General features: G+C 40.0%; 9 protein-coding genes across 18 annotated transcripts; 5 read left to right on the forward strand and 4 right to left on the reverse strand.

Moving 5' to 3' along the window:
* Window positions 1–1,454: 1,454 nt before the first annotated feature.
* LOC115795402 (voltage-dependent R-type calcium channel subunit alpha-1E-like) lies at window positions 1,455–66,129 on the reverse strand. The gene is made up of 50 exons (XM_030751293.1): window positions 65,720–66,129; window positions 59,408–59,674; window positions 55,371–55,476; window positions 53,525–53,664; window positions 37,220–37,323; window positions 36,363–36,521; window positions 32,892–33,082; window positions 32,701–32,804; window positions 32,481–32,596; window positions 31,276–31,329; window positions 30,596–30,676; window positions 30,182–30,391; window positions 29,924–30,036; window positions 28,308–28,420; window positions 28,048–28,179; window positions 27,716–27,785; window positions 27,207–27,324; window positions 26,398–26,465; window positions 26,244–26,311; window positions 25,885–25,902; window positions 24,753–24,767; window positions 21,029–21,796; window positions 20,388–20,668; window positions 20,022–20,154; window positions 18,977–19,106; window positions 16,847–16,906; window positions 16,619–16,725; window positions 16,179–16,190; window positions 15,400–15,496; window positions 15,147–15,307; window positions 12,909–13,046; window positions 12,589–12,790; window positions 12,342–12,506; window positions 10,412–10,522; window positions 10,239–10,319; window positions 9,892–10,011; window positions 9,710–9,775; window positions 8,845–8,936; window positions 8,531–8,705; window positions 8,287–8,414; window positions 7,927–8,023; window positions 7,510–7,615; window positions 7,258–7,365; window positions 7,072–7,172; window positions 6,342–6,445; window positions 6,160–6,256; window positions 4,507–4,611; window positions 3,945–4,080; window positions 3,593–3,747; window positions 1,455–2,456 (listed from the first exon to the last, which is right to left on the reverse strand). Exons 1-50 carry the CDS (start codon window positions 66,127–66,129, stop codon window positions 1,932–1,934), a joined length of 7,218 nt encoding a protein of 2,405 aa, XP_030607153.1. The 3' UTR covers window positions 1,455–1,931.
* A 10,720-nt stretch (window positions 66,130–76,849) lies between these two features.
* klhl14 (kelch-like family member 14) lies at window positions 76,850–94,089 on the reverse strand. 2 transcript variants are annotated; one of them, XM_030752385.1, is made up of 10 exons: window positions 93,992–94,089; window positions 91,991–92,230; window positions 90,249–91,149; window positions 88,224–88,345; window positions 83,216–83,305; window positions 82,381–82,459; window positions 81,650–81,840; window positions 80,063–80,221; window positions 78,599–78,756; window positions 76,850–78,288 (listed from the first exon to the last, which is right to left on the reverse strand). In XM_030752385.1, the coding sequence occupies exons 3-10, from the start codon at window positions 91,124–91,126 to the stop codon at window positions 78,148–78,150; spliced, it is 1,818 nt and encodes a 605-aa protein (XP_030608245.1). In that variant the 5' UTR covers window positions 91,127–91,149; window positions 91,991–92,230; window positions 93,992–94,089; the 3' UTR covers window positions 76,850–78,147. The 2 variants fall into 2 exon arrangements, with proteins under 2 accessions (XP_030608245.1, XP_030608244.1); XM_030752384.1 differs by lacking the exon at window positions 93,992–94,089 and having other exon boundaries at window positions 91,991–92,359.
* A 4,033-nt stretch (window positions 94,090–98,122) lies between these two features.
* ccdc178 (coiled-coil domain containing 178) lies at window positions 98,123–122,085 on the reverse strand. 6 transcript variants are annotated; one of them, XM_030752201.1, is made up of 20 exons: window positions 121,920–122,085; window positions 121,480–121,603; window positions 117,894–118,030; window positions 117,727–117,788; window positions 117,563–117,642; window positions 117,203–117,406; window positions 116,851–117,071; window positions 115,727–115,869; window positions 114,135–114,288; window positions 113,695–113,790; window positions 112,860–112,996; window positions 112,569–112,752; window positions 112,405–112,467; window positions 111,989–112,117; window positions 111,790–111,903; window positions 111,464–111,609; window positions 111,047–111,206; window positions 107,302–107,451; window positions 102,743–102,877; window positions 98,123–100,423 (listed from the first exon to the last, which is right to left on the reverse strand). In XM_030752201.1, the coding sequence occupies exons 2-20, from the start codon at window positions 121,535–121,537 to the stop codon at window positions 100,334–100,336; spliced, it is 2,463 nt and encodes an 820-aa protein (XP_030608061.1). In that variant the 5' UTR covers window positions 121,538–121,603; window positions 121,920–122,085; the 3' UTR covers window positions 98,123–100,333. The 6 variants fall into 6 exon arrangements, with proteins under 6 accessions (XP_030608061.1, XP_030608060.1, XP_030608058.1 ...); XM_030752200.1 differs by lacking the exon at window positions 98,123–100,423 and adding an exon at window positions 101,021–101,655 and having other exon boundaries at window positions 112,064–112,117; XM_030752198.1 differs by lacking the exon at window positions 98,123–100,423 and adding an exon at window positions 101,021–101,655.
* Window positions 122,086–124,755: 2,670 nt separating this feature from the next.
* Window positions 124,756–151,482, forward strand: dtna (dystrobrevin, alpha). Its single transcript, XM_030751854.1, is given in 24 exon segments — window positions 124,756–124,873; window positions 127,409–127,476; window positions 130,144–130,224; window positions 130,307–130,520; window positions 130,861–130,946; window positions 131,406–131,560; window positions 131,666–131,771; window positions 132,243–132,409; window positions 132,626–132,750; window positions 134,232–134,240; window positions 134,621–134,704; window positions 134,936–135,004; window positions 137,500–137,595; window positions 138,506–138,587; window positions 139,507–139,601; window positions 141,001–141,114; window positions 141,323–141,419; window positions 143,535–143,694; window positions 143,781–143,870; window positions 143,956–144,052; window positions 147,656–147,737; window positions 147,739–147,774; window positions 147,902–147,940; window positions 150,285–151,482. Coding segments are annotated over 23 exon segments (2,148 nt in total). The 5' UTR covers window positions 124,756–124,856; the 3' UTR covers window positions 147,920–147,940; window positions 150,285–151,482.
* Window positions 151,483–153,323: 1,841 nt separating this feature from the next.
* mapre2 (microtubule-associated protein, RP/EB family, member 2) lies at window positions 153,324–176,549 on the forward strand. 2 transcript variants are annotated; one of them, XM_030751317.1, is made up of 8 exons: window positions 158,240–158,257; window positions 164,911–165,072; window positions 167,585–167,712; window positions 171,162–171,307; window positions 171,388–171,604; window positions 171,803–171,948; window positions 174,822–174,980; window positions 175,174–176,549. In XM_030751317.1, the coding sequence occupies exons 2-8, from the start codon at window positions 164,951–164,953 to the stop codon at window positions 175,270–175,272; spliced, it is 1,017 nt and encodes a 338-aa protein (XP_030607177.1). In that variant the 5' UTR covers window positions 158,240–158,257; window positions 164,911–164,950; the 3' UTR covers window positions 175,273–176,549. The 2 variants fall into 2 exon arrangements, with proteins under 2 accessions (XP_030607179.1, XP_030607177.1); XM_030751319.1 differs by lacking the exons at window positions 158,240–158,257; window positions 164,911–165,072 and adding an exon at window positions 153,324–153,409.
* Window positions 176,550–177,734: 1,185 nt separating this feature from the next.
* spidr (scaffold protein involved in DNA repair) lies at window positions 177,735–225,835 on the forward strand. The gene is made up of 20 exons (XM_030751316.1): window positions 177,735–177,915; window positions 178,213–178,374; window positions 178,470–178,530; window positions 179,179–179,382; window positions 180,775–180,914; window positions 184,181–184,407; window positions 185,034–185,143; window positions 187,946–188,165; window positions 193,455–193,659; window positions 199,024–199,253; window positions 210,037–210,195; window positions 213,847–213,934; window positions 215,524–215,664; window positions 215,770–215,829; window positions 216,362–216,560; window positions 219,698–219,883; window positions 220,996–221,089; window positions 221,171–221,285; window positions 224,803–224,859; window positions 225,332–225,835. Exons 1-20 carry the CDS (start codon window positions 177,901–177,903, stop codon window positions 225,449–225,451), a joined length of 2,793 nt encoding a protein of 930 aa, XP_030607176.1. The 5' UTR covers window positions 177,735–177,900; the 3' UTR covers window positions 225,452–225,835.
* An 89-nt stretch (window positions 225,836–225,924) lies between these two features.
* On the reverse strand, window positions 225,925–227,380 carry cebpd (CCAAT enhancer binding protein delta). Its single transcript, XM_030752459.1, has one exon. It carries the CDS (start codon window positions 227,129–227,131, stop codon window positions 226,250–226,252), a length of 882 nt encoding a protein of 293 aa, XP_030608319.1. The 5' UTR covers window positions 227,132–227,380; the 3' UTR covers window positions 225,925–226,249.
* Window positions 227,381–232,061: 4,681 nt separating this feature from the next.
* mcm4 (minichromosome maintenance complex component 4) lies at window positions 232,062–240,769 on the forward strand. Of its 3 annotated transcripts, XM_030752121.1 has the most exons (18): window positions 232,062–232,128; window positions 233,248–233,313; window positions 234,654–234,722; window positions 234,811–234,969; window positions 235,056–235,219; window positions 235,303–235,404; window positions 235,493–235,588; window positions 235,792–235,887; window positions 236,673–236,811; window positions 236,913–237,133; window positions 237,247–237,367; window positions 237,663–237,922; window positions 238,298–238,663; window positions 238,762–238,889; window positions 239,088–239,295; window positions 239,401–239,629; window positions 239,806–239,939; window positions 240,207–240,769. In XM_030752121.1, the coding sequence occupies exons 2-18, from the start codon at window positions 233,310–233,312 to the stop codon at window positions 240,300–240,302; spliced, it is 2,592 nt and encodes an 863-aa protein (XP_030607981.1). In that variant the 5' UTR covers window positions 232,062–232,128; window positions 233,248–233,309; the 3' UTR covers window positions 240,303–240,769. The 3 variants fall into 3 exon arrangements, with proteins under 3 accessions (XP_030607981.1, XP_030607983.1, XP_030607982.1); XM_030752123.1 differs by lacking the exons at window positions 232,062–232,128; window positions 233,248–233,313 and adding an exon at window positions 233,892–233,953; XM_030752122.1 differs by lacking the exons at window positions 232,062–232,128; window positions 233,248–233,313 and adding an exon at window positions 233,893–233,953 and having other exon boundaries at window positions 234,657–234,722.
* Window positions 240,770–246,140: 5,371 nt separating this feature from the next.
* ube2v2 (ubiquitin-conjugating enzyme E2 variant 2) lies at window positions 246,141–255,818 on the forward strand. Its single transcript, XM_030752162.1, has 4 exons — window positions 246,141–246,275; window positions 254,283–254,431; window positions 254,528–254,653; window positions 254,896–255,818. Exons 1-4 carry the CDS (start codon window positions 246,260–246,262, stop codon window positions 255,040–255,042), a joined length of 438 nt encoding a protein of 145 aa, XP_030608022.1. The 5' UTR covers window positions 246,141–246,259; the 3' UTR covers window positions 255,043–255,818.
* The last annotated feature ends 4,722 nt before the right edge of the window (window positions 255,819–260,540 follow it).

The raw sequence follows: 260,540 nt of genomic DNA on the forward strand, positions 1-260,540 counted from the left end.
GTAACAGTGAAGCTGCAAGGAGTAGAGGTGGTGAAGGTAGGGGAGTTTAAGTACCTGGGCTCAAACATTCACATCAACAAACAGTGGTCAAGAGAGGTGAAGAAGAGAGTGAAGGCAGGGTGGAATGGGTAAAGATAAGTGTCAGGGGTGATTTGTGACAGAAGGATAGCAGCAAGAGTGAAAGGGAAGGTTTACAAGATGGTAGTGAGACCTGCTATGATGTATGGTGTGAAGACAGCAGCACTGGCAAAAAGACAGGAGGCTGAGCTGAAAATGTTACGCTTTTCACTGGGAGTGACCAAAATGGACAGGATTAAAATGAGTACATCAGAGGGCGAGCTCAGGTTGAGTGGTTTGGAGACAACATTAGAGAGGCAAGGCTGCAGAGGAGGGAAAGTGGATATATTGGACAAAGCATATCTGCATTTCCATGTACATTAGCACATTTCAATAAATTGCTGCAGATCTTTCCTATTTTCCTTGCAAAATAGAAAGAAATGAGGCATGGCTCAAGGCTTTGCACAGTACTGTATAGAAATGTACAGACTGACAGTTTCCATTTACACTCAGATTGTTTTCTGCAGGAGTTTTTATTGTAGCACCCAAAACTTCACCAAGCTTTTTGATGTCTTACTTGGCCTCTATAATGAAAAATAAAAAGATAAACAGTAACAATGGGAACTTGAGAACACCTTTATTTGTATATACAACTATTTTACACATAAAAACCCACAAAGTATTTGCATTCCAGGAACTTGAAGTTTTTGGTTAAGTGAGTTTCACAGAATTGGCCCTTTTCAGGCAAATAAAACAAATGCACAAACCTTAAAATGAACATTTCCAAGGATTCCTTTAACTTTAAAGTTTTTTTTCTCTCTTTCTCTCTCTACATAATACAAACAGCATAATTTCTCTGTACATTATTTGTAAGTAATAGAGCAATGTGGAGTTTTGAAGCAAAATGCGTCATGGTGTGTCTGCAGTGTCATCATCCGCAATGGTTCATACAATATTCACAGTTAAGAAAAAAAACAAAACAGATGAAATATCGTTTTGTTTTCAAAAATTAAACACCCTGCAGTCAAAATCAAACGTTCAATATTATTGTTGGGAATATTCTCATTTAAAGGGTTTTTTTTTAAACTGGTAAAAATAAAAATAAAATACTGTCCCAAAGGATAATTAAAAGACTGTAAATGTCTGAGGTTTGGTGGAGGCATGGTTTTACAATAATGCATGGTGAAATAACAAATAAGCATTGTTTTCTATGTTATACTATAACTGTATTCATTTCTCACAACTTATTATGTTCAATACCAAAAAGAAAAATGACGAGGGAAAATCAGGCAGTTTTCCCTCTGCACATTCATTCATACTGTAAAAAAATCCAGCATCATTAAGTGTTTCTTATTAGTACCCACATTGTCTGGTAAAGTATCAGATCGCCTCTTCATGATGGCTTGTTGTGTTGATCTGGTCTAAAATAAATGGCAATGGTGTGATGATCACAATGTATTTACAAAACAATAGATTCATAAGAAAATGTAGTTACATATTCACACACCCCACAGATAAATACTGTTTAGAGCAACACTGAATCATTGAGCAACATCTCCAGAAATGAAAATACCTATTGACACAAATGACATAATCTGACCCATCCATTTGTTTTTCTGTGACATTATTACTCTCTATCATCAAGTACAAGTCAGGAAATAGACCTTATTTATTGTCAGTGTTCTGTGTGAATTGGCAACTACAGTTTCAGGAAGTATTGTTCGTCATCATTTTGGGATTTACCAAACATCCAGAGGTGCTCGTGGCCTTGCAGCACTGATGCAAACGGTCATTAACCTTCGCTCTGGATGTGGTCATACAGTGTCCCGTAACACCTCTCTGGGATTCCTCCCTTCATGTTGTGCCTACCGTCCCTAGCACCTGTCATCCTCCTCTGTGTCGCTTAGAGGGTCACAACTAGCAACTGATGTTGTCTGTGCCAGACGCTTCCGAAAGTGTCCGTTGGGGACCTGCCAGCCAGTCCGCGAGCGTGGACGGGCCGTGCTGATGGTGTTTGAGCGTCCCAGGCTACAGGCCACAGCCGCCTCGAAGGTCAACGTTTCCATGGGACCAGAGGGGTCTGGGCTGTGGTCGTCCTCTTGTAAAGCCAGGAAAGGCTCAGAGGGGTAGCGTCGAGGTGGGGATGCATGACGGCCAGCCTCGCTTTGCCTCTCTCCTGGGACCCCCTCTTGGATATTCCATGTGGGCTTGCCCCGCCTCATGGTCTCCGGGCTGCCCGGTTCATCCTCATCTTCACCAATAGAGGCTTGGGTGCGACACACGAGGGGGGAGTATGAGATGTGAGGGCGAGAGCGGGTCGGGGTTTGCGATAGAGGTCGTCGGCCACTAGGCGTGCTGGACTCTGATGTGGATGGCACTGGACTGTCTGAGCTGTTGCCCTGAAGATGAAAATAAAGGAAAAAAAAAAGATCAACAATCACCAACAACAAAATCCTAAATAGGACTGATTATGTTTTTCCCTTTTTCTGGCTTTAGCCATTTTGAATGATCTGCTCTTTTGATCTACATAAAGGGTGGAAACATAACCATGTAACAGTCTGCTGAATATAATCAGGTTCTTCTCTTCTTATCAGCACTTGGAGTGTTTGGTTGGGATTAAACCTCCAGACCTCTCTGCTCTTCGTTGCACATGATGGTCTACCCCACTGAACGGGTATCTGAATTGGTCATTTAATTTGGCAAGTTAGATTTAATGTAATTTGTGAGAGTACTCAGATTGCTTTTCTGATGTAGTGAGTAAAGTAATGTGTTTAAGTCATCTGTTACTTAGTTACTTTTTCAAATAGTCCATTGCATTCTGTTACAGTTTAAACTTTATTTCCCTTTTGGGGGGGGGGGGGGGGGGGGGGGGGCTGGAGCCAAATCAACAAAATATCCCTCCCACCATTAAACCACCACCAGCTTGATCTGCTGATACAAGGCAGGATGGATCCATGCTTTCATGTTATTTACACCAAATTCTGACCCTGCCATCTTAAAGTCAGACCAGGGATCATTTTCCAATCTTCTATTGTGCAATTTTGGTGAATGGACAATAGATGATTGGCGATTTTGGTGATGCTGTGCAAATTGTAGCCTCAGTTTCCTGTTCTTAGCTGGCAGGAGTGGCACCCCGTGTGGTCCTCTGCTGCTGTAGCCCATCTGCTTCATGGTTCAACATGTACATTTAGAGATGCTCTGCATACCTTGATTGTAATGAGTGGTTATTTGAGTTACTGTTGCTTTCCTATCAGCCCAAAGCAGTCCGGTCATTCTCCTCTCACATCAGCAAGTCATTTTCACACACTCACTGGATATTTTCTCTTTTTCAGACCATTCTCTTTATACTCTAGAGATGGTTGTGTGGGAAAATCCCAGCAGATCAGCAGTTTCTGAAATACTCATACCAGTCCGTCTGGCACCAACAAACATGCCACGTTCAAAATAACCATTCTGATACATGCATGATCTTTGCATTAACAACCACGTTAATAGGTATACCTAATGAAGTGGCTGGTGAGTGTATGTGTCTGACCTGTTTATCTTGGGGATCTGCTCGCTCTACACTGGAGGATCGTGAGGGCTGCAAGCTTCTTTCCTCTGAATTACAGCGAGATGTGTCTGGAGACAGGAGGTGGCAGTGTTCCTTGGAACGACCGCGCTCCCTGTCGCCACGCTCAGAACGAGAAACTTGAGGGTGTTCAGGAACCGGAAGTAATAAAAACAAAAAAGAAAAAGGAAAGAAAGATAGATGCATATATGTCATATATATATATATATATATATACACTACAAAAATGTTAGCCTGTACTTTACCCTTAAATTAAATTCAGCTCTTCATCATCTATGTACACAGTGTCCTGTGCTAACAGTAGGTGAGGACTAACCAGCAGCCTTATAGCTTTTGTGACGAGGTCGATAGACTCGCTCAGGACTTTTCTCCTCTTGCCAAAGTCCGTTCACACGTTGATCTGCAACTGTGGAGACTGATCGCTTCATGGAGCCACTAGCAACCTCTGCCTGCTTGAATGTGAAAACACACACAACAGACATGCAAGACCAGGGCACATGCACAAGGAAAATAGTAAGCATACTTGAGTTACAGTCAGTTTATTTAACCCAAACAATAAAAATGATTTTTTCATGCTTTAGCCAGTGCAAAAGTGCAGTGCAACCTAAGGTTTAGTGTACTCTTTCCTTTACTCTGGGGTTGAAAGACATGGCCATAACAAGATGAGGCATCAGCATTCAAGGATCACACCCCGTTCTAGCAACTCATTGGACCTTATTCAGGCTCCCAAAGTAACAAATGTCAAAACAAAACTACTCATTTCAGCGTCACAGCATCACGTGCACATAAGGAATGACGGACTTTGGCATAAGAGCCCATGCAGCCACTGACGTCCTCGAGATCGAGCCCAGAAGCCGTGTCATGGAAGATGTGTGTACCTGCAACTCTACAGCCAGACGAGGCATGGAAGAGGCCCGCACACACAAGCCCCTCCCTAGTGGAAGCTCCAGTGGGGCTTCAATCCCCCTACTGCACTCGCCCACCTAGGTGTGTACAGAAACAAGAGAGGAAGCGCAAGGAAATACAGAGCACCAATCAGGCTCATCCCTGCCAGGATTGCCTCTGCTTATGGATGTCTGAGAGGAGGGCAGACAAGCCATTTCATCACTGGCAAAAGTATCCTCTATCATAGCCATCTCCATCGCCATCCAGTCAAAAGCCATTCCAGCCAAAAACAGACGAACTGAGAATTTGCAACAGGAAAACTGATTTCAAGGAGGAGCAGAAACAGAGTGTGGTTGTAAAAGAGGAACAAGGGGTGAAGAAGAAGAAGAAGAATAGACAACAAAGATATCAGCTTACATCAAAAGATGGACTTATTCAGCCTTGGAAGTGTGCATTCAGTCATGCATGTTTAGGTCTTAATAGCTACACAAACAGAGCCAGACAACACCTGTCTAAGGGCCAAACGCATTCCTCTGCACACTAACAGGTGGGTATTCCAGATCAACTTGATATCATTCAACTGACAAGCAGTAGAGACCAGTAAAACCAGACAGCAGAGACACAGCAAACATCTACAGTTTGACAGTCTGTCTTCTCTCTGACTCCAACCTCCATAGGAATAAAACACAGGAGCACAGAGAGCAGTGATGCGGTGCTCTGCAAGGCACTGAGAAAACGGCATCAGTCATAACATATTTATACAATTTTTGTGGTGTCAATGCCTAAACATAAAAAAAATTGCTTTATTAACCACTTTAATGTGAAAATCTTTGTTGTAAGACAGTGACTCCCAACCTGTTGGTCTGGATCTTGAAGAGGTCACAAAATAGGAGTGCACAATAAAAAAAAGCTCCATTTTCAAGCTATCTTGTGTTGGAGAACAGTACATGGTGCCATCAGAGTCAAGCTGCGAAGCTGCCAGTAAAAATAAAAATCCCAGACCTTTATTTAAATTTAGCTGATCTCTCCTCCAAGGTGGTGCCAGTCTGAAACTGAATTCATTCACTGGAGGATGAATTCATGGTGCAAACCTTGGTGAATGTTGGGAAAAACAAAACAAAAACAAACAAAACCCCCCAACACGTTTCTGGTTTGTACTTCTGACCTGTGAACTCTTCCACTGAAAGCTGCAGGCCGCTCGGGTCTTAGCTGGAATCCCGGTTCAGTTGATGTTTGCCCTCTCGGCAAGTTTAAAGTCCAACAGGAGTGAAACAAGACTTTCAGGGAAGGATTTTTTTAAAAAAGCAGCTGTGCTGGAAGTGGTCCAGAGGTGCACAAGGACATGACATTGAGAGGGAGTTCAAATTTAAATCAGGCAGGGTTTTTGATTTTTATGGCTTGAGTCACTGAACTTTTTAATGACACCTCTGGGGTTAAAAGTGAGAGTGATTTTACATATTTGCTCTGGCATATTAAAGCTAAGCAGCACACTGAGGCTACAGTAAAATTTACTCATAAAATCTTGACAGCGGGATAGCTCTGCTTTCAAGTTGCAAAAATGAGTCATAAATTAAAAGATCTGAAGCACCGTAAAAAAGCCTGCCATGGGGATAATGTTTTATGATCATATTGGTCCTTTGGCTTACCAGATTCTGTTGACTGGCATCATTGTCAGAGCTCATGGGCTGCAAAAACAGCTCCTGAGGTGAAATGGGGCTCAAAGCCACGAAGCCTCCTCTGGTCCTGTGTCAAGATGGAGAAAAACAGTAAGCAAATGCAAGCACAGTCACACATAAGCACAGACTTTTGCAAACATTTGCAGACTCACAGGGCTGAACCAGCACTGTGCTGCATCATTGGCAGTGGCTGGTTAGACAGAATGTCCTCGGGGAGGGCAGAAGCGTCCAGACGCTTGAACATCAAGCTACTCTTCTGAAATGAGACAAATAAAGAAAAGATCAAATACAGCTTCGTTTTTATGTTCAAGTTACATTTAAAATTAATTAATTAAATGCCTGCATAATCCTGTTTGGTGACAGAGGGTGCTTTGAAAACACAGCCAGTTGGGAGGAAACCTAATTCTCATATTTCTTTCTCTGTTTTGTGCTCACTTTTTTATTCACATCTTTAAAGGGGACCTATTATGCATTTCCTTATTTTCTGTCATATATAAACTGTTACAATAAGGTGGACCCTCATATTTACCACGGCAAAGGTTTCAGATATTAAGGTCAGCATACGAGCAGGTTCTCCCTATAAGAGAAAAGCTCAGAAACTGGAGCCGCTCTGAACACTTCATTCTTGGCTCTGTAGGATGTCAGTGAGATGGGATAGCTTCAGTATGGTCACGGATTATTTTTTATGAACTGTAGATAACAAAAGCAACTTAAACTAAAAGCAATATGGAGATGGAAATGAGCACAACAGGTCCCCTTTAAAGATGACGTGACATAGCCTATACTTCCTCCTAAATAAACTGGGTGCAAAAAAAGTAAAGTTACACAAAAGTTAGAAAAAAAGAAAGTGTCATAGAGTTCATAGTGACGTGCTGAGCGGACCTGTGCCTCCAGCTGCTGCCTGAGCTTCTTGGCTTTGTTCTGTTTGAAGTAATCCATTATCATCATCGAAGCGTAGATCTTCCCCACTGTCATGTCAGTATCTGTGAAAGCAGGAACACTACATTAGCTGTCACTGCTCATCTTTCAGCATTACAGTGAGTATCACGTTCATAGTTAGAGCCAGACCTTTGTTGATAGGTACCAGTAGGTCCAAAGTCTTCTGGGGCAGATAAGGCCAAATAATACTGATCTCCTTCTGCAGTTCAGCATCCAGAGCGACACGGTCCTCACCACCTGAGACAAACATTCACCTTTAGCCATTTGAGTGCCTGGACCGTTGATGGAACAAAATATGAAATCTGAAGACATTAACTGCTCATCAAAACAAAAAACAAACAAAAACAGATAAATGATAAGTAAAATAATCATAATCCTGACCCCGAGCTATTTTGATGTCCAAAGCTGTGCGGATGAGTGACATCAGAGTTGAGGTGAAGTGGACAGTCATGTCTTCATCCACGGGCATGTTCATCAACACCAACCTCTGCCAGAGACAAAGAAGAAGAATGAGGGAAGGTGTCTATGTTAGATGGTAAACAAATACCTCCAGCAACCTTTTAAGTCACACACACACAGAAACACACTTATACACATAGCCATTTACTTCATTAAATTCACAAAGACCAATTATTTGTTTTCTCTACATTTTCTGAATAACTGAAACAAATATATAATGTATATTATATTTATTTATTTTATTTTTTAATATTTATTTTATATATATCTCACTTTTCATTTGATCTGGCCTTTCTGTGTTTCAAAAAAAAAAAAAAAACAGTGATAATGTTTTCATACCTTATAGGCGATCTTAGCAGGGCATTTTTTACCCAGGCCCAGGGGTGGTGACATGTGTGTTAACATCTCATACATGGCCGTGTAGTGGATGCGGCCGCTTCAAGGTAAAAGCAAGAATCAGAAGCAGATAGAAGATGCAAACAGAGCAGTTTTTTCTTCCAAAAGCAGAAGAATGATGAAACTAAATGTCACTGTGGACTTGATGAAAAGCAGCTTGTGCCAAACATGTCTGCGCCTTATGCTGAAAGATTAAAGCGTTCACATTTATGCTCTTTGACTGCCCCCTGCTGGATAAAGACAGTACCTAAATGTTGATCGGGTCTGCTTTAAACCGCAAACTGATGAATAAACAAGTCTCACCAAGCCAGTCGATCATATTCCCCCCAGATTCGAACAAACTCATCCAGGTGATGGGGACCCAGAATTGATGAATCTCGCGTCAGGTACTCAAAGTTATCCATGATCACAGCCACAAACAGGTTCAGCATCTAAAAAAAAAAAAAAAAAAAAAAAAAAAAAAAAGGTTTTAATTAAAAATAACGACATGAAACAGAATAAAGGAACAGCAGAGTGCAGATCAGACATGTTTTTTGTCAGTTCTGACCAAGAATGAGCTGAAGAAGATGAAGGAGACAAAGTAGCAGTAAGCAAAGTCGGTCCCACAGCCGCCCTCGTGGTCTGGAGACATTGTGAGGGGGGCGATGGAGGGGTCTGGTTCACACTCCTGCCCTGACAGACAGGACAGCATGATCTCCTGCCAGGACTCCCCTGTAGCACTCCTGGTGGTGTTAACACAAACAAATAGCTGGCTGACATCAGACTGAGAACACATTCACAGAAACCTAACACCAAAGGAGCTTGAATCAGAACGACAGCACTGCTTATATGTAGTCTTTGGACACGTTTTATAAAGCTCACCTGAACAGAAGCATAAGCGCACTGAAAAATGTTTTAAAATTGTTGTGCTGGTTGATGTGACTCTCGTCATTCAGCTTGATGTTTCCAAACACCTGCAGAAAACAGCTGGTTTCAGTTAATTCATATTTTTTACTGGACAGCTGGTAGCTTCTTCCATAGCAGCTGCTAATCTTCCAGGGTCCAAAAGTATCCACTTAACAGACTAAAACAATCCTCAGAGGTTAAGCCAAATAAAAGTAATTCAAAAACAAAGCAGCTAACTTTAACAACAGTGCCACATACATCAGGAAATCATACTATAATACACAAAATCTCTGTGGGATTGTTTCCATGTCCATATCATATTATCTATTATATTATGATATTATGATGTTATCGTGTTCCCTTATCATTTTTAGCCAAACAAAACTGAAGCATGGGCATGTACTAGTATAACAATTGGTTAACATTAACTCATAGACAGACATAGTCAAGACCAAATAAGCTCATACAAATAACAGTCCACACACATTTAAGTACACAACTTTCAATAAATATCCCAAACATGATGTGCACACTTTTTGATTATTCGATATTGACCATGACCATGGCCATGATGTTTTCAAGCTTAGGCCCCGCTGATGGCGCATAAAGCCACTGCGGGTAGGGAATGGATTTCCAGGGAGAAAATATGTAGAGAAACTAAGCTGAATGAATCTGATTTTTGTTGATGTTGTTTGGGCTTTGAAAAGCTTGACAAAGCCTGCTCTCGGATAAGAGGTTAAGGAATAACATGGAGTGACAAATAATAACAAACAGACCTTAACTGAGAGCCGCGAGTTTGTATTCTGGTATTTGTGAAGTAGTTTAATTAGTGAAAGCATACCTGCATTCCAATTATGGCGTATATGAAGAAAAGCATGGCAATAAGAAGACAGACATAAGGGAGAGCCTGGTGGAGAAGAAACAGGAAATACAGTTGATCAAAACATCTTACGATTTGTTATATTATCTCACAACATATTACCAACATCTTTAAAATAATAAGAAAAAAAATTAAAGTAAAACCTTAAAGGATTGTACGAAGGTCCACAGCAGAATACGAATGGTATAACCCTGCCTCAGCAGCTTGATCAACCTGGCAGTTCGGAAAAGCTTCAGGAAACTCATGTTGATGGTGTTAACCGACTGGGACAGACGTGGTTGGAGAGACAGTGACAGAGAGAGAGAGAGAGGCAGACAGAAGGGAGAGACAGGATGTAAAACACAGATGGCGAATTTCATCACAACATGACTTAAGTAGTGTCTGGAAGGAGGGTAGCACACCAGGAAGCTTGGAAAGAAAGTATGCTCTTGTCTTTTTATTTTAGGGTCAGAACACTGTGAAAACGAATGGTGTCTTGGCAGGGTCTTACCTGTAAATCCACAATTATCTCTGTGATGCTGCCAAGGACAGTAATAAAATCAAAAATATTCCAAGTATCTCGAAAGTAGTTCTGCAAGAAAAGGAAATGTTTCCATTAATTTCATCACACACATTTCCTTTGAGTACAGCCAGATATGATCCAACGTCTTATTTTCTGCTCACCACAAGACCAAAAGCCATGATCTTCAGTATACACTCCAAGGAGAAGAGGACAGTGAAGGCCGTGTTTAAGTGTTTTAGGACTGTGTCATAAGCTGCTGGGGCTGAGTGGTACTGAAAGAACAAAGAAAACAGGCCAAAAGATCAATCTGACATTTAATCAATCAATTAATACCATAATTAGTAAATTATCAGCGGCATTTTAGTAAGCACGACAAGCGTAATTTTAAAGGTCATAATGATGGATTTGCAGCTGTGTCTTCAAGTTTCATTTCAGGACAGTGCACAAAGACTTGAAACAGACTGATAATCCATATTTTTTTGTAGATTATTGGGTTAATTATTATCAAACCCGAAGGCAATGTATTTACACACATATTGACAATTACGTACATTATCTTTGTGATTCGGTGGCTGGAAAACTTCTCTCGAGACAAGCCAAGTGTCAAAACAAAGCTCATGTATAAACAGCATATGTGAAAAACGTCCTTGCAATTTTTTTTGGTTGCTAGCAGATTCACGGGGTCACTGGTAGTTTGTCTGCAGACTGCTCTCCAAGCTTTAGTGAAACTTGAAAAAAATGCAACCTTAAAAGTAAAAGATGTGTCAATGCATTTCAAAATATGCAGCTTTAACTTTTACTTTGTTTCCGGTTTTTGTCATACATTTCACAGTTTTACCGCTGCTTGGTGAGAAGTTTGCGAGTGTTTGCAGAGAAGACGGCATGTGCCATGTAAACTGCTAGGGACCAAAGCAATTGGAAGGAGATTTTCAGCACAGCACCGTATACCTCTTTGCAACCAATTTCAAACTAGAGACAGCCAGCAACCTCCAGCAACCACTCATCAGTCACAATACACACTTTTCCCTAATGATAGATGATTAACCTTTCCAAAATGCTGAGACAAACCTGTTAGATCAATGTGAGTATCTGCTTCCATTTCCATTATTTTAACAGATGTATAATACCTGTTTCTGATCTTATAAAGTGTAAATTTACTGGACACCGTACAATGTAAATCTTTCCTTATGTCTAAGGTTTTTTGCTCACATGTACCAGCACCCAGGCATCAAATCTCAGCTGTGGCTGGTTTTCTTCCAACAAAACAGTCCCTGCTTTGAACTACATAACTTCAAACTTACAGATGATGTACAACCAATCAGCCACAACACTAAAAACATAGACAGGTGATGTAAATAACATTATCTTGTTACAAGAGCTGGATAATAGTCAGCTCTTGAAAAATGCAAAACAGGCAGGCTAAAGTATACAAGCAACATGGTCAAGACTGCAATAGCAAGACAACAGGATCAGAGCAGCTTTGAAATACCAAGCCTCATCTGTTCCTGCGATGAAGCAGTTTGTACTCAGTGAGGTAAACAAAAAAGGTCTACCGGTGAACCAGGGACAATTTTTTGGGAGCCCAAGGTTCACTGATGTACCAGGGAAGTGGTGGTCACAGAAGAGCTACTGCAGGGCTATGATAGTAAGTGCACATGCTGATCCTTCACTGAAAAAGGGCTATAGTGCGGAACATGAAGCTGGAACATGAAGGAGTCACGCTTCTTTTTAAGGAATGTGACAAAGAGTGCTGACTTGGCTTATGGATCTCAGTCTGCTTGAGCATCTGTGGCATCTCCCAGAAAAATATTCTGATCCACCTCTCACACAGGAACCTTCAGAAGTCTTTTGGAGTCCATAGCTCATGGGTCAGAGCTGGTAGTATTGCATAGATAGCATCTGATTGATGCTACATAGAATTTACAGTTGAGGTTAAAGTCTGTGCAAGGTTATTTTTTTAAAAATCTGGCTTGAAATTAAACCAGTGGGCTCCCTCGGCTTTGGCAAATCAATCTAAAATGATTTATGATTGGGAAAAGTATAATAACCTGCAGGTGGATACGTTCCACATTTACTGAATGAACCATTTACCTTCATCATGAGAACAACAGTGTTGAGGGCGATCATGACGAGCACTGTGTACTCAAATGAGGGCGACGCCACAAAGTGCCACAGTCTGTACTGGAAGGTCTGTCTGTTCTGGGGCATGTAGCGGGTCATCGGCTTGGCGCTGATGGCAAAGTCAATGCAAGCCCTCTGATGGAGAGAAAACAAACAATATGCTGAAGATGATCCCTAATTAAATGAATTTGTGTGAAGTAATGTCACAGCTCCATACCTCATTCTTTTCCAGACTGCACTCCTGAATCATCTTGTCACCCTGTTCTTGGAAAGTGATGATGATCAGAGCGACAAAGATGTTGACGAAGAAGAACGGGAAGACCACAAAATAGACCACATAGAAAACAGACATCTCCATCCGGTTCCCACGACTCGGTCCCATGTTCTCCTCTGTAACATCAGTGGAGTGCTGGAGGACCCTAGATGAGAAAATTCATATTCCCTGTCATTTATAGCACATGTAAGTCATAAAAAAAAAAAGCAATTTTGTGCTGAGAAAACTGAGCTTAAAGCCTATAAACACGCAAGGAGACGTACTGAGGCCACCCCTCTCCAGTTGAGACAGTAAAAAGTGTGAGCAGAGCCCAGCAGACGTTGTCGTAGTGAAACTCGTGTCTCTTCCACTCTCTCCTCTTCACCTCCTTTTTGTCTCTGCTGTAGTCAATGTAGTAGCCTCTGTGGGGAATAGAAGAGCCCGGGGGTCATCATTTCACTTAATTCACTGATTAGACCAGTGGTTTTATCAAACAGAGAAGTATTAAAGCTTTTGTTACAAGAAAATGTGACTCTAGTGCTATTCACTGGGATATGCAGACAATGACAGACTGTCTGAGGTTATATAAAAGCCTGCAGAGCTGCACATTTGGGGCCTTTTTGTAATTTTCTGCTTCAGTGTTTTCAATTTGGAAGATTTTTATATAGAAGTTTTGTGTATTTTTCTGATGGACACTACTGTCAGAAAAGTTTTGGTTCTATTTTTTAAACTCTGTTATGGGTATTATTTTCTTTCTACCATGTGAGTCTCCTTTTTGTTGGGTAGTTAAAAAGAAGAGTTCAATTGTTTTAAGTTTATTTTTTCCCTGAAGCTGAATAGCTGCACAGATTAAAAAAAAACCCAAAAAACAATATATACAGTATAAGATGTTACACAGAACTTGTCTTGGTCATAACATCTTCCACCTGGTTAAGACGGCACAGAAATGATGACTTAAAACTACAAACAGCTTCTTCAGAAGAGTGTTAGAAAACATCGTAACTGGAAAAATCAGAAACTAAAATGGGATGTGCAACGTCCATGAGGTTCTCAGTGAGTGAGTGATAAAAACTAACCAGAACCTCAAGGACAGCCTACAGAACATCAGTCAGGTGAGGTGAGCCTGAGCCAGAGAAGAATACAGTACAAATACCACCATAGTTTGAATCACTGAAGTCATCCTCCTCGTGACACTGCAACCTATAACTGTTTTATGAGAAGATTAAGTAGTTTCTGGCTATAGTTTAATATTAAAATGATATACAGTCATCTGAACAAATAAGTTCCCCCCATCATTCAATAGGATATAAAACCACCTTTAGCACCAACAACTTGAAGTAATCATTTTCTGTATGACTTTATCAGTCTTTCACATCATTAGGGAGGAATTTTCTTTATATTATTGCTTCAGTTCATTGATGTTTGCAGGTATTCATTTATGCACAGCTCTCTTAAGGTCCTACCACAGCATTTCAGTCGGGTTGATGTCTGTATTTGGACTGGGCCACTGTAACACTTTGATTAATTTCTCTTTCAGACATTCTGTTGCAGATTTGGTGTGGAATTTGGGATCATTATCCTGCTCCAAGACCCAATTTTGGCCAAGCTTTATCTGTCAGACAGATGATTTCACATTTGACTCTGGAATACTTTGGTATACAGAAGAGTTCACGGTCGGCTCAGTGACTGCAAGGTGCCCAGGTCCTGAGGCTGCAAAAGAAGTCCAAATCATCACCCCTCCACTGCCGTGCTTGACAGTTGGTATGAGGTGTTTGTGCTGTTTGGTTTTCACCATAATGCTGTGCATTACAGCCAAATATCTCCACTTTAGTTTCATCTGTCCGAAGGACATTGTTCCAGACGTTTGCTCAGATACACCTTAGCAAAACTAAACAGGGCTACCACGTTCCTTTTAGAGAGAAGCCTCACATAATCGTTTCTGAATTGTACCATCATGAACTTTACCATTTAACATGCTAACTGAGACCTGTAGAGTGAGATGCAGGTTTTGGGTCTTTTGCAGTTTCTCTGAACATTGCATGGTCTGACTTTGTGAATTTGCTGGGACGTCCACTCCTGTATTAACACACACCTGAATGCTCTGAACCAGCAAACTGCCAAAACTTCTGCTTTTATAGAGGTGCTCACACTTGCTCATTATCAGTTAATCATGTTCATTTGGTTAGCAGCACCTGGCTGCTAACCAGTGTGGCTGCAGTGTGGGCGTACTTAGTTTTTCACAGGACTGCACCGAGTTCTGTGAAAACGTCTTCTTCATATGGCTGTAGGTCTTGTCATCTAACGTGAATAAGCATATTTCTGAAACATGCTGCTTTAAACCTTTTATCCAAGAGTTGGACTCCCCACATTTACATTTTATGTTAACATTTATGTGGCGTTACCAGTTCATTTTGAGTGACAACGTGTAGGAGGAGTTTCAGATATATACAGCATATATATATTTTTTAAATAATTCATGTAGGAGCAGACAAGTGTGAAGTGGAGTTCAGATATTCACTTACTGGCATTCCTTCTCTGTATTCATGGAGCTGTCAGTGCAATAGAAGAACCTTCCCTTAAAAAGCTGCACTGCAATGACAGCAAAGATGAACATGAAGAGCTGGTACACAATGAGGATGTTGAAGACGTTCTTCAGAGATGTGACCACACAGTCAAAAACAGCCTGCGCAGGAGAAAGACAAATGAGATCTGTCAAGGACTGGTGCAATAATGCCAGAGAAGAGAATAGACTGTTTGCAGATGTTTACATCACACCTTGAGTTTAGGGAGCCTCTTGATGGTTTTAAGAGGCCGCAGAACTCTCAGAACTCGAAGGGACTTTATTGTCTTGATGTCTCGCCCTTTGTTGTTTCTGTTGACATTGAAAAAGATCGCTAAGGAACTTCGCTGGATGCTCAAACTAATGCACACCGACAAGTTAAAAAACAAACAAACCAACAGTAAAAGCAAAATGTAAACACAAATGAATGGGAAAACATTCAACTTGAGTGTGTCTGTTTGGAGCCTGACAGAATTCAGGTGTAAAATAGTGGGTATTTTTGTGAAATTTCTGCCCTTAAATAAATTGTGTAAATGCATTCAATTACACTAACAGTTTATGTGCTCTTATTATGAAATTATGAGTTCAAATAGGCCACTTGTGTTTAAACTATACACAGAATTAATGTCCTTGTCTATCTATTAGCATTGGCTTGATCTGTGTGTGTGTATACTGGAACAGTATACAAAATTTAATGATTTTAAATGTTTAATTGAAAAAGTTAAATATTTTATTTTCTGTTCATTTTCGTGCAAAACCAGTGACTTTGAGGGAACAAATGATTTTGCTCCTGATTCCTGCCAGGCTCCGCAGTTTTTTCATGAGTCTACGTACAAAATGTTACAAAATCAAAAGCAAACAGATGAAAAGTAGACAATAAAATATATTTTTTTTTAAAAAAGGGAAAAATGACAAATCAAAACACATGAAAACTAAAGAAATATATGAGTAGCTCATGAGACACATTTACATTTAATGTGACTGAAATTTTTACCCCATCACATTCCTGGTAGCCCCAACAGTGATAATATCCACAGGAACAACAGAGAAAAAAAACGAGGCATAGAAAGAGATACACCATGAGCGAAGCTCAAAGGATCACAGCTATATCAACAACAGAGAAAATAACAATACAGTACAATTCTCTACAGCACAGCAAAAAGCACAAAAAGTTTAGTTAGTAAGCTTTGAACTTAACAGTAAAAAAAAAAAAACACCCAAAACAATAAACATCAGTCGTAACAAACACCACCCATGTTTAAACCCCAAATTACACAGAAAAATATGTTAAATCTGATCTTCACATGCCTCCATGCTTGCAGCGTGCGAGTCTTTGAGGGAAGGTCGTTTAATACAATACTGTATTCTCAGAAACTGTTTGCTGCAGTGAATCAGTCATTAGTCATCGACAGGCAGCACTGTATGGTGACTCACGTTAGAGCAAAGGCAATCAGAGCTCCCACCACTACAATGAAGTCCAGCATGTTCCACATGTCTCGGAAATAAGAGCCGTCGTGCAGAATGAGACCCTGGTCTATCATCTGTGGGGGGTGGGGGGGTGAACACACACACACACACACACATCCACGTGAACGGAAACTAGAGTAAAGGTAAAGTCTTTCAAATTGCGATCAAAGAGTAGGAAATATTTCCGCCACCCACCTTGATGATCATTTCAAAGGTGAACACTCCAGTGAAGACATAATCAAAATATCGGAGGACCTGGATAATTTCAAAATGAGAAAAAAAAAATTGACTTTTAAAACTTTAAACTACAATTTGAGACTTTTCTGAGGTGTATTTTAGTATCAATGTGACAGTCCACACTCTTACTAATACACATAAAGTGCCTCATCATGAGTAAATAAAATTTACATTTTTCACATCCAGCCAGTGGCAGTGAACTTGCTAGCATCTAGTTGGTATGATTCATACACCTTAATGCTTCAGGTTACATCTTCTTAGAACAAATTGGTACATTTGTGAGCAGTGTCAAAGTGTAGCTCCGGGTAACCAAATCAGTCACTCAACTGAGACAATTATAGCCACAAATTCTAATTACTCTGTCTGGATCTGGGATGCCTTGAATCCTATGACACACAAAATATGTGCTGTTGGGTGGTTAAGTGACTTTGAACATGGCATGATCTTTAGATACACACACACACACACACACACACACACACACACACACACACACACACACACACACACTCTGTAATGGATGCACTGGGGGCAATTTGGGTCTCCAGGTCTTGCCCAAGGATACGTTGACATCTGGACCTTCTGAGTGGTACCAAGTGAGCCACTGGTTTCAGAAAGTGTTGATTAACTGGGATTTTCCCCACACAACCATTTCTAGGATTTAAAGAATGGTCTGAAAAAGAGAAAATATCCAGTGAACAGCAGTTCTCTGGATGAAAATGCCTTGCTGATGCCAGAAGTCAGAATGGCCAGGCTGCTTTGAGATTATAGGAAGGCACAACAATCGTTACGACAAAGGTATGCAGAAGATGAGTCAGGCTACAGCAGCAGAAGACCACACCACGTGCCACTCCTGTCTGCTAAGAATAGGAAACTGGGGCTACAATTCACACAAGCTCACCAAAACAGGACAATAGAAGATTGGAAAAAAACATTGCCTAGCCTGAGTCTCGATTTCTGCTGTGACATTCAGAAAGTAGTGTCAGAATTTGGCACAAACATGAAAGCATGGATCCATCCTGTCTTGTATCAACAGTTCAGGCTGCTGCTGGTGGTATAAGGGTGTGGGGGAAATTTGCTTGTACCACAGCCACCTCGAGTATTCCTCAAGTCCACCTGTTCATGACCATATTGTACCCATCAAGCACCTTTGGGATGTGGTGGAATGGGAGATTCCCATTACGGAAGTACAGCCAGCAAATCTGCAGCAAATGTGTGATGCTATCATGTCAATATGGACCAAAATCCACCTTGCTGAATCTCTGCCACAAGGAATTAAGGCAGTTCGGAAGGCAAAAGTGGGTCCAACCCAGTAGTAGCAAGTTGTAACTAATGAAGTGGCCAGTGAGCAAGTAGGTGTGTACTTTCAGTTGCTCTCTTACTTCCCAAGGGGTCGCCACAGCAGATGGATCTGCATATTTGATATGGCACAAATTTTAAGCCAGAGCACACTAGCTTTTGACCCCTTGCTGGGTTTATGTCTCCTCCCGGTCTCAAATGGTGGGCTCTTTTGTGTGTCAGGCAACTGCATTAACTACCATAGAGGCACTGGTGAGTGCATGTAGCTACCATGTAAAATTTTAAATGACTTTGTGGGGATTTGTGTCTATTTTTCATTTAACTTGCTTGCTTTAACGTGATGTTGTGGAGCACTCATCAACATTTGTTGTGTTTAAATGTTCTATGTCAATAAAAGTAGCTGGACTTATCTGTCACTGAATTTATACCCCAAAACAGTGTAGCTTTTACTCATATGTCCTTATTTGGTCACTCTTGACACGTTCCCTGTTAGTTAGAAAAGTGAAAAGTCGTGAAAAACAAACTGCGCAGCGATTAGCCAGGCAGAGCTGCTGCTTCTCACCTTGTATGTGCATGATACCAAATGTGTCAGAGCACATTGTTGCTGACACAGTGTTATGTCAACTAGAGATCAAACCTAAAAGAACTACAACTTCATCAGTGCGTTTCAGGCCAAATCTTTGAAATATTTGCTTACTTGACATTAAAGGTCTGAGTGTACACCGATGGTCATTTTGACTGTGTAAATATAATTTTAATGAAAATACAAACTCTGGTCTCTGAGCTCACCTTGTTTCTGTCTGAATTAGTGCACACAGGGTCCTCAGCAGCCAGTGCAATGCTGCTTGCCACGATCACAAGCAGGATGGTCATCTCAAAGTAGCGGAGAGTAACCACATAATGACAAATCCTCCTGATGCTACATTGTAACAAAGGAGAAGATGTATGTTGCTGAGTGACTGGTATGCACAAAAACAACAACAGTAAGAAGAAAGAAAGTACTACAGCGCTGTGCAAATGTCTGGAGTCACCCCTCGTTTCTTTTGTTTCCAAGGAGCCAGACTCTCTCATCATTTTGTAAAGTGGTCTTCTCCAGGCTTTCTGAAGGGACATTGGCTGCTTTTTCACTCATTTTCATTTCAGTCCTTGTACATGACCATTTTCAGAGGGATGTTTTTTCTCATTAAGCCACTTAACACTGACCTATGAATCATTCGAGCATAAAAAAATACACTGAACTCAAGGGATGAACCAGTGTTGTGTCTGTAAATAACAGAAAGCTTAGCAAAGAACCAATTTTAAATTGTATCTTTAGGCAAACACATAATATGTTCCTATTTCTTTAGTTCAATCTATGGAAGATGACAAAGTTTGACAGGCATAAAATACTACTTTTGCATCAACAAGGTGATTCCCAAAGAGCTGTTAGCTGAAAACTTGGCATATCTCAGTATGGTGTAAACTGGATGATTGGAGAACAAAAGAAGAAGTGGCAGGCCTAAAAAACCATCTACAGCAGATGAGCTAGCTGCCAATGAAAAAAAAAAAAAAAGGAACAAAAGGCAACCAACATCCAAAGAAAAGCTTTGAATGCCCTTCAGTAAGCCTGCAGAACTATTCCTGAAGACGACTTAAAGAAGTGACAAAGTATCTTACCTAAGAGAGTTCAGGCTGTGTTGAAGAATAAAGGTGATCATACCAAATATTGACTTTTGTACAAACTCTGTTTTTGCCTTATATACTGTATTTCCCATGTATGTCCCATTTTCATATCAAAATATTTAAAAAAAACGAGGATAGACCGAAGACTTTTGAGGACTGGGTTGCATCTTACGGGTTGGAAGCCTTAAAGATGAACATGCTATCTGGAGGCACAGGTTTAGGAGGAATCGGAGGTTCTTCATCCTCTGTCTCCTCCTCTTTTTCGTTCTGCTCAGACTGGTACGCCTCCAACTCCTTGTTGTTCACTAAACCCCAGACAGACACACAAGAGCAGAGAAAAAAAATTTTGTTTTAGCTGTACATGAACAGTTATGACAAAGAAAGAACAATGTGAGTCACAGATAGAGTGGATTCAGGGAGAAAAAAAAGACTAGTGGCCACTTTTATCAGATGTCAAGAACACCTACACAATGTGTTACAGTGATACTGACACTAAATCCCACTTTTTCATGCATTGTGTAAGTGGTCACAGTGCTACCTGTCATGGGTGTGAGCTCCAAAAGTGGCTGTGCAGACATTTCGATGGCCACGCTGTCTTCCAGGTTGGACTTGTCCCGTTTGATGGACGCCTTGCGGTTCTCGGACTCTATGGCACTCACAGTGAACTCTGTGGCCTCTAAAGCAGGCTCCACTGGGATGTTTTGGCACAGTGGCTCATACTGATCAGAGTGGCCGCCCTCACTGTGCTCTGACCAGGTTCCGTCTACTATTTGTTCACACTGAGGAGGATCGGGAATATCTGCACTGGATTCAGCAGCTCTGTAACAGCAAAGAAAACACACACACACACACACACACACACACACACACACACACACACACACACACACACACACACACACACAGGGCACAAAGTCCAGCTTAGCAGTATAGTAACACCTCATCTCAAGGCCACCCCCGTCTGATTAACTGATTCAAGCCGCTTTGCAACCCACATCCATCCCAGCTTTACCTTCTGCTGCCACTGATGCCCGCTCTGCTCTGTTTAGCGGTTGTACTGCTGCTCTCAAGAATATTTGGCCACATCATTAATTACTATAATTTACTATAGACTGAAATGATTTGACCTAAATGGTCCTGACTGGACTTTAATCAAGAAATACATGAGAGCAGGCTTACCTTATGCAATCTTCTCCAACTTCTGCATACGGGTTGACGATGCATGTCCCATCATCATGGACCGATCCTCCTTCTTCCTCTGCTCTCTCCTTCTCCTCTCTTTCGTCCCTCTCTTCCCTTTCATCCAGTATCTTCCTCTCCTGGCTGAGTGACCGTCTGACATGTAGCACCTCATGTGGTGACTGCATACAGTCCAGACTCTTGGCCTCAGTGCGGGCCTCGCGATGGCGGTGGCGTCTGTGCCGGGCCCCTTCTTCTGGAGCCTGACTTGACCTGAACTTTCGGGCCATTCTATGTCTGCCACCACCTGCAGCCCGGTGGTTTGGTCCTCCTGTCTTCTCCTCACTCAGGTTTACCAGAGGCTCAGCTGCTGGAGGCTCAGGCATGGGAATGGAGATGGACATTGGAGGTTCAGGGAGAGGCATCCCCACTGACATGGGTGACTCAGGCAGGTGAGCTGGGCTGGCCTCTGGGGAAATGTTGGGGACGTGGTGGGGAATGGTCGGAGTTTCCATGGTATCTTCTGTAGGACTGCCAAACAGCTCCTCTCTGCTTGCCATTTGGCGACGTTTGCGCAGCTGGTTGGCTCTCTGCTCCCACACTGACATGTTAACTTTTCTCCTCCTCTCGCGGCGGTTGGCAAAGGCATTGGAGCCATTTAGGGGCTGCTCGTCTGCAGCACCCGGTGCACCATCCGGCTCATCTGGGAAGTTTGGGCGTCCTCTGTGGATCGCACGTTTCCGATACAGGTAGGGTCTTCTTCTACCACTGAGGACCACAATGTACTTGATATCAATGTTCAGCAATCCACCACACATCTTAAGGAATTAGTGACAAAAAAAAAACATCAACACTAGTGTCCATTTAGCATACCAGTTATATTAAAAAATTCTTCAAACAAATAAAATAAAAGTTGCAAGAAAAGGACAGACCTTTTCTATGAATTTATAATGTTAGTTGATTAGTAACACACACAAAAAATTCCCATGAAAAAAAAATGTGCAAAAAATACAAAGGCATCCAAAAACTCAAACAATACCTGAGAAGTAAAAACAGATCAAAAGTAAAAAAACAAACAAAACAAAACCCACGAGAACAAAAAGGAAGGGTGCAGGATCAAAGTGCAAACATTGTGTAACAGCTAAGAAAAATTGAGTAAGAAAACTCAAGAGAGAAATTCTGTGTGACAGAGATGCATACAGTTATACTTACTGGTATTCAGATTCTTTTGTTGTCCATGTAATCAATGAGTGATTATTTGAAAACAAGACATTAGTGTTTAACAACATACACAGAACATTTGTTGTGGCACTGAACAAAACGAGTCCAGAGGAAGCAATCTGTAGTTGAAATTCATCCAGAAAGGGGGCTGAAGTTAGCACTTAATTATTGTTTTTTTTTGGCAGTTTACATTAAATATTTTCTAAATTCAAAGATGTTGATGCTAATGATTGACTGATATGCTTGAACACAACATTTTGGTCAGTGCCACATAACAAGCATATAACAAGACAACATGATGGAGCCAGAAGAACACAGTAATACACATTAAAATAGCACCTCGATTGTTGCAGCACTTACGAGACTAACATTCAAATATGTAACAGACAAATGATACATTCAGTGTCACAGCAAGAGCCCGAGAACAGTAAGAGAGTCTATGCATTCGTGTCCATGACTTTGATGCTTTTCTAACATCACCGGGGACCAGAGTAGATCAGGTGCGCAGGCAGCAGCTAGTCCTGAGCCATTAAGATATGGTATCAAATCAGCTTGCAGAGACTTTGGTGGTGACACCGTCATTTCAAATGAAAACCAATGGGAGCATCAGCCCCCCTACCCTCCCTCGTGTTTTGTTGAACAACAGCAAAAAGAAGTCCAGCTTACAGCCATTAGCGTGCACTAGCATTTTACTACATGGGTTTGACATGCTAGAGCTGCTGCTGTTTTGCTATCCTCCACTGCTCTCTGTTTCACCGTATGTTTCTTTTCTCCTTGAGAAGAAAAACAGCAGCAGACACTCTCACCACTGAGCTGAAATTAAGCAAGTACACATTAATCAGCTCCATAACCTCAAAAAAATTCTTCATTTTTTTAAGGGAACCCGGATGAAGGCTCCCACCTGCACTCTGTCAGCTGGCTTCTATTTTCACTTTGTGTCTTTAGGAATAAGCACCAAAATGCAGAACAGACAAGCTTGTATTGTAAGTTCAGAGGGAGTGTTTTGCCATCACTCCACCATATCTCTACATAATTTTTTTTTTTCAATTTTATTTACAGTACTGTGCAAAACTCTTGAGTGACCCCTTATTTTTTATATTTGGTTTTTATGAGTCTAACAAGCTTGAAAATCAATATTTGATACAACCATCTTTAGTCTTCAGTGCAGCCTGAACTCTTAGGCAGCTTTACTGCAATTTCTTTAAGTAGTCTGCAGGAATCATTCTCCGGGGTTTTTGAAGGATATTCAAAGCTCTTCTTTGGATGTTGGCTGCCTTTTTTTTTCTGTTCTCTGTCAAGATGATCCCACACTGCTTTAAAAATGTTGAGGTCCAGGCTCTGGGGAGGCCAATCCATGACTGATTGTGTTCCACTGTGTGTTTTTCTATCCAGGTATGCTTTTATTGCACTGGCAGTGTGTTTGGGATCATTGTCATACTTGAATAATGAAGTTGTTGCCAATCAGAAGGTTTCCAGATGGCATTGCATGGTGAATCAAAATCTAATGGTAGTTTTCCGCATTTATAATTCTATAAGTTTTGACAAGAGCTCCAACACCACTGGCTGAAACGCATCCCCACACCACGGCAAGAGCCTCCACTGTGTTTTACAGATGGCTGTAGACTCATTGTTGTACCTCTCCTTAACGCCTCCATACATACTGACATGAACCAAAAGTTTTAAATTTAGACTCATTACTCCACAAGACCTGTTGCTGCTGATTTTCAGTACAGTTCTTGTGTAATTTGGCATACCTCAGCCTTTTCTCCCTGTTTCTCTTCCATAATAATGGCTTCATGACAGCCACCCTTCCACTGAGATAATTTCTGATGAAGCTTCAGTGAACAGTAGGTGGATCAAATGAAGGTCCAGATTCATCCCTCAGGTCCTGTGTCAGGTCTTTGCTGGATTTTTTTCCTGTTTCTTCAGGACACAACTGACAGATACTGTTCATCTGCTGTAGATAGTTTTTAGGACTGCCACTCCTTCCTTTGTCCTCCACTTTCCGTGTCCAGTTTCCTCAATTTTTCAAGGACACACTACAGACCATCCTGAGATATGGTAAGTTTTCAGCTAATAGCTCTTTGGAAACCAACCTGTTGGTACAGAAATACTATTTTATGCCTGTCATACTTGTTATCTGTGGCAATTGTCATGGATTCGTCTAAAGAAATGGGAACAAACTATGATTTTGTGACAGGCTGCTAGTAACACAGTACCTAAAGATACCATTTAAAATTGGTTATTTGCTAAAGTTGCCTATTATGTGGTGACACAACACTGGTTCATCTCTTAAATTTGTTGTCTTCTTATGCTTGAATGATTAAGTGGCTTAACAAAAAACAAGCAAAAAAAAAAGAAGCCCAACATTCCTCTGAAAATGGTCAGGTACAAGGACGGAGTTGAAAATGAGTGAAAAAGCAGCCAATGTCCAATGAAAAAAATCTTAAAGATGTTCATAAAGACTGGACAACTATTGCTAATGACCACTATATAAACTTACCAGAAAATCTGGCTCCTTGAAAGCAAAATATAAAGACATGAGACGTGGCTCAAGACTTATGCACAGCACTCTATACTCTACTATATGGAAGTCTGCTACATTTGTATTTTAAAACCAAAGCCTAAAAGCACCAACAGAGTCATTTTTAGTCAACATTACTGTATAACAGTATTTGAACTATGACAATAAAATTAACAGTTGAATTAAATTAGAAGTGGAAGAGAATGGATGGATGGATGGAACTAAATTAATCTGTAAAGGAAGTTTTAAGCCTCTGCAAGTTGATTTTCTTGCTGTACCATAAAGAAAAGCCTACTTAGGAAGAACGTAAAACACATTCATCAATCTCTAATTATATATGGTTAGGAAAATTTGACTATTAACATTTGTAGTTAACAGACCATTTTCACAGCAGCCATTTTGACTCGTCATAGCACAAATGTTAGTGGCGGCCCATTAAGTGTCCCAGTATGCTAATCCGGTGAGCCACCCTGCACAATACTCTCCTCAAGCAGAAATCAGCCCTTGTTAAATGTACTGAATACAGCTGAGCATTTCCTAACACAGTGAAATCTGCTGTGAAAAAGGTCAGAGGTGTAAAACACAGGAAGGTCAGGTACAGCCATAATCTAGCCAGGTCAGTGTTCTCAGTGAGAGACTTAGTGTGTCCCTGCAGGACACCCAGATGTTATGTAACAGCTTTATGCCCTCTAAAAAAATGTCATTGTCACAGTGGAAATTCTGATGAGCCAGAGTCACACTAATCAGGGAAACTTGGTCAAAAATCAGACCCACTCCAAAGTGTGCCTCCTCCCAGTAGAGTCACGCATTCAGACTTCCCACTGTTTCCGACAACCTTTTGAAATACACCTCCCGCCCTTCTCCTCCCAAACTTATGGGATAATTAGACCTGTGGGAAAGCTGCCAGGTCACAGAGAGGAGCAGGAAATCAGCAAAGAATTACCTCTCTGATTAACAAACGAGGCTGACCATAACCAATCACAAGCCAAGGCAGTCACAGGAGTTTCAGTTATGCAGCTGAGAGAGTCTGAAATGACTCATGCTTTTAAATCAGGCACATTCAATTTACATTCATAATTTTGGCATCAGCGCATTAAACATGCCTTTCTACCTTGAATTCACCGTGCAGCTGAAGAAATAAGGAACATACTGTTTTAAACATTTGCCACTTACACCTACAACTTCTTCTTATGGTGGAAATAAATGATCTTGACTTATTTTATCTTAACACAGCCTTCTAATAAAAAAAAACACCAGTTTTCCCACAGCATTCATATCTTAAGCAATAGCTTTATTCCACTGCTTGGAAAAAGACTTAGAATAACACTAAAAAAAGCCATTGAGACAGGAATTGTGACAAATCTGCAGTCCAATTTAAAATTCACTGAAGAGAGTTACTTAAGAGCTGTGAAGGCTGTGGTTCTCGCATCTTAAAAGTGGAATTTTGGTAGCTGTGGACCAGTAACTTACTCAGCTATCAAGCCATCTCTTCCTCTGGCGTATCTCTGATTAAAGAACTCTTCCTCCTCCTCTTCATCCTGAAGAAGACGATACCCGCAATCAAAGAGCGGTTAAAACCGGAACATAAGTAACGTACGCTACAAACATTAGCAACAGTGTGAACCTTTGTCAGTTCCTGTGCATTGGCCAGATTATCCACAGCAATGGCCAAGAAGACATTCAGCAGCGTGTCTGTCGTAAAGCCGGTCAAGGACAGATAAGCCAAAAATGTACGAACCAATTAGGACAAAAAAGAAATAATATTTATTAGACTTTAGGTGACAGTATAAGCTTGAATAAGCTTGCTTTTCAGGACTACCAAAGCAAAGAGAAAAATGACATATCACTGAATGTCAGTTACCGGCCTCCATCCTGGGGCTCTCTCTAGTGTCAAATATGAATTTCTGCTTTGATCTTCCTCCATCCAGCCACAGACTCCTCAGTGATAACCTTTGACCCCTCCTCTATAGTTGCTGTGATGTGATTTGGTGTGATGTCTGTTTCCAGTTCTTATTCAGCCTCTTACAGTTTCCACTCACCTTTTTCCCACCTAAGCTACAAACCTGTTTTTAGTTGCATTAATTAATGAAGGTTGAAAGCTCATGAAAACCAGGGATGGTGACCTTGTTACAGCTTGCCGGTACCCAGCTGAACCCCCTTTTGGCTTAAGAGCTACTTTAATTAATCAAGGTATAGATATAAAAAGGTGTTAGAAACATTCCTTGTAGTTATCCTGCTGGAAGCAGCCATCAGAAGATGGGTACACTGTGGTCATAAAACTACCAGTTTAACTTGCAGTACTTCTGTTGATATGAAGCATTTTAACACTCAGGTCTATCGCTAATTTTATCTGAATACTTCCACCGCTCATCATGTGCAGGCATCATGGTTTCATCAGTGCTCTCTGACCACTTCTGAGGTCAACAAGGATACAATTTCCAAACAGTGTGAGCACTATGAAGTAGATCGATGACCACATGCCATACTGCACGCCTCCCTGCGAGCGGATCCCATTATACATCACCTCATTCCAGTCTTCACCGGTCAAAATCTGTGGGCAAATTCACAGAATATTTTGCATAAATAATGACACTGCTCACATCAGAGTGAAGAAACACTGCACAGGAGACAACCAGTGTGACAACCAGTTCAAAGTATAGTAATAAAATGGCAGCAAGGCAATAATTACAATGTCTGCTGATCAAAACACTCTTTTACAGTGCAGCGGATGTGTAGCAGATATGATGTGGACTTTTTCCATATTTCCCTTGTCTGATATTCATGTGCGCATATGTGTGCATGGATGTGTGGGATGATGGCGGAGGCAGGGGGTGGCAAGCGAGCGAGCAGAGTTGTTTAATCTGCGCCTGGGGTGAGAAATATCCCAGGGTGCAATGTGTCATGGAGAGCAAGCAGAATGAGGGGATCTGTGGGAGCCAAACCTGAAACACTGTCATGATGGCAGCTGGAAACGTGTCAAAGTTGGTGGGAGTGTAATCTTCAAAGATGAACCTAGAGGGAAGCAGATAGAAAGCAGGGTCAGATATGACCAAGGAAGAATGGGAGGAGGAGGAAGGAGAGGAGGAGGAGGATGCAGAGCTATTTTCATCTGGACATATCACTTCCTCTCTTCTTATTTAAAGACACCATTGAGGAAACTGCTGGTTAGATCGTAGGAAGCAGATACCGTTTAAAAACTGTGCCATTATTAGCAAAATCGAGATGAAAACAGATTTGGCCTTGTTCAGTGACAATTAAGGATGTCAGTACTTACCTCCCTCCAAACAGCTGCATCCCCAACAGAGCAAACACCACAGTGAAGAGGAAGAGAAGGAAAAGCAGGCTGATAATGGACTTCATGGAGCTCATTAGGGACACAACCAAGTTCCTGAGAGAGGCCCAGTATCTGGCAAAAAGAAATAATACACCCTTTGGGTTTTTTTCAGCTGGGATCTGCAAAAATTCAACAACCGCTACACAACCCAGTATGGCACGATTTACTTTTTATGTGAACTGTCCTGCTGACCCACTTACTTTGTGATCTTAAAAATTCTCAGAAGTCTCAGTGCCCTGAGCACACTGATACCGAATGACATGCCAGGCCTGAAGAAGCCCCACACCACCTCAAAGATACTGCCGACAATAACCTGCAAAACATGTAGGAAACATGCAAAATTAAAAAACAAATAAATCAAGTCTACACAAAATTATCCCTGTGAGCGCAGCCTTCTTCAATCAGATGTTATCAGATGATGATAATGAGAAAATGGTGATTGAAAATTTCTAAAGAACCTGAAAAAATAACAGTAAAATGCTAAACTGTTGCAAATAAAACAAAAGATTAATGCTGCAGAAAATCATTAATCTTGGGATTTAGCGCACAGAGCGGTAAAAGAAACATTTTAATTCCAGTTAATTATTTTATTGCTGAGTACTGCTGTTTATTTCTAAGGCGCAGGTACACATTAGAGCTTTAAACTGGATCCATTTAGACATTAAACGTTATTGTCCCGTAGCTTAAAAAAGGAGAAGTAGAAATCCCTTTGTTGGCAGATCAAAATAAAATTGATTTCATTGATTGAACAGATATTCTTGGTGTGTGTTCTGTGTTCTAGCAGTCACAATTCCAACAGAGATGTTGCAACGGATTAGAGTACAACATTTATAAAATCCCATGACAACATGTGTTCAGAATAAGTTACTATGGCAAAACCTAAAACCACAGTCAGAAAAATGGATATCACCACCACAAGGCTCTCTGCTAAATCCAGGCTTTCTGCGGAACAGAAAAAACATCACAGTAAAATATAACTCCATTGCAAATAAGACCAAAGAACAATTAATCGTGGGATTTAGCACACAGAGCGGTAAAATAAACATTTTTCTCACAGACTCTGGGTTTTGTGCCTGAGCTTTGGGTTTTTGTATTAAAATTTGGGTTCTGCAATGGGCTCCATTGTTTTGTATTCTTTTTAGGTAGCAGATTTCCTGGTTGGTTTCTTTATGTTTGTATTCTCAGTCCAGTCTTTTTCGCTTGCTATTCAACTTTTCTCCTGAATCTCTGTGTTTGGATTTGCAGATAATCGTCATGTGTGGTATATGAGTTTGTTGCCAAATTGAAGAGAAATTAATTTTATTGATTTAATATTTTTAGTGATAGCCTATAAATGTAACATCAATTTTCTAGTCTGTGTTCTAGTAGCTGCAATACCAGCTGTGGAAAACAGACTTTGCAGCATATTAGAACCACATCTAAAAACATTTATACATTTTCTGTATCATCAACTGAATCCATGCAAAGTCCAGTGATGCACAAGTTCACACTGTTGTGTGGTTCTAGTCAGGTACAGCTTAACAAGATGCACATATAAAATGTATTCCAAGCAAAGAATCCAACATGCTGTAAACAAAAGAATCACTGATAATGTGGTGCTACCAGACGATTTTAGACCAGAACTCTAAACATAACCAGCTCCCAACCAGGTTATGTATTTACAACAGTGATTTAGCCTAACTTTAAGATGAATATAGATAGCTTGATATCCCATTAATCTCATTAATCAGAAATTCAAGTTTTTTGAAGTTAAAAAAAACAAAAAAAAAAAAAAAAGGTGTAACACAGAGTGAGAATAGGAGATGAAGGATCTCACCCCACAGTCAAAGCAGTTGAAAGATGAGTGGAAGTAGAGGCGGAAACCCAGACCATACATTTTCAAAAACATCTCAGCCAGAAACAGACCCAGGAAAACAAACTCTGCATAGTCTGGAGATTAAAGAGGGGGAAAAGCAAAGTCAGAAAGCAGAATGAGGTAGCCTACTGCCAAAACCAATGCATTTTATGACCTGATTTTACTTTTTTTTTTATTAAAAAAACAAAACAAAACACAGCATTCATGAATGAAACCCACAGAGGAAGACGGTTAGCCAGTCAGGCTGGTTGTGGTGGACAATGGCCACACAGATGGTGTTGAGAGCCACCAGACTGAGCACCATCAAGTAGAAAGTGTCTGTCTTCACCATGCGGCGGATCGAGATGCGTAGCATGCGCTCCTTACGTCGCAAGTAGGCAGCTGGACCCCGACGGCCGCTGCGGAAATTCATCCTCGATCGTGACATGCCTGAAGGAGAAAGAGGGAGAATATGAAGCGAGAAGGAAAGAGTTTTTTTTTAAAAGAGGGAGGCAGGGGATTTTTCTAGTTAGTCATATGCATGAGAAATGTACAGTATATAAGTAACTAAAGAGCTCAGGCACAGGTGATAGCCTATAAAGAAAGCAGGAAGAAGCCTACTGTAAAGACAGTGAGTCACTGAACTTCACTCACTGGCAGTAGACATGTCTGTATACTTGTCGTCCCCCGGTGCTCCTCGCCGTGCGCCAGTCTTCTTACTCGATCTCTTCAACACTAAAAATGTTCCACAAAAATTCGACTTTACCCAAACCTCAACTTTGCAAACTTTACATGAGAAATGAAGATGAAAACACCAGGTGAAATGATAACTTCTGCTATAGCAATAAAGGACTAAATAAATGAAATAACAGTAACAGCTGCTCATGTTTTCTTTCCTCTATAACACGACTAATTAAAAGACTGCTTTAACACATATAGGAAACAAGAAGGGCAGTGGAGAAGTCTGATCTGTCCTCATCGCCCAGGCTTTAATCAAGTAACTTCAATTATTTTTATGTGAGCAGCTTAATCACCAACAGCAAACCCTCACAGTTTAATTATAATATATTTTCTTCATTTTCTATATCAAGCTCAGGAATGTGCTTACATCCACGGACACTTGCCAAAACAATAAGCTATTTTTTAAACAGTGGCCACACGGTGATTCGATATAACATTAATATAAGCACAGTTGCGATGGTTACCTGCAGGTTTTATCGAAATGCATAAAATACTGAGTCACACTTAAGGTATGAGTAGTCGTATTGTTTATAGGTTTCAGGAGATAGATATATGTTTATAGATTATTACAAAAGCAAAGTGTGTGAACTTACCATCTAACGGTGATCTCCCTGAACTTTTATTCTCCTCTGCGAGCATCACCTCCTCTGTAATACAATTAAACTGGAGGTTACATGCAGACATATTTGTTTTTAAATCAAGGCACAACTGAAACCCACAGACATGGAAGTGTACATTTCAGGGTTATACTGTTCAGTGTGTCTGCAAACAGTTGCAGGACCTGGGACCAAACTAAACGCAGCTTTGAGAGGCCAGTGTGACCTTCTTAAAGACAGAGCTCCTTTTCTCTCTCACACTCTCTCTCTCTTTTCTCCCCCTCTTCCCACACTCTCCCACATCCATGCACACATGACTGCACATGCACAGCAACGCTCTCTCTCTCTCTCTCACACACACACACACACACACACACGCACGCACCCATGCATGCATGTAAACACACACAAAAGCGCATGTGCCTATACACAAACACACACACATAAATTTAAGTCAGTGAGTCAGTATCACCTTTTTCTCACCCTCTGCTTGCGTGGGAGACTAGCAATGTAGATTGCCATTACAGCACTGTGTGTTTGGTGCAACTCAACTCAGCTACTCTGCTGTGGATCCAAAAGTCTGAAGGTGTCTGTAGCAAACCAATCGCTTTTCAGGACCAAAGGGAAATTTAATGAAATCACTGTGTCAGTTTGCACAGGGCATTTCATTTTCTACCACAAAATTAATAGTGACAATTAAAGGAACAGTTCAACATTTTTGTGCATGCACATGTGTGATCAACATAAGCAACAATGAGAAGATAATCCAATCTAAGGGGGAATATGTAGTCTGACTCTCTCTCTGTTTAACAACTATGCAAAGCAAAAGAACTGATGTGAAGGAAAACTACGTGGGTGGGTGGGGGGATGGGGGTGGTGGAATATTTCCAGATAGTAACTCCTGGCTTTGTTTAAAGATATTTACAATAACTTGGAAAGATGGGAAAATCCTAAGAAGTAAATCTGAAATAAAGCACAAAGTGTGTTCTTGATTTTAGGCACAGCAGTTATAGAAACTCTCCCACAACCGGAAATAAATAAATAAATTTTGAAAAAAAAAAAAAATCACAAATTGATTCAGCATTTTTTCTTTGGTCCATCAACAGCTGTGCGTCTCATCAAAACATCCATGAGTAAGTCACCAAAGCCTGCCTCCTCACTCACTGTAATAAAAGATGTAAAGTTGTTCTGCTGCCCAGTACCTGCCCTGTCTATCCAGGCTCGGTAGCCGTTCAGTTCTCGTTCCACCTGCTGCTGGCGACGTAGTTTCATGAAGGCCCTCCGGTTCTCCACCCTCTCCCTCTCCTTGGCAAATTCTCTGAAGGAGAAAAAAAAAAAAGCATGGAAACAACTTTCTTAACCCATAATACAGACGCTAAGACAAGAAATGCCTATATAAACACACATATGAGGTACACTTACCCAGACAGGACTCCCAGCACTAGATTCAAAACAAAGAACGAGCCAATAATGATGAGAGGAATGAAGTACATCCAGTTCCATGTTGGACCCAAGGCATCATTGGTCTGAAAACCATAATATTTATGTTATTAAATACTCAGCATCATTGCGGCACTTAATGGTTCGCTTTCAGGCTGAATACTCCAGCTCACATTATAGAGAACAGCTGTCCATCCCTCCATGGTGATACACTGGAAGACGGTAAGAACGGCAAACAGGATGTTGTCGAACTGTGTGATGCCGTCATTGGGCCCGATCCAGGTATCGTTGCAGTCATACTTCTCTGGACACTTCCTCACCCCACATGCAAATGCCAGCTCTGATGAGTCGACAGTCTCATTGTCTACAAATATAAAACATAAATGCTGTGGTGCGCCGATTATTGAAGCACAGACATAATGACCACAGATATTCACAGTCTACTGCAGCTTTCCTGTGGTTGCTATTGATTTTTCCCCACCATCTGGTAACTGAAAGTGTGCATGAAAGTGCAGAAGACAATGTTCAAGTGGCGGACAAATGTGAACCAATATAGCCACTGAACTGAAAAAGATTTCAGTCTAAAGTGCAGCTCTACCACAAAAAAGAGATGTGGAGGTACAGACCAGTGCCAGTACCCAATCTGGATCAATTTCTCCACATTTCCACTGCAACAAAAACAAGCAGCAGTGCTAAAGAAGCTGTCACGAGTACGCTGGGCTCAAAGTTGGAACTGCTGACATCGCTAGCTATGAGAGGGGATACCACAGGAAATTCACAGATGATTGGCAGATGTGGGGCAAAGATTCTACGTGCAATTATTATCTACCCCAACTTTAACTACATAACACTGTAACATCTGGATCTCAAACCTGACAAAAAGCGGGACGGGTCTCAACATGCAGCCAGGCCAAATACCAAGTTAGTGATGTGCAGTGGTTATTAAAGAAGTAATTAAAGAACATTTGGGGAAATTATTTTTGCTTTCCTGTGTAAATTAGAGAAGCATCGGTCCACTCGAGCGGAAGGTGAAGCCAGCAGACGGTTATCTCAGTTCAGCATAAATCCTGGAAACAGTCCAGTTTGAGGCAGTCTGGCACCTTTAAAAGCATTATAAGAATCTGTCTAGCAACACCGACAAAACTGATAGCATGTTTAGCTTGCTTGTTTTACACATTGTATACTTTTTACAGTTAGGTTTTGTACAGAGTGAAGATCCAGGTTAGTTGTTTCCAGCATATTTGCCATTCTAAGGTCTAGATGTGAGAGAATGACCTTTTAATATTAGAACAATCACTGACCTATAAATTACCCACTTTGCTATCCTCCACTGAAAATACATTTTTGCTTTCTGTTATCTCACTGTAATGTCTGACCCTCACTAACACAGGACAGCTGTACTGATGTCAAACTGCTGAAGGATTAAAAAAATGTTTTTGCTTAGTTTAAATCTCAGAGATACAGGCAGCAAGCCTTACGATGCATATTTTTATGCATTAGTTTGATCAATTTGTCAGGGGAGAAGGTGAAAATGTAAATTTAGGGACTTTTTAAGTTGAGATAGAGTATTTTTATGTCTTTGAAAACATCTCTTTAAACCTTAAATTTTGTGGAAACAATGGCGCAATTTATATCTCCTGCTCTGAATGCTGTGACAGCTATAATATTAAAATTTTATATCTCAATCCATCCCTGAGCCGTGTTGGGCGATGACAGTAAATGCTATGGTGTGGCATGTGATTACAGAGTAGTTGTTGACTAATTAAGCAGTAGCTAAATCCGCCAGCAACAACTCTAATAATACCTCTGAGCCCACTGCTACTGTAATCTATGAAGGCCTCAGTTTCTCAAACAAAGACGTTCACACCCTCTGTTAGAGAACAATGAGTAAATCACACATTTAGTTTACCTGGCAAATCAGTCACAGTAAGTTATAAGTCATCCAAAACAAACCCTGAAAATATTCCTCTGAATTAAGTGGTGATATAATAGCACTAGGTGAGCTCTATGAGGTGCTCAAGCCTCGATCGATCCTTATACACTTAAACTGATAATATAATACATTCAAGGTGTCATTTACCTGTGGACTGATCATCATTTTATGATACCAAATCATGCAATGAAGTTTACAATGGCAACAACATTTTTCTCCCTTTAAATTTGAAAGTGGATGTCTTTGGATTTAATGTTATCACTCTGTGAGTGCTGAGAACAACTGCAAGGACATCACCACCACAGTGAAAAAGCATTTTAATAGGTGGTTTTTGTGTGTGTGTGTGTGTGTGTGTGTGTGTGTGTGTGTGTGTGTGTGTGTGTGTGTGTGTGTGTGTGTGTGTGTGTGTGTGTGTGTGTGTGTGTGTGTGTTTATATGTGTGTAAAACACATTGTGACTAAACTGAAAGCTTTTCCATGTTTCTACCATTTTACTTTCATACAGCATTGAGAAGAAACTGTCAGTGTTCTGTATAGTGCTGTGCAAAAGCCTTGAGCCACCGCTCCTTTCTTTATGTTTTGCTAGGAAATGGGAAATAGCTATTATTGAAACATGTGCAAACATACATAGAAATACAGCATATAAGGGGGGAAAAGTAGAGTTCGGCTGCCTTTTTTTCTGTTCTCTGTCAAGATGAACTTCACACTGCTTCAATAATGTTGAGGTCTGGGCTCTGGGGAGGGCCAATTCATGACTGATAGTGTTCCATTGTCTGTTTTTCTATTCAGGGATGCTGTTACTGCACTGGCAGTGTGTTTGGGATCATTGTCATGCTGAATAATGAAGCTGTTGCCAATCAGACACTTTCTAGCTGGACTACATTGGATTCATCACTCTGTAAGACCTGTTGCCACTTCAGTCCAGTTCTTGTGCAATTTGGCATACCTCAGCCTTTTCTCCTTGTTTCCCTTCCTTAAGAATGGCTTCTTGACAGCCACCCTTCCACTGAGACCATTTTTGATGAGGCTTCGGCGAACAGTAGATGGATCAACTCTCAGGTCCTGTGTCAGGTCTTTAATGGATTTTTTTTTTCCTATTTCTTAAGAACATGACTTTCAGATACTGTTCATCTGCTGCAGATATACTTCTACCTTTGTCCTCTACTTTTCCATTTTTAAAGACACACCACACAAAGGTGTGCCACATTTTCAGCTTATAGCTTTTTGCTTTTAATAGCTTTTAATCTTAGGGAAAATACAATTTTATGGCTTTCAAATTGGAATTTTTTGTAAATTCAACTAAAGAAATTAAAATAAATGATGCGTTTTTGAATCCAGCTACTAGTAACAAAGTTCCTAAAGAGAGCACTTAAAGTTGGTTCCTTGCTAAGTTGTATGTAGACACAACACTGGTTTATCTCTTGGGTCTGGTGCCTTTTTTATGCTTGAATGATTCACAGGTCAGTGTTAAGCAGCTTAACAAGCCAAAAAACATTCTTCTTCTGAAAATGGTCAGGTGTCAGGACTGGACTGAAAATGAGTGGAAAACCAGCCAAAGAAAAACTTTGAAAAACCTTCACAAAGCCTGGAGAATTACTGCTCAAAGCCACTTTTTAAAAAATTGCAAGAAAATCTGACTCTGTGGATGCAAAATATAAAGAAATGAAGGGTGGCTCGAGATTTTTGCACAGAACTGTAAGTACAGATCTTACCAAGAATGTCGTCTGATGGCAGGCAGGTATGGTGAAGCTTCCCGCTGTAGAACTCCAGTCCAATGATGGCAAACATGAGGATGGCGAAGAACAAAAGGAGGCCGATCTGGAGCAGGGGGATCATGGCCTTCATGATGGACTTCAGCACAATCTGGAGGCCTGAAGGATGATAAAGAAATAGATACCATCTCTAAGAATAACAACTACTTTATAATACTCGTTGAATCTGGTCTGAAAGGAACTGTGATTGGCCTGTCACAGGCTAGATTTTCTATAGCCTGAAAATAATGGCCAGGGAGATGCACGAGTCCAGTTGACTTTCAGATTACCTGAATTACAAAAGTTTTTTGATTATGTTTTACAGCGATGCTTCCCCCAGCTTTAGGAAAATAATGAGTCCAGATTTAGTAGCTCATAACTCCTCTTTACTGAGGACAGCATCATGTTATTCCTGGAAAAATTAATTAATTCACAAGACTTTACAGTACATACATACATAAAATTACTCTATTTCTACTTGTCTTGATAAGTCCTTATGTGTGGTGCAAAGCAGCTTATAAATTTGAGTTTTCAACTAATAGATTTTTGCAGCAGCAGACCAGCAACTAGTGTGTACTATGAGGTCAATTTACCAGCGGGTTCAGCTTCCTGAATAAAAGCCTCTTTACCTTCCTGAAGTTAAAGAAGTGAAACTAACAACCTATATAATACTTACATGATACTCAAGTGAGATCCTGAATTTTGTTTTCAAACAGATTATGAAACTCTCCTTAATTAACACATTCTGAAACGGCAGTCCTTGCGTTTGTGTGTTTGACCTCGCAGTGTTTGTGGTTAGAGGTCAGTAACTGACTCACTCGGGATGCCGGAGACGAGTTTGAGAGGTCTCAGCACCCGTACAGCCCTCAGGGTCCGAAGGTCAACTGGGATATTCATGTGGGCACCGGCAGTTGCCAAGATCCTGGTGGGCACACATTATACTGGATTCAAAGACATTCTTGATGGTAGGAATGCAACTTTGGCAGCACATTTTTCAAGGATTAATAGCTATCATTATTTGTGGTGGCCTAAAAAAGGAGAGAGACATTTGGGTTAAATTACAGACTATGCAACAGGGACATATAAAAACATCCATTAGCAGCTAAATCTGGTACAAAACTTCTTTCCTTTCTTGAGATTAACGTTTTAGTTTTTTTTTCCTGTGACGTCTGAAAAATGGAGCACAAAAATAGATAAAAGGCACAAATGGATGCATCTGAAGGACACTTTCAGCAAATGAGTCATTCATTTTAAAAGGGAAAAAAAAAAAAGGGAAATATTAAACTGATTTGCTGTCATCCCCACAACTGTGAGGCAAGTGAATGGTACAGTATTTCCCATTTGGTGTAGCACACTTGCATGGCGAGAGACAAAGAATGCACAGCCATATACACCTGGCAGGCATCTCTACTCACATCTGCCCACGCACACATTGATGTCCCGCCACCTACACACAAACACTGAAAAACAGCATCAGGAGCAGGCGACAGGCAATCTCTCTCCAACATGCACCAGAAATCACATCTGCATGTTTCTTACTGGAACGGCAAAAGCAGATTTTTTTATTATTTTTTATTATTATTATCATTATAATAATAGCGGTAATGACACAGCTATAGCTCCAAAATTGCTGCAATAATAGTGACATAAAAACTAATTTCCACATCAATTAAAACATTAGTGTGCTTCCTGGCAAGCGGGTCAGCTAATTTGTGAAAACTGTCTTTTTTTTTTTTTTTCCACATTTGACCATCTCTCTCTTTGTTTCCACACACACTGAAGACACAAATATACAAACTTATAAAATCTTTGGACAGTGCTGAGAAATGTGGAGGAGTGTGTGTGTGTGTGTGTGTGTGTGTGTGTGTGTGTGTGTGTGTGTGTGTGTGTGTGTGTGTGTGTGTGTGTGTGTGTGTGTTCGTGTAAGCAGGGGGTAGAAAGCACATGGCAGAAACTCAAGTGTAAACCCACGCAGAATCTCTCCTGAAAGCAGTGGGAGGGAGAGAGGCCAAGTGAGAGAGTGAATGAGTGAGGCCATGTGCACACTAATGCGATTGAATCTAAAAAAGCGCTTTATAAGTGCTGAAAGCTCACCGTCCATAACACCATGTTCAGAACCTTTTCTAAAAGTTAACTGTCCGCGCTGAACGTGGTGAACAATGATTGCATTTTTTTGCTGTTTACATCCATCTACAAACTAAAACACATTTATAGAATTTACAGTGCTGTGGACGACTTGTTGTAATTGATGGAACCGTGAATTCTGCTCTCTACCAGAAAATCCTCAAGTAGAATGTCCGGTCATCAGTTCGTGCCCTGAAGCTCAACAGGGCTTAGGTTATGCAGCAGGGCTATGATCTGAAACACACCAGCGAGTCCACCTCTGAGTGGCTCAAAAAAAAAAAAGAAAAGAAAGGTTTTGGAGTGGCCTAGTCAAAGTCTGGACTTAAATCCAATTGAGATGCTTTGGCGTGACCTTAAACAGGCTGTTCATGCTCAAAGTCCCTCCGATGTGGCTGAATTTAAACAATTATGCAAAGAAGAGTGGGCCAAAATTCCTCCACAGTGATGTGAAAGCCTCATTGCCAGTTATCACTAATGCTTGACCGCAGTTCTTGCTGCCAAGGGTGGCACAACCAGTTATTAGGTTTAGGGGGCAGTTACTTTTTCACATAGGGCCACATTTCCCCTTAATGAATGAAGCAAACATTTAAAACTACATTTTATATTTACTCTAGTTATCTTTATCTAATATTAAATTTGCTTGATGATCTGAAATACATAAATATGCAAAAAGAAACAAACAAAAACTAAGAAATCAGAAAGGGAAGAAGAAGCCATTTTGTCATGCTGTAGACAAGAGAGATCATTGAGCACAAAGAAAGGGTGAAAATGGTGGGGAAAAAAATAATATATATTACTACCAGCCTGCATATTTGAGAGTGAGCTTAAGTGCATTCGTGCAATTAAGGAATTAAGGAATTTTGGGTGCTGCAGAGGTTAGGACCGTCCTCTCAGAGCAAGAAGGTCCTGGGTTCAAATCCACTGGCCGTGTGAAGTTTGCATGTTCTCCCCATGCCTGCATGGGTTCTCTCCACACACTCCCGCTTCTTCCCAAAGTCATGCATGTTTGGTTTAAATGGTGTTTCTAAATTGCCGTACACGTGAGCTGGGATAGGCTCCAGCTCCTCTCCATGACCCTGAATTGGATAAGAGGCAGACAATGTATAGATAGATGGAACCAGAGTTCCTACAAATTATGGATGCAGAGGCTGAAGCAAGATCATTACATTAAAGGTGGTAAAAATGTTGCTGAGATCAGCACACACATGACCGTTCACATCAAAGTTCCCCCTTTAAAAACAAGCAATTTAATGAGAACTGAGCTTTTCTACATGCTGCATGCAAGCCAATCACAAATAATGCATATTAACTGCAAATAATATACAAACCAAACTGTGTTTGGTTGATTATTTCTTTGTTGTAACAATGCTTCTTTGCGATAAATCTTGAACAGTTGGAAAGCCTGTTTATTTCCCCTTAAATGGTGTCACACTTGTAAGGAAAATGCATTTGCGGGTTGAGCAGCAGAGATGAGTAGGTGGGTCGTTTAAATAAACAGGCTTTCCAACAGCATAAGATTTATTGCCAAGAAGCATTGTTACAACAACGAAATAATCAACCAAACACTAATTTCCTTACTTTTTGTGCTAAGTTTATTAATACGATATATCGTAGAATTACAGTGGGCGCTTAACAGTTTTGTCACCAAGTTGCTACAAAGTGGATGGATTTGAAAGACATTAAAAAAATAATTCTCCAAACTGATGCAACTGCCTACAAAAGCCCACAGGGGTAGTTTCCCCTCACGGCTTTCTGCTGTGTGTTTAAAGAGGCTGCATTTTAACCCAAACCATATTTTCCTAACCTTAGTGTATTGATGCTTAATTCTAACTAAATTGCAACTCAAAAACTGAAACTATATACATTTTCTAGAAAGCCCTGAGGGTAAACTGCTCCCACTAGCCATCTAAAATACCTGAATTTCCCATAATGCAATTCTATAAGCATCCTGTTAGACCCTCCTTATCTGCAGAATGAGGTGTTCAACTGCTCGGACAAAAAAAAAAAGAAAGAAAAAAAGACGCAGCCCACAGTATGAATTTATAACTAAATATCCTCAAAACTAATAATAAAAAACTTAATTTCCCTCACCTTTAGCTGCATTTCATGTCATCCTTTCTGTGTGAACAGGTAAATGATAACATGCTTACACAATATAAACTAAGATCATAAACATGATATCTGCTCAACATCAGAATTTTGGCGCTGCCACTCTGGGCATGTCATCGCAAGGACAATAACAGATCCACTAAGACAACTTAAAACAAGTAAACTAATTTGAATGTGGACAATCATGGACAAAACACTCTTTATACTGGGAGACAATAAATAGATATTGCAGGACAAATTCCTGCATGTTGTCCGAGAAGCAAAGGGAAGAAATGGACCGAGATAGCATTTCTGGATTAATGCTTCTGCAATCATTAGAGGCTATATAGCACGTAATTACAGGTATATCAAACTACTGCATATGCTAAACTGTATAGAAGCCTGACATCATTCCATGGTTTCTGAATTGTCTCAAGCATTAAGGACGTAACTGTTATTGCGCCATACTGTAGAAATAGCAGACCAGCCAGCAGAGGTGGAATTTTAGACCAAATTAAAGTAAATAATAAAGACAGCAAGTAATAGATACGAAAAGAGGCTATTTCCTTTCCATTAATGCGTGGCACTAATGAGGATGCTAAACAATCACTATTATAGGGTGTAGTTATTAGCAGTGATTGGATTTTATAGCCACCATGTTCATATTAAGCAAGTGAGTGTGTCAGACAAAGAGATGACACAGCGAGAGACATTGAGACAGAGCGGGAGAACAGAAGTGGGAGTTTGTGGAAATAGCCTTCAAACCAAACACACTGAACAAAGGCAGGCAGGGGTGCAGAACCTTCAAGGCTGCATTTCGAGCACAACAATTCAGTGGAGGCGCCCTCAAAATTAAAGCAAACATTCAATCTGCTAGTGGTAGTGGTAGCATATGAAACATCTCTGCAAAGGGGTCATTTTCATATGTTTGGTTTAGAACATATTTGTTAGAATTTTCCAAAACAATCAATACTTATGCAGCCCAACAGTGTTTAGCATGCAGCTTTCAGTGTCATGGCTTTGTTGAACACACCTGTCCAATTGCTTGTTAATGCAAATCTAATCAGCCAATCACATGACAGCAACCAAATGCACTTAGGCATGTAGACCAGGTCAAGAAAACCTGCTGAAGTTCAAACTGAACACTGGAACGAGGAAGAAAGGTGATTTAAGTGACTTTGAACGTGGCATGGTTGTTAGTGTCAGACAGGCTGGTATTTCAGAAAATTGTTGATCTACTGGGATTTTCCCACACAACCATGTCTAGGTTTTACAGAGAGTGGTCTGAAAAAAGGAAAATATCCAGTGAGCAGTAGTTCTTTAGGCAAAAATAGTTTGTTGGCAGAGAAGAACAGCCAAACTGCTCTAAGCTGATAGAAATGCAACAGTAACTCAAATAACCCATTTGGTACAACCAAGGTATGCAGAAGAGCATCTCTGAACGCAGCAGAAGACCACACTGGGTGCTACTCCTATCAGCTAAGAACAGGAAACTGAGGATACAATTCACACAGACACGCCAAAATTGGACGACATAAGATTGGAAAAATGTCTCCTGGTCTAACGAGTCTTGATTTTGGCTGTGACATTAGGGTGGTAGGGTCAGAATTTGGCGTAAACAACATGTAAACATGGATCCATCCTGCCTTGAATCACAGGTGGATGGGGGGATATTTTCTTGGCCTATTTTGGGCCCCTTAATACCAACTGAGCATCTTTTGACCGCCACAGCCTACCTGAGTGTTGTTGCTGACCATGTCCAACAGTGCACCCATCCTCTTGTGGCTGCACACCGTGTTACAAAGCTCAAATGATTTCAAACTGGTTTCTTAAACATGACAATGAGTTCACTGTACTCAAATGGCCTCCACAGTCACCAGATCTCAATCCACTAGAACAGCTTTGGGATGTGGTGGAACGGGAGAGTCACATCATGTATGTGCAGCCAACAAAGCAACTATGTGATGCTATCATGTCAATATCAAAAAATCTCAAAAGAATCTCAAAAGAATGTTTGCAGCACCTTGTTGAATCTTTGCCATGAAGAATTTAAGGCAGTTCTGAAAGCAAAAGGGGGTCCAGCCTGATATTAGCAAGGTGTAACTAATGAAGTGGCTGGAGAGTGTCTTCATATATATTTGATATTTGGTTCAACCCCAAATTCTTTTTTTTTTTTTTTTAAATGCAGGTTGAGGTTCCTGACAAAGAGAAATTAGATATACCAGAGGGTTAGCCCCAATCTAACTTTTACAATGAAAACAGGGTTTTTTTTTAATCATTTATTTTAAAAAATATTAGATAATTATTATTTCTTCTTAAAGTTTTAATGTTTTATGGAGCTGTCTTGGTTGGATAGTTTCAAACATCAATAACTTGTCCTGCTAATATAGAAAATTCCCATTTGAATTAATGAAACAGAAAACTATCATCAATGTAACACAGCTATTGGTAATGTAATAAGATAATAAAAGAGGTGGAATAGCTGCACACGCGCACTCTAAAGACTCAACTCTGTGACAATATAAAAGCGGGTTCATGTTCACACTGAGAGGCTAATCTCTTCCTCAGAGGCTCTTTAAGTGAAGCACTGTTGCACAGTATTGTACCACATTGGCTCTGGAGAGGCTGAATTCATTACATGCACAGAATGCAGCCTCTCCCACACACCTCCACCTACACGAAGAACACCACCAAAAACTACAGTAATCAGCAGCATCACGTTGCTTACCATTTCAGCACAGCTCCACAGATGGCAATGCGCAGCTGAATCAACATTAACATAATGCATCAGCAAATTAATGACTTTGAATTAAATCTGGAAAAACATAAACTATGTGTCTAATGGCAACATTAATACTCTTCTGTTGAAATGGGATGATTACATAAAATGTATTCACAATTAGTCACAGAATAAATGGTTGAGTGTATGCTTTCCCAAAGAAAACCCACCTGGGACAGTAAGCTATTGTTTATTTGATTCAGTTATGTCAGTGAAATTAGAGCCTGAGCCCACTGAAGCACCTCATTTACACTTCAATGCCACAAGTCACATGATGCTGTCAGAGATCTTTGATTTTGCTCCTAATTCCTGAATTAGTTTTGGAAGCTAGTGACAAAGCCGCAAACACTTGTGTGCCCCAAAGTTTTGAGGGTAGAGATAAAAATGCAACACCAAACCATGTAACACACATAACACACACATACATAAAATCAGATTACCAAGCAAGCCAAGTTGGCGCCAGGTGTCCAGTACTAGACTGTTGTTGGTACATTTATTATGTGTAAATTTAACCCTTAAGCCCTCAGCTACTGTTTGATGTTTTACCTGAAAAGTATCCTCAGATTTAGTCAGTAACAGCCTAAAATCCCGGTCTTAATCGATAAGAGACAATAAGACTCATTTTCCTTGTCACCAGTCCAGAATAAGATTAGAAATAATTTTGTCAAATATTAACAATTATACTTATGCCTAATCAAAGTTGTGCTTTAGAGAGTGTATAACAGCCTTTTAACAACAAGTGAATAAACTGAATCTGTTCCAAAAAACTCTCAAAGGCAACTCTGGAGAACAAATGCTCCATCTAATTTAGTCATTGGAGGTACAGGAGGCCTCTTCAGTGAATGAGCCATGCTTTGAAATTTTTGCAAAAATGCACCAATTGCTTTTTTAAATTGAGCTGGGCTCCTGTACAAAAACATCCAGGAGTTTGTTGTTTTCTCTTTTTGATAGCAAAGGAATTTCAAATAGGTGTTTTAATAACTCTTATTGTGTTATAACAACATCGGTACCGTGTTTGGTGCTTGCGCCATCTAAACAAAAGCAACCACAAACTGTAATGTAGCTTCCAAAAAAATAAAAGTTAGCAAGTCAGACAGTCAATGTGTGTTTCAGTATTACCCGCATTGATTTTGGAGTTTGAAATCTTTCCTGTTTGCAGTTTTAGCCAAACTGTAGCTGTTGGTCAGATGGCCTCACATTTATATCTAGAATACTTAATATACAGAGGAGCTCAAGGCCAATTCAATGACTGCAAGGTGCCCAGGTCCTGTTGGCTGCAAAACAAGCCCAAATCATCATGCCTCCACCACCGTGCTGACAGTTATGAGCTGTTTGGTTTTCTCCAAATGGGATGCTGTGCGTTATGGCCAAACATCTCCAATTGTCTTGTCTGCCAAGAACATTGTTCCAGACGTCTCGTGGTCTGTTCAGATGCAACTTTGCAAACCTAAGCAGCACCGCCATGTTCTTTTTAGAGAGAAGAGGCTTTCTACTTTCTGACAATCCTTCCAAACAAGCCATACGTGTTCAGTCTTTTTCTAATTCTACTCCCATTTAACATGCTAACTGAGGCCTGTAGAGTCTGAGCTGTAGCCCTTAGGTTTTGTTGTAGTCTCTCTGAGCATTGCATGGTCTGACCTTGAGAGTGAGTTTACTGAGATGTCCACTCCTGGCAAGATTGGCAGCCATCTTGAATGTTTTCCACTTGTGAATAATCGTTCTCACTTTAGAATGAGGGACTGCAAATCATTTGGCCTTATAAACCTTCCCAGATTGATGGGCAGCAACAATTATTTCTCTAAGGTCATTGCTGATGTCTTTCCTCCTCAGCATTGTGTTAACACACACCTGAATGCTCCAGACCAGCAAACTGCTCACACCTGCTGATAATCAGTTAATCATGTGCTTTGATTAGCAACACCTGGCTACTACTTACCCTCTCAGTTCCTCAGTTTGTCTTAGATTGTATTTACACAACTTTGAGAACTGCTAAGGACCAGATTATTTTCATTAAATCCTAATATATAAAGCCTTAGCATTTAAAGAGGGTGTACTATCTTTTTATCATGATAGTACTAAATGTTGTTCAAAGCCTTATTAGTTTATTAGTATTTTTCTTATATTAATATTTTGTTTAAGTCAGACATGTCCAGTATTTCATTCTTCACTGTAAACAGGTCACTTTGCAAGTGAACATTAGGAGTGCCATTTGGGGTAAATATTTAGAAACAGCTCATACCGACATAAGAAGTACTTTGTTTGGAACAACCTATTGAAATCTTTGCATAAAGATTATTATTTTACCTTTGTGGCACTTGTCTGTAAATTTAATAATAACAAATGAACTCAGTGCACAGACAAAGCGGGACGAGGCAGCAGTGATCCTGCACTGGCTGCATTTTTTGAGCTTCTTATAAAATATCTTTTTGTTTCATGCATCGTTGCGCTCACTGTTCTCGATGAGAACTGAGCAGCGACAGTGTGCAGACGATGGCTGATGGGGGGGAGACGCTGAATGTATGTATGACTTGTCTCACTCCCGTGTGTCTGTCTTTGTGCCAGATGGCATAATGAATCACTCCCAACTCCCACCCAGCTGTATTATTCATCCTGTCTAAAGAGCAACAATTTTAGCAAAGTGTCACACTCAGAGAGGTATGAGTGCAGGCACAGCTGGGATCAATATCATTACGTCTGACGAGGGAGTTGTCAGAATTAATCTACCAACAGGAGGGCAACAGGTTCACTGACAACAATTTGTACCTGTGACCTCAGAAATGGAGCAATAAGCAGTCACGCACACACACGCACGCCTAATTCATCTGAGAGTCATTTCACTGCTAATCAAAGCATCACGTCCACCTGTGCCAATCTGTTTGCTGCAGGATATAATTGACCATTTTAAGAATCCCAGTGATTTAAATTGGATTGTGGGTAAGTTGTTCTAGCTGTTGTCCTTTTTTGCTACACACTCTTTGCTCAGATTAGGGATTTTAATTGAGCTCAATGTCCCAGCAGATTTGCTTCTAGCAATGCATTAATATGAAATGAAATGAATGCCGCCAGCGCTGGCCCAGTGGCCTCGATTATATTCCCAGTCGGCCTCTATGACACATGTGTGTTTTCTTTTAAGTCTGACTTACTTGTGCTGTGGCACCAGAGCGAGAGCGTTGGAGTGTGTGCAAGCGAGGAGAGAGGAGCGGCATATGTGCCATCAGAAAATGTGTCAGATAGGTGGCAGGAAACCAGGTCGTCCGTTACCAATTCCAGCCACAACTGGATTTGGTAACACAGAAGATCTGTTAGCTGCACAAAGTATACTGACAACTTTGTGCACACTGCAAGTGACATGATTTAAAGCTTAGCTTCAATCAAAAACTACATAAAATGCCTCATTCTTAAAAGTAACACGACATGTCTGATCAGTGATAGCTGGTGTGAGCACAGGTGAGATAATAACAATTGAAACTACAGGTCAATGAGACATTACTGTTCTAGGGAAAGGATGCAGATCCTCTTTAAAACAGAAGAATAATGAGCTAAATTTGCTAAAAGCATCACATGGAATTGTCTTGTTCTGCAGAAGGATCCCTGTGACTGGTTTCTGATTATTTTATTGCACGTGCTGGTTGAGGTTGAGCTGGCATTTTTCAGCCCAACAGCCGGCCACTTCACAAGATACATCTGCAGGGTCATGAGCCCATTAATGGGAAAGCAACAAACAGAAGAACAAAAACAAGGTCCTGTGAATTGCAGTCTAGTGGCGTAGAAGTACAAGCGCTAATAAATATCATCAAATGAATTTGAAACACTAGTACCTTCAAAATTGTACAGTACTGTACATAGGTAAATGAGAACTCCACTGACTCAGCATTGTGCTTTCTATAATTTAGTCTGACTCACTTTTCCCACAATACAACTTGAGAGCCCGGATGCTTGTCGAAGATTCTGGTTTGTTGTGCCAGCTGTGCCTAATATCAGTTGAAAGTCTGGCAAGATCACTTCTTGTAACTCCACCTCCTCCGATTTTATTTTTCAAACTTTAGACATTTTATCCAGCTCTCTCTGGAGAGAGAAAAGTTTATACATTTTTTTCCCTCACACACATTAGTCCTCTGTAAGGGGGCAGACACATGTAGAAACCAGAGATCATGCAATATCAAAGAATTGTAGGGACGACTAGCAATAAAATTGTTGTTGTTGGAATTGAGTTAAACTAATTTTGACACCACTTATATCACTACCAGCAGGCTTTAGGTAATAATAACAGGTAACTGAAAACAGCAAGAGTTAACAATTAATCAACAATTGGTTGTTGGAGCTCTCTGTGTTTAAGACACACCTTTTCAGGTTCAAACAAATCTGCAGTAATTCTGTGAAATTAAGTACAGAAGAGAAGGACTGTAGTTGGGTCTGGTAGTGATAACCGCCGTGAACTTTTTCAAACTGTTACACAAACTCCAGCACTGGAGTTTCAAGTGAGGTCATCGGGTTTCTTATAACTGATTCCAGTAGTTACAGGTTTACAAGTATAATAGAACACCCAACTCACATAATTCACTCTTTCCTGCTGAAACAATGACTTGTGGGACATCAGACATCAGAGAAGTGATGCTGCTATTATGGTTTGTGTCTGTAGATGTTTGATACTTCTGAATTTGTGAAACTTGAAATTGTAAAATCAAACTACGCATTTTAGACTTTGTCCAAGTGTGTTTAGATCAGTGGGGGAGTCTAGTAGTACTAAGGTTTAGGTTGCAGACTATCCTGCATGCCTGTCATATCTTATAAAAGATAAAGAAAAATATGTTTTTGAACTGACATCTAGCTCCTGAATCAGACAGTGCTTTGTTTATTTTAAACAGACAGTCTTTTAATGAAAAACGTAAAGCAAATAATTTGTTGCAAACTCTGACAGATGCCTAATGAGAGAATTTGAAAGCAATGAGTACTGCTCAGAATAAATTATTCAAACCGACTGAATGCTTTAACCTTGCAAATTCTGTGGAACTCAGTCAGCAACACAGCTGTTCAGCATTTAGGCCGGCCTTAACTGGTCTGTAAACGTGATGCTGATGTCCCTTTTATGTAAGAGGCAGAGAGACAAATAAGAAATACTGAGGAAAAAAAAAAAAAAAAAAAAAAAAAATATATATATATATATATATATATATATATGTGGGTGTCAGATTGAAATGAGATGTCAACATGCCAACAGCAATCTTCCCTGAATGTGGAATAATGTACACTCAACCATAAACAGCATAACAGTGGTAACAATGGGCAACTCCCGCATGATTAATTCACTGAAGCCAGTCTTATAGGGAACAAATTAAGACCCTCAGTGTTTTTCTTCAGTCTGTCTTCTTTTTATCTTCCTTTTCCTACCGCTTGTTTTCTATCTCCTTTCTTCTCCATCCATCCACTCCTTCTCTGCTTTTGCATAACATCTCCGGCACTACATTCACATTTAATTCACAGAGGTCCTGGGGGCGAACCAAAGCAGGTTTTAGACACAACTGCCAATCCACTTATCCACCCACCTATTGCTGACTGCAGAGCCTGACTGTGCAGTGGAAACACACACTTTCTTTGTGTTGTGTTTTCTTGTGGATCTATGTAGTGTAAAGATGTACATGCTTAGGAAAAACAGATATATCTACAGCAATCGAAGACCAGCCCAGCGGTCGACCATTGCTTACTGTATGTCAGACAGATGTACAGCACGGTGCGATTAAAAGCCTTTAAACTGAAGGCGTTAATAAACGTTGACACAAACAGCAACGCATGCATGAAAGCGCCAATGTAACTCGACAATAGGTGTCTGAAATTAATCTTCTGGTTCACCGGCCACCGCCTGTAAGTAAAAATGAATTCTGTCAAAATTAATTGCAGAACAGCGTTCATTTTTTTTTTTTTTACTCTCTTACTTCACTAAAATGTGTGATTTGTGATTAAAACTTAACAATCACATTCATACACATAGAGAAACTGAGAAAATGTCCCACCTCACTAGCTCTAAGTAATAACATAGTTCAACAAGCAAAAAAAGTACTTTAAAAATGTAAAGTTATAGATGAAACAAGTGGATGCAGAGGATCTCTGTGCTCAGGGGAAATACCATTGAAGATACCATATTAGCATGGGTTAGCATTCACCAGCTAACCATTACCAGACACATAATCACAACTGATGACTATAAAACACTTTGCATTAGCAGTTAAATACAAGCACAGCATTACAGTACTTACTAAGGTTCAGACTCCTGGAGAGAAAGATAAAATTCCCGCTACAAGTTAGAGCAAACTTTTATTCCAAAAGCATTTGCTGCTTAGTGCCAGTGCTAATGATAAGCCATTCACTTTAAGAAAACACCTTCTACAGCTGGTGGAACAGGCAGTTAGCATGTAAAGTGTAAAGGACTGTCACTGAACAAAAACAAAAGAGCATTTTAGTCCCTATTTAGTCAACCCCTAGCGCCACTCAATTGCAGGGATCAATGTAAGCAGGCAGAAGGGCTTTAGGTGGTGTAACTCACAATATGGAGAATGCAATTGTAAATGGCATTATCTAGTGGTGTTCTAGTCTTAATAGGTGTCCACATAGGAAGTGCCTAGCTGCGAAGTGGAAACCAGAGACCATTCAATGACATTCATCAACTTCAAACGAAGATGATGGCCAACGTAACTATGCCAAGTGAGCAGGTCCCAAAGTACAAGGTGAGCAACAGAAGCAACTAGAAATGATAGTGAAAGATGCACTGACTGATAAATAACAGGGAATTGACAGTCCAACTCTATAATCGAAGTAATCTTGCCCATTCCTTTAAAACAGTAGAGTGTGTTGTTGTTCTTTCGTACTGAACGATTGTTTTGCAAAAACCTCGACGAAGTTAACATGTCAAAAACACTGATGGCACACATGGACATCAATTTAAGGTATATGGACGTGTAATTTTATGTTTCAACTTAAAACTGTTAAAGTTTCATCAAGTTTTCTTGATTAGAAAGTAGTTTAATAACACCCGGAAAATGTCCGTTGTCAAAGCTGGATTCCATGGCAGCCAATGCAATCAACAAATGAAAAAAAAAAAAAAAGTCAGTTCGTTTAGACAAAATTAAACTATTCTGTTTGTTATAAAGCTGTTTTCTCAGCGCTGACATTTTCTGTTTGCCAAACTTCTGCCTCTCTTTCCTTATAATTTCATTTAAATATTGAGTTAAAGTCAGAGAAAAAATGCTAACTTTTCTGTGTGGAATCCACTTTTAAGATCACAGTTTTCCATTGATTATAATGGTAAAACAATGCATGCCAAAGGAGTAGTTAATTGGGTGTAACTTCATTATTGTTTGTGCTATTGGTGTGGTAACGTATTGTTTTCCATGCTCTTTCTATCTGCATGGGTTTCAGACGTAACTGGAAAGAATGGAAAATTTTTGTAACATACCTAATATAATTGTAGTTCAGTTAATCATGATTTTGATTTGAGGTCATATTGCCCAGCCCTCTTGGTAACCTATAGGCAACTGTAATGTCAGCTACGTATTGGTAGTTCCGCACTTTTAGTCCATAGTTCAGGTGGCTGCTAGGCAACATGATGTCCTTATAATTAGGATGTTATAATTACGACTAGTCGACTACTAATTGTCGCTATCGTCACTAGTCAGTACCAGACATACTAGTCGGTTAGCCTAATTGTTCAGATTTTAATTGATGCCTGGTGCTGTAAACGTTTGTCCTAAATGTTGCAGCCATCTGCCACCAGATGGAGCTGCAGCCCTGACATCGTTATAGAAAAAATGCCATAAGAACCTTCAGAGGCCTAATGCTTAGTTTATAGTACCATGGTTGTGTCTATTTGCAGGGGTATTTGCCTTCAGAGAGGGGTTCTCAACCACCAATTCTCTAAAATCCCAACTTCACATTGCTTGACGTGGCAGCTGAATGCTGATTGACTGACAAATGGGCCAGAACAGGGAAGGGAGCGGCATTGGAGATCAACATGAATTCGGGAAGTATGGAAAAAAAACCATCAAAGATCAAAAAATACATCATTTAAGGTACAAACAGTCAATACTTTTCATTGTCTCTAACACTCAGTTTCACTTCATCTCTTTGTATGTTACAGTATAACTTCTCCACAACTGGCCGATGGACCAATAATAACACAACAAAGAGTAGCACACAGATTGGTTTCATCACATATTTTTGATACTGCCTGTGAACAAGAGGCACTCTTGTGGGTAGACGAGCAGTCCGAAGCTGCCCACAGATGCTAACGGACCACCAACGCACTGCTGAAGCATAATTTCCCCATAACATGCACTTATGTGCCAATCTTGGTTGCTCACCTCCTCATCAAGTAGGAGAAGTTCATGGATAAATGGAGATTTTGTGTGTTATAATAAGATTATTATCCTGTTTACGAGCTTTGTGTTCTAATTTTTCAGTAGCTGCATGCTTTCACTCTCTCTCCTTTTGTGGTTACGTTTAGGAAGTTTAGGAAATCATCATAGTTTGGGGTAAAATACACCTCTTCCCAACATTAAGTAACCATCAGTAAGTATCCAGACAGGTAAAAAGCAGAAGAAAAAAACTGCAAGAAGCTTAGAAACACACAACCAATCCAAAGCCTAAAGGGAACTCCACACATCCACATCTCCATAAACTGCTTTGATCCAGCTGGTGCACTGTGAGCTTTGTGGTTTTATTTTCAATTGATCGATGAAAGTCTCTACTGCTGTGGACAACAGAAATCTGCCAGACTGTTTGGCTGTACTCCTCTAAGCTCTGTACTGCTGACATTTCTGATGAAGAGATCCTGAATGGCAGGACCTAAAGGACGAGATGCTTCAGTAGCACTCATTCCCGCTTATTTTCACTAAAGTGGGAGTAGCCATTTCAGGAACCCCATAAAACCATGTTAATTTTCTTAAATTTCTTACAAAGAAAGAATAGCCCAAAATATCAGTTCCTTGCATAGAAAAGTCCATGACAGAAGCTGGCGTGCATTAAAAAAACCCAAAAAAAACCTTACCGTTAACCCTGAGTGGAATTTAATCAAGACAGGTACAAGCTAATGATGACAGTGCTGAGAAAATTGAAAACACCATCTGCAGCCAGTCAGCCGCAACCATAAAAGCACCACCAACAGGTGAAATAAATAACACGGATTTTCCTGAATGTTTTGATGGGGAACCTTCTCACAACCTTGCACCAAGTCAACTCTTACTGGCTTCTGACAGCTCTTGCTTCTACCAAGCAGGTCACTGTGCCCCACCACAATGCAAAAATCTACTCAAGAACGACTCTGTGAACATGAGGGAGTTCCCTGTGAACATGAGGGAGGTCAGCTTTGAGCCGACCTTCAAACTCTTCAGATTCCACTCCCATCAAGCGTCTGCAGATGAACCAGAACAAGTTTGAATCACACAGATGATCCAGTGCCAATGTCCTAGTGACACCAGAGGATACCCATAAGAGTCTAATGTCCATACTTCGACAGATCAGAGCTGTTTTGGAGGCACAACATGGGCCTCCATGTTAAGGTGCTCTTGATGTTATAGCTAATCAGTGCATGTCAGTTTAATTCTATATTATGGGTTAAATGTGTCAGTGAAAGCTGACGTGATTCCACATTGCAATCGCAGCTGTAACATCAAAAGAACTCGATTTGCCACCCCATAATTGGCCTCTTCTCAAAAGCTGCAGAAAAATAGGCTTGTGAGTAATGTATGTTTTTAACCTATCCATCGTGCCAAAATGACAAATATGATTTTTCAGAAAACAAAGCTAAAGTAATGAAATCCGGTGGCTGTTAGATAAACTACATAAATCTTTAAGATTGTTACATTATCCAGAAATTTCCAGCATCTCTGCGTTTCCTTTTTCAAAAGAAAATGGGAACACAGACAGACACTTTAGCTGCTTCTCAAATTCACTGCTTTGCTCAGATCTGATTGGCTCTCAGTCAGAGAGTCTATGGCGATGTTCAGAAGTGATATTTGTTCCTCCTCCAAAAACAGATTTCACCAGTATGTTTGGCAAGTAATAACTTGACAATGTTTGAGACAAAGATTTCTCACTTTGTTGAAAATTCAGGTCGTCAAGGAGACCAACTGATGTTACTCACCCACTGAGCACGACTATGAAGTCCATGACGTTCCAGCCATTCCTGAGATAGGAGCCTTTATGGAAAACAAAACCAAGCGCCACCAGCTTGATCCCTGCCTCAAAGCAGAATATCCCAATAAAGTATGGCTCAGTCTTCTCCTGTGGGAATGATTTACACATATAGGTCAGCAGGATCTTCAGAAAAGTCATATTACAGTCTCAACTATGACCAATAGGGTTTCAGAGAGAGATACAGGCATTCTTCTGCTTAGACGGGCAGAAGAATGCATACGATCAGTACAGAAAAACTGAAAGATCACACTTGGATGCAAAGGTGCTAGATTCATTACAGAAGTTACATAGGCCAGGAAACTGAGGCAGCATTTCATGTGTCTGCTCTCATGAAGAAAATAGTGTGGGAAGGAAAAGGTTTGAGTAAGATATTTATCCATGTTTTATTTTATCTCATGTCTAAGAGTGGACTGGAACAACTGAAATAAGCGACTTGAAAAGAATGTGGGAGAGGGGCATGAAGTGGGGGAAGTTTGTTTGGTTAAACAGTAATTACCATTTCCAAAAACTGTTTTCTTCCTCCTCCTCCTGAAGTAAAAATCAGAGTGAGGAGAAGGTGTGGATGAAGATGAAATGCTCTACAGCTCATACTGCACAGTAAACCATCACTTACTTTTCAGAGATTAAATTACATCTAAAGAATAAATTGCTCGCTTTTCCTACTCCACACAGTAACATGTCACATTAGCCAGCCTCTAGCTTCTTCTAATCACCTCCTTGTTAAAATCTAAGAACCTGACCAGGCAAATGACAAATCTGACTGCCGCTAATTGTGCACTCTTAACTCAGAGGGATGTTCTTTTCATTGATACTGGAAATCTTTCTATCCCGTACTTTTGTCAAAGTGGAAGTTCCATAAAACTGGTATTTATTACTACTGGCCTGCAGGGGGCGCCTTCTTTGGTTGTTTAAAGAAGTCTGATTCTCTGAAGTCTGTAAGTGAGAAGCCTCACTCCTCACTTGATTTATTACATCAGTAAACACTTTCCTGATAACTTTATGGTGCTCACTGTGTCCCTCTCAGTTTTGTAAAGAATTTGGGCTGGTTTTTTTTAAACCTTTATTAGATAGTTCAATGGTGAGAGACAGGAAACCAGGAAGAGATCGGAGGAAGACACACAGCAAACGGCCTCTGGTCAGAATCGAACCCAGACCACTGTAGTCAGCCTTGCAGCATATGGGCACCTGCTAAACTTGTGAGTTAAACCTGGCACAGGTGGCGCAGCTGGCATGTTCAGATTGAAGACACAAACGTGTGGGTTTTTACTGTCATTTCAAACACATATCTACATGAGCTCAGAGATTTACATATTATGCAAAGACATGCTGGAACAGCCTGAAAAGATGAGACTTTCTGGGTAAAAAAATGCAATTACTTTATTTCAGGTTTTAACTTCTTCTGCTCTATACCAGCATTGATGTGGAGGTTTTGACTGAATAACGACAACTATCATTCAGCAGAATACTGAAGTGTCCTCAGCATCAGTCTATAAATGGTGATGGGGCTGTGGTGACGTCACCAATGTGGCAACGCTAAACAAGGGCTTAGAGACAAACAGACGATAAAGCAGGGTCAGTCTTGTGACATATGGTGTCAAAATACCAAAGTGGCAGCAGCCAAGGTGCCCAGCTCAAGACTTAAAATGAGATTTTATAAGCAAGTGGGTGACAGTGTGCTGACTGTGACCATGTTTTATATATAGTCTACATTTCGTACACTCTCAGAATTCCTCAAAATGTCTAAAAAAAATTCCTGTGTGTTTTAAAGTCATGAAAACAGATTTTGTCCTCACCAGTCTCTTTGCCATGGGGGTCTTATCCTCTCCAGGGAGGTGCTGCTCCAAGGCCAGAACAACACAGTTAGCGGTGATGGTGGCCAGGATCATGTACTCAAATGGTGTAAAGGCCGCGAAGTTAAGGAAATTTCTTTCTTCACAATACAAGAACAAAAACACCACATAGAAGCAGGTAAATCTGAAGGAATACGTGACAAATCACAAATCAAGTTCCTCTAGAGTTTATCGCTGAAATACACTGACAGCAATAACAGTTTTTCAGAATACAAGCAGCAATTTTCGGAAAAATCGCAGTGAATATTTTAAAGATGTGGTTCAGTGGAAGGTTAAAAAAAACATATCTAGATGGATGGATGAGGATAATTAAATGACATGAATAATGGCATGGTTCATATTCTCTGGTATTGGAAGCAATCTGTTAGAGAGATTGCAGTAACCATGGCAACCTGCTTTTAAAAGCGCTTTTCATGAAGAGAAAGCGAGCAGGTTAGGGAGGGAATGAGAGCACAGTGAAGTCACCTTGGCCTGAGTGGTCTACTGCACAAACTACAGCCAGCAGTTCTCGTGGCTCCTTTCACTGCCAACAGCCGACGCCACGGCGGACCGCACAGCACGCATTACACATCAGCATCTTTGTACGACAAACATGAATGTTCAAACATCATCTGGGAGCAACTAAAGAAAGGTTGATCCTCAGACTGCTCAGATTTTAGCTAATTTACTCAGTAATTGTGAGGTTTTAATGAGTGAGGTTCTCCAAAGTAAACCAGAAGCAATCCAACATTCAGCTGCAAATCAACAGAAAATGACTCATCATCAAGTTTGAAAGTCACGTAATCATCTAGGACACTCTTCAAGGAAGTAGGTCAGTCATTCTGTGTTTCCTGCTTTCCAAAAGTTTTAATTTTTGTTTGATTGTAAATCCATTACCTTGAACTCCAGAGGGCATTTTGTCCAGGTTCTAAAAAAATCATTAACGTCAGCTCTGATAAGATGCAATGTGTGTCTAATGTGAACATAGTGGCCATTTATAAGATAAACTTGAGTCATTCTCATTCATTATGAATTCCATCTTTATACTCTCCTGTGTTTAAAGGTTTTAAAACTGAATTTAATAAATTATCAGATCAACAGAAAAATAAATGCTCTTTACAAGCAGCAGTGTAACTGTTCTCTGTTAGGATGATTTGCTGTTTGTCTTTTGTGAGATTAAATATTTTGGTTTTGAAAATTTAGTTGGACAAAACAGGATTTTTTTTTATGGTGGGCGCTTGGAAAATTGTGCTAAGGATTTTTTAGAGCCAGACTAAGGAGAAAAATGGGTGATATATCAGCAGTATCAAATTGCCTTTTGATAGATATACTTTGCTGCACATGTTGTGTCATATACTGTCCCAAAAATCCAGTATCAGTCAACTGGATTTCTTTTTTTTTTTTATCATTATTTACTAAAATTCTGGATAACATGATTTGTTAATAACAAAAAATGAAAGTCATAGATCAATCAACTGTAAAAAATAGTTCATAGTTAGCTCTAAAATATTAATATTCATATTTTTGTTTCCTTTAAAACTGTCACAAATTAATGATCTAAAAACAAATTTGTTAAATGTGGAATATGAGCATAACTTTATTTCTTACATGATCCTAGTAAAGCAGGGTTTGCTTTAGGTCTGATTTGGTGTAACTGCTGAAATTTAGGAAGTTTTACTTCTAAATGAAACTCTGAGGACTGCTGCAACTGAAACATCTGTTTGTGTATACATGCATGGGCCCAAAGGGTGCAGGATATGTACGTGTGAAGTGGCATACCCTGCATGTTTGACTATATGCACCCCAGCATTTGTGACTTTCAGTCTCTCAGAGTTCCCATGAGGTAGGAGCTCCTCATTATTAATTTTCCTGCCATGAGTGAAATGGGGTCACTGACTCACAGGGGAGCGCTGAGATGAGGACCTCTGGGACCCACAGTGACTCACATTGACAAGTCCGCAATGTTGCCATTGAAAGTGGTTGAAAATAGCTAAAGTGGGAAATACTTAATGGATCTCACCCACTCTGTTACTAACTGTTACCTGTTACCATAAGTGTCAGTCATTATGCAAGTTTTAGCCCGTTTGGACCAATCACATTCACTGCTGTAAGCCAGGTCATCATTCTGCCAAATAAGCCACTATCCTACATGTGCTGTATCAAATCAAATTGGGTAATTCTCTTGATTATCCAGGGCTTTTCTTTGCTTTCTGTCTCTTACTAACTGAATGTCAGAGGGCACATTTTCTAACACATGACTGGATATAATAAAATGTAAAAGTGAGCAACAACCAAATCATTGTAGAGCTGCATATTGGTGTACAAACACAAAACACATGAAAAACCTTGAATCATGAACTTTTTTCTTGAAGAAATTACTTAAATGATGATGCAGTGATTGATTTATTCACATCTGAATGTAAAGTAAGCAGGTAGCGACAGCTAACTCTTTCAGCTGCAATCAATTCACAACTCGTTTGGTCAAAGTTACATTAAGACTTTGACAACAATTACTGTGATGGATAACGTAAGTAAACAAAGTTTCAGGAGTGTGCTAGAGGATCTTAATGCTGCATGCAAATAAATGGAATCAAATGGCTGTCTGGAGATCAGAATGATGTATTTATAATCTATTGGGTACACTGCAAGGGAAAAAAAGGGTTGGGATTTGTCCATTCATGGGATCAAAAGATATTACGTTAGAATTTTATAAAATAGGGAAAAAAAAACAAAACAGCAAATTGTCAACGTACTGAGTAACTAGTATTTTAGATTTAATTATAAGTGCTCATTGCATTTGTGTATTAAATGAACTTCTTTAGATGGACCAATTATTATAATCAATTAACTGCTGTAGCAATGAAGACTAAATAAACATGCAGTAACCTGGGGTGGTGCACCTTATTTAACCTGATAAATGTCCCAGTCATTACTAAAGTTGTGTGAATTGCTGTGCATTGCCAATCAGTGCAGCTGATTCCTGTAAAATCTGAACCTCCGATCTCAAAACTTCACTCACTCAGTCTACACTCATGACAGTGATGCTTTTACAGCCCACGATCCATAGCAGTACTACTGGCCAGTTCTCTCCCACATACCTCTGCCTCAGTGATACTGACAGTCACATTACCATGCTGCCAGTGGCCAGCTAGTCTTGACCACTAGCCCCACTCCCACACACCCACAGAGCCTGTGGTTAGGTAACAGTGGGAGACTGGCACGCTGTATTGGAGGGGGTGTAAGACAGGAGGAGCAGTGGGCAGATATGGCAACTCAGTGATGCTGCCAAACTGATTTTAGTATCAAAACATTTAAACAGCAAAATAACTCAAACTTGAAAAGATAAAATACAAAAAAAAAAAAAAATCTAATTTCTTAATGTGATTGTGCAGAGCTGCCGCACTACAGGAAAAATAAGTTCCCTGATGAGCTTTGTTAGAGCTGCGCAAGTTCAGGAGAGAGAAACTGTTGGTCAGAGCTACAGCAGGAAGCAGAGAAATGCTGCCTGGTAGATTTGAACTGACACCTACTCATGGCCAGGTTCATATTCCAATGAGCACTAAGGCATCAGAGATGTGCCTACATGCCACCCCCACAGTGAGCAGAGCTGCTTTTAATGATAAACACATGCTAACTTTCTGGCTTCTATCAGCACAAATGGAGCCCACAGATGAACAGATATGTTAGTTAGCAGAACTATGAACACGTTAAAATCAGGTTTTTAGTGGGATGCTTTCAGGAACAGCTGGAAATCATAGAGTGGGTTATGCAGACGCTAAACAAAGAGATGCAGGGTATATGTCATCATGCACAATATACTGACAGGATTGATATTTAGAAGCTGCACTTTAGAAGGAGTTAGTTGTTTTTTTTTTGTTTTTTTTTTTATGTCTGCTCACATGCTGGCTGTCGCTGTCCAAGGTGCTGAACTGACAACAGCCTGTCATAGCAATTCAAACTATTAGCTTGAAACATAACTCTGATGCTTCATGGAAGGATATGGCCATTCAATGATTCGCCTTGCGTATTTCCTAATGATGTTGTCCTCTGCAAAAATGAAAAGCGACCTGTTGACTGTGAGGCAGTTCTGCCGGTGGGGGACTGGGTTGTACAGAGCCATGGTCCGGGCCCGCTGCGCCTTGGCTTGTTTCATGGAAGCCGTCAGTCCCGCCGCTGCCGGGTCCTGCCCGTCGCCGCCGCCGCGCTCCAAGTCCCCATCCCCGGAGTCCACCGTGGTGGGAACGGACTCGTCTCCAAACCGAGCCATTCTACAAAGAGATGAGGAGACGACCGGCTTAGAGTGCTTTACTAAGGGCGATTTTTTTTAAGCTAAAAGGGGTTGGGGGGATGAAGTGGAGCTAAACGAAAAAAAAAAAAATCATCCACCTTCAATCCACTGACAGCTTTTCGAGCGCCAAGATTCCCCAGAAAGTTAGATTCCTATCACTCCATATCCACAAGAGGGAAAAAAAGGGGTATATCATTCAGTTGGCTTATGTGTCAGGAAAATCTTCCATGCACTTAATGAAGATTGAGGTGCACAAGCTGCAAAAAACAAACAAACCCCGCTATCCCATCTGTTTAACCGCGCCAACAGTCAGCTCTGAGCAACTTTTAACGCGCGTCTCTACCGCTAACTCGGGCAGCGGAGAAGGAAAAAAAAAAAAATCCACCGAATTACGACCTTGTATTTTCTATCAACATCCAAGCTCGTTTTGATCTGACAAACCGGGAGCAGCTACATGATCTGAAACTACTCTGTGCTCATCAGACGGAGACATCCGAGGAAAGTCTTTCCAAACTTTGCGCATCTTCCCGAACTTGACAAAAGGAGGCTGTCGTGCGAAAGGAAGCCCGTTTAATGCGACTAAACCTGAAACTCTGCCTGTGGCAACAAGGCTTGCCTGACTAGGTAGATCAAGCAGTCTTATCACCTGCTGGAAAATTATCAGCCAAGAGCGCATAAGCACCAGCAGCCCCCTCCCACAGTACTATTTCACAGCAAATTCCTGAATCTGAATGAAGGCTGGTGAAGAGGAGGGACATATATTTTGTTACCATAGCAATTAGAGTTTGTTGAGGATGAACAAAAACATTTTCCTTAAAAAAAAAAAAAAGGAGAAGACTATATTCAGCAGGCTGTGTGGGTATGTGGTTCAGAATCCATTATGTAAAGATGTTTGTGGGTGCTGTGGGAAAAGAGAGGGGTGTTAAAGCTAAATAAAACCAAATACTAGACAATGCACAGAAAAGACAACAGGTGTGTGGGTACAGGAAAGAGCAAGCAAGTAAATAAGTTGCTCTTTATATGAGCATCTCCCATTTAAACACTTTCACCATTTGACAGTCCGACAGCATTGTAATATTTTTCCCTTAATGGAGACAGACTTGCACTATTAAAACATTTAAAAACTAGGCCATTGTGCTAATATTGGAGTAAAAGTCAGGAGTAAAAATAGAGCATGAAATAGATCTTAGGGCTGCTCCCTTTTTGAGGGAAAGCAGAAGAAAGCAGGGTCTCTTTCACGCTCAGTGCCACAAGTGAGACCTCATTAGGCAACTGGGCTCTCTCACTCCATCTGCTGCTCTCCTCCACCTCCCCACTGTTTCCTGAAGATGACCACTTCAGCCCCCACAGACGCAATATTATTCAACCGAGGCTTATTTCATGCCCGAGGCTGCCGCTTGTCACAATTAAAATCAACTGCTCTACTGATATCCTGACAAGAAATATCACACTCTGCTGCTGACTGACAGACTCGACTGAATGCAGGTACCACCGTGTAGTAGACTGGCAGCGAGCGAGGGGCTTAGACTGGGGGGAGGATTGTAAAAACAAGCCGAGAGAGAGTGACAAATTCATGCTAAGTTTCTAACTGAGCTCCAAAAATTGAGCTCTGCTTCCTCCTCCTCTGCTTCATCTGCATGGAGCAGGCGGGCGTGTCGTGCAAAGCAGGGCAGAAACAAAAGGCTGTACTGACCTATCAAGTGCAGGATGCATAAAACAGCAAAAGAGGACAATAAATATTATCATGTAACTGATCATGGTACTGACTGATGACACATTTATTAACACATCCTGCATTCTTCTCCATTTTCTACTTATATCTTACATAAGCACTCATTCCAAAAAAAAAAAAAAAAAATCATCTATTTTCCCAACAAAAATATTTGTCCATCTCTGCAAACAGTGCATATCTGCGTGTGTGCGTGTGTCTCCAGCTTTCTCTCTTTGCTGTTGTTTCCATAGCGACATAGCTCTCTTGAATTCCTGCTCCGTTCTTTTCATTTCTGCCAACAAAAGCCATGTTGCACAATAGAGCAACCTCTTCCTACAGAAATCTGTTTATCCCAACACGCACACACACACACACACACACACACACACACACACACACACACACACACACACACACACACACACACACACACACACACACACACACACATATACACAGGGGTCATCTTGACAGAGGAAACTGATTTCTGTACAGCACCATCACTTCACTGCTGATGACTGAAAAATACTCCACAGGTGACCAGGTGTAGTTTGCCTTTACAGTGTTTGGCTTTTGTTGTGCTCTTGCTTGCAACCTACTTCCAAAAATAGCCGTTAGCCACAGAGGAGGAAAAGGTTTTATCAGTCTGCCTGGGCCTAACCGAACTCTGAATGAGATGAACTTAACAGAAAAGGGCCTCATTTTACAAGACATTTGAAACACATGTGACAGGAGCCACATGCGACAGGGGAAGACAGATAAAGTGGGCCTGCAGGTGACATGCACTGAGAGTGAAAACGTTAATGGGAGGTACTTTGTGCCAGAACTCTGAAGAGCTTTTATATAATTGCAGACAGGCTTTCACCCAACATTGACTGGAGTGGTTATAGCATTTTATTTTTCTCTCTGTTCCCTAGCAACAGACATCCTCTAGTACTGAGTTATGTCAGTTTGATTTGTCCAAGAACTGCTGCTTGTATCGCCGCAGATTGGTGATGCTGAAGCATATGTTTTATATTACATATTATATTAAATCATGCCTACCATTTCATAACAATAGCACAGATATGTACATTAACACCTAAAATTGCTAAAAAAAAAAAAAAAAAAAAATGTTGGCCATCTATACAAAAAATTTAAAAGAAAAGTTTTATTAAAAGAAAAAAGTTACACTGAAATGACATATCATTCAATGCATGTCATTAATATTTATTTTATCTTCAGAAAAGCTGTTCAGCATTTCAAGGTTAAGCTCAGTAATGTCCAAACTCTACTGAGTAGCTCAGAGAAGCTCAAAAGGCATCATGCACTGCTTCCCTGCTGCTTCTCTACTTTGATTCCCTAGCATCCCCTAATGGACAAATATGCACAATACACATACAGCGGCACCCTGTCCCTAATATTAGGTCCTACTTCTTGGTGAAAGGGTGAGCGCTGTTGCCTCACAGTTATAAGGTTTTGAACCTGCTTTGGGGTTTTTTGTATGTTTTCCCTGTGTCTAGGTAACTGATGATTCCATGTTACATGGATTTGAGCATGCAAGTGTTAAGAAAGTGTTAAGGAGCATGGATAAATTGATATATCCTATAGTTGCAGGTAACATACTGTAGATAGAAAATGTACATCTGTTTTTGTGTTTCTGTACATGTGAGAGACAAATGAAGAGTAACAAAAAAAAGGGGAGTGAGAACATGACAGTACACGTTAAAGTGGACATGCAGTAGGTTGCAAGGGTGCATCAGAGCAAAAGAGACATCAGAGGATGAAGGGAGAAGGAGGTGGAGGTGGAGGTGGAGAGGAGGACTAACTATAAGGTTAGAGGTCACGTTGATGGAGTGGCACTCTACATTCAAGTGGCTGGAAGTGGATAATCAGAGCGATGTGGCTACAGAGTTCAGAAGTTCACAAGCAAGTACCCTGAGCTCTGCCATTATTAGCACTGTACCACACCTGATCACAGTAAACTGCAGCCAGCCATGTTAAACAGGCAGTGAAAAAAAAAAGACCAAAAAAAGCATCAAATCAACCGAGAGAAGAGGTGGAAACTGATCGAGTGAATCATTGGTGGAACAATGCACAACAAAGGCATCTGCATGTAGTGCAGTAATGGAGCACCTTTTGAAAGGAGCATTTTGTATCTGAGCAACAAAACAAGGATAAGTGGTAACAATAAGAAGTGTTATACTTTATACTCTAATGGTTAATCATTTCAGCACCTGAACCCATATATTTTCAGTATTACCCTTAAAGATGTCCTGTGGAATATTTCCACCAACAGCACTATGACTACACAGCCCTGCTGATGGTGTTACATCATTTCACTGCTGAAGCAATGTGCAAACAAAGGCAAAGAAAAGGATGACTGCTGGTTACAAGGTCTTTCATAATTTGAGTTGAAAATTTTCTTTCTCATCATTATTAAGCCTCAATAATACATTTTGGTGAAATCATGGAGGGCCAAAACCCCCACAAATAAAATAAAATAAAAATGGTTCAACAAATAAATTTACCTTTAAGCGCACTGCAAATAATAAATAAATAAATAGAAATAAATGTATCGTTCATTAATTCATAGAAATCTAACTTAAGTTGAAATTTCTGTTTTAATTTGATTTTTTTCTTTGTCCCCCATGTATTTCCAAAGCACCTGTCATTCTTTCTACATTTCTTCATGAATTTCTGTTTTATTACACAAACAAATGAGCTGTCCTTCTAGGTGTGTCATGGGGTCAACTCTCACCACAGAGACGGTTGCATCCAGCCAGAAGATCCATAGAGAACTGATTCACTGAGATAGTCTTACTGAAAATACCACCAGTCAGGACTGTTTACATTTTTATGTTTTACGTACCACAAGGTGAGTGTGCACGTGATGATTCAGGTTTGTGTTGCTGTATTTTATATCATTTTTGGTGCATTTAATCTGGTCCTCGTACTTTCGCTCCCTTATTTCCCAAGGGCTCGCCACAGTGGATGGCTCCACATATTTGATTTGGCACAGATTTGACACCAGATGCCTTTCCTGATGCAGCCCCCCCATTTATCTGGGCTTGGGGCTGGCACTGGGAATACACTAGCTTGTGACCTCCTGAGTCTGGGTTTTGTATCCCCTCCCAGTCTCGAGCCAAGGATCTTTTGCATGATAGACAAATGCGATATTGATTTATGTACTGACTCATTTATTTCTTTTCTATATGTTATCTTGGCAGTTTCAGTCCTCCATAAAAAAAAAAACACCAATGTAAAGAAACAAGAAACTCTGTGGTTTATAATTAGTGTCGCAGATTAGATGTAAATGTTCCTGACAGGTATCACTATCACAGGTTTATTATTTATTGTGGCTAAATGGGACTCATGCATCCAGCAGACACAAAGCCACATGTGTATTTGTTAAATCATGGACCTCATTTTTCTGCAGATCTGAGGGTGTGCGGCTTGCAAAATACTCAGCCTTGCTCACCAAGGACTTATGCACTTTTTTATATTTTTTTGCCTTTTCATGATGGGTGCTACTTGCCCTTTCATCCAGTGGATTTTCTTGTCACTCAGGGGAAGAGGGGCTAGCTGAAAAAAAGTTGATCACCTTGTAAAGTGAGACAAACAATTGATTTTGTCAATATCATGTATTTGAAGTCGTATTTGTGGCCACCTGATGAAGCTCTGCATTTGTCTCCACCATCTCCTAAGAATGATATTTATCTCTTAAACTGCTAATTGCTCTATTGTTGTTGCATTTGTTGCCTGTTGTAGCTATGAATTACACATAATGGCAATAAACCTAACTACAGTGTAGCTAAAACATCCATTGATAGTTACCAGGAAAGCAGGATTTTTTTTAACCCATGCATTCGCTCACTGAAGCTACAGTATGTCTCCTGTCACACAGACTTTGATGCATCTCAGCAGGAAAAGCACCAGGTGTAATTACTACCATCAGTGTCAGCTACATTCCCCTTCCAGTTCAGCAGCCATGCAATTATGCATGCTTCCTCTCACGCACTGCTTTTTTGGATCCTTGAATGAAATGAGGCCATCATTTAAGGCTCTTAATTACGCCTGAGCTTGTCTTGCCATGACAAGTATCTGCTGCAAGGAAAGACATGTTTACTAAAATATTTAAATCAAATCTGCATCCTCATCCATATCTCGTAAACCTCGAGGGATCTAACGATGTGCAGGTTGAAAAGTTACCCTTCATATCCAGAATCTAGGTTCTTTCACGTTGGCACTTTCATCCTCCTCCATGGAGATTTATCATCTTTACACGTACAGTTTAAAAGGAATCCTTTGACTCTGAATTTCTTTTATACTTACTCCCACTCCTTCCGGCGGGCTTGCGGCGTGCTCTGTATTTTATGAGCCTGGTGGGCCATGATGATGTCCTTCTGCTCCACAAGTCCCCCGCGCCGCCGGAGCATGCCATGGGGGCTCAGAGACCCCGAGCCCTGATCGGACGAGCATTCCTCCTGTCCGCATGGCACATCAAAGCTGGCCGCTCGAGGGGGCAGCCCCAGATACTCAGGGACAGCATGAGGGACCTGCAGGGAGGAAGAGCGAGCTCCTTGTGCCAGTCCAGGCCGGGCCGCGAGGCTAGACCTCCTCCAGGCTTCAGGCTCAGGGAGGGACAGGGAGGACTGGATGTGTGTCTCTCCACGCCGACCACCGATGGTTGGAGAGCTGGGTGTAAAGGAGAGGGAAAGGGACTTTTCTGAACTGGTGAACATCTCCACAGAGGTTGGTCGGTGGCAGTTTCAGCATAATGCTGCAAGTGGAGAAAAAGGGTAGAAAGGCGGAGGATGTTTGGTGAAAAGCACTGCAATAATAATTCATAAACATTGCTTGGGCACATCCTGCCTGTCTGCTCTCTGTTTGTCTTTCATTATGAGCAACAAACAGTGTGACACTAAGGATGTCCTTTGCCCAGGTCACCACTCTGGTCCAGACTGAACTATCTCATAATCTATGAAAAGAATGAAAGTTTAGTTCATATTCATGGAGTTCAGAGGGTGACTGCAGATAACACCTGGACTTTTCAATGCCCCAGGAGGCCAGATGTTCATTGAACAGTCTCAACCTCTGCTAAATGGACTGCTGTGCAGACATTTGTTTGTGCAGTGTTTCCTACAACATTTTTCACGTAGTGTCATGAAAAATGGACCAAAAATTATAATGTTCATTTCCCTTTCTTATGACCAAATACCTACTAAACTAATTAAAATCCCATCAGCTGTGCTTTATGTTTACCACTTGCCAAAATGCACTTTGTACCTGAGCATAACCTCAGACTGCAGCTTGTATGCAGCCTTGTTTTTCACTATAAAGCAAAAACCAAGAAGTTCACTGTCAACAAAGCAACTTCTAAAAGTAAGTCTCACCACTCGCCATCTTAACTTGCCTCCGGGCACTTGTTTGAAGCATTATCTAAATTAAGTTTATTGTCAGAGGCCACCAAGACATAAAAAGTGCATGAATAGAAGCACCAGTTGGATCTGAATTTGCTTTAAAAAAACTGTCCCCTCAATAAAGTTTTATAAAGCTTTTTTTTTTTTTTTTAACTGATTGTGGTGGAGTTACTTCTACCGCCATCTTCCCTGCATCATCTGCAGATTTCAATTCAGGATTTCTTTTTACATTTATCTCTACTATAACATTTCTGATTCTCACAAATGTGTTTTTTCCCATCTTGGTGACTAGGCTAACTTTATTGACTGCTACTGCAATCAAAAAAAACTTTGAAGCTTAAAATGATATGAAGCGGAGTATAGAAAACATTTATTTCCTAATGATTTGACTTATTTTCACTCAAACAAATTAAATTCAGAATGGATGCCACCATTTAACTGCACTGCCAGTGGGATCTTTGATACTAGTGGTGCATATGATTGGATGAACAGAAGCTTTGAACCAGCAGTCATACAGAAATAGTACCAGTAATCATACTAGTGGGCGGAACAAGACTGCACAGAAAGTGGGTGTAGTAAAAGTAATGATACATCTAGAGATGATTTCTTTTTTCAGCCTGAATTTGGTCATCTTTTTAGTAGCTGAGCACACCACAAAGAACTACTTCAACCTTCATTCTGTTGCTGCTATTGTCCAGTTAATCGTGTGTGTGCGTGTCTGACTGAGACAGAGAAATATGGGGGTGATGAGGTGGCAAGGCTGGAAAACAGCAAGTTTGTGGTGAGCCAGTCAGAGACAGACGAAACAAGGCTGTTTCCAGTGAGCCGGAGCTGAAAGGAAGATGATTGTGTGGAGGAGCCGAAGCAAAGGCTCGGTGACTCACTCATCAGCAGCAGGGCTCCTCAGACATGAACTGGACACAGTCTGAGTTGAGCTCTGCCCTCGAACAGAGCGCAGCGCCCGCCTGAAAGCCGGGAGAGGCTACAAGGTCAGCGCGCACATTTACACGGATGGCTTGGCTGCAGCTTTGTGCTGCTCATGGGTGGGCTGTCTCTGATTTTAGCACAGCCATTCAAGTTCAAAAGAAATCTGATAGCTTTTATTATTAGTCAGTTTGCTTTTTTTTTTTCTTTCTTTCTTTCTTTTAGCAGGGAGAGCTGTGTGGAAATTAAATGTCAAGGCACTTATATTGGAGAGGCGCACCTTGGAAAAAAAAAACATGGGGCAACAAACTGGCAGGGTGGGTCCATGAAATGTGGACAAAAATGAAAAAAAAAACAAACTGTAACACTGATAAGGTGGAGGTGCCTTTTACAGACAAGAAGCCTACACAATCATTAATGCTGCAAGCTTTACATCTTATCTGTATTATTCAGTCAAGTTAAAACACTTGTGTGGAGATGCTCTTCTATTAGAAATTCAGATTTCAGCTCCTGGCTGTGATCTCCTACGCTTTAATTAGTGCAACCAGTGTAAAGCCTACTGGAACAACGCGGCCACTCTCGTCTAATCAGCTGCAGGTCGGCAGTGGCTTTAGACGTGCATTAACCAGCCCGTTAACAGGTATCGCTAATTAGGCTCCTGCTCCTTCTTTATTCTTGTGGAGTTAAGTGTTTGACGCCCAAGCAAGACAAGAAGAAAGCAAAGCAGCAGTCACAATAACTACATTAAGATGCACAGGATGCTAAAAATATTCACTGGATCAAAGGGGGATCAGTGCAGCAGTCGCGACAGGAAACGCAAACATCAATTAACTAATGGAATGATTGATTAATTTGACAGCTTTACCTTGAGGTGAGGCGCACTCCTTCATCGTCAGTGAGCTCCGATCAGGTGGATGCTAAATTCAGTCCTTTGACTCAGTCCAAGTTCAGTGGTTTGAGGATGATTTCGCGAGGATTCCTTGAGTGATGATGATTACCTCTGTATGGCTATAAATACCGCGAGGTGGCTGGGAGCCAGAGGAGCGTAGCGCGGATGAACGTAAACAGGCACGGGGACAGGAGCGAGGAGACATGGGAGTAATCCCTGTCATCTTCACGAGCTGGCTGCCTGATATGAGTCACTTTATGTGGTTCACAATTAATGGCGGCGTCTTCAAACTAAATTTAGGCTGAAGAGTGCCTTGACTTGAGGGCTTTTTTTTTTTTTCTTTTCTTTCCTTTCCTTTTAAGTGGAGGGACCTTATTTACCTATGCCGAGATTAGAGAAGGTCTGGTGAGAGGAAGAAACGCAACAGGTCTTCGTCTGAAACTACGCACAGGTGATGTGAGCTCAAAAACCCAGGTATTCATGTATAGCCCATTTGCCACTAGATGGTGGACTAAAGCCACATACCGGATAGACGCGCAGGTTCCACTGGCATTGACATAAACGACGATAAAAGCACTCACAGACAGATGCTTCACCTTCACCTGTCCGCAAAGTACGTCTACTTCAACGTGCTCTCTTCTGCAGGTTCTTCTGTGTGTACAAACAGGGTCATCCCTATGCTTTCTGAGCAACTTTGTAAACATTAAAAAAAAATCACATACATGTAGCCTGTGTTAGGTAAAGTAAAAGTACAGCACTGCTACAGGCTACACAGAAAAGCTCCTGTAGTTGTGTATTATATTAGTGCAACAACACATGAAGAACACGTGAACTTTCTTCAACACCCGCTTTAGTCAAAGTCAAAGTCTCTATTGTTGATACCACATATGTGCAGGAGGTGCAGAGGATTGAAACTGCGTTACTCTCAGACCGGAGGTGGAACCTAAATCTAAATCTGAATTTGCACAGTATAAATAAAAGTGCAAAAGAATGCAGAAAGTACTAACATTTAAGAAATAAGTTTAAATAAATATAAAAAATAATAAGTACAATAAATGCCAGAGACATGAGGCACTTAACATATAAAGTCTTTGGAGTGATAGTGCAAAAAATATGACTGCAAACATATATAGCTTACATACCGGGTACCTGAGTAATTTGGTGGCACTGCTGGTGGTGGATATTGTGTGTGTGTGTGTGTGTGTGTGTGTGTGTGTGTGTGTGTGTGTGTGCGTATGTTTATAATACCTTGTGGGGACAATTTCCCTGACATATACTACGTTGTGGGGACCAATTGCTCCTTGTGGGGACTGGAACCTTGTCCCCACAAGGGGAAACCCTGTTTTTGGGTCAGGGGTCAGAGTTAGGGCTAAGGTATGAATTGAGTTTAGGTTAGGGTTAGGGTTAGGTATGTGATGGTTAGGGTTAGGAAAAGGGTAAAGGTAAGGTTTAGGCTGTAGAAATGAATGGAAGTCAATGGAAATTCCCCACAAAGATAGCAAAACACACGTGTGTGTGTGTGTGTGTGTGTGTGTGTGGTGTCGGGATCAGGGGCTCGTGTGTGCAGGGGGTAGCAGGATAAGGGGGGGCAGAGCAGTGCCCCGAGAGCCTGGTGTATGAAGCTGTCCCTTAGTCTGCTTGTCCAGGCCCGGAGACTCCGGAGTCTCCTCCCTGATGACAGCGGGCTGAAGAGAGTGTGTGACAGAGGGCTTTTTGGGTGAGGCGGGTGTTATAGATCTCATGGGAAGGGGGAGGAGGGGGGTCTTCTCAGCTGCTCTCAAGATGCACTGGAGGGTCCTGCAGCAAGATGCTGTGCATTCACTATACCACACTATAATGCAGCTGGTCAGGATGGTCTTGATTGTGCCCCTGTAGAAAGTGAACATGATGGGGGCTGGGGCACTGGCTCTTTGACATGCACACCCAGGAACTTGGTGCTGCTCACCCTCTCCACAGCAGCACTGTTGATGGTCAGAGGGGAATGCTGGGGAAGCAGTCTCCTGAAGTCCACAACAGTCTCCTTTGTCTTCTCCACATTTAGAGAAAGGTTATTGTGGCTACCCCACAAGGCCAGATGGCTCACCTCGCTCTTGTAGTTTTTCTCATCATTTTTGTTGATGAGACCCACTACGGTTGTGTCATCCGCAAACTTGATGAAGACATTGGAGCTGTGCAACGGCATGCAGTCATGGGTCAAAAGTGTGAAGAGGAGGGGGTCAGCACGCATCCTTGGGGGATCCTTTATTGTCCAGATGAGTGAGAGCTGAGTGGAGGGTAGTAGAAGTTTTAATGTGTTTTACAGGCTTGAAAATTTCATGTAGCTGCAACTCCCAGATGTCAAATGTCATCAGGACTCAAAGATGCAGAGAAAAGGTGAATTAAATGAAAGCACCAAATTTCAACCCATCCCTATGTGTTTCAAGTACCCGTAACTCAAAAAATGTTCACATGTGAAGGTAAAAATTTGCATGGCTTCATTAAAAATAGTAAAATTGTTGTATCTCATTATATTGTATTAGTTATCATTATTATTGTATAAAATCAGGTGATTCTGAGGGGGTCTTATGGGAAACACTGTTTTTTCATGTATGAGGCTGCTTGGAATTCTCACCACACAGATCAGCTTTTTGACTCATCAGATTCTCTTTGTTCCTCGTGCTCTTGGAGTCTTTTAAACTGCTTTTTGACAGAGTCCAAGCTGGCTGTCATCTCTCTGTAATTCAGGGGGGGTTACTTTGTCTACTCTACCATAAAACCTCATGGAGATGATGGAGTGCTACTGGGATATTTGTCTTTCTACTCTGTACTTCTGTGAAGCAGACTTCTCAAACTCTGTTAGGAGGGCTTTTGGGGTTCTTGGTCACCTCCTCTGATTATGGCTAATTCTCTGAAGGCTCCAGGTGGTTCAAAACTTCTTCCATCTCACAGTTATCAAGGCCACGGTGCCCCCCGAGAACACTGAGTGCTTTTGAAGAAACTTTTTTTTTAGCCCCTGACCTGATCGATGCTTCACCATAAGTGAGTTTCTTGGACTTCGTGATTTCATTTTTGTCCCAACATGCCTTCAGGATTGTGGGATCTTCATATACACACTTTGGCTTTCTAAACTATGTCCAATAAACTCTGCCTCAGGTGGCTCCAAGTTTCAAACACATCTTAATTAAAGAGAACAGGATGCAGTCTGGAGTAATACAGCAAAGAGTCTCAATAGTCTTGTCAATAGAAGATTGCAGGTTTTTTTTTTTTTTTTAAGAAAAATGCAGAAGAAAACAATTTCAAATACTGAGAAAAGATTGAAGGGGAAATTCAGAAACATGAAGGGGTCTGAATATATGTTCCATATATGAGAAGATGTTTGTATCGCTCTAAAGTGCAACTTGATGAAGCATTAATGTTGCAATAAAGGCTCAGAGAAAGATTTTCTTTCAAAATTTGCATGTGTATAATCTGTTAATCAGTCTTAAAAAAAACTCATATAGCATAGAGTCAGGCTAAAAATAAAGTACAGCTTCTGTCAATTCTGAGGTTTATCAACGTTACAAAATGACTGGTCCCATAGCAGCTCTCAGTATTAGGCAAATACAACCTGAGATGAACAACAACACAATATCACACTGTTGACATTTATTTCACAAAATAATTGCCAAAATGCAGAAGCAGTGTATGAAAAACTAAATCTACACCATGATTCAACAGCTTGTAGAACCACCTTTACCAGCGATAACTTGAAGTAATCGTTTTCTATATGACTTTATCAGTCTCTCACATTGTTATAGAGGGATTTTTGCCCATTCTTCTTTACAGTATTGCTTCAGTTGATTGATGTTTGTAGGCATTCATTTATGCACAGCTCTCTTAAGTTCTTGCCACAGCATTTCACTCAGGTTGAGGTCTGGGCTTTGACTGTGTTATTGCACCACCTTGATTCTTTTCTTTTTCAGCTGATCTGTTGCAGATTTGCTGCTGTGCTTGGGATCATTGTCCTGTTGTATGATACAGTTTCAGACAAGCTTTAGCTGTTGGACAGATGAGCTCACGTTTGACTCTAGAGTACTTTGGTATACAGAGGAGTTCATGTTCAACTCAGTGACTGCAAGTTTCCAGGTCCTGTGGCTGCAAAGGAAGCCCAAATCATCACCCCTCCATCACCACGTTTGACAGATGGAATGAGGTGTTTCTGCTCATATGTTGTTTGATTTTTGCATCAATCGTGGTTTTGTGCATTATGCCCAAACATCTCCACTTTGGTCTCGTCTGTCCGAAGGACATTGTTCCAGAAGTCTTATGGTTTGTTCAGATGCAACTTTGCAAACCTAACCCGTGCTTTCTCCTGGCAACTCTTCCAAGCAAGCATACATGTTCCGTCTTTTTCTAATTGTACTGTCGTGAACTTTAACATGCTAACTGATGTCTGTAGAGTCTGAGATGTAGCTCTTGGGTTTTTTTTTTTTTTTTTTTTGCAGTTTCTCTGAGTTTTGCATGGTCTGACCTTGGGGTGAATTTGGTGGGACGTCCACTCCTGGGAAGATTGGCAACTGTCTTGAAAGCTTTCCACTTGTGAATAATCTTTCAAACTGTGGAATGATGGACTCCAAATTGTTTGGAAATGACCTCATAACCCTTCCCACACTGATGGGCAGTAACAGTTGTGTCTTTCTGATCATTGCTGATGGTTTTCCTCCTTGGCATTGTTATCAAACACATCTATGCTCCAGACCTGCAGACTGCCAAACATCTGCTTTCATAGAGATGCTCACACTTGCTGATGATCAGTTAATCAAAAGCATTTGATTAGCAGCACCTGGCTGCTGTTTACTCTCACAGTTCCTCTGGAAGCAGTAAGGATGTACTTAGTTTTTCACAGAACTGCTTCTGCATTTTGGCTTAATTTTATTTAAATAAATAATAACATGTAATAATGCTTTTATCACCTGAGGTGATGAAAGCACCTTTTATGATGACCTTTTATGAATTCTTTTCACATCTTTTATAATTATTAAACTAGAGCCGAGGACAGAGAATACTTTTCCTTTGATTAAAAAAGAGCGGGATGGTCCACATAGTTAATTAAAAGGTCAGCCATGTTCATTTTAAGCAATCCTGGTATTCCCTACGCTGAGGAGGAGACGTGTTAGCAGTGGGAATGAGAGCACTGCAGAAACCATCTGCTGCCACCAACACTGAAGGCTAAATGAAGACTTCAAGTCCACTCGTGCTACCCACTCAGATTAAAGCTGCATTTCTCTGTCTAAACCTCTTAATTTTTCCTCCTTGGACAGCTTTCCATGTCTTTGTCTTAATCAAGACACGGTTATTCTTTCATTACTCAAAGTCTCCTCAAGTGATAGCAATAATGTCTAGTCACCAGTGGCCAGAGAAAGAGCTCACAGACTGCAGTATCTTTGTTGTTGTTGTCAGACATGTCTCTAAGGGTTCTGACATGGAGCATGCTGAGTATTTTCTAGTGTCCTGACGCCATATTGAGAGAATTAGACATGGATTTATGTAATCTAACAGAATCATCTCTGTGAGGAAATAATTGCTGTCTTATCCTCTGGGCACATGGCCAAGTGAATGCATGAAATGGAGACGCCAAGCAGACAAACTGTCTCCACTGAAACAGGAAACATCAGGTGTATGTGCAGGGAGACATGCATGCTGCTTGGTGCACGAGACAGCTGGTAGTAAATGGTTGGAAAATCAAATCTGGTCTGGCATGAGAGGCTGCCCTCGGGGTAAACATCAGGTTTGCTTTGTATGCTTGCTGCCTCACGTGCTGCAAATTCTTGCAGGGTACGATACTTTTTTTTATCCTAAGGCGTCAAAGCTTTAATTTATTAACCTTCTTACCTTTTGTCGGAAGAGCTTATATCAGAGTAAGAAGGCAAGTTTATTGGTATTATCTACAACAGTTGGCAGGGTATTAAGGGCTGAAGAGGTGAACTGCAGGTTTAACAGATGTCTCTTTAATCTTCGACCAAGTAGGGTCAGCATGACCCCAGATTCAGATTTATACGCATACTTTTGTTTTTTATTAGTAAAAAATGTTTCCTACTGTGAACTTGTCTGTTTCTCCTCTGGCTTTTTATAGTTTTTACAGGAATTGGCTCATACAGTGGGTATGGTGACTGGGTTTTTATGATTCCAGAAATGTACACTATAATGCCAAAAGTATTCACTCGTCTGCCTTCACACACATATGAACTTGAGTGACATCCCATTCTTATTCCATAGGGTTTGATATCGGCCCACCCTTTGCAGCTATAACAGTTTCAGCTCTTCTGGGAAGGCTTTTCACAACGTCTAGGAGTGTTTATGGGAATTTTTGGCCATTCATCCAGAAGCGCAGACACTGATGTTGGATGAGAAGGCCTGGCTTTCAGTCTGCGCTCTAATTCATCCCAAAGGTGTTCTTTCGGGCTGAGATCAGGACTCTGTGCAGGCCAGTCAGTATGGACCTTGCTTTGTGCACTGGTGCGCAGTCATGTTGGAACAGGAAGAGGCCATCTCCAAACTGTTCCCACAAAGCTGGGAGCATGAAATTGTTCAAAATGTCTTGGTATGCTGAAGCATTGAATTCCTTTCACTGGAACTAAGGGGCCAAGCCCAACACCTGAAAAATAACCCCACACCATAACCCCCCGTCCACTAAACTTTATACTTGGCACAATGTAGTCAAACAAGTACAGTTCTCCTGGCAACCGCCAAACCCAGACTCCAGTAGTTAGTAACTGTGCTCCTGTCAGTTCCTCCTTGTGTCAAAGGTCATGGCTCCCCTGTGCTCCTTAGTTTGCCAGCTTTTTAAGTGTAAATGCTCATGTTTGTATCAGTGCTCTTGTTCATTTCCTGTTTTACTTTGAAGGCTGATTTTCTTTCATGCTTTGCCTTAGATTTCCTTCCTCTTTTGTAAATTGGCCTGATTGTCTTCACCTGTGTCTTGTTCCCAAATAATAAACACTATAAACTCTGAACTGGAGATTGTTATTCATGCCTTTATTTCATCACATCCGGATTACTGTTCTTTATTGTTCACTCGTCTTAACAAAAGATTCTGGCTTTGACTTTTAGAGCCCTGCATGGACATCCATACATCCCCACTGTGCAGGATACGAGGCTGAGAACTAAAGGAGACAGTGGCCCCTGTCATATAAATAACATTTTATTTACTTTACTCACTTACTCTACTGAGTCGTCTTTCCTTTGTCAAGATGTTTTTATTACACTCCCCTTTTCTTCTCTGTGTATGCATAGTATAATCTATTGTTCAACGTAGATTTTGTATTTCTTTTGGACCTAGTTCATCTTTGGTTAGTTCTGCCATGAGCCAATAAAGGCTTACTTCTTGTTATTCCATCCACTAGTGTCCGTGTTTGGGTCCTCTCTACACGAGATTGTCACACAATCTCACTCACAACTGTCTCAACTCGTAACTCCAGTTCAACCAGAGAATGAATGTGCAGGTCAACTCTTCCAGAAAAAAGGAAAGATAGCATAGCATTAGTTCAGGCAGGATGATGTCAAAAGCCAGCCCACTTCAGCTGGTACATTTCTAGGCACCCAACAGGGTCACAACCTATGCTGTAAACCCCTTTGTAACCCAACCTTACACCAGCTCGCCCTTTTTATTCGGTTTGTGACGTAACCAACATCTGTCCTAACATCTGATGGCTGCTCCACATATGAGCGTGGAAGTCCCTGAACACAGCCATGCCAGCAAATACAAACTACTGCAGACAGAAATACATTTTTTTTTACTATAGTGGTAAAGACTGAAATGCAAGAACAGCCATCTATGTTTTCTAATTTTAGTAGCGTACTTGTGTAATAGGTCAGTATTTAATACACTGGATTGTATTTAAAATGCAGTTTTATACGGATTTTCTGTTTGATGTGACTTTGAGACGAGTTTCAGTTTAAAGACAGTGTCTCTTGTTGTTCCCGTCTCGTCGCTGGACTTTAACAAATGCCACAAACTTATAGATATTTTAATCATCAAGAGTCATTTTATTTTCATATTCTAAAATGCAAAGGACATAACAGGATTTGAGAATAAATCCAAGGTTGAGTGCACAAAAATGTTTCACTGCAGGCGATTATGTACAAGAATGAAATCAGCTTTCTTTTTTTCTTTTTCTTTTTTTCCTTTTTTTTTTTTTTTTTTTTTTTTTACAGAATTCAACAGGTACTGCATCAATAATTAGGCAGGTTTTTGAACCTAATAACGCTGACAAGACTGGACTTCATTTGTACTGAAGATACTTTTTTAAACACAGCACATTCAGTAATTTACATTTTACATTTTAGTGAACTTTGTTTGCTGAAACTAAAGTTCACTATTAGTGCATTAAAGCCCACCGTATGCTTGTTTAGTTTCATTTTTTTATACATTAAAGATTAAGATCTCATCAAGGTTAATGCTATGTGGCCTCACAAACAGGCCCATTAACATTAACCTGTACAGGAGAACAAACTACACAAACGTCCTCTACATCAGTTTACCCAAACATGCTACCCAGAAACACATTGGCTAGCAGTTAAATTTGATTGTACCATCATTATATAATTAATCTTAGTGCGTCAGGTGAATATTAGGAATCAATAGTGATCCTTAAATTGTCTTGCTGCAGCATGACAAGATTTTTGCTCTGTTCAACAAGTTGTACAGCAATGCAACTTCGATCTGGGTGTAAATCATTAAAGGGGATCTGCTATGCTCAATTCCAGCTTCATATTTTTAATCCTTCACTTTTGTGTGATTTACAGTTCAAAAAAAATCCTTATTTATCTTATACTGGGCCTTGAAGTGTCCTCCTGGTTGCTTGGACCCTACTTTCAGATCTCCTTCCAGGTCTAATGAGCATTTCTGCTCAAACTGTGCCAGTTAAATAGTGACAGCTGTTAGGGGTTTTCTGAAAATGTCCCCTTTTGGTTGCGCAAATATGTTCATTTTCAGAGACAGACAACAAAACTGTTGTATAATTATCTAACCAGGTAATAAGTGAGCATCCCCAGCCACAAAACTGACTTGTAGCATAAGGGATGAAGGATATTTATACATTTTGATCATCACAGTTTATTCTCCCACTTCTAATGTAACTTAATGTCCTGATGTAATTTGGTGAGACAACACTGCATTTAGCTGGAGTTATGCCGCTACTGAATACAAGATACAATGGATTTGAAAGCTATAATTCAGCTCAACACTATGCGTGCTATAGAAGAGAAGCCAAAAACACTTACTATCCGCTTAAATAAAAATTGAATATGGAACCGACCATTTCTCAGAACACAGATGAATTTAAATACATGACTTACACAATTATCTCTTTTTTTTTCCTCAATCCTTCAGTAGAGAGAATAACGAAAGTGCTCTGGTCAAACCTGTAAAAAAATAATTTATACACACCCCCAGCATATGGCTGGAAAATCTGTCATGAAATTGTTGACAACTGTTTTGCTTATTGATGGTTGTCCCCCCAATCACTCTGCTGCTCATCACCCTCGGTGCCCGTTGGCTGGATTAGTTGTCATTTGTTAAAAGGGAGGCAGGCGGGCAGTATGACGGTGGAACAGGCTGGGCCTGCTAGAGGCTCTGCCACCTCTCCCTCCAACTCTGTCCATGTTCCTTTCTCTGGACTGTAGCAGATGGTTGAAGACTTATAGGCCCCCTGAGGGGAAAAAAAAAAAAGAAAAGAAAATCAGCTCATTCTCTTCAGTCCTCTTAGTGCTGTTTGGATTTCTATGGAGAGAGGATCACAGAACACTAAATACTTATATGCACTGTATGTGTATTAAACCAATGTTTCTTCCTGCCTGAGTAACATTTTCTACAAACTAAAGTGCCCAGAAAATACTAAGCTTTATGTTTTTGGGGGGTTTTTTTCCTGACCTGTGCTACAAACAGGAAGAAGTCTTGTAAAGAGCATTTTTGTTGACACTAACAAAAATGTAGAATATATACTGTACTACATTCAGTACCATGCTCCAGCTGTAGCCTCCCACAAGATAGATGCTGTCATCCAAAACAGCACAGCCTGGACCACTGCGACCCTCCAGGATGGGCGTCTGCAGGATGTTCCACTGGTCAGCTTTCGGGTCGTAACACTCGACCAACATCACATCTAGATGGGAGAAACCTACATGAGAGAGCGAAGGAAAATATTGTTACATAACGACAGATTCACAGTTAATATACCCTGTCATTATAGGTTCGGGTTATAGCAATGAGTTATTTGTGAACGCCCTGAAGACACATTTTTGCTATCAGCTTCTTTGAGTGATGGGTTGCTTCATGAAACCAAAAAAAATGCTAGGATTGAAGAACTTCGTATTTTTAAATAGGTAGCCTGGAAAATATGTGCAGACATTATAAATAAAAGGCAAGTGTTTATTTTTCCTAAAAGATAAACAAAATCTAAAAGGAACAGAAATCCAAAGAAAAGCATGAAGAGCAAAAAAAAAAAAAAAAAACCCACAGTAGAATATAGAGCAGGTTACCTGATGAACATGGAAGCATAACAGACAATGGACTGCTACTTATTCCATGCCTTTGAGGACGTTCTACGTCTTACACACACACACACACTCACAATCCAATGGATGCAACATGAGCAAGCGTCTTGCCCAAAGACACTTAGGCACGCAGACTGCAGGAGCCGGGGATTGAACGACCAACATTCCGATTAAAAGACAAACCACTCTACCTCCTGAGCCATAATCACCCCAATCCAACCAACAATCCAAAAGGGGGGGCACACAAGAAAATGAACTATGTCTGTATGTATATATGTAGGCCCTGCAAAGACCTGATGCAGAAGCATAATTTAGGCCTTGGTGGGGTTTTTTTTTTTGTGGTCTTTTTGCTGATAGAGATGAATTTTTGCTGTTCCTCCACCTGCCTCATTGCCCTGCATTTGCTTCCTCTCATCACTCTTCCTCACTCACAGTTCCACTAAATCTGAAGGTTTCTTCTCTCACCACCAACTCATACACAATCCAGAGAGACAGATATGCTTCTACGATGAGCTTAAGGAAACACAATTTTAGATATGGACACAGTCACACTCAGAGGCACATGCAGGTTTTATGAGCTGAATTTGAACCTGCAGTAACTAAGAACACATCTGCTTATAGCAGTGTTCTCATGAAAGGGAGTAGCAAAAGACTGTATTTCAATTCAAAGAGAGACAAGCTCAGCTTTTCATATTTCCCACGACCGCATTCAGTTTTCCTGAGCAAATGCAAATGATCAGCACATGTTTTTTTCACATTTTGTACTATGAATACTAAAGAGTGAGAGACATTGAGGCTCCAGTGTTGCGCAGGGTAATTAAGGTCACTGCCTGCTCACAATGGCAACATGATTTTCACACATACTTTTCAAAAAAACGTATCAATCTTGACCTGCTTTCTGTTCATTGCCTGAAAAGCTCGAGTGCTTACCTTTCAAATGGTTTCCACCAATAGCGTACAGGCGGTCATTCATCCCAGCCAGAGCATGAATGGCACGCTTTGTGTTCATATCTTGTTTCCTTGCCCACACATCCATTACAGGGTCATAGCAGTAAAGCCAGGACACATACTCGCCATTGTGCACGCCTCCTGCAACAGGTAAACACAGCACTGTGCCACTAATACTCTGTGGAGGTACAGCACGGAGCAGGTGGACAAATGCAGTACTATCCCCAAATATACAATAAATAACTGAAAAAAACATTGGCTTTTGAATAAAACGTAATCTTTTTTTGCTCCTTAGCCATGTTTCTTTTCTTTTTTCCCACCAAATAGATCACTGTGTCACGGCCCTGGGCTGTGCCCAGCATTTTGTGTTTGTTGTTTAATGTACTGTTTCTTTTGTTATGCTCCTCGTTTAGGTTTAGGTTGTGCTGGTGTCTGGGTTTGTGCTCAATGATTTCCCTCTGTTCTCATGTCAAGTTCTTGTGTCTCAGTCTTGGTCTTTGTTTCCACTTCCTGTCTTATTTTGGTAGCGTCTTGTTTCCTGTACAGTGTGTTTAGTTTTCCTTCCTGTCTCTCCCTCCCAGGTGTTCCTCATCCCCTCGTTACCAAGTGTGAATATATTGTCTGCATTCTGGTCAGTTCTTTGTTGTGCTGTTGGTTTTGTCATGGTGGTGTGTTCATGTCTCATCTCATTGTGGCTTGTGCTCCTTGCCTGGCTCCTAAGAGGATTTTTGTATTCAATAAACACTTTTTAAGTTACGTCTGTTTACAGAGTCCTGCATCTAGGTCCATCTCTGCCTATCGCACCGCCCGTTATGACTCACGCTGAGTAAAAACACGCTGGTGAGAGTCAGCTTGTGAAGGAGGAGAGTTTCACTTCAGGATGTTCTGCAATGAGTTGATGAATGGCTGCCTGACCAGAATATCTATAAATATAGAAATATAATATATCCACTAAAAAGAATGAGAATTTTTAATTGTTTATGTTGTAATTTATTTAAAGAAGAATGCTACTGATTTCTACATTAAAGCCTCTTTACAGAGCTTCACAAATTCTGCTACATACATGAAAGGATTTCCAGAGGGAGTCTAACGTAATACTGGATGGTGACCTAGTACTGGACAGCTTCTTTTTTTGTTGTTGTTGTTCAAGGCTACTTTAGCCACTATAAACACACCTGAAGCTCCTCATGAACTGCTGGCAGTCAATTTGCTTTAGTTTTTTGACAAAGATGAAGAATTACAGACTCAAAAAAATGATATTTCAATTCTGATGCATTGGTTTTTATCATTTTTTGTCTGTTATTCATGAGTCAATACTCAGCTTGCAGAGTGGAGGGTTTTTTCTCTGTGGTATAATGGCTACTATTATTGTGACAGCTGTTGATCTTTGTTTTCTTTTTAAAAAGCACGTTAAGTGGGTGTGTTTACCTCTCTGTGCGATAAACATGATGTACCTTTTTGTACAGTACCCTGTATGTAGCACACCTTTTTGCAAACATCCTGACTGATGCTCAACAATGTCAGCGGTCATAATAATGAGTGTGACTCGGTGGCAGCTCCTTTCCTGACCTGATATGTAGATCTTGCCATTGTGCACCGCTCCTGCATGGGCAGCCAGAGGCTGTGGCAGAGACGACACGTAGTTCCACTCATTTGTCTCAAGGTTGTAGGACTCCACACTGGAGAGGTAGCCCGTCTCGTTCCTGCCACCAATCACATACAGGTGCTTATCCAGGCGGCAGGCAAAGAAGCTGGCTCTCCTGAGGAGGAAGCATCAACCAGACAGCATCATTAAACCTATGACGAAGACTCACTATTGTTTTTTTTTTCTAGTTTCTGGCTAAGGTGCAAATCATTCTTCAGAAACATCACAAGACAAGAGATAAGTTAAGCAGGTACATGCTTACAAGCTGTGAGCACCCGTTGTTTTGCCTGTGAAATGGGCGGGCTTACTTCTGCATGATGTAATAACTTGTAACAGAATTTTGAACCAAAGAAAATGTCACATATTCAGCCCAAAAGACATTTTTATTCTTCTGTTGGCTGGTTTTATACATAAAAGTGATAGCCTTTTTTTTTTTTTTTTTTTAAATCTTGTTGCTGTTTATATTTTTTGGTTTCCCAAGAGCACTACACATCTGCCATCACAGCTGAGCACTTGACTTGTGAAGAAGCTGATGAAGTTGTTGGATCTCAGAAATGACAACTACAATCAAAGCAGTAGTTCCATGAACGCTGCAGTTTTTTTTCTAAGACCCCTAAAAATCTACTGTGCATTCAAAAGCAGAACAAAGGCTCACCTCTCCTGCATCGGAGGCAACTGTATCCAACTGTTGAATCTGGGATCGTAGCGGCTGACAAAATTAGTGCTGTGCTTTCCTGCAAAACAGAACATCTATGATGTCATTCAAATAACTTGGGTGAGAATGAAGTTTCCTTATACTGTCCAGTTTAGACGTAATGATCACTTCTTATTGGCTACATCTTTTGTAATGCTGTTTGTTGCATACCAATAAAATTCACAACTGTGACTCTCCCCAGTCCTCATTACTCACCACCCACACATGATGATTTCCCTTTTCCTGCCATTTGAGCTAACAAGAGCTGACTAAAGTCATGTTTTTTAAGCACAGAGGGATCAGGTCTTGGAGCATAATGTTGTGTTCAAAAGATTGCAAATTATCTCTGATGATGTGTATTTGTAGTCAGCTCATTCTTCCTCTCAGAGTTAAATAAACAACTAATTTCACTACCTGCAGCGTACTTCTGTTATACTATTGTATTATTGTGATAATTGGTGAAAGAACAAGAAGACAGAGTCAGAATTTTTGATCATTTACAGTCTTTGTTTCTTACTATGGCACTGTGTTGCCACCCTTTTACAAAAAGCCCTCTTAACACTTCTGCATCACAAATATTTCAGTGTAAACAACAGTAATTTCTCTGTGCCAATTATTGACAAGTGTTGATTGGAGTGTTGTTTGTCCACTCAGAGCTGATCTGGCTACAGGATGAGTGTTTCAAACTATCTGAAAGTGTTACATTAACTTGATGGGCTTGAACTTACATAAACTCTAGATTAAGTGAACAGTGAAAAATTTGCTGTGGGAAATCAGTGGAAAGCAGCGACTGTACCGTTGGGGTTCCACTGGTCCTCTCCACCTAGAAGCAGCAGGAAGTTCTCCACCTCCACCACGCAGTGATGTGCGCTGTTGTAAGGCATTACTAGATGACAGACAAAAGTCAAAAACACAGAGAAAAAGCCAATGAAAACATGTGAAGCGAAAACTGTAGAAAAACAGTATCCTGTGAGTGTGCCTTACCTGTTATACGTGTACTGATTTTCAAAAATCCACTGTATTTAAAAAGATCAACACAAAGCTAGTGTAAATCCTAAAATCATGACCTTGTATCATTAAATGTGAAAATTAAAAACAGGCCAGTAAAATTTCCTGTTCAGGCCTTATTACAGTAAAGCTCTGTTTATCCTCACCCTCATATTTAATAAAGTCAAGTCAGATACTTTAACACTTAAATAAGAACCATGTAAATACAATTCATGACACTAGAAACAAAAGCAACAGTTATCTCATTGAACCACAAATGAAAATAAGTCACCTTTTACTGCTTCTGGATAACCTTTCAGTTACCTCTCTTGCTTCATATTATCACAAAGAAAATATATTCATATATAACTTTTTATATCAATATCAACAAGCCCTGCAATGGATTGGCGATCTGTCAAGGGTGCACCCTGCCTCTCACCCAGTCACAGGTGGGATAGGCTCTGGCCCAACCACAACACTAAATTTGATAAATTAAAAAAAATGGATGGATGGAGTACCAACACAGGCTGGTGTAACTGATATTACTTTTGTACTAAAAGGGGGAAATTAAATGGCATCTACCCTCTCCTTAAATAAATCCCGTTATTTTTGAAAACATCCAGGCTTAATTCTCAACAACACCTGCAGCACAGCATCAATCTACTGTCGCCAGGTTAAACCTGACTACTGATGCCTGTTACTATCAAAGACATGTTAGTCACAAAAAGAGAGGTTCCTATTACTTCTTATATGTTGAATAAATAAATTAACTTTTGAATAAGAAATAACTGATGTGCTGAATGTTCTGTAATTTGACAGAAATGATCAGAGTAAATCTCATAAAGACTATCAGTCTTTATATGGCGCAAGGTTACACAAAAACCACAAAGCTGAATTTAAAAGAAAATCTGGGTGGAGAGCTAAAGAATGGGCAAAGGAAGAACCCATTTAAATATTATTGGAGATCTGGATTGTTTTCTATAAAGGTGTAATTAGAGCCAGACTGATATGTGATTTTTTTTTAGATCGATACCGATATTTAGTTATTTAAAAATCCAATATTCTGATTTTAAGGACAATATTTTTCTTTCCCTGACATATTTTTATGTGTGGTTATTTATTTACTCATTTACGCTGTGCCTGACTCATATCAGCGCTCCAAAGACATATTGTCAACAGGGAAGTTGCAGAGTGCCCTCCGGTGGCTAAACTACCCAACATTAACACTCATGGCACGTTGAAGGGTGTTTCTCCCATCTCGTCTTTACTTTTTTAAATGTTCATTTATCAACCGTTATAAACGCTGATACCTGTAGGTCTGCCAATAGCTAAGAACCACCAATAATATTGGCCTGCCGATAAATCGGTCAGGCTCCAGTCGCAATATAAGGCATTGGCTTTGGAGTGCCTTTTTAATTTAAAATTTTCTCTACACAACAGGCCAACTGTACAGTATACATTTATTTCACAACAGTGTTACAGAATTAGATTTTTCTACTATTTGCTTTTGTTTTGTATTCTCTGGGCCATCCATCTACAGGAAGGTGATTTTTACAGAGAATCCTAAACTGAAACAAATTTTAAAAGAAAAGGTTTGCAACAACAAACAGATTGTAAATTTATCTGCACAATCAGTTATTTAATTGTCTTTTTTAAGCGATAATGCCATAAAAATCTCTAGCACTTCAAAGGGAAAAAAAAAACTCTAAGGATTTAGTAACAGATAAACTGAATATCTTTGGTTGGATATGTGATAGACATTTTTTAACATTCTATAGACAAATAATTATTTGGTTAATCAAGTTGAGAGATTGTTCAATAATTAAATAACTATTAGTTGTCCCCCTGCATCTATTTAATGAGTTTCTATTTTGGGGACTCAAATCTTAGTAACTGGCTTAGCAACTTTGTCCAATAAGTATAAAGTTGGGTGGATGATGCTCCTTGTCATGTGTTAGCACAAAAAGCCCAGAGCTGAAGCAGGACCCCTCATGGAGGATTTTCCTTTGTGTATGTTTTTGTGCTCCCCTTCTCTCCTTCATCTTCTTTTGCTAAAGTGACCCCATTGAGATGTAGAGAAATGGTCTTAGGTGACAGTCATAATGAACATGATCGTGTTCACTCAATAAATCTCAGGCCCGGTGCTTTTTGAGCACAAATCAGTGAAATGTTAAAGCCCACCTGTCTGTCTCCATCAGTCATTTCCACTGTCACCTCCCCACCGCCTGATGGATCACAGTTGCTGCAAAATTAGACAGCCTTGAATCTCATTTCTTTCCAATTGGCCTCTCTCTGCAATCTCACTCTAGCTGGCTGACATGTGCCGGTCCTCTATGGGAGGGAAGTCTCAGATAGGAACTAATACTACATACACTAAACACAGGTTTATCTCAAACGAGGGGATTAGGTTGCCTGCCTCCAGTGCACCTCAAAGACGAGTGCCATACGACTGCCAAATTCCCTTACATGCTATTTACATTATCATTCAGTCAGCAGTATATAGGACATGGATGGGCGGCTTTTTATTTGATGTCTAGTGACTTGTACTCACACTAAAAATCATCTCGTACCCACGTGAAAAGAAGATTATTGCTTTACAGTATGTCACAGACCTCAGTATCTAGAGTACTGTGGTGGGAATCGGGACATTTGGGATATAGGTGAACAGTGAGATAATTACAGTAGCAGGCTATAATAACTGAAATTACTATGTTAGTCTTGTGCACTGAAAAATAAACACATTAATTATTTTTCCTTCTACATTGTGCGGGACGTTACCGTGAATTTATACCAGAGAAAGTGAATCAAAATAACCTATTTGTTGCTTTTCACACAAACTGTCCACTAAACCAAGAGTTTGATCTGCCATAGGAGGGCAGGATGAGCATGTCCTGTATGAGATGGACGCCATCACTCTGGTCTACAGTGAGCTCTAGGGCTCACTAGAGGGAGTCAGAAACCTCTGCATAGAGGCACAGTCAGGGTCGGTTGAATGACTCCACAGCTAATGCACCACTGCTGCTCCAGCTCTGATGTGCCTTTAACACCATTACAATTGCATCCCACTGAGCTGAATTCCTTTGTTCTAGGCCATGCTGCATGGACATCATCCATGCAGCACAGAGATCCAGATTTTAATATTAGGCTGGTTTAAAGAAGAAGAAAAGAGTAGTGTAGCATCGTGGCTGAGTCTGTGCCTGCCTTTGTCTTGTACTGGCCCACGCTGCCGTGGGTACACTAGATGGCAAACTTTACACTGGAATCACCAAGCTGTGTGTACATCAGGCACAACGAGAGGGATCAGATTCTTCCCAAATTGTGTTGATGAATGTCTTAATCAAAGGCTGTCCCTCTCAGGTTTCGCCTCATTGAAAAGTTATGATTGAATGTTAATAATCTTCTATTCCACATCCATTGTGAGGAGGCTACATCAGATGCTCACTGATGTGTTAAGGGGATGATTTTGCAGTTTTGTCCTTCCACTTGGCCACGGACCATTTGAGTGTTAACTTTTTTAGTTCTGAGTGATGGAAATCCCTATTGACCTTTTGCCTGGCGCAGTTTGTACCAATGAGTGTGAGTTTAATGAGAAAAAAAAACAACAACAACATAAACAGCGAGCTTCAGGCTGTCGTGTATGCATGGCTCCTCCAGTAAAAAACGACCCTGATAGGTTTGGACAAACGTGAGCTAAACCACCAGACTGCTGCCAAGAAATGTTATGATTTGGGCAGAGGAAGAAAACATGTCGGAGACTGCAGGTGATTTTTAAGACCCAACAGTAAAAACATAAAACCAGATTTATTTAAATCTGAGCCATAAAGGGAGAACATAAACTGCACAGGGGCCAAGCTGACAGGAGGTAGACCTATAGCTAATATGTATGAATGGATAGGTGATCCTGAGATATGACTGCAACCAAAACACAGGACAAAAACTCAATATGTCCAGCAATGATGGGGCAAAGGAGAAATGCAGTCTCTCATTAGCTCTTTTTTTTGACCTTTGCAATATGGCAACAATATAGTAGCGAGCCTTAAAAAGGTCAGGGAAGACAGAGAGAGAGAGAAGAGCATAGTGCACTCTACAGAGGAGAGTGCAGCAGGGATGTGTTTGAAATTTTATAAGGGCTTCCTGGGGAAATTATGACAATTTGCCTTCACCATAATATCATAATCCAACAAAAGATATTGCCAGATAAAATCTATAGGCTGATACATCTGATTTTTATTTTTATTGTTGTTCCTGTTCCTGAAAAGTGTTGCATTAACTTTAAAGCTGCAGAGTTCCACTAACCTCTATCTGGTATTTATTCACCTTAAATAAACCCAATAACAACAGCGACACCAGGTCAACAGGCTAACTGCCACGCCATGTATTAGCATGTATGGGTTAATTCAATGTTATGAGCTAATCAATATGAATGAATAATCCGGCTGCATTTAAAAGTAATTGAGAAAAGATGTCACTCCTTAATGTTCTGTCTCAGCCACAAAAGATCATTAGATTCAAGTAAATCTCATCGTGCATCCTGCCAGCACATATCAGCAAAAAACAAGTGAAAGCATGCATGGCGCTCCACAGTGCTGTGAAGTCACGCTCTGATTAAAAACTTATATTAAAAGTGATAGTGATACATTATTACCTGAAGGATTTAGGGAACTCCTTACCCTCATTTTCCGTGAAAATTAACCTGTGTTAAAGTCATCCAAAGGAACAACTATTTCTCATCATAAAAGCCACTAACACAAGATGCCTCAGGTAAAAATAAATAAATAAATAAATACATTTTAAAAAATCAGAGCCTTTCTACTCACTTGTGAGGATCTTCCATGTCTTTTTCTCGTCGTCATAGTACTGGACCAAATTACTGGGGAGACGATCAGGTCCAGGAGGCAAACCACCCACCAGTAACAGCATCCTCTTATTGGAACGGATTCTGTAATGTCAAAAGTGTGGGTGTGCGGACAAGTGTTCAAAAACATGGAATAAAAGACACATTAAGGCCCGAAATAAAACATGCACCCATAAAAACACAAGCACGGCCTCAACCTGACACCTTTAATTCCTTAATTTACTATGACAGTATTAACAGAGCTTCTCTGGAGTATTTTTATTTTTCACTTTGCAGATGCTGATTGTATGAATGGATTAATCTGGGGATAAAATAAAGAATAAATGCATAGTTAGATGAATAACTGCTTCTTGTCCAAGTACTTCTACTAAAGCCAAGACTACTAATCAGGACATATGCAACCACGTTTATTGTGATTAATAAAAATGGCTCAATCGGTTTGATGTGTTATTGAATCGTTATTGCACTCTAAAGATATCTTTTCAATTAGCTGTGAAGCGAGGACAGTCCTGTAGGGTGCCATGCTGGAGGCTAAAAGCACAATTGAGTACATAAACCTGTCTATACAATGTCTCCATTTCATTGGCTACAGTGATTCATGTGACATCCCTCAGCCAATTGTTGGAAATTTCCTGCTGTTTGTATATGATATATAACCTCAAAGCCGTGCACTTTACTGCACATCAATGACCATTATCTGGCTCCTAATGGATTTCAACACAAATCTACCAATTTATCACAATATGCAGTAAAACATTAAGAGTAGCTGGCCTTTAGATTCAGACACATTCACCTTTTTCCCTTTCCATATTTTACTTTTTTATGCTTGGGTAAGTCACCGTCGCCTCGGTATATTCTCCCTCACACTGGCCCACTCGGAAGTGTTTTGGGGTTATTCATATGCAAATGAGCCCCTGGACATAGATAATGGTGATTAATTGAGGGGAGAGAAACAGTGGCATGTGAAACTAATTATGAGGATTCCTGAATCTTTGCTCATTTAGGTCCATATGTGGGAACAGATATATTATTGGGATAATGTACAAGTAGGTACTTGTAGAATGGTTTTATGTTATTTCAGTAATTTCAAAATGTTTTCATAAAGTTTAGATTCTCTCTGCCACAGTTTTGTTTTGTTTTTCCCCTCTGCTCACAAGTCTTTTCACAAGATTTAAAAAACTGACTACTGACACTATCTCCACTTAAAAAAAACAAAAAAAAAACCTCAGCTGTCTGACTGTGGTCAGGTATGTGACCACAGCACTGCCTATCACTTAGTTTACTTACAATGGCCACGTACCAACCAGCCCTAAAAGTGCAGATCAGGACAAACATGAAAGTAAGTCATGCTGCTCTGCCTGTTTTTGTGTGAGTGAGACACATGAATTCAAAATAAATATAAGAAGAACTGTCCAATTAGTGAAAAGGAATTCCTTACACAAAATTTAAAAAAATAGTAATTTAGAATATATTATATTTAACTTCATTGTAATATTAGTAACAGATCAATTACAGCATTTCAAATTGCATTCATGAGAGTTGCTACAAATCAAATGCATAACCTTTATCTAGACTGTAGCAATCTTGTCTACACTGATTAAAGAGTAATTATACAGATGTGTGAGGAAATAAAGGCTTGTTTACTTTTGTAAAACAGGAGGTAACATTGTAATGATGGATACAGTGTAGCACAAAGTGCACCACGACCTCTGACAGCAGGTATTATGTTACAGGTGCACCACTAAAATCTTCATGAACTCGTCCTGAAATGCCACACCACCTACGTGGTCTACACTGACCACCTACGTGGGCTACACTACATAAGCGGTGGGATCGATATACGAGCAAGTGCACAATGCTTGAGTCTGTAATTTGTTCAAATTTAACAAGTGGGAGGCATTTAATCACCCACTGCCCAGTCTCAAGCAGCTCACTGTAGTGTGAATGTGAGAATTTATGTCTGAGTGTTTATCTGTCTCCTTCTCACCTGCTGGCCGTGGTCTGCCTACAGTGCTGCCTGAAGGGCATCAGGTGGTAGTTCATGGCATCCAGGAGTAGTTTCTGGCACACAGGATCACTCCTCATGAAGTCAACAGACTGAACTCTCTCCACCAACTCTGGGGCAGGTATTAGGGCAAAGCGTAGCCTCTTCATAAGGTCCGGTGCATAGTGCATGCGAGTCTCCCGGTCATGCTCCAGCCAGAGGACTGACATCTGGAAGAGGGCCAGCTCTGACTCCACAGGGGGTGGCAGAGCATCTAGCATGGCACACATCTCCTCAAAGTTCAACAGCAGCACATCCTCCACCAGGTACTTGTTGGCCAGCTTCTTGGTCTCATCCAGTCCATGGAGTGCAGCAATCTTGCAGATCTGCTTGTAGTTCTGCACAGAGATCTGGTCATTAAGGAACTGCACACTAAGCTTGGTAATTTGGGGGATGTTGAGGATCTTGCTGACTGACAGCACTTCTTCCACTGTGTCCAGGGAAAGAGTAACATTGGCAGTATACAGGTACTCCAGCACTAATCGTAGTCCAATGGAGGAGCAGCCCTGGAGTACTAGGTTATTTATGGGCCTGGCACTGGTGGTCACCAGCTTGTCATCAGGAGAGGATGAAGGGGTCCCACTGCTGCCCTGGTCCCCTTTGCTTCCCTCATTGTTGATTACATTATGGGAGGAGAAGAGTGATCTGAAATACTGGGAGCAAGATGCCAACACAGCTTTGTGGCAGTGGAACTGCTGTCCCTGGGCAGTGAGAGTCACATCACAGAAAAGCTGCTTTCTCCACAAGAGATTGAGCCCATGCAGCAGGGTGTCACTGTGTGTTGGGTCAAAGGTGGATGTTCTATCACCCGATCTGGACATGACTTCCTGAATGTGAACGCCACCTAGGCAACAAATAAACCATGCAAGCCATTTACCTCAGGTCATTTATTTTCACAACACACGTTGCCTATACATCGCTATCAGTCAACTATTACAACAGAAAATGATTTCTCGAATAAGTTAACGAACAGATCGCCCGTCCATCCAGCGGGGAATAACCGTCATGCCATGCCAGCCGGCGACAATCTACATCCAATACGGCTTCATTCGCTTTCAAGTTTGAGCTCTGGTCGTAAAGCAACAAACAAAAACGCAGCAGTTCCCACAGCGTGCCACTCTTATTCATTCTTAACTCAAGAACCAGATGGTTTAAATGGAGGCTGATGTTTGAAGGGCGCTGTCAAAACAAAACGGAGGATACGGAGATGCTGCGGCGCTTTCCCCCCTCGGTAACACGGCTGAAGTTGTCGGATAAGGAAAAAAGAGACAGCCGCTACAGTGGACGGATAACATGCAGCATTCAGCCAACACTTATCCCTTCTCCTGCCTTACTGCACACCCCCACAATGAGGACATTACACATCGCACAGATTTACGGAGTCATACAAAAGCAATTAGTTTGTCTCCGAGCCGTCAGCAGCAGTACGGGTGCGTTTTGCTTTTAGCCTACCTGAGTTAAGCGGACGTGAGTATCGAAAAATATTCACTGAAATGCAGCTTTCGGTAAAGTTAAATAGGATATGCATATCTTTTTGTTACTTGGACTATACAAAAGCTATTTCCATGTGCGTAATGTGTGTAAACTTGATACAAGCGTGCCGTAACGTTGTCGCCAGATTCACTAAAAGCGCCTGTCACAACTAAATGATGTGAGCAGCTTGCCTGAGAAGGAGCCAAACTTACCTGACTTCAGCTCTTGACCAAGAAAAAGAAAGTAAGCTTCAGGTTCCCAATAATCTCACTTGAATTTTCCTTTGTTCTCCTTTTAAGAAATGTCCTTTTTCCTTTAAAGTCTATGGCGTCTCAAAATAACCATTGATTCCAACTCATGAAGTCACTATTTCAGGTTATTTGTTGACGTTGATCATTTGTTCTTCTGAATTAACAAGAAGTGTGTGAGTGTGTGAGAGGGAGCTGTGCTTTCTGCAAGAGAAGAAGAAGAAGAAATATACGTGTGACAAATTATGCTACCAAGAAACAACACATCATTATCCTTGGGCCTGGGGCTCAGTGAGTCGTAACGAGAGTAATAGGAAATCCACGGTTGGGGAGAGAAACGGTCGTGCATGGCCGGTGGAGAGAGACCATGCAGGGGTATGGATGCTGGAGAGACTCGCAAAATTATGGCTCAAGGCTATTGTAAAAACTGTCGAGCGTAAATGACTGCGATTTCAAACATCTATGGAAGAAAGAAAAGAGAAAGGGGGAGAAAAACCGAGTCTTTCCCTCGCTGTTATAGAGAGAACCGTCAAGTTTTAGTGCGCATTGCTAATTAGTCAATTTCTCTCTGCCTTCACAGCCCGACGACTTTGCTGCTGAGCTGAAACTGCTAATTTCTGGGACCAGCCTTTTTTTGGCTGTGAACTGGATGGATGAATGGCTTGTCTCGCACAAATGACAAAAAGCCCCTGCCTTAATCTCCATCGCCAAAATAACCCCTCATCTCATTCTGCTCCTACTAGTCCTTCAAAAGAAGGTGCTCTACACAAACTCAAGTTATACATCTGTATAATAAATAACATCCACCTCAATATACAGACAAATATGCAGACTTTTATCATGTTTAATTAAAACAGATAATACCCCCCCTTTACATTTCAGTGTGACAAATGCATCAGACCACTTACACCATGAAATGCCACATGTGTACAGAGGGATGTAAAGTTGTAAAACAATAAGCACAAATATGTAACATGTATTGTTTTCATTAATTGTGATCTTATCTGATCAAATCATTCTTAAGCACATAAGGCCTGAAAACACAAAAGGCTGAAACCTAATATAGCGTCCATTAGTGCACAGTAGTCCTGGTGGTATATTTAGATCCATACACCTGCGTGTTTACCCCCAGAGATCCTCCAAGTCTATAAGATCAAAGTGAATTTACTAAAAGAAGTTGCTTGATGAATCACATAGTAAGACTCCTGGTTGTGAATGCTCATATGAACTTATGGATTGCACCAAGCACTCTGTCACCACCACAACAAACTAACAGCTGTGAGGCACTAAGTAGTTCCAGTGCTAAATTATTAATCTGTCAAATCACTTTGGTATAGCTGCATACAGTTCAACAACATGAGAGCTTTTAAAAACTCAGAAACAGCCCATTATAAAATTCTGATTCCTTCATTCAACCCCCCCATTTCATGAATAGCAGGTAATATAATTACCCCGAAGGAAAATAAATTCTTGCACAGCCAATAAAAAACTGTTAGAAAGGACTTATTAGGCCAGAATAAACTGTCAATTACATAAAGAGCTCAATTAGAGTAAATAAACTTACATGCAGGACTCCCATGGGACCAGTAGTGACAGATACTTCACAAGTTAAGAAATGACAGATAAGGATAAATGGCTTTGTTCATATACTATGAAATAGAGCATCACCATGCTACCGTCAAGCAATAGCAGACCGCACATAGGTAGCATTTATACTAGAAGGAACCATAACATTGTTTGATGTTTGAGTGGTTGACAAGCACACAGCCTGCTAATCCCCAACTTGTAGTTATGCTGAGGAAATTCATTCTACATGAACTCTGTGCGATGACTGATTAGATTGTGCGCTGCATATCAAATAATCATCATCACCGAAGGAAAACTATACTACTGTAATATTAATTAGTGGTTTGAAACCACTATGAAAGCACTTTGTTTTATTGTTTACCACGATTATTGCGTTACCTCATTTCCAGAGGTCTTGACACTGCAGAGCAGTACAGTAATTTACTGTATTCCACTTTGGAGTCACATACTGTTATCTTTACCAGCACTCAGTTAGCACTACATTACCCAAGTCTCGAGCGAGCTATTCTAATGCAATAAAATGACCATTTCCAACTCTTTCAGCTCTTTGTAGCAACTCAGTCTCCTGAGGCCACTGGTCTTCAGATTGCAGGGCGTTTATGGTTGTAAGTTGTTGCAGTGTGCAGAGGGAGGGAGGGGGGGGGGGGTCATCAGATAAGAGAAGAATTTCTAGACTAATTAAACCCTTTGAGACAAAGAATCACACTACAGTGATTTACAACTCTCTGTACCAGTTAACCCGACTCATTTCTTTCTGTCATATTACTCAGATACCATATCTACCTCTATGGGTAAAAAGTCTTTTTTTTTTTGTCTTCAACGTTATGAAAAAAGACAGGGAAATGTTAGTGTAAATAACTGCAGTTAGATCAGATTTAAATACTGCAGCACACTCATAATATGAGCTTTCAGGGGTAGACAAAGATCCCAGCCACTGACCATCTACTCTGTACAGTAAATAAGCTCCTTATTTTACCCTCAGATACTACACATCTTCCTATGTAATGCTTGTATTATATTATGTTTCCTTATTGTTTCTAACAGCATAATTTTGTGCCCATTACAACACATAAAAATAAAGCTAAACACAAACTGTCAGCATTATCGTGGCCTTGGGTAACTGATTAAAGAGCGAACATTTAATCTAATCAGTGCAATGAAACAAAACAACAGGAGAAGCTCCAAAGTTGTGAATAGCAAAGTCTACCAGGCATAATTCCTTTTGCTGGCTGTTGCAGAGGGGTATGCTAAGATAGAAAGTATTATTTTCCTAAATGGAAGGTGTCAGATGGTCACGGAAATGTGATCGGCTGTTCAAGATCACTGCTTCCCATCTGCAATTTGTGACGTGTGAAAGATTCAGCCCAAATGTGCTCACCAAGCGTAAATCCTCAGCACTTTCTCTTATCGTGGAAAAGCAAGATAACCAGCTGTTTACAGATCAGAGAACATATCATATTAATATCATGGAGAGGGTGATATCATCTTGTTTGTAAAATATTTTGTTAACTAAGTGTGGTGTGGTATGGCAACCTATAAAGTGAAAGTTGTAATTTGTGCTTTAGTAAAAGTGTTGCAGTTTAAAGCCCTTTTTAATGATAAAAAATATTAAAAGGAGGAAAGCTGAAAATGCTGCAGGGAGCCTCTTCAGAAACACTTTGGTGAGACAAAATTAATGCAAACTGCATGTTACAGTAAATACTCATTATAAGGCTCTTAGAAGTTACATTTAAAGATCCCTCCTTAGTTCCAGTTAACTGTATGTATGGACACAAGCAGGGTTCCCTTAATGCTGCCCTCTCTAATCTTAGAAGAGTTTACAGTTATGTTAAATTATTTTGTACTACTATGGGTATGAAAACTATAGCATATATTATACTATAGAGAGATCATTTCCTAAATGTAGCTTTGACATTAAAGGAACAAACTGGTTAATTTGAGGCATTAGTTAAATTGTGAAAAACAGGAGAAAGGGTCCTCAAAAGTGAAATATTTCTGCTAGTAGATTTAATTTGTCTTAATGAATTGCAAAATTTTAACTGATGGAGTTTTCTGTTCCTTGATTATTTTTAACGCTTTTTTTGATATCGAGACTGATTAGCACATGCTTGTCATTTCAGATCAAAGTTAGTCAGAGATGATTCATAAAACGTCCACTGTGTAATAAATTGGAAGCACTTATATTTGCCATTCAGGGAGTATGGGAGGCCTGCTGTTTTAAACCCCTAGATCCCCACACATGGCGTAGCCACCACAGACACGGCTCAGAGAGTCAGTCGGCAGCCGGGAGGTGAGCAGAAAGGAACAGGCGGTGTCCCCTCCAGAGTGAGCACAGGAGTGTGTGTGTGTGTGTGGGCAATATGTGTGTGTGTTGTGGCATTCTCAAATGACAAAAAGGATACCAGTTGTGCAGTTCAGGTGGGACGACACATGGAGGTGGTATGGAGACTCACCTGAGGGAGAGTCTGGGCTGTTGGGACCAGGGCTGTAATGGAGACCCAAAGTTGTGTATAGGGGCCGCAGGAGGCCACTGTGCCGTGGAGAAGGTTTGGGGGCTGGAGGAGAGGGGGCTGCTGTTGTGCAGTCTCCCCAGCGTGATGCATCTACCTTCAGGGTGGCAGCAGGCGTGGAGTGGGGTGCGATGGAGCGAACACGGGCTCAGTGGCGTGGTCACCTAGGGACGCTGAAGCTGCTGTAGCAGGACTGATAGTTATTCCTTGGGAGAATTGCAAGATGAGCCCCATTGTATTAGCAACCCTTCTTCAACTAAAATTGTATCAATGTTCTCAAACCTTTGAAGAATGAAGCCAGGGCACAAAAATATCTGACACTTATCGGTTTTTCATTCACCAAAAGAAAACTTCATTCTTGGACAAACAAAATATAGGATGCAATAAACAGTTTCTCTAACAATCAAAGCTGTTTCATTGTGAATCAGAATGACTGTTGTCAGAGTTAAACTTCAGTAAATTCCTTTGGCAATGAGAAGCCAGTAAATTATTCCATACTGATTTGAAATTCTCACACATTAAGCTTTTTAATTTCCAAGCAGTACTTTTGTGTTGCAACAGTTTGAGTCGTATCTTTTAGAAATTCTCTGTGTCTAATATGGTCAGCACTCCCAATTATTCACTCCACTGACAAGTGAAACAAATGGGACCAACCAGTGCATTCTGTATTATCTACACCCCTTGGATTCCCTGACAATAATTAATACAATGGCAAGCTGCTGTTACCAGCCTTGACGACATGAGCTCAACAACATAAGCTCTCCCTTTCCAAGAGCTCTCGAAAGGAAATTACAACCAGTGGTGAGGTCATATATATCGTGGTCACAAGCAGCCGGGAGGTTATGTCATGCTACTGTCTGGGACCCTAGATCAGATGGTACTGTTAACATCAGCAGGTCATTATTCACATCATTACACCATGAATGTAAGGTGCATGGAATATATCAGAAATATATGAATGTAGCCCTGAACATAGAGATATACACAGCCTTTAATAGCAAAGACTGTCCCATATGTCAGGGAAGTTCATTAACATGCCACATGATCTTACTGAGGCAGCAGTGCTGACCATCTCAATGGTATGGTCACACACCATTATGTAGTGTTACTTCATCTGCTCATAATGCGGATAAACAGGGGAAAAAAGATCCTTAATATATACACCGCATACACTGACTCTAAGTAGTGTAAGGCAACCTGGTTTCATGATTAAAAAAAAACAAAACAAAACAACTAAATTAATGCAGATACAATTTTGTTTTATGCAACAGTCAACTGACCAATATGCCCTTTTAAAGAGCTGTCATGCAATCATACTAACCCCTCTTATTTTAGCCTACGAGGATATTAACAGGTTTTTTAATTATAGAGGAGCACTTTCCCTCAACATCCATTAAAGGAATGCCGTGCTAATTTTAAATCCTCGCAGCAGGCATTTGCATCAACAGAAGAAAAGTGGATGAGTTTCTCTTTAACAGCTGTAATTTGTGTTTTCCAATCACCATGCTGATTTCTGCTCATTATACTCCGGTTTCACACCGGTAAGTGAGCAAAGTTTGGATTGATTGACTCTAATTAACTAAAAAATGTTCCAAGCCATGGATTTATTATCATGCTAGCTAGCCACAAATGTCAGAGACTTTCACAAATTATTATCCTCTTAAGATAAATATCTTTGAAATCAAATGAGTGTGGAAACACGAGGAACACGTATTGTTATACTGATGAATTTGTTTGTCATGTTTTCTGCTGAGCTCCACATTAAAGACTCACCTGGGCAATCACACTGTTCCGGTGTATTGTTAAGCTTTACTGTATGACTGAATGACAGATGCTGTAGTTACCAAAACTTTAAAGGAACACATACTCTAGTCAGATGAATAAACACCAGAGACTGTTTAGGTTTATTTAGTAATAATTAAATAAAATCTTCACAGATTACATGTTATCAGCAGTGACCACATAGGGTGTGCGAGGGTGCACTTTATGTTTCCACCAAACCTATTTCCTCTTGTGTGTTCCAAAACTTGGCAGCATCTCCCTCATTGATATTTTAGACACAGTAGCACCTTTCTCAACTCACATTCTTTCCTCGACTCCATCAGCTCCATGGCTCAATTCTCCACTTTCTCATGAACAAAGAGAGGATGGTTTGAGAGGACACCTCCATTTTCCTGGTTTTAAAAAGATCTCAGAGCAGAATTTTGGTTAGCTTAAGAAGACAGAACGTTGCTCTGATTCACTCGGCTTCACGCCAGTGATCAGAAGTGATTACTGAAGTGAATCCAAATGAAACGGGCCCATCGTCTGCATGGTGGCGCCAGGCAGAAATTGAGAATCATGCTGCCTGTAAATCAGATTTTCTCAACATGTCTCTTGCAAAATATGCCTTGATACAAAGTACAAAAAAAAAAAAAAAAAGAAAAATCTTCTAAACCAGCTTTGAGATCAGTGTGCAACAACACAGCAAGGCTTGTGCTGTACATTTTATCCTCATCTCACTGAAACAAGCATCAAATGTACGTCAGCTGTCAAGCACCCCCCATTAGTATTTCCACAGTTCATCCTCTTTAGAGTAACAGCATTAAGGTGTGTGCACTTTGAGCTATGCCTGCAGATAGATGTGATGACATCTAGTTGTGGCTCACTTTCATTTATTTGGGGGATTGATTAGATGCAAGGATGGTAGATAAATGTGTTGGAGAGGCACCTTCATTTGAGAAATTGCCATTTAGTCAGTACAGAATATGAGATGGACTGAACATTTTTCTCTTCAAGATAATTTTAGGGACATAGTGTGATTGTGGCTTTGCGAGCAGTCGACCAAGTTAGTGTCATACTGAATGTTCTGTTCTATAGCATACAGTTAGTCCAAAATCTATCCAAACAAACTTTACCAAATCTCTGAAAAGTCGTTTATTTTTCACATGGGAAACACTATATAGGTTTGATTTATTATATATTTTTTTATAATTATTAACATTCAAGCTGACTTAGTTTGAGATGTTATGGTTAATGTTATATTAAATTAAGATACTGGGCCATGTTGCAGTCAATTCTTTTTGTAAGGTTGTTGTGTCCATACTGCCCCCTTCTGTCTCCACTAGTGTGAGAGGCATCTGGCATATCAACAAAACAACAGCATCTCTATCAAGTCAGAAGGAGAGGGTAACTTATTTCCCAAAGAGCAGTCTAAAAGCATTAAGCTTGACACTACTAAAATTATAGTGAATATAAACATCATTTGTACATTTTTAAAGAATATATAAACATTATATTTACTTATTTTTTCTTCTTATGGAAATTATAAATCTTTAGAGATTTTGGACTTAACTTTTAACATTTATATGGGGCAGACATTGCGTTGTTTACCACTAGTATGACATTGTTTAAACATGATGAAAGAAAAATCAATTTTCTACAAGTACTAAATGTGATTCAGTTAAGATTCCAAATTGAAAACAGTGTTTCCCCAGGGTTCTTTAGAAAGCCAGTGGATAGTGCACACACAACATCCTTTTGTGCACACTATTTACCCCTGGATTGCTCCAGGCTAATGTCTCAATAATTTTCACTCCTTTCTCAGGTCCTTCCCACAAAGGACTTAACTAATGATCCATGGACAAAATGAAGCATTTAAATTTATTCATTAATCATTCATCTCCAGCTCATTGAAAATGCTAAACTTCCACAAAATTAAGATTGAATATTGAAAAGTGATTGAGGGAGACAGCTTTCAGTGAGTGAAGAGAGCAGAAGAGTGTGGGCTGCAATAACAAAAACAGGTTCTTTCAAGAGACAGCGGGCTTCACATGGGCATGGTCAAGGTGGCCAAGGTGTACTAAGTGCTAGTTAAGGTCATGGGGTTTCACTAGTTGTAATTAGATCTTGGAATCTGGAGAAGCGTAGAATTTCTGTCAACACTGCCTGTAATTATTCTCTTTTCCAATTAATGGTGACATAGATTAATTATCTGATGAGGCAAAGCCAATTGCAATCATTCACCCAGCTAAAATTAGATCAGTCCTGACAGCAGCATGAAAGTCACCTGTTTCATTGTTATGGATTTGCTGCAAGTAAAGAGGGGGGAATAGTGAAGCGTGCTAGGGTAAGTAAGTTGTCTGGTACAGGTGAATGTCCAATTACACTGCTATTTGAACTGAAGGCATCTAGTCATTGGATCCAGCAGCATCTGGATTGGCTTGTTTGTTCACCCCATAGCATCATCAGTGGTAGTAGAGTCATCTGTCAAGGATTGTAGGAAGGCTGAGATGAGTTCACTTTCTTCTGACATCCCCTCCTGTTCAAATAAGGCACAAAACAGAATAAATGAAAACAGGCTAATTAAGAAAATGCTGCTTTTGAACAAAGGCACCAATAACACATCTTTGTTTCATGTGTCTCCCGCACACATAGTTGATGTGTCTGCAGCTGTGAGAGTAAAGTTACCGTCTTGTTCTTATTTTTGTCAGGAAGGAGAACAAGAGGCTCCTGGTGAACCACGTCCAGGTTCAGTGCGCTTCTGTTTTAAAAACCTCAGCATCCAGTTTTTCTATTAAACTGCCTGGCACTGTCAACCAGCTTGGGAATCTGAACCAGCCTAGCCATGCAGAAATTCTCTGACTAACAATTATATCAGAAACAGGATCTTGGATTACTGTCCCCCGGGACTGGGGCAGTGGGCGTCTGCTCCAATCATTACTGGCCATTCAACAAGGCTCTGCACTGCTCTCCGCTGTTAGCCATTGTCAATTATGCCATCCCCAGTGTAAACTCGCAGAACACAAAGCTGAACTGCCAGTTCTGGCAGGAGTGTAACAGGATGACAGCCCGCCGCCCCACTCCTACCCCCACCCACTCCCACCCACCCTAGGGTTCCCTGGCCTCCCTTCCCTCAAGCTACTTTTGAACAAACTGCCATTTGGCTTCTTATTCAAGCACTATAACTGTGAAAGCGTTAACCTGACCTTTCTTATGTTCTGCTCGTGAGGTTAAGTGGACATGATGGATTAGTACAGGCCTCATCAGGATTCAGCCTTGTTTAACTCCAGTTACAACCAATATCAGTTTTATTGATTCCTTCATTTCTACTAAACTGCCAGCTGATATTAATAAACTCTGACCCTGTCAAAATGCTAATTGCATTATCGCAATAGTGCTAGGCTCACAATCAACGCTTTAATATTTAGGTAGGTATGTGTGTATTTATGCATGCTCATAAACTCATAAAGCTTTTTCTGTAACTGAAAAGGTTTTTTTTTTTCCATGTGTTCTTTTTGGAGGATAGATCCTGAGCTGGACTCTTCATCAGGAGCCTGTTTAAAGTGAGTGCTGCCTGCTCTGATGGACCCTGTGCTGAGCTGTGACGGGTGACGGTGTGGTGCGCTTGAATACACCAGCTCTTTTGTCCTTCACACTCTGCAGCTCTCTGATAGCTCCTCCCCCTGTGCCCCACTCCTCCCTGCCTTGAGCTGTGATCTGCTGGGGCCTTTTGAGGTTGGGCCACTGAGACATGGCTGCTTCCTGTAATGTCTGGACCAGAACCCATCGAAAAAAAACAAAAAAAAAAACATGTCAAGCAGTCAGAGGAGGCGAAACTGAGTAGGAAACCACCTGATAGTATTTTATTAGGTACCCTCCTGGAAAGCCTCCAATCCAAATCTGAGTGTATTTTGCCTCCAGCATGTCTGATAAATTTGTACTTGGATCAAATAAAGCAACCAAAACAAAATAAGAATTTTACACAAAAACAATGCCTTGCAGCTGCCAAACGTGGCTGTCGAGGGATTTAGGATGTCCTACTGTTGAGGTAAAAAGGAAGTAGAAAAGTGGAAGTAGTTCATGCTATGGTTGCATGCCACCTGGCTCTGCAGTAATACTGGACAGGACATTTCATAAAGATTCATCACTGTCCCTCTGTCCGCTTTGACCTCATCGCACATCACAGCACAGATTAGACACCGATTATCCTCTAATTGAAGATCCTTACTTTTCAACCTTGCAGAATATGCTCCAACTCTTCTGCAAGACAGACAGAAGGTTATACTATTCAGAAAGAAAAGCTGTAAGGCATGGACGTTTTCCATGTGTTGCAATGAACTCTGAATTAGCTGCAAAGTCAAAAAAAAAAAGAAAGAAAGAAAGAAAAACCCAGCTAAACAGAAAACAAGTGCAAATCTTAATGCAATGTGACCACACATGTATATAGACACAAAAGAGAGGCAGAGCTAGCCTTAGACACAGGGTCACCCAAAAGAGACTCTAGCACACACACATAATCCATCACATCAGTCTGTGATCTGATAAGTAAATGTACAGTCTGCAAGACTATAAGAGTGGTGTCTTAAACTCCACCATAGCAGTGACGCACAAAGCCTTGGTGGATGTTTGCCTGGCTGCTCTTGCTTGGCAAAGAAGACACAAGGCAACTGACTAGCCGGATGAGGCTCAAACAATGCCAAGCATAACATGGAGTTACTGTAGTATGCAAAAGAATATGCTGCCATCCGGTAGAATACCTAGGCTGGGATGAAAGTTGAATAAAAGGATTTGCCATTTAAATGAATGGTGACAGTTGGTGCAGTTTTCCAGCCTGTTTTACATGTATATGTACAAATACCTGGGCTGTTTTTATTTTCCAGTCGGTCTCTTGAGAAAGAGCCTGGCACCGGTCCAGTTCAGCCTGGCTGTAGAGGCTGCGTTGTTTGAAGTATTTCACCAAAGCTTTGTGCATCCTCTTCTGCAACAAAGAGAGCTAGGGGGAGAGAAGGCAGAGAAAAGGAATTGGTAAGGCAGGAGAGGAAATTAATGGCAGTGTTCAAGAAGAATGATGGAGGGGAATAGAGAAAGCAGTCAATAGCCCATTCTGCAGTACACGGGCCTGACAGGAATTTCACAGTCTCTTGGTTTCTCTGCCCACTCGTGTGCACTCATCAGAATCCAGTCACATCTGGCTGCCAGGATGGGGGGTTAATTTTCTCTAAATGCTTCAGCAGTTTTGTTCTAGCCGAGGCAAACTCTGTGACTGCAAAGCTGATGAGTAAAATATTTCTACTTCACCCAGTTTAACTTTATACCAATCCCCTCAAGACATATTTTACACATACACACAGAGTCATGAACCCCCCACTGAAACCAGAAATTATTCCTAGTCTCTTGGAAAGACATGCTGCTTGCTTTATTATTTGAACACAGTTTCAAGCAAAGAGGTTTAAATTCTGATAGATGCCATTGCTTTTCTTCCCCCTCCATCTCTCTACTCTTCCTACAAAGCTTATCATTGCTTGGCAATGTGTTCCCCAGTGCATTGAAAACTAAAGCGAATTAGCTCAGTCATCAGCTCCTGAAGAAAAGACAATAACAAGAATGCTCTTTATGGTGTACCCTGTTAAAACCCAAGAGCTGAAAGCCTCCACATAAACAACGCTGTGCTTACATGTACAGTAGATTCAAAAGGATTTTGATAAGAGCTGCTGGGAAATTCTATCAGATGCTAATTAATCATGTATTTTATTAATATACAAATGCAAATTAGGAACATTTTGATGTTTTTAGACTTTTTGATGAATATTCTGATGTAAATACAATTGACACGACTAAATGCTGCCTTTAAAAGAAAAATTACTAAATCTAATATTAGATTAATTACCTTAAGTGAGTCTTGATTAGTCAGTTAATAAATATGATGCACTTTTTTATACCACATATGTGCTTTACTTTGAGTTGTGTGACTGAAAATCATTTGTATCTGGAATACATGTGTATTAGAGCCACAGTCTATACTGGTGTTAAAATTATATGATTATTTATCCCAAATGCTGTTGACGTGCTTAATAACTTTCTCCAATTTAGGATTATACCTATCCTGAGTGACAATGTAATAAACTTAATGAATACAGAATATATTCTTTTTATATTATTAATTCAGTATTCAAAAAGAAAGAATGAATATTAAGCTATTGTGAATTGTATAGAAAAAGTATTGAGCTCCTTTAGTTAAGTAAAACAATACAAATCAATCCATAATTCATTACAAATAAAGGCTGTGCATATCTCTTAGCAAAAAGTAATCATCTAGATAAATGGTCCTGTAGTGTTAAACTACTATGAGTTATTATAATAGTATATAAAGTAGAACAAAATGGAATACCAACTTGTATTCTACCGCAAATTACCATTCAAGGCATGTGTTTCACTCTATATAAAGAGACAACACTAACACTAAGTGCTCTGTTCGTTATCTGTATTTCAAAATTAATAATTTCTGCTTCAAATACAGTTTATGAGCTTAATAATGCTTATGAATGTGAAGGTGGAGGGGGAAAGTTGGAATATGTGCATGTGTGCATATTTCAGTATATTTAAGACATTTTGTGCTGTGTAATAGCTGTCCTGAAAACCAAGTGAAGATTGTTTTAGGCTTGCCACTTGAACTATATCAAGGGGTGCCTGCTGTCAGTATTTAGCTAGATCCAAAAATGTTTGAATAGTGGCACAATTTTCACAATTTTGCTCCAATATGCCACCACAATAGAAAATGAAAAGATAAAGTGTAGACTCTAAACTTTAATTCAAGGGACTGCATTAACAGTTGAGAAATGCAGGTTTTTTTATACATAGACCCCCTATTTTAAGGGCTTAAATGTAATTTGACAAATCGACACAAATAAATTTTGTTTTAATCATTTGTCAAGACTCCTTTGGAGGCACTAACTGCCTAAAGTCTGATACTCATTGACATCACCACAGAATTTCTTTCTTTTGTGATTTGTTTGCCAGGTCTTTAGTGTAGCTGAGTTCAGTCGTTTGTGGATCTTTTTGCCTTTGATTTTGTCTTCAGAAAGTGAAACGCAGCTCCACTGAGTAGCGATCAGGCGATTTACCTTCAGAAGCTCCTGGGTTGTTTCTCAGTATATTTTGGGTCATTGTCCATCTCTACTGTGAAGCACTGTGTAGTTAGCTTTGCTGTACTTGGCTGAATCTGAGGAGAGTATAGTTCTGCCACTTCAGAATTAATCCGGATGCTTTTGTCTTCACTAATGTCATCAATAAACGCTGGTGATCCAGTCACACATGCACATACGTCACACTACCTCCAGTGTATTTTACAGGTGACATTATATACCTGAACCATAAACTATTTCAAGCCTTCCCACACAATACTCTGGTACGGGTTGATCTTGGTTTCATCTGTGTGGTGAATGTTGTTCCTGAACAGCTCTGGCTTTTAAAGAAGATTTTTTACAAAGTCTAATCTGGCTTTTGTATTTTTGAGGCTGATTAATTGTTTTCACCTTAAGGTGGACACTCTTTATTTGCCCTCGTGAAATCTGTTCTTTATGATAGACTATGGTAACTACCTCCTGAAGAATGCTCTTCATTAGGCTGAATACTGTGATGTTGTTTATTTTATACTATGGAAGACGCTGTGATCATCCACCAGTATTGTCTTCTGTTCCTTTTTTTTCTCAACATCGTGTTTTGTTTTTCTCTCAGAATTTACTAAAACTGTTTATGTGGCTGATCTCAATGTTCTCACTATCACTGTGACTGATTTGTTTTGCAACCTAAGAGTGGGCTGTTTTACTTGTACTAAGAGCTCATTTGACTGTGTGTCATTGCTTCATAGAAAATGCAGGCCATCCAAGACTTTTAAACACTTAACCTATGAATAATTAACAAAAGAATAACCTATCCATCTATTCACTTACATTACAGTAAATGTTCTGAAAACTGGGGGTTGGTATAAAATACCTCCAGGACAGTTAAAGAGGTATTTATGCTCAGGGTCAGGGTTCAAGATAAGAGGCTGCCCTTGCACACTAGCACTTGCACTGCACTTCAGATGCACCATGATTTTTTTATTTTCAAATCTACTGTGGTGTACAGAGGCAAGATTTTGAAAACTGCGTCACTGCCCATACCTTAATATATTTCAGTGATACCTAAGAGATGAGTTTCACTGTGCCCCTCTGTTAAATTTAATAAAAGAGATTATGGACTCTGCAAAACACAAATGAATGGCATCACACACACATGCACTAATGTACTGATCTCTCAAATGACCCTGACAATGTTAAATGCATTTACCTTGTTGCCTCTAGTTATAAACAAATCAATTAAGGGCACTCACATTGTGTAATATATGTACTAACTGGGACATAATATGCAAGCATTATAAGGATAATTGGAAATTTAAAACAGGAAGGAAGTGATTTGAATGTTCCTGTGTAAATCAGATTAAATTATTAAATGTGATAGGCCAACATCTACATTTCAGAAACATTGCTGATTATAAGCTTGTTATACAAAAAACTAAATTTAGGCATAAAACACTAGCCGAGAGGCTGCTGTTGTACAAGTGTAGAGTTGAAACAAACAAAAATGGTGAAGGCTGAATCCGGAGTAAAAGAAAATCAGGCTTTGATCATGAGCGTGGAAAATCCTGTCCACAGGATTTTATTTTTGCATGCATTTTTCACTTGATAACATTCATGCAGTTAGATGAGGAATTGCTCAAGTAAAGGTATTAGTCATTTTTGGAACAAATAATTTGTATTTTTCATTGCAGGAACAGTGTGGCTTCTTCCTGGTGTTATGCTTGTCATGTGTAATTCTATTCTAGTTAAATAGTGTCAAAATCTATAAAGATTAAACAGTAAAATGCTGCTGAATTGTCTCCCTCAACTAGTCAGACCTCTAGTGCTATTTTAGCACTGTCTGATCCTGACCTGTGTTTGCTGCTGATCCCTTTCCAATTACTGCAGTGAGCAGGGCAAATTTGTAACACAGTGATGATAAAAAATTTTCACCTCTAGCACCTTACAAAACTATAATCAGGGAAATATAGAAGTTATAGTATTTACATGTACCATCAACCTCTTGCTTTACTCCCCTTGGTGGCAAAACTACATAGCTATCATTACATTATGTCACATCCATCATCCTCCTCCACTCGAGTTATCTCATTATTAGACTGCTGCAGTAACCTCCTTACTGGTTGCCAAACTAAAACCTTCTTAAAATTACTGCCTATATGCAAAGACGCGGTGTCCACTGCAAAGTAGGATATCGCCAGATAAAATATGAAGGAACATAAGGCAAAGATCTTAGGTCATGAAACATAAATAACAAGAACAAAAGGGGAAGAGATAGCAAATTCAGCTATATAAAATGTACCTGTGTGTAATAATGAAAAGATTTATGTGCACTGTTTTTCTCACTCAGTGCAGACACAGACTCCTGTTTGGCCTCCATGAGAATCTTCCTAAGGTCTTCATATTGGCTTGCCAGCTGTTTGTTCTTCTTTAGTGCAATTTTAAGTGCTTCCTAAAAAAGCATGAGCAAAAAGTTCAGGATCAAGTAGTAAGTGTAAAATATTTGTTTACAGTAGCCCACCAGCATTCTAACTACTGTGACAGACCTGCACTACACTGTCAATATTTTACCACTTAAAATGTTGATTCTCACAGAGTATCTGTCAGTATCGGGTACTAGCTTGATTGTTTGTTTTTCATTTCCCAGTAAATTAAGTCTGCATATATTTCTCCAGTGGAAATCAAGAATTATTTTTATGTAATGCAACAACACAACCGAGGATTATAGTGGCACTAACCACTAAAATTTTAGCAGTCACACAATGGGTGATACTTGATCGTCAAATCAAGGGCAGGAATGGCATAAACACTGACACTAATCTGAGGTGCACCACTAAATATTGACAGTACATGAAAAAAAAAATGCAAAGACTGGATCCAAAGATTTCTAACACTTGAATAATAAAATAAATAAATAAAAATTTGAACAGTAAGCATTTAGTAATGGTTTTATCTTGGTATGACTATTTTGTCAGATTGTTTGTAGGAGAACTGGCAGAAAAACAGCAGCTAAGGCATCATTACAGATATAAAATATATACTGCATAATTACACTGATTCTTGTTTGAATGACTATCACAGTTCTCCAGGAAAAGATCATATAAGGGAAGGGACTCACCAGGCCTCCGACGATATAATATAATCGCAATACGATTTTTAACAATTTGAGATATGCTGCGTACTGCAATAACGTATATTGCAGTTCATCACCTTTTTGAACTGCAAATTATGTTCTCAGTTAAACTTCATCAATATCTTTATCCAGTAAGATAATGTTATCTCACTTCGGTTATTTTTTTGCTGCAAAATGAGACTGTTAAGCATACCAACACACTAAAACGTGCCATAAATGTTGCCATAAGTTGGAGTCAGTCTGCTATCAGTCTGATGTCAGTCTGCAACTGAATGGGGTCAAGTTGGCAATTACATGCAATCTATTTCCGATAATACAGCAATTAACTGAGATAAATTGTCAAAAATCACATATCTTGCTGTCTACATAGACAGAAATTCACATTTGACAGAAATTCACAATTAATTATTACATTTGCATTCAGCAACATTCTTGTTCTATAGGAATATAATCAAGAGGCAACCAGCTGGCAGCCAGTTGAGTCGAGTCCCCTCGAGTTGTGCTCATTGACAAAGACTCATTCAGACTGATGGCAACGTGTTGGCACCCCATCTGCATTTATTAAATTAGACAGCAATTATTTGAAAACCTTGGACAATCTCTCTGAGATTGATTGCAGTCAGTCCAAGCTGTGACTGTTTGCAGAAAGGTTGCCTTTTATCAGGCAACCTTTCTGCAAACAATGCAATCAAAAGTGGTCATGAGTGTGCAACACCCTCAAGCTCTGGGCAACCATTTATTCACCACAAGTTACAATCAAATGCAGAATGTGAAAAAATTTCAATACAATCACCAAGCAGTCACCATTTTTTTGTAGATGTAAGGAGCTTGCTGTCCTATTTTTACTTGTGTGACTGAGGCATTAGCTTTGCTCTGAATTAGGAGGTAGCTTTGTCAAGCTAAGTATGTCCAGTATTGGATGGTTTTTCAGTTGAGTGGTTGTGCAGCTATCTCAGGATGGTAGTGCATGAGATGATCCCTCTTGTTCATAGTATTCCCAGAGTATTTTAATTTATTTAATAAAATTGATATTTGGTGCCACTGTATAATATTGGCACACAAAATATCACGATACTATGCTGTATCACTTTCCCACATCCTAATAGATATAGTGAATGAAACAGGATACTTAATATACGGCACTGTGTATACTGTACAGTAACCCCCCACTGACCATTTGGAAGTTGAACCACTGACCTGTTTTGTGTGTGTAAAATACAATACACAGTTTGTAATTTTGTTAAATAAGGCAACATAAACAGTAGCCATAAAGCCGTACACGCTTTTCTGGGATATCAAGCAAATAAATCACAGTGAGGATGTGTCTCTCTGCATGTCCCTTTTTCATTTGAACAATGTTTCCTGAGTACTGGATAAGGGTGTGAATATCTCAACTCTACCTGCAGACATAATGAAGTGTGTCTCTGCAGTAAAACAGAACAGCACTAAAGTGATGAGTTTAACCCAGCAGAAAGAGGGGCTGTAAACATGACAAATGCCTGCTATTGATTTCAGGTTTAATTACTCCATGCAGCACTGACAAAGCCCATCTGATGCTGTTGTGAAGTGTAAATGGAACAAATTACACTTCATTGCCCATAAGAAACTGATAGCGTCGGCAGTTTGCATTGTTTACTTTGTCCTCAACAGATGACAAGCCCTGATCAAATCAAAAAAATAGGTGCCTTCCATGTGTGCACAGTATGCTTTGACTAGACATGACCACAGATTTCTAACCAGTTAACTTATTTCAGTTTGATGTACCATGCATTTGCATCCGTAATAACCACATACTTAAAAATGACCGCATATACTTGCAGCAGCTTTTAGTTATACTGACCTGCATCAGTTTGACAAGAAAAGGGGGGGATTGGGTCAGCATATTTATAAAAAAATATATCTCACATATGAAGGTTTCTATCATTCTGCTTCACGCACTCTGATTTCTGAATGCACACTCTGCCCATTACATTTTGCTACTGTAGACATTATGTGTGTTTTATACTGGTCCCAATGATTAGTGACCAATTTCCTTAGAACCTCAGTCTGTCTCTGATCTTTTTATTTAGTGAGAAGTATTGTTGTTATATCATCTTATTTTGTCAAGTGAAAAAGACTAAACCCTTTTTTGCATGACTAACTTTTATCTGGCTAATGGGAGTTGTGTCTATGAGGAAGACTTCTAATTCTTAAATTGTCTCACGCCAACAACTTCTTTAAAGTTGCTGCACTTGGATGCATGGCGGCTTAAGCTCCATTGCCTTTTCTTGTTTTGAACTAATGCATTCTTGATCACCGTTTAATGAAACTATATACCACATGGCGATTTCACATTAGATAAGCCATGTGAAACCCCCATCAGCAAAGAGGCTCTGGCTGGGGCTGATAATCCTGCAGATGAAAACCTTACAATAAATAGGGGTTTCTCTTACAAAGGAGTGTTCAAATGCTTCCCATTTTGTGCACAGCAGATTTATGATTTCACAAGGGGCTATTTTCAGACATAAATATAGCAAAGTCCAGATTATATGCTTATTTGATGTAGTGAACTGCGGGCTTACATTCAAACTGCTATTGAAAATGTTGGCCTACAGGTAACAAAAAAAGAACACAGCATCTCACCATGACATGCATCATCAAATTCGTCCAGACAAAAGACTATAACAACAGTGAGTTGTCATTTGCAGAAAAAGCACTTAAACGAGATTGACCGTGGCTTGTAATTTTAATTGCACACAGCTCTTTTCTCTGTATCTTAAGGGAAGTATTGTGACAAGCAATGTGCTGACACTAATCCATAAACAAATAAGCAATGAGATGTTTTCTACAGCTTGTCTCTGATTTCATAGTATTTGACACAAAAGTCATGTATTTACAGAGAGTTATTGAGAAAAACAGTTTGTTTTTTTTTTACCTTGGTGCCTTCCATTTGCTTTTTTCTTGCTGTAACATGAGCAATGTGTGTCTGCATGGATCGCTGTGTTCGTTGTTGGCAGTTATTAATATCAGACTGCAAGGTGCTCATAATAAGAGCAGCTGATTTGTTTTTGAACTCCAGCACATCAAAAACACTCCTGGAAGGATAAACCAAACACATCAAATCACATAAAACTAATAATTGCAATAATTATTATATTTTTATTGTTAAAAAAAAAAAAAAAAAAAAGTTGTACAATTTTTGAGTATTTAAGTCAAAGTATTAAACAGGTTTTATATTTGCCTGTTTTTTGTTTTTTTGTTTTTTTTTAAGGCTGATAATTCTTCATTATTAACCTCCCTTTCCTGACTCTAAGTTATTACACTGGATATTTCCTGTAGATAAATAACTTACTGAAGTTCTGCAATGACTTCTGGCATTCTCTCAGCTATTTTTTCCATTTTATCTGAAGCATCCCGGTTTTCCTGACTTTTATTCATAAGGTCACTGATCCTGCCCATAGTGTTGTCATATTTCTTTACAACAGCGCTGTTTAATTCCTGTAAACAAAGAGTTGCATTAATTTTAAAAAGTCTAAACCATATTTTGTTCAAAGAAAGAGATTGTTATGATAAAAAGCCATGTCTAGCTATGTGCTCAATGAGCTTTACTGAGTAAACCTGACTTAGCAACTTGTTCTTTGACTCAAGAAGTGCTTCATGCACCTTTATCCTTCTTACCTGAACAGCTTTCAGGTGGTCACATTGTTGCTTCTTCTCGTTCCTAAGGTTAATTAATGTCTTCCTGTGTTCACATGAAATCTTTTCCAAATTGTCTGTCATTTTTTTGATTTCCTATAGAAAAAGGACACATAATTACAAATGTAGCTGAATTAAACTTTTGAAATGTTCCTCTACAATTATCCAGCTTTTCTGCTACCTCCATTTTTGTCTCCAGGGCTTTTGTTACTGAGGATGCATCCTCAAATTCTTTCTGAAGTTGTTGGTTCTTTACCATTGATTTTCTTTGTTGCTGTTTCAGTTGTTCGTTGAGATCTGCACACTGAGCCTGATTGAATAGAAATATTAAAACCAGAATGTCATCACGCTGACCTCAGCAGGCATAAACAATAACAGGAAATGGGAATACACAAAGCTGATCACAGCTTTACATTTCTACAGCAGTTAAGAAAATGGATGGATGGATGGATGGATGGATGGATGGATGGATGGATGGGTTTCGTCATTTTTCACTTCTTCATAAAATTACTCTAAACTTGTACAACTTGTTTCTACATTTTTCCAGCCTGAGTAGAATTTACAAAAATTTACTTCTGAAACACCTCATAAATATACCTTAAGTTGTTCCAGGGTAGTCCTCTGACCTGTCAGGTCTTTCCTCAGGCTTTCGATCTCTGTCTGTGGAGCACAGAAAGGGAACTGAATAACACTGGAGAAATAGCTGGTATCTCACATTTTACACTGTAACCCATAGACGTTATACATATGATGTCACTGACCCTGGCCCTCTCTTCCTCCATGAAGGTTAGCTGCTCTTGTTCTTCGAGCTCAGCCTGAATGACACTGTGCTGGGCTATAACTTGGGTCACTTCTTCCTCGGCCTTTTCCCACTTCTCGTCATTGTCACTGATTTTCTGGAGCATCTGTTTCCTCTCCTCACGCATCTGCTTCACTGCTTTCTCGCTAACAAAAATCACACAGTGAAGTAATGTCATACACACACAAGGAGCGCTACATACAGTAATGATATTTAATAAGAGATGATCCATGTTCTGGCTTTGGCACGGTACCTCTCAAAAATTTTTATCTTGTAGTTTTCCACACTCTGTTCATACTGCATGTTTTCTTTACGGAGAGCTGCAAAAGTTTTACGTTTTGATTCAAGCTGCTCTTCTACACAGGAGACTTCTGCCTCCCCATTCAGTTTCTGTGGATAGCATATAAAGAATAACTTCACAGAGCAATGTTAATGCAAGCTTATTTTGTAACCATGAGTTTAAATAAAATGATCTTGATATTTGTTTAAATTGCAGAGAAGAAAAGAAGTACACTATTCATTTTTAACGTTAGAGACAAAGCAACAAAGATTCTGGAGTTTGACTGAATGTGGTAACTTTAAACTGGAAACTCCTTCTCAAGCCAAACTCTGTGTACTGGGAATATACCTCGAACACTTTGTTGTCACTCTGCAGCAGTTATTGGTCATTAACTCATGGAAAAACACGAACATACCTTCTATAGGAATGGTGATAAAGGAGCTGGCGGCTTGTTTAGGTTTAGAGAAACTAGCTTATATTGTATAAACGAAAGCCATGCACCGTGCTTACTAGTGGAGTCCCAATAGTTTGGTAAGCTCATAATTTTAACTGATTTGAAAGTGATTAGACTGGCTGTATTAATTTTTTTTTAAGCTAGGGTTTAGGGACATATATGTACTTGTTTTGGGTTTTGGGGGGCTTTTTTGTTAAATTGAATTTAAAAACAATTTATGTAGATAAAATTACATTATACAGTCCTTCCAAGTGCGCCATTATGACACATATAGTTAGCAAAAGGACCTCTTAAAACGATGAAGAGATGTGCAGAGTATTTGTGACTTTATAACAGTGTTGTGACGTTACTTACAGTTTTCTCAATGTCTTCTTGCAGTGAAATTAGTTTTTCTTGTAATTTCATATTCTTATGTATTTCATCCTCAATTTGAAAGTTCAACTGTGCAATCTATAAAACAAGCAACAGAGAAGCATTAATACCATTACTTCCATGTACTGAAAATTACTATAAATTCCATTTCTAATTCAATTTCATTTCATTTATATAGCACCAAATCACAACAGTCACCTCAAGGCGCTTTATATTTTAAGGTAAAAAACATACAATTACAAAGAAAACCCAGCAATCAAAATGACCCACTATGAGCAAGCACTTGGTGACAGTGGGAAGGAAAAAGTCCTTTTTTAACAGGAAGAAACCTCCATCAGAACCAGGCTCAAGGAGGGGCAGTCATCTGCTGTGACTGGTTGGGGCTGAGGGGACGTAGACAGGATATGGACAGTGTGACTTACTGTGTCTTTTTCAGTTTTCTCTAGCTCCAACATCTCAGGGATACGCTGAGTTATAAGTGTACACTTCTCTTCTGTAAGAGCAATGGTCTTTTCAGCATCCTTCATTTCGACATGTAGCCCATCGTCAATTATCTTCAACTGATTTAAATTTTCCCTGGAGAAAAAAAATACAATTTTGTCTTTAGGTTTTTAATCTAGAATCAAACCCTTATTCAAAACATAACTGTTATAGGGTAATGCACATGTTTATTATTTTAGTACATCAGGACATCCAAATCCAAATCATTTTTAAAATGTCATTTGTATTCATTTGAACAAATGGGTAGGTCTGTAACAATAATAGGCACTAACTCTACTTTGTTAATTCAGTTTAGTTTATGTATTTGTAAAATAATTTAAACTGTTATCATAATTTATTACAGTACAGGAGAGGAGAAAGCCTGAGGAAGGAAACCTGAAAACATAGTCAGACATCTTCCTGGATAAAGCATTTTGTGTGTGTGTGTGTGTGTGTGTGTGTGTGTGTGTGTGTGTGTGTGTGTGTGTGTGTGTGTGTGTGTGTGTGTGTGTGTGTGTGTGTGTGTGTATACCATTAAATAGAAACATCATTCCAAAAGATTCAAGATGAGTCTAATAAAAGATATGTTTAGCTGTATGACATTAAATCAAATGGAAACCACTTTGTTGAATATATCCGAATATGAAATGAAAAAAGTAAACGTGGCTAAAAGAAAATTGCCAAAAAATGATGTCTTTAAACATAAATGTTTCTGAAACACACCAATCTTATCCACAGACAGCAGAGAATATTTTCAGGGAAAAAAGGTATGAACTGTTCTCAAAAACTCAGAAGATAGGATGGATATACAGCAGCCCATGTAGTATTACAGCTGCTACATGATTATACTAGTTTATAATGGAGTTCCATCCATCCATCCATCCATCCATCCATCCATCCTCTTCCAAAACCAATAATCTTTGTGGAACTTAGGGTACTCACTTAATCTTTCTTGTTCAGTAATTCCTATTGTACATGGTACCTGAATAGTTTGCATTCAGTAGATATTTTAGCTCCATTCCTAAAGAAAGATTTTTTTAATTATTATTTTGCAAAACATCCTTACACTACTTTTTTTTTTTTTTTTTTACATTGAGAGATTGACATTGAGTTTGGTATCATCAGCAAAGAATACTGGATGAACATGTTTACATGTCATTGTAATTACTGTGGAAATAATAAAGAGCCAAACAGAACCCTGGGGGATCCCAGAAAGTATATTCTACTTCTCAGACAAACAACCATAAATGAATTAAAAAAAAAAAAAAAAAAGAATTACATTTAATGAAATACTAGAAAAAAATTTTTTGACTAATTTTTGTTTTGACCAAAAATCAAAGGTTGTTGATTTTTTTTTTTTTTTTTTTTTTTTTTTTGCACTTTAGAAGGTAGGTTTATGAAAATCACAGAAAAAAGGCATGTGAAACAGTAAAACTCCAAGAACAAAATACAACCTGCAGGTAGACTACTAAAGTTCAAACTTGTTATGAAAGATTTATTCTAATGTGTTTTCACTATTTTGCTTGATACTCACATTTTTTTTGCCAAAGTATTCTTCATTCCCAACAGTGATTGGTCCACTGATAGCTTTCTGTTTTTGGCAGCCAACTCCATGTTTTTAAACCCATTCTGGACAGCCAGAAGTTCATGCTGTAGTTTTGAGCAAACCTCATTAGCCTAAAGAAGAGGGGAAGTCATGGGATTACTATTTTTCTCAAATATATATATATTTTAAAGAATTTCAGAAAATTATTTACAATAAAAGAAAATATGAAGCTGTTATTAAATCATACTCTGAATCTTACACCTACAGTAACCCACTGCTAAAAGACTGCACACTACAAGGGCTTTTACACATTTGAACTTTTTGTCTTTTTCAAATCAACCTATCACTTTCTGTTGGTACAATGTAAAAGCATATTTACATGTATGTATTGGGCTTTAAGCACAGATTATGCTGAAATTGGTCATATTGGTTAATTCTGTGACAAACTATAGAAACTGGAAAGTGGAAAATCTAAATAATATGATTCACTCTCTGGGGATCATGAACATCTGTACCACATTTCATGGAAATCCAATAAATATTTAATATAGAAAGATTTCACCCTAGACCAAAGTGTGAAGTAAATGGACAATAGACAAATACAACAAGCATGCAACCCTGAGTGTTTTCCCATTTGTGGATTACAAACAGAAATACAGAAGAGTGCATGGGTGACTGAAAGTGAGCTAGATAGCTAGGTAGAATAACTCTGAGAAAAATCACCTTATCTGGTGCCACTTTTTAGATTTTACATGAAGAACCAGAATATGACAAACACTCTTAAAGTGTAATAGTCAAAAATGAATTTAAAAGTTTATGCTTCCACATCTGTGAAGAACTACAGCTGCAACCCCAAGTTCCAATGACTAGACATGATCAATAAAATCTTCTAAAATGCAAATGAGTTGTTTTTCATTCTGAAGTGTAACATAAAAGCAGATTAACCTTGCCTGGATGTTGTATGTTCACACATTTGATCTGTGTTAACAACATATTTGTAGAATTCTTGGAACAATAACTACACAAATCTTGAACTTCTACCATGTAGAGTATTGTTTTGAAAATGTACAGATGTTTATCTCAAAGTATAAATAAATCCTTTTACAGCCTACCTCAGCTTGTTTAGCGTTGGTCTGGTTTATAAGGTCTTTCTGAAGGTCGATTTTTTCCTTCACAATTGGAACTTGTTCGTTGGCAAAACTGATGTCCTTGAGTAAGCGCTGATTCAACCCCTCAGTGCATGACAGTTTCTCTTGGGCTCGGTCAAGTTTCTCTCTTTCCACTTTTAGCTGCCACTTTAATTCAGTGATATCTCTAATACAAGCCTCGTGCTCTAAGAGTGTAATAGTCAAAAATTAATTTAAAGGCTTACTCAGTGGATTTAAGAAAAAAAAAGAAAAGAAATCTTACTACTTCACAAGAAGCAAACAGTTCATGAGGGTGCGACGCCTCGCGGTCACTGACCTTTCTGCACAACATGAGCGTGCTCTTTTTGCCTCCACAGTGAAATACTGTCCAGTTTGCTCTCCAAAAACCTTTTCCTTTTCTTCTCTTTGAGAAGGGCTTCCTCTGCATACTGCCGATCAGCCTCCAGCCGCTCAATCAGATACACAACCTCACTAAGGACATCATTTATTTTCTTCAGTACTGGAGATAATGGACAACTTTCTAGAGGATGGAAAACTTTCATTTCAGCTCTGTAAACAATACATATGTAAACTCATATTTGCAAAGCTATGTTAAAATAATTTGACCAACTATAAAGTGCAGACAGATCTCATCCATGGTGTGATTTTATGCTATCTGAAAACAAAACGTCTTTACCTCTTGCACAAATTGCAAAGCCTTCGACATACAGATCTGTAGACATTACAGAGTCAGAATCTGAGTCTCTGGATTGAAATCTGTCAAAGCAAGTGGACCTCATGTCATTTTTCATAGTGAACAATACAAAAAGAAACAGGAAATGATAACAATAAATACTTCACCTTAAAGTTTTGCTGGATTTATGCTTGTTCTGATTAATATGTGATTGATATCTTCCAGACTGCTACAAGATGAAAGGGAAAATACATCTTTCAGTTTCTTTTACACCTATCAGGATATTTGTGTTACAATCTCCCACCAGTTTGACTACTCTATACCTTTGATTTACCTGCTGACACTTGTTTTCCACTGTCATCTTCATCTCTTGGATATGGTAGATAACACTGTTGACCCATGGTGAAGGACTGTTGAGCAAAGCACAGGTGCGACGTCTACCAGAGCAGACAGCTTGAAGTTCTGCTTGATCTTGAGACAGACAAAAGAGCATATGGTCAGTAAAAAGCCAACCACATAATATATATATATATATATATATATATATATATATATATATATATATATATATATATATATATATATATATATATATATATATATATATATATATATATAGGGGTTTATCTCTCTTTTTCTGTATGAAAAACAATCTGAAAGGAACAGAGTTTAGTTGCAGCAAATACTCACTCAAATGAATTAATTATATTTGTAAAAGTAATTACTAAAATTTATTTGGCTGTGAAATCTGTTGTGTGCTTCTTTACTTGCACTTTGATTCTAGTTTTACAAACTGCAAAAGACTGGGAGCATCAGTGAGAGAACAGAGAAGTAATTTCAGTGTCTCAACACAAACCAAAGGGTGCAAATCTTGGTGGTGAAAGGACGCCATCTGGCTGTCACAAAGGGAAAAAAAGCTCAAGAAATGCAGTTGGCAAACCCACACAAGTAGTATAAAAAAAGACTTCTGATACACTAGTTTACATTAATAAGAACCAAAATTTTAGTGTTAAAAATTTAGACTCTTTCATATTGCCTCTGAATATACAGTACTACTCCAAATTCATCACAAACATACAGTAAATTCATTTGGATATTCTGCATGTAAAAATGTATTTTAAATCCCTCTGCAATCTCGCTGGTAGCTTGAAGGCCAAAAATTATATTGAAATGTTTGTGTGATGCTGTAAGTTACAATTAGTGAGTAATTAGTAGTAACAGATGAAAAAGAATCAGACTTTCTAGAAAATATTTTTTTAATGTAATGTTTACCTGTGATGAGGAGGACATTTGCATCAGTTTTATTTCATTCATTCATTTTCCTATTGTTTTATTTTAGGGTCTGAGATTGACTTGTAAATGTTTCTATTCTTATTTGTATCTTATTTTATCCTAACAGATCCCTCCCAATTTGGCAGCATCAGCAGAAGGAATTAGATGACCAAAGAGATAGCCAACTGAGATACCAAACTTCAACATCATGAAGTTACCCTAGGGTTATATGAAGAGACAGAAGACAATGAGATGCCCTAAATTAGAAGAACTGTGGCACCAACATGCATGAAGCGCAAGCAATTCATCCAATTTTAGTTTCAGTTGCAATTTTGGCGTCCAATAATTTTTAAAAGAATATAATTAATATAAAACAATGTGCTGGATGCTGTTCTGCTTTTCAACATAACCGCTTTCCTTTCCTTTTCCTTTGCCTCTCCACAGAAGTCTGAATTCACTTCCAGTTACAGACTGTGGCAGGTTTTGTTCAGTCCACATTTATTCATGTACCTTTTTTATTTGAAAAAAAGTTCAGGGAAATCTGCTGAAAATAAAGGAAATGTTTGGGTTTTTTTGTGCTTTAAAAAAAAGTTTTTTGAATCCACTAATTTTCAAAAGACCATGAATAATTGTGTTGAATAATCATGATCTCAGTAAAAGCCAACTGTGTGCAAACTGTGTGTTGTTTTAAAGGCAGTTATCCTTCTTACTGCACTTTGAAAAGTATTAATGGCATATTTTTGGAAGTATACTCTCTTTACTTTTAAAACTTAAAGCATTTCAGCATAAAACCTTTTTCATTATCACAATAACTGATTTACTGGTCAAGGCTCTGTCACTCTGTAATTATGCAACAATTCGTGCATGTTATTCTATTCAACACAACTTTATTTATATATAATACCAGTTCATAACAACAGCTGTGTCAAGGCTCTTTATATTATAATGCAGAGACCCAACAATATTAGAGTGAGAACCTCAATAATCAGATGGTCCCCTATGAGCAAGCACTTGGTGACAGTGGGGAGGAAGAACTCCCTATTAACATAATGAGACCTCCAGCAGAACTAGGCTCAGTGAGCTGCTGTGAAAGATGACAGCATAGCAATGCCATGGAAAAACACTCACAGGGTCCCATTTGTGGGGGAGGAGTGAAAAATCTCCAGTGGCTGTTTTCATCCATTGGCTTGGTCAATTAGGTCAAGTCAGAGCAGACCAAAGCAGTTGCTGAGCTTCAGGTTGTTCTCCTTTAACTGAAATAACCTGAGAGATCTTTTTTTCTTAGAATTTATTTTTATTTCTTTTGACAGGGTAGTAGAGAACAGACAGCAAGGGGGGAATGACACACAGAAAATTATGAACCCAGGCCCCTGCTGGCTTTCAGCATGAGGGTCACCCACTCAACCAGGTAAGCTATATCAGACCTTTTCTTCTTAACCTTGTGGTTTTAGTCCTTTAGATAAACAGATGAAAGTGCATCCAGGCTTTTTTTTACGTATAAAGAAAGAATTGGCTCCCAGTCAGGTTGTGTGGTGTAGAGAAGACCCAAAAGCAGGATGCAGGAACCGGAGAAAAAGCAAACATATATATATATATATATATATATATATATATATATATATATATATATATATATATATATATATATATGATGCTATTAGGCTAACGATATATATAAAGGTAAAGAAAGTAATCCAAATAAATAACTACAAGGAGCCAGGGGAAAAAGAGGAGGACACAGAAGGCGAATAAAAAAATGTTACAAAAACAAGAGTCTAATCAAAATAGGAACCAAATACTCAATAAATACCAAACAAGACCCCAAAACTCAACAATCCCAGGACCGTGACAGTTTTAGCTGTCCACCAGAGGAAATTTTTTTATTTGGGATTTAATTTACTCAAGCATAAAATACATTTTTGTTATCAAATAGCCAATAATAGCAGGAAAAGCCAGAGACTTCAATTAAGTAAGGTAACACAGACCAACCTTACCTATGCTTCACATGAGCAAGTGTGCGCCATCGAGGTGTTTGCGAACTTGTGTTGACAAAAAAAACAAAACAAAACGAAAAACCCCACCACGACAGTGACATTTGCAACCTTTTCTACTTGACTGAGGCCAGTTATCTTACCATAATGCTTCCAGAATAATTTCTGAGTGAAGTAGCTCAGACTGAGTAAAGAGACAGGAAAAAAAAACATGAAGGAAAAACTAAAAAGAAGACCATCTGCTGCTGAACAGCTGAGATGAATAATACACTCTGAAGTTGGGTAGGAAGGTGCTAAGGCAATATGTCAGTGGTGGGCTGAATTAGCTCTAAATCATACTGGCAGGGTGTATTATAGCCACAGAGGAGGCCCATGTGAATCTCACTTGCAGTGCCATTTTTGCCAGTGATGTTAGATAGTGACATTTCTTCAACATCATTAAATATCATTACATTTACTCAGCACTTTAATAGCCCTGTGTGGTGCAGATGCTTAAGCACTGCCTGGAAGACTGCCTAACACATAACAAGCCTCCACATTTAAACAGGGTGTTAGCCTCAAAAGCATCCCCAATCTTAATAATACAGACTGTTTGTTATAACAGAAAGTGTAGAGTTAAAGTGCATTTATTTGCAGCCGCATCGCTTCTCTTCTCACCTTGTTGACTTGGCTGTCCTTCCCTTGATGGGAATCTGAGGGGTTCAACGTCTGGCATTGCTGCAACTTCTCCAAATGTATTAAAAAAGTAATATCGCCGACTCTAAAGCAACATTTCTGCGCCCTGTAAAAAGGGAGAGGCATCAGTTAGCCTTCACTGTCCAAGCTAAACCTGAATCTTTAGCTTCAAAAGAGAAAAATGTAATTAGTAGCTAAATATTTCTCTCACACGGGATAATATAGATTTAATTCCTGTCGTTGAACTTGGGTCAAAGTTGCGTTAGTTGCAAGTTGATACCGTCACTCATCTCCGGAAGCGGCTCTTTTAGCTAACGTTAAGTTAACGTTTAATTAACTGAGCTAATGACAAATTAATGAGCTGGGGGAGGTCGTTGTCATGGCAGAAAGTAAAAGCGAAAAATGAATGGCTATCAACTTACTTGTATTATACGCTTCTGGCTGGCAGCCATCAGTGAGCTGCCTTAAACTGCATTATTGTCCTTCTGAATAAACACGTCGCAGCTGACCAGCAAAAAGAAAAGAAAAAAGTTACCCCTTTTCTAAAGTTTTCTTCGCATGAATCAACTGAGTTGCTGTCAATCTTCTTTGGAGGTTGCTTAGCAACAAGGGGCCCCGTACGCTAGGAGAGGGCGAGTTGCGTTCAAGATCAGCAGCTGTTTAGCAACACGGAGCCGTCTCCTACATTTCATCTGAAATTAGGCACTTTTGTTTGTTTATTTATTAATTAATAATAAAATAAAATAGACGCTATTTTTTGCAGACTTGGGATCAAATTAAAACTTTCTTTTTGGTCTTGTTAGGCGGTGATATACACAGCAGTCCGACTTCAGTACCCTGTATTCCTGGAACGCCATAGGAAGCGTTTCTTAGTTTCAAAGGCCACTCAGCAGCCATCCTAAAACGCATTTTGGGAAGTTATTTTTAAGCTTTATGTAAATTTACTTGAAGTGGTCATTAGAACATAAAACTCTAGACATCTATGGACTTATCAGTAAAATCTGATTTTAAGGAAACTGTTCAATGATTTGATAGCGTTTCGCCTAAAATAAGGTTTCTTAATATGTTTTCATGCCTGTGAGGCCCTTTGGACCGCTTTATGTGATATTGTGGTATACATACAAAGAAAATTGAACTGAATTAACATCTTTGAAACTTTACACATATACTTTTTGTAAATCCGTATAGCGTACTGTTAAAAAAAAAGGTTTGTTGGTGTGTGTGGTTTGTTTCTGTTTGCAAAACACATTTTTTAAAGTAATAAATGATTGTCTACCTATTGAAGATAGATTGTTGCTCTTCATTTACTATAAATGCAACTATTTGCCTACTCTTGTTTTCATTTTCTGCATTTGCTCGTTTCATCCGCATGACGTCATCTTCTTTAAGCCACACAAACCTGAAAAGCTTCAACTTGCAAACGACTGCATGTACTGTATCTGTCTATATCCCCGCAATTATACGCACTATAATCTGCTCCCTTTTTTTTTCCCCATATTTTTTGTATCAAACTTTAACATTTTGCAGCCACATTGACGCAAGTGAAGAGATTCCGCATTACGTCATCGCGGAGGCCACATATTGGAGGCAGAAGCTGCCTTGTTCTGATCAGCCAGTGTACGCTGCCCGAAAATTTTTTTTCCACAACACAAGCTTTGCCGGAGAGCGGCACGGGGAACGGCCGCTTCGTGCAGCGATGCAGCAGCCTACACCAAAGAAACCCTGATCGCGCCGCGGGACACGACGGATTCGCGGATGGAAAACAGTGATGTTGCATGACATGCCTCGAAATAAATTCTGGTAAGTCTTGTGCAAGTGCGCTGCTGCAGCTGTTGGGAGGCAGACGCGCAGCAGAGGAGCGACCTTAACCCACTTTGCCACTCTGGGTGAAATGAGTTTGTCAAGTTTCGGCGATTTAAAACGGAGATGTGTAGGAAGTGAAACGCGGGAAAAGGGGGTCGTGAAGGCAGGCAGATGCTCCTACAACGAGACCTTTTGTCTCACGTCCACACAGGTGTCTCGAGTGTGGCAGGTGATGCATGAGCAGAGCGTGTACCACAAGGTGCCTGTTGCCATCCCCCCACCCCGTCCTGCTTCTTTTGGATTTTAGTAATGCTGCCTTAATATCCACAGGGCAACATCACTGTGTCCATACCCAGAGGTATATCTCTCTTCGAGCTTGTGATTGAAATGCAAATTTGTATTTCCATGTTGGCTGTGGCATTGCATAGTTGGACAGGCAAACGTGCCAAATTAATCCACTTTTTTTGTGTGTGATTTCACAGAATTTACCCTTCTTAATTTATTCAAAGAACTCACTGAGAAGCATCGTAAATAAAATCACTGCACTTGCTACCATAAATTAGTAGCTGCCCTCTCTTTTAACATCAGGGTCCCAAAGTTTTTCCCTTCTTGCAGCTGAAACCATCAGGAGGGCGACAGAGAGTGGAGGGCCCTCCAGCAGACATCACCGGCTGGTACGAGGCAGGAAGAGAAGACTGTCTCACTACCTTTACTACCATCAGATCACAACAGCTGATTACCCTTTAGTCAGCAGTACAGCTATTTTTTTTATTTTTTATTTTTATTCCTATCTGGAGATGGGATTTGGATGCTAGTGTAGTTTTGTTTCATGATATAAAAATAACTCTGGCCAATCAGCGGTAACAGCTGCGATGTACTGTCCCAAGCCAGCCACACAGATTGGACTGTAACTCTAGTACTGTAAGTGCTTGTGTTTGGAAATGTTGCATGTCAGCCTGTTCCAGGTACACAAATGAAGGCATCAATTAACAGCGCTGTCCTCAATGTTTTGTTGAGCTGCTGCAGGAGTAGAATCAAAATATAAATAACTGACTAATAAGGCTTTTTTTGGTCTGATATTTGTCCAACAGAAATGCTGTGCAGTGTTAAAAAAAAGGGGAAAAAAATAGCGTGATTCATTCCTGCGAGACTCTTGGCAGTGTTTAGCCCTGCCACTCTCTCTCTCTCTCTGGACTGTTAACAGTAAAAGATGATTTGCTCTTTTAAGGGCAGTTATTTTCTAATACTTGCAGTGTGACAGTGCCACAGGGAGTGAGTAATGTTTACCAGGCCAGATGTCAGACATGATGTTTGGAGGGCTGCAACTAGAGAGCTGGTAAAGCTGTACAAGAATGTGGCACCTTCTCATTTGTAGTTAAAGATAGAGGCAGCACATGCTGTATCCTGGCTTACAGTTTCTGATTTCAGATCTGTTCAGATAGGCCCATCCGCATGGGCTGGTGTGGTTTGAAAGGGGTTTGTGTTATGGACAGTTGTTTTAGAAGGAAGGTCGACTTGTAATAACTCTGCTCAGGAAAGGGGAAAGGAATACAACCATGGTGCTTTATGAAAGGTAAGGTTGATCATGTTGTTCCCTTCACCGGCGTGCAGTTTGTATTGGCCGTGCTGGTTTAATATCAGCTCTGGCAATAGATTGTATCAATCTCTGTTATTTCCAAGAATGAAAACGGACCACGGAAGGTCACATAGCTGGCACTCTGGATGTGTTTGCTTGTGATATGGCAAAAGGTATCAGTTTAAATCTATAAAATGCTGTATATTTGTGCACTTTCATATTTGCTTAGTCTGTAAGTGATTAAATGGGACTGAATATCCATTTCTTTCAGGATGACATTGGAGTTGTGGCTGCTGGTGGTGGCCCGACATTGCATTGCATCTAAAACAGCAGTGCTTATAGTCATCATTCCCTTTTAATGGATGAGATTTATAATTTGTGATATTAGAGGGCAGCGTTGAAATGTTTTGATCTGTGCTCTATTGTGAAGTAATTTACTGAAATATTGCACTTTATCCTGTAATTCCAAGTTAACTTGTTAGTTTAATCCCTTCCCTCTTGAAGTGGATTTCAAACATTCCTAGTGCTCCATAACTGCCTGCATGCACTGGCAAGAATCACAGGAAGGTAAGCAGGAGGGGAAAAGACCAAAACAAAACAAGTGCTGCTGTTTGCTTTTTAACACCAGGTGAATTCTAATTTCTGCACCATGTGGCTCTGCAGCATAATATTTGGGCCTACCAATTACTGTCAGAGTAATTTGAAAAAGCATGCCTGAATGACTGTCTCACAGAAAAGGCATTTTCAAGCCACTCGCCCAGGAAGTGTCACTGTGCGCTCAACTATCAGCCCGCCGACCGTTATCTCATAAAAGATATTTACTGGTGAAAAACTTTTCTCTGCAAACTTTGCTTGTCTGCAGTGGGAGGTGTTGTGTGCGGGAGTGTGTGTACGTATGTGTGCATGAGTGTGTGTTTTAACAAATGAAGCGGCTGGGATCTTTGCTGCCATAGCAACAAACCACATGACTAGGTGTATTAGATTGCCTCGGACAGTGTGCAGCGAGGCATGGTGTGAGCATTCTCTCTCTGCAGCTCTGCCCCTTTCAAACTGTACTCCTTGCCCAACTTAAATCTATTTTGATAGCCACTGTACTGTGGTACAGTCAAGTTGCAGCTTTAAAAAAAAATACTGGAAAATAGTGAGTTTAGTATGATGTTATCAGGGCCGGATTGTCCTGCAATGAGATGATGGGGCACAATGAGCTATGGGCCCCTTCTGGCCCCCTTTGACACCCCCCCCCCTCCCCTTTTTTTAAAAAAAATTTACACTGCAGCAACTTCAGATAGTTTTACATGGCATTATCTTTATCTGTTAAACACACAATAATTTCTCTTTACATAAGGAAATTAAAGAGTAGGGGCCTTTCACCACCCAAAAGGTGGAGAGTCCCAGGTAATTAAACCCTAGTTGGGGTTGGAAAACTGTGACAAATGCAATAACCACTATGTCAGGCTGTTGTTGTTAGCATATCTGGAGTCATCCACATCCATATCCACAGCTATCCACATTAATTTCGTGGGTTAAAACTAACTAAACATTCATAATATTGATATTTGGTGGAGCCCTATACACAGTTTGGATGCTATCAGCCTGTTGATTAGCTCTTCTCAATTGTCATGCACGTATGCCCAGTAACCCCCTTGCCATACCTAGTAGCCAGCTCAATGCTGTTGTTGTCTGTTGTAATCTATGATAAATGGGGAGTACGGGGACATAATAGGCATATAGCAGTTGTGTGAAGAAGTACATGAGAAATCTTCTGTGGTAAATGTTGCAGTAAGCTAGCAAACTGAAGCATTATAATATGTTCTTAACATTAAGAAAGGTCCGTGATCTCTTTTGATTGCTAAACAATTTGTGTTGCTGCCTAACCCAAAACATATACTTCTGGACCCTAAAGTGGACCAGACCATGCATGAAAATAAAAGTAAACAGCAAGCAAAGGCAAAAGTAAAAATATGAGTCACAAGAGAAGTTCAATCCAAAAGTGGCACCAAAACTCTTGTGTCACAGCTGCACGTTGGTTGTATTACATCTCTGCTTCCAGCAACCTAAAGCAGACTTTTGTACCCATTTTGACCCAAAAACCACCCATAACGTCTGTTTATTCAAGATGGAATGACCAGCTGAGAGGCTGTGCTTTTAACCAATTTTTAGCTGAATTATCTACCTACCTACAGCTGATTCAAATCTAGATAACCAGAACTGAGAAGTTGCTTTTGTATCGAGTTCAGGAGTCATTGCTTAAAAAGTCCCTATGACTTTCCAGAGTTTAATCTACTCCCATTATAATTTTGCATCATATATGCTGAGCAAGAATGGAATCTAATAATTGCTAGTAGCATTTTATTTACTTATACTGAATTACATCACTCCAAATGGACACAGTGTCATTACGAAATGTCTCTAAAGTTAATGTTAAGCTTAAGGAAGAGCACACTCAGTAACTAAATAGCACTGTAGTTGAAGCTGTGACTGCTAATGCTGAGGCACTTGGGCTCTGATGTTACTTTCTCTCCTCTTGATCAGAATTATTGAAGACTGCGGGCAGAACGGTGACACCATGGCAGATAGAAGGCAACTGTTGGTCGAGATGAGTAAGTGCTCAGGGCTGCAGCTCACTGTGATCTATGCTGGACTGTTTAGCTCAATGGCTGTAAAACTGGCATTTTTTTTCTTCTCTGTAAGTTTCTTGTACAGCAAATGTCATAAAGATCAAGTGTCTCAACTGGTGTCAACCATATCGATTTTTAAAGATCGACACACAAAGCCATGCAGTAGGACTTCATGCCTCCCTGTCTGTTCACACAGTCTGAAAGCACCAATTCAAATTTATCGAAATACAGCTTATAAATATAACATGTTTTATTTATTTATTTATATATAATTTTCACGATAACACTGTTTATTTTTGTTTTTGAGTACATCTATCCATCCTTTAAGTATACCCATTTATTATTTTAAAGTTGCCTTGCCAACATTGTATGAATTGTGGGGTATATATCCTGGCCATGTCCTTAAAGTGAAAACTATCCATACTAACAGATCAAAACACTTTAAAGCTGCCATTTAAACCCAGAACTTTCTCTCTGAGACACAACACGTTGCCAGGACATTACTTCACAATGCCCATTTTCCTGTATCCCTTTTTCCCGGTTTTTCTTTTATTTCCTAAGTTACTAGCATGTATGAAACAGATTCTGAGTATGTATTGTCATCTTTAAAAAAGTGGCAAAACTGGGTAAGATGAATACATACTGCAGTGTCTTGTGTATAGATATAAAAGTACCCTTACTGCTTCCATAAGAATTAAGAGGGTAGTAGAATTAATTAGCAACCAGGTGCTGATAATCAAATGCACTTGATTAATTTATGAGCAGCAACTGTGAGCACCTCTATAAATCAGACATTTTGGCAGTTTGCTGGTCTGGAGCATTCAGGTGTGTGTTAACACAATGCCAAGAAGGAGAGACACCAGCAATGATCTTAAAAAAAAAAACTGTGGCTGCCTGTCAATGTGGGGAGGGTTATACAGTCAAATCCAAATAATTTGCAATTCATCATTCTACAGTTTGAAAGATTATTCACAAGTGGAAAACATTCGAGACAGTTGCCGAGCTTTCCAGGAGTGGACGTCCCAGCAAATTCACCCCAAGGTCAGACTGTGCAATGCTCACAGAAACTGCAAAAAAACCCAGGAGCTACATCTCAGACTCTACAGGCTGCAGAAAGGGACATGGGAGGGAAAAAAAAAAAAAAACCATGGGAGGAAAAAAAAAAGCAAAACTTTTGCGCGATCTCGCAAAAGTAACTCGGGATCTTGCAAAAGTTTTGTGATATCTCACAAAAGTGCATCTTTTTTTTTTTTTTTTCTCCCATGTTTTTCTTTACTCCCATGTCCCTTGCAGGGTTCCATAACAGGCCTCAGTTAACAAGTATGGCTTGCTTGGAAGAGTTGCCAGAAATGCTCTTCTCTCTATAAGGAACATGGCAGCATGGCTTAGATTTGAAAAGTTGCATCTGAACAAACCACGAGACTTCAGGAGTAATGTCCTTTGGACAGATAAGACCAAAGTGGAGATGTTCGGCCATAACGCACAGCACCTACATTTGGAGAAAACCAAACGCAGCATATCAGAACAAATGCCTCATACCAACTGTCGGCATGGGTGGTGGCGCTGTGATGATTTGGCTTCCTTTGCAGCCTCAGGACCTGGACACCTTGCAGAACTCCTCTGTACACCAAAGTATTCTAGATCCAAGTGTGAGGCCATCTGTCCTACAGCTAAAGCTTGGCCTGAATTAGATCAGGTGACAGAACGATGATCCCAGCACAGCAGCAAATTTATAACAGATTGGCTGAAAAAGAAAAGAGGTGTTGCAATGGCCCAGTCAAAGTCCAGACCTCAAGAACAAAATGACAACAAACCTCAAGGAACTGAAGCAATGTTGTAAGGAAGAGTGGGCCAAAATTCCTTCACAGAAATGTGAGAGTCTAATAAATTCATACAGAAAATGATTACTTCAAATTATTGCTGCTAAAAGTGGTGTATTTACCTCGTTTTAAGATCTCGTGAGGACTAGATCACTTTTTATAATGTCCTGCTTCACAAAGGGTGCACTTTCTTTTTATTCATATATTGTTTTATTAGTAGCACATTTAAATATGTAATATCCAAGCTACCAAGCTATTTTAACAAATAACATGACTGAGCAAGGTCATCAATTTACCCAATTATAATTTACACTGGATAATGGCTCTATTGTGTCTATCCTATGTGTATGCTTTCCTTTACTTATGAAAGATATTCTAAAATGTTCAAAGTGAATAATTATGGTTTTCAATCATTTTTATGCAAAAAGGAGTTACACCAACTCATCTGCATAATTTGAGCTGTTTTCATAGTCACTTTAGGCATTATATATCTGCCTCGAGGCTTCTGCATCAGTAAATTTTGCTACTTTAAGACTGTTAGCCACGGTTCACTGCAGAATTTGAAAATGCAGTGATAAGAATTGGAAAATTACAATAAAGTGTAAGCCTGTAATGTTAAAAAAATAAATAAATAAATAAAAAAACACACATGACCCCACACAACTTTCCATTATCTTTGCCACACCAATGGATCATTTCCTGTTTATAAATTTTCATAGCTTTTTAAAAGAAGTATACAAATTCATAGCAGAAAATATTTTCACTATCACTAGTATCACAATGGCACATATTTGGTTATTTGATGGTTTAAAGAATAAATTTTCTACAGGAGCTCAGGATTTGGATTCTATACGACTGTCAACGTACAGAACAGCCTGCAAACTCAGATTTGTGCAAAAGAAATGCAACTGTGAGTACGACAAAGTGCACTTTGAACTTTGTTCATGACTGAGCCAAAAAAAAATGCTTACGTGGAGCTTTCCTGTTTTCAGTACATTTGGTCGACATTTGGAACGTCATTGAGGCTTTCCGCGAGAACGGCCTCAACGCCATGGACCTCAACGCTGAGCTCTCTGTGGCTCGTCTAGAAGTGGTGCTGTCCACTATCTTTTACCAGCTGAACAAGCGCATGCCCACCACGCACCAGATCAACGTGGAGCAGTCCATCAGCCTGCTGCTCAACTTCCTGCTGGCAGCCTATGACCCGTGAGTAACCACGTCACGCGGCGTGTCGGCTGCTGGTTCTGTACTTTCACCTCTGAGGTTTTGACGTGAGCTAATACAGTGTGAAATGTGACCGTGAAACGTGTCCGCCAAAGCGGAGGGAAAATCCAGACTCTTTACCCTTCTAATGTCACAACATGCGGACGTAGAGTGAATACGTTTGTAGGCTGACTCATGCGTGCTTTTTTTACAAACACAGCTGAATTCATGTGATTCTATCAGGAACACTACACAGCCTACATCTTCACAGCTCCATTTCAAAGAATCCATGAGCTTAATGCTTTCTTTGCTTTCCTTTCTTCTTTTCTTTTTTTTTTTTTAGGGAGGGCCATGGCAAGACATCTATCTTTGTTGTGAAAATGGCCCTCGCAACCATCTGTGGTGGGAAAATTCTGGATAAATTAAGATGTAAGAAACACAACAAATCTTTATCTAACTTTTAATTGTGAAAAAATGAAATTCTAATTGCCTATATTACCAGTAATAAATCAGCACATTCTTTCTATTCTAAATAATGTAAAGTTATTACGACCTGTGTTTTCTGTGTCTCTGTCTGCTCTGGTTTTAAAGCAAGTAGCAGCAGCACTGCGCCCTGGCTCTTCATGGCCGGGAGCAGTCATTATTCATTACTGTATGTGAAGGATAGGGTTTATTACACAATGTACAAATCTGTGGGGGCAGCAGTTTGTAAAAGGGGGAGGAGGGTTGGTGTACGGTTAGAATGACTCTGTATAACTGCTGTACTTTGATTTGTTTTCACAAATAAGTGGGATAATTGTATTGTGTAATGTTATAATTAGCCGACTGTGGTGGCAACCAACAATTAGTTTGATTAATTTGTGTAATGTCTGTCTGTGTTGTTTCCAGATATTTTTTCACTGATATCAGATTCTGCTGGAATAATGGTGCACTCACAGTTTGACCAGTTTCTGAGGGAGGTTCTTAAATTACCCATGGCGGTTTTCGAGGGACCCTCGTTTGGTTACACTGAGCAAGCTGCGAGAACGTGCTTTGCGCAGCAGGTAAGGGTTCGACACCCGCAGCATTTTGATGTCAGTAAACGTGTGATTGCTTTAGCATTGACCGTGTGGGTGAATCTCACTCTTCTCTGCACCGCACGTCAATAGAAAAAGGTCTCCCTCAACACATTCCTCGATACGTTGATGTCAGACCCGCCCCCTCAGTGTCTGGTGTGGTTACCGCTCATGCATCGCCTCGCCAACGTAGAGAATGGTAAGGCGCGCCGAAGAATATTTAACAGGAGAGCTAGCGGGGATGGGAGGATGTAAAGTTCAGCTTTGCATCATGATCTTTAGTCACAGTGCATGCAATCAGTTAAGCAGACACACCTCCAGTAAAGATGACCCACTGGGACCTTACACCCTGTGTATGAGTGTGCATATCTGTGATGCACTTATCATCACAAGCAAAAGAAACACTAATATGTGTCCACATATATAGCTCAATGCTGTGCTGCTTCAGGTTTATTTGGTCAAAAATTTGGGGGAGGGCAGACTAGCTATCCCAGCACATCTGTCCTTAAATTAATGAAAATTAATCAGCAGCTCTCTGCAATGTGCAAAATATCTGGGTTTACAGTCACATCTGTTGGTCTGTGTATGTGTGTGTGTGTGTGTGTGTGTGCGTCTGTGTGTGCATATGCCTTCATGCGTGTGTGTCTGGCCCCTCCTCTCCTCCCTGCAGTCTTTCACCCGGTCGAGTGCTCCTACTGCCATACTGAGAGTATGATGGGCTTCCGCTACCGCTGCCAGCAATGTCATAATTACCAGCTCTGTCAGGACTGCTTCTGGAGGGGGCATGCCAGCGGTTCCCATAGCAACCAGCACCAAATGAAGGAATATACGTCATGGGTAAGGAAGGGAGGCAAAGGGGAGGAGGTGAGGGGTGGGCTAAGGGAGGTGTGTCTGCATTGGACCAGTCATTGTGGCTATTTTTGTTCTGCTTCACTACAACATGAGGAATCTGAAGATTCAATGCAGGTGACAGTGTTACTGTAGTGATGTAGTGTGTTTTGAAAAGAAATAAGCATCCTCACAACTGTCACCTTGCTTCTGTGCATCACCCAGAAATCCCCTGCTAAGAAGTTATCCCATGCCCTCAGTAAGTCATTGAGCTGTGCATCCAGCAGAGAGCCTCTTCACCCCTTGTTTCCTGAAATGCCAGATAAAACTCTCAACCTAGCTCATATTGTGTAAGTTCATCTGCTCTCTTTTTTTTTTTTTTTTCTCTTTTCTTTTTCTTATAACACTGAAACAGAGGATTTGTGCAGTCAGAACATTCAGGGCCAGTTTTAAACCTTGAAATGTTTCAAATTTATCCCTCAGCTGGTAATGATCCTGTAGCCACTCCTTAGGACTGAAGTGATTCCAGTCAATCTCTTAGGTCAACTGATCAATCAGGCTTAATTATAGCCTTGGGAATGTTTGCAATCTGCAACACTGCTGCTGCCTTTTCCTTGATGTTTAGTGCTGTCTTATAAATAATGAAACAAATACCAGGCATGAAAGCATAGACTTTTAAGTACTTTGATGCTGCCTATTAAAGGCCATATTACAGACATAAAGCCACTTCTGGTGCTGAGAGCTAAACTGCAAACTGTGTTTATTCCATTTAGTTTAAGATGATTCCTGCAATTAAAGTTAATTATTATGTTAAATGTCCCAGTTTTATAACCTGCAAATGACCAAAATCTTTCAGAATAATGCAGCCAACTTATTTACAGAAAGTCAGATAGATACAAGAGTTTAGTATTAATTTGAAAGGTAAAAGACAAGATCCCAAAGTTTCAGTATTAACAAATGTTACAATTCAGAAATGAACTTGTCTGTGTTCCTGCCGATACCATAGACTGTGTATTAAAAATAAACTACAGATAAAAGACTGACAGTTCTGGAAAATGAAGCCAATGTGGAAATGCTTCCTATCCCTTCCTTTCACAGTAAAAGTCTTTGACATATACACTGCGACTGCTGTAACGTGTTTAAGCAATGTGTGATGGGTTCTAGGATTAATATATAATTTGATTTTTGATTTTACTCATTATTAAATGAAAGATTATGTTTTTCCTAATTAAAGAAAAAACAAACAAATGCCAGCAAGATGGTATTGGATTTATTTAGTTTTTCAATCTGTAGTGATGACAGGAAGTATACACATTTTCATGCATGTATAAAAGAAATCAGGTTTCTGTGTATGGATCGAATTTCAGAAGACTAATATGGTATCTTCAGGCTTTAAACCTATAATCTAATCTACAAAGCAGTGGGTGGATGCGTCCACCTTTTATATACAGTGTAATTGCTTTATATTGACAGCATTATTTCGAGTTTGTGGGTAGTGCAATGCCTGCTTACTGTACAGATTTATACTATAAACTCCCTAGATTTGTTGTGTGGCCACTTTCTCCTATTAGTGCACAGTTATATATATATATATATATATATATATATATATATATATATATATATATATATATATATATATATATATATATATATATATATATATATATATATATATATATATATATATATATATATATATATATATAAATATATATAAATTTTATTTATTTGATGCCTTGAATATTCACATGTATTATGGTCTTCTCCTGTACTGCTGTAATGTAATAAATTATTTATTCCTTTCTTTGTTCTTTACATTCCTCAATAGAGATACGTGGTGAGTTTGCTTTGATTAATATGAATTATACATTATTGTTACTGTAGCTTGAATCCTTTGTGTTGTGCTAGTTGTGTACAGTCATACTCATATACTCACATCGACTATTTGTGATGTCCTCCTGAACACCTGTTTTGTCTTTAATTCGCAGATTCATTCATTCATTCATTCTTGCATGTTTTCTTTCCTACATGATATGTAACTTAATTGTAATATACTTTGTTGTCGTATTCATAAACCACTCAAGTGGAAATTCAGAGATTGCGTACAGTTGCGGGAAATACTCAAGACTGAAAGAATGAAAAACTAATGTGCATTTGCTGTCTCTTTAGCTCCTCTGTCAGATCAAATAAAAAAATTAACATGTGTTTCCTCTCCAGGCCACCAAGACCAGTGAATATCACCAATGACTACTCACTCTCCCACTCCATGCCTACATCAGGGAACCCTTACTCCACCAAAAAGTGAGTACAGCAGCACTAACAATGGATGCCCTGGATTTCACAACAGATCTTTTCAGTCTGCCGTGCTCCCTAAAGACCGTGTGTCCCGTGGACTCCGTGACCCACACTGTCTTTTTTTCCTTCCTTTTGTTTTCTTGAAGTCTGTGTGTTGGTGTGGGTGCATGTGTGAAGATTTGTGCATCGCCATTTAATGTGTTTTCTCGAGCTGAATGTAAATGGCTTGCCTTACAGCAAGAATAATGTTGTTGGGCAGAGAAAGCCCCTGACTGGGGCTGCTCCACATCTGCTAAAAGGGAGAGGGTAAGTGACATAGGTGTGCATATGAGAATGCCTTTCTAGCGTGGATGCATGTGCAAACTAATATAGATAATAATCATACGCATTAACTAGAGTGCTTATCATCCTGAGGAAACTATTAGCAAGCCGATTTTCTTATAGAAGGATGTGCACTGTTATTCTCTAGGGGCTGTTTCAAAGACGCTAGATGAAGCATGCGTCATGAAGATCATTGGGCCTTTGTTTAGAGTGCCTATTATAATCTCTTCTTTCACGCAGATATTGGAAACACTGATTTCTATTTTCCTTGAATGCTACCATCAGTCAGCTCAGATGTTGGAGTTTCAGCAGTTGAATGCTATAAATTCCCAGGTTCATTGTTTACGGTGTATGTGAATAGGTATAGGCGTTTAGACGAAGTGGGATTAAGGTGCTTTTTCAGTTGCTAATAATGTTGTTTTTGAAGATAAAGCTTCAGTTGAATTTGCTAGTGAAAGGAATTTGTGCACTTCTGCACCTGCACTTGAGAGAAGAAAGCATTCCTCTTGGGCACATTATCCCCCTTTCATAACCGAGGCTTATGGGAAAAACGTATAGATGATGTGATGAGTGATTAGCATCCCTCAGGTTATTCTTGATGTGCATGGCAGACCATTTGACATTGACGTTGCTGTTTGCACAGGCTGATAATCTCATATATTACAGGGCTGTCAGATGGTATGCCACATGGAGGTTTGGACCGGAATATGTTAATAAAGTTATGACTTTAAAGTTTAAGATTTTCAGAAGAATGGAATACATAGTAAAAGTTCATAATAACCAATTCATTTGCAGGGACCACGTCCTCAATTAGACTTGACAATGTAAGAGAATGGCAGATGGAATAAGCATGGATCTGAGGCTGCAGCTTGTGGAAGACCTCTGTGAGGACTGGTGGCTGCTCTCAGGCCAGGCTGGGCAGATATCCATGTACTGATGAGGGCTTGAGAAATGAGAATGGGGGAGGGAGTATGGGGCATGGAAATGAGAACAAACCACCTGTAGTGCGGGAAGGTGTGTATAGTCAAATTACTGGAAGGGGAGTGAGTGGTCTTGCTTCTGAAATTCAGAAAAATTATCTCCAGAAAGGTTCTTTGTTGAAATACCACACATCTCCACTGGGAAAAATTGCCACCCAAAGCAGAAAGGTGGTGCTAATGCATTCTTAATACATCCATGCATATACCAACAACTTCACTGGGAGCGGTGTTGCATCTCATGGCTGTCGTTCTCTTGATACATATCTAATTCCTTAATTACAAACTGCCCAATAAATACTGGTGTTTATTTTCGATCGTGTTAGCTCTCCTAAAGATTAATGGCTTATTGCCAGCGCATACAGTAGTAGTAATAGTAATAGTAGGCCCTAGGTCAGGTCAGTATGTAGTACTGGCCAGTGAACATCCGCAGTGTTTGGGCTCTCTCTTACTGATGGGTTGAGGGGCTCATTCATTCATTCAGGAGAGACTCAGAGTAGATCTGATTGAAAGGAGCCAGTGGAGGTGGTTCAGTCATACGGTATAAATAGGATGTCTTCTGGGTGTCTCCCAAGTGAGGCGTACCCTTCCTGTGAGGGGCCCAGGGCACATTTGATAGTTTACATCTCTATGCTGGCTTGAGATCACCTCAGTACCCCCCCCAGAAGAGGAGGGGGTTGAGTTAGAAGGAGGTCTGGGTATTTCTGCTTAGACTGGTGCCCCCCTGACCCAGACCCAGAAAAGCGGCAGAAAATGGAAAACAAAGTCAAACTTTTGAGAATAAGATGAACTACTGAAGTGTCTATGTGCTAACGGAGAAAAATTATCAAAAAAAAATACAGTTTCACTAATTCATCTACACATTAAGTAATGGCTGTCGTGCACTAACGGCAGTAGTTTGACTTGAAATCTGTGCTTTATTCTGACATTCTAGCTTACATGTACATGTAACTTCCCATAAAAGAAACTGGTATGGAAAATATTTTTTTAAAAATATGGATTAAATTCATTTCACTCGTTTTTTTTCTACACAATTTTCAATTTGGCTCTTTTGTGTGTTCCTTGATCTGTGTGGTTGCTACGTTAGAGGTGTTTGTAATCCTGGTGGATAGCTTTCATAAAGAACTCAAAAAGGGCCATGCATGCATGCCTGACTTATCTTGAATGTTTAACTACTAAACAGACTTTCAGTAGTTTTACTAATAGATCAGTGCCTGCACAATATGTATCTTATAGTGTCTTTTTTTTTTTTTACTTGGCATGCCCTCGGTCTGCTCTTAGCCTCCATCAGCAGTGCCTCTCCCAAACATAATATGGCCTTGTTTCGCTCTAGTCACCCATGAATGGCTGCTTTTCAGCTATTCTCCTCTTTTCTTTTGTTGTGTCCTCTCCCTTTCTCCCTCACTCTTTCCCATCCCCACTCAACCCCATGCCCCCACCCCCACCCTTCGTCACCTGTGTAACGTAATGTCTTATGTTTTGTGAAACCCTGCACTGTTCCAGGTTGAACTACAACCTCGATGTTGCTGATAGACTTGCTGACGAACATGTACTCATTGGCCTCTATGTGAATCTACTCCAAAACAACCCTAAAACATGGTTAGTGGGTGTGCTGCTGTGTTTGCCAAACACTAGTGGAAACTGTGTGCTCTGCTGAACTGCCACCTTTCCCCTAACCTAGTCTAATTCTGAATGTGTAACAGTTCTAACGATGCTGTCAGACAGTTTTAGAGATGGGTTTGACACTGTCACAGTTTTGTTGGCATTTGGTGGCAATAAGTGTTTCTGACTGATATGTATCCAAAGTTGGTATTAGGGTTTATTTCTACAAACACTGTGACTCCATAATGCTAAGTTTAACGCTTGTCTCCGCCATGCAATGTACATGTGTTGTCTCTGTGTGAAACTTATAAAGTAAAAAGTAGCAGCTTATTAATTTTATGTAACTTCCAATACTTGGGGCAGATTAGTTAGTTAATTGGTAAATATTGTGACACTTGCTAGTTTATTTTACTGCTGGCAATATAACACATTTCCTATCATCATTATTATTATTGTTGTTGTTGTGTGGCCTATGATACAATGCTTATGTGTGTTTTAATGGTGGATGACTTCCAAATATCATGCTGTGTTATACCAGCAGCTCTTAATCCTCATCTTGTCCTCTGTGTGTGTGTGTGTGTGCGTGTGCAAACACAGGACTGTATGTTTGTTTGTTTGTTTCATTTTTTACTGTATGGTGATCAGATTAGCTTTCAAATTCAAAGCAACTGATCACTTTGCCTCTGCTTTTTTTTTTTTTTTTTTTTTTACAAAACCCATCTTAATTTATGCTTTTTGTTTCACTTGAATAGCTTCGCGTGATCACCTTGTGAAGCTTTTGTGTCAGATCTGACTCAGACAAGAAAAACTTGTTTTCTCTTTTTGAATTTCTCGTGCACATGTTGTGTCTGTGTAGATGGTAATTGTGCCATGTCGTTTCTCCCGTCTCTGTTTTCCTCTTGATCAGTTTGCTGGAGAGCAGTAACCATCAAGATGACGAGCACAGTCTCATCGCCCGCTATGCTGCTAGACTGGCTGCTGATGCTGCGGTGAGATATGAGACATTTATTGCACACAACATAATGTCATCTTTCTTTGCTGTCCAATGCAAAATAAGAAGTCTGGATTTAATGTGAGCTGCTGCGCTACTTTAGGGCATTTTCATCCTGTTTATTACCAAGGAGGTGATCATTTCTAACCAGCAGAGGTGGAAACTAACAAAGAACCAATACTGTCTTACTGTACTTAAGTATAACTGTAGAATTTTCAGGTATCTGTACTTTATTTCAGTATATATTTTTCTGACAACTTTTTAACTTTTGCACAATACATTTCTCTACTCCTTACATTTCCAAATCAGGCTCATTACTTTAGGTTTAAGACATTTAGTCTGCAGTACCGTGGTAAGGTTTATAGTAATAAACTATGTTCAATTGTTGCAGAGCAGCTGTGATGTTCATGGTCAGTGTAAAAGGGTGACAGGCAATTTAAATGTGAGCTGATGACACTGTTTAGATTCAAAGTTATTATAAAGCATTCCACCTTTTATAATAACTTAATACTGTCTAGGGGTTGGAAATCAGCTGTGATAGCTCATGTAACATCTGCCTATATCTTATTAAATTCAGTTAAATTCACAAAGAGCAGCAGCACAGGTCAGCTGATCACAGTCTGTACACAAAATCTACTGGAGCTCTCAGTAAGAATTACTGTGTTATTTCTAAGCAGTTCTTTCCTTTATTTAACACAAGTATCTGAATGCTTACTTAAATGAAGAATGTCTATATGTTTGCCATCTCTGCTAACCAGACCCCTGTGCCTGCTCATGGTCTTATCAGAGGTCTTGATGGATGGCTGGTGACTTAACTGCTTTGTTCCATCCTGCGAGATATGTGATAAGCAGGTGGATGACATCACCAAGAGGTAAAGCCAGTTCACGTGATGTCTCTCGCTTGGTTTCACCAACAGGCTCAACAGCAGAGGGTCCCCACAGACCTCCCCTGCTCTCTGGATGCCAACAAACAGCAGAGACAGCTCATTGCCGAGCTCGAGAGCAAAAACAGGTTAGGCGTGACTGCTTTGGAGAAACTGTTCAGCTCCTTTCTTTTGAAATTCACCTTTTAGAATGAAGGCATCTGTGAGCAGACCTCAAATACCATTTATTTCTGAAAACTGACATTACTATTACTATTTATAAACTTTAACTTAAATACTACAGCTGTCATTAATGGTATAGATAAAAAAAAAATTTTTTAAAAAGTAAGACAGTTGATTACATTTCATGTAAATAAATGAAAGCTATTTAATTTTACTTATACTTTACAAATTACAAATAAAAGATGTAAAATGGGATGAACAAAGACGATTAAGAAATATAAAAAAGCAGTTAAAAATAATGTTTATTAAAATGCAATCAACTGTTATTTTTTTATCTATACCATTAATGACAGCTGGTGTGTGTGTGTGTGTGTGTATATATATATATATATATATATATATATATATAATATACACATGGAGGCAAAGGTGAGTTAAAGGTAACTAAACTTAAAGAGGCTGTAATCAATATTTTTAACTACATCTTGTATCAAATGACCTCTTTTCTATGAACTCTCAGAATTATTTTCCTTTTTCCCCTGAGCCGATGTACTGTTGGCTGTTTCCACCAAAGACATTTGGACTTAATCAGCTTAAAAATGAAATTCATTATTGTATTTATTTTAGCTTCTCTATGGAAGCTTGTTTGAACCATGGGAAGGGGGGGGGCGGTCATCCATAAGCCAAAGTTTTAGGTTATTATCTCAAAATTTCAGCTAGCTCAGACTTCTGAGAAAATAACTTTAAATTTCGAGTTAAGTCCAAAATTTTGAGATAATTACCTGAAATTATGACTCATTGGTGGTTAAATTATTTTATTTTTTTTTCAGTGATGGAAACAAGCTTTTACATTCCTCACCTTTAGGATCCTGCTGTTGTGAATTCTGTTTACTTGTATGCCCAAACAGGTCTGAGTTAACACCTCTGCTCTTCCTACTCTGACAAGTCTGTCATGGTCTGCTTTTACCACTTTCATAGTGGTATTTTTGGTTGCAGAAAAGAGTTGTTTGTATAGTAAAGAAAAACCACTAAACACATACTATAGCATATATATCTCTAAAGTCCCAAAAAGGCAGAGTGATTTCGTAGTGTAGCATTTATCTGCAGAAGAGCCAGTTATTTCCCACTGGAGTTGAAACCAAACAGCTGAGAGAAGGTGATTGTTGAGCTGACATTAGTGAGGTGGTCATAAAGTAATATTGTTGGATGCTATAAATAACGGAGGTGATAAACAGCTTGTTTCTGCTGCCCCACAGTGGCCAAAAATGTCAGTTGTTGCAGCTTTAGGAATAGATCATGATGTGTCGACTTTCTGTCAGGAACACAGTTTGATCTGGTGCTTGCAAATGTTTGTGCTCATCACAGAGAAATCCTGCAGGAAATCCAGCGACTGCGCCTTCAGCATGAGGAAGCATCCCAGCCGCCACCAGACAGGGGCCAGCAGAACCCCACCCTGCTCGCTGAGCTACGGCTTCTCAGGTAGCTTCGCCTGCTTTGATTTAACAAATGCAGATGAGTTAGAACAGACAGCTTTGCTTAGGCTGCTAAAGAACGTGCATAATGAATATTATGTGTTTCAGTCTGCAGATGCTCATTATGTTTTTTTGCAGGGGTTTTTTTTTTTTTTTTTTGCCACTGACATGACATTACAATTTCATTATGCTGTACAACTTGTTTCTTCTGTTAGGCAACGCAAAGATGAGCTTGAACAAAGAATGTCTACTCTGCAGGAGAGTCGCAGGGAACTCATGGTGCAGCTGGAGCAACTAATGATGCTTCTCAAGGTACTACAGATGTGCCTTTCATCTCTCTGAGCACAGTGCAGTCAGATACAGAACAGTTTAGATTTTTATTTCTTCTTATCACTGAAGGAGCAGACACTCTTTCCTGTTTGCTTCTTGGACTGAATGATTTCTGTTGCAGAATGTTTACATAGTAAAACATGGACAAATTCTTTTTTTTTTTTTTTTTTTTTTTTTTAATTATTATTATTTTGCAGCAGGTGGTGAGCAATATGCTCCAATGAGAAATTTTCCATATTACAAATTATCTTTAGCTGAAGTAACACTACACTTTGTGTTGTTAAATATGGACAGTTGCACAATATCACCATTAGAGGGCAAACACACAGTCAACCACTCTTTTGACCTAAGAAGTACACATTTACCTAAAGATTATAATGAAACTCTTGGTCTGTTTTAGTCTTACGTTGGCATTTGTTGGCATTTTGTTACTGTTATAATCCTTTCTTGTGGTCTAGTGTTGATCACATTGTGTCAACCAATTTTAAAGCTCCGGTATGCTCAAATTATTAGCAAACAAGCTGTTTTGGATTGTTAGAAAATACCCCCCTTACATGCCTATGCCTGATTGCCTATGTTAGAATAGTATGTTCAGGTATGTCATACTGCTGGACATCTGATTTTAAAATGATGATTTAAAAATGGGATATTAATTTGCTTTAGAACAGGGGTCTCCAAACTTGCGGCCCGTGGGCCGCATCCAGCTCCGCCCACTTCCGGTCCGCGAATTGGTGTCAAAAATAACATACAGTTTGGCCCTTTAAGTTACTTTTTTGACATTTCGCTTAACCCTCTTAATTGGAGGGGAAGGCTGTCACTTGGGAAAACATCTTGCCATAAACAAAAGAAATCAGTTTAGACTAAAAAGAAAACACAAAGCAGGAATTGGATATACAAAGTTATCACAGCATTTCCAAGTGTCACGAACTGGAGCAAGAGGTATTATCAGGAAATTCAAAGAGAGCCACACAGTACAGAACAAGCCTGGCAGAGGTAAGAAGTGAAGGATTTCAAAGACTCTTGAAAGAACTAGTGAAAATGTGTCTAAAGATCCCAGAGCATCTGCCAACATAGCCAAGTTGGGAATTGTAGTCTCAAAGAAGACAATGTCTAGAACCCTGCACAGGAATGGACTGCGAGGTTGCAGACCAAGAAAAATTCCACTTCTGCAGAAGAGACACCTTCAAGCCAGACTGAACTATGCTAAGGACAACCTGGAGAAAGATTATGCACACTGGAAGCACGTCCTTTGGTCAGATGAGACAAAACTAGAGCTCTTCAGCCACAGAGACACTGCTTATGATTGGAGAGAGAAGGGAGAGGCGAATAAACCCAAAGAACTCCATCCCCGCAGTGCAACACGGTGGTGGGAGTATTATACTGTGAGGATGCTTCAGTGCATCTGAAACTGGGAATTTTGTCAAGGTGGAAGGAATCGGGGGAAAAAAGAAAGATATGTGAAGATTTTGAAAGAAAACCTAAAGCAGTCAGCAGTGAAACTCTGTCTGGGTCATCGCTTTGTCTTCCAACATGACAATGAAAACTACTTCTAGAAGACCAAAGTAAACGTTACTGACTGGCCTGCACAAAGCCCTGACCTGAATCCCATTGAAAATCTGTAGGGTAAACTGAAGACTGAGCTCCATACCAGAAGATCTGGAGGAGCTTGAGAAATTTGCCAAAGAATAATGGGCTGGGATTGCTCTGGAGGCTTGTTGAAAACTAAAACAAACAACTGCAGGCTGCTATCCAGCAACAAGGATACACAACTGACTGTTAGCATTAGGGGGGGCTAATAATTTTGACCCTGGTAGTTTTTGGTTTTTGTAAACATCCAAAATAAAACTAGGATGTTTGTAAAAGTTGTTAAAAATTCCTCACTTTAACAGCACTTTATACTCCAGCTTTATTATTCCACATGTCATAAGATTGGAGCATGTGTCTATTTTTTTTTTTTTTTTTTTTTTTTTACTTGCTAAACTATTTAAAAAGCTATTAATAAATATTTTTTTTTTTTTTTTTGCTGTGATTTAAGCAGTGACACTCGTTAAGGTCTTTCGTTACACCGTACCAAAACTAAAAGTGTATGTCCTTCAGACTCAGGGTCCCGGCTCACCACGCTCTTCACCCAGCCACACCATCAACCGGCCAATTCCCACACCAATCCACTCGGACTCTGCCGGCACGACCCCAACTCACACACCTCAGGACTCACTCATGGGCGTGGGAGGGGATGTTCAGGAGGCCTTTGCTCAGGGTAACACAGTGGCACCACACTGGACTGCATCGTGTTGAAGCTGTACATGATCACACTTCAAAACAGTTTTTTTGTCTTTATTAAAGGTCCAAGGAGAAATCTGAGAAATGACCTGCTCATTGCTGCTGACTCCATCACCAATACAATGTCATCGCTGGTTAAAGAGCTCAATTCAGGTAAAGATGAATGGGGGGGGGGGGCTCTGACATATTATACATGAGCTGTTTTATTATCTTTTTTTTTTCTTTCCTTTTTTAACAGAGGGTGGAAGTGAATCAGAGAGTACTGTAGATTCAGATTTTGGACGCGAACTATTGGCCACAACCTCTTCAGATCCTTTCTACGCTTACAAACCAAGGTACTTTTCAGATATGTAGAGTGATGGAAGTCATGTTGAGATCCTTTACTCAAGCAAAAGCAGCTAATATTATTAATGAAAATTCATACAATCACAAATCTTGTTTTCAAGCCATGCCATGAAGATATAGGAAAGGGTTGTTAAGGAGAGAGGTGGCAATCCGTGATCAACTGGCTTCATGCTGAGAGAGAGCAATGCAGATGTGATGTTTGCTTTGAGCGTTTATGGAGAAGTATAGAGAAGGTCAGAAGGAGCTTCACTGGGTCTTTTTGGATCTAGAGAGAGCATATGAGATGGTACCAAGGGAGGAACTGTGATACTGCATGAGAAGTGTGTGAGGGTGGTGCAGGACATACATGAGGGCAGCAAGACAGTGGTGAGGTGTGAGGTAGGAGCAGCAGATGGGTTCAAGGTTGGGGTGGGATTATATCAGGGATCTGCTCTGAGCCTCTTTACGGTTATGGACAGGCTGACAGATGAGGTCAGACAGGAGTCTCTGTGGACTATGATGTTTGCAGATGACATTGTGATCTGTAGTGAGAGTAGGGAGTAGGTGGAAGAGAGCCTGGAGAGGCAGAGGTTCACAAGAGAAATGAAAAGGAGACTGCAAGCAGCGTGAACCGGGTGGAGACAAGTGTCAGGGGTGATTTGTGACAGTTGTATAGCAGGAAGAGTGAAAGGGAAGGTTTACAAGTTGGCTGTGAGACCTGCTATGATGTATGGTTTGGAGATGGTGGCACTGACAAAAAGACAGGAGGCCGAGCTGGAGGTGCTAAGATCTACATTGGCAGTGACTAAAATGGACAGGATTAGAAACGAGTACATCAGAGGGACAGCTCAGGTTGAGAGGTTTGGAGACAAAGTTAGAGAGACAAGACTGAGATGGTTTGGACATGTGCAGAGGAGGGATAGTGGAGATATTGGCCAAAGGATGTTAAATATGGAGCTGCCAGGCACGAGGAATAAGAGGAAGACCTCAGAGGTTTCATGGATGTAGTGAAGGAGGACATGCAGAGGGTTGGTGTGAAAGAGAGGGTAAGATGGAGTCAGATGATCCACTGTGGTGACTTGTAAAGGGAGCAGCTGAAAGAAGAAGTCTTGTTTTCAAAATAATGTTTATGTAAACATTCAGAGTAATCAGGTAAATCATGAAAAAAAAAAAAAATAAATATATATATATATATATATATATATATATATATATATATATATATATATATATATATATATATATATATATATATATTATTACATTATTAGGCTATTAATCAGTTCATACACAGCTTTTCGGTGTAATGTGTTATTACTTTTAGGCATGTACAGTTTGTAAAGGGAGCAGCTGAAAGAAGAAGTCTTGTTTTCAAAATCGTGTTTACATAAACATTCAGAGTAATCAGGTAAATCATGAAAAAAAAAAAAAAAAAAAATATATATATATATATATATATATATATATATATATATTACATTATTAGGCTATTAATCAGTTCATACACAGCTTTTCGGTGTAATGTGTTATTACTTTTAGGCATGTACAGTTTGAAATTTTAGTTCAATTTAAGGTGGTCAGAAGTTATTAAACGATTAACAAAAAAGTTCAGTGAGGAAGAAAGCAGAAAAACACACTTAGCACATCTGTAAAATTTTCTTAAGCTTCTTTTTTATATTTGTTTCTGAAGTTTTGGGGTTTTCTTTTTTCTTTTACGGCTTCAAGCACTTCAGATTAAAGCACCTGAGAAATTTAAAGAACTCATACAGAGGTGTCTTCTGGCTCAGAAATTGCCTCTGAGCTGTAACCATGTGTATCAGTCCATAGTGGACGGTTTATCATGACCACGGGCCCTGGTCACAAATCTGTCACGAGCTGGCTGACTTACTCATGCAAAGAGCAGAGTTTGATCACACAGTTGCAAAGGCAGCTTACAAATACAGTGTGTACTACTTTGAACGTATTTGTTATTTTGACATGTTAAATTACTGCTGAGCAGCACAGTAGTGCAGTGGTTAGCTCTGTTGCCTCACAGAAAGAGGGTTCTAGGTTCAAATCCAGTCAGGGGCCTTTCTGTGTGTGGAGTTTGCATGTTCTCCTCATGTCTGCATGAGGAGAAACTGAGTACTCTGGCTTCCTCCCACAGTCCAAAATCATGCATAGAGTTAGATTAATAGGTGATTCTAAATTGATTGTTTATTAAATTGATTATGGTTGTCAGTCTCTGTGTGTTAGCCCTGCCACAGATTGGTGACCTGTCCAAGATAAGCTCTGCCTCTCACCCTATGACAGCTGGGAAAGGCTCCAGCACCCCCACCCCCAAATTGGATAAGTGGGAGAAGATGGATGCATGGAAATGACTTCATTGGTTACATTCTGTACATGCTATGGATAGCATATGCTTTATAAAATCTGGGCAAAAAGTATTTTTAAGGAGTTTGAAGGAGTTAAACACACATTTGAATCTAATACTTAAGGGAAAATGTCCTACCAAAAACAGATTTTCTTCTGCCTTTTGGGGAGAAAAGTCATTGCTGAAGTTGTTAAAGTCCCAGACAGTTTGGATTCAATATCAGGTGACATGTTCTTCAGGCATCTTTGTGTTATCCTAATCCTAATTGGCCCTTTGCGAAAAGAGCCATTCCCCTTGGCAGGTGCCGACGGGAAGCATCAGATAGTCTTAGCTGTAGGTTAATGTTGATTGCGATCCACAACAAGCACCTTTTTTTCCCACAGGAGATGTCAGAGGTTGCAGCTAATATCCCTCTTAGCCTACTCTGGTAGTGTCGGCACTGTTGCTCCAACACCATCACCCATCTCAGAGCTGCAGTCCTCCTGTGAACTTCGGCTAGCAGCATTACGTCCCCCACAGGAGGCAGAACTGTAACACTCGCACAGCTGCTGCTGACAGTTTGTGCTTTGCTGACCCGCTAAGTGCGCCTTTCTCCCACAAACTGTTTATTCTTTCTTCATGTTAATGGCCAGTTGATATTTAACCTGCAGCCTACGCTAATTTACAAAACATTCAAACACTTTTATAATATATTACTGAATGTTTTCAAAATTCTGTTACTCCAATATTTAAAAGGCAATAATAATGATTTATGCACTAAAGAAAAATCCTAAGACCAAATGATCACACTGGCTCCAAGGCTCTGGGCATGTACCCCCTTTGCACTGCACAGCTGACTATGGGTCCATGTAGGGTAAAGGTAATGAGTCAGTTTTACTTATTCAGAGGAAATCTGTGCATTCTTTTGTTATTCTTGACCATCTGATAAACAAATGACCTATTCTGCTTGAGTACAGGTTACAGAAATGTGGAATTTTGTTAAAATGCTGATTTTTTTTTTTTTTTTTTTTTTTTTTTGGCTAAAACCTTTTTTTAGAGTGGGCACGAATATAAAAAGTTTAACAGTGTGTTGCATTTCATATCACTTGTAGGTAAAATTTGAAAATGAAAATTAACTATAGCTTCCTTATAAATGCTGTCAAGTAGTTGCTCCTTCTGCGTATGCACCAAGAACTTATATGTGTGTAATTTCTTAGATTTTTATAAAGAACTCTTCAGTCACATCCCTCTGTTTTTTTTGTTTTTTTTTCTTTCATGACAGGCCTGTGAGCGCTGCAGATGACGAGAGCTTTGAGAAGGATCTGGAGCGGCAGCTGGAGGATGAGCTCCAGTTGGATGAACTAAAAAAAGCACAGGCAGGAAACGGACAAAGCATGCATGGTGAGCTATAGCTTTCCAAGACTGAAATAGAAGGAGAAGGTGGCATATTGTGTATTCTGAATTATTAAAATGCCCCTTGTCAGTACCTGCTCTGACCTGTTGTGCTGGTTTTAATTATGTGGTGCAGGTGACTCTGCAGCAGTAACCACGTAAGGCCAGGTGACTGGTAAGTTATTTGTAACTGCCAGCTGTACTTTTAAAAAAAATTTTTTTTTTTTTTTAAACTTTATAGTGCACATCATTTAACAACAAAACATATCATTTTAAAATTCACATAAACATCTGCAGAAATGTCAAGCAGCAACTGTTTATATTCTTTCTGTTGGTCATTGCATGCATGCAAGCTTTTTGCCTTTTATTCCACTTTTTTTTTATTATTCTACTTTAAATACATTTACATGCATTCTGGTTCTCTGTCTTTTGTTTTGCATTAATTTTGTCCCTGTTGAATTGGATAAGGTTAAAGGACGGAGGTTGACCTTAATCTGTTTGCCAAGTACAGGCACTCAGGATAGATTTGAAAAAGTAATAAAAGGGCTTTATTTTACTATACTATACTATAGACATTAAAAATATACCAGCGCATATTGGCTTGTGCCTTCTTCAGGGTTATAACCAAAATAGCAAGTTTCACTCAGCACGGTTGTGCATTGCAGCACTAAGTTCATGCATCATTTTCTTTAGCCTCTAGGGGCAATGGTGAGTCCATCATTTCTTTTGCCTTTAAGGCCGTCACTATCACCCAGTACAAATGATGAACCCACTGCATTATTAAATTAACATCACCGTTGGTGCTGTAAGACAACATTGTAGGTCAATTACAAAAACAGTAACCCTAATTTAGGACCAAAATATTGACTTTAAAAAACATGAGAAGAATAAATTCTCCTGAGTCTTAATGAGGACTTAGACCTCATTTATGCCCTTAGGGGTATAAATCCAATATGCCTCAATTGAGGCATATAAATATATTAAATACCTGCCACTCTTAGGGTTGAGTCACTCCCATGATTTGCTTCAGTGCAGCTGTGTCCTTTAACTTGGTTAAAAAGGGATACTAAGATTCTTTCACCTGTACTTTGAAAGATTTCACTTGCTAACTCCAAACCTGGAAACCGTGTTTGTCTAGCATGTCCCGTTTTTTTAGTTATGATGTTCCAAGTATTGGACAACTAGGATGACCGGACAAAAATAGCGATGCGTTTCAGCATTTGATAAACAAGTCTGGTCTAGAGAAAAGTGAAGCCAAAATTAAGAAAGGTGTTTTTGTTGGTCATGAAATCCGTGAACTGATGTTTGATGGTGAGTTCAAAAGGACACTGAAGCCAACTGAGTCAGGAGCATGGGAAGCATTCCTGCAGATAGTCCAGAATTTTCTTGGGAATCACAGAACAGTAAATTATGCTGAGCTTGTGAATAAAATGCTAAAGGCATATCAGGTAATGGGCGCCAGAATTACACTGAAGATGCACTTTTTACATTCTCATCTCGACTTTTTTTTCCCCACCAAATCTGGGCGACTTCAGCGATGAGCATGGGGAAAGATTTCATCAAGATATAAAAAGTGATGGAAAACAGATATCAAGGAAAATGTAATTTGAGCATTATGGGTGACTACTGTTGGTTCTTGCAAAAGGGACATGGACATGCAGTACAAGTACAAAAGCAAGTGCCTCAAATCCTTTTGAGTGCACTGACCTTGTTTTATTTTGTGCTAAATTGACAGAAATATGCTTCAAGGCATCTCTGGTGTCATCTGGTCTGTTTCAGAATAAAGACATTCAAACAATTTTGGTGGTAAATGGTTAAAATTCCACTGGTTATGTGGACATATTGATATTCACGTGTCAAAAGGTCAATGATGTGTATCTCATAAAGCAAGCTTAAATTGGATTTCACATCTGAAACCAATAAAAAAATTTTTTTAAAAACTAGATAAAGAGCTGGCCTGAAATTCCCATTAGCAAACAAAAAAACTTTTTTTTTTGTTGCCCACAGCAGCTTTTATGGGCAGTGGAGAGAGACAGGAAATGGGGGAAAGATACAGGGGAAGACATGCGGGCAAATTGGCGACAGGCCGGGACTCGAACCCGCACCGCCACACCGCAACGCGGCATATGTATGTGGTCGCCGGCTTCACCACTAAGCCACCCAAGCACCCAAAAAAAAAAACTTTTGTGGACCACTGTTTTTTCTACTTCTTACTTTAGATACTGCAATAATTATTGTGAATTCTTTTTATCACAAAGGTCACATAGTGAAGAAAGTCTTAACTTTGTAGGTCATTATTGCAGTATTTGTATAAGTTGATTTCTTGACTGAAATTTTGGAACCGGATACAAGGTTCATGAAGGTTCCTTAAACAAAAATATGAATTTAAAAGTGAAAACATGTTACCAGAATAACCCAAACACCCAGTCATCCATCTGTTTTTGTTAATTGCTTATCTGTTACTGTTTTTTTTTTTTTTCTTAGTTAAACCCTTCTAACATGGTCTTTATTCTTCACAGGTGAGCAATATGAAAAGAAAAAAAAGTTGAAGACACTGGACGAGACAACACTGGGTCAACAGTATAGAGCACTAATGACATGAAAAATTTAAGTTGCGCTAAATCCAACCATAGAACACATTTATGTAAAGATATATTTTTTAACCAAGGACATATTTAAGGTAATACTGTGAGCTGATGTAAAGAGATTAATTCCTGAGCTGTCTCTTATACCACAGGTGCCATAAAAAAAAGAAAGGAAAAAAACACGATTTGGGGGGATTATTTCTTTATTTTTATCCTTTTTTATATCAGTTGTTTAGCAAACGTACAACTGCACTGTTAGCACAGGGTGGACACCTTGATTCTTTCAAATCAGATTGATGTTACCTGCTTTACGACTGATGTCGAACCTGAGATTACGTTGGCGCTGATGACGATGTAAATGATCAAAGCTGAAATCTTTTGTAAATGTTACCCTGGCTGGGTTGCTATGAACAAATGTTAGCGTATTTCTTACAGCTGCTGTTGAGTTGCTTTTTTTTTTTTTCCCCAGATGTATTTGTTTTGTTTGATACATTAGTAGTAATAATGCGCACCGCCTTAGCCGATCAGATGACCTCTCACTGGAGTTCATCCAACCTGTCAGTGGAACATGTAGCTTACAACAAAACCTGCAGCAATGGTGGAAGTCTTCACTCGACATGGTAATACTGATGCTAGTAGGGTTTGTTTGTATGCAGAGGGATTTGGTCTGCAAACATGTATGCTGTCTATAAATTGTCAATTAAATATAAGATATAGATGACTGGTTCTGATGTCTGGAGGTGTTGTTTTTTTTGTTTTGTTTTTTAAAAAGTGGACAAAGGTGACACAAAGGGATCCAAATCACTCAAATTTAATGGTTTACAACATCAAGGGCATTGAAGAAAGTATGTTTCCTATCAGTGATTTATGAATTAATGGTCAGGCAAAGATGATCTGCCATTGTTTCCTTTTTAGCCTTCACGCAGATCTTTCTTTGACTTGCACACAAAAACACACTCTTGATGTATTTTCTGAGTGTGCACAAAACTTCACCCAGTCAGTTTAGGAAAAGTGGCAAGCCAATCTAAAATCATAAATGTGTGAAATATATCTAGTTTGATTTTTGAGCAAGTTCATAGCAGTGATTTTGCATGGTGGTGATGCATAATAAAGTGTTGACACAATATCAAAATTTTTGCCTATGAACTCCTTTCTCTTTTTCCATTCCAGAACGGCACACTTCAATTGGCTTGGTTTGGCAGCGCACATTTATTATCTGTCATAAATGCACTGTTGACTGCCCTCAACCTATTGTCTATAATTCATCACAGAGACCCACCATCTGAGGTAACATAAAAGCAGTCATCCGGCACTGAATCTCATAGTCATGTGCATATTAGGAGGGAGATTTTTGCTCTTGGGCTTAGGCGGCATCAAACGCATATGAATTAACTGATTTTTAGGCTTTATTATTGTAATATGAGTATTTTTTTTTTAAAGCACAAGTGTAGGCTAATCATTGCAACATTAGATAATGGCTTCAATAGATACACCCTCAGTATTTATGACAAGCTCTTAATCAGCTAATAACCACCTCATGGCAGCACAATTATAAAGAGTATATTCTGCCTCCATGTTGTGCCTACTCAGTCAAAATAGGTGACAAAAACTATCAGCATAACAAAGAACACTTTTGTCTATTATCAAAAGTGCATTACTGCTCCCTGGTGTTAAAAGAGGGGGAGTGCAGCTTTAACAGGTTTCGTGTCTCTAGTGAAAATGTTGTGATGTGCAGACTTTCAGCTATAATTCAAGGTGTTTTAAAAATGTTTTGCATGAATTGTTTAGAAAGCAATTTTTATACACAGTGCCCCGTTTTCAGAGGCTCAAAAGTAACTGGACAAACTAACATAATTTTTAAATATCAGGATCATTTAATACAGTTTGCGAGTATCTCCGCGTTAATTCTTGCATTTAATCACTGAAAAACATGCTCTGTTGGGTTGAGATCTGAAAGTCTGCTCTTCAATCACATCCTCATTTTTAAGCTACTGTAGTGGTGTACAAAAGCAAAAAAAGAAAGTATATTTAACTTAATCTGACTATGAATTGTACATAATGCGAGATAAGTCGATAATGCAGTATTAATATAACTATTTTCAGCACCAGTTAATATGACAACAATTCGATTTATTAATGATTCAATATATGGAATTCGCACCCTTTTCAAATGTACAGTTTTGTTTATGTTTGTTATGTGAACAACAGCCCACAATATTCAGATACTCAATTTAAATAACACAGACGAGTAGCCAAGATTCACATTTCATCACATTTCAGAGAGAATATGCTTCATTAAACCATCGTAGTTATTAGCTGAAAATTAATTAAGTAGTTTTTGACTAATCAACCAAATGTATCCGCTGTGTCATCACAACAGCAACATTTCTCTGTTGCAACATTTCTGTTGCACAAATGACCATAATAGCTGGATCTGGATTGTTTTATGGATACAGTATGCAATTTATTTATTTATTATTTTTTGGGGGGGAGGGGGGGTGATATGTGTGTGTATACACACACACACACACACACACATACATATATATATATATATATATATATATATATATATATATATATATATATATATATATATATATATACACACACACACATATATATATATGTTTTAGCATATATGTGTGTATATGTATATATGTGTATATATATATATATATATATATATATATATATATATATATATATATATATATATAATGTTTTATTTATTGTATGAACGATGGTTTTCGGTTGAGTGCATCTTCAGATGGCAGCTTTGCATTTTCCCGGAGTAAAAGTGAAGTGACACGAGGCGACAAGACAGAAAGCTGTCTGATGTTGTGAACGATCAACGCATCAGCACGCGATTGGTCAATATCATGACAGATATCGATGACGGGCCAATCAGCTGCAACAACGATGATACGCTGTCCAATCAGCTTTCCGCTCGCCGTTCACCGTCTTCTGAGAATGGGCGTTTGAGGGTGGAGTGACTCAGCCGGAAAACAGCCTTTTTTTAAAAAAATACCTTGTAACCTGCGGATCGGAGTTCACTGGTGAGTCAGATTTTCTTTTTCTGAACAATTTCACCGTGAAATTTGGTTTGAAACGTGCTGCGGCGAAAATTAATGCAGAAATAGGAGCGGTTTTATGCGGCGGTGGCTGTTTCGTACCGTGATGTTGTCCTGGGGTCAGGACATACGGCGGCTGTCACAGCTCTGTCAAAGTAATGGCATGAAGAAATATTAGCCAACTGTAACTTGGCGGTTAGGCGGAGAAGATGTAATACTGTCTTTATAAGTCACGTCTGTGTTCGTGAAAGTCTGTTTGATAGCATTAGCTTGTTTTTCCAGCCAGTCTGCCATTTCTAACACAAAGTTGAGTTAGCTTCATTTACGAGACTTAGTGCAGCAGCTAGCTACTCGGTGGCGGAGGTGCTTTTAAAATCCCAGGTTTGTGTTTTCCCTTATCTGCAACCACAACAAAAAGGGGGGCAGACGAAACGAAAGGGGGGGGGGGGGGGGGGGGGGGGGGTGGTAGACTAGTATCGCCTTTTGTCTTGGGTACACATAATGAAAAACTTTACTTTCTGAAGTCGTGGGTTAACACACTGTGAGGTTTAAGGAAAAGACACCTCGCACTCAGACAGGATTATTTTTCTCCCTGAATATCATTCTAACCTCTACAACCTGCAGCTCCCATTAACGGAGGTGACCCCTCACCAAAGCTTGGAGAAAGGGCCAGCACAGCTCTGCCTGATGCATAACAGCCCAGTGTTGACTCATTGCAGGCTAAAGTACAGCAACACTTACTGTAAGAGCATCACCATCCAGATGTGCTCCCGGCATGCTTCCCCACCCTTACAAAACGGGCAGCAAGCAACAGTCACAGCTCTTAGCTGGTTTGCTGCTTTTTGCTTCCCCCACACTTCAAGTTATATCAAAAATAACTATACGTTTTATTTTATTATACACTTATTGTTCCATATATAGCTTACTGTGTGGGGGAACACAAGACAAACATCAACTCAATCTTTTTATTACAAAAGAAAAGCAATACGATAACAAGTAAACCCTGCCCTGAGTCAACAAATCAATTATTTATTCAGGTAAATACAAATTCAAGGATTTAGTAGATTATAATGCAGTTTAAATCATTAAATCAAGCATACAATAGACAATTACCACTTAGTATCCCGAAGCTGTTTAAAATGAGGGGTTAGAAATACAGATTAAGAGTAAATTTTATTTAAATTATATATAAATATAATGTGAAATGTCACAGTGTACTGTTTTATGGGGGCTAAACTTTGTAAGTGTTGTGACAAAATTGAAATTGAAACTGGTTTAAAAAATTGTATAGAAATAACTAACATACTGAAAGTTCATCTGCAGCTGGACTAATTTCATTTTCTTCTTTTGTCATGATTTTTGTATTTAAATCTGAGTTTAAAGATGTAGTTGATTTAATTTTCCTTTTGTGTTGATTGTTGTATCACGGGTAGGTGTTGTATAAGCTTTCGCTTCAGCCTACAAGGTTTTGGTTTCTCATTTGATTTCTTGTGATCTAAATGAACCAAATAAAGATAAAGATTTTGCAGCCTATATGTAGTTTCATTGGCAGCGATGTCAGCATTGCATTTGGGTCTTACTCATGTAACGGGTTATTAGGTTAGTGTGCCTTATTATGAGTTATCTTATGGTTGTACTTAGTAAAATTATAGTAAAAATGACATTAATCCATATTAAAGGGCCATCATCTTTAGTAAGGCAGATTATAAACCAAGTTTCCCCCTGAGGACTTTTCTTCTTAATGTTACCATCAATAATCTTTCTCTTACCCCATTCAAAACAATTATACATGATTGCTGTTTTTCAAGATTACTTTACCTGATATATCATTTGACTGATGTATATTCATTCATTTTTAGTGTAAGGGTACATCCATACTGAAAAGTGTGCTTCAGTTTTGAAACATGTCATTTTCTTACACTGTGTAGCATCCACAATACTAAAAGAGATGAGAAGAGAGAAAACGCTGCTGACCCAGTTTTCATTGGAAACTCCAATGCTGTTTTTTTTTTTTTTTTTTACTCTAGAAAAGCTGAAGCTTTTTGTTCACTTCCTGATTGGGTCTTATCACTCAGAAGAATTAAGGCAAAACATCTAATAAGGCTCACAAACTTGATTTTAATTTCACTGGTCCCATTGCCATGATTTAATCAAGCAATGTTCCAGTTACTGTGTTTTGATCATTTCTAATCTACAGTTGTGGTCAGAAGTTTAGATCCACTCATCATGGGCATGAATGTGGAATGATTGTACAGTACACATCTTTAATGGCTTTTAAAAAACAAGAATTGGGTGCACAAGTTCAAATTTATTTTGGGTTTTCTCTAATCCACACAGGGTCAAAAGTATACACACAGCCTCAGTTATATACATACACATCCCCCACTAATATTTAGATAAATGTCCCTTAGCTAATTGCAGCTCGACCAGATGCTTTTGGTAGCCATCAACAAGCTTCCGGTATCATCCTGGCTGAATATTTGACCGTTCTTCTTGGCAGATTTGGTAGTATTCATTTAAACTAGTTGATTTCCAGGGACAGACCTGACTTTTAAGCATAATGTACAAATCTTCAACAGGATTTAGGCTGCTGCTTTTGGAAGGCCATTCCAGAAGCTAAATGTTAGCCTGCTTTATCCATTCCAAAACAAGTTTTCATGTGTGTTTTGGACCCCCTTAGGAATGCTGTTAAAACCTGTTTATGCTGGCAAAGAGAAACTAACGGTTGTAGTCAATCATGATCACTAACAAAGAAATTAATAAGCTTTGTCAAGTTAAGCCTTTTCAGAACCTTCAGCACCACTTACTAAAAGATTTGAGTATATGCATACATTTGAGCTTGTATGTATATTTTTGACCCTGTGTGGATTAAAGAAAATCCAAAATAAATTCAAACTTGTGCGCCCAATTCTTGTTTTTTTAAAGTCATTAAAGATGTATGCTGTAAAATCATTCCACCCTGGAAAAAGAACAGTTCAAATAAATAATTAAAAGCCCCAAATTAACGTGACATTCATGTCCATGATGAGTAAATGTAAACTTCTGACCACATCTGGATGTTTTCTCCTGGAATGACTTTATGCCTTATTCTTCCACTGTTGGCCCAAGCAATGAAATCTCTGGTCTTTTTTTTTTTTTTTTTTTGGCCATTGCTTTTCTTCCTGTGTATTTTTTTTTCTTCAAACAAAACATTATTTTAAAATGAAAACAAGTTGCTGTGGATGTCCAAGCACTGAAATATTTTGAGCAGTTTACGCTTCCCAGTTCCTCCTTTTTTATAAGTCACCATACAATGTTTTAGCACTTAATAGGCATTCGTGTTAATGGATCTACTACTCTACTTTGTATTTCAGTCGATACACAGTAGTCTCCCAGCAGTGTGGTGGTGTTTTTTTTAATACAGTGCTTTCTGGGGCCTATTCCAGAAAGCAGGTTTTGCTAACAACTCTGAGTTTGCAAGAACTGAAATCCCAGTTAGACGTTAGTTCATTATTTTTGGGCGTAACACGAAGCTTTTACAGTTGTTCATTCGTCAACAGGCTGTAAGGACGGAGACGGCGATGATGTCACGGATTTATAATGAGCGCAGCTGCAGCTGTCAGACTGTCAGTCAGTTCCTCTGAAACATTTCCTGTAGTTACTGTAGCATCAGTGTTACATCACACTGATCTGGATGAAGCTTTAGATACAGAACACACTTTGGATAGAAAATGTCCAGATCTTAGAGATGATGTGAATGTTTGAGTGAAGATAAGGCTGAAATTATTTGAAGACTTGAAAACTGAACTAAATGGATTTAAAGAGACTTAAATGATGTCATTTTGAAGGTTACGGTGTTTGAAAGTCGGAGTATGAATTTCCACATATTTTCCACTGAAAATCATCAAAATCGGTGATCATAGGCTCTATAACAGATCTGCAAACCGTGTCCGAGTCCACCTGCACAGCAGGAGGATCCAAATGGATCAGGATCATGGATTCAGACCCGAAAAGGCCCAGATCCAGTTTTTTTGCAGCTCATCCAGTCTGGATCTGTTCATAATGGCTTCATTTTCCGATACGATCTGCATTCTTAATTAAAATGCCTCATCCTCCCAAAATGTACTGAAATATTTAAAACGTATAAAGCTGAGGCATTTATCAAGGCAGGTTGCCTTTACTGGTAAAACGTTACATTCATTACTGGAAAGCTGCTCTGAATGTTTTCAGCTAAATATGAAACTATGACTGAACTTTGACCTTTAACAGTAACTCAGTGAAACATCTCTGCTGTGGCTGTCAGTGAGCAGCCATCTATCAGTGAAGCTGATCTTTGATCTGATCTTTGATCAGCTTCAGTTGATCTTAGGTCAGATTAAATGGTTAAACTGGAAACATTAAAGCAGTTTTTCTGTAAATCTCATTTCTCATTTTTATCCAGTAATGGCAGAAATAATGAAATTCTCAATAAAAAAAAATGAATAAAGTGAGATTGCTATTCAATCGGTAGATTCCATTTTTATTGTACAATTATTTAAAAAAATAACCATAAAATGAACTGTCATAAACTGCCGCAAAACCAGTTTTTAATAAGTAACAAACAGAGTTGACTGAACAAACTCTGATCAGCTGTTCTGGAAAGGAAAACTCAGAGCTGCCGATCTCAAGAGTGGGTCAACTCAGGGTATGTTTTTAAACTCAGAGTTTGTTGAACATGCTTCTTGGAATAGGCCCCTGGTATTAAAGCCAGGTAAGCATCAACTAGGTGCCTGAACTTGTGTGTGTTTTTTTTTTTTCTTTTTTAAGTTTCTTTTTGTCAAGTGCACCAAGGAGGAGAACCCGTCTGCAGTTGAAGTAAGCAGTGATAGACCCATAGGATGTGTGTATTCATATTTCATTCTTAGACTTTCAGTCTGACCATATATTTAGAAAAAGCCATGCATGCTGCACCTCTGTGGTTACACTTCAGGCTCTTCAAACTGGGAAGTGATAAATGTATTCCTGTGACAGCTTGGAGTTAACATTAACCCACCCACCTTGCAGTCACACAGTATGGTAGGGTACAGCTTCTGGCCACAGGGACAAACAGAGTTTCCTGTTTCTGTGCTGTCTCTGAAGTTTGACCGTGACATGCTTTCACTGTGTGCTGCTGCCAGACACAAAGCAGACCTCTGTGCTTGTGTTGTGACCAGTTTGCTACAGTATGGGTGTCACTTGTCAGTCTGAAAGGGCCTCTAGGATTACCGTAGTGGAAAAGTAGCGCTGCATGCCTGTGGCTGTCAGTGGAAGTGTCTGCAGTTCAGTCATTAATGAGATTAGTTCTTGGTTATGCTTTGTCTTCGGCTCTGCAGGAATTTGTGTTGACTACTACACAAAGACTACTTTTGACTCAGTAGAGCAGGGGTGTCAAACTCATTTTAGTTTCGTGGGCTGCTTGCACTTCAGTTTGCTCTTTCAAATTGGCTGGACCAGTAAAATCAACTCCTAACATTGTCGAGTTAGTTCTTCATGGCAGATATCTGATTTATTTATTTATTTTAATCTCTTTAAAGGGCATTCCACAGTATTTTGCCTGTCACAGAGGGGACAATTGGAAAATTGTAATTTCTGTATCATTTGCATTAATAAAGGTTAATAGTCTATGACTATTTATAAGGGGCAACAGTCCCAACACTTATATGTAAAAGGAGTTTCAGGACAGTCTATCAAAACTATTAGAATATATTCAGGTTTGAGTGGTGTGCCATGAAGGGGACCAAGAAAAACAAATAATGAGATGCAGAAATTAATTACATATTCCCATGAGATAAGTTAGAAATTTCAATTTACTGTTACATTATTATACCAATATGTTAATAGATTAATAGATGATATGAATAACTAATGCTGTGCCTTTTGCTTTTTTTTTTCTCCTCTGGCTGAATAACCATATGTTGCGTCATGGAGGGAACACTTTTATCCACTTCTTCATACCATCAAAAAGAATAGTTTTTTTCAACTACCAAATGCAAAACTTTAAATTCCTACATTGTATATACTCCTGACAATACAGTATTCATATCACATCATGTCTAACGCTTGGGCTGACCAAGCAAAATGAAACTAATCATGTTGTTGCTGAGGAACAGGGAAGGTACAAAAATACGCCTGAGGCTTTGCCTGCATTTTAATGTAAATAGTTTAATATACTTTGTTGGTTGCTAAATTTGTAGATAAGCTTTTAAAATTTACAACTTATATTTGTATTTTATGTTTGTAGGTTTCACAGTAAAAGTCAAAAGTTCATAAGAGGTTATGAATTTTTCTCAAGCCACCAATGGAATAAAAAAAATATTTTTTTTACCTTATTTTGTCACAGATGGGACATTTTGTACTTGGATAGTTATATTTTCCTATATGCAAATACTAATGGAAACTAATAAGCTATGTTGTTAATATATGCAAGGTCCAGCTTTACCTATGATGTCCACAAAGAAAAGACAGAACCCTAGCCATTTTGCAGTTGTCTCCTCTGTGACAGTGATTTTTGCCTTTTGGCTAATTTATTATAATTTATGACATTTAAAATAAATGCTGTAATCAACTTTAAATTACCAGTTCATGAAAATGTGGCTTCTATGCAATTAAAAAATAGATGTCCAGCTAAATATTTCAAATCTAATTTTCAACTTTTTTTTTTGTCCCAATTACTGTGGAATGCCAATATTTTCTGTCAATTATCAAGAAATGACAGGCAGCTTCAGTCTTTAAAACATAAGAGCAACTGCAGCTTTCCACAGTCAGTTTACTGCCATTACATGCTCATTACAGTTTCACTGCCTTTCTGCATTACAAAAGCACAAAACATTCACATTTAGAGGAACAAAATGGCACTTTTTTTTATGATCCAAATAACTTCTTGAGATCTAGAAATGTTTTTTTTAACTTCCCATAGACGTAAATTCCTGTGCTGGCATCCTTGCACCTGGAATAGGAGTGCAATTTAATGACTAATTGGAAATATTGATGACTTCTCTATATTTTTCACTGGATCCTTGGGTGTTCCCTGCGCTGCATGTTTGACACCCCTACAGTAGAGGAAGCGGGAATGTCCTTCAGGGCGGCTACACATGCTTCCTAAGCTAAGCTAGAGATGAATATTATACTTGTTCACTGCCTTGATTTATTTCTGTTACCTCAGAACTATTTCAGTACATGCCCATTGTAATGCACAATTACATACTGTATATATCCGCTTTGCTGACGTGATTGTAAAAAGCTCTATGTGAGAGACTCAAATGGAATAAATAAGGCTCATAATGTAAATAATGGGAACACCTTCACAGTTAAACAATGCTGGAATTTGCTATTTCAGGTTAAAGCTCTTTTGTAGATACTATAGCAGTGGTTTCCACATGTTGATACTATATAATTAATTGTTGTAACTGCAGAAAAAATAATGGATGGAATTTAAATTCACTCTGTTAGTACACAAGTTCTGATTGACACATCAAAGGCTCTGATTTGTACTGATGTGGACATTTGTGAGGGGGTAAAACTGGTCACAAAAAGAGAAAACCACACAAAAACACTTAAAGCAACTGTCAGGAGAGACTGCTCAAGACTCACCAGACCAGGCAATGCTCATTAGTCTTCTGTTGTCCGGTTTTGGTGGGACCTTGTGAACTGTAGCTTCAGTTTCCTGTTTTTAGCTGATAGGAGTGGCATCTAGTATGGTCTTCTGCTGCTGTAGCTCCATCTGCTTCAAGGTACAATGTATGTTCAGAGATGCTCTTCTGCATACCTTGGTTGTAGCATTTGAGTTACTATTGCCTTATTAGGCCAAAGCAGTCTGACCATTCTCTGCTGTCCTCTGGCATTAACAGCCAGAGAACTTCTCTTTTTTTTTTCAGTCCAGATGTTTATATGGGGAAATTCCAGCAGATCACTAGTTTCTGAAATACTCAGACCAACCCGTGTGGTTCCAACTTTTCAGTCACTTAAATTACCTTTGTTCTCCCTTTTGATGCTTGGTTTGAACTTCAGCAGGTTATTATGACCACATCTGCATGCCTAAATGCATTAAGCTGCTGCTGTAAAATGGTCTGATTGGAAATGAGCAGTCAGACAGGTGTACCTAATGTAGTGGCCTGTGAGTGTACATATGGAGAATAAAAATCCTGCCATATCAGATAAAAAAAAAAACTTACATCTATACTGAGAATTTGAACTAGAAGACAAAAATGAGGACAGAAGTTAATATAATTGAATAAAACTGGACTTTATTAGTTAAATCTGAGATTTATATTTCTTGTCATTGTCGTTTTACATTTTTAAAACATCTGTCTATACAATTAATGTAAAAGTTCATAGAGCATAGCTCAACTGTGGCCTGATGGTGGCAGCAGAGTTCTATTTAAGAGTTTCAGCCGAGCCCAAAAAACTGTTGACTGTGAATTGTATTTGACTTTAAAAGCAGCATTATTCATTTTTGACAGAAATTTGTTGGCCGTGCAACAGAGTGAGTGGTGACCTGAGAATCAAATTCCACTAAATAAGCCCTGCTGATCTTTACCAGATGCTGCTTCCTTAGATTGTAGGGCTAAAAAGATGCTGATGTGAAAAAAAGTCCAGTCACCTCAGGTGTGAGTTTACCTCTGGACTGATGATGGTGGTAGATAGATCCTGGGATTGACCTCAAAATCTGTACCTGTATTTCTGGCACCATCACCTTTTAAGCTTACATATAAACTTTAAAGGCCTGCCCTTGGACTCAAATAGCAATGTGGTCTCTTAAATAAAGGAGTGGCAGAAAAAAATCTGTGACAGTATAAGAAACAGCAGGAAAGAAATCAAGGCAGTAGAACAGAATAAAGGAAATGCTCTACCTTTGTCCTCTGAACATAGTTTGTGCATAAAATTCTTGCATCATTGCTTAGTTGTTTTTAGCGGATAATGCAGTCCCCCTGCTGTTATCAAGCTTTTCATCATCCCTGTGTACATGACTGTGACATGTACGCTCACATTCTTGATTACTAACCATGAAAGGCTGGACTGACTCTGATATTTTGATGTTATCAGTTAATATTTGGACTAATCATCATTCTTATAGTTTGAAAAAGAAATTCATTTTAGAATACAGTACAAATTAGATGAACCTAAAAATGTTAGTCACACTTCAATTTATAGAGCTTGCTTTTTTTTTTTTTAGGTATTATTTCTGTGTCCCGTTTCACTGTGGTTGCCCAGCAGTGACAAAATCAACGCAAAACAAAAAGCGGTTTAACAACAGCGCATTGGCAACACACTCAGATGATAACTTAGCAACCACAGGTCTGTTGATTGAATTTAGACTACAAACTCATACATGCTGATTTAAGAGCCTCATATGGTTTAGAATTACATCTAAAACAGATTTGTCTATATTTTTATATACATTACAACTGAATTATTAACTGATCAGTTTTCTGGTCACCAAGATTAACCCACATATGTTTCTGTCTGGGAGGCACCCATTGTCAAATTATGGGCTGATGTCTCAGATTTTTCTGTGTACTTTTTGTTATTGTTATTTATTCCCCCTTTTGTATCAGGAAAACAAAACTTTATGATAAGAAATAACTATTTTTAAGGATTTTCATCTTATTACCCTGTCTTTGTCTGTAAGTCAGCTACTGTTTTTTAAATAAGGTCTCACACGTTCCTGGTTCCAGCCCACTGGCTGGGGTCTTTGTGGCGTTACCCTGTTCTGTGCTCTGGCTTCCTCTCACAGTTCAAAGATATCCATGTTAGAGTAGCTGGTGATTTGAAACTGGCTGTAGGGGTTAAATTCGATGATGAATTGATTGCTTGCCTCTATATTTTAACCCTGTGATAGACTGGCGATCTCTGCAGGGTGTACCCTACCTTTCACCCCCCTCCCCCCCATGACCCCAAATTGGATAAGCAGTTAAGAACATGGAAGGATTTCTTTGTTTCCCTGGAACAAAGGGGGAAATGAGTATTGGCAAAAAAAAAACAAAACATAAAAAACAAAAAATCTGTTAATTTACTGATAAAGTTGTTGATGAATTGATCTACAAAATGTGAAAAATGACCAATCTAAGTTCCTTTAGATCATGCTGTTTTTTAAAAATGTCTGGATTTTATATATATATATATATATATATATATATATATATATATCACAAAGAATATTGTTTAGATGCAGTCAGTGGTTTGAACTGTTGGTCAGAATAAACAAGCACAGAGTTAGCTACCTATATTTTCAGGGTTTTTCCTACATATGTCTATATACAGTTTTGGTCAGATGTTTACATAAACTCCTCATGAGCATGAATGTCATGGTAAATTTGAGCTTTTAATGATTTCTTTGAACTGTTCTTTTTCTAGGGTAGAATACATACAGCATACATTTTTTATTACTTTAAAAAACAGTAATTGAATGCACAAGTTTGAATTTATTTTGGATTTTCTCTAATCACACACAGCCTGTTGTATACATACACTAGTATTTGGATAAATGACCCTTAGTTAATTGCACCTTAACAAGATACTTTTGGTAGCTATCAACAAGCTTCTGGCATAATTCTGGCTGAATATTTGACCACTCTTCTTGGCAGACTTGTACCCTCAGTCAATGGCGATGTAAAGCTGTCTTCACTGTGGACAGTGACACTGGTGTTACAGCAGTTTCCAGTTCATGGCAGGCTTGAGTCTTGTGTGAGTGTTAATCCAATGAGTGCTGTCAAACAAATCCGTTTTATGCTGGCAAAGAGAAACTACAGTTGTAGTCAATCAGTGTGGATTAAAGAAAATCCAAAAAAAACCCCAAAAAACATCAAACTTGTGCATCCAATTCTTGTTTTTTTTTAAAGTCACTAAAGGTGTATGCTGTATAATCATTCCACCCTGCAAAAACAGTTCAAATAAATCATTTAAAGCATCAAATTACCATGACATTCATGTCCACGATGAGTGTGTGTAAACATCTGACATAATTAATTGATTGATTCAATCGTGGTTAGTAATCAAAACAGCATTTTATTACATACATGTGTAGTCATGATTTCATCACCACCACCACCACCACCCCCCTTATTGTTTGCCTACTCTAGTGCCAATCAGCTATGTGATCATCTAAATCCTGGTTAAACTGGGTGGGCTGCGTCTTCCTTTTAATCCCATTTTCACCTTTTTAAGTTGATTGGTTATTGTCTCTGCGAATTTGATGAATGGCCTCGCTGCATCTCAAAAGGCGACGGGCATCACACATCGATCTGACCTCCCCGGTGATGCTTTTCAGTACACAAGTGATCAATGAAATTTTTGGTGTACTAAAATAGCCCACCATAAGGAACAGGCAGCCAACCCCACGAGTCACGTGGTACAGGGAGCAGCAACGTCATTAGGGCAGAGATTTGTGAGGAATAAGCAGACAGAAGGAGAGGGAGAACCCCGGAGGTGCGGCACTTTCTTAGCATTTGCATCGTTCCTCTTGCTTTTGTTTTTTTTTTTTCCCCGGCCAGAGCGAGAACAGAGTCTCTGTTCAACATTTTAGAGACCCAAATGCCCGGTCCCACCCAAGCCCTTTCCCCAAATGGAGAGAATAACAACGACATCGTCCAGGACAACGGAACCAACATCATTCCTTACAGGAAAAATACGGTGCGGGGAGAGCGCGCCTACAGGTAAACCAGTGAAATGTCGCATTTGGTTTGATGTCAGAAAAGAAAATCACACTCCTGCAGACAAACCCGCATTCCGGCCTCCTCTTCGCCGTTTTCTCTCAGGACCCATCCGCTTTTCTCTCGCCAATCACACTCCCCTGTCATGTTAGCCCTCTGTGCCCGATACTGTGGCTTAAAATCGCTCTTAAGTTAGCTTAAACCCTCCCTCTGCTTCTCCTTTAGCACCCCATATCACTGCTGGGACTAGCATGCAATGCTGTCAAGTGTTTTATTTTGTGGTGCGCAATGCCACAGCCACATTTTGGAGGAGTGGGTCCAGCTTGTCAGATGACAGGACTACACAGACAGCCGCCCCTGCTACTCCTCCTGTTCCTTCTCCTGCTGCTGCTAGAATATTCCCATCGTGACTTGACACTCCGCAGCTACTGAATCACCCCCACTGTCGCCATTAATGTGCATGGGTGATGGTTTACGGTGTGGGGGCAAGTTTCCTACGACTTGCCGCACAAGCCCATGTTTCTTCTGGTTGAGTTGAAGCACCAAGCCCAGCCCTGGTGTCGGCAGGCTATCCCTGCCAGGCTAACAAAGCATGCTAAGCGGCGCACACATCCGCTTTGTTGACATGAGAGGGGCTGGCCCAGTTTCCTTCCTAAAGTCGAGACTCTGCTGCTGCAGTGCTATGATAGCCCAACTTTAACGCTGAATGGTTATTATTGTGCTGCGTATCCTGGTGTCTGCTAGAGTTGATGATTTAGCATCATATTATCGCGGTTATAAAACCGCTAGAGAGATGTTTTTAATGCAGCTGCCCTGCTGTTCCTATCAGTGAGTTATTTAGGCTGCTGTCTTCTGCTTATGGTTAATAAATATATAAAAAGCACAGTTTCTTTCGTCAGTATTGAGATCGGTTCAACTTCATGCACGCAGGGCTATAGACCTTCCCACAACCTTTAGAGGACTGACACTGGGGTTTTAGAGAAGGGTGAAAGACAAGAATACCAGAAAATGAGAAAACTAAATGCCTTATCTTGATTTGTGTTCATAATTGTTGGATGCCATTAATTTGTTTTTATTAATTTTATACTCCTACTTCTTGTACAGGAATATTAGAAAGCTGCATTAACATTTATAATAACTTTATTTTTTGCATGTTTATACATTGGTGAGTGGAGTTTAAAGGGATGATTTACATTATTATGGCAGTTGTGCTTTGTTTTAGGCAATTCTCTCAGAATGAGAGAATATTCTCAGGTGTGCTACCACTCAGGTGCAGACTGTGAATGATGCCCCTTCCCCAGTGTCTGATGCTAAGGGTTAATTAATGAAATTGCAAGCATTGACTGTTTTGTTGACTTCTTTTTAATCTGTAGCTTAAGGGTCAAAGTTTCAGTTTACTAATATATCTTTGGCACATTGCATGCTTTCAGTATGCAAGGCCTGAATGCATACTGCAAGTAGAGCAGGTGCCCTGAGGCCCCCAAAGCCACAGTTTTGCAACCAGATCAAATTTAATCAGGCTTTGCAACAGCTCTTTCTGCCGTGCAGGAAAAGTCAAATTAAAAGATCCCAGGGTGCATTTTTCAGACACCTTCATCCTGCAGCATACAGTACAGAGTGAGGTAACCCCACAAAGAAATAGGGTCACCTCACGCTCAGTCATTCATCTACTAAGAGAGCAGTTTCTCAAAGTGTATTGCGAAAAATGTTTATGTTGAGATACTTGAATTTGCTATGAGACTGTAGACAAAATTGCCTCCACAAACTTTATTGCTTTACTGTTGTCCTGTGTTCCAGTGCTATAGGGTTATTTTCATCCAATTTGTTAAGCAGGAAGTCTTACATACTGAGATAATTTTCCCCAAGATAACATTGATTCATGTCTGATTTTGGTCTCCAAGTCCAAACTTGTTTCTAAAATCAAACTGATCTTATCTTAGCCTCCAGTGATTTGTGTTACAGTTTGCCTAACAGTCTATGACAGGGGGGCTCTGGGCTCTGTGGGTCACACCTGAGGATGATAATGTGGACATTAGTACTGTTGACATGCAGCAGCTGGGGGTTGGGTGGCATTGGGGGGTCAGAGTATGTTTTGTGCCGCTGGGCTTCTTTGCGGGTCAGTCTGGGCATGTGGAGAAATGCTAAAGATCATCTCATGAGCTATGTCTAGATGCAGTCTCACTGTGTGGTTTCCAGGCTGAGGTTTTTGTTTAGGAAATTACTAAATTAAATATAATTTAAGTGTTTGGGCTTAGAATTAGCAAAGCTGTTAGTTTACAGGATTTGTTTAGCCTGTGTTATTCTAAGTGGCTCTGGCTCAACTCCTTCATCTCTTATGTCCTAAGATACACAGAAAATAGCAGCTATTTGTTACCATGTTTTAAAATCTTAAGTTATTTGTATAGTTGACCCATTTTTGGAGGTAAATAAACTGACCTGAGACAGAACGAAATGGAGCATTTGTTACAGCAGCCTTGCTTTTGTTTTTCAGTGTTGTTTTTTTTTTCTGTTGCAGTTGGGGGATGGCGGTCAACGTATATTCTACCTCAATAACCCAGGAGACTATGAGCAGGCATGACATTACTGCCTGGGTTAACGATATTCTCTGCCTAAACTACACGAAAGTGGAGCAGCTCTCCTCAGGTGAGAACAGACAGACCTTTAAAAAAAAAACTACACTTCTCTTTAGCTCATCCTCTTACTTCCTCCTCCTGTGCCAGATTTGCTGTTTCAGATGGTTTCAGTGCTTATTCTTTGCCCACATAGTTTTATGTGTAAGCTGGCGGTTAAAGCAACCTGTGGAAACATGTTCACCTCTCCCTGGAAGAGAGTTGTCTATAAATAAACTCGTAGCCTGCCATGTTCTCCTGCTGTGACCAAGTAATCCAATTTCAATCACCCTCTGCCTATACAAACACACACACACCACCCGCTTTTCACGAGGTGTGGTTTGGTTTAGATGGTTTCTTATGAGCTCCCTGGTTGGGTTCGTGTGAGCTTTACCTCAGGATTGAGCTGGTGCCCTCTTTTCAAATTGATGACTAGGCTTCAGTTAATGTGAGCCATGTTAACAGCAATGCTCATTAATATTTCTTTTTCAGGAAATGAGGTCAATGATCTGGATGTGAGAAGACTCAGGTGCTAAGGCAGAAATAATCAATTTTAGACTTTGTAAGATGGCATAAGATATATTTTATTTATCCCCAAAGTTTGGAAATACTCTTATAGCAGCTAAATATTAAGATAAACACAGCCTATTAGAAAATTGCTTAAATAATTAGAATAGTATATTGCTCAATTAGATAAAATTCACTGAGAAAACCAGCATTTTAATAAGGTAAAAACTAATCTGAAATCAAAACAATTGAAGGAAATTAAAATAATTTCAGAATCAGAAAACTGAATATAATTGTATAATAGATAAGATAAATATAAAAACAAAACATATAACAATTTTAAAACATTTTTTTTTAAAGGTAAAAACTAATCTGAAATTAAAATAAATACAGATCTACAGTGTGAAAGCAAAATTGTGGATTTACCAGTCAGTCTACCCTCACTTTTGGCTACAAGCTCTGGGTAGTGACCAAAAGAATGAAATAGTGAATACAAGAAGTAGAAAAGACTTTCCTGTGTAGTATGTCTGAGCTGTTAGAGATAGGGTTAGGAGCTCGGTCATTCACGAGGGATGCAAGAGTACAGCTGCCACTCCTCCACACTGAGTGGAGCCAGTTGAAGTGGTTAAAACATCCTGACTGGGATGCCTCCTGGACGCCTCCTAGGTGAGGTGTTACGGGCATGTCTTGCCAGGAGGAAGGCTCCAGGACACGCTTGAGAGATTGCATCTCTCAGCTATCCGGGGAACACCATGATACACCCCTGGTAGAGGTGGAGGAGGTGACCAGGAAGAGGGAGGCCTGGACATCTCTGCTTTGATTGGTCCCTCAGCTTCATGGACCTAGATAAGTGGCAGAGGATAGATGGAAGTAAAATAAGTATGGGGGACAGAGAGCGAAAGCTTAATAATTGCTGTATTTCTTATACAGCACAATTATTATAGCGTATAAACACACAGTGAGTGAAGAGATGTGTGAAGAAGAAACACTCAGTGCATCATGGGAAACCCTCAGCAGCCTCAACCAATTGCAGCGTAACTAAGAGATGGTTCAGGGTCACCTGATCCAGTCCTAACTATAAGCTTTATCAGAAAGGAAAGTCTACCTCACCCCAACCACTCACAGTGGATGGCTGCCACTCCCTAAATCTGATTCTGCCTGATGCTTCTTCCTGTTAAAGGGGAATTTTTTTTCTTTACCACTATCACCAAGTGCTTGCTCATGGGGGTCATATGATTGTTGTGGTTTCTTTATAATATTGTAGGGTCTTAGCTATTTGAGGTGACTGTTGTTCTGAAACAGCGCTATATAAATAGAATTTATTTGAATATAAATTACTGCACTGTAATATTGAGTCACTTTAATGTGATTACATGTCTTACATTTGTTACAGTCAGCCATTTTAATATATATATTATTTTTTTTTTGCTTGGTTGAATTTTGAGATTTTATTTTGTCTGAATTGACAAGCAGGAAATTAGAGGTCATGCAGGTCTTTAAGTTGAACTAGCTGATGTATATCATCTGGCTTCATAGATAATGTTGGATATCATCTGCATAGCAATTTAAATGTTTGAGAAAAGGCAGCTGGACTTGTTTAAGTTTCTTGGAAGATGTTTTACCTCTCTGAAAGGCTTCTTCAGTTCTAAAACCAAGTGGTGGAGAGTCCGAGGTATTTAAACCGCAGTCGGTGTTGTCCTCGGAAGGTGGTCGTTGACCCACTATTGTTCGTGTGCATAATCACATGCGCCAAGGTGTGGAAAAAAAAGCCTGGGTCATTCCAATCAGTAGTTTCAGGTGAAAACAATGTGGAACTTTGCCCCACTATATCAAGTGACCTATTGAGGTCACCTGAAGGAACGTGTGAGTGGGGGTTGAGAGGCCTGGAAAGGGAGCTCAGGACTGCACTGTAGATGGGGGGGGGGCAGTTGGTGTTGTAATCTGCCACCTCTATTCAGTGATGGTTGTTCACATTGGACATAGATGGCTTCTTTAACTCCTCTCTCAAACTATGGTCCAAAATGTGAGCATTGGCATCTTTATCCTTTTGGTAAGTACAGTTGAGTCCTGTTGAGGTGGCTCTTCTGTGTTGCGCCCCGCGTTTTTGAAGTGGCTCTTTTGGTTTCTCCAATGTAGAGGTCCGAGCACTCCTCGCTGCACTGCACAGCATACACTATGTTGCTTAGCATGTGTTTGGAAGTTTTGTCCTTGGGATGAACCAGTTTTGTCTTAGTGTGACAAGGTCTGAAGTACACTGGGATGTCATGCTTGGAGAAAATTCTCCTGAGTTTCTCTGACATCCCTGCCACATAAGGGATGACAGTGTTGTTCCATTTGTCATTCTCTTTCTCCCTAGTTGGTGCCTGACCTTCTTTCTTGTGCGTCTTTGCTGATTTGATGACGGCTCAGTTGTGATCACCATGTTTTAAGAGCTTTCTCTACTTGTTTGTGTTCCTTTTCGTTCCCTTCTTCCTTAGAGGGAATATTTTCTGCCCAGTGTTGCAGGGTCCTGATCACCCGAGTTTGTGTTCCAGTGGGTGGTGGGAGTGAATGAGTAGGCACGGGTCTTTGTGTGTGGGCTTCCGGTAAACTTAGATATTGAGACTTTCGTGTTCCTCAATAAGCACAGCACAGTTGTAGAACGGTAACATATTATCCTTGGCATCCTCCCTGGTAAACCTTCTGTTTTTATTCACTGAGTTGCTGTGGTTCTAAATTCAACTGATTGCCACACCAAAATGTCTACACTCCTCAGTGAGAACAATACTTACGAGTCTGTTAGAGATGGTGCTCCACTCCGTATATAGTAAGTGGTGCAGAAGGTGGTCAGGATTATCAATAAGTTTGTTCAGTGGCTGCCTCTCCACAGCTTCAAATGTTTCCCTTTTTTTTTTTTTTTTTTTTTCAAAATTGCTAATTAATATTGCAGTATTTGAGTTACTTTTTTTTTTTTTTCCCCCAAATAATTTTTTATAGGAGCTGCTTATTGCCAGTTCATGGATCTGCTCTTCCCAGGCTGCATCAGTCTTAAGAAGGTCAAGTTTCAAGCTAAACTAGAGCATGAGTACATTCACAATTTCAAACTGTTGCAGGCATCCTTCAAAAGGATGAATGTGGACAAGGTGAGTGTCCCTAACATCATCTTCATCTTAACTGTCACTTGCTTGTTGCTTGGGGTTTTAATTTAGTCTTTTTTGTCCAGATTATTCCTGTGGAGAAACTGGTTAAAGGCAGATTTCAGGACAATCTTGATTTCATCCAGTGGTTTAAGAAATTCTTTGACGCCAATTACGATGGTAAAGAGTATGACCCAGTTGCAGCCAGACAGGGTCAGGATGCCATCCCCCCACCTGATCCTGGTGAGCAAATCTTCAATCTGCCAAAGAAGTCTCACCATGCAGCCAGTTCTCCTACCGCAGGTAAGGTTCAACTGATGAATAAAACAAAATGGTGTTTACAAATTGTGCTTATATTTCATTTGCAAATTATTTTTGACATTTACACTAAATGCATATGCTGATAAATGGCTAGACTTCTATCATTTAAGCTCATATCAACTCTGTGATTATAAGGTCTGATTTGTCAAGATTATATTCATAAATATTTATTTGCTGCAGGAGCATCCAGGTCAAGCTCTGTTACCCCCAAGTCTTCAACACCAACATCCAGACCCTCATCTGCCAAAAAGGTCCCCACATCTGCATCAACTCCTGCCAAAGGAGAGAAAGAACTGGAAGCACAAGTCACACATCTTACTGAGCAGGTATGCACATGAAAAGCATGATTGTGATCAGCAGGATTTTTTTTTTTTTCTTCTTTTCCCACATGGCTCATGTGCCTCTTTCCAGCACTGTCTGTGGTCACAGCTGAACTGTAGTGGAGGCCTTTTTGAGTTTATGGACACCTGCGCCCCATATTTGAATTGAATTAACACTCCACAGCTGTGGAGTGTTAATGTATCAAAATGTGCTTAGGTGTTCATTGAAAAATATTGTGTTAATGCTTAAATTTATGCCAAATCATAGACACACACTGTATGTATATGTATGTGTGTGTGTATGTATATGTATGTGTATGTGTGTGTGTGTGTATATATATGTGTGTGTGTGTGTGTCATTTGTTTGCAGACTCTGGCTTAAAGTCTCATGTTGACCGCTTTTGCAGTTGCCATTGCCTTTTTTTTTTTTTTTTCTTTCTTTTTTTTAAAAAACCACACCAGTGAGGAATGCATGAAAAGGCAAAAAACAAACAAACTGCACATTCACATGTGTTTATGATCTAGTGTGTGGCTACCTTATGATTGCGATTAAGGTAACCACACACTAGATGATACCCAGCTTTGTTGACTTCAATTTAAATGGAAATGTAATTTACAAAATGAACATCATGTTGTATAAAACATGACCTGAAACTTGCAATTGAGACCATAAAACCATCAGGAAAATGTTTGAGGTGATAAATCAAGTGAAGTAGCCGCTGTTCTAGAAGATTTAGTGAAAACTGGGGTTTTCTGTTCAAGATGGATAACAGACTCCGTGACCCTAACCTGCACTCTGGCAGATTTTCTTCAACAAACTCTGAAAAGTTTTTCTGTGATTCCTTATCAATACATTTAGTATGACCACTCAGTAAGCCTTCAGTTTAAGGACAGATACAGCCATAAGTGGATATTGTAGATTTATTATCAGCTCAGAATAAAATCTATAGGTTACATCTTTGCCAAGGGGTCCATTTATGCACGCTGTTCTCACCAAATGCCAAAACTAACATTGCATTGTAACCTTACACGTTTGCTGTTGCAGCCGCAGCTATTTTCAAATTTTCTAAATGCACAAGCTTGAGGCAAGACTGTGAGTAAGTCTGTCTATGCAGGCATGCATATGACACATGCGGTTGCACAGGGCAAGTGGCACAGAACTCATGAAGGGAGATTTCTGCAACAGTGCTGGAGAAAGTTACAAATGGACAAGAGTAGAAATGTATGTGGCTGTGTGATGTCAGATCGGCATGCGAAGCGACCATAAGTTGGATATAAAACTTGGTCTCTGTCAGGTTGTCAGCCAGTTCCCCTGGACTGACTCTTTTCCCATTCATTACTCCGGTGATCACTGTGTATATTAATCTGCATGAAGCTATAGACACACAAAACAACAAATCACTGTGAATTATACTTGTTGTAATCGGTTGCACTGATAGAGAAAAATGCCCATCATAGTTGGCATCATATTGAAGATGTGGTGAAGATGAGTCTGAATTGACAATTTTTCTTCCTAAATTGGACTAAATTTGAAAGTCTTATGACAAACAGACAATTTCTTTTAAAATATGTTCACACTTTGAAATCATTAAATGCTGAACTTTTGACATCTTTCCACTACAAATGACCTAAATCAGTATTATTGGGTCTGACTAATATCACAGGTCGATTAAGTAAACTGTGTCTTATCTGTTTGATAATTTTGTCTTGAGTTGTCTGCATATTGTCCCTCAGGCTACAACTGATGGAAGTTTTGATAGGATTCCAGCTTTATCTCTTAAAATAATTTAGTGTGTTTGAATTAATAAAATTACACTTTTCTAGCCTCCTGGCGTGGTCCTCCTTGATACAGATTTGCATTCCTCAGTCCACTGGATTAAAATGGAGGCTCTTCTCTATATTTACCTGTTGCCATGGTGAATCCTAGTATTGGAGCGCCATTGATGATGGCTTTTCTTCCACTACACATGCGCTTAACTCGGCGTGAACATATTCAGAATTGATTTAATTAAAAACTAATATCTGTAATCAGCTTTTGTAGCACTAAAAACTCAGGGTTTAAATTTTAGACTCAGTTTGGTAAACCTGCTTTCTGGAACAGGGCCTGAGATGCCCCCTGCTGGCCATTACAAAGAGTGCAGGTTTAAGGCACTTCTATATATCACTTTTTTAGACCCAGGGCTACAGCTATGTTTTATGTACAGTCTGGGTCAAATTAGGAATCAGACCTAAATCCACAGACAAAAGGTTCCTTTGCGTGAGCAGTTCTGTGAAGAAAAAAATTATTTAAAATGTTTCAAAATAGGGCAGAAGCATTTTAATGACACTGTATGTGGTTGGGTAGATTAAAAAAAAAACAAAGAAACACACACACAGAGTGTGTTAAATGCTGTGTGGCTATTGTGTAGTTTTTCCCACTCTGAGATCCAAAATGTTGCTGGCTGCATTAAATTTGGTGCAGTACATGTCAGATCTAAGCCAAGGATTAAACTAAGATGAAGCAGGCTTGGAGCTTTTGTGGAGTGACCACTAGCCAGAAAATGCTGCCAGCCAGCATTTTATTTATATATTTTTTTTGAATGTACATTTGTTAAGCAGCAACTGGCAAAATAGAAGGCAGTATTTCAAAAGTCTAAACTGCTCAGCAGAGCCTTTATTAATATAACACTGTGGTTGCATTCAGTCATTCAGAACTACTCTAGTGCTCTAATCATGTGTAACTGAAGTTGTCTTCAGTTAAATAGTTTATCTTGAGTTGCTTTTTTAGACAGAATCATTAGCATCAGCTTTGTGCTTTGCAAATATTTTACTTTTGGACTGTAACCAAAGTTCAGAGTTTGTTTCAGGCTTTAAGACTCCTCTGAATGTTTCTTTTGCAGGTGAACACACTAAAGTTGGCACTGGAAGGAGTGGAGAAGGAGCGGGACTACTATTTCAGCAAGCTGCGAGAGGTGGAGCTGCTCTGCCAGGATCAGGGGGAAGAAAACGCCCCATTCGTTAACCAGCTAATGGAGATCTTGTATGCCTCTGACGAACAGGTCAGCCTGGGACTTTAGATTGATCTGAGCAGGATTCAGGACCGCTTGTGTTCCTTCCTTGTTGAGGAAATCATGTGGAAGTGATTGTGTGGTTGAAACAGACAAGAATTCAGTCTTTGTGTGTAGTCACGTGCGCTTGCCTCAAATTCTATAGTGTCTCTCTTTTTTTCTTTTTTCTTTTTCTTAAATGTAGGAACGAGGGGAGCTGGCTGAGGGCGACGGACAGGAAGTGGACCAGCAAGCCCACGACGAGGTGCCAGATGATCAGCAGGAAGAGCAGGATGAATACTGACTGCCATCATCCCTCACAACAATTACACCCCCCCTCCCTTTTTTTTTTAATATGTGAGAACTGTTACAGGATTTTAATTTTTCCTCATGGTTTATTTTTCATCCTCTCCAAGACTGAGCACATGAAGCAGCCTCCTGAATAGAAGCACCATCAGTTTTTTTTTGTTGTTTTTTTTGTATCCCTCTGCTCACTGTTCGATGTTTCTTGTGACTTTTGGTGAACTGCTGTGGCAGGTTTGTGGTGATGACCTCCACCAGCAGACAAGCTGAGACCATCAGAGGACTGTGTGGGTGCAAAGTCAATTCAAATCCTGCAGTAGATGTGATGAAATGCTGAAGTTTAGACAGGTAACCCTTACCTGTCAGTGCAGATGTAAGCCTTCCTGCCCCCCCTTTTTTTATTTTGCATATCAACAATATTAATTACAAGAATGCAATAAGCAAAGCCCTGGAAGGGCTCATAGTAGCTCTTATTTAACCTCCTTCCATATGTTGCACTGACATTTGACTTCGTATTGGACAATCTGTCCATAGACCCTCACCGTATTTATTATTGTTGTTGTTATTAAACCTTAGGAATAGTGCAAGGATCTGAATTGCATCCTCATGAAGGAGGACACTACAGTCAGTGAATTGTGAATAAAATGTAGTAAAATGCCAACGTATGACTGTCTGACAGCGATCTTTACAAATTACAAGATTTCAGATAATCAGTGTGCTCAACTTAGCGTTTGTCCCACCATAAAAGGTGGTTTTAGTGATAGAAATTTAAGCCGTAAACATGGGGAGGGAAGGAACATCATTGTGGAGTAGTCTTATTATGAAGCAGCAGCTTTAAGTTGTAAACCTCCGCTGGAACTGTTGGTATTTTTTTTTTTTTAAATCACAGGTCTTAGGGAGATGTCAGTTCACTGAGCAATTTGCTACACTATATTCCAGTAAGTACATTGTATACCCTTTCTTAATATTGCATTTACTAATATTGAACTGGGCAGTGCACCACGATGCTTTAGTCATATATTATTGTGTAAATGAAAAAGAATGTAAACATGTACTGTCAATAATTAATGAATGGTAAATGTTTTTTTTTTTGTTTTTTTTTAATGTCCCACTCATTATGCATTCCCCAACAAAAATCGTGTTGCATGTTTGCATTTTATTTGTGAATAACTTGACCTGCTTTTTACATATTTAATAAAAAAAAAAAAAACAAACATGTTAAGTGAGCTTTTGTATGTTTAACCTGCTATTTGAAAGATGTTGAGATTCGGATGGATTTGCTGTAATAAAAATTACATTTTGAGTCCACGGGAGGTTGTCATGTCACTCCAAACCAACCGTCTTCCTGCACCACTGGTCAGTTTGGGCTGTTTTTACTATTTCATTTGATGGTAATCAGTATTATACCTGCTTTGATATGCAGACAGTCTGTGCTATAACCAGCAGAGTAAAAATATAGTTTACTCAGGTAAAATGTACTCAATCCTGCTCATTATGCAAAGATTTTATTGGTTATATTAACGTGTATATTTTATTGTTCAGCCTAGTAGAGGTGGAGCTAGTATTCATTATCACATTGTAATTGATGTTTGAGGATTTTCAGATGCACTGACTTATAAGTGAAAGCTAATTTCTTTAACCGCAACATCAAAGACAAACAGCTGTATATTACACAGCAAATACTTACATCTAAGGGGTTGAGCCAGCTTTAAAAAAAAAAAAAAAGTACATTGCACACCATGCTGAGGTGTGATATGTTTTCAGCTAACAGCTCTTTGGAATCACCTTATTGATGAAAATGCTATTGTAAGCCTGTCAAACTGTTATCCCTTGAGTAAGGTCTCTTTTTATAATTGAAGGCTTCATAGGTCAGTGTTAAGAGGCTTAAAAAAAGAATCCATTCCTCTGAAAATGGTCAGGTACAAGGACTGGACTGAAAATGAGTTAATAATCAGCCAGTCTCCAGAGAAAGAAAAACTATGAAAGCCTGGAGAACTATTGCTCAAGCCCACTTGTAAAAAGTAAAAAAAAAAAAAAAAAAAAAGGTCCTTGGAAGTGAAAAACAATACTTACCTGCACCTGTAGAGTAATATACCGTCTAGTCAGTGTAGTCCAGCTGACTGCTTCTCCCACTGATGCTGAAACAGGGGCGTAGAATTAGGTAGGGACGTGAAATAACGTGTTTTGTTCCTACCAGTATTTGCTCCGCAGGTGTAATTAACCCCGATTCAGCACCCAGCCCCCCCGGTCCTACCAATGTTAATACCAAACGCCCTTGTGCTGAAATTTAGAAAACTGTGGAAAATTAACAATTTGAAGTACAGCTGCTGGGAAGTCGGTCTGAATTTGACAGACCTGCTTAACTTCAGCGCTTGACTGCTTTGGGTTTAAGTAATTTTGTGCGAGAATCTCACACATATCCGCCTCCGGCGCATGCTGTTGAGTTATGAAACGTACCTCCAGATTGGGTAAGCGGCACTAGTTTGCTCCTGCTGTTAGCAAACTGCTGAGGGAGGAAACACCGGTAACTTCTCAAAGATGGGTTAAAGAAATGTATCCCATTATATGACGCTGTGGGGACACGCATACAGACCACACCAGTAACTCTGCATTAACTGTTTTTGTCTCAATGTGTTCCAGAAAGGTAAGAAGTCTGATAACTAGCTAGCCAGTTAACGCTAACCAATAGGGTGTAGCTAGTTAGCTTTAGCAGCCCATGTTACCCGGCTCTGCCCACCCACAGCGGAAAGGGGTTTACCCGCCAAACATGTGTTACCAGAATTATATTTTAACTATTAATAACAGCAAAGATATTCAATGCTATTGGTAATTAAGCTGTCAGAGTGAATCCAGGTGAAATGATCATTAAAACCTGCATCAAGTTTAACTGCTGAACTTTTTTTGAGCTAATCTCTTTTGCGTCTTCATTTATTTTCGGCAGCGTAAACGGTACTCCAGGGACATAAAGTATGTTTTCTTTCCCGATGATGTCCACAATGGTCTCCAGAAAGTGGGCAGGGAGCCTCCCTCAATCTCAGCCCTGTCATCCGCCAAGAGCTGGGAAAAATGTGGAGACAGTTTTTTGGACAGTCCGGTGACAGAGGTGATAAAGAGCAGGACCACTCCCTCCCCCTCTTTGCGTTATTACTCTGCTGCTCAGACTGTGTTGATGCTGTTGATTTCTGGCTTTTGTTGCAGATCCTTCAGTCACCAGGAAGAAAACTGTCTGCTGTAAGGAAGTTGAAACAGTTACCTTCAGGTAGCTTGTTCACTTTGCTGGGCTTTCTTGTTGTGGTGCATTGTGATCCCAAACTTTTTATCTTTTATAATAACTTTAAGCATTTTAATTCCCACACAATTCATCTTTTAGTACTTAGTCTCTGGAAACAGCAAGTATGATTTTAATGGATGGGCAGATATTTTTAAAAGGGGTTATTAGTATGTTTGTGTTATTTATAATTTGATATTTATTTTTCATATTTATTTCTGTATTGTTAATTATTTCATTAAATTATTACATAATTAATGACAGGCTAAATGTATTGATTAATGTTGAAATTACATTCACCTGAAGATCACTTTTATTTTGAAATTCAGTTATACTCTATCTAGTATAGACACATAACCCAAAATATGGCTGCTGGCTTGACCATAGTCATTATTTAAACATGCAAACATACATAGAAATATTGTCTATAAGGCCAAAACAGTTTGTCTAATTCTAATAAGCTTGAAAGTGAGTATTTTGTATGGCCACCTTTATTCTTCAACACAACCTGAACTCTCTTAGGCAGCTTTCCTGTCATTTCTTTAATAGTCTTCAGGAATAGTTCTCCCATTTTAACAAGCACCTCATAGCGATTTGTTTCTGACATTACGCTCTCACCTTCTGTATGTGTTTCCCCAGTTCCAAGCAGTGGCCCTCACCATGATGAGGACCCAGTGAATATTGCGTGGAGCTCCAGTAACTCTGAGCAGTCTGACAATGAGACCCAGGAGCAGCATCTGCCCAGAGTTGCACCACGGCAGCAGCAGTCTCGCAGTCGAGCCAGACCCACAGCTCCCACTCAGTCTTACAGCAGAGGGCTGCTCATGCTCAGCACTGATAAAGGTATAAAATTAAGTTGGGACATGCTGAGTTGGGACTTTCTACCTTTCAGGTTATTCTAACTGTGAAGTTCAGCTTTTACAAAATGGGTCTTTCTTTTACATGTTTGTGTTTTGTTCATTATTTTTAATGACTGAACAAACAGTTGCTGAGCTTTAGAGGTGCTATATGTTCAAACTAGCTGTTTCCCTGTCCTCATGTGAAACCAAGCCAGCAAACATTAGTGTTCTATTAGTCTACTTCATTTACAGTTAGTTCCACAGGTTTTTTTGGGCAATGACACATTTCTTGTAGTTTCTCCTCCTTTGAGATCTTCTGCCAGACCTTTACTTCAGCCACCTTCTTGCTCCGTGCTTGTGAGTCTCTCTACATTCAGTTTTGTAGTTGCTGAAAAGCATGTTGTGTTGGGTTGAGATCAGGTGACTTTGCCATTGAAGAACATTTATCGCATTTCTTTAAAATTTCTTTAAAAAAACTCAAACTGCTTTTGCAGTATGTTCTGGGTCAGTGTCTATTTGCACTAGAGAGCATAGCCCTGTACACTTCAGAATTCATCCTGCCACTTCTGTCAGCAGTCACATTATCAGTAAACACTAGTGACCTGGTTCCACTGGCAGCCGTACACGCCCCTGCCATAACGCTGCCTCCGCCATCTCTGACTGATAATGTGGTATTTTTCAGATCATGAGCTGTTTCTCTCCTCTATATTTTCTCTTCCTATCATTCTGGTGCAAGTTAATCTTGGTTTCAACTGTACAAAGCCCCCCTCAAAAAACCTGTGTGGGCTCATTTAGTTGTTTTCCTGCCTCCCTGTTCTTGAGTGCAACCAGTGATTTGCACCTTGCTGTAAATCTCTTGACTGTGTTACACCTACCTCCTCAAGATCATCCACTTGAGTTGTCTTCTGTGAGCTTTTGGGTGTTTTTAGTTTTGCTGAGCTTGTCAGTGTATTCCTTCTTTTTAAGGATGGACTAGATGGGGGACTAAGGATGAAAAATGGTTGTATTTGTTGAACAGTTAATGTAGTACTTTTGTAAAACCCCTTAAAGCTGAAAAACATCACTTCAATCACATTTTGATTGTTTGATTTCAGATCTAGTGTGGTGGTGGTGGTGGTGTAGAGAGGCAAAACTACAAGAAATGTGTCATTGTCCAAAAACATATGAACTGTAACTCTGGGCACTAAAGTTAATTAATTTCTTAGAATGGTGAACTGGTCCTTTAACCCAGGGCCTAGTTCCAGGTCCTTTTCCAGACTTTTCTTTGTAAAAGCAATTAACATAAGTAATACACTTTTTGTTACATGGTAACAGCTGATATTCACTATATTCTGATAAAGGCTATAAGATCAAATTTACAGCACTTGCAGAATTCAGTTCTTTCTTTCTTTTCTAGATGACCTTCCTGTTATTGACACAGACAGCGATCTGGATGATGAGTCTCATGAAGATGTTGAAAAGGACAGTAAGCAACAAATCTCAGACTGTGAGTCCTCTGAAGAAAAGCCAAATGACTTTTCTGCTAAAACAGAAGATGTAAGTAAATTATTGTTAATTACTGTTTATCACAACCAACTGCAGTGCACGCATCTGTGCATGAAACTGGTTTTTACACTGGTACACCGAGGCATACTGAGCGTAGGCAGGAGCAGCACAGGTGGATTACTGATGGCTGCTTCTAATAGGAGCATGTGGTGTTTGTGTTAGGGGACGCTAGATGGGGCTATAAGACTTCATAAGCTCTTAATAAGTTTGTCCAGTATTACGCCAACTGTGTTTCTAATTACCAACTGACTGCCAGTGCTTGCAATTATCCAAGACATGCACATAAGTATGTTTTAATACTTTTGCTGGAGTCCAGTGAGACATATTGTTCACTGCTAAATTTGAGGGCTTTGTTTGCAGCTGTAGCTTATGTTGCTTGGAAACCTGTGTTCTTATTTAAAATAATAAATTTAGATATTGTGTTTAAGTCTCCAGATCAAAGTTGTTTTGTTTTGTTTTTTTTCAGTAACTTTGAATTAATTTATGTTTAAATGTTTAGCCTTGAAACCACTAGGTGGAGCAACGTTTCAGTTATGTTGTGAAGTCCTGAGAAGGGCCGCAGGCCTCAAACCAGACTACTTTCTCGATTCAGGTTATGTTCTGTCAAAGTTCAGAAGCTGAGGCAGCAGTAAAACACAGGCTTTATGTGAAGGACAAAGCATATGTTAACACTAGTCATTTTAATCACTTTAAGTATAATATGTAAATAACTAAATAGTTTCCAGTCATCTTATTTATAGAAATCTAAACACTGTAGAGCTGCAACTCAGAGAAAACTGAAATTATTTAGTAATATTTGAGTGTTTCTGGTTTGCGGGTGTGCAGATATGCTCCCTTTTTTTTTTTTGCCTTTTTTTAAAGTAAATTAAATATTTTTGAAGTGTTTTTAAGACCAAAACACATTTAATGCAAATGTAACCATTATTTTAATTGATATTAATGTATAATAAAATACTTTAACTGTGGTTTTTCTGAGCGCTGAATTCTCTTGCTGCTCGCTCATTGTTGCTATTATCACTGGCGTTGGTCTTTCATGGACCCCATGTGCTGCAGAGAGCTGGATCAACTGCTCCGGCCCACAAGCCATTCAGAAGCCTGTGTTTGTTGAAGGCAGGGCTGGCATGGTGAGAATGTACAAGGAGTGGTATAGGAGTTTTGCTCAGACCACACACATGCATTTTAGCTGTCAGAGCCCATAATACAATGCATAATTGATCCGCTAGTTGTGGCAAAACTGAATTAATGCGGTTGCCTAGATAGCGGTTTGTAAGAACACTGTTGAACAGGAGGATGGCTCTGATTGAAGCCGTTGATCATTTGCACCATCGCATTTCGGTACAGCTTGCCAGTTATGCTCATTTATTGAGGCTGCAAAAAGCACTAACTTGATATATTGAGAGGAAGCCTGACGAGAGATTAGCATGAGTCCCGCAGACCCCAGCTACTTCCTCTTGTCACACATATAATTTGCTGTTATCAGCTCTTTGGGGTTAAAAAAAAAATAAGATCAACAAACAGGAGGCTTGTGGTCAGAGGCCCTCTAGAAAGAAGTCTTTAGAGTCCTACTTTTATAAGGTTTAATATAGTAACACTGAAATGAATGCACAGGGCAGTTTTGACAAGATAATTAGTTCATATTTGGTAGAAATAGTATGTAGCTTTCATGCATTTGATTATCATTATGATTCATTTTAGTATATGCAGGACAAATATTGACTTAATTAGTCTACCAGAGTGTACAGACCTTTTTGGACTTTTTATTTGCTGCCTGGAAGTCTCGCTTACACATTACCAATTGTAAATCAAACTGGATCTAACAGGATATGGGGGGGGGAGGATCCCAATCCAAGGCAAAATTTACTATTCCAGATAAACGCACGGCTGACTCACTTGATGTGCGCCTGCCAGATTTCTATGTTTTTGTACTAGCCGCTAAGAGAGGACAGGCGGAGCTGTATAGGCAACTTTGCGATTCAAGGCCAAAGAGGATGGCCGCTCCCCAAATGAAGTGTGTTGCTTGGTCAGACGCCCCCGAGATTGGCGCTTTAAGGGTCAACCACCTACACCACATTAGAGCTCGAGCAGGGCTATAAACAACTTTTTACTACTGTTTGTTCAGGAGAACTTGAGTGAGTGGATGAGGCTGTGTAGAGCTGTGTACTTATAATGCTTTCAGTGCTGGGTGAAAACATTTTTGAGCCAGGGCCAGGAACATAGTGTTCCTTTTTCTCTGTAGCTGGTTGGAGTGTGACGTCTGCTGGCACGCTGCCTAGCAGGGTCAAGTTGATTCAAAGAAGAGAGCATATTGGCTGACAGGGCCTGGTATGCTGGTCTTGTCTGCACATGACAGGAACTCAGGTTTCTCGTGGATTTTTCCATGAGAACAGATTCTTCAGGTGTAGCCAGCAATGACACAGCAAGGAAGATTGTTTTGTTCGCTAATTTGTGAATTAAATCACCCTGGCTGTGTGTCGGTGTACCATATCCACCCACTTGATTTTTGAGTTTATTAATTTTATTAAGTCATTCATTACTCGTGACTATTTTACAGATCAATGAAACATATATATTTAAATACACTACTATAGTGGTGGATGCTCATATTATTGAAGTGAGGTATATGTGCAAGTAATAAGCTCAGGCTTTAGACTGCATTAAACACTGTTAAAGACAGTTTTTTTCTACTTTATGCTCTGTACAGAAAGGGGATATCCTAAATATGGTCATGTGCACAGCAGCCTCACTCACCTGCTGTTAATACCTTCTGTTTACAAGGTGCAGCCAATCAGAAGAAAAGGGAAGGTTTTTGAGAGGCTGCATCAAGGCCATAAGCCAAATAAGGGTTATTTTAAGCGGTAAATCGTTCAAAGCTCATTCAGTAGAGTCTCAGAATAGAAATTTAGAGCTGGAAATGAGCATATATACAGTTATTATTATTATTTAACTGTATTATTATTTTTTTTTTTGCGTTTTTGGCCACAGCGGCTTTTTTGTTAGCAGTGGAGAGAGACAGGAAATGGAGGAAAGATACAGGGGAAGACACACAGGCAAATTGGCGACAGGCCGGGACGCGAACCCGCGCCGCCCGCACTGCAATGCGGCATATGTATGTGGTCGCCGGCTTCACCACTAAGCCACCCAGGCGCCCTATTTAACTGCATTTTAACACTTTAACATGTTACTTTGAAAATGTCAAAGTGCAAAATTAGAACTGTTTTTCACATCAAATTAATCAATAATCTTCACATTATTCCTAGGTTGAGGAGCTTGAGATCTCAGGGTATGCGTCTAATGGAGAGGATAGTGGCAGCTCAAGCAGACTGGACTCTGAGGTCTTTCCTCTCCAAAGTGGTGAGGGCAGCAAAAGGTCAATCAGTGACTGGGTGAGATCTGCTCAGGCGATGCTGCAGACACCTCAGAAACCAATGAACAGGCAACCCAAGACTCCAGAAGACTCCGCCAAAAAGAAAAGAAAGTTTCAAAGGTGTGAATTTTGTCCCTATCCAGTTTTTTTTAATGGTCAGTACCTCTCCTGATACTGCAGTGTGTGATATTGCTGTTCCCAGTTCAGTTTTCTAGAAGTTTGGTATAAAAAAAAGTTGCATAACGTTATCACACACTTGATCCTTCAAAATTATCATCAAGTTATATCAGTAGCACTCAAGAAACCACACAGATCTTTGCAGCCTTCATGAACCTAGAGTTTCTGCAGGACTGTGTTAGTTTTAATAAAATTGCAGCAGAGTGTATAGGATGTGCTATAGTGCATTGCTTCACAGTACGAGCAAACAAAGTAAGAAGATGTATTGCTTGCAACCAGGTGATAGACAGACTTTGGTGGCAATGTTTCCACAGCAGAACTGATGATGAAAGGGACACCTGGTGGCATAATGTGGGTGCTAAATGTCGTTTGCAATCTCTAAGCCCACCAAATCTGACAGATGGCTTTCTGTAGTCTTTGACAGCTGGTTCTGTGCATCAGAAAATCTTTTACTTCACTTTGAAATAAACATTTCTGCTTGTGCGTTGGTTAGGCTGCGTGCGCTCTGTGAGTTTATCACATTACATCATCTACTTCTGTGGGGGTGGGGGCGTGTGTGTGTTTCACAGTGGAGGTCTGGCAGAGAGGCTGAATCGACTTCAGTGCAGGCAGAGGTCAGCTATCAGCTTCTGGAAGCACCAGTCCATCTCAGATACCTCAACAGCAACAACCGCAACAGGTGATCCACGTCACACGAATCCTCTGCCAGATCACACCAGGATTATGCACACATAAACCTCTGAATCAGCACTTAAAGTTTAACCGTGAACTTTGATTTGTGAGTGGGATGCAGCCCGTCTCAAAGGTGTGAAGTTTGTTTGTTTTTTTAAACGTACATGTGATCGCACTTATAGGGGCCATGCTGAGGAAGTGCTAGCTGTAGGTTGATCACTGTGGCTCTGAACTGTGAACTCACATGTAGGTGACAGGAAGCTGCTTGCCTACTTTTTTTGTTTTTTCCTTTCCGTGGCGTACCAAACCACTTGCATTGTCTTGTTAAGTATCTCCTCATAATAGGACACGAGCATTGACTCAAAGGTGACAGTTGATTGTGGAAAATGAAAACACCCACCTGATCTCACTTCGAATTTGTGGTCAGTCGATGGTTTGACTAGCGTAACAAGCTGCAAAAATGGATTGAAATGTAGGAGTTTATTTTGACTTGACCTGGTTTCAAAGTATAATCAATATTTGATCTTTCTTTTTTTTTTTTCTTTTTTTTTTTCCCCTTTGGCACGAAGAATTCTGTTTGTTTTGTTTAACCCATTAATGTTGCATGGTTCACATCAGGATTTTTTTAAATAAAAAAACATAATTTGATGCATAATAAAACTTTTTTCTGGAATGGTTTGCACAATTTCATCTGCAACAGTCAACCTGCAAACTCCAGGCCAGGCAGTCCCCATAGAATCCTTGATTCAAAGCACCAGAATAATAGCATTAAAAAGCATGTTTACAGCCTGGTACAAAGCCAGTTTTGGCCTCTATGGATATTTTCCCTATTATAACAGCTATATGGGGGGTGAACTTTTCCTAACTTGTGTATTTGGATATTAGTAGTAAGTTTACAGCATCGCCAGTTTGATTGAAGACACTGACAGCTATAGAGGGTCTCCATCTGCTTGGCCTCACCTCCGCTAATTTGAGCTGGACCGCTCCACCGTGTTTGGCTGTTGGTGCTTTTTGGAGCATTTTAATGGGATTATCTGACAAATATGATGCTGTGTGGTACAGTCTAACCAAGACATTTGTGCTTCAAATTCTGGTATTTGAAGGATTATTGTGTAGAGGTCTGTGTCTATGTGTGGCCCTTATACAGGTTATGGGTTCAGTTTGCTAAGGCCTCAGTCACACAGGCCTAAAACTGGTCAGCGATACCTTAGTCGCTAGGAAGAATTACCTGACTGGTTGGCAAGTGCACCAAAAACCTTCTTGTGATTGCTTCGGTTGTTAGCCGATTACTGTGGTCACCCATAGTTTGTACAGAAGAGGCTGATTTCTCTGCAGACACTGCTAACTGACCACTGAGCGGTAGTAAACTTGAAAACGTGCAACATAAACCTGAAATAGAGACCGTTCGGCTTTGCGGTAAGTTTTACCTTATCACTGAAACACGTTTCAAAATGTGGACCTTTTTATTTATTTAGGCAAGCGGTCCTTGTATCCGGTCAGAGGTGGCCAGGTAGTTGCCAACTGGTCTCCAAGCTTGCCACCTTAGCTTGTAACATAGCACTCCATATTCTTATCCAAATATGGTCAATTCTGGCCCTAAAAAAAAAACCCATTGTGCTCAGAATGCTAATGTTGAGGCTTCAGAATGTGGTAAGGCTTAAAGTTAGGAGTGTGACTCAATTGTGAGGACATAGGGAGCCACTCACTGTCTTATTTAATTTTATGACTGTTATTATGACCATTGTATCAAAGAATGTACACTCTCTTCACTCTTTTCATATTTTGGCTAGTTGTGTGGTACACGCAAGAAGATCAACTTTGTGCTTATTAGCAGCACTAATTAGAAAGAGCACACGTCTGTCGTTTTAATGAAGCCTGCCACCCTTAGATGATAGCTTAGCACCCTACCTTTTAATCTGAATATGGTAACGTCTGTTGAAGCATCCAAATGTTGAGTCCAAAACAGTGGGTTCATTCATATTTTATATCTATGATTGCACTGCTCTAACACCTGATTAACAATAACAACAATGATGCTGACTGGATTATGCTATTCTGATACACCTGATTGTGATGGTGTGTGATGTATCTATGCTCAAATGTGCAGATGTTGAATTGTTTCCTAAAATATTGAATTTGCAGGTCAAGAGGAGGACTCGAGTACTCTCTCGGCGTTGGCATGCTGCCCGGTGTTGTTGTAATGATTTTGTTATTTGGGATCTCAATGCACAGAGCACAAATGAACCACTTCACATTCATGTTTGGACAAATGCTTGTTAAAACCTAATTCCTCTCTAGCAATCTCCTTGATCTGATTTACTCATATCATATTAAAATTCCCCCTCTGGCCACTTACCTACACACACACACACAATGAGCTGCATTGACTCTTATGCTGCTGTTTTAACAATTCAGTGCAATCAAGTTTACACACTCAGTGTTCATGCTGCCAAGTCTCTCTCCTATCACACTTTGCGTTATAGCTGCAGGGCATCGTTGTGATTTGCTCTTCTTAAGTATCTCTGTGGACTTTATAGTTCACACCAAGCAGTCAGCGTTGTGGTGAAATTCCAAATATTTGTACAGTCACCCATTGGGATTTACTGTGTTTCATATCACGCTCAGGCTGAGTCAGTAACAGTTTTATAGATACGCAGTGCAAGTGGTTCTGATGCTAAAAAAAATTACTTTCATAATGCATAATGAGTCCCACAGAGAGCATGAGTACACTCTGTACACAGAGACACACACACACACACACACACACACACACACTAAACATCTGTGTTGTTGTGGCTCTGATCTCCAGTGGACAGGCCTGGCGTGCTGGTGCTTGAGGTGCTGGAGGTTCATGAGGAGTGCAGCATGCAGTTGGCGCACTGTGAACACCACCAACCCCCTGGAGATGGCCACCAACTCAGTAACCCGGTCTCTGAGGAGAAAGCTCATATGTTGGTGTTATTCAACAGAGAGACAGCTGCCCAACTGATTCCTGCACCCAGAGACGTCATCCACCTATATCCACCATGGTGAGAGGAGACAGCACAGGGCACACTTTTAAAGTGGACCGATTATATTTTGCATTATTTTCTGTTGTAAAGTTACAGTGGTGGGTGGTTATATTAAACATAAAGCTTCAAATAATTAGGTCAGCATATGTAAAGTAATCCCTTTGCACCAAATGCTCAGACTGAAGATGGCTCTAAATGCTCACTTCTATTTTTTTTCTATGTTTGGCTCTGTATGATGTCAGCGAGAGTAGATATTCCTACTATGGTCATCTCAGTCAAAAAAAAAAAAAGCATAGATGTCCCAACCACCTGCTGTGCAAACCACCTGTTTATGAGGGGCAGCCAATCAGAAGAAAGCTGGCTCAAAAGGGAGGTTGGGAGGGCCTTAACCAGACTTAAACAGCTTTAAAAAGTAGACAAATTCAGGCCCACCACGAAACCAATGCCCTGTATAAGATGAATAAGGTTTCATTTGAACTGTGAATAATGCAGTTACTCTAGTAGAGTTTAAGAACAGAATTACGGAGCTGGAAAAGAATAGACTTCAATATGGGGAAAGTTTGACTTGGAAGACTTTATCTGCTGCAGGGGAAAGAGCCTCCACTCTTTGTTAAAGTTCAGTTTTTTGTGGGGTTAATAGTTCTGTGCCGCGAACAGCTGTAAGCAGTGTTTTGCTTTTTCCACTGTGCTGTACTGAAAGATGCTTAGCTGAACTGATGATGAAGATCTGCTAAGTCTGTGGCTTAAACATCATACTCTACAAAAAAGCACCACATTTACCAGTGGAAAGCCTTTAGTGTTTATATCAGCTGTAACTTCTCTCATGCACCTGAAAATGATCAGTAGAGTGTAAATTATGGGTGATTTCTGATGGTACGAACAGGGAGACAGGACTGAAACTAAACTCGAAACCACACATTCAGACAGAACCTACAAAATATTAAGAGCTTAACCACAGAGACACAGTTTACATGGTGAAGACAGGGAGGTAAACCGGTACAGCTGGCCTTGACCAGCTCTGCTACTTAGTATCTTAGCACAGATAAAGCCAGGGTGTGTGGGGAAAAATAAAACTGAAAGACATGTACACCTGTGCCTACCAGATGATCCTATGATGATAAAACCAGTTTGCAGCCAATGTTGTGATGTACAAAGCTAAAAAAAAAAAAAAAAAAAAAGGTGTGCAGAGATTTTTACTGTGGTCCAAAGTTTAGGGAAAAAAGAGCATTGTATGTAATTTATGTTGTATTATGACTGGAAAAAACCCAATGAGTTTTTAAATGTTTAATGTTTTGAATAGTTTTTCAAGGGGACCTGTTAAATTAAAATCTTATATAAGGAGGCACGTGGTTTAATTTGAGTATGTGGTACAGTAGTGCACTTTCTTATGCAAATGTTAGAAAAATTGTTCTAACTCAAGATGAAAAATTAGCTGCCAGCCTGTGTTACTTTTAGTATTCATTGTTTTGCCCATTATCTCATAAAGGAAATGGCTCTTTTTTTTTTTGTGCCCAAACAGTTAAAAGTTTAAAATGCTTTAAAACAGAGAAGAAGACCCCCGCCCCCTCCTTTTTTTTTTAATGGAATAATAATTAATTTAATTTGCTATAGTATAATATATAATAAAGTTTTGGAAGTGGAGCTTGTTTTCTATTTATATCTAAAATAGCGCTTGGACTGGGTGACACATTTGGTGAGTTATATCAGTTAGTGAAACCTTTTTTTGGCTTTCCCTATCTTTGGTTTTTCTTTCTAAATTATTTTTTTGGCTGTCAGACAAAACCTACACAGAAAAAGACACTGTTACAGGCAATTACACAATGCACGACTGACAGTACACGCTGGGCAAGGCGCTCAGAAAATAATGAACAGGAGGCTTTTTGAAAGTCACACATCTAAAACCTTCAGTTTAAGCTGTTAAGATGTGTTTTTAAGTGTAAAAACTTGGTGTTCTCAGTTTACAATAGTAAACACTCAAGGCCCAGATGTGAAGAGAAGTGCCTCACATGGGGTGGGGGGTGTTTTGGGGATTGTTTGGGAGTTGGAGCGAGGCAGCAGTTGACTCCAGCTGTTGGGAGTTTAGGTTGATCTGGAATATCCAAGCTGGCGGAAGCGCAGGGGCCTCCTCAGCGCTCTGACGTCACAAACAGCTCCAGGGAATGCTTCGCATTCCTCTTCCTGGCAGTAGTTAGGTCATTTCCAGCAAGCCGAGGAAAAAACACAGTAGGATTATTTTCTAGAGCATTTGGGAGTAGAGAGTGGAGGGAGCCAGAGGCCTGAGATTGAAAACACATGGTGGTTTGAGAGGATCTCTGGCTTTAGCACCTCTTCTTCCCTGTTTTATTCTCTTCAGCCACAGCCTTCAGCTCTTTCAAAAAATTATTTGTGCATGCGTCTTAAAATCCTTTTTTGTTTATTTTTACGGTTTATATTTTAAATCGTTTGGTAAATCCATAAAATGTCACTTACACATAACTAACCAATAAAAAGCCAATGCTTTCTAACATTAACAGCTACAGGATAGGCCAAAGTGGGGAAAAAAAGAGAAATTAGATGAGCGGCACGTCTGTTAAAATTTCTCATCAGTTTCCCGTGTGACACTTGAGGGGTTAACCACCCCCATAATTCATACAGTGAGTAGTTTGACTCCTCCCACCTCCCACGCCGTGTTTTAAGTGGGCCGAGGCCTGAGCGGAAATGCCTGCAGGGATTATTCACTTACAGCCTGTGACGTGAGCAGTCGGTGCCACTCCTTAACCTGGCTACCTGTGTGATGATGACAGCTGCCCACTCACCTGTTCAGAATGGGTCATGCTTCCTGTAAGGGTGTTGTTCATGTTCGCATGAACAGCATGTTCTGCTCTGCTAGGATTAGAGTACAGCTTTTACAGATTGTTGATCTCTGCACAGATGTTGGACAGATAACAATCGCTGAGGCTTAATCGTTGCTTGTTTAGTTTAGTTTTGTTTTTTTAAGTTTGGCGAAATTCAGCTGTGGTGGAAAAAAAAAATCTAATCTCATCAGAGTCAGTGAACGAGGCATTGTTACTCTAAAAATACCACACTTCAAGTTAAAGTTCTGCATTCCTGCACAAAAGCACTGGGAAACAGTATTTAAAGTATAGTGCAATTTTTTTTTTAAGTACACCGGAAGTACATATACACAATCAGACCACACAGGAGCTGGTTTAGATGCAGCTGAACAACAAAAAGAAGAAACCAGATATTGGGATATAGATAATATTAGAGTTATATTAGTGAATAAAAAGTATTAACGCATTTAAATGTAAGCATTATTTTAATATTATAGCCAGTAATGTGCATCATATTATAACTCCTTTACTTTCTGTAAAGTAATATTGCATCATGTATTAAAGGCACTGAAGTAAAGTGTTTCTTCACTGCTGGTTTCAACCATAATATCATATATGAGCTACAAAAACAGTGCTGCAAAAAATTATGATTTTGTTATGTCTTACTTTTCTTTCAACAAGTAAATAAAAACAAGAAAATTATTTTTAAAAAAAAAGTTTAGACTTAGTCCTGCTGACATTTCAATCAATTTAGTTCAATTCAGAAAGCTGAAGCCTCTGCTTCCCATTCTACATTTTGAAAACCCAAGGAATATCAAATAAGCCTGCATTCTGAGAGTGAAGTGCCCCATTAGGATAATATGACACTATGAGGTCTTCAAGATATGACAGGGATTTCATGGTAAGGGTTATTCAAATCAGGGATGGCAGCGACCACTGGGACTCCGCAGAATACCTTGCTCTAAATTTTCTGTGTTAGAAAATTATAAAATAGAAGAAGCAAGAAAAAATATAACCCGTCATATATATGTGTACTTGATAAATATGTGCCATAAAGAGAGTAAATTATTTTCAGTAGTCATATATGTCTGCATCTGCACTGGTAAACATCCTTTGCTGGATGTCCTACAAACTGCTGTTGGTAGTTAGTCTTACTTAACCAAAAACGCTTCAGGGGATACAAACAATGCCAGTAACAGTATGAATAGTCCAGCGCAATCAGGGAAAACACCATGTCACATAGCTTTTTTTTTGATTGATTGATTTTAACTCTGCTTTACAGCTACAGTCTCTGTTTAATAACGACATGAGAAGTGGAACTTATTACTGACATCAGTACAATATAATAAAGACTATAAAAACTGCAGTCTCCAAACTGACCAGCAGTTTAAATCATTTCCTCTGTAAATCCACTTTTCTCAAAGTCTGAACTCCACAAGGTCACATTAGAGTTGCTTTCATAAATGGGGGGGTGTATATGAACCGTGTGAATTTAATAATTTGGCTTGTAAATACTTTCCCACACTGTTTTCATTGTACATCTAAACAAATAGTCCCCACCCCCATCACACTTATCTGCGTGTTTAAGTATCACCACACGTCTGAGGCGAGCTGCAACATGTACAGAGGTTCCAGTCACAGAGTGCATTTGGCTCCGAGTGTGCGATAAGCCATCATCACGCCATTATCAATGTTACATGTGGAAAAAATTAGGTCGTTATTCAAACTTACCAACAACACCGTGCTGTATAATTATCTGGCTGTTATTCTCCTTTTTTTGCTGTCAGGCCCGGTGCCACTCAGGTGTGCTTTATTTACTTCAGTGAGCCAAAGTACTAGACCTGAAATGTTTTTCTCAGGTTTTAAGGAGAGGTTCATCTCCTTGCCACTCACAGATGAGTAAGCTGATAATGGTAAGAAAAAATTAAAGCGAGATCAGCACGTCAGGTCACACGCACACACTTTACGCTTGATTTTTCATCAGTTCACTCTTAGCCTCGTTGACTGTGACGACTGATGGAGTGTTTTTCCACACATGACATCACGTTTGGAAAGTATTCTCATCCTCCGACTGAGCTGTGCAGCACTGCGACATGTAATTATGTGGAAAATTTGTCTTTCACTTAGTCAAGTAAAAGAGGACACATGCATCTGTTGTGTTCTTCTCTTGCCTTGGAGGAAGTTAGCGTATTTGAACTTGTACTTTGTGCTGGGTGGTACGCCGTGAACAGACCTGTGGAGGTGGCTGGTACCTTATCTGAGTTTGACATTCAAACAGTTCTCAAGCTGGCAGACCCCCCCCCCCCCCCACACACACACACACACACACGTTTATGCAACAGCCTCTTCCATTTAATTCACTTTTTGCTTTTTGCATCTGTTATCAACACAATCACACACAAAAAAAGCTGTTTATCATTGCCCAACATCCTTTATAGATGGTTATTTCCTGGTGAATTAAATTATTAAATTAAATTAATGTTATGTGTTGCAGGCAAAGCCTTTCTGTTGAGGGCTTCAGCTGTCCTGTTATTCTGAACACACACTTCAGCAAGAAGGTCTTCTCTGCTTCCAAAGCGGCCAACACATCTATTCCTAGAGACCGGGTATTTGCAGAAAGGCACACGCCGTATTATTTGGGTAAATCATTCGCACTGCTGGATTCATGCAGGGCCACGGATGAGAGCGATGCCAATCAGGTGTGTGTTTTATTATCTTTTAGAATCAAGTGTGTTACCTTTTTATTTCCAGCTCAAAATGTTAAACGTTTGTTGACATAAAAAGTAAGGCATATAGGAGATTAAACAAACTTCATTATTGCTCTTAAACTCCTCTCATCAGTTTAAGAAAATCTGCGGATAAGCACGTTATGACTGTACCAGTGTTTTACAGCTACCGGCTGTAAGGTTTCTACTCAGGTTTACCTAATGTGAATAAAAACAAAACATTATGACGATTGTGTAAATTTTTTTTATGACTTTGTAATTATGAAATGACCGCTCACCCCATCAGGTTTAATCATGTTCACATTATACAGATCTCAGACAAAAAAAAATTTATAGTCTCAGTGGGATGCTTAATCACTTAATTTCTGCTGCTGTTGTAATTGGAAATGATGGAGTTATGCATACAGTGCCATGAAAAAGTACCCCCCCCTACTTGATTTCTTAGTTTTTGCATATTTGTGACACTTAAATGTTTCACATCATCAAACTGATTTTAATATCAGTCAAAGATGACCCAAGTAAATACTAAATGCAGTTTTTAAATTATGATTTTTATTTATTTATTAAGGGAAAAAGCTATCCATAACCTACCTGGCCCTGTGTGAAAAATTGCCCCCTAAACCACCCTTGGCAGCAAGAACTGCAGTCAAGTGTTTGCAGTCTCTCACATTGCTGTGGAGGAATTTATGGCCCACTCTTCTTTGCAGAATTATTGTAATTCAGCCTCATTGAAGGGTTTTTGAGCATGAGCACCTTGTTTAAGGTCATGCCAAAGCATCTCAATCTGATTTAAGTCCAGACTTTGACTAAGCCGCTCTAAAACCTTATTTATTTATTTTGATCCATTCAGAGGTGGACTTGCTGGTGTGTTTTGGATCATTGTCCTGTTGCATGAGCACTTGAGCTTTGGGGCATGAACTGATGGCTGGACATTTTCCTTCAGGATTTTCTGTAGAGAGAGCAGCCCCAGACCATCATACTACCACCACCATGGTTGACTGTTGGTATGATGTCCTTTTTATGAAATGCTGTGTTAGTTTTATGCCAGATGTAACTGAACTGAAGTTAAACATTTGTCTCATCAGTCCACAGAATATTTTCCCCCAGAAGTCTTGGGGACATAGGCGTAGGAACTGCTCTGTGCTCCTCTGGTTGCGCGCCCCCCCCCCCCCCCCCCCCCCCCCCCCCCAATATTGGAGATAGGCGCATTTGTCCCACCCAAAAATTACACCGTGGAAAAAAAAAAATACTTGATTTTGAAATCTTTAACTTGCGTGCTTTTATTTTGAAAGCGCAACATAGCGTCATGTCACTGTGCTCCCCCCGCCCCCTTCTGACGGGGACAGGAGTCGGAAACTCCTTTGAATGAGGTAAAATGGTCGGTTACAGGAATGTTGCCATGAATATGGCTTGTTTAGAACGCCTTGTTGTCAGTTTACTTTCATATATAGAAACCAAATGTTTTTGGTTCAGTCATCTTAATCCTGGGATGGTCACTCGTCCAATATTTAACTGCTACCTTTGTCTAGAATTTAGCTAAACTAGCCAAAATGTTTTGCTATCTCATTTCAGCACAATGCCACCACCAACGAAAAGGCTGAAACAGCAGCAGGACTTACTTTTTTTTTAAAAAAGGTTTAGTCAGTGTGAGTAACAGTCACACAACACAAGGGCAACCCCTTATCATAATTTATCAACATGTATGACAGTATATTAGATATGTGTAATAATATCTTATCAGGAGATTGGTAGTACATAGAGTAATGACTCAGTTGAAGCAATGAAAGGTGGAGAGGCTCCGACGAGGTGTTAAATTGGTTTAGTGAAATATGTATTAGCCTGTTATTACTTTTAAAATATAAAACTAAACAATTTTATCATGAGAAGAGCTGGTTCAGGGAAGAGACAGGAGAACCAGGTGGAGCTTCAGGGTGTGAGGTCAGGTTTAAAAACCATATTAATTATTATAGATCCACAAAGAACAGGTGAGGACTGATGTCTGATTTATTTATTTTTTTTTCCCCAAGATAAATTTTCAATAATGTTTTCTTTATTTCCACAGCACTTGTATGGGTTAGGTTATGTTTAGGTTCCCAGGTGCAGTACAACACCCCTCTAGAGTTGGTGAAATCCTTCTCCATAGTGACCAATAAGTGGATTTTTTTCTCGTGTAGTATAAAATGAGCCACTTTTAGATTCAGGAGCAGCAATGCAGGGGGCAGCACAAAGGAGATAGGAAAAGGAGAGGGTGTTACAGGGCTTGAGGTGCGGTCTTAAGATAAATGAGTGAAAACTTTTACTGTAAGGGTTAGGTGATGCTGTAAACAGAGTTGACAGCATATGAGATATAATGTATGCATCTTAGGGCTGGGCAATAAATCAATAACAATATGCATTGCGATAGACACATGATCAATATAGCATTTTTTTATGCTTTGCTCACCATATTTACGGATCTGTCAGGTTTCCGATATGTCCCCCCCCCCAATAGTAAACTCATTCCTACGCCCCTTCTTGGGGATCATCATGCCTTTTTTTGGCAAATGTAACATGAACCTTGGTGTTCTTTTTCTCCTTGGAATTCTCCCATGGATGCCATTTTTGCCCAGGCTCTTTCTTACTATTGAGTCATGAACTCTGACCTTAACTGAGGCCATTGAGGCCTGCAGTTCTTTAAATGTTGTTTTGGGTTATTTTGTGACCTTTTGTGCACTGTGTGGAGTAATTTTGGTAGGCCAGCCACTCCTGGGAAGGTTGACCACTGTTCTAAGTTTTCCCCATTTGTGGATAATGGCTCTCACTGTGGTTCGCTGGAGTCCCAAAACCTTAGAAATAACTTTGTAACCATTTCCACATTGATGGATGTCAATGACTTTTTCTCAGCTGTTCTTGAGTCTCTTTAGCTCATGACATGATCTGTTGCTTTTTGAAATCTTTTAAACTACTTCACTTTGTCAGGCAGGTTCTATTTAAGGGATTTCTTGATTCAGCAGGTCTGACAGTAATCAGGCCTGCGTGTGGTTAGTGAAATTGAACTCAGCTTTCCAAAAAAAAATGTGGTTAATCAGTTAATTTGTGATTTTATGCAACAATCTAAGAAATCAGGAAGGGGGCACACACTTTTTCCACAGGGAGTCACTGAATCAGTTTTGGAGGCAGTATTTTTAATCAAGTTTAGTTGATCAACTGAAATTGAATATTCAGTGTTTTCCCCTTTAATGGTGCCAAGAAAGGCAAAAATCTTTGTTCTCACTTGTGAAAGATCATACACTGTATAGACAAAAGTATTGGGCCACGCTTTGTAAGCCTTGAATTGAGATGTTTTTCAGTCCCAAAAACATAGATAAGATAAGATAAGATAAGATAGTGTTTATTTGTCACATGCACAGTTATACACAGTACAATGCACAGTGAAATGTATTTTGTACCTGCAACCTTATATACACACACATATAAATAAGAAGAATAAAAATAAAAAAAAGTAATTCACACTATACACTATACTCTATATACTATACACTATACACACTTTTTAAATTATAATATTTACACTGTGCAATAATGGTCCAGTTAGGGCTCAGAGTTGAGCAGACGGATGGCTTGTGGGTAAAAACTCTTCTTCAACCTTTCAGTCTTAGTCCTCAGGCAGCGGTAACGCCGGCCTGATGGGAGCAGGGAGAAGAGAGAGTGTCCGGGGTGGCTGGGCTGTTTTAGGATCTTCATGGCCCTCAGCCTGCACTGCTTGGTGTAAATGTCCTGCAGGTTGGGGAGGGTGGTTCTGATGGTCCGTTCAGCTGAACGAACCACCCTTTTTAGGGCCATGAAGTCCTGCTTGGTGCAGTTTCCCATCCAGGTGGTGATGCTCCCACGCATGATGCTCTCAATGGTGCAGGTGTAAAAGTTCCTGAGCACCTTGAGTGGGAGCTTGAAGTCTCTCAGCCGGCTGAGGAGGTAGAGACGCTGTCTGGCCTTCTTCACAGTGATGTTTATGTGATGAGTCCAGGACAGGTCCTGTGAGATGGTCACTCCCAGGTATTTGAAGGTGTCCACTCTTTCCACCTCAGCACCACTGATGACAAGTGGATGGTAGTCCCTCTGCTGCTTCCTGCTGAAGTCCACGATCAGTTCCTTTGTTTTGCTGACGTTGAGCAGGAGGTGGTTCTCCTGGCACCAGTTCTCCAGGCGGGAGACCTCTCTCCTGTAGGCTGTCTCCTCATTGTGAGAGATTAGTCCCACAACAGCAGTGTCGTCAGCAAACTTGATGATGACGTTGGACTCTGACGTGGCCTCGCAGTCATGGGTGTACAGTGAGTACAGCAGAGGGCTGAGCACACAGCCTTGGGGGGATCCAGTGTTGAGGGTGAGGGAGGATGAGGTGAGGTGATGATGATGATGAACATGTATAAAGTCAAACACCTAGCCATGCACTCTGCCTTTACAAACATTTAAGCTCAATGAATTCAAGCATGGTACTGTTACAGTAAGTCAGCTTGTGTAATTTCTTCCCTCATGGGCATGTGTTTCCATGGCCGAGCAGCTCCTGTAAGTGTTATGCGGAGGTGGAACAGTACTTTTATCCATATAGTATATTTGTCTTTTTTTTTTTTTATTATTTCTGCGTCTTAGTGCTTTGAACAATGGTTATGTAACTATTAAAACTGTTAATTGGCCATTTTTGTCTGTTTTTTTTTTGTTTGTTTTTATTAAGAATGTTTTGATTGTAAAAACAGTAAATAAATATATGAAGTCTCTGAACTTATCACACTCTCTTCAAACATTCAGCCAGCATAAATTTAGCTCATACTCATACTGGAGTGATGCAATGGTGCATGTTAGATACTGCATTTCTAATAATAAGACATGTCTACATGTTTTTAATTTCTTTATTGAATAATCTTTTATCTCACCCTATGATAGCTGGGATGGGCCCCACAAAGATGGATGGATGGATAATCTGTTAATTTTGTCAGCTAATGAATTGTTTGGTGTGTAAAATGACACACTATTGGGGGGAAAGTTTATTACTGAGTTCCAGATTCACAGAGACATTTTTAAATGTATTGTTTTATCCAATTAACACCTATTGAAAGACAGATATCTTTGATTTTAAGCTAAATAAGAAATCTAGATGTTTGTTCATTCATTCATTCATTCATATCTGAGCTGTTGAGACCAGTGAAAGGTGACCATTTGTGCCTACAGGGATGAATCACTTATCAAAGTACTTCCAGATTAATTTTCTGCCAGTCAGCTAACAAATGAAGTCATATTTTCAGCTCTGAGAAGTCACACATTGGGGTGAATGTGATTTTATTTTCTTGTATTTCTCTGTTACAGGTTGCCCAGTGTAGTTTGGGGGGTTCAGGAGTTTTGACAAGACACTGCATCTCTCTTCTGGAAGCTATTGAAGGACTCGGCCAGGCTGGCTTTGTGGAGCAAGATGTAGAGGTGGTTGTCCAGAGAGTTTACTCCATCCACATGGCTGACTGCTCTCCTGTGTCCATCCTCAAACCAAGAGTTCCCCTCAGGTCCTCCACAGCTCCTCCTGCAGAAAAAGGCAAAACAAGGTAATGTTGGACAAGCTCATAATTGGGATCTCAGGGAGGCCTTTTGGTTTGTCGCTTGGTGCCAGAAACAGCTGGGAAGAAAGAATCATATTTTATCTCCTGTGTGAGCTCTGCCACAATTTAGATTATTCTTTTTTGTTCAAATTTCATGCTAGTTTCTTTGCTCTCAGGCTTTGCATGCTTCTCCTTGGTGGCACAATGTGTCTCAGTGGTCGAGCTATTGTTCACAGCACAGCAGGCCCCACAAAGTGCTCACGCTGTCTCCAGCCATATGGCATTGCTTGACAAAGGACACAAACATTTCTAATTGAATCCAGCCCCTCTCAGAATGGTTCTGGCCAATTCTCAGGAAAGACAGCATTATGTTTTCAGAATCTCGTGCACCAGCAAGTCTGAGTTGAATTGGTGCCCACGTGCACTCCTCTGGGTGGAGCAGCTTTGTAGCAGCTTTTTTTTTTTTTTTTTTTTTTTTACCTTAATAAGGGGAAACCAAAGTGCGTCTCATTCACATGTTAAGACATAATTCCTCAGTAATGCAGTAAATCTAAGGCCATGTAGAAATGAGGCAGATTTGTTTTTACTATAATAATTTTTCTGTTTTTTTTTTTTTTTTAATGACAATAAATTAACAGACAATGACAGAAATCCTCAGATTTTTCTCACTTCTCCCTTCTCAAACACTACGATGCTTTTTATGTGTCATACGGGCTCACAGGCTTGAATATCTTTAGGTTTTCAAGTGTCAGACAAAGACGGCAACATCACACCGTGTGTCTTCTGATCCTCTCATGGATACTGCAGTTTCAGCAAATTAGCCCAATATCCCAGTCCCAAACATTTCCTCCAGCATTTATTTGTTAGAAGGATTGCAAAGTATAACAGAGTTTGCCATGGTTCTCCCTATGCAGGCATTCAGGCAATGTCCTGGTATTTGCCTAATCCACGTCTGCCTGCTCTTTTCAAGAGGTGCAGTGTCCTCTTCTGAGTCCTGTATGTGATCCTTTTAGTCACAAGCTCATGGCTACGGGTAAGGGTAGCCACATGGATAAATATTGCGGTTTAGATCCTTCATCACTATGACAGTCTAGTACAACTGTAATGTGCCTGCCAGTCCTGTCTGCCTCAGTGATAAACAAGACAGATCTTTGAACCCGTTTTGTAGCAGCAATGCTTTCTGATTATTAATAATAATAATTTTTTAAAAAGCTTATTTATTGTACCTGGAGGTGTAGTTATTTTTATGAGGTTTTTCTGATGCCAGACAGTTCTAAAGTCAGATGCACTTAGCCACTAAGTTTGAGCACAGAGAATGGTACTGCATGAGAACACAGTTCTCCTGACCCTGCAGGCACAGTTGGCAAATGGCACCAATCCCTCCTTCATAGCAGCTCATAGGTTGTCAGTGATGGGTCATTTAAAATGATGTGGAATTAATCAATTTTAATTGTTGCTGCAACCTTTGTCATTATAGCCCTAAAAACTATTATGACCCTGAAACTAATGCACCTCCTAAACAGCAGAATTACTGACCCATCCTGACTGAACATGCATATAGCCATCCTTACTTTTTTTTTTTTTTTTACTTTCCTTGCAAGATATATTTAAATCATCGCTCTTTCTCTGGCAGCATTTCCTTTGGTTTTAGTTATTGAAATACTACAGAATGGCTGTATGTGGAGTGTAAGTGCCCAGAACTTGGACTTTATTAACGTGTCTTTGTTCTTCTACTTGAGAGTTGTGATTCTAATATTTGTGGTTTGAAACGGGTGGAAAATTGACACCCTTGTGCTCTTGTTCTCTGGAGTGGCCAGTGTATTTGAATGGTGTTTTGCCCTCCTGGGCTCTGTAGCAGTCATGTGTCTGTGAATTACAGTCCTGAAAATGAACCTTTATTTAAAATGTGCAGTTTTGGTTTTAAAAAAAACTTCGCAAATTTCTCACCTCACGAAGGTATTGTGCTAATATGCTTTAAATGTACTCTCACACTTAAAAAAAAAAAAAAAACCTATCATACCATGCATACTGTATGAGGCCACATTATAATATACGGCCAAAAAACATAAAAAGATGAGTTATTTTCACGTGTGAAATTGTAGTTGTCTATTTTGCTCTTTTTCAAGCGAGACCTGGCCAAGAGGGCAGCAAATACAACACATAACAGTATAACAATCCTGGCAAAGTAGAAAATAGAGCTGAGAAAAAAGTGGTAGCATGAGTTGCATAAGCACATTAGCCTTTTCAAACCCTAATCAAAAAGTTTGATTGCTCAAACTCAACCAAAAACAGAACGAAAATGCTGCTCAAGTGTTAAAGTAATACCAAAGTAAGTATAAAAATGATCAGTTCTGTGTGGGAGTTGAGCTGTGGTCTCTGGTATGAGGGGGCGTAATTATTTACGTCACTCCTCCAGTCTCCAAAAATGTGGACTTTTTTGTCCTTTTAAACCTAGAACAGCATCACTTTCTGCACATGGACATGAATCATTAGCTGTGAGACCAGGCCACAACAATAAAATCGTAATTGAAGAAGGGGGGGGGGGGGGGTCAAGTTTCAGGAAGATAATTTTCATGTACTCCAATGAGACTTTTACATGTTTCTCTGACAACATGGATCACCTTTCCGTAGAGTGAGTTATTGCTCATTAAAGTTTATTTGGTGTAATTGAGATTATGGGAGCATATGAGAGTGAAGCTCTGTACTTGCCCACTAAGGATGGGAAATGCCCCCCCTTCACCAAATCATTCACTTCCTCCTTGCAAAATATTACCAGTAAGTCATGTGACCAAGGTACCGATATCTCCTTCAGCCATGACCAGGTGTTATCATATCTGAGTCTTGTGCCAAAAGCACATAACCATATTTGCTTTTCTTTGTAGATGTTAGACATATTTGAAGTCACCCATAACATAAAAATCCTTAAAGCTCTGTTTTTGTTCCCAAGAGTGCCTGAGGTAAATATTTGTCTCCTTAGTTGCCAAATGCCCTACTTTTCATGTACTGCTGCATACAAGCGCTGCAGCCGGTGATGCAGATGAGAGCGCCGAGACTGACCCAAAACAGTGGAATTGCAATAAAATGAAATGGGATTAAATGCTCAATAGAGCTGTGGTTAACCACCAGGATGAGTGATGGATCTGTGGATTTGTCACGCATAAAATGTAGGTTTGCTTCCATTGCTGATACAAAAAAAAATTTTTTCTTGTAGTTTCATATATGCCAAACTATCCATAATCAGTGTAAAGCCTCTCATCTTACTGAAATGATTTGTTTGTGTGGTCTTGTTGTAGCTAAATGAATCAGTAAGCATTACATTTGAAATAAATCCAACAAGTATGACCTTCAGTTGCCTGGCCTTCCCCAGGCGTGTTGTTTTTGTCCTTTGCTGACTAATAAAAGCAGTGGTTTCTCCAAGTGGAGGGGCCCAAGGGGCCATCCGCGGCAAGGGGAGGAGACCCCCGGTCAGCTGACAGGCTGACTGACTACATGAGCAGCGGTTGTAATGTGACACGCCTGCCATGCTGCTTCTGTGGCTGGTAAACAAACGAGCAGCCCTCTGACCGGAAACACTCCTACCCTTTCCTCCATTTCTCTGTAGCACAACCAGATTCAACAGGCTCGGTCTGTAGTGAAAGGATGAAGGTGGGGCTGAGGTTAGGAGTTGATCACGAGTGTTTTAAGTTTAGAATATCTGGATGACTCAGCTGGCTTTATTGTGACAGATGTGAACATTGAACACAAAGTTTATTTTGTTGCTGAGCTGTTACTACATTTTATTATTTATTTATTTTTATCATCAGCCTTATTATGCCTTTTTATGTGTGTTCTTACTCTGCATTGATGCTCAGAAATAACAGCGTGTGGTACAAGCTGTTTGTTACCTTTCCAGGATGCATGGCTGCTCTGTAGAGAGCAGGGTAGTTTACTTTGCAGCCCACTGGCCTCATTCTATGTAAAGACGAGGACAGTTTGTACCTCTCATGTTGTGTCCCCAACCTCTATGACTCACTCGCCTGGTCAGCGCACTTATTTGATCTTTTTGTTGTTTAGCCACTGTGTTAAAACACGAGGGAGACAGGCCAGGACGATATTTATGCCTGAAGATGTTAAGTTCCCGTAAATTTGAGATAGAATAAACAAGGAGATTAACTGTTTGCAGGAAGTGAAGAGAGGCTAGTTGTTTTTTCTTTCTTTTCTTTCTTTTTTTTTTTTTTTTTCTTAGTGCAGACAGAACACAATGTGCTGCAGGGATCCTGTTACAACTGTGTTTATCACTCTGCCTGCAGTGATTGGTGGACAGCGCATAGGAAGGAATCCCGCCTGTCTGCCCCCTGCCAATGAGGCCTCTGCTGTATTCTTAATGTGTGGGACTCTTAGTGTTTTTCCAAGTAATGTGAATGTGCGCTGCCTTCCATTTGCTCGCAGTGTGCCTGAAAGAGTGTGTGAGCACAGGCCCAGTGGATCGCACTTCCTGGAAGAAAATCTGAGTTGCCGAGAATTCTGAGATCGCTCACAATAACAAATTCCTGAAAATGGCCTGTGACTAAAACTGGCTGGTGACTGAGGATTTTTTTTGGGAGCGAGGGGTGTGAGGAAGTGGGGCTTTAAACGGCTAAAAGGAGGGACTGAGGGGGAGGCGGTTGTTTATGACAAGCTAGTACCACAAGAAGTCCTCTCAACCTTTTCTCTTCTGTCTGTCAGGTGTCTTATCAGGTTTCATACAGTGTTTTTTGTTTTTTCTCCCAAGTTTGAACATGCTCTACAAAAGTGAAGGTGTATAGTCCCCACCAAGTAAGACTCCAACCGCTGTATTTATATTTTAAGAAAGGTCAGATAATGATTTTTTTTTTTTTTGATGATGTCTGGTATCTTTTTTTTTTTGTTTGTTTGCTTCGGAAAAGTTTATGCCTTCGCTTTTGATCACCCGTGCAATGTGTTTTGGAATTCTTCTTTTTTCTTTCTTTATTTTTTTACATCTTTATATACAATATTTGATGTGAATGTCTAAAGTTCTTATATATTTCTCTTTATTGTCAGGAATTCACATGAAAATACTAAATATATTGTGCCGTAGATCCCCAAAACTATTAGTGAGTAAGCAGGAATCCTAACATGCTTCACATGTTCCCTTACTGTGATTAATTTTGGTTATCAATAACAAATATGCTACAATAAATACTCATTAGAACATAGAAATGTGTATTACTGAACTGAAAGATCTTCAAAATGAACTTTATTTACTCCTGGCTGAGAATTTGCTGAAAACGGCAATTTCTGTCCTTTAAGGAAATAATTTTCCTTTTTTTTTTTTTTTTTTTTTTTTTTTTTAAATCATTTGGATCCACACTGAAATCTGTATATTTCCAGCAGGAAATACCAGGTTTGGTGGGAAGACAAACAGAGGAGCATTGTTACTTTTGGTCTGTTTATGGGATTTGTTAACCAACAAACACACAAAAAAAGAATACAGCCAACCTTATTTCTTGAGATATTAAACACTTTCAAAGTTGAGCCATTTTCCTTGACTGTTTACTCTAAACAGTTGCCTTAACAACATATGTAAATGACATATTCAAAAAAAGCTATTTATTAGTTAGGAGACATTTCACTAATAACCAATAAGTGGTAATAATATGTTAATTTGTCAAATTTTTGGTTTATCATTAAAAAAGTTCATCATCCTGTATGAAAATAAGACAAAGAGAAGTTGTCCATTAAGCTAAAATACCTTGCAGTTTGTGGTTTCACTCACTTAAATATGAAGATTTGCTGCTTTGCTCTGTTTTTGTTTACTCTGATTTGAGGTTTGCACTGTTGGCTGGTCAAAATAAACAAGTGTGTTAGGCACATACTGGGCCACCTACACATTACATCTACGGGAACTGCTCGGCTGTGGAAACCCATGTCATGAAGCTCCCAGTGCACAGTTTTTGTGCTGATGTTAAGGCCAGAGGAGGTTTATAACTCTGCAGTTACTGAGTGAGGCAACTTTTACCTTCCTCATCACCTGCTGACCAGTTTCTATTGGTCAGCAGTAGAGAGTGTTCTGACCTACTGCTGCACGGTGTGGTTTGCCAGGTGCACAGGAAAGAACAGAAAGGACCTGCACCGGGTGGTGAGAGCAGCAGAGCCTGTTATCAGTACAACTCCACCCTCCTTTGGTGATATGCACACTAGCCAACTCCAAGGAAAAGCATTTGTATTATCAAGTCCAAAACCAACAGATTAAAAAACAATTTCTTCCCACTAGCAGTGAAAAGCATAGCCCCTTCTCCCCTCCCTAAGACTGTGAGGTAAGAACTGGAAGTTCAGTTTAAAAAGTTGCCCTCGTCTCTTGTACTGTCACACCCCTCCAGGTCACACTTTCATTACCCACATGAGTATTGGAAGTCTCCCAGTAGGACAATGGAGTCACCAAGTCCCATTCCAACATTCCACTCAGAGACCCCAACAGGCCATGTACTCTAAACTGTCATTCGGCACATAAGCACAGATAACATTCAGGACCCATTCCCTGACCCAAAGGCACAGGGATGCAACCCTCTTGTTCACTGGGGAAAAAGCCCAGTGTGCAGTTTCTGAACCGGAGGGGGATACAAGTAAACCCACCCCTGCTCACTGCCTCTCACAAAGGGCAACTCCAGAGTCCAAACCCTCTCCAGGAGACTGATTCCAGAACCCAAGCTGTGCGTGGCGTTGAGCCTAACTACATCTAGCTGGTATATCTCGGCCACAAGCAACAGCTTAGGTTCCCTCCCCACCAGAGTGGTAGGAGTTCATGGAAGAATCTGGTCTGTTCTATTCTATCTTAGACAATACGTGCCTCAGCACTCAGTGACCACGCTCTGTAACTTTATGTGGCATGACACTTTGTGGCTGACTTGCTGTGGTTAATAAACGCTTCCAATTTGCACTTTGCAAAGGTGCTGATGGTTGCACTTTGCAACATTCACTTACAGCTGATGGTGAAAATCTAGGAGGGAACAAATTTCATAAACTGACTTATTGCAATACTGGTCGAATTTGGTCAGCTCTTTAGAGCGACCCATTCTTTCACAAATGTTCATAAATCCAGACTGCGTGGCTAGGCACTTGATTTTATGCACATGTGGCAATGAGATTGAAAACACCTGAGATCAAAGGCTTAGAGGTGTGGCCCTTTTGTCCATATACTCTATATTTAAAAAAAACAAAAAAAAAACAAACAGGTTTATCAATTATAGCCATATTGTCAGTAACCTAGTCCATACTTGCTCCAGCTGTGGTACGTATTTATTTAAAAATTTGTTTTTAAGCAATAGGAATGTTCTTGTTTTTTAAGAAATAAAATCTTTTGGCAGCATTTTATAGTTTCAATGTTCAGTGAGTTACTGACTGTTCCTTCCACTGATAAACATCCATGTAAAAAGGGGAGGGGGTCTGTTTACTGTGCTTTATATGTTGAACTTCTGCACTCGTATTTACGGCTTCATAAGCATAAAACCCAGAGAGGACATTATTTGTCTCTGTCTGGTGTGTTAAAAATTTAACAAAGTGTTGTATATGTCTGATTTTGGATTGTAGATTAAGCAAACAACTGAAAATAATCTTGGTTAAAACTTTGGCTTACACCACTGAAAGTCATGTCTGGAGTGATATTTAGATATCTATTTCCAGGTCCTTCAAAACAAACACAGACAGACCCCAAGTTTAGCAACAGAAAACATTCGTAGGCCCAATCAGTTGCTTGAAAACAGTCTCAAAACTTTCCTCTGTCTGTTGTATGCGCATGCATCCACATGCATGATGGACAGACCTCCCGTTCCTCTGTTTTTCTTCCTCCTTCTCTGCTCTGGCCGTTGCTTGTCTAACCAGGAGATATAAACTCTACTGTTTACTCTCAGGGCTGGTACAGGGCTGTGTCTGGGCTTGACTGAGAGAGATAGTGGAGCCTGTAGCAGTTCAGGCTCTTCGCTCAATGGGAGCAGCAGAGTGCAGGCATGCACAGCAGTTCACTGCCTCATAACTTTTGTATGCCAAAGGTCTTTTCTGTCAGCGACAACCTGTCAAACCAGCCACCAGCATTAACACTCATGAATGTCAGCACTAAGCCTTAACTGTGTTGATCCTGTGTGACTGCGCGCAGTAATGTTTCATTACTGTAAATAAAAATGTTATTTCTTTAAAACAGGAATAGGATAATCATTATTACAATAATATTTCAACACAAATACTGTTAAACCATTTCTTTTAGTATTATTTACTCAACAGTTAATTTACTTACTAAGGTTGTATTAAAAGTTTGTATTTACATTGAATTCATGTAATAAGTCAGTAGCTACAGCTGCGTTTGCTCAAGCGATTAAAAATGTCCTGTTATTGTGAAGGTTTACACAATAAGAAAGCTTTCATGTTGGACTAAAAGTTAAAGGGACATTTTTTGACATTCTTGAGGCTCAAAACCCTAACACATATTTTGGGGGAAATGGTTGTAATTATCCGTTTCTTTTGAAAAAAACCAAATATGTAATTTGTAAACCTAAATTTAAGGGGTACCGTGTGAAGTTTTAGACAGAAGTGTGAAATGGCAAAATTTTTCAAGTGGTTTCCAGTTTTGTGTGTGCTGTGCACCTTTTCAAAGACACAGACAATATCTTAAATATATCAAGAGTTTGGCAGGTTGTGAACAATGTCCAAAAAAAACCACAGCAGTGTGCTGAGAAAAGGAGAGTGTAAAAATATTTCTAGCATGTATATCATGGTCGTGTGGTCTGTTTATACATGTTATGGTCTGTTTACACTAAATGCAGATGAAACTAAACTAAGAGATGCAAATTCACGCTCAGTCCCTGTGATAAAATATATCAGCTAGGCAGAAAAATTAGAAAAATTCACACTTGTAGCTGTCTAAATCCAGCCTGTCAGCTGTAGTGTATTCACCTGACGCCAACAACAGCCAGAAACGGAAGCTTATTATAGCCATTTCTGGGCAGCCAGAGCTGAATGATTGAACTTTGCTTTTATGTAGAGCGGGCTTAGGAAAAAAAGTGATTTCTTAGGAAGTTCTGAATATATGTCACTGTCTCATATCTTCAGGACTTCTTGAAGATATGAGACAGTGAAGAGAGGTTCAGTAGCTATTGGTTGTACTTAACGTCTGCCTCCCAGGCTCTGTGTGAAGTCACATAGAGTAGACATCCCTTATAACGTCATCTCAAACATACAACTCTGATTGTGAGCACAGCAGCTCCACTCACCTGCTGTTGAAAGCTGCTGTTTGTAGGGGAGGCAGCCAATGAAAAGAAAGCTAGCTTAAAAGGAAGAGGAGCCAAAGCAGCTTGTTTAAGATAGCAGATGAATGTTCTATTTGAACTGTGAATCATGGAAAGCTACCCTAATCAGTCCAAATAAGGAGCATGAAATAAGCACAGTAGTTGTGAGGAACGAAATGCATTGAGTATGTTTGTTAAATACTCTGTATTTACAAAAATATTCTCTCCCCATCCAAATCATTGAATTCAGGTGTTGCAATCACCTCCATGGCCACGTGTGTATAAAACCAACCACATAGGCATGCAGACTGCTTCTACAGGTGTTTGTGAAAGAATGGGTCGCTCTCAGGAGCTCAGTGAATTCCACCGTGGTACTGTGATAGGATGCCACCTGTCCAATCGGAAAACTTCCTCACTATTAAATATTCCACAGTGAACTGTTAGTGGTATTATAACAAAGTAGAAGCTATTGGTAATGACAGCAACTCAGCCACGAAGTGGTCGGCCACGTAAAATCAGAGCACAGTCAATGGATGCTGAGGTGCATAGTACACAGAGGTCACCAGCTTTCTGCAGAGTCAATCACTACAGACCTCCAAGCTTCATGTGGCCTTCAGATTATCTCAGCAACAGTGTGTAGAGAGCTTCATGGAATGGGTTTCTATGACCAAGCAGCTGCATTCAAGCCTTACATCACCAGGCACAATGCAAAACATCAGATGCAGTGGTGTAAACCACACCGCCACTGGACATGGAGACATGTTCTCTGGAGTGACAAATCATTTTTCTCTGTCCAGAAATCTGATGGATGAGTCTGGGTTTGGTGGTTCCCAGGAGAACAGTACTTATCTGACTGCATTGTGTCAAGTGTGAAGTTTGGTGGAGGGGGGGGGGTTGTGGCGTGGGGGTGTTTTTCAGGAGTTGGGAACAGCCCCTTAGTTCCAGTGAAAGGAACTCATAATACTTCAGCATACCAAGACATTTTGGACAATTTCATGCTCCCAACTTGGTGGGAACAGTTTGGGGATGGCCCCTTCCTGTTCCAACATGACTGTGCAACAGTGCACAAAGCCAGTCTATAAAGACATGGATGAGTGAATTTGGTGTAGAAGAACTTGACAGGGCTGCACAGAGTCCTGACCGCAACCTGATAGAACACCTTTGGGATGAATTAGAGCAGACTGTGACTCAGACCTTCTCATCCAACATCAGTGTCTGACCTCACAAATGAGCTCCTGGAAGAATGGTCAAAACTCCCATAAACTTACTCCTAAACCTTGTGGAAAGCCTTCCCAGAAGAGTTGAAGCTGTTATAGCTGTAAAGGGGTGGCCAACATCATATTAAACCCTATGGATTAAGAATGGGATGTCACTCAAGTTCATATGTTTGTGAAGGCAGCCAAGCGAATACTTTTGACAGTATAGTGTACATGTCCTGAAGCTTACAGATAATGTCTTTCATATTTAAAAAAAAAAAAAAAAAAAAAAAGATTAGCCTTTAATATATTAACTTTTTCTTTTTGGTATGTTCCCAGGTTGTGTGTGCTTGTCCAGGACAGCTACGGGATGTTCAGTGTGGTTCAGCTCCACCCCCTGCCCTGTGAGGATGACCTCAGCCAGTACTGCCAGATGTGGCAGGGGAAGACCTGCATGCTGAGAGGCATTAAAGTGGTGCAGCGGGTCACACGAGAAAGGTGAGACCCACATTCTCCTTTTCACCTTCTTCTTCTCTTCTCTTTATTAAATCTTGTCACATTTTGCAGTACTAATCACATAATGACCACACATTAATAACTATATAATGTAGAGCCTCCTTCCCATGTATTACCCCTTACCATCTGTGCTGTCATTCGGTTCTAGCAAAACACACTCAATATTTAAATTTGAATGACTTGTAAAACTAAAATAATTCAAAGTAATGGTGTACTTTAAAAAAAAAAAAAACCCTAACTTAATAACTGACTAAAACAGCAGCACGTGCACACACACACACACACACACACACAAACAAACACATACAAACTCCTCTTCACCTTTTTACCTAACTTTCAGTTCACAGAAACTGGAGGGAGTTCAAGCTACGACTGATACCCGTCTTACTTCATAGGTTATCTTGTCTCACTCCTTAGCCATTAGGGACAGACAGCCCTAGGTGGGTGCTTGTGACAGGTCTTTTTATGAAGTGCTTGTGAAGTAGCCTCGGGGCTATCCATCCACCATATCTATCTATCTATCTCTAACTCACTCACTCACTCACTCACTCACTCACTCACTCACTCACTCACTCACTCTCTCACACACACACACACACACTCTGACTGGACTTATTTTCCTTGACTGTCCTTATTTTTAAAGGCATTAATGTGCACATTTTATAATACAGTGAGAACTGGCTGTGCTATGGCTATGTTCTGCCAGCAGTGTGACTGTGTTTACATGTAAAGTGATACTGAGGTGCATGCTCAGTTTTCCTTGTGAGTTTCCATAGTCAAGATCCCAGATTAGAAGCAGTTAGAAGAACTGACATGGGTAAATTAGGAACTGACTGGGGGTATGTTTACATCCTTGGTATTTTCAATGCCATCGCAGCCTATAATTTCTCCAGAGGGTGAGACTGTGGTGAGACTGTGATGGATGGGCTATCTTCAGTGCTTGTAAATGGGGTGTTTTATTAGCTCAAGTGGCAAAACACATGGGGTTACTTGAATTAAATCAGGCATGTCTTTCTGAGAAATTGTGACTACTGGACTTCTAAGCATATCCTAGAAATCATACCTTAAAGTGGACCTATTATGCGCTCCCTTATTTTGCTTTGTCATAAATATCTGTTGCAGTGGTGGCTGCGTATGTACAAGTAATCTCTGTGAGCCAAGCGCTAAACCTTCAGACTCCAAACACTTAGTTTTAGACCATTTGTTTAACTCTTTGCTCTGTGTGATGTCAGTGAGAGTGGATATCCCTAATATGGTGGGCTCAGGCATGCAGCTCTGCAGCCCCACCCACCTGCTGTTCAAACCTTCTGTTTGTGAGGAGCAGAAAGTTGGTTTAAATAAAGGGGGTAGGGAAGTAAAACAGCTTGTTTCAGACACTGAATGAACCGAGGGCTGCCCAAGGCCCAGGATAAGAGAAATGAGGACTTTTTGAACTGTGAATCATGCAGTGATACTTGAGTAAAGAGAAAGGATATAAAGAGAATAAATGAGCATAACAGGTTCCGTATATATATATATATATATATATATATATATATATATATATATATATATATATATATATATATATAATATAGTCTACATTCTTCTATCTTTTAATTAGTCTCTGCACTGTATATTTTGTAATTTTGTAATATTGTGCTATAGTTATAGCTCTAATATCTCTGTATATTTGCAATTTGTATACTTGTATATTGTCTTATAGTTTTTATACTTATTTGTTTTTTTTTTTTGTTTTTTTTCTGTAAGCACGAAGTACCGCAGCAATTTCCTAATGCTGTGAACCTGTTCACCCATATGGCAATAAAAACCTTCTGATTCTGATTCTGATTCTGATGGGTATAAAAGTATAGTTATGAATCAGATGAGAAGATGCATACCAGTTTAAATATGAAGCAAGTTGTTTAAACTAGCTTAGCACAAAGACTGGAAGCAAGAAGATAAGAATAAAAAGGTCTACCAGCACCTTTGATGATCCATTTACAACTAGAGGTGATCTCCACCCACATCTAAATCAAATATGTTTATAGTCTTTCTGAAAGAAGTGAAAAGTGGGATTGATTTGGAAACCCATATGTAACACTCAGACCATAAATCCACATTAAAACAAACTAATTAATACCTTTGAGATAACAGGACTCCAAGAAGTCACTGGTAAATAGAGGACTTCAGAGGAGCTAGAAGCCCGTGTTTTGTGTTTAGAATATTTATTCTAACCTGAAATAACAGGCTCTTGGTTACAGTTAGTTTTTGGCCAAACCAGAAATATCTGAAAGAGTTTTAAAATGTTAAATTAGATGGAGATCAGTTAAATCTGCAGCTCGCTTCTTAGTTAGTGTGCAGGCGCAGTTTCCATGCTTTCTGAAAATGCACGTGTTGCTGTCTTGCCAGATGTTAGATGAGAAGGTTAATGTGACTTTCTCGTCTCTACATTAAATATCAGGCTACATCTAGAAGTGGTTTAACTTATCTTAAAAACAGCAGAGGCAGGCTATCAGTTTCCCCCCTTTTATCATAGACTGAGCTAACGTCATGTTATTTAAGAGACAGATATGTGAGTGTGATCAAACCTGAGCATGAAAGTCCATGTCCCTGAACAATAGTGAAATATTCAGTGACAGTATCAGCCTGGCACATGTGTGAGCAGTGTGGGTTGTCATCGTGGGAATGATTGATCACAGGAAGTAAGTGGCTTTTTTGTTTTTTTAATTTTTGGACACATGCCAGCAAAACGAGAGAAAATGTGTAACAATTAGTTGGCACCCATTAACAAAAGACACAAAAGTATCACTAACCCACACCACTGCAGCAGTTGCCCCGTATCACATACAGATACTTGTACTTTTTGTTAAACAAGTATTCTTGTTTGCAGTGTCCCGAATGAGACCTGTTAGCTTGTCATTACTCATCCATAACCAGTCCTCGCTGGACTCGACTGGGCTGCAGAACTAGTTCCACACAAAGAAACTCTGTGATTAGAGGCTGACTAACAGGTTGTTAACCACTGGCTGATATGACAGCTCACACATGCATGAGTTAGCAACATACACACCTAAGAAGAACTCATTAGGGGCTTCTTAGAAGAGAGACAAAAGAGCAAGAGATTGACGTGATCTGCTGGAGTTGCATCTTGATGTTATCCCCCTTTTCGGATATTTAGTCCATACTTGGAGTTTGACGTCACTTAAACATCATAAAACATATCCAGTTCGATCCTGCTTCAGTCTGTCATTCCGGTGATTAAGACTGTGGTGAGAAGCAGCAAATGTCAGTCATCAGGAATTAAAGTCGTGGACAATTTGTGTCGCTTGTAATTGGTTTCCAAATCTTGTTATTTCTGCGCCACAATGATATCATAATTTGCATAGGGTGTAAACGTTCCCAACCTTTAACCTACCAGTAAAAACTTTGTGTGTGGATCTCCTCTCTGCCAGTCCAAGCATGCTCACTGTTAATTCTAGGTAATGTTAGAACAAGCTCTGGGTTTTAGCAGAAAACCGTTTCAGTGGAAGTGAAACTGGCTGTGAAAGCTCTCAATCTCCCTCATTCACTAGTTTCACCCCCCACCCCCCATGTGTCCCCCTTTTCACTCTCTCTCTCTTTTTTCTTTTCTTTTTTTTGTCTCACTCTCAGGAGCTCCAGGCTTTTCAGCTTGATAGACAGCCTGTGGCCCCCAGCGATGCCTCTTAAGGATCATGGAAACTCACTTAGTATGCAGAGTGTAAGTTCTCACTGTAGAGATAATACAGCTAAGGCCTTAGAAGAAGAGCTGAAACCACAGTTAACTTGCTGATTGTTTTGTTGACCAGCTGATCAGACCTATAAAATGCCCCAAGGCAGCATTAAAATTTTTGATATGTGATAATTGTATTTTTTTTTAATGTATTGGTATTTATTCATTTATTCATTACTCATTTCCCATTATTTCCAATATAGAGATTTTTTTGGATGTCCCTGAAGGAAATTTTATTCAGACCCAAAACAAAGTTCCCTGCAGTAATAAAATATTTTTTAAACTTTTTTTTTTTTTAACCCAAGTATAGTAAATGTTTTTCTTAATTCAGTGGTCAGAAATTAGAAGAAACATTTCCTCAAATAAAGCAGAAATAAGTTCAGAGTCAAGAAAAACAACAAAATAACAAGTGATGCCAGGCACAGCAAACCTCGCCCCTGCAGACGTTTTAGCTGGTTTGAATCTTGTTCAACTCACAAACTTGTCACTCTCCAAACACTGAATCACTGAAATAACACACAGGTACTATTGTCCATGCCTATGATTTTCCAAGGTTTCAAAACTTGAACTAAAATAGCTTTCACTAGATAGTAATTTTCCATTTTTGTAAAAGCTTTTATCTCTTATAATGAAAAAATTTTTTTGATTTTTTTTTTTTTTTTTTTTTGACTTGACTTGACTTGACTTGACTTGACACTGACCCAATTATGGCAAAAAATGTAATCAGGTGATCAGGTGATCAGGTGATCGGGTCACTGGCCATGGTGCATGCAAATTTGGCATGAATTAGATGAGTAGTTTTGCTGTAATAGTGACAAACAAACAGATAAACATACCAAAAACAATACTGTTTCCCCCCCTATTGGGGTGGGGTAATAATCAAATAATTAATTTACTTTTGCAGTCATCACAACTGAAGCAATAGAAATTAAACTGCTTTAATATAACTGAAGCATATAGTTGATATCCTGATCCGTCATTTGTTTCTCTTTCCTCTCATGCTCACTCATTTAGAGATGCGAGGTGATGCATAGCTAAGATGTTAGCATCTAGCTGCCTATGTGAAACCTGTGGTAGAGGTTTCTGTGACAAGTTTGTCCAAAGAAAATCACAGTCAGAGTAGTTTAATTCTGTGAATCCACAACAACTTGTTTAACTGCATTTGTTTCATCCTTGCTTGTAACACTTGTAGCACAGATAACATCACCATTCTTATCCCCACCCACTGACTAAACTCTGCTTGGTGATTGAGCACAACACCAGACCTGCTTGAATCACTTATAAAATTTGAGATGTGGGCAGTGGTTCAGAAACCTCTTTGAGTGTGCAGTCTCATTTTCAGCCTTTTCTTGCAATAAACCAGAAAGGGTGAGGCAGATCATTTTAACAGAGGGGAAGTCGGCATGGTGCAGCTTAATTAATTTAGATGAAACAAAATTGAATGTTGAAAACATCAAATGGAGAAATCCACACAGCAAAAATCACAAAATGTTTTTTCATTTATCTGCTTTGGTCTCAATGTGTGGATCTCCCAGGGACATATGAAGACAGTAGCTCACTGAGATCTGTATCCACAGGAAAGCAGACCTTTGGCTGCAGCTCTGAGTTTCTGCTACCTGCTCTCAGGCCAGCAGGGCTCTGTGGAGCCCAGCGAGGATCAAGGCACTTCCCCGCTTTACCTTCAGCCTACAAAACTAACCTTACGAGACATACTGCAGGTGAAGAGTTTCTCACAGCGTGCACACAGAAATTTTCAGCAGATTGAGATAACCTATCTTCAGCAGGTTGATTCGAATCATTTTTCTTTTCTTTTCCTTTTTCAGAGCGAGACAGAAACCTGCCGCTGCACATTTACTGCCACAGTTTTATACAAGAGAATTCAGGTACTTCTATCTTTATTGTCACACCACAAAAGGAGCGATTTTAATTGGACCTCAGTTAAAGAACAGAGGAAACACTCTGCCCTCTGGAGCTCCGCAGTCTTCCTGTTGAGATCATTTGAACTCACACTGATAAGCTCTGACGTAGACGGCAGTGTTCATATCGCCCAGTTTGTGACCGTTTGTGCGAGGCCTTGCTGTTCTTCACCATTGATTGGTGAGACCTTTAAACTTTGACCAAGATGAGATAACAGCTCAGATCAAAGTGGTGGACTTTGGCACACACTCACACCGCTGACACACAGATATTTAACTTTTTAGCGTTACTGCACAGCTTAAACAGCATTGTGTGTTGATTGATTCATCTTTTCATAGCTCTTTTTAGACAGTTCTTAGACAGAAATGACAAATCCAACCTGATTTCTGCTTTGTAAGCTTTTGTTATGTCATGTTTCCTTTAATTGGCCTTTCTAGGTCATTCTGTTTCTAAGTAATTCCCTGCATGTGTTCTTTACTGTCTTTGTGTCTTCTGCAGAACACTGATATAGGCCAGGGTGAGGTTTGGTTGGTGCTCACAGACCCGAGCCTTCAGGAGGAGCAGCCAGAGAGGCCATGCAGGCGCACTGTGGCTCTGCGTGTGAACACTTCCTGTGTGCTCACTTCCTCCGTCCTCAAAACACTGAATTCTCCCGCTGTGTGTCACATGTTGTTCAGAGATGCCATCAAAGAACATGGTAGAGCTTTATTTAGACCATTCAAGCATTATCAGTGGCCTCATGTGTGCAGAAGTCACTCTGACAAAGAGGGATAGCAAAAGATCTGCATTTAAAATTCTGATTATGAAGGAAAAAGCTTAATAAACTTAGTGTTGGAGCACTAGTAGGTATAAAGTAAAACATCCCTGGTGAGTGATTGCATTACATATTACACTATTAAACTGCTGCACGACTGAGTAAGTAACATTTTCCATCGCAGCTGTTTGACGTGGTATCCAGTAGTTCCCAACCAAATGGATGGGCCCCGTCAGAGGTCATACATCAGTGCAGTTGTGAGATGAACAGCTTTTTTAGGGCAGAATCAAAATGTGCCATAGATTCAACAAGTTGCTGGAAAGGTTTCACAGAGATTTTTCTGCGGTGACATGATCGCATCGCAGTTGCTGCAGATTTGTGAGCTGCAAATCCATGATGTGAATCTCCTGTTCAACCACATCCCAAAGCTGGTCTGTTGGATCTGGTAACTGTGAAGGCAGTTTGAGTACAGTGAACTCACTCTGGGCTAAGATTCTAGTTGTGTTTTTTTTTTTTTTTTTTTTTAAATGTAAACAAAATATTTAAAAAAAAAAAACACTAAATACAAAAAAACGGATAAATGCTAAATCTTCAAATGTTTTAATTGTTCCATAAACTCTCTCCTGTCATTATACGACTCCATATATCTGCACAGAGGAAGGAGCAAAGAGGACATCTGTGCAGATCCACACTTAAGTCTGTGCCACGCTGTTGCATTAACTCCTGAGTGCAATGCTAGGTTGCCCCACCCTTTGCAAGGTGCAGCCGTCAGGCCTTAGAACTGCAAACTTCGAGTTTGGTCTGAGGACCTGAATGTTTTATTTGAACAGTGAATAAATAGAAGAGTTAGTTAATGTAAACCAAGTTTAGAGGGAAAATGTTTGCGATGAAACTGATAATCGCACACACAAAAATGTAAGTGACTCAAAATTATAGTTCATCCATCCTTCCATTCTCTTCTGCTTATCCTGTTCAGGGTCGGGGGGGCTGGAGCCTATCCCAGCTGTCATAGGGCGAAAGGCAGGGTTGCCAGCCTGTCGCAGGGCTAACACAGAGACACGAACAACCTTTCACACTCACATTCACACCTATGGGCAATTTAGAGTGGCCAATTAACCTAACCCAGTAAGTGCATGTCTTTGGACTGTGGGAGGAAACCGGAGTACCTGGAGGAAACCCACACAGACACAGGGAGAACATGCAAACTGCACACAGAGAGAGGGAGACAGCCTGGGCAGCAGTGCTAACCACTGTGCCACCGTGCTGCCCAAATTATAGTTAAAGAAAACATTTTTATTTCATTCAGACACATTTTCCATTAATGTGACTGATGTGGTTCTATACTATATGTTTGCACTCTTCGTCTCTCTTGTAGTAGGAGTTGCACAGAAAGTTGGATATCGTTGTGCAAAGTGTGAGCTTCCTGAATCTTTCCAGATGTTTTACACTTTTTTTTTTTTTTTTTAGTTTGTTTATATTTTTATTTCTTCCCTGGACAACTTGTTGGCTGACTTAATGTTTGGCAATTCATCTGTACACACCGGTTTGTTTGCATGTGTGAGGCTGTCTTGCTGGAAACTGCTTAAAGTAATGGTCACTCCTGCACATATGCACACACTGTTCGGAACTGCAGAGATATTCGAGTAAAGCCCAAGAATAGAAATATGGAAATGAGATGAATAATTCCACCTCAAAAAATCCTTGCATACTATTTATCCTAGTGGCAGATGTGTAGAATACAGAAGAGTCGCACACATTTGCTGATCTCTTGAACTCACTTTGAAGGTTTACAGCAGTCCGTTGCAGTACGGTGGCCCACTGGCTGTGTGCTATGGCTTTAAGTTTTCAGACAATGACACATTATTTGTAATTTTGCTTCTGCACACCTGCCCAGTGGATTCAAGGGGGTTTTACAAAATGTTTGCGTTAGGAATCACAGCCATTTTTATACATGGTCCTGTGTTTTCAGAGGCTCAAAATTAATTGAACAGACTAACATAGTTTAACTATCAGGATTGTTTTTGATACTTGGATTAAAAATCCTTTGCAGTGACTACCTGAAGTCTGAAACCTGTAGATACCGCAAAGTGCTGATTATAACAAATTATAACCTGGCCCTCTTGTTCTTGACTGTAACCAGTGGTTTGCACCTTGCTGTAAACATCTGCATTCCCATTCATGAAGGTGTCTCTTGAATGTAGACGTTGACACTGAGTTGCCTGCCACCTCGAGTGTGTTGTTGTTATTGTTAGATGTTGTGAAATTTGGTTTGATTTGTTTTTTTTTGTTTGTTTGTTTTTTAACCAAGGAAAGAATTTGTGATTGTGTACTTTACTTACTTCTGTGGTCTTTGAGGCCTTTTGGTGTTGCTGAGCTGGTCGGTGCGTTCCTTCTTTTTAAGAATGAACCGCATAGTTGCTTTGGCCACTCCTAGCTTTTGCTCCCGCTCTGATAGGTTTATTCTGCTTGTTCAGCCTGATGGTGACCTCCCTCGATTGGACTGATATCTCTTTTGACCTCCTATTGACAGATCTAGTGATAACTATAAAAATGCAAGCTCAACACTCGCTTTATTTGTCGTGGAATAATAGGGGTACCGACCTCACCTGTCCATGAAATTGCTTGTCATTCAATTGTCTGATTGGGACTGTGGATAAAAATATCTGTATTTCTTTAACAGTTATTCCAATACTTTTGTTAAACCACTTAAATGAAAGGTGAAACTCTGCACTTCAATCACATGAGCATTTGATTTAAAATTCGCTGTGGTGGTTTTACAGAAGCAAAACTGCAAAAATTGTCATTGTCCACAAAAGTGTGGGCCTAACTGTACTTGCATAATAGATAATATTTAACAAGTGTTCCTGGATTAATTTTTTTCTACTTATTTGGCTGAAGCCCACCTGTCAGATCGGCCATAGAGGCATGTAGTGCTTCCTTTTTTTCTTTTCTTTTTTGTAATGCATTTATTTGTATTTCCTGTCACTGGTTACTTGGTAATCCTGCATTTTAACGAGGGTAGCAGTTTTAGGATGAACACTCGTTTCTTTGTAGTGACATTTCATTTTCATCATCTCCAGGTGTCCTCCTCTGTGCGGAGCAGTCAGTTGTTGAGGTGTGCCCTGATGGTTGCCTCAAATCCACAAACCGGTCAGAAGTCCTTTTGCAGTTGCTGCCTGAGCCCCAGGCGAAGACCCTGCCCCAGCCTGTGAGACTGGATCCACTGAGTCTGGAGACCACACCCAACTCCCTCTGCATTCTCACAGGTCTGCTGCTGCCTTCAGCTCTGTCCTGTGGTTTTCCATTTAGCTCACTTCTTTCAGAACATGCCCAATGTGTGTTTACAGCGCACCAAGATGCTTTGATATGGCTTCAAGTGATTGCACTTTGTTTGTTATTCGCTGTCCTCAGGTTTCCATTGTAAAGGATTTTATGTAACCAAAAACATGAAAAATTACTGGATTCTTGTCCGTTCCCATTTCATTTTTCACTAAACCGCCTGCCTCCCCCGAAGCTTTAAATTTCTGGTGACAATGAGTTACAGTCTGAGGGAACATTGGCATTTTTCCCTCAATTGTTTTTTTTGGGCAAACAAGCAGTCTTGTTTCTTTTAGGGCTTTGTAATGTTTGCCAACAGCAGTTATGATCACCACCAGCTGCCACATCTGAAACGTAAATAATCTCTACTCTGAGTCTTAAACTAGCTGATACATACTTTAATTAAGCTGCTGCCACCAATTTCACTTAAGTTAAAAAGCTTTGTGTTGAAGTTTTCTTTGATTTTCTTTTTTTCCCCCCAATTATGTAAATGTGGTGTTAAAAAAAAAATAAAAAAGAAGACCCTTAAGGAGATAATAATCTGCATCTGCTGACTTCATGTCAGTGTGGAGGGCAAAGATCACACTGTGTTCTGGCCTCTCTGGCTCTACATGTTTGGTCAGATGGCTGAGTGAAAATAAAACAAACTTACTTCTTGCACTCGCATCTTCTGGAAATCACCAGTGGAAAAAAGGCTCAAAATGGAAAGTACAAGAAGTTATTATCAGGTTTGAATTCAGTATCCTGTGCAAAGTCCTATGTTTGTTTGTGGGGCTGCAGCTGTGGTTTTCAAGTGTGATGGTGTTTAGGCAGGGAGTACGTCTTTGCTGTATTTATCATTACAATCTCAGATAAGGAAAGGGATGTGTTTATCTCTTATACCCTGTCACAAGCATGCACACAAACTTATGTGTAGATAGTTTGTGGCTGTTCTTTTGGCTGAAAATATTAAGAAATGAAAATGAAATTATAAAAAGGCCAACTTGAAGTCTTGCAGAACAGTGCAGCATGCATGAATGTCCCTCGAAAGCGGTTTTAATGGTTTTATTTCCGTCTGCAGGTGTGATTGTTGGTGTGGATGAAAGCACGGCGTATTCGTGGCCTGCCTGTAATCTCTGTGGAAATGACAACTTAGAGCTGTCAGCTGAAAGGCCGTAGGTTCTCACATTTACCAAATTAACTTCATGTTTGTAATCCTTGCAAAATTATAATAGTATATTTGTGTTTTTCTGCAGTCAGAACTTTCACTGTGCGTCTTGTAAGTCTGTAGTGGATAAGCCGAACACAAAGATCCAGCTGGAAGTCTTCCTGACTACGTCTTCATTAAGAAACTGCACCATGAAGGTGAAGGTGAGAACAGCTCGAAAGGTTTTGAATTAATTCTGATCAAACTTTGTAGTGGGGTCACGTTAACAATCCATTAAAATTTGGCTTACATCCAATGATGTCTTCATGGTCAACTTGATGATTTATTGGTTGTAAATCAGCCAAAAAAAAATATAATTTAGAAACTGTGATTCTTACAAGTGTGGTATATATTGTCAACATATAAAAAAGTACCTTACAAAGATTTAAAATATGTCACATTAGACCTTTGACCTCTCCTTCAACGTTAATGGATTGATCTGAAGGTCAAAGTGATAATAATGCTATACAGAGTTATTTAAAACTGTTTCTTACTGCCATTGTGTGTATTGGCAACATATAGGCATATAGGGAATATATATGGGAATTCTAAATATCACATTATAGTTTGCATCCAAATATCATGTCACATCTTGGCCTCTGACCTCACTTTTACATTTCACATCTGCCTTTCTTTTAAGCTGACCTCAAAATACATATAAAATATAACTTATTGTTATCCATGAATTTTCAGATGTACCGTTTTACAGCAAGCAGAAAAAAATAGTGAAGCGCATTATGTTTTGATTAAGATGCCAAATTACAGTTATTTACTTGCATTCCTGAACAGAACAATTAGGTTTAGTAGTTTAATGTTATGCTCAATTCATTTCTGACTTCTCACAGAAGTCTGGTGTACCGGCTCAAATTTTGTATAAAAATGTGAATTCAGTACTACAAGACGGTTATAAAACTGCAGTAAGACTGAGTCAGTCTGAATGGGGTCAACTTGGCAATTGCATGCGATTTGTTTGTGGTTAATAAAGCAGTTAACTGTGAAAAACCAAAAAAATTTCAAATCTGTTGCAATACACAGAAATTCACATTCACTACTTACATTCAGAATCCAGTCAGAACCTCATAATTAACTGCAAAATAACATAGGTGCTTGATAACCCTGCTATATAAAAATTAGGGGTGGGACTTTAAGGCGTTAATTTCGATTAATTAATTACGGGGAAAATAACGAATTAAAAATTTTAACGCATTTTAATCGCACTTTGCACCGGAACGTTTCTCGGTGCACGAGTTCCAGGCATACAGATTATATCGACGCACAATGTCCAGATTCAGGGGCCGCATCGTTCGAAGGACCCGGCCCAGGTCTTTCACACCCCACGAAGACCGCAAAGGCCAGAAGTGTCTTCATATCAGCGTCACCTGTCCTCACCTCTGCGTAGCTCATGTCGCCTAGCAACGTGAGTGCGAAGCACAGCTGTGTAAAAGCAGCTGGTTAAACGGAGAATGAAATTTTCTCCTTTTTGTGGTTTAATTTTAATTCTTTTATTCAAAACAAGCTGTTAAAACAAGCATAACACATTTCAACATCAAGAAATACAGCTGAGCGAATGATTAATTTCAAACTATATTAAGTGAGACATTAATGTAGAATAAAACTATCCAGTTATGATGCTTAACTTTAATTTCAGGAGTTTGCTCATCACAGGAGCACTTCCGCCCTTTGTTGGTCTGTGTAGTAGACTGGTGGGAAAATAAACAAGATTTTCAAGTTTAAGCTTATGTATATTGATTCATTCATCAACCAAACTTAAATTAATATTTATCATGTTAATATTGAAATGTGATTAAAATGCGATTAATTTCGATCAATTAATTAGAAAGCTTCTAATTAATTTGATTAATTTTTTTAATCGAGTCCCACCCCTAATAAAAATATAACCAGAACACAACCAGTTGGCAGCCACTTGAGTCAAGTCCTCTATTGCAAAGATGAGTTGCAGACTTGCAGACTCGTGCAGACTGTAACACTCCCAACCCGTGAGTGACCACTTTTGATTAAAAGTCGATTGCACAGTTCACCTGGTGGGAGGCAACCTGTCTCCAAACAATTACATTGCACTCTCAGACAGACTGGTGAAGGTTTGCAAGTAATCAGCATCTAATTTATAAATGTAGATTGCCAACATGTTGCAGTCAGTCTGAGTCAGTGAGTGCAACTCGTCTACAAATCATCTTTGCAGTAGGGGACTTGACTCAACTGGCTGACAACTGATTATGTTTTATATAGCAGGGTTAACACCTATGACATTTTGCAGTTAATTATGAGGTTCTGGCTGGACTGAATGTAAGTAGCTAACGTGAATTTCTCTGTACCTAGACAGCAACAGATTTGCAATTTTTGCTGGTTTATGACAGTTAATTGTTGTATTAATACAAACAAATTGCATGCAGTCACCAACTTGACCCCGTTCTGGGATAGTTGGCCACAACTACTAGAAATTGGTCTCCAACAGCAAAAAAATGTAACTGACCTACTGGGAAGGTGGAAGGAAATGTGACTGAATCCACCTCCCAGCTCAAGGATTGATACAGATTATCTGGTTTGTTCAATTCAATTTGAGGGTATCTGTCTTAAAAAGTCTTAAAAAAGAACTGAAATGAGTTCCACAAAAAAAAGTCCCTCTGTGTCTTCAGTAGTTGTTGTTGCCTGCCATAAGACAGCAGCTTCCTCAAATTTTTGTCTATTATTGCAGAGAAAGTAACAGAGCTACAGCATCGGTCATATTAAATCTGATACTGAAAGCACTTCCTCATCTGATTCCTGCATTAGAATTTAGAACCATTTATGTCCACTTACTGCAGAATCACTTTAAAAAATAAAAGCATTTCAATGGACTAATTGCTGCCACAGATCTATGACTTACTGAGAAACAAACACACGTGTGAGATTAAAATGTTAATGTAGACATCCTCCTTAGTGACGTCTGTTATTATTTGAACAGCACATTATTAGGTATACACTGTTAATTAGTGAGCTTTATTTGTATAAGTCTCATGAACCATGCAAGAAACAGCATTTATAGCCTAAGCTAATTTGCAGTGCCCATCCTTGGCTGGGCCTTTGAAGTACAGAAACCGAGCCACACATGCACAAAATATATTAAGAAAGGCACTTTGGACAGAGCCAGATAGCTCTTTTCACTTGTTTCCAGTGCAAAGCTAATCTAGCTTAGCCTCATATTGACCACACAGGTGTGACAGCAATATCAGTCAAATGAGATGCCAAATATGTGGCTGTTTTAAGTGTTGAGCTGTTGCTTTAAGCAGAAAAGCATGTTTCATTTATTGTTTTTCCTAATATTATAATTTAGAACAGATCGGGCATCTGTCCTTGAGGAGGACAGTGGATCATCCCCGTGTAACCTTGGCCTTCTTTTGACTGTGGGACTCGTAAAGATAAAGTCCACATTCTGCACATTTAAAGGTTTAGCCCATCTGCACAAAGAGATTTTATTATTGAGAAGCTGATGTGACTTTGCAATCAGAAATCTAAGCGAGCTAAACTGATAAAGTTATCAGAGTTGTTCTTATCACCTGGCTGATCCGTTAACCCTTGGGAGCTGTCACTCAGCAGAGGGCACAGTGCAGCATTGGTTTTGGATTTTACAGCACTGAGGTGATGATTAAAAAGTCATTACTGAGTCCACGTCTTTTTAATCAGCTGCAGCAGAGGACGATCATGACCATCCTGAACGCCGCAGAGCTGGAGGGGAGTGAGGTGGGTCTTCTTATCAATATGTTACATAACTCTGAGCTCATCTGCAGAGTTCATTGATCTTCTGTCAATATGTGATGTGTCACTGTGATGAAGTCTTTTCTTTGCTGAGTAGGAAAAAAAACAAAACGTGCTGCTTATTGATACGGTTGAAGGAGTTAGTTTCCAAAATATTACCACAGTCTTCCTGCATGCACTTTTTATGCTGAGATGCTTTAAATATCCTCAAGAACCCACAGGTGGAGGAGCTATTTTTAACCAAGCAAAATGCAGTGTGCATTACTGTCTTAGATCACAAGAATTACTGTTGACCCAGTGTGAGTGCAAAGATCAGGGGGCTTGAGGACACTCGCATGTTCTTGTAGAACTATAAAGTTTTTTTGATGTATGGGGCTATAGAAAGGAGCAATTTTAAGTGCAGATTGCTTTCTAAATGCTCTACCCAAGTACCAAGCGAGTTAACCTCCCGGTTCAGTTCCCAGGATACGATGTGGAGGCTGTCTTGGGAAAAGAGGTGGGCCCCATCCCCGTTTACGTCCGAGTCATCACTAGGAAGCCTGCCCTCTGGATGGGCCTGGAGGAAATCTGCCTCTGAGGCTGTCAGGGCGAGCAGCTAATGATATCAATCCTCAGGCTTCGGCTGGCTCCAAGGATCTGCAACACTGGGCCTTGGTCTGAGCCAGTTTATCCTCCTCTCTTCCCCCTCCCCTCCGAAGGCCTCCCTGACAGCTTGAGGCTGTGCTGAAGAGAACAGGCTGTGAAGACACAAGGTCCTGTTTGTGTTAATGATATGTGATCTAACCAACCAGGGGTTGACAGCCCAAGGGTAGAGCAGTGGCATGCAGGCTGTCAAGCACAGCCCACGTGGTTCATTAACTGAGATTTTTGGCTTTAATTTTTTTCTTTATCTTTTTCATCCTGTCTCTGTATTTAAGATTACTCACTTTATGTCAATAAAGGTTTATTTTTGCTGACTCTGCTTTCTGTTTCCTGTTGCACTTCTTGTGTGTGTTTCCTCAAACATAAATCATGACATACAAAGATTACCCACAGACCAGGCAGTTCTGCAAATTTTCAGCGATTTTATTATAGATTCCCAAAAAAAAAAAACTTTTCAAGGTTTCATACAAACTATATAAAAGATCATGCTCTGGCTCTTATACAAAGTTTGGAATTATAAAACATGTACCATATCAGGTATAACAACATGTAAATGCAGTGGTAAAATAATTTAATACAAAGAAAATCCCACAAAAATATGGCAGCAACATCATATTTTCCAGTGCCATTATGGTAAGCTTAAAATACATCTGGTACAGATGGTAAGAAAACAAAAAAAAGTGTCTTGAGGTATGTCTCCAGAAAGTTCAGTTCAAAGCAGTTCACGAGTTTGTCACCGGCTCTCTGCACTCGTGGAGCCCGCAAAGCTGGAGCCGGGCATCTGTTTGAAGAACTCTCTGAGCCCGGTGAGCTCTCTGGTTAGCTGCTCGATGGTTTTGTGAAGCCTGTCGTTCTCGGCGCTCAGTTCAATCAGCTTATGCTGCATCTCCAAGTTGCGCCTTTTGGCTTTGTCCCTGCTTTTCCTCACTGCAATGTTATTCCTCTCTCGTCTCTGTCGGTACTCCAAGCTGAACCTGTCCACCGCCTTCTTCCCCTTTTCCCTCCCGAGCTTACGCGGCGAGGATTTGGCCGAGCTGACGGCGGAGATTGGCTCCGGAGTGGTCGGTGGAGTAGGCTGGCCCGTGGGGAGGCTGACGGAGGTCTGGGCGCAGGTCTCAATCTGTGAAGGCAGGGATGAAGACATGTCGCTATCACTCCAGTCGGACTCTTGCTTGATGGGTGCACTGAACATCCCCTTCCCCGGCGCGCAGTCCGCCTTCCTCTCTGCTGTGTAGGCGTTTGACAGCTGCTGCATGCCGCCGGGCAGACCGGAGTTCTGCATGTTGTAGAAATCCGCTTTCTCCTGCTTCACAGTGTTGAACAGGTCGAGGAAGAGCTCGTCGTTACACAGCTCCAGATTTGGCACGGTTGTCATGGACTCGATGTACTGGCTGAAGTCGATGGCGCTCTCGTCGTCATACATGGCGGGGGTGGTGCTCAGCTCCACCATGGTGCTGTCCTCCGCCGGGCCGTCGTTCCTGCTGCCCGGCTTGCAGACCCCCTGCTGCGGACCGCCCAACTTGGTGCTCTCGTAAAAGTTAGCAGGCTCCATGGACCAGCTCATGTTGCATTGTGGAGACACGCAGTGCGAGTCCAGGCTGTATATGTCACACATGAACCCTGCTGACTTGTCCACGTGGGTTTTAGAGAAAAAATAAACTTTTTTTTTTCTCTTTTAAAGTACCCCTCAGGTGTGACAGCTCTGTAGCGCGATAATCCCGCAGCAACTTCTCTTTCTGCGCAGGCGCTTTTCTGCCTTTTTTAATAAAATAAAAAAAATAACAGCGTACTTTGGCTTTTATCCCTGGGTGCTGACTGTCAGGCTTTTGTCATCACCAACACTTACACACCTCTTGTCACTTCTCTGAAGCAGCTCTACTTTCGCGCAGTGTTTTGTATCGTTTCAGCCCGCTGACGTCACACACGCCGCCCTTTCACGAGCCAGTCAGGGCCAAACGGCGGTCACGTGGTGCACCTTAACTTCCCATTTGAGGAGAGAGGGGCGTGCTGCTCATGCCACCCACTCCTTACTATGACTGTATGAATGGTGCGGAGTTGTTTACATAGTGAAGGCTCGGCTCTGGCTGTTTGTGAACAGCTTTCATTTAACAGAAAGTGGCGCAGGAAGATTTACTGGGGGTCAAAGAAGCAGGAAAAATATTCAAATACAAGTAAATGTCAAGAGAAAGGGAATTATACAAAATGTCTACATTTATGTCATATATGATTGGATTTTTAAGTGATGCTTTGATTTTATAATCCTTAGTTCATTTATAATGTTTGGGAGTTTAATAATAGGTAATAAAAGTGTAATAGTGGGAGAAAAGCCACCAAAACAAACACATTTTTTCTCTAATTAGCAGTAAATTGAGGTCTTAAACTTTCATAACAGTTCAGTTTATGATTGCATTTTTATATCACTTCATTTCTGACCTGGAATCGAGTTTTGTTTGCAGGGTCCAGTTAACAAAAGGTGCTATAAAGGAGGGGAAACCACCATGAACTGAAGGCAGCACGCTGCCTTTCTTACAGTCATTCATCCTACACTCATTCATTCATAATCTGTAGTGGCAGTACTGACATGCTGTTACAACATGTGTGGCAACTCATGCAGCACTGATCTGAAGCTACAAGGAAAAGAAAAACCACATCTCTAATCCGTTTTCAAAAGTTGAGTCGGCTTTTTGACACAAACCAGTTCCCAGCAGCTCTCAGAGTCACTGCTGTTTTGGAGTAGATGTACATGCAGCTAAACATGCTTCAAATAGTTTGTGTTTCATTGTTAAGCACTAATTTAACTCTTATAGTGAATGAGAAGGCCTTGAATTAGGTAAGGTGAAACACTTTAAGCTGATATGTATATTGAATATTATCCCATGTTTTCCGCTTAGGAAGTTTGCGGTTTTTTTCCCCTCTGGTGGCCCTTTCTGAAATGGAAACAGCACCACATTCTGGTTACTGTGTGCACCTGCAGACATTTTAAAGTAACACTTATGACCCTCACATGCTTTTATTACCGAATAATAATAGATACAGTTCTGTGAAAAACTCTTGAATCACCCCTCATTTCTTTATATGTTGCTGGGAAAGTGGGAACTAGGTGCAGTGATTTACTGAAACACGTGCAAACTTGCATAGAAATACTGTATATAAGGCAAAATCAGAGCTTGTACAATCCTAATGAGCTTTGAAAGTCAATATTTGATCTGACCACCTTTATTCTTCAACACAGCCTAAACACTCTCAGGCAGCTTTCTTGTCATTTCTTTAAGCAGTCATCAGAAATAGCTCTCCAGGTTTCCTGAAGGACATTCAAAGCTCTTCTTTGGATGTTGACTGCTTTTTTTTCTGTTCTCTGCCAAGATGATTCCACATTGCTTCAATAATGTTGAGGTCCGGGCTCTGGGGAAGCTAATCCATGACTGATAGTATTCCAAAATGTGTTTTTTCTTTCCAGGTATGCTTTTACTGCATTGGCAGTGTGTTTGGGATCATTGTCATGATGAAAATGAAGGAAGGCATTGCTAATCAGATGCTTTCCAGATGGGGTTGCATGGTAGATCAAGCAAGCTCTTATGGTAATTGTCGCCGTTCATAATTCCATCTATTTTGAAAAGATCTCCAACACTACTGCCTGAGATGCAGCCCCAAACAAAGACGGAGCCCCCACCATGTTTTACAGATGGCTGTAGATGCTCACTGTTGTACAACTCCTCTGACGACCTCCATACATACTCATGATTTGAAACAAATCTTTCAAATCTGGATTCATCACTCCATCAGACCTGTTCCCACTGATTTTCAGCCTAGTTCCTGTGTAATTTGGTCGATGAGTATGTATTTTATCTGGCAATAATGCAAATGACAAATGTGCATGTTTTCATCACTGTAACTGTGAGATTTCCCTAAACTTGTGTCTTAGCCTTCATAGAACTGCAGAAAGCATTTATTGTTGCATCTAGGAGAGGTGATTATCAATAAGATTTGTGGCCAGTGACACGAAGAGGCCACATCGTTTACTGGATGCTGTTGCTTTCCTGACCTCGGATGCAGTGCCTTACCTGAACCCCGACCTCCTTCCTGTCCCAACTGGTCATGGCAGATGACTGCCCCTCCCTGAGCCTGGTTCTGACAGAGGTTTCTTCCTGTTAAAGGGGAGTTTTTCTTTCCCACTGTCGCAAAGTGCTTGCTCATAGGGAGGAGTTTTGTAATTATTGAATGGTCTTTACCTTACAGTATAAAACACCTTGAGGCAACCGTTTGTTGGGATTTGGCGCTATATAAATAAAATTGAATTGAATCATTAAGGGCCACCCTTCCACTGAGACCAGTTCTGATGATGATTCAGTGAACAGTAGATGGATTAACTGAAGATGCTCAGGTGCTGTGTCAGGTCTTTGATCCATTTTTCCCATTTCTTGAGGACATGTCTTTGAGACACTGTTCATCTGCTGTAGTTTTTTTTTTTTAAGCTCAGCCACGTTTTTGTCCACCACTTGTCTATTTTCCTCATATTCATATCCGCTTCGAATGTCTGAAAACTGCTATAACATTCATTTAATGGACTGATAACATTCGAAGCGGGTGTTTTTATGCATAAATGATTCACATATTAGCGTTAAGTGACTTAACAAAAAATATATAACCATTCCTCTGAAAATGCTCAGGGACAAGGACTGGACTTACATTGTAAATGGAAGTACTTATATACACTGCTCAAAAAAAATAAAGGGAACACTCAAATAACACATCCTAGATCTGAATTAATGAAATATTCTCATTGAATACTTTGTTCTGTACAAAGTTGAATGTGCCGACAACAAAATCACACAAAAATCATCAATGGAAATCAAATTTATCCACCAATGAAGGCCTGGATTTGGAGTCATACACAAAATTAAAGTGGAAAAACACACTACAGGCTGATCCAACTTTGATGTAATGTCCTTAAAACAAGTCAAAATGAGGCTCAGTATTGTGTGTGGCCTCCACGTGCCTGTATGACCTCCCTACAACACCTAGGCATGCTCCTGATGAAGTGGCGGATGGTCTCCTGAGGGATCTTCTCCCAGACCTGTACCAAAGCATCCGCCAACTCCTGGACAGTCTGTGGTGCAACGTGACGTTGGTGGATGGAGCGGGACATGATGTCCCAGATGTGTTCAATCAGATTCAGGTCTGGGGAACGGGCGGGCCAGTCCATAGCTTCAATTCCTTCATCTTGCAGGAACTGCTGACACACTCCAGCCATATGAGGTCTAGCATTGTCCTGCATTAGGATGAACCCAGGGCCAACCGCACCAGCATATGGTCTCACAAGGGGTCTGAGGATCTCATCTCGGTACCTAATGGCAGTCGTGCTACCTCTGGCGAGCACAAGGAGGGCTGTGCAGCCCTCCAAAGAAATGCCACCCCACACCATTACTGACCCACTGCCAGACCGGTCATGCTGAAGGATGTTGCAGGCAGCAGATCACTCTCCATGGCGTCTCCAGACTCTGTCACGTCTGTCACATGTGCTCAGTGTGAACCTGCTTTCATCTGTGAAGAGCATAGGGCGCCAATGGCGAATTTGCCAATCCTGGTGTTCTCTGGCACATGCCAAGCATCCTGCACGGTGTTGGGCTGTGAACACAACCCCCATCTGTGGACGTCAGGCCCTCATACCATCCTCATGGAGTCGGTTTCTAACCGTTTGTGCAGACGCATGTAAATTTGTGGCCTGCTGGAGGTCATTTTGCAGGGCTCTGGCAGTGCTCCTCCTGTTCCTCCTTGCGCAAAGGCAGAGGTAGCGGTCCTGCTGCTGGGTTGTTGCCCTCCTACGGCCTCCTCCACGTCTCCTGGTGTACTGGCCTGTCTCCTGGTAGTGCCTCCAGCCTCTGGACACTACACTGACAGACACAGCAAACCTTCTTGCCACAGCTCGCATTGATGTGCCATCCTGGATGAGCTGCACTACCTGAGCCACTTGTGTGGGTTGTAGAGTCCGTCTCATGCTACCACGAGTGTGAAAGCGCCACCAACATTCAAAAGTGACCACAACATCAGCCAGAAAGCATAGGTACTGAGAAGTGGTCTGTGGTCCCCACCTGCAGAACCACTCCTTTATTGAGTGTGTCTTGCTAATTGCCAATAATTTCCACCTGTCGTCTATTCCATTTGCACAACAGCATGTGAAATTGATTGTCAGTCAGTGTTGCTAAGTGGACAAGTGGACAGTTTGATTTCACAGAAGTTTGATTTACTTGGAGTTATATTGTGTTGTTTAAGTGTTACATTTATTTTTTTGAGCAGTGTAGCACCTTTCTACTCTGTTGAGTGATCAAAGTATCTTCTATTACCAGTCTCATTCACCCAGTCACACATATATTCATACAGCGCTTTTATCTACACCTGAGCACTTTCGAACATTCACACACACGCACACACTCCTGGATGCATTGGGGGCAAATCAAGGTTGAGTGTCTTCAGGCTGGAAGAATCAGAGACTGATCAACTGTACTTCCAATTGGTAGACGACCCGCTCCACCACCTGAGCCACAGACACCCACATGGTTGCTTCAGTGCTGCCTTCCTTGTCTAACACAACAAAGAAAAGGAATCCCACAGAAGGTGAGATGTGTTGGTCTGTTCTACTGGCCCTGCTCGGCCTGACTGTTGGGCGTGTTATTGGGTTTCTCACCCAGGAGGAAGCCGCTGCAAAACACTGGGTGCTTATTGTGGCTGTCGCCAACAGCTGCATGCACCAGGCCAATGCTTGCCATGCCTAGCAGATTGTCTACAAGAATGGGATCTCCAACAATCAGATTATGGTTATGATGTATGATGACTTGGCTCAAAATGAGTGAAAAAGCAGCCAATGAACAAAGAAAAACTTTCAGAAAACCTGAAGAACTATTGGTAATTTGGGGCTTTTCATTATTTTTTGAACTGCTCTTTTTCTAGGGTGGAATGATTGTACAGCACGCACCTTTAATGACTTTAAAAAACAAGAACTGGGTGCAGAAGGTTGAATTTATTTTGGGTTTTCTCTAATCCGCACAGGGTTAAAAGTATACATACAGTCTCAAATATATACATACACCCCCCATTAATATTTTGTTAAATGTCCTTTAGCTAGTTGCACCTCAACTAGATGCTTTTGGTAGCCATCATCAAGCTTCTGGCATAATTCTGGTTTGATATTCTAATCTGTAGAGCATTCATTTAAATTGGTTGGTTTCAGTGGGGTTGGGATTGGGGCTTTGTCAAGGCTATTCCAGAAGCTTAATGTTAGCCAGCTTTATCCATTCCAAAACTGATTCCTGGGTTGATCCTGAACATCTTAACCAATTTCCTCTCTTCTGAGGGTCACAGTTTGAGTCTTCTTCCAGACCTTGACAAAGTGGAGACACATCTTAATAACTTGTACTTACATACAATTGTTTGAACTGATGGTCTTGGAATCTGCAGTTCTTTTTATGTTGGCAAAAAAAAAAAACTACCAGTTGTAGTCAATCATGAATGATAAGTTAACAGGCTCTGGCCTTAGCAAGTTAAAACACACTGCAGAACCTTCAGCACCACTTATTAAAAAATTTAAGTGAATGTGTGTAAAGTCATTAAATATGTATGCTGTACAATCATTCCACACTGGAAAAAGAACAGTTAAAAAAAATCATTAAAATTACCATATATTCTTTGTGGAGACTTCTGACCACAACTGTAGATTATGTGTATTACTGTGAACAGGGAAGTGTGGGATGTACTGGACCACATTATGCTGAGAGCTGTTTCTGTCCATCCACTGACACATGGGTGAGTACCACTACCTGTACTGAAAACCAGTACAACCACTGCTAAAACATAACAGGGTGAACATATCTATTACGGTCTTTAATAAAATATGTATCATACAAGTAGACTAGGGAGAAATGGGTACAGCGGGTGACTGATATTTGATATTTATCCGCTCACCTCTGTCTTTATATTAAGTAAGATGTTACCTTTTTATATCTATACCATGTAACGCATACGCTGTCATTTTGTTTTTGGCAGGCTGTTTCCCTCTTGTGGTTGTTTGCATTGTTACAATAAAGATTAGGACAGAAAAAAAAAAAATCCCTTACTGCTGGACCAAACCAAATCGATTCAGGGTGTTCATGAGCACAGGAACACATTTAGGAAACCAAGATCTTATTTGAGGGACCCAAAATAAAATAAAGCGTTTTTTGTTTTGTTTGTTCTTTGCTATTTAATCTGCTTATTTACTCTCCAAGATGTTAAAATGAAGCCGCATTCGTAAAAACTAAACAGGAACCCCCTTCTTCAGTGAAGCAATCGACCGGAAAGAAAAAGAAAATCCCGGCCTGTCATTGGCCCAAAGTTCCCCGCGAAAATAACGTCACTCACAATTTCGCGCCACATCTTCAGTGCTCAGACGTACACACAAGAAGAGGTAAGAGAAGACGCCTTTAATGAAGATTTTTTTGGTGGTTAAATCTGTAGCTATTGTGGTTTTATGAAATCGCGAAATGTTAAATAAGTTGACGTAAATGTGCACGACGGTGTTTGGTTGTTTTAGTCTGAATTTCAATGTTGGATTACGTCAAACACCCCAAATGAGGATCAACTTATTGTGTCCTTTGCAGCCACATGTCAAATGGTGGTCGAAGTTTTAACGTAATTAGTGCGTTAGTGAAAAGACTATACAGAACTTTAAAACACACACACAGAGTAGACCCTCGGTGTGCTGAAAGTATTTATATTTTCACGTGAACTTTTCGTGCTGTTTGACTAGTTTCTCGAAGGGATTCGAGTAGACTAATGTAACAGAGTAGCAACTTAAAGGCCAGTCGCAGGTTAGTTGTTACTTCCTTGCATGTTAATTAGGCAGAGAAAAGTAGTTTGTCCAGAGTTTATCCCTCTCATTCCTTTTTGCCTGCAAGGCTGAACCCAATGAAATAAAATGGGCAACAGGAAAAAGTCACATCTGTGTTAGCTTCAGCTTTCCAAATGCTTCGTCACAAGTGAAGCCATCGCCGTCAGTGATGCCCCACATGCCCTGCTTTTTCAAGTCTGCCATAACAACCGCATGTAAAGAATGGTATTATAAGTGCGTTTCCTTTACTCAGTGTCAACTTTTGTTGATATCCCAGCAGCAATGTCTTCCCCAGCTTCAACCCCTGGTGGCCGCAAGCGTGGAAGGAACACCAATCCACCCACACGTAAGTTCACCGAGCTCACTTCTCTTCACGAAGATGATTGTATGATGCCCATTACTGACTTATTTTCTTCATGTCTGTGTGACCTCAGCCAGTAGCGAAGACCCCACCTCGCCTCCCTCCCAGCGACGCAGAGGTCAGGACTCCTCCACCGGAGACCTGATGCCAATGCCCACCTCACCAGCCACAGACATACTCAGTCCTGCAGCACCGCAGGACACATCTCTGCTCTCCAGCCCGCGGCCTTCAGGTACTGAAGTGTTTGAGTTATTGTGGTTTTATGGAAACTCGTTTTGATGTTCTAATCGTCTTATAAATGCGGCTCCTTTTTAACAGTGCCGCCGAATGACGTGGACATGAGCTCCCCCTTGATGTATGGGACCCCCAGCTCCAGGATTGAGGGGACCCCACGAAGTGGGGTGCGGGGCACACCAGCCAGGCAGCGTCCTGATCTAGGCTCAGTCAGAAAGGCTCCCCAAGTGGATCTTCACTCTGAGCCGGTCAGTAATGTTGCGTTTGTCATTTATTGCGCTCACATGACACCTGAACCCTCAGAAGTTAACTGTTCACTGTCCCCTCTCAGCTGAGCACAGAGGGCGCCGTGGCCAGCGAGTCTAACGCTGGGCAAAGGCTGGTGATCTGGGGGACTGATGTGAATGTCGGCACCTGCAAGGAAAAGTTTCAGGTATGAAGCCGTGCCAGCTAAATACCGAAATCTCCTGTAGTCGGTCTTAGAGTTAATGTTGGCATGCTTTGTGTTACTCTGCTTTCAGAGGTTTCTGCAGAGGTTTGTTGACCCGACTTCCACTGAAGATGAGAATGCTGGTCTGGACCTGAATGAACCATTATACATGCAGAAGCTGGAGGAGGTGGAGTTTTTTTGTTTGTTTGTTTTTAATTGTGTTGCCCTGAATGGGTTTAAGACAGACTTGCACTACATGAGGGTGTGTTTTTGAATGATAAACGATAGACAGCACACTGGAAATGAGAAAAGTGAGGGAGAGGATCATATTTAAAGTCTTAATAGCACAGAGCATTTCAGGCTATTGAGGTTTCTCTTTTTGTCCCACAGATCAGCGTCGTTGGCGATCCCGTGCTGAATGTGAACTGCCGCCACGTGCAGTCCTTTGATGCAGAGCTTTACCGACAGCTCATCTGCTACCCACAGGTAAAGCCTCTTTATCTGCAATCATTAAATTATTACATTTGATTATCTGCACTTTAATGGAGGACTGAAACTATCAAAACAAGTAAATTAAAAAGAAAAAGCTTAACTGCCAGGATAAATATTCCAGTAAACATACAGAAAATATAATAAATGTTGATTTTAATGAATTGAGGGAAGTAAATGACCGATTGCATTGCTGTTTTAACTTACATCTTTGATTAGTTACCATTGTATTCATTCCCTATAGACTGAGATTCCCATTCATTTTATTAACCAGGGGACAAAAACTTTATCCGCTGATGAGTGAAATGGCAGCCTTCTCATTTGCATAATGAAGTAATGACATACAGGAATGTGTTTACATAAATGCAAAGGGAAAACTAATGCATAATGCTACACAAACCTAATTATATGAAACAAATGAATTGGAGAATGAATCCAAAGGCAGTTAAATGCATAAATATCACTTTGCTTCTTCTATAAATGATTTATTTCTTGATATATTTTTGGCTGATTTGGTCTTCTGTAATATCTTAATATATATATATATTTTTAATTGTATACATTTTTGATGAATTAAAGTAGTTCTTGTTTTGGTTTTTATTTTTTCATTTTTTCCCCCAACTGAATTAAATCCGATGTTAAACTGAGATTTTTTTTTCTAATACTTTGATACGTGACTGTAGTTATTATTCATATTTTATCTACAGAAATGTGGGCATCTGTTGTGTCCGCTTCCTTAAAGATTGGCTGCATATTAATAGAGTTAATTGTTTGTGTTCCAGGAAGTCATCCCAACTTTTGACATGGCGGTCAATGAGCTTTTTTTCGAGCGTTTCCCCGACTCTTTCCTTGAGTATCAGATCCAAGTACGCCCCTACAATGCCCTGAAAACCAAAAACATGAGGAGCCTGAACCCAGAAGGTTTGAAGTGCAGTCACGCTGATTATGGTTAAACCATATTTAAATTTTTTTTGCTGTGGACAGGGATATGTTAGCTTCTGTGTGCTTTGTTTCTTCCACAGACATCGATCAGCTGATCACCATCGGCGGCATGGTGATCCGCACCTCGCAGCTCATCCCCGAGATGCAGGAGGCTTTCTTCCAGTGCCAGGTGTGCGCCTACAGCACCCGCGTGGAGGTGGATCGCGGGCGCATTGCCGAGCCGGCTGTGTGTCGCAACTGCAACACCACCCACAGCCTGGCACTGATTCACAATCGCTCAGTCTTCTCAGACAAGCAGATGGTGAGAGTTTGCTCATAGTCAGCGACACCTTATCTCAGAATATACGGGTGGTAATCACTGATGTGTTGCTGCCGAGGTCACGGCATCTGTTCATTTCTTCCTTTTTGCAACAGATAAAAATTCAGGAGTCTCCTGAAGACATGCCGGCCGGTCAGACGCCTCACACGACTATCGTGTACGCTCACAATGATCTAGTTGATAAAGTGCAGCCAGGAGACAGAGTGAACATCACTGGTGAGATTTCTTTAATATCTTGACTGCTAGGAATGCAGCATATTTAATGGTTTCATGATTAACTATAGAAAGAATAAAAGATGGATGTAGCTTTTGGGTATGGAGGGGAAAGAAAAAAAAAAAAAAAAGGGAAAAGCTAAAATCAGAGCCTTAAATCTGCATTATTTTTAATGACCAGCAGGGGGCAACTTCTCTGGGTGCAGAAAGACTTAAAGCAGAAAGGCTTTTTGTCAGTAGGCCCATTATTGCAGCGCTCCCATCTAAATTGCTGACAGCCTCTCCGTTGTCTGTGCAGGCATCTACAGAGCAGTCCCCATGCGTGTTAACCCACGTCAGAGCAACGTGAAGTCCGTTTATAAGACTCACATAGACGCCATCCACTTCCGCAAGACGGACGAAAAGCGCCTGCACGGTTTGGACGAGGAGGCCGAACAGAAGCTCTTCACCGAAGACCGCGTGCAGACCCTGAAAGAGCTCGCAGCCAAGCCAGACGTCTATGATCGCCTCTCCTCTGCCCTCGCACCGAGCATCTATGAACACGAAGACATCAAAAAGGTGAGTGACATGAGCCAAAAGCTACAAGCTAAGATGGAAATTCAGACCATAACCACATGGCCCAAAATGCCCACAGCATCCAAGTCTCCACGAGCTGCACATTACCTATGTATCGGTCACTCTGCTGCATCTATTTAGTAGAGTTGAAATGCCCTAATAAATAAGCATTTGGTGTGTAGCATGCACTACAGTACATGTGAGAGAGCAGTTTGATCTGCTTTAATTAATTTTAAGAACTAAGTTTTGATTTAATTGTCAAGTGAAAATGCCAAAGTTTGCTGAACCTGGATCAGTCAAGTTCAGGAAGTTGTTCTGCAGCCTGGACAAAACACTTTGTGGTGCTTCAGTGTTTCTTTCCCCGTCTCCCGGTTCCAGGGCATCTTGCTGCAGTTGTTTGGGGGCACGCGAAAGGATTTCAGTCAGACCGGCCGCGGGAACTTCCGTGCGGAGGTGAACATCCTGCTCTGCGGAGACCCCGGCACCAGTAAGTCCCAGCTGCTGCAGTACGTGTACAACCTGGTGCCCCGCGGCCAGTACACATCAGGAAAGGGCTCCAGCGCCGTGGGTCTGACTGCTTATGTGATGAAGGACCCAGAGACCAGGCAGCTGGTGCTGCAGACTGGTGCTCTGGTGTTGAGTGACAACGGCATCTGCTGCATTGACGAGTTTGACAAGATGAGCGATAACACGCGCTCTGTGCTGCACGAGGTCATGGAGCAGCAGACCCTCTCCATTGCCAAGGTATATGTGACTCCATTTAATGCTCAGTCATTTAGAAGTGCGCTAAAGGAAGTCGATGTTGTTTCTCACTGGGTTTGTGTTTTGCTGCGTGTCTGCAGGCTGGAATCATCTGCCAGCTGAACGCCCGCACCGCCGTGCTGGCTGCTGCCAACCCAGTCGAATCTCAGTGGAACCCCAAAAAGACCACAATCGAGAACATCCAGCTGCCTCACACTCTGCTGTCCAGGTGAACCTCAGTCACGCTGAAAACGGGTGTCTCTATCTTGATCGCATTGAATAGTTTTAATAAGAAACGGAACATGAGAAGCTTTGAAATTTCCTCTGATCTCAAGTCGCACTGAAGCGACAGTGAGCGGCTCGGAAATAACAGGTCTGGCTGTTACCGTGCAGATTGAACTTAACATCATATTTGTTGCTCCTTCAGATTCGACCTCATCTTCCTGATGCTGGATCCCCAGGATGAGGCTTATGACCGCAGGCTGGCACACCACCTGGTGTCGCTTTACTACCAGACCGAGGAGCAGATGGAGGAAGAGTTCCTCGACATGGCCGTGCTCAAGGACTACATCGCGTACGCACGAACATACATCAGTCCAAGACTGAGCGAAGAAGCCAGCCAGGCCCTCATTGAGGTTTGTTTGCCATTTGGAAACTCTTAACGGATTAATTGAACCTTTCAGTAAACATGTCAGTTGATGGAGTTCTGCACACCTGACTTTGTTCATATTCCTCCTCAGGCCTACGTTGACATGAGGAAGATAGGCAGTGGGCGTGGGATGGTGTCCGCCTACCCCAGACAGCTGGAGTCCTTGATCCGCTTGGCAGAGGCTCACGCCAAAGTACGTTTCTCCGAGAAGGTGGAAACCATCGACGTGGAAGAGGCCAAGCGGCTGCACAGAGAGGCCCTCAAACAGTCGGCCACAGATCCAAGGACAGGATTTGTTGACATCTCTATTCTGACAACAGGTGCGCAAGACGGAGTGTTGCAATGTCTTTGAGAATTACTGAAAGTATTTCTAGAGGCACTGATGGGATATGAGATATTAAAGTGACTCTTTGTGGGGTGTCAGACTCAGCTTAGTTTAGTAGGGAGGCTGTAAAACTGACAATGCTAGCGCTGATGAAACGAACTGTTCCAACAGGTATGAGCGCCACAGCTCGCAAGCGTAAGGAAGAGGTGGCCCAAGCCCTGAAGAAGCTGATCCAGGCCAAAGGGAAGACGCCAGCCATGAAATACCAGCAGCTGCTTGATGACCTCAGAGGACAGTCTGAAACTGTAAGGGTTTTTCAATTTCTCAGCATGAAATCAATGCTTTTTATTTCAGCTCTCGAGATGGCAATTGCTATGACAGTAGTGTGGCACTTTCATTAGGCTGAAAAAGGGGGAAAAAAAAAAAAAGCCAAGCTCTAAACATTTCTGTCTGTATCTTCTGAAATATTCTAGCACTCAGCCAGAGTAGCTATCAACACATTTGCACTCTTTCTGAGTACTATGTGCTTCACATTTTTATCACTTCCTCTGACTTCTCTCCCCCGTCTGCAGGCGATTACTAAGGAGCTGTTTGACGAGGCGCTGCGAGCTCTGGCTGACGAGGATTACTTGACAGTCACTGGAAAGACTGTTCGTCTCCTTGCTTGAGGCACACCCTGCAATTATGTACAGTCTTTAATTTTAACTCCTATCCTGTGTTGACTTCTTTACTCATGCTGTAAAAAAAACATATTTGTATAACTGAACCAGCATATGTTGAATGTTTGGGTGTATTAGATGCTTAAATATCCCCAGATTGGTGATTCAGAAGAACCCCATGACTCATTTAATGCTGGTTTCCTGTTGCAGTTTAAAGAAAAAAAAAAAGGGGGGGGGGGGGGGGGGTTGAACAGACGTGTAAGAAGAGCTGTATGCAATGGTGACTGAAAGAGCAAATTTTTGAAAGTACTTATATTTTGTTTAACTTGTTGTTTTGTGTTCTGATAAAAAGTTCTGTGTCTGACTTTGTACATTGTAATCAGACTTTGTCTTTTGGAAACTTAAAGCAAGCTTGAATTATTCAATGTTTTTCTTTTGGATTGCATAGCTTATGTTGACTACTTGTTAATAGAATAAATAAAATGTTGCTCACTGAAAATGCTTTTTCTGGGGTGTGTATATTAACAGTTGTTCTTTAGCAGTATCATTGTATTCTATTGTGTGTATTAAGCTGCTGGATCCCTTACTTTACTGATCCCGAAGGAAATTATCTATCGAGCCTGAACAATATACACTTACTGGCCAGTTTATTAGGTACATTGTGTAGCGGTTTGGACTAAATTTTGCCTTCAGAACTGCTTTAATTCTTTGTGGCACAGATTCAAATGGACTGGTTCTTACATAGCGCGTTTCTACTCGAGCACACAAAGCGCATATACAATATGTCTCATACACCCATTCATACAAGGCCTTTTTTCTATGCTTAAGTGCTTTCTAACAATCACATACTGATGATGGAGAGCAACTTGGGGCTCAGTATCTTGCCTGCAGACGGGAGCAGCTAGGGATCAAACCACCAGCCTTCCAATTACCAGGTGACCTGCTCTACCTCTTGAGCTACAGCCACCCCATTCAACAAGGTGCTGGAAAGATTCCAGTCCATGTCAGCATGATGGTGTCGCACATGAGCTGCAGATGTGATACCTGCACATCCATGGTGTGAATCCTCCGTTCCACCACATCCCAAAGGTGCTCTAATGGATTGAGATCTGGTGACTCTGGAGGCCATTTAAATGCAGTGAACTCATTGTTCAAGAAACCAGTTTGAGATGATCTGAGCTTTGTGACATGGTGCATTATCCTGCTGGAAGCAGCCATCAGAAAATCGGTACACCGTGGTCATAAAAGGATTGGACATGGTCAGCAACAATACCGAGCCAGGCTCTGGTGTTAAAACAGTGCTCAGTTGGTACTAAGGGGCCAAAGGTGTGCCAAGAAAATATCCATCCATAGCCTTACACCACCAGCAGCTTGAATCATTGAGTCTGTGTGATTTGTTGTCCAATTTTCTTGTTTTTAGCACCTAATGTGATCTGCTGTTGTCCATCTGCTTCAAGGTTCAACATGCATTCAGAGATGCTCTTCTGCACACCTCAGTTGTAACGAGTGGGTATTTGAGTTACTGTTGCCTTCCTAACAGCTCGAAGCAGTCTGTTCAGCCTCCTCTGGCATCAACAAGGCATTTTCACCCAGAGAACTGCCTCTCTCTGGATATTTTCTCTTTCAGACCATTCACGGTAAACCCTACAGATGGTTGTGTAGAAAAATCCCAGTAGATCAACTGTTTCTGAAATACCTATCTGACACCAACGACCATGCCATGTTCAAAGTCACTGAAAGCACCTTTAAGTCAAATGGTCTAAAATTCAGTTTTCAGTATGTTTGTAACATACAGTTTGCATATGTATTTACACTCAACAAAATTATAAACACACAAACCCAAAAGGGTTCAAAAGACCTATCCCTTAACATGCCCATGCACTCCAAAAGGAATGGGACAACATCCCACAGGCCACTATTGACAGTCTGGTGATGTCTGCGCCGGAGATGTGTGACCCCAACAGTGGACACACTCAGTACTGAGTGCTGTGAACTCTGATCACTGAGCACGCCGTGTTCACTTTGTGATAACACATGGCCTGTTGCATAAAGATCTCAAACACTGGTTGCAGTTGAAGCCTGAAATGATACTGAGTGTATACACAAATTGTTGCGCTTATATGTTGTTGATTAGTTATGAAACAGAGAAACTGTTTCATGCGTTTATGTTTTTGTTGAGTGTATATGGAAGTTTTATGTACTATCTAAAAATTGGTCCCAAAAATCACAAAATTGGTTCATCATTTTTCAGAAGTTGTCAGAATTTGAAGATAAAATGTACAATCTTTTGTGGATTTTGATGTGCTGAATCCATACACGACAAGTAAAATATCTGATTGGTTACAATTTCCAGTATATTTCAGTCTTTTGGCATTTTGTTTACACAGGTTTTAATTATAAATTGTCGCCTTATGTCTTCTCATCTGTTTGTAATCGCTTCATTTGATAATATTGGACTTTTCTTAATTATGTAACAATTTAAAAATCAGAAAAAGAGCTATATAGGCAAAACTTATTATGAACCATTAAATAATGACGTGTGGAGATGTGAGTTTCACCATGTGGCCACTTGTTTATGAATGTCACCACTGCTTTGTGCACTTACATCTACTGTCTTCAGTATCTTTCATCAAGATTTCTCAACCAATCAGACCCACAGTTGGTCAGTGTTTGGGGTGGGGGGTAGAATATGAGAATAAGAGCCTGCTGTTGTATAAAATCATGTTTAAACAAACGTGCCGAGCAGATCTTTTATGTGGCTTTATCTCAGATTACAGCGGAGAGCCCGGAGTTTGTACACCTGCGGCTGGTGCCAGAATGATGCGTTGCTATAGCAACCACAGCTACATGGCAGTGTTCAGAGTCAGTGACCGACCAGCTACATCCACCATTTTGTCTCATCCATGACCAGGCAAATGTCCTCAACAAACACTTTGCCTGCTTCCCAAATGCTTCTCTCAGTTTATCTTCATCTCTACCATCATTAGTAATACAGTTGCCTGTCTATAAATGTATGAAGTGTCCTTTTTTCTACTGTATTTTTTTTTTTTTTTTTACTGTGATCCACTTTTATTAGGTCTGATATTGGTCAAATGAATGAATAGGATACTGGAGGGGGAAAGAAACCTTAGCCTGAACTATCCCACAATCTGACCTTTGAGCAGATGCAGTAAAGCCAGATGTGTTAGTCGCTTGTTGAACCTGTGGGTGCAGAACTCATGCTTGAAAGGACACAAGTGTTATCCACAAAATGTGCTCAGTGTCCAAAGTAAAAGACATCTTTTCTTTTGTGAAATATCCGACCTTTCTCACCCTGTTTTAAATGACAGCGATCTTTGTAAAACTCAGCAGACGAGGCTTCGAGTAAGAAGGTCAAAAGCCCGACAACTTGGGTGCTGCTTGCTTAATTTTGAATGACGATTTGCAATGCGTGCAAAATCCCAACCTGCCAAGCTGTCGGATAAATAAAGCGGAGTTAAAAGTGTTTGCCAGTGAAATGCACTGAAGTAGAAACATTAGCAATTATGCGGTGTTTGAGTAACTGAATTTATTTTGCATCACTGATCTTAACTGTCACAGTTTCACAGTTTTCTTAGCAGGTAAAACTCCAATATATAAAGTAATTTTTTTGTTATGTTTAATTGTTTAGGTGAAGGAGCAAGAGCTGCTACACACCAGGCTGAAATTTTCATCTGACAAAATGCCACTTTTTGTTGTTAATGATGTCCAAGGTGTGACAGTATGATGGAAAACTAATGCGGTCCACAATTATTTATATTAAATCCTATTTTCAGTGGAGTTCATGATCCTAACCAAACAGGAATCTGAAGAGCTCAATCATAACTAAGAAGAAGAGTCTAGAGTAGCTAAACCCAACTAAAGAATAGTCTGCAGTGTCTAATGGTAACCAAGGAGGAGAAAACAAAACTAAGTGCTAAACTCAAAGGACTAAATGGACCCGTGGTCAGCTCCTGGCTCCTGGTTATCCCACATCCACCTGCAGCTGATGCACCGTGTTTTTGATACCAAAAGACAACCTGTGCACAACTGAGACACAAACAGCATCTGAGAAAACTGCATCATACGACACCCTGGGGGTGAGAACACGGTGGTACTGTTCCTGTGCTTGTGCTCCATTAAAAAGCTGCACTGACAGTCTTGTGCAGTGGTTAGCACTGCTGCTTCACAACAAAGGGATCCTGGATATGAATCCACTGGCTGGCTGGGACCCCTCTGTGTGGCATTTCCATGTTCTCCCTGTGCATGTGTGGGTTCTTTCCAGGTACCCCTGCTCCCTCCTACAGTTCACCTAACATACATGTTAGGCTAAGTGCCTGTGAATATGAGCATGAATGGTTGTGTGTCTGTATGAGCCCTGTGACAGACTGGCGACCTGGCTAGGGTGCACCCACCTTTCACCCCATGACAGCTCAGCTGGGCTCCAGCAACTCTTGAGACTGAGACTGATTTCCAAGGCGTAGGCAGGAGGATGAAGGACTGAGGAGATCAGGAACTACAAATTAGAGAAATGAAAAAAGCCCATAGAATAGCTAAGGTGATGAAAATCAAACAAAACAAGCCTAAATGTGGCACAACCAGGCACTAAATTACTCAAACAAACACCAGTGACCACAAAGAGATGCAGAAATGTCCAATATGTGATCAGACAAGTTCAGTGAGGTACAAAATTATCAGAAAGAAACACAAAATGGCTACAAATGGATGGATTTTGTGCCAACCCACACAAGAAGTCCTGGATAATATCTAAGACACATTTAATGCCCTGAGTGACACATTCAGTGCCCTGATTTACAGTGAGGAGGCTAACATTTGTGAAGGGGCAAAACTGATCACTTTGTAGTGTGGAAACAACAACAAAAGAAGAGAAAAAAATGGAGACAATGGATGGTTCTCTTTTGTGGAACAAAGCCTCACAAGGCCTGAAATATGACGTTCTGATGGGTGAGTCATTTGAAACACCGTTACCACTTGAATGTTGAAAATATGCACTCATACTGTAATATGGGTGTGTGATATATCTAGATGGTGACCCATCCAGTCAGGCTGTGAGGACCTGTGGTTAATGCTTATACACATTACAGCTGTCTTTATGTTACTTTGGCAAGGCTGACTCTGTTTTTGGCTTGTGGTAGCCCAGTTGAAGAACATTGTGTGACTTTATTGCATAAGTTTGAATAAATGTTTCCGTTCCTGCGGTTGTTGCCCGTGGTGCTGTAATGATGCTGCTGATTATTGCTACATGACATTATTTTTGCACTTACAGTGAGCCTGTGTGTGAGTGAGAGAAAGATAGAGAGAATGCAAGATTTTTTCGTTTTTAATTTAAAAAAAAAAAAAAAAATCTATCACAGAGTTGTCACACCTGTGGCTGGGACCCATCAAACATTTGTGTTGCCGGGGATCTGCAACTTCTTGATCCAGGCATGGTCTTATGGCTTTAACAGGACCAGATATGTCAATGGCCATCAGCCCCAGTGTGCCAAGCAAGTTAAAACCACATTTTATCCCATTCCTTCTGAGAGAAATTTCACTTTCTGTAAGAGTGCAGAATCTGAACCACAGGCAGCAGGGTGATGAATGTAGGTGCCTTATGACAATACAATCAAAGAACAGAGAGATGACACAGGTTATATTTTCTACAGATATGAATACAGGGGTGCCTTGAAATGCTGGCTTGCCTTTGGCGTGCCTTGGGGGAACTGCTGGCTTGCAGCAGGCTACGCCATGGAAATGTTTTGTGCAAGTTTAAAGCTTGAACATTAAATTACTTTCCAGTGTTGTAATGCATGAGATTACAGTGAGAGCGCAGAGGTGAGGGCGGCCCGCAGCGTGTGTGAGACCCGGAGCAGCGTGCAGTGCCGCGCTCCGCCGGTGTGATGCTGCTCGCTCGGTTTTAACCGCCGTGATGTCACACATCTGTGTGCTTCTGGAATCGGCTGAAGAAGATGGCGGCCTCCTCAGGTTTGTGTGCCTTCAAACTCACATCTACAGCGACGCGATGTGCTGGACGAACCGATGCCTCGCTGTAATCGCAGTCATGATATGTGACTTTTAACACACGCGAGCTGCTTCCGAAATCGCTCTGAATTGTAATTTACTGCAGTCGAAGAAGCAGTGATCTCCGCGGGAACCGTCTATGTCACGGAGCTGCTGTGTTGGCTAACCTAGCTAAAGCGAAGCGAGTGAACACCTGGTCACATGAATTAGTTGAAATAGCTTAAGGTGGGCTTCACTGTGGCCCATATGGACTTTGCGCTTGTAAAAGAAACATTAGCTATACGCTGTAATCTTTTAATTTGGCGTGCAAGTTTCTGTTAACATGGGGGCTGTAAGCAACCATAGACGGCATTAGCTAGGGAAGCTAACTTAGCGACTAGAATATTCCAGCACGGCGCGGCACTCACTGCCGATCCCATTTTGTCCGGCTAGCTTCATCGGAATAATCTACCATATATTAACGTCTCAAACGCGTTTTTTGTGTGATTAAATAGCCACAAAAACACAATAACCTCACAATAACAAATGCAATCTGATAATTTTTAATAGCTTCTCTGCGGAACACCGCACACAGCAGCAAACATAGTGGTGACGGAAATATTTTAATGTGGGGAACAGTGCCGCCTCTGCTTTCGTTAGCGCGCTGCTCGCTATTGTGACATTTTCAGCTGCGTTTTTTTTTTTTTTTTTTTTTTTTTAAAGCCGTTATACTTTAGGTAAATATTTATCGTTTTCACATGACGTGGGTATTTGTAGTTGTAGGGCGGGGAAGATAGAAACGCACTGGATTGATCAACTACAGCCGTTTTAGTTGGCACGCTTTATTTCAGCAAATAGTCAGGGCCCGTGCTTGCTTCAGCGCTCCTGCAGGAAGTGTGGCGTTAAGACTTGCAAAATAAACACGTTCAATTACAAATCAAAATAATATTAGCAAGTCGAGGCAAACGGCTTATATTTTGCGCGAGGTTTTAAGCAAGCATAGCGGAGATGAAACGAGCCAAAGAGTGAAGCGAAGAAAGTAGGAAGTAAGTTCATAATCGAAACGGAGAAGTTGGCGCGACCTGCTGATTCATTTTTCACCTAGCAAAAGTTACTGCATTCGCTACAGCCCCGGACACGGGGGTGGGGATTTCTTTTAACCAAGTCCGTAATTTGACATGCAACAATACCTTTCACTGTCATTGCAACTGAAGTTAATGATAAAACTTTGACAGATGAGGGCAACCACAAACAAAAGAGAAGAGTTGCAACAAAACTAGCATTCACTGTGTATACACTAATGAATGAGAAACAAACCTAAGCTTATCCTTTACTCTGTGGCCTTTGTGCCAACTTTACATGACACACAGTGGTCATCAACTCAGCTCCATGTGGTATTGTGGAGACCAACTGATCAGTAGGCCTGCTGATATTAACCAATCACATTTGTTTCCCTGTCTGTACATTAATTAGTTCTGTTATATGAGATTAATACAGACAGAAACGCTGGGGGGTAATTTAGAAATGATGGCAGCATGTAATTGGTCTAGATCCCCTTCTTTTGCTTCACTCACTGTTGTCTGCACAGCTGGTATTTCAAGGTATCTCCTGTGATCTATAAATTCATCTTTTTTTTGTTTTGTTTTTGCTAAAAATCTAACCCGGTGTGTGTGGATATGTAGCTAATAATGGCTAATATGAGTATTTAAAAATTTTAATCACTGAAGCAGTATATTTTACTTACTATTTTCCTTGTTTACAGTACAGTTTCTGAGCCATCTTTTTAAGGTTTGGTTACCACATACAAAAACAATTTGAAGACATTCTTTTGGGCTGAGTAAAATATTTTGCTTTTGTCTGACCCTTTTGTTAGTCTCAACTGTTAATCAAATGAGAAAATAATTGCCATGTTTTATTTATAACATTGCTACTTGGAGCCCTAGTATTTAAAACTACTAACAGCTGCTCACATCAACATCTTTGCAAGGCCTGAAATCTTTCAAGTGAACACACATTTTAAGCCATTCATTGTGGCTTCGGCTGAAGTGTTGATGTTTTTTAAAAGTTATCTCTTTAAGTGTGACCGTGATGACTTGTGTGAGATTAGAGGAGGTGAAATGAAAGATTAAATTTCTTTGCCTTCTGCTTCAGGCCTATTAAAAAAGAAAAAAAGGAGCTGCTTTCACTTCCTTTTCTGTGGGTTTGTCTTCAGGATCATACTTATGAATAGCAGTAGTTTCACTTAAGTGCACTCGCTTCAGCCTCCACCACTCCTGTAAGTGGTTCATCATTTACACTCTGCTGAGTGCCTGTCAGGCGTGTGTTTAATACCAACTTATCAGTCCCCCTTTCCAAGAACCTTTTTTTTTTAAAAATTTATTTAAATTTACCCCCCCCCCCCCCCCCCCCCAAAAAAAAAAAAAAAAAAAAAAACTTGAAGAGTTTTAAACGATGTTCCCGTCAGCCGCGGATGTTACAACCCTGGTCATAAGATAGACGTTACTCTGAATCACTTGTTAAAAATCAGCAGTATAGGCCCACGTGCTTCAGATCTCATGACTGTTTCCAAACGGCTGTCAAAGTGCAGATATATTTCAAGCTTCAGTGTTAACGCGGCATCATATGTCTTCAGTAAGTGACTTCTGAACAAGGTATCAAATTCGAGGCACAGAATGTGAACCTAATGTGCTGCATGCTGCTGTGCCGTGTGTACATTTCATCAGTCCATCGAACTATTTCTCGCACCGGCTTGTCCCGTCTTGCACACGTTTAGCTCCTTCAGTCCCGTAGATGTATGTGCACGTCTGTGATCCAAACGATGAAGTTGTTTTCATGATACGCCAGCAACAGCAAAACAATACAGTACAGAATCCTCTTTCTGTAGACAAATGCAGACAGTGGATTATCAGAGTAGCTGGTGAATATTCTCCCGCTGGTCCGCTAATTGTTTCAGCTCCGTGTGTTGTACTGATTAATCTGCCAGATATGTTCAGTCAATTGATCTTTTGGTCTGTATATTGTCAGACTGTAAAAAGCATTTTCAGATTGACACTTTAAAAATTGTTTTGTTATAACAGTCAACCAATTATTATAAACATATTTATTCATGCCTTATGAATAATCTAGTTTTTGTCATTTGTTACAAATCCCATAAATAATAAACTCAGAGAAAACAATGATTTCATTGAGCCTCACTGCTCTGAGTTTCCTCTTCTGTTGGTGATGCTTAGTCCCAAGATCACTGACTCCTGAGGATATAAATATTATAAACAATTCAGTTACGCACTCATTTTTGAACGCGGGGAACTGTAGATTATAGAGCAGAAGAATGCAGCAGATTAATACTAAGGATTCTGTTTTAGCAGTAGGACAGTGTTAAATGACTAAAATCTCTCTCTCACTCTCCCACACACACACACACACACACACACACACACACACACATATTATAAAATCAGGGTTCATACGGGTGCTGGAAAACCCTGAAACTGCTTAAATTTTACTATTCTCCTTTCAAGGTTTTAAAAGTGCTTGAATTTTGGATATAGTGCTTGAAAGTGCTTCAAATTGTAACTGTTTTTTTTTTTTTTAAATAAAAAAATAACTATCTGATTGAATAGTTCGCTAATGAAACGGAGAAAGAAAATGAGTCGTAAAGTCTAAAAAATAAAATTTCTCCATCTAGCCTGCACATCTTCATGTGACCTGTCTGTTTGTGACCCCTCCCCTGAAGACAGAGAGTCGCCGTTTTATTGAGTGTTCGCTGGAAAACTGCAAATTCCAATTATGGAAAAGACGAATATGGAATTATATTTTAGTCAAAATTCACACGTGATGAAATAAACATAATCCGCGCAAATGTCATTCCGCGAGCGAGGGTATTCATTCCTCGCAAGTAAATTCAATAATGTAGAACTCATCAGCTGCGCATCCATGGAGGCATCCGCTCTCGTTCACTTGTACATCACTGCACCATTGTGTGGTTTGCAGCGATAAGGCCTCTGGTCTGGCAGATCAAGTCAAAGACCTCATTGAATTCTCTAAAATAGGCCATCATCGATTCACAGAAAGTCTCTACTGACAGTATTAGACAGGAACAAGCTGTGCGTGCAGTGCAGCAGGTGTGGTAAGCAGCTAAAGCCGCCGGAGATAAATTCAACAAGGAAACAGAAGTATTGTTCCAAAAAGCTGAATCAAAAATGGAAATCGTACGCAGTAAACCACAGAAAAGGCTGATGGATTTTATTCAGAAGGCACTGTTGCCAACTTTTGTGTAAGAAAACTCGCTGCTGGCTGTCTCAAAAGTCGCTAGAAGTCGCTAAAGTGAGGGGGGTGTCCCCCTCGGTACCAAAGAGAGGTCCGGGTGATGCCATAATGTACGAATGGACGTATTACGATCGCTGTATGTACACAAAACACGGTGACAGTAGAGTTTTCATGTTTCCGGTGTTGTGCCAAAAAGTGATTTCTGATTTTTTTTTATTATCTTTGCTTATATTGGTAAATATACAGTGGTGCACAGGATTTATGAAGGGCTTATATATAAAATGAAGAAATTACTTGTTTTGCAAATATATTTATGACTGCATTGTTGTATCTACGTTATAGTCAATCCAGTTCTTTTTGGCTACTTTTTATAGAACTGTAATGTTATATTTGTTGCTATTTCTGCAGCCCTCTTTGCCAGATTTTTCATGTCAGTGAGAGTTTTTACCCTCATTCAGAATCAGAATCAGGTTTATTTTGGCCAAGTATGTTTACACACACAAGGAATTTGGTTCCGGTTGATGGTGTCTCTAGTATTATACAGTGTCCTATAATTTAACTTAAATGCTATACAATATACAATACACAATATACATTAATAAGAATATAAAGTCACTTTGCCAAGAACTGATTGCAGCTTCTACCTTGTGAGTGTTGTTTCTCCCTCAAAATTAATCAACAGCAATTTAAATACACCCATGTCTTTTTTCTTTTTCTTTTTTCTTTTTTTTTTTTGGCAAATACTGGAAATCACTTTATGGCAGATGATCACTTTTTGACACTGGCATCTCTCCAGAACTCTCCAAAAGTCCCTGATGGGGCTGCAACTAATGATTATTTTGGTAGTTGATTAATCTATCAGTTATTTGATCAATTAGTCGAATAGTCAATGATTATTTCAGTCTTACCTCACCTGTTCAAGCCTGCCCACCTGTTAATATCACCTTGTCTCTTCTCAATTAAAATAATGACCCATAAAAATACAAGCTTGAAACAAATCAAATGTATTTTTAACATTGTGACCATCACAATAAATATCAAATAAACAGTGCATATTAAAGTGAATGCAATTTTTATTTTAAAATGACAATGTGCAATTAAGTAAATAAAAATGGCCTCTGTCCAAAAGTTCAAATGGGGCTTAAGATTAAATCAAAAAGATTTTTCCGTCCAAAACAGCTGAAAAGTCTACAGACGATTCAGTTCATGAAGAGGTTTACTATTCAGAATGAACGCTAATATTAATGCGAGAAAAAAAATAGGAGCCAGCATTGCTGCTCCTATTGTAATTCACTCGTTAGATAACATAACTGAAATGATGGCGCTTAGCAAACATCATCGATGAGAGCTTGTGTCCGACAGGTAAACTAACAGAAACATTACTGCTGCGCTAACTCTCGTACCCATCCAGAGCTGACGTCACAGCTCCACGGTGCGAAATTCTGTCCCCCGTGAAAATCTGTTCCCCCTGTTTCGGGAGAGTGAACTGCAGCCAGAGAGGCGGATCCGACAGTCTTCATGGCGCTTCTGATCAATTTCTCGGTAAAAGTCTTTTACAGTGTTTATTCCTCTCATCAAGAACTACAACTATTGTGAATATGAAAACATTTGCTCTTTATTTGCCAAAGTCACACGGGGGGAACCAAATATTTCAGCCATCCAAAATATTGTGTTCCCTCTCCATGAAATGGGAACAAATTAATTTACGAGCAAGTCTTTTTACCGAATAATCGATCAGAAGCGCCGTGAAGACATTTCGCGGTCCTGACACAGGGGGAACAGATTTTCATGGGGGAACAGAATTTCGCACAATTTCGTTTTAAACGCTCAGCATTGCAGTGATGCTGCCGTGGAAGGAAAGCTCTGCTTTGCACAGTCTGCATTCAACTTTATTTTTGTTTTCTGTGAAATGCTCTCACACCTTTGACAGTCTGTCTCGATTTTCTTTCATTTTCTCCACCCTCCTCTCTGTTCCACCATTGTTCACGGTGCTTTCTTCTTCATGAGTATTGTTGTTGTTGCAAACAATGGCGGTAATACTGCCCCCATATCTCCCTGTGGTGGATTGCAGTTTAATATGACGCTTCAACGTCAAAATTCCATGCTGACAAATTTTTGTAGTTGACGTCATTGATTATGTTGACAAATCGTTGCAGTCCTAGTCCCCGATGACACCGGTAAAGTTGTTGCTAGTCGCTGTTTGGGGAAAAAAAAAATAGTGACTTTGTCGCTAGGACTAAGTTGGCAACACTGGCAGGAGGTGTTGCCAAAAACTGATTGCAGCTTCTACCATGTGACAGGAATGTTCTTTATGACCCAAAATGAATTGATGCATGCAGTGCAGTACAATATTTTAATAGATAAGAATAAGCATTTTTGATACCAAGATTTCCAGAAAATTTCAACACCAGGATGTGTTTTTAATACTTCCTATAACATTAAAATACCAGAGAACCAGGTGAAAATTAAATGTCATGAAAAAAGATAAACATTTTCTTTGTACACTTTGGGGGGACAGAAGTACTCTTTGGAAAATGTTGACAATTGTGAGTGACCCCTTAATGTGCTGGAAAATGTTGAAAATTGACCTTGAAAGTGCTTAAAAGGTGCGTGAATTTGATCCTGGAAATGGTGTACATACCCTGTATGTATGTGTGTGTGTGTGTGTGTGTGTGTGTGTGTATATATATATATATATATATATATATATATATATATATATATATATATATAATGAGAGAGAGAGGGTTCATACAAGTGCTGAAAATCCTTGAAAATGCTTGGATTTTAATATTGTCCTTTCAAGGTTTTAAAAGTGCTTGAATTTCAGAGAAAAAAGATGAGTCAGAAAGTCTAAAATGAAAATTTCTCTGCCTGGCCTGCACGTCTGCGTGTGACCTGTCAGTCTGTTTGTGACACCGCCCCTCCCCCGAGGGGACCCACAGAGGGTCACCGGTTTAATGAGTACAGCCAGTACGTTGGCTGTACGCGCACAAAACACGGCAACAGGGCAGGATTTCAGGTTTTCAAAAACTCCCCGACCTCACTGGAAAAAGTAGTTAAATTTGTTCTTAGTCGCTTTTTTTGGGGGGGGGGGGGGGGTGAGTCGCCAGCAGGGTCTGAAAAGCCTTTAAATCTAGCAACAACATCACTAAGTTGGGAACACTGCCATGTGGTCACTTCCTGCATGATTAACGGGTGAAGCGGAGAGACGTGGGGCAGTGTGAAGCTGTGCAGAGACAAACTGGAAGAAGAGAAAGGCGAACTGGTGGAGCTACAAGTAACGTGAGCTACACTATATCGATATAAATGATATTGTCTCATCTTATATCGCGTATCAAAATATATCTATTTATTAAAAATCGATCTTTTTAATGTGTGTGTGTGTGTGTGTGTGTGTAGGAGTGCAGAAAATTTAAATTTATTCTCTCCTGGTGCTGCGTAGATATCTTTGTTCTTTTTGGGTCATATTTTTCAGTCTGTTCAGTTTTCTCTATTCCCTGTTACGTTTTCTTGTCTATTATGTCACGGTATTTGCTGTGGAACTGCAAAACAAGGCCATGGACTTCTGGCTTACCAATTTTGAGATTTCGACTTTTTTTTTTTTTTTTCTCGCAGCGATTTTGTAGTCCAAGTTCAGTTATGCCAAAGTTGCAAGTAGACAGGTCAAAATGTTTAAATCAGTGCTCGTGTTCTGTGGTTTTTAGTTATTTTTTGTTATTTTAGGAGTTAAAGTCCCACGCAATTTTCGCTTGTTGGAAGAGCTTGAAGAAGGCCAGAAAGGCGAAGGCGACGGCACGGTCAGCTGGGGCCTTGAGGATGACGAAGACATGACTCTCACACGATGGACAGGCATGATCATCGGACCAGCGAGAGTAAGCACGGGCAGTTCAGCAGCGCGGATTGAATGAAAACACTACCCACTAATGTTTAGATCCTGTAACCAAAGTAATTTTGTTTTTCTTTCTCAGACCAATTACGAGAACAGGATATACAGTCTGAAAGTGGAATGCGGACCTAGATACCCAGAAACAGCACCGACTGTTAGATTTGTAACAAAAATTAGCATGAATGGGATAAATAATTCCAACGGGACGGTGAGTGTCATCACAGATCTGTCAAGGTTATGTATGGCTTTCTTTATCTATTCTATCATTTCAGGAGCTGTGAAATTGTTTTGCAGCTTTGTGATACTCGGATGTGAGCCATGCAATAACTCACTGTCAGCAGTCTTGTCACAATGACTGATTCTGTTTTTTTTTTTTTTTTTTTTGTTTGTTTTTTTTTCCTTTCCCTTCTCCTCCTTCCTCCTCCTCCCTTTTTCCCTTTTGTCTCGCAGGTGGATTCACGTAGCATACCCATATTAGCAAAATGGCAGAATTCTTATACCATTAAAATTGTTCTTCAAGAGTTAAGGCGTCTAATGATGTCCAAAGAAAATATGAAGCTTCCACAACCACCAGAAGGACAGACCTACAGCACTTAATCGTAATGGATTGTTTCGACCCTCTGTCTTAAACCTTACTCTCTTAGAAATATTGTGTAAAATCATCAAGAGGCTCACTTCGCACATCAACAGTATCGTCTGCAAGAGCAAGATTGGACTTTCTTATTACATAGCTCATTCAGAAAAAAGAAAAATGTCCCTGCAGTTAAGCACTGAATAGATAGTAAAAAGACTACAAGACCACAGTTATCTGCCTATAATAAAATTTCTTTGACAATGACTTTTCTGTTTGACCCGTTCCAGCTTGAGTAGGCTTGAAGAGGGAAGCATGATGCCACATTGAGGCTGTACCAGAGTCCCAGTAGTTTTATGTTTAAATGGCTGATCACTGAAGTAAAGGGCAAGGTGGGTGTATGAAGGCATGTTCTGTAACTAATACCTAGTTGAAGAGAAGCCACATTTTTTGAGTTGTTAGTAAAGTTTAGCAGGTTTGAAAAATCATGCAGATTGCTCAATATTGAATACTGTGGCTGTAGTCTAAAAGTAGTGTCACAAGGTAAGAGTTTTTTTTTTTATATATAAATATATATAAATATATATATATATATATATATATATCTGTATTTGACACAATACCAATATGTTTCTGTTCTGCGGCTCTTTGACATGTAACAGACGTTGAAGCCTGTTCGGTTCTGAAACCCTTGCATTTAACTTCTAGCGGAAATGGCAGGTGTATGAACTTGTGATTTTTCTGAAATTAAAATCACTGTCTGCAAAAAAAAAAAAAAAAAAAAAAAAAACAAGCAAAAAAACCCAAAAAGGCTCCTGTGTATTTGACTCCTCAGCTAGTTTTTCCACCAGAGGGCCCTAACTGACAAATTGACTTCTCTAAACTGGACACAATTCATGCATTGTGCTGTGGGAAAGCAGGTCCATCAAACTACACTGCAGTTTACTAGTGCTGATTAGAATAATAAAATGCACAAATCTGTTCTGAGAAGCAAATGATCAGCTGTTTATTTGCAAAGTTTAAGAAAACCAAATGGACATTTCAGAGTGTTAGAAGAACAGGGTGTAATCATGTGCGCTTACAGGCTACATTAGGTATATCTGTTAAACTGCTCGTTAAATATTTAATTAGCCAATCGCATGGCAACAACTCAGTGCAATTGGGTATGCAGGCATAGTTAGGACAACCTGATTGCTAATTTGCTGGGATATTCCCACACATTGGGTTTAGACTGGTCGGGAAAAGAGAATATACAGTGAGCAGCAGTTCTCTTGGTGAAAATGTATTGTTGGTGTCAGAGGAGGATGGCCAGACTGCTTCCAGCTGATAGTAAGAAACAGTAACTCGTTACAACCAAGGTATGCAGAAGAGTATCTCTGAATCCACAACACGTCAAACCTTGAAGGAGATGGGTTACAGCAGCAGAAGACCACACCAGGTGCCGCTGCTGTGTGCTTAGAACAGGAAACTGAGGCTACAGTTTGCACAAACTCGCCAACATTGGACAATAGAAAACTGAAAACTGCCTGGTCTCACGAGTCTCGATTTCTGCTGCAATATTCAGATAATGGGGCCAGAATTTGACAAACTACATGATAGCATGGATCCATCCTACCAGTCATCACTGGTTCAGGCTCCTGGTGGGGGTGTAATGGTGTGGGGGATAGTTTCTTGGCACACTTTGGGCTCCTTAGTACCAATTGAGCATCATTTAACCACTACAGCCTACCTGTGTATTGCTGCTGACCATGTCCAACCCTTTATGACCACAGTGTACCCATCTTCTGATGACTGTTTCCAGCAGAATAACAAGCCATGTTACAAAACTCAATCTCCAACTGGTTTCTTGAAAATGACAGTGAGTTCTCAAACGGCTTAACCAGATTTTGAGATTTGCATCATGGCAACATCAGCAGGCAACAAATCTGCAGCAACTGTGTGACGCTATCATGTCAATGTGAAACAAAATGTGAGGAATGTTTGCATCATCTTGTTGAGTCATAAAATAAAAGGGGTCCAACACCCACTCCTAATAACGTGGCTGTGAGTGTATGTGTCGTAGATTAAATTCATCTGTTTGAAATAGTTGTGCAGTGATGAAGTTTCTGAATCTTAATTTTGAAACTACTTACCAGGGAGACTGAATAAGACTACAGTCCTCATTCAGTCCTCATTCCTTTGAGGCCATTTGGGTATGAAAGCAGGGTTAACATTGTAGTTTGGATTCTTTCTGCTGAATTACATCCTCATAATCAACTAGCACCAGGCCAAAACTGTTCTGAAAGGATTAATATTTATTGGTCCATTCACAAAAGTTATGTACCAGTGAAAATGACATTTAATGTCTTCATAACTCTACTTTTATGTGGGGGTGTGACACTGGGCTACAAGTATGAATGCTGAATTTTAAAAAATGCAAGGCCACTTTTCTAAATTAGCATAGCGTTTCATTAGTCAGGCTCCAAGTGTGTGTTTGTGTGTGCATGTGTGCATGTGCATGCATGTGTGTGACCTCTAAAAATGATGAGCGACGGTGGCGTCCTCGTTCAACCTGCATGACCTCCCAGCTGTGTATCTCCTTTGTTGCGGCCTGACTCTGGGCAGCTTGTCTTGTCTCGGGGCTGAGATGTCTGTCACGTCTGTCTGCCAGAGTGACCTGTGCTGTAACACAAGTCTGCAGCTCGGCAAATAGCTGGCAAAACACTGCCCTTTGACTCGGGTCACGTGGTAAATGCATATGCCATCTCAAAACAGCTGAACTGAGTGTAAATAGAACCACAGAGGAAAACTTTATTTACATGACAGCAATTTTACACAACATGCAACATTACAGCAACATGTATCTAAAAAGAAGACATGGTTGAGCAACTTATTTCCAGATTTCCTTGCAGTGAATGCTTGGCTATACTGTGTCCACTCAACTCAGAACTGTCCCCTAGAGGGCGCTCCAAACTCATGGATGTCCTTAGCAGTGCCCTGAGAAGGGACTTCTGTTTAGAGGACATGGCTTGTATGAAAAAACAGCACCACTGTGATGCTTCCAGGCTCCATTTGTGCATGCTGTCATTATTTTTTAGAAACGTGATGTGTTTCAGTTTGCTCAGGGAGCTAAAGCTGCAAACATGGTCCTGTGCAGAGGCTCTTAGCTGGTGTCCTCCTGTGTCTTTATAGAGGAGTTGAGGTTGTGCACATTTAACTAGCATTTGTACTATGAAGCCAGTGGATATCTGAAAGCTGGCAAATGTTCCTATTTCGACTTGCGTGCATGCATGTGGGTGTGAGATGAGTCAGTGTTTGCTGCGGAGGATGACCTCGCTCATCCTCAGTCTGTGCAAGACGGGATTTGACTTTCTAGATGTGACAGTATATGGGCCTAGCTTCCATCAGCTATACTCTCCTTGCCTGTTGTTTTGTTTGTTTTCCTCCCTCTTGTCCCCTCGGAAGTCATGAATATGAAATCAGAAGTGGCTTGTGTTGCAGCCAGTTCACTCACTCGGCTCAGCCATCCCCATATATAAAAGACACAGCCCCGGGTTACACAGGCTTAGTCCTTTATTCACCACATGAATTTCCAGAGTACACTTCTCTGAACCATTTTTTTTCCTTTCTTTCTTTTTTTTCGTGGAGAATCTCATTTGAATGGAAGTAGGAAATCCTTACTTGACTATTTAACCTCCAGTCCCATCAGACTAATCTGAATTTCAGACTCAGGCACCTGCACAAAAGCACCATCTGAAGCTGCACTGGAAGCCAACTGAGCTTATTACGGTTGTATCACCCGTGCTATTTTAGTTTCTTTATAAGGTGCCATCCAGGCAAAAATAAAGTTATATTGCTCTGGGTTGGAGGGGACTTGAGGCAGAAAGCCGGAGAGAGCTGTTCGGTGATCTAAGATGGGAAGGAATGCGGTGAAGAGGACATACGTCTCGTCTGTTGGCAGACTGCTGGAACCAGGCCTCCGCTCCCAGAGCTCTCACCTTTTGCCCCGAGGGGCCAAAAGGGCGCGTCTTGTGTCTGTTGATACTGTAAAAAGCTTTGTTTTCTTTATGGCCCATAAAGGGAGACTGTGTCTGTCTTACTGCGATACATACTTGTTCCCCGTGCACTTACATTTTGAATCTTAAAGCGAAGCGAGCCTTTCTAATCTGCTTCTTCAGATTTGAAATAAGTCAAATACTAGACTAGGTTTATTTTCTTATCTACATTTTTTAAACAGAATAAAATCTTGGTGGTTCTTGGTGTAAAGATAAAAAATGCATTACTCAGGGTAACCCAACACTCCACTATGATTAAGTCTATCTATATATAAGTCTAATATCTATATCATCTGCAGCAAACACATATTGGATTATTGCTCATGTGCCCATGTGTAGAAATTATTCATGTGTATTACTAATGCATAATACCATATTCCTCTAAAATATTGATACTGATGTCAGACACATTTCATTTTTGCACTGATCCATCCATCCATTGTCCTCCACTTATCCAAAGTTGGGTCACAGTGGCAGCAGGCTAAGCAGGGTTTTCCAGAGGTCCTTCTCCCCAGCCACACTTTCCAGTTCCTCCTGGGGAATCCCAAGCTGATCCCAGGTCAGATGAGATATATAATCTCTCCAGGATGCCTGGGTCTACCCCCAGGGTCTCCTCCCAATTGGGCATGCCCTGAAAACCACCTAACCAGATGCCCAAACCACCTCAACTGGCTCCTTTCAACATGTAGGATATCAGAGATCCCTCCAGGTATCTGAGTTCCTCACCCTATCTCTGAGCCCAGCCACCCTGTGGTGGAAACTCATTTCAGCTGCTTGTAGTCGTAACCTTACTCTTTTGGTCACTGCCATAGGTGAGCGTTGGGATGCAGATGGCTCAACTCTCTTCACCATGGTAGTCCAGTACAATGCTTGCATTACTGCTACCATGTTGTGCAATATCACTGCTCATCCTCTCAAATGCCTAATCTAGTCAGGCGGACACAAGTGTCCTTAACCTTGATGTTCTTTGAGCTACTCAGAGGCTCGGCTGTGAATATGAAGTACAGCACTGCATACAAAGTACAGCACTGAGTCGTAGTACAACTACGTCCTCTGAGGATGAGACCCTGAGCTGTTTGGCAATGTGTTAGCTCACAACCCTGACTAACTTGTTCCAAGCTAACCTGCATTAGTTAGGTTTTATTGTGTTTTGGAGCACCCCGAATTTATAGCCCAAATGTGCTGTTGATTTTGTTCTGTTTTGGTCACCACCTGGTGCTGAGGGAGTTTCATGGACTCTCATGAAGTCTCATGTTAGCATTATGGGCCCTGTCACGTTCGTTGTCTGGAGCCAGGAGTTACCATATTTGAATGGGAGGGTGGAGTGCTAAGTTATCAGCTAATGCTTACTGACTTCATAAAATGGTAACATACTAATAAGACACTGAAATTTGCTGTACGCTTGGGGCCGTTGTCTTGTTGGTAAATAAAGTCATAGTTCTCTTGCAGATAGAGTCAGATTATCCTCCAGGATTTGGTGACATTTTTCT

This window comes from Archocentrus centrarchus, chromosome 17 (assembly GCF_007364275.1).
Source record: "Archocentrus centrarchus isolate MPI-CPG fArcCen1 chromosome 17, fArcCen1, whole genome shotgun sequence".
Taxonomy (NCBI): Eukaryota; Metazoa; Chordata; class Actinopteri; order Cichliformes; family Cichlidae; genus Archocentrus; species Archocentrus centrarchus.

Coding starts and splice junctions, on each gene's coding strand:
- LOC115795402 (XM_030751293.1), bottom strand. CDS start 66,129: ATGTTCACCAGTTCAGAAAAGTCCCTTTCCCTCTCCTTTACACCCAGC. Junction 27,786..28,047: donor ATGCAGCTGTTTGGAGGGAG/GTAAGTACTGAC, acceptor GCTTCCCTCTAG/GTTCATCTTTGAAGATTACA. Junction 26,466..27,206: donor GCTCACACTGTTTGGAAATT/GTATCCTTGTTG, acceptor GCTTTACGACAG/ACACGCTGCTGAATGTCTTC.
- klhl14 (XM_030752385.1), bottom strand. CDS start 91,126: ATGTCCAGATCGGGTGATAGAACATCCACCTTTGACCCAACACACAGT. Junction 81,841..82,380: donor TTGCCTCCGATGCAGGAGAG/GTGAGCCTTTGT, acceptor CTTCCTCCTCAG/GAGAGCCAGCTTCTTTGCCT. Junction 78,289..78,598: donor GAGGCTACAGCTGGAGCATG/GTACTGAATGTA, acceptor TTTTCCCCTCAG/GGGGCCTATAAGTCTTCAAC.
- ccdc178 (XM_030752198.1), bottom strand. CDS start 121,537: ATGCCAGACGTTGAACCCCTCAGATTCCCATCAAGGGAAGGACAGCCA. Junction 117,407..117,562: donor CTTTGCAATTTGTGCAAGAG/GTAAAGACGTTT, acceptor TCCATCCTCTAG/AAAGTTGTCCATTATCTCCA. Junction 111,610..111,789: donor ACCACCTGAAAGCTGTTCAG/GTAAGAAGGATA, acceptor CTTTGTTTACAG/GAATTAAACAGCGCTGTTGT.
- mapre2 (XM_030751317.1), top strand. CDS start 164,951: ATGCCCGGTCCCACCCAAGCCCTTTCCCCAAATGGAGAGAATAACAAC. Junction 171,949..174,821: donor TCACACATCTTACTGAGCAG/GTATGCACATGA, acceptor TTTCTTTTGCAG/GTGAACACACTAAAGTTGGC. Junction 174,981..175,173: donor TGTATGCCTCTGACGAACAG/GTCAGCCTGGGA, acceptor TCTTAAATGTAG/GAACGAGGGGAGCTGGCTGA.
- spidr (XM_030751316.1), top strand. Junction 179,383..180,774: donor CATGCTCAGCACTGATAAAG/GTATAAAATTAA, acceptor TTTCTTTTCTAG/ATGACCTTCCTGTTATTGAC. Junction 219,884..220,995: donor CTCCCTCTGCATTCTCACAG/GTCTGCTGCTGC, acceptor TTCCGTCTGCAG/GTGTGATTGTTGGTGTGGAT.
- cebpd (XM_030752459.1), bottom strand. CDS start 227,131: ATGTGTGACATATACAGCCTGGACTCGCACTGCGTGTCTCCACAATGC.
- mcm4 (XM_030752121.1), top strand. Junction 237,134..237,246: donor TCTTCTCAGACAAGCAGATG/GTGAGAGTTTGC, acceptor TTTTTGCAACAG/ATAAAAATTCAGGAGTCTCC. Junction 237,923..238,297: donor AACACGAAGACATCAAAAAG/GTGAGTGACATG, acceptor TCCCGGTTCCAG/GGCATCTTGCTGCAGTTGTT.
- ube2v2 (XM_030752162.1), top strand. Junction 254,432..254,527: donor TGATCATCGGACCAGCGAGA/GTAAGCACGGGC, acceptor TTTCTTTCTCAG/ACCAATTACGAGAACAGGAT. Junction 254,654..254,895: donor TAAATAATTCCAACGGGACG/GTGAGTGTCATC, acceptor TTTGTCTCGCAG/GTGGATTCACGTAGCATACC.